Source organism: Rosa chinensis, chromosome 1 (assembly GCF_002994745.2).
Source record: "Rosa chinensis cultivar Old Blush chromosome 1, RchiOBHm-V2, whole genome shotgun sequence".
Lineage (NCBI taxonomy): Eukaryota > Viridiplantae > Streptophyta > Magnoliopsida > Rosales > Rosaceae > Rosa > Rosa chinensis.
The window spans coordinates 27,708,334-27,949,552 of NC_037088.1; the positions used below are offsets into that span (position 1 = coordinate 27,708,334).

The 241,219-nt window shown below is 40.7% G+C and overlaps 8 protein-coding genes, 4 long non-coding RNA genes, 5 other non-coding genes and 3 pseudogenes across 37 annotated transcripts; 11 read left to right on the top strand and 9 right to left on the bottom strand.

The window, feature by feature from the left end:
- Positions 1 to 10,766: 10,766 nt before the first annotated feature.
- Positions 10,767 to 15,495, bottom strand: LOC121051109. 3 transcript variants are annotated; one of them, XR_005805166.1, is made up of 8 exons: positions 15,130 to 15,495; positions 13,616 to 14,446; positions 12,647 to 12,709; positions 12,282 to 12,577; positions 12,127 to 12,192; positions 11,915 to 12,052; positions 11,694 to 11,835; positions 11,509 to 11,601 (listed from the first exon to the last, which is right to left on the bottom strand). XR_005805166.1 is itself a non-coding variant. In XM_040513110.1 (7 exons), exons 2-7 carry the CDS (start codon positions 14,406 to 14,408, stop codon positions 10,960 to 10,962), a joined length of 1,998 nt encoding a protein of 665 aa, XP_040369044.1. In that variant the 5' UTR covers positions 14,409 to 14,446; positions 15,130 to 15,495; the 3' UTR covers positions 10,767 to 10,959. The 3 variants fall into 3 exon arrangements, 2 of the variants coding, with proteins under 2 accessions (XP_040369044.1, XP_040369045.1); XM_040513110.1 differs by lacking the exon at positions 11,694 to 11,835 and having other exon boundaries at positions 10,767 to 11,601; XM_040513111.1 differs by lacking the exons at positions 11,694 to 11,835; positions 13,616 to 14,446; positions 15,130 to 15,495 and adding an exon at positions 12,774 to 13,606 and having other exon boundaries at positions 10,767 to 11,601.
- A 55,208-nt stretch (positions 15,496 to 70,703) lies between these two features.
- Positions 70,704 to 72,941, top strand: LOC112164212 (annotated as a pseudogene).
- A 20,503-nt stretch (positions 72,942 to 93,444) lies between these two features.
- LOC112183084 lies at positions 93,445 to 93,563 on the top strand. Its single transcript, XR_002929690.1, has one exon. It is a non-coding gene; the product is annotated as a 5S ribosomal RNA (ribosomal RNA).
- Positions 93,564 to 93,956: 393 nt separating this feature from the next.
- On the top strand, positions 93,957 to 94,075 carry LOC112183117. The gene has a single exon (XR_002929722.1). It is a non-coding gene; the product is annotated as a 5S ribosomal RNA (ribosomal RNA).
- A 1,005-nt stretch (positions 94,076 to 95,080) lies between these two features.
- Positions 95,081 to 95,199, top strand: LOC112183128. The gene has a single exon (XR_002929731.1). It is a non-coding gene; the product is annotated as a 5S ribosomal RNA (ribosomal RNA).
- Positions 95,200 to 95,592: 393 nt separating this feature from the next.
- LOC112183120 lies at positions 95,593 to 95,711 on the top strand. The gene has a single exon (XR_002929724.1). It is a non-coding gene; the product is annotated as a 5S ribosomal RNA (ribosomal RNA).
- A 392-nt stretch (positions 95,712 to 96,103) lies between these two features.
- Positions 96,104 to 96,222, top strand: LOC112183109. The gene has a single exon (XR_002929715.1). It is a non-coding gene; the product is annotated as a 5S ribosomal RNA (ribosomal RNA).
- A 570-nt stretch (positions 96,223 to 96,792) lies between these two features.
- LOC112192521 (uncharacterized protein SYNPCC7002_A1590) lies at positions 96,793 to 103,301 on the top strand. 2 transcript variants are annotated; one of them, XM_040512505.1, is made up of 6 exons: positions 96,793 to 97,135; positions 97,221 to 97,411; positions 97,497 to 97,542; positions 98,454 to 98,536; positions 98,637 to 98,753; positions 99,154 to 100,164. In XM_040512505.1, the coding sequence occupies exons 1-6, from the start codon at positions 96,928 to 96,930 to the stop codon at positions 99,172 to 99,174; spliced, it is 666 nt and encodes a 221-aa protein (XP_040368439.1). In that variant the 5' UTR covers positions 96,793 to 96,927; the 3' UTR covers positions 99,175 to 100,164. The 2 variants fall into 2 exon arrangements, with proteins under 2 accessions (XP_040368439.1, XP_024188057.1); XM_024332289.2 differs by lacking the exon at positions 99,154 to 100,164 and adding an exon at positions 102,874 to 103,301 and having other exon boundaries at positions 96,794 to 97,135.
- A 1,699-nt stretch (positions 103,302 to 105,000) lies between these two features.
- LOC112192504 (leucine--tRNA ligase, cytoplasmic) lies at positions 105,001 to 109,782 on the top strand. 3 transcript variants are annotated; one of them, XM_024332261.2, is made up of 4 exons: positions 105,003 to 105,145; positions 105,352 to 105,426; positions 105,506 to 108,787; positions 109,349 to 109,782. In XM_024332261.2, coding segments are annotated over exons 2-4 (3,333 nt in total). In that variant the 5' UTR covers positions 105,003 to 105,145; positions 105,352 to 105,376; the 3' UTR covers positions 109,350 to 109,782. The 3 variants fall into 3 exon arrangements, with proteins under 3 accessions (XP_024188045.1, XP_024188029.1, XP_024188036.1); XM_024332268.2 differs by having other exon boundaries at positions 105,016 to 105,145; positions 105,345 to 105,426; XM_024332277.2 differs by lacking the exon at positions 105,352 to 105,426 and having other exon boundaries at positions 105,001 to 105,145.
- Positions 109,783 to 114,616: 4,834 nt separating this feature from the next.
- Positions 114,617 to 115,589, top strand: LOC112181715. The gene is made up of 3 exons (XR_002929072.2): positions 114,617 to 114,692; positions 115,235 to 115,304; positions 115,396 to 115,589. It is a non-coding gene; the product is annotated as an uncharacterized LOC112181715 (long non-coding RNA).
- Positions 115,590 to 118,535: 2,946 nt separating this feature from the next.
- On the bottom strand, positions 118,536 to 123,678 carry LOC112182376 (phosphoenolpyruvate carboxylase 4). 11 transcript variants are annotated; one of them, XR_002929420.2, is made up of 5 exons: positions 123,272 to 123,678; positions 122,393 to 122,556; positions 120,783 to 120,838; positions 119,785 to 119,842; positions 118,536 to 118,859 (listed from the first exon to the last, which is right to left on the bottom strand). XR_002929420.2 is itself a non-coding variant. In XM_024320865.2 (4 exons), exons 1-4 carry the CDS (start codon positions 123,275 to 123,277, stop codon positions 118,857 to 118,859), a joined length of 231 nt encoding a protein of 76 aa, XP_024176633.1. In that variant the 5' UTR covers positions 123,278 to 123,678; the 3' UTR covers positions 118,536 to 118,856. The 11 variants fall into 11 exon arrangements, 1 of the variants encoding a protein (XP_024176633.1); XR_002929421.2 differs by having other exon boundaries at positions 120,758 to 120,838; XR_002929418.2 differs by having other exon boundaries at positions 122,364 to 122,556.
- A 7,980-nt stretch (positions 123,679 to 131,658) lies between these two features.
- LOC112164226 lies at positions 131,659 to 143,836 on the bottom strand (annotated as a pseudogene).
- Positions 143,837 to 145,241: 1,405 nt separating this feature from the next.
- Positions 145,242 to 157,905, bottom strand: LOC112164235 (annotated as a pseudogene).
- Positions 157,906 to 165,489: 7,584 nt separating this feature from the next.
- On the top strand, positions 165,490 to 171,065 carry LOC112182987. Its single transcript, XR_002929622.2, has 6 exons — positions 165,490 to 165,809; positions 165,917 to 166,015; positions 166,380 to 166,513; positions 170,517 to 170,588; positions 170,700 to 170,749; positions 171,011 to 171,065. It is a non-coding gene; the product is annotated as an uncharacterized LOC112182987 (long non-coding RNA).
- A 13,622-nt stretch (positions 171,066 to 184,687) lies between these two features.
- On the bottom strand, positions 184,688 to 189,477 carry LOC112200040 (probable LRR receptor-like serine/threonine-protein kinase At3g47570). Its single transcript, XM_024341072.2, has 5 exons — positions 188,762 to 189,477; positions 188,039 to 188,110; positions 187,522 to 187,881; positions 185,357 to 187,366; positions 184,688 to 185,234 (listed from the first exon to the last, which is right to left on the bottom strand). The coding sequence occupies exons 1-5, from the start codon at positions 189,303 to 189,305 to the stop codon at positions 184,840 to 184,842; spliced, it is 3,381 nt and encodes a 1,126-aa protein (XP_024196840.1). The 5' UTR covers positions 189,306 to 189,477; the 3' UTR covers positions 184,688 to 184,839.
- Positions 189,478 to 189,928: 451 nt separating this feature from the next.
- Positions 189,929 to 195,447, bottom strand: LOC112192557. 4 transcript variants are annotated; one of them, XR_002933553.2, is made up of 9 exons: positions 194,948 to 195,447; positions 194,770 to 194,863; positions 194,409 to 194,511; positions 194,121 to 194,199; positions 193,385 to 193,452; positions 192,689 to 192,887; positions 191,677 to 191,758; positions 190,329 to 190,477; positions 189,929 to 190,254 (listed from the first exon to the last, which is right to left on the bottom strand). It is a non-coding gene; the product is annotated as an uncharacterized LOC112192557 (long non-coding RNA). The 4 variants fall into 4 exon arrangements; XR_005809171.1 differs by having other exon boundaries at positions 189,930 to 190,231; XR_002933552.2 differs by having other exon boundaries at positions 189,933 to 190,244; positions 194,948 to 195,445.
- Positions 195,448 to 196,554: 1,107 nt separating this feature from the next.
- LOC112192540 (DUF21 domain-containing protein At4g14240) lies at positions 196,555 to 200,184 on the top strand. Of its 2 annotated transcripts, none has more exons than XM_040517582.1 (8): positions 196,555 to 197,098; positions 197,195 to 197,265; positions 197,357 to 197,441; positions 197,750 to 197,833; positions 198,071 to 198,142; positions 198,465 to 198,532; positions 198,829 to 198,875; positions 199,242 to 199,865. In XM_040517582.1, exons 3-7 carry the CDS (start codon positions 197,403 to 197,405, stop codon positions 198,872 to 198,874), a joined length of 309 nt encoding a protein of 102 aa, XP_040373516.1. In that variant the 5' UTR covers positions 196,555 to 197,098; positions 197,195 to 197,265; positions 197,357 to 197,402; the 3' UTR covers position 198,875; positions 199,242 to 199,865. The 2 variants fall into 2 exon arrangements, with proteins under 2 accessions (XP_040373516.1, XP_040373515.1); XM_040517581.1 differs by lacking the exon at positions 199,242 to 199,865 and adding an exon at positions 199,872 to 200,184 and having other exon boundaries at positions 196,561 to 197,098.
- A 1,401-nt stretch (positions 200,185 to 201,585) lies between these two features.
- Positions 201,586 to 209,548, bottom strand: LOC112192566. Of its 2 annotated transcripts, none has more exons than XR_002933554.2 (3): positions 209,140 to 209,548; positions 202,384 to 202,428; positions 201,586 to 201,988 (listed from the first exon to the last, which is right to left on the bottom strand). It is a non-coding gene; the product is annotated as an uncharacterized LOC112192566 (long non-coding RNA). The 2 variants fall into 2 exon arrangements; XR_005805498.1 differs by having other exon boundaries at positions 208,804 to 209,548.
- A 2,726-nt stretch (positions 209,549 to 212,274) lies between these two features.
- LOC112164246 (zinc finger MYM-type protein 1-like) lies at positions 212,275 to 213,621 on the bottom strand. Its single transcript, XM_024300473.1, has one exon. It carries the CDS (start codon positions 213,619 to 213,621, stop codon positions 212,275 to 212,277), a length of 1,347 nt encoding a protein of 448 aa, XP_024156241.1.
- A 6,130-nt stretch (positions 213,622 to 219,751) lies between these two features.
- Positions 219,752 to 221,481, bottom strand: LOC112164256 (60S ribosomal protein L23-like). The gene is made up of 2 exons (XM_024300480.1): positions 221,195 to 221,481; positions 219,752 to 219,818 (listed from the first exon to the last, which is right to left on the bottom strand). Exons 1-2 carry the CDS (start codon positions 221,479 to 221,481, stop codon positions 219,752 to 219,754), a joined length of 354 nt encoding a protein of 117 aa, XP_024156248.1.
- Between the last annotated feature and the right edge of the window lie 19,738 nt (positions 221,482 to 241,219).

The window sequence follows — 241,219 nt, forward strand, 5'->3', positions numbered from 1 at the left end:
TATGAATCTCATGGATATAGTGGTGGATGATCCGAGTCCATATGAGCAACTATACAAATGGGCTGCAAGGCAAGGTAGGAGTGGTTCGGCCAAACCCAAGTAATAATTCGGCCGAGAGGTCATTCAAGGAAGGAATCCTCAAAAGGAAAAGTTCGAAATCAATTATGGATTTCGATTGTGAAGATTGGATTTTATGAGACAAATCAATCCTAGAAGGAAGGAGAATCCTACTTAAATTCCACGTCTTGGAGGACAAGTTAGCTAGGGTTTTTGACTTGTATATATAGCACATTGTAAATCATTGTAAAAGGTCCTGCACCACACAAACAAAACAATATACAACTTTTACTCAAACTTTTTCATAGGTATTTTGCCTTCTATTCAACTTTCATAACTTGTTTTCATTTTTAGTTTCTTACTTTTATTTCAGTCGTTACATTCAAGCACTTTACTTTCTTGTTCTTTATTTTATATGTACTTTACTTTTCGCACTTAGGAGTAGTTCGTAACGTAGAATTATCATCCATTGATCTCTTTCGGCCGGTCCGGATTGGATTGATGCGATTCGCCGTTCACACACATATCATCTCACAACGTTTTGACAACCGAATCCACTTCACCTTCGTCTTCACTGTGATTTGCGAGTACCTTCACCCAATAGATCTCTCGCTTATCACCCGAACCTTTGAGTTTACCCAAGAAGTGAGTGTGATAGAAGATCTCGGTCAGGATTGACGCCTAACCGAAGTCCTTGCAATAGAGGCATCAGAACCTAACGGCCGAGAGGGTTCCTTCCTCGGCCTACAATCATTTGAAAGAAGTCAGATCACGCACCATTCAAATCAGAAACCTTAGTCGGCCATTCGGCCGTGAGTTGGCACGCCCGCGCAATTTCAGAAGGACGATTCAACCACAGATCCCTTGGCCCTCACTTCGGCCGAGACGATTTTGAGGCAAACATCTTTTGGCACGCCCAGTGGGACATAAAACACTAAGGCGTCATTTTTGGATGCACTCCAATCCCTATTCAGTATATCGGGGAAATACTTGTCTTAAGTGCAACGAAGTCGACCATACCTCGGCCGAGTGTCCGAAGCGAAAGTATACAAGAACAACTTCAGCCATGAGCAGTGGATCAGGGACGTCAGGTAACGTGACACCATCACATACCTCAACCCCGGTCATGTCTACGGTCATGACTGGTCAGGGAACTACGGCCGCAACCCAGGCCGTCCTAGGGGCTACCAACACCTCAACCATGGGAGTGCCAAGTATGGCCATGATCGTACCAAGCATTCAGACCGAATCTACGTCTGTGACACCATTTGGAATGTCTTCCGGACAAATGGTTCTTTCGCATCAAAACTTATCACAGTCTGGACAAAACCAATGGGGGATTTATCCAAATTTCAACCCTTCGGCTGAGGAGATAGCTCGAATGATGGCTGACGAGTCTAGGAGGACTGTCCATGAGTTAAGGCTCTCAGTAGATGGTTTGGGTCGAGACTTGGCAGCAAGCATCAACAATAACACTAGTACCCAAATGGGAAATCTCAATAACACACTGCTCCTCATCTACCAACAATTGTTAGCTAACGGGAATAATGGAGCGCACGAAATCATGGGACATCAGCATAACATGCAAGCTCAAATCCAACCCAACCAAGTCAACATGGCTGCTCCAAACCAGATGAATATGCAACAGCAGCCAAGGATGCCAAATATGCAACAGCAGCCAAGGATGCCGTATCCGCTTTATGGCATGCCACCCGAAATGGGATTCGGCCAAGGATTCATCCCTCAGCCGAACCAAGTAAACAACAATGTGGCTCAAAACCATCAGCTGAACAATCATCAAGGAGGAGGTCAAGACCGACCGGTTCGGCTCAATGAGTTTCAAAATTTAGTTGAAGATCTTATGGGAGTCTTACCAAGACGGGTGGAGAGACCAAGTTATGCTAAACCGTATCCTGCATATATTGATACCATCCCGTACCCAGCAGGATATCACATTCCCTCATTCACATTGTTCTCTGGAGATGCATATCAATCCACTGTAGAACACATTGGCCGATTCACGACCCAGTGCGGAGAGGCTAGCTCTGACGACAACAAACTAAGGCTATTCGTCCACTCCCTCACGGGACCAGACTTCACTTGGTTCATCAATCTTCCGCCCAACTCAGTCAATAATTGGAGGGAGATGGAACGAGCTTTCCATGACCAATATTATCGAGCGCAACAAGAGATTAGGTTGGCTGACCTGGCCAAGACGTCGCAGATGAATCATGAGACTGCACAAGAATACTTAAGCCGCTTCAAACTGGCTAGAGCACGATGCCGAGTAAGATTGCCTGAATCAGAGTTCGTAGATATGGCTGTAGCTGGTTTGAGCTTCAAATTCAGAGAACATTTTGAGGGTGTTACCTTCAACAATCTATTCGAGCTTGAAACAAGAATCGATCGGTATGATGCCATCTTGAGGGATGAAGCTCAAAAGCGGGCAGCATCAAAGGGTACGTATTACAAGAATCAGGCCGTTAATGCGGTCGACAGGTTTGGAGTGGATTTAAACGAGGACTCGGTTGAAGTGGATTCGGCCGAATTGGTGATTAAGCAACCCCGTGTGTGCAAAGCTTTGGAACGGGTTGACCCAAAACAAACCAAACCACCACCAGCCCAAAGCACAAGCACAATAAAAACTAATGCACGCACTTACACTTTCAATATAGCTAAGGCTGATTTGATCTTTGATCAACTCTTGGCCGAGAAGATGATTCAACTTTCTTTCGGCCATACACTCCCCAAGGCCGAAGAAATCAAGGGGAAAACTTTTTGTAAGTATCATAATTCATGGAAGCATGCAACTAACAACTGTGTTATTTTTCGTGATATGATACAGGATCTCATTGACGCAGGAACTCTCAAGTTCCCTGAAAGTAAGCCAGCAATGAAGGTTGACACCAACCCATTTCCCGAAGCTCAAGTAAGCATGGTATATGTCAGAGTCTCCAAGGATGGGGATGCTCCAAGCAAAAAGGTAGATACTAGCAAGACTACTGGTAGGCTCCAATCATCGGCCCAACCAACGGCCGGAGGACTCACTATTGGGAGTATCAAGCTTGAGCCCCCAAAAGTAGCTGTTTTATGCACTCGGTGCTAGGAAGAAGTCATGCTTGAAGGAGTTTTGAAACTCCAAAGGCCAGAGCAGGTTGATAAAATTTCTAATTCGGCTCAGAAAGCCGAGAGTGCACTAACAGGAGCCAGAATAGGGAGTACACCCGAAAAGGTACATTCCAGAGTAGAACCTCGGGGTAAAGTAATTATCTCGGCCGAAGTAGGTAAGGCCGAGGTGGACAAACAGAGATTCAGGTCTCAAGTTACCACAAAGCGACCATTGACCCCAGATGCATCGGACAAGTACGGTCCGCACAGTCCAAGGGGAAGTCCGAAGGGTGTGTTTCATCGTCTTGATAAACCGAACGGAAGATTCTCAGAAAGGGAGCCAGTTAGGAGGCGCCTAAACTTTGATTGGCCATTTTATGATGAAGAATATTACGGCCGAAACGAGAGGGACAAAAAGAGATATCATAGGGACGAGGGTTGTAGCCGTGATAGCTATGACCGTGATGGAAACCCCCGGCCACTAAGGACTTTCAAACCTCCTTTGGTTTCTGACAACCGTTGGCACGGCCGTGTTTCAAGGGACCAGCCGATTGCCACCATGACGAAAACACAATTGCGAAGACAGCAAAGGCAAGTAGCCGAGGCTAAGAAAGCCCGACTGAGCGAGACAACCAGAACTTCACCTCCGCGACCCGTTAAAAGGTCTGGATACGAAACGGCACCAAGAAGGTTTAGAACATACGTGAAAAAGAGCGCTGATCCTCCTGTGGATAAATCAACTCGGGATACTGAAGACATGCAAATCGACTCAAGTAGGAAGGGGGTATTGAGGGTTCACTTTAAAGAGGCCCCTCGTCCAAAACCGTTGGTTGTAGTGGATAGGAATCGAGATCCACCCTTTACAGTAGAAGGACTCGTAACTATGCGAAATTATCATCTTTTGCATTCGGCCATAGACTGGTATGGTTTGACTAAGGAGGAAAGCAAGCTTTTAAATGAGGTGCGTAAGGATTGCAACAGACGCGAAGAACTTTGGGCACCTGACGTGAGAAGAGGCGTGAGAGCCAAATATCAAGCTTATTTGGAAGATCAGGAAATAAAGGTTGATTATAGTTCTCTTCCCATTTCAAAAGGCGACCTACAGTATTTGAGCGAATACTTTAGTATACACTCAGCCGAAGAATTATTCGGCCTAACAATTGAGGAACAAAGACTTGCGTTCATATTTGAGGAACGTATGAAGAAGATGGATAGAGAGAGATGGGAAATTCTCCATGCACCGCGTTCACCCTCGTCTTCATCAGGTACACCGGCATCGGGGGAAGAAGAAGAAGAAATTTCTGAGCCGAATGGTGATGAAGAGTCTTTCGTAAAACTTTACAAGGACCTGAACCCTCCCTTTTCAGCTAAAGGTCTTAGGAGAATGAAGGAGTATCACCGAAAGAATTCTGCTCTTGCATTGTACGGACCAACAAACAAGGAGATGGATACGTTACATATGATCGATGAATGCCCAAGGTCAGCGACCCTTTTGTTGGACTTGGATTCTAGCCTTGGTTTAAAGGTTGCTTACCAGGCTGTCCAAGAAGGCATAGAGCTTAAAGTTGGTAATGAGGAAATTCCAATATCAGATAGAGACTTGAAGTATTTGAAGAGGTTCCATAAGATCCAATCTGCGATCGAGATGTATGGAATGACTACTCAGGAAAGAGAGCTGATGAAACGTTTCGACCACCATGTCCGAGAAGAAGAAAATCGTCAGCAAGCCCAAGCGAACCAAGACTTGGCCAAATGGTTAGAAGACACTGACACAGATGATAAACAAGACCACCATTTAGATGACTTGGATCTTGAAGTCGATGACCAGGGTGACAAGGGCATATTGGAAGACGATGAAGGCCTATTGGATGAGGATATGGGGGATTATGATGACATAGGGGATTATGAGGAACAGGTTGACTACAATGATGCCGATCAGGTTCCTGACGTCCCAACCTCCAATCCACAGGTTGATAACACCATCAACACTTTGACCGAGGCGAGTGTACAAGCTTCGGCCAAGGAGGCCGAGGGAGCTACTATCCCAATATCTCAGGACATCAGTGACTTTAGAGTGAATATGATTAGCGTTCGGTTAGCAACTACGATTGATTTCGACCTGGTGCAGGAAGAGAGAAATTCGGCTGGTGTATATTTTTCTCGGCCGAGCGGGTCCATGATCCAAGTCAAAGATCCCATCATCATTGATGCTTGTATAGGTGGATACCGATTTTCGAGGGTTTTAGTGGATGGCGGATCAGCTGTCAACATCCTTCCTTGCTCCATTATACGTCAACTCCACCCTGCCAGGTATGGCTTTGTTCCAACTGATATTTCTGTTTACGATTATACAGGGGAAGAGGCTGAAGTTAGAGGGGCGTTGCCATTGACGGTAACTGTAGGAAAGAAAAGCTCAACAACTTGTTTCTTCATCATTCCCACTGATAATTCATGCACTGCCATACTGGGTCGTGATTGGATCCACCAGAATACTTGTATCCCGTCTTCAGTACACCAACTTCTTGTTTTGTGGAACGGGAATGAAGTCGAGGTCGTACGGTCAGCTCAGACCGCAGATAAAGGAGAAACAGCCATTGATATGGTGTATGTGCTTCCATCCGAGTTTCAAGCTCAGCCGGGACAATTGAATGGAATGGAAGGGGATGTGTGAGAAGAAGTTGAATGCCAAGCTCCAGCACAGGACTTAGCCAAAGCTTACTTTCCAAAGCCAACACCAGCTATGTCTAAGCATATCAAGCCATTGTATATCACGGCTCATTTCGAGGGATATCCGATCTCTAAAGTGTTGGTAGACGGTGGGGCAGCCGTGAATGTTATTCCTATTTCGATTGCCGAAAAATTGAAGAAGACCGACAAAGATATTGTGTCATCTGAGATCGCCATCCGAGATTTTTCAGGTGGTAGGAAGCAAACCAAGGGAATTCTACCCTTAGAGGTCACAGTAGGCAACAAGAGCATGATGACCGGTTTCTTTGTCATAGATTCCAAACCTTGTTATAATGCTATCCTTGGGAGAGATTGGATACATCAGAGTATGTGCATCCCGTCGTCCATGCATCAGCTTCTGGTTTTCTGGAATGGGGACACTGTGGAAGTAGTGGAAGCTGACTCTCAACCATTGAAAGCTTCGGCCAATGCAATTGATGCCCAATACTACGAGGAGGAAATTGGGTGCTCAGAAATTCAGAGGGAAGATGGTACTGGCCGAATTACAAGGATAACCATGAGAAGAGCACTGGCCCTAGGCGCCGAGAAAGTCCACGAGGACTCGGAGTGGCCAGCATTGGCGGACCTGTTTGACCCCATAATCCATGGATAGTGGCCTAGAGAAGGAGACACCATCGGCCGCGGTTGAATCAACAGTGAGGAAACTGCTGGCCCATTGGGCCGAAAACTCTCTTCAGAGTGATTCGGCCATGAATTTGCTAGAATTTATCACAGAAGGAGCACCAGAGGACGAACTGAAGCTAGAAGACATCGGCCCTGCACCGGCCAAGTTGGAAGACGACCTTACTGAAACTCAAGACCCACTAGAAGACCTGAATTTAGGGACCACTGAGGAGCCTCGGATAGTCAGGATCAGCAAGCTCCTACCACCCAAGTTGAAGGAAGACTTGAAGGCTGTGCTGACTGAGTTTCAAGATTGTTTTGCATGGAGTTACCATGAAATGCCTGGTTTAGATAGAAGTATAGTAGAACATAGGTTGCCTATACAGTCCCATTGTAAGCCTTACAAGCAACCCCCTCGGCGATGTGCCGCCGAGGTTTTGCCTGAAATTAAAGAAGAAATGGAACGTTTATTAAAGGCCGGTTTCATTCGAACGGCCAGGTATGTTGAATGGTTATCTAATATTGTGCCAGTAAGAAAAAACAATGGCAAAATGCGCATATGTGTTGATTTTAGAAATCTAAACTTGGCCACACCCAAGGATGAGTACCCAATGCCCGTGGCCGACTTGCTCGTGGATGGTGCGGCCAAACATGAAATTCTTTCTTTCATGGACGGGCACGCTGGCTACAACCAAATTTTTATAGCTGAGGAGGATGTTCACAAAACGGCGTTCAGATGCCCAGGCCCAATAGGAACATTTGAGTGGCTAGTTATGCCATTTGGACTCAAAAACGCTAGAGCAACCTATCAAAGGGCCATGAATATGATCTTTCACGACCTAATTGGTCACACAGTCGAAGTATACATTGATGACATTGTGGTAAAGTCGGCCAAGAAGCAAAATCATTTGGCCGACCTTCGACAGACATTCGTACGGATGCGAGCTCACAAACTAAAAATGAATCCTGACAAATGTCTTTTTGGAGTATCAACCGGTATGTTCCTTGGTTTTGTAGTTCATAAAAAAGGAATTGAAATCGACAAAAATAAAGCCAAGGCAATTATGGATGCACCTGCTCCTAGCACGAAGAAGGAACTTCAATCATTCCTGGGAAAAGTAAATTTTCTAAGGCGCTTCATCTCTAACTCGGCCGGCAAAATTCAGCCATTTTCTTCACTTTTGAGAATCAAGGCCGAAGATGAGTTTGTTTGGAAAACAGAACACCAAGCGGCATTCGACCTACTTAAGCAATACTTATCAAACCCACCCGTCTTGGTACCCCCAGTACGTGGAAGACCTTTGAAGTTATACATATCGGCATCGGATAACTCAATAGGAAGCCTACTAGCGCAAGATAACGACAATGGCAAGGAATGTGCTGTTCATTACTTGAGTCGGATCCTCACCGATGTGGAAACTCAGTACACGCCTATTAAGAGGCTTTGTCTTGCATTATTCTTTTCAGCCATCAGGCTTCGGCACTACATGTTACCCTCGGTCGTCCAAGTCATATCCAAGACCGATTTAGTAAAGTATATGCTGACTCGGCCCATCATACGAGGCCGAATTGGAAAATGGACCATGGCGTTGTCTGAGTTCACGTTTCAATATGTGTCTCAAAAGTCAGTCAAGGGTCAAGCATTGGCTGACTTTCTTGCTCATCACCCTTCGACCGAGTTTGAGGGAGCTGAGGAGGTTGATATTGGGATCATATATGTGGCTTCCATGACCAATAACCATTGGACCATGTATTTTGATGGGTCTAGTACAGAATTTTCCGCCGGAGCTGGTGTTGTCATTGAAACGCCTGAGGGACAAAAGTTCCAATTCGCTTTCCAACTAGACTTTACATGCACAAACAATCAGGCAGAATATGAGGCTCTTATTGTTGGTTTGGAGATTCTCCAAGAGATGGGAGCAAGGCGAGTTCTGGTGTTCGGGGATTCTCAACTGGTCATTAACCAAATGAATAAGGAATTCAAATGCACAAGCTGGGGACTTTTATCCTATCACGCTTTAGCTGACCAGCTCGCCAACACGTTCGATCGAATCTCTTTCGCCCACCTCCCAAGGGGACAGAACATGGAGGCCAATGAGATGACCCAATTAGCCTCAGGGTTACGGATCCCCGAAGGAGACGACTCCCGAGTCATCAAGATTGCCAAACGTACCCTCCCAGCTTTAGAAGAGAGAGGAGTCTCAGAGGATGTTTTTGTTATCGACATCGAGCCAGATGATTGGAGACTCCCCATTATCAAGTTCCACAAAAATCCTCAAGGTAATCATGACCGGAAGACTCGGTACTTGGCTGGACATTTCGTTATATACAAAGAAGCAGTGTACCGCAAAAGCTCCGATGATCTACTCCTTCTTTGTATAGGGGGGCAAGAGACTTTGGAAGTCATGAAAGATGTCCACGAGGGGATATGTGGTGCACATCAGGCCGGAATCAAAATGAGGTGGTTAATTCGAAGGCACGGCTTCTACTGGCCAACAATTTTAAAGGATTGCATTGAATTCGCAAAGAGCTGCAAGAAATGTCAAATTCATGCGCCTGTGCAAAGAGTTCCGGCCGACGTCCTCCATCCAATTGTTAAGCCATGGCCATTTCGAGGTTGGGCCATGGATATTATAGGGAGTATTAGACCACCATCATCAAAACAACACGTATGGATTTTGGTTGCCACTGATTATTTCACTAAATGGGTAGAGGCAAAACCATACGTTACTATTTCTAGTCAGACAGTGATCAAATTTGTGGAGGAAAACATTATACACATGTTTGGGATACCTGAAACCATAATGGCTGACAGGGGTTCGGTTTTCATAGCCGAGGTAATGCATGAACTCACAGATAGTTTGGGTATCAAGTTAACTCACTCGACACCTTACTATGCCCAAGCAAATGGTCAGGCCGAAGCCAGTAATAAAGGCATTATAAATATACTCAAGAAGATGGTTCAAGAGAATCCTAGAGATTGGCACAATCTGCTATCCGAGACATTGTGGGCTTTTCGGACGTCCAAACGTACAGCCACAGGAACAACGCCTTTTGCACTAACATATGGCCACGATGCTATGTTACCTGTCGAGGTGAAACTGAAATCACTTAGATTCGCCGCTCAAAATGAAATGGTGGCTGACGACTACACTTAGGCAATGATTCAGGAACTTGAAGAACTCGACCAAGAGCGAATGGACGCTTACAACCGAATGGAAGCACAGAAAAAGGCTGTGGCTCGTGCATACAACAAGCGAGTTAAGTCTAAGTCATTTGCCGAGGAAGATTTAGTTTGGAAAGCCGTTTTGCCTATCGGAACTAAAGATAGACGTTTCGGAAAATGGTCGCCAAGGTGGGAAGGCCCGTTTATCATCGATCAAGTGCTAGGAAAAGGTGCATATCAACTTAGGGATCAAGATGGAGAGCTGCATGCAATGCCTATCAACGGGCAATTTCTTAAGAAATATTACCCCACGACATGGGAGATGAGGGAGCAAAAATCGTAATGTACTATCTATAGAACATCGGCCGAGTATTTGGGTTTGTAAACTCGGCCGCCCTTTTTTTATTTTGATGTTTTTATGTGAACAACATTTTAGTGTCTTTTTACATCCCTTTACTCATATTTTTTGAAATTTACCTTTACTTTTGTTGGCCAAAGCTAAATAAGAGGTATCGGCCGAACTAACCATAATTGTTTGTTTGGCCGAAGTCAAGTAATTATTTTGGCCGAGTTAAACAAGAGTGTTGGCCGAGACGACTGAGGTAATCTCGGCTGAAGTGAACAAGAGTTTCAGCCAAGCTCGAGTTGTTGATTTGGTTGATTAAAATGTTGAGTTTTTCGTTGGCCAAAGTTAAAATGTCGAGGTATCGGCCGAACCAACCATAATTATGTTGGCCAAAGTCAAGTAATGTTGGCCGAGACGACTGAGGTAATCTTGGTCGAAGTGAGGTAATCTCGGCCGAGGTGAGCAAGAGTTTCAGCCGAGCTCGAGTTGTTGATTTGGTTGACTAGAGTTTTTTCATTGGCCAAAGCTAAATAAGAGGTAACGGCCGAACCAACCATCATAGTGTTGGCCGAAGTCAAGTAATTATTTTGGCTAAGTTAAACAAGAAGTGTTGGGCGAGACAACTGAGGTCATCTCAGCCGAAGTGAACAAGAGTTTCGGCCGAGTTCAAGATGTTGATTTGGTCGAGCTCAAAAATTAAAATGCATGACAAGGAAAAAGACTTAGGTGGCCAAAATATATGAAGTCAAAAGAGGCCGAGTCAATTGACAGAGTAGCGGTCGGGTGATCAACGGTCACATACACAAAATTAGTGTTTGAGTCATACAAAGAAGGTCGGCCAAACTCTACAAAAACGTGTCAACCGGCTGAGTTACGGGCCTAAGGCCATGTACAAAATATAAGCCGAGATGAATATCACTTCCTAAAGTAACTAATCAGTGGGCAAGAGTGACCGAAGAGCTTCTTTAACATCTTCTAAGTCTTGCATACCTTGGTCGACCTTTCGTTTCAAGATGCCCCTCTTCTTGTTATACGACTTGACCGATGACAGAATCAAGCTATACTTGGTGAGATCTTGTTGGGGAACAATGGTTCGGATGGCGGCCGAAGTGACTTTGACTTGCTTTTCAGCTTCGGCCAACTGCTTCCTCAGATCAAGCACTTTTTGCCTTCCTTCGTCCAAAGAAGTCTTCAACTTCTGGAGTTGGCCAAGATCAGTAGATTGGCGAATGTCATCGTACTCACTTTTCAACTTCTCGCCTGCTTCAAACTCTTTTTGGGCTTCTAGACAAGGAGAGAGACTAAAATTTACAACAGCCAAACGAGCATGAACTTCATAAGCCTCTACCTGAGAGAAATGTTTGGCTGAAATAAGTACTTCAACCGCCTCCTTGAAAGAGAGAAAACTAGCCTCGGTCACTGTTCTCACATCACAACCCAAAAACTGTATGACCGTCTCAAGTGCCTTTTTGGTTTCGGCTGTTTCAAGTTTTTCCTCTTCAGGACTCGTGGTGTTGTCTAGAGTATTTAGGAATTGAAGTAGGTCCAAACCAAGATCACCCGCTGTATGATCCTAAAAAAAATAAAAAAATAAAAAAATAAAAAAATAGAACTGAATTAATTCGGTTAAAGGCAAACCAGACTTGAAGTTACCAGGGCACTCACCACAAGCTCGGCCGAAGATGGAGCGCAAACGATAGCTTGCTCACTTTGACACATCCCGTCATTAGGAGGAGAGGTAAGTGTTCCGAACATAGGGGTTGAGAAGAGCCAATTCTAGGGTTGTGCTGCTTCGAGATTCTCCCACCTACATGATAACAACTTTTCAAGTTGTTTCGTATAGGATTTTGGAAAATTAAACACCAAGGCAGGATGAAATATCTTACCTGAACCAATGTCTGATGGATAAGTAGTGTTTCTCGGCCACGTGCATCTGTGTTTTCAACATCCTTGGAAAAGTTGTTTGATATGGCAAGCTGTTGGCCGATGCTCGACGTGTTGTGAAGTTGGCTCTCACCCAAGTTCTGTGAAATGAAAGAAGTCAATAATCTCAGACAAGCAAGAAATGAAATCCAAGAAAGGAGTAGGGGAGGCTTACGTCCATGTCAATCTCAATCATGGAGTTTTCAAGTGGGGGCAAAGAATGATCAATGCGGCCATCTCTCTATCAAAATAAAGGGAAGGTTCTTAGCCAAGCACGAATCGTATCACCAAGTTGAGAGAGAAGCACACAACTCTAGATTAGGAACTTACCTCTTGGTCGCCGCTTTCTGATTGAGCTTCTTCCGAATAACCTTCGCTATCAGCCGAGTCCGCGCTATGGATCGAGGCGTCACCAGTTTCGGCCATATCCTCAATTTCAGACGTATTTTGGTTTTCAGCCAAAGCATCATGGCCATCATCCATATTAGCCTCGAAAAATATGTCCTCACTAACCATAGTGTCCGTCGGGTTTGTGACCGAATTCTCCAACACATCCGATGATTTCTTTGTTTTCTTGGCGTTCCAAGTATACCCCAATGTTGAGCCACGTTTCTTCGATGTTTGTCCTGAAGAGTTGCAACACATTAGAAGGAAAATGTGTAAACAGAAATCGGAAAGATTGGTTTGAAGATTACCTTGTTTAGAGGATCCTTTGGTTGATTTTAACTTGCCATCCGGTGCTTTCTTCTTACCATTACCTGGATCAAAGAGGTAAGAGATCAATATAAGGAAAAGTTGGAACAATAAGCCAAAATAACTTACCTTCCTTGGGCCCTGGCAAGTTCGGAAGTCCTTGTAAAGCAGCACGTTGGGTCCCAGCCAAGTCCTTTCCAAGATTTTTCATGATAAAAGTCGACCACCAAGCTTGGAAGTGTGGGGTGGCTCTATGATCAGGACAACGAGGCTTTAGGCCGGACCTCTCAAACTTGCCAAATTGCTCTTCATAGTAGTTACCAACGGCCGAACACTGAGAAGTTCGTGTGAACCCATCTCTCCATGACGAGAAGTAGTTTCTTGACATCAAGAATAAGGCCGGACAACTTTGTATGAAGCCAAGCTGACGTGCAACAAAATTGGGAAGATAGACCTCCACACCATACCGACCCACGGTGCCTTTGAGGCCATAGTTCAGGTCTCGAGAGATCAGAAAACTCCCCTAAGTCAGAATCACATCCAATTCAAATTTTTTATCCCATGGTTTTGATATGTTGATCTCAAGGCAAGAAGGGTGATCTCGGCTGTAACATATGGCAAACTCGTCTTTGGACATAGTCTTTTTTGAATAAAAGAAAGCAAAACACTGCACGGCTGAATGTGTATGAGTGCCAAGGGCAATAATCTGACGGCCAAGTGTCATTGTGGGGACAAATGGAGGACATGTCGGCCGGAGCTCATGAAAATAGGTCTGTATCCACACTTGAAACATCCATAATGGCCCTCCAATATCCAAATTCATATTATCGATCACTGCATTGAGTAAAGCACGGTAGAGGCGAGCAAGAACAAATGGCCCAAGGGCTAGAGGCCTACCCATGCTAAGAGCTTCTGCAATACCAGCAAATTCAAAAGTGCACTTATTTGACTTAGAGAAAATACAAACTTACAAAGCCAATAGAGAAGGAAGGCGGCATGCTCGTGCTGTTTTGGAGGTTGCCTCCTAGTTTCCGAAACTGCTTCATCAACTGCATGTGTGGCATAAAAGGTGCTATAGTTGAGTAATTGCTTTGCCTTAGCTTCTGCGTCATCTTTAGCCTTCTTGTCATTCTTTATCGCTTTAGGTTTCAGACTAGCATGGAAGGAACTAGGGAATTTGGCTGTAGCACAAACCGCCTCGCCATTCGGCCGAAACCCAAATATTGCGGCCATGTCTAACAAAGTAGGGGTCATGGGACCAAGAGGCAAGTTGATAGTGTTGGTGGCGGACGACCAGAAGCATAAGCTCGGTTCAAGAAGGGGCCGATCCATATGAATCTCTTGCTCCGTCATCTTTATACTATCATATATTCCATAGTCCTTCCATTTTTGAGCAAAGAAATGCTCCATCCTTGGCACCCATTTGCTCCACTTAGGGGTCAGTTTCGGCCAAACCCGCGGAAGTTTGAATTCAGAACTCCAGGTGGACCAACTAGCCCCATAAGCAAGACATGACGTGTCAACTAACGAACCCTCTAGTACCTCCTTCATGACCAGCGGCATGCCCGCGTAGTAATGCGGCCCCAGTGTGCACATTCCCAGCGGTTCTTTGTTTTTCGCCAGCTGACAAACCACGGAATTTTGAAGTGTGTCTTTGGAAGCATCAAAAGCCTTCTTAAACTTTGTGGCAAACTCGGCCGAATTTTTGGTTAGTATGTCGCTGCCTTCCGACCCGGCCTCGAGTTCCGAAGCATCGTCGGCCATGGAGCACTTTGCCTTTTAACCAAAAAGCTTCACTAAGCCTGCAAAGACCACAAAACCAAAACAAATGAGCAGCCGCAACATTGACCACCGTATAATACAATGGAAGTCATTGAGATACAACACTAGAATCAAGAGAGCGCATATGTCAGGGAATGACATCTAGGCAGGCCATTGCCACCCAGAAGGCATTTTGAAATTTAAATTTTGAAATCTAAACTACTGACTGGTGTGGAGACTGACTAGTCAAATGGTCAAAGTAGGCTTTCTGGGTATGGAGCACTTTGTCACACAGCAACTCTAGAGCAGCACCTTAAACTCATTATAGAAGGCATTTCGTAATTAACTCCAAATCCTAGGAAATTATACTCTAAGTCTCTAATTAAGGGCTCCGATCTTTCAAAGTCGTGGTTGATGCTTCCTATGGCATTGTGTTATGGTTGGGTTCATTTTGACATTTATACCTATAGTGTCATGGAAATCAACGATTGAAAGTCCAGATTCAACAAAAGAAGCCAAGACAAATTAAGCCAGATTCCAGGTTGTTTCGTAGCCATAGAGTCACCAATTAAAGGTTTGACTTTTCAAACTTTTGATTGAGAGTAATTGCAATTACACAAGAATGAATGCAAGCATCAGACAAAGTGAGCCCAGATCAGAAATGCAGCAATTCATAATCTTCATCAAGGTGGGTTCTAATTACAGAAAGATGAAGACAGCTAACCTTTGCCAAATTCACAATCCGACCCGGGACGAATGCCCCGACCCAACTCACCGTTCTCACTCACCGACGTTGTGCCCAGACTACGGCGACCCATTCTGCATCTCGCTGCTGTCATAAAAAACCACCATGACTCACTCTGCAGATTGCCGGCGCCAAATACGCAACAGTAACCCGCCTCGAGGCTCGCCGGTGTCGAATCAGTTGGCTGCAGTTCTAGATTGGTTCATCCGAGGTTTACTGGCGTCGGGCACAGATTTTAGGTTAGGTACCCAGATCAGAGGGAGTTTGGAATTTTCAGATTAGCTCCGAAGGGTCTAGTCTGCGAAAATGTGGTTGGGATGCTGGGAGAGGCATTTTGGTTTCGGCGTTCCATTTTCTCTTTTAAAAATTGTGCGACAGAGCACGACCACACAGTTCAGTTTATCCAATTGCACATGTACTATTATAATATTATTATATTTAATTATATGTGTTCATGGTCAGAGTTTCACGTGATCATGGTTAGTACATATATAGTATTATATAGTGGCTTTGGATTACTACACATATAATTATATATAATGGTTTTGCATCTATTATAGTATTATTATATTTAATTATATGTGTTCATGTTCAGAGTTTCACGTGATCATGGTTAGTACACATATATAATTATATATAGTGGTTTTAGATTACTACACACATATATATAATGGTTTTGCATGGCCGAGCTCATGCTTTGGCTGATAGTGACCAAGTTTTAAAACTAGGCATCTCGGCCAAGTTTTCTTTGAATACCTCGGCCAAATATTTCAATGTTGGTCTTTTCGGCCGAGCTTACTAGTTGTGGAGATGACTTGACCGAGCTTTTCGTTGGTAAAAGTGCATGACCAAGTCGCAGTATTCAATTCTTGGCGTCTCGGCCAAATTTTGTAATGTCGTAGGAGACGACCAAGTAGTCAGTTGGCCGAACGATATTGGGCTCGGCCAAAATTAAAGATGACCTTGGCCGAAAGATGTGGGTTCGGCCAAAATGAAAGACGACCTCGGCCGAAAGTTGTGGACTCGGCTAAAATTAGAAGGCGACCTCAGTCAAGACAAATGGACGTCTCGGTCAAACTTTTCAATAAGCTGACACAGCCAAATCTTCAATTGTTGAAAGACTCGGCCGAGTGTTCAGTCATGTCTGGTAAGTTTTCGGCCACGTGACCACGCAACCAAGGTGGACTTTGTGAACATCAGCCGAGTGTGAACTTTGTGAACAATATAGTAGCATGATTGAATTTTCGGCCACGCGACCAAGGTGTTTTAAAGATATTCATCAGCTATGTAACTGACGTCAGATTATGGACTGGAATGCTTGAGTACTTCGATTCAAATCTCATAACACTCGGCTTGAGAGCCGATGCTCATGAGACTGGGGGGGCAATGTTTGGACCTGATTTTAGCGACTCCCATGTGTGTTGACTTGAGGGTTGATTAGGGAGGCTTTGAGTCGTTCGACCGGAATAAAAGTAGTATTCGGCTAGTCAGCCGAAAATAGAAGTTTTGAGATGTATGGTTGAGATGAACGCATCGATGGAGGTTTGGGATTTTGGGTCATATGACCCAAAATATGAATCTCATGGATATAGTGGTGGACGATCCGAGTCCATATGAGCAACTATACAAATGGGCTGCAAGGCAAGGTAGGAGTGGTTCGGCCAAACCCAAGTAATAATTCGGCCGAGAGGTCATTCAAGGAAGGAATCCTCAAAAGGAAAAGTTCGAAATCAATTATGGATTTCGATTGTGAAGATTGGATTTTATGAGACAAATCAATCCTAGAAGGAAGGAGAATCCTACTTAAATTCCACGTCTTGGAGGACAAGTTAGCTAGGGTTTTTGACTTGTATATATAGCACATTGTAAATCATTGTAAAAGGTCCTGCACCACACAAACAAATCAATATACAACTTTTACTCAAACTTTTTCATAGGTATTTTTCCTTCTATTCAACTTTCATAACTTGTTTTCATTTTTAGTTTCTTACTTTTATTTCAGTCGTTACATTCAAGCACTTTACTTTCTTGTTCTTTATTTTATATGTACTTTACTTTTCGCACTTAGGAGTAGTTCGTAACGTAGAATTATCATCCATTGATCTCTTTCGGCCGGTCCGGATTGGATTGATGCGATTCACCGTTCACACACATATCATCTCACAACGTTTTGACAACCGAATCCACTTCACCTTCGTCTTCACTGTGATTTGCGAGTACCTTCACCCAATAGATCTCTCGCTTATCACCCGAACCTTTGAGTTTACCCAAGAAGTGAGTGTGATAGAAGATCTCGGTCAGGATTGACGCCTAACCGAAGTCCTTGCAATAGAGGCATCAGAACCTAACGGCCGAGAGGGTTCCTTCCTCGGCCTACAATCATTTGAAAGAAGTCAGATCACGCACCATTCAAATCAGAAGCCTCAGTCGGCCATTCGGCCATGAGTTGGCACGCCCGCGCAATTTCAGAAGGACGATTCAACCACAGATCCCTCGGCCCTCACTTCGGCCGAGACGATTTTGAGGCAAACACAAAACCCAGAATGAGATAGAAGAAAAATAGAGAAAGGTACCTGTGTGGTGGGATGGTTCTTGTCTTGGGAGAAATAGCAGATGCCGCAAATCGATCAGTGTAGTTAATTGAGCTCGCTAGCGTCATATACCAGATCAAGTTGCAGATTTTGTCCCACAAGATAAGCTGCTTTATCCGTCTCTTGCCAAAACTACAGGAAAACTCAATTAGAATTTCAATGTTGAGCCCCGTTCAATGAAATTGGAAAGGAAATTCAATGATATTGGAATGAACCTGGAAGGGCCAAGGGTGAGGGTGATCGATGGAGTCACAGCGCATGAAATCAACCTTGACTGAAGAAGCGTCCGCGACCTAAAACCTCTTCTACATCTAGGACGACGAGGAGATAGAGATAGAGCCAAGTGGATCTGGGACACTCTATCTCCTCCATCACTGAAGAGGATTTGGATTTCGGGGGATAAAGAATAGAAGCAAGGAGAGAGAGAGAGGGGTTTTGCGGGGAAAGAGAGAGATAGAGAAGGGAGGAATTCGCGACTGAGAGAGCTCGAGAGAGGTTAGGTTTCGTTTTTTTTTTTTTTCATTTCTTTCGGACACGATGTGGCAAGGACTGGGTGAGGGCACAATTAAACTTCAATAAATTCTGAAGTCGCTCACACAATAGAAACTTCATCAACTATCGTATGAGTGCACTACATAAAATCAAAATGCCAAAACATGGAGGGAAACATGGCGCCTACAATATTTTGGCTCAAAATTTTGCCGCCCAGTTTCAAGTTCACACAACAGAAAAATTTAAATTTATTGTCTGATGACCACAGCTTACACTAGGCCTATCTAGGGGAAGACATTCAAGCAAGCTTACTCAAACTTTGGTGATTAGTTTTTCAATCACACAACGGAAATAACGAAACCCGTTGTACCTAGTAGCCCAAATTTTAGTGTTTCAAGAGCCAACCAAGGCTACAAAATGGAGGGAAATCTGTCGCTAAATTTTTTAACACTCAGACGACGGACAATACTTTATTCCGTTGTGCAATGTAGTTTGATAAAAAACTTATCACTTTGTTGATATTCACACTACAGAATATCTATAATACCGTTGTACAATCGAGCTTACTTAAACACACAACAGATGATTTATGTTCTGTTGTGTGATTAGTGTTGTGTGATTAACTTTTTGTAGTAGTGCTACTTGATAGAAAATGGGCACCACAAGCTGCTTCTGACATTCCATGCATTTCAGAATTTGGACAAGTTCTCTTAAGCACCTTATGGAAGAAGCATAGTTTTGTGAGAAAACTACAAGAGAAAGTACTGACTCTTGAATCGCTTTCAGTAGCTCTGAAAGGTCATTGCCTTTTCTAAGCTCCTCGGAATCAAAGAAGGTCTTAAGTGCTTTCTGATTCAAAGCTTTGTAAAGATGGCCGACGAAGATCCTGGTAGTGTCTTCGCCTCTAAAATTGAGAAAGACATCATAGTTCCAAACTTCCAATGACTGCCAGAAGATGATGAAGAAGCAGCAACCATTGTTTATAAGCACGTAATAGAAGATGGTCAGGACTATGTACTAGCCTAACATATATAAGAAATGGTATGCTCGATTTTCTGATTGAAGTCTATAAGTAAAGTGCATGGATCTGTGAATCTCTTGTAGTTGCTGGGGACTGAGAGTTGAGAGTCAATCAGTCAAAGTACGCGTTTGCATTGGCATTGCGATGCTTTTCCTTAGTTTTATGTTTTTTTAGCAAGATAATACAAACTAATTGACCCCAATGGTTCCGGCCTACTCTTCTTTTTTCGTATTTTGATGATACATATATGGATCGGCAACCAATGGCAATTCATCAATAATATTATTGCATTATTGCTTTACCACCAAACAACAGTCATTTGTGTGTGTGTGAGAGAGAGAGAGAGAGGGGGGGAGCTATTTAGTTTTTATGTAGAGCGAATGGCGATAAGGATTGAAGAACAGCTCGATAGTGGAAAAGGAGGAAAACCCGGTGTTAATGTCTAAGATTGAGCGGTGACCCAAATCTCGGTTAACGCTGGTCCGGTGGGCGGACCGCTACTTGTGATGTTCTCAGAGTTTCCGCTATCTGTCAAGTAAAATACAAAGAGTCTTCAAAGGGAGACTGCGCTGGGCGGTCTTCTCTTCTCTGATGCCTAAGTTAGTCAATGTATTTATGCTGACAGAATAACAGTAGGTAAGTAGTAAATGCATAATTAATGAGGAGAGAGGAGTGAACCTTTTATAGGTGGGGAAGAGGCTGACCTCTTCCATATTTTCAATGTGGGACTGATATGCTTCATTTCCCAGCTTCTGGAGCTTCTGATGCTATCTTGCCGAGGCGCGTGGCGGCGCGTCAGCATTGATCTAAGGGTGAGCCGGGGCTCAGGCGATAGCCTGCTTGGCTGTGTTTTAGTAGGTCACTCCGCTGGTGGGAGTTGGTACCTCTGGCGGGAGCATAAGTGTGGCTCATTATAGCTAATTATGCTTGGCAAATGCTCATGTAAGTACAAGTCTCCCAAATCCCCAGTCAAGGAGGGCAATCATGGTTGTGGAGTTGCCTAACGGTTTGAAGCGTTACTTCTGCTAGTCTTGCAAAAGCATAATTAGCGTCAATGCATTGTCAACCATAGACTTACTAAGCAAACGCTTTATAACCTTTCGGGTGGGCCCCTGATAGGCCCCCCCAGGGAGTCCCCCACTCCCCGACTAAGATAGACCTTCTTTTGGTCGGTGTATTATTTGTTGAGGGGAGTTGCGCTGAGAAGGGTGTTGGGTAGCTAGCCCAATCTTTAATACCCCAGTGGTGGGAGTCAACGTGCCTAATCAGGGCCGTCATAGACTATTGATGTGTCCCCGTGTCCCGGAGGGATGTAGCTTGACTGTAGCGCTGCGTGGAGGTCGTCTTCAGAATGAGGCGTTGCCTCAGGAATCACCGTTGGCAGAATTCCCTCCGAGGATAGTAGGCTGCAAGCAGTGTCGCGGGGTCCTATCTGGTTGTAGCTTAGTGAGCGGTGTTGCGCTCAGCGGAGACTGTTGCTTTCAAGATGAAAGGGGAGAAGTTCGCTAGCGGCTTTGTGCTTAGCAGAGACTGTCTCACTTGCAATATGAAAAGGGAGAAGTCCCGCTAGCAGAGTTGCACCTAGCGGAGACAGTCTCACTTGCAAGATGAAAAGGGAGAAGTCCCGCTAGCGGAGTTGAGCTTAGCAGAGACTGCCTCACTTGCAAGATGAAAAGGGAGAAATCCTGCTAGCGGAGTTGCGCTTAGCAGAGACTGCCTCACTTGCAAGATGAAAATGGAGAAGTCCCGCTAGCGGAGTTGCGCCTAGCAAAGACTGTCTCACTTGCAAGATGAAAATGGAGAAGTCCCGCTAGCGGAGTTGCGCTTAGCGGAGAATGCCTCACTTGCAAGATGAAAAAGGAGAAGTCCCGCTAGCAAAGTTGCGTTTAGCAGAGACTGCCTCACTTGCAAGATAAAAAGGGAGAAGTCCCGCTAGTAGAGTTGCACTTAGCGGAGACTGCCTCACTTGCCAGAGGAAGGGAAAAGTTCCGCTAGCGGAGTTGCGCTTGGCGGATACTCAACGATTGGTATATTTGCTCTTAGATGGTTACTTCAGACAGACGCTTCGTCTAACAATGCCCGACACGTGGTCAACATGTACTGGGTTAGCATGTGGGATAACGTCCTCGCAGCACGCCCGCATCTCGCCATTAATGCCAGTAATTATTGATTTTGTAACCGAGGCGACGCCTCGGTTAATCCGGAGAGTAAGTGTGATTGTGGGGCACATGTACGGCTATCATGCGATGTCAGTTTTCAGCGGACGGCCTAGATTTATTTGATGTTGACATAAAAGAGAGGGAAACCGAGTGGTTCAACACTTTCTGTAATTTGAACTGATATCGTCGTCGTCTTCAAGCCTTGTTCTCTGATAGTTGAGGTGTGTCTTCTGCAAATCAAGTGAGAGCGTCGTTCGGTGAAGGAAAGAGATCCTTGGAAGTGAAGACATACATCCCAAGCGTACCAGATCTCCCATATTTACAGGTTGGTGATCCGAGTTTCTCTATTTCCTTGCTTTCTGTCAGTTTCTGGTTTTGCTACTTGGAGTGATTTGTTCCATTCCTTGGTGTGGTTTGAAGGTCGAGAGTGATTTTGGGGATGGAATTAGGTGTTTGACAGAGGGTTGAGGTTTCTTGCTTTGTTAGATGGTCGAATCTGGGTTTTGAGTGTATATGCATTTTGTTCTTGTTTTGGTACTTTCTGGGTTTTCTGGGTATGTTTGTTCTTGATGTTCTTGTTTGAAAACTCCCATGAGGTTACCTTAGATCGTTGTTGAACTAACTGACCTCAGTTTTACGGTTTGTGATGGCTAGCGTCATAGAGGTCTCGAGCAGAGAGGATTCCGGGTCTGACGTGTCGCTCAGCTTGGCGGATAAGATATTTATTGACTCGTTGCGTCCATCTGCCCATGCCTCACTGTCTGATCTGCTTGATATTGAGCCACTACAGACCATACCCTGGGAAGTGGCAATGGGTTGTGCCAGGCGTCCCTAGAGTTCTAGGGCAAGGAAGGAGACTGACACCCTCCATCATCGTGAGGAGAGGTTAGCCAGTAATAGCACCGCTAGTGGTTCCGCTGAGGGGGAAGAGGCTGGCAGGGAAGAGATAGAGTCAGCCTGGGTTCTATGTGACGGTACTGCAATTGACTAGGAGGGAGGGCCGATGAATGTGGCCTCCGTCAGCCGTCTGGGCGGGTGTTTAGCCTTCCTGGACTGGTGAAGTTGTGCACGCCAACCGCTGATGAGAGGGCTTCTATTCTGCCAGCGGGGTACGCTGTTGTCCATGAGGCCATCTTCAGCCAAGGCATCACCTTTCCACTACTCCCCAACCTCTAAATCCTAGTGTGCGAGTTCTATCTTGCCTTTGGGCAAATTTGTCCTAATATGTGGCAGTTACTGATGGCGCTGAACTCGCTCTGGCATCTCTCTGGCTGTGAAGGGCCAACTGTAGCGGAGGTACTTCACTTCTATGAGCTGGTCTATATGCGGCGCCAAGGATGCAGCGGTCAGGTGAATCTTTCTCGCCGCCAGGGGGCGCCTAAGTTGATAGGAAATTTGAAGGATTCCATGTCCCCCTGGCGGGCTACCTTCTGCGTTGCGACTACCGGGTGGGAGTATGCCGCGGGAGTAAATGAAAGGGCTCCGACGCTTAAGATTCAGTCGGAGTTCCAACCAATCTGAGGTTGTCGCCAGTTCTCGCTAACCAAACCTGGCGGTTTTGCCTGTGATATGCCTTTGTTTTTTTTTTTCCCCTAATCATTGCTTGTCTGTGTGCAGCGGGCTTGCGCTTCAACTTAACGCGTGAGGAATAGTGCCGCGTGGCAAGGATTAAAGGTTGTTGGCAGAACCGCAATCATCTCGACCTCTGCTTGCTCACCGGTTAGGAGCTATTGGTCGACCTACAGTTGACGCGTGCCCTTGGTAAGTAACTCCCGCTGACTTGTGCCTTTGCCCAATTTGTCCCAGGCTGACTATCAGTATGCTTGTTTAGATACACCGCTGGGTAACAAAGCAAGCCATGACGCATTCAACAAGGCCATGGACCGGGCATAAATTCAGAACTTCCTAGAGGGCATGTATGCAGCTGGACTGGCAGCCCAGCAAACCGTTGTCGACCCACAAACTCTGGTGGTGAGTGAGTCAGAGACTCCGGTGGTGATGCCAATGCCTCATCACTCACATCTCGCTCCCGCTGGCCAAACCATGGTGTTAATCGAGGGTGGCGACGAGCAAAGGGTCGCTAGAGGGAGCAAGGCCCCTGCCGCTCCTATGCAGTAGAAGAAGAAGGCACCTGTCAATCGGCGTGGGCCCCAAAAGGAGAGGGTGGTGCCCACAAAAGAACCAGTTTCTATTGCTGGGTTGGAGCCGCATGCAAAATCGAGGCATGTCGCCGCTGGTGCTACCCGGGCCGTTCTTCAAAGGAAGCGGTGGCAGAATGACGCCGATGAGGAAGATGAGGCCGCTGATGTGGAGACCATCCGGGCCTGCCAACAGAAGAAGGCCAAGCAAGCTTCGCAGCTAGTGACTGTGGCTGTCACTGGGGAGGTGCCGCAGGGCGGTCTAGACTCATTCTCTGCCTTTGCGGAGTTTCTGACTGATCCCAAGCGGGAATTCCTGTTTCATCTCTGTGAGCGGCTGGCGTTCGGCGGGTTGGATGGGATCATTCGGTCGACGACCATTCAACAGTCATCGTTCAGCTCAGCGTTTGGACATCTCTCCTTTGGGCTGCACGAGCTGTTCCTAGCGGCGTCGAGCTAGCGTCAGATTGAGCGGCAACTAAGAGAGGAAATCAAAGGTCTCCTGAAGGAGTTGAAGGAGGCCCAAGACAAGCTGGCGGAGACCGAGCGGTAGCTGACCAAGGACCAGTTGACAGGGTCCGCCCCGGATTCCACCCTGGAATTCGAAGTGGCCCCGCGGGACCCACCTTTAAAGAAGGTTTACCAAAAATTTCGGCATAACCTCCCTTAAAAATGGGCAACCCAAAACCTGTAGAATTTCAATTTCACTTCTAAACAATCCTCCCAAAACTCCTGGAGCCACCCTGCTCCCAAAACCGCACAACTTCACAATTTAGAGTATCAAATTATCAAATTAACTCAAATTACAACCAAGTCATAGGTTACAATATTAATACAAAATACTCAAGGTTATCAGAGCAATCTAGAACCAAAAGAACAACGATACACATAGTAGGTTAGCAAGTAACCTACGAGGGATAGATGACAGCAGTGGTGCTAAGCCTCAACTCCTAAAGCCGAACAGCTACACTGCGAACTGGGCATTTGAAACCGAAGGGCCCAGGGGAAAGTACATAAAAAACGTTAGCGTGAGTGGACAAAAATAAACAATTTTAACCAAAAGGAATTTTATACTTTCCCACATTTAATTCTTTAAAATTTCCGATGCATGCAATGATTAACAAAAAATAAAATAAGAGGAGTTCCGCTCATGAAAACCAACTAGCCCCGCTAGTTACATACGATTTAAAAAGAAAAGTTGGAACTCTGATACTCAAGGAAAATAAGACCAGCCCCGCTGGTTAAACGAAAATCGAGCTAGCCCCGCTAGCCGAAGTAGTAAAGTGAGTAGGGGAAGGCAATAGCCATACGAGTAAGCCTCCCAGGCTCGGGTGATAGCCTCCCAGGCTAAAATACTCCCATTACTCCCATAATATACCCTCACGCCACTATGTGTAGCGATAGGATACTGGGCTTCAGAATTACTGTCACAGAGACAGTAACCAGCGCCACAAAGGCGGAGGGCTTCGGTGATCCCATCACCTCGCCACAAAGGCGGAAGATCAATGCTAGCAATGATAAGTCACCCAAAGTATGGCAAAGGAAATCCGAAAACCAAGTAAATCCATAAGTACATAAAGCTTCCCCATCTCTCGTAAATGAATTTCCAACGACGTGTCCCACACGCCAAGATAATCTCAAGTTCAAAATAAATAGGAGATAAATAAATATAAAGATTTACTCCATCGAAATCTCATTTCGAAAATCTCATAAAAATCTCAAATCGCTGAATATAAATATAATATAAATAGTATAAATCCGGAAATCACATCGGAAATAAATAAATAAAAGAAAATAAGCATAATCCAATGACGTGACCCCGCACACCATAAAACTTTCAAATAATCAAATATCCAAAACCATTTCTGAAAATAACCATATGCTCGGGAAATTAATACGATAAACAAATTATAACCTCGGAACCAATTAAATAAAAGCATGCATCATTCTTTGAAAAATAAAAGTCCACTCACGATATACGGCTAACGTGGTATCCAAGCGTAAGGATCCTCGTCGAGCGATAGGTCGGTATCACGTCCTGTACACAATTATAATCCGTAAACAACAATTTACGATAATCAATAATTAATCTCAAAACTCATAACCTCAACTTCTCCAATCCTCTTCCACACCCAATCAAACTTCACCATTAATATCCATCCGTCGATTAATGTATTCCATATCGGAACAAGGGAAATCCGAAGGTCTGATTCCCACAATTCAACAACCGAAACTCCCAAACTTCGGAAATTCATAATCCATGTCAAACTTCTCCCAAAATTAACCAAAATCACATATTTAACCTCTACAACAATTATAGAATTTAATAAGCTAAAAATTGAAATTAAAAAGCACCCCTACGCGCCTCCACGCGCAACCTACAGTGACGGCGCGTGGGGCCCACGCGCCGACGGCCACCACCTCCGATGGCCACCAAATTTCGGCAGCAACAACCACTCAACACGCCCAATCTTTTTCTCAAATACAACACAATCTAATTTTACCTTGAAACAGTCGAAATCAACCGGTGAAGAAAACCCAGAAATTCAAGAACCCTAGGTTGTCGATTCTGCCTCTACACGGCAAATTGGAATGCAAGGCCTTAGGGGAAATGATCTTCGTTGAAAACCGAGCCTTCGACGCCGGTTTGGTGGCCGGAGCCGACCGGAAACGAAAGAATTTCCGGAAAACCCCAATCTGCTACAGTTTGCTTCTCGCCATCGATTCTCGTTTCTCCGGCCAAATTGGCGTGACTCACGGGTACTAGCGTGAAGAGGGGGAGTAGGCGCGCCGGTGATGATCGGTGACCCGTCCCCAGGTGGCCGGACGGCCGGGAATTGAGACGAGGAAGATAGAGGCCGAAAGGGAAAGAGGGAGAGATCGGGGGAAAGAGAGAGAAAGGGTGGGTTTCCGGTTTTGGAAACCTACCACAGTAAAATTTCAATATATATATAAATTTACCATGAACAGTAACTTCCTTATTTCACTCATAACTTTTGCATACGAACTCCGATTTTTACGCACCACATATGCACGCGCTTGGTTTAACGTCCTCTACAACTTTCATGAAGGAAATTTTCTCAAATTTTGACCCGAAAAAAAAGTCGACTTTTAGGGCCACTAAACGTACTGAAACGATAGTAAAAGTGAAAATAAAGGTCGTTTACCGTCCAAATGACTAGTAAACGGGTAATTGAGATACGGGACGTTACACCAGTAGTTAGCAGCATACTGAGTGTTGCCGTTGAGCGGGACATTGAGCGGAACGACCGCATATCCCAGCTGGAGCAAGACATTGCCCTGTTGAAGGACCAACTAGCGGCAAAGGCTAAGAAGGTTGAGATCCTTCAGCAGGATTCTGCCGCGGAGTTGAAAAAGTTCGAGGATGAAGTTGCCCGGCTGGGGCTTGAGAAGAGCGGGGCAGAGGCCGCCGCCGTGGAATCATTAAGCAGTCCTCGGGGTACAAGCAGGCCCTCACAGAGGCTGCGAAGGCTGGTGCCGCTGCAAACTTGGACTTGCTTAACAAGAAGGGCGCCATTGACTAGGTCAAAGCGTCGTAGTCTGCCAGTGCGTCGAGCCAGCCGCCTGTGCCAGCTGGCGGTTCTGCCATTGCTCAGACTGGAGGTGCTCGTTCTGGCAGTGGTGAGAGTGACCATGGTGCGGCGGATGAATCTCAACGGACTCCCATGCCTACCCAATCCGAGGTGTCCCGCTCCGAGTTTATGGTGGCCCACACTAGGGAGGATGGCACCATGGTGACGCCGGCCCTACCGCTCGTGGTTCGGATCAGTCAAGTCACTTGGTTAATCCACAGCCGCCGGTGGCCGAAGAGAATATTGTTGCTGCTCACCATAATCCATGAAAAGTGCTAGCTCTGTAGCTTTTTTTATTTTATTTTTTGTGGTGCCGCTGAGGCTTCTCTTTGTATTTTGACAATATTTTTGGGCGGGTAGTCCCGACCCTAAGTATATGAAGTATGGTTATTTGTTTCTGAAATTTTGCTAAGTGTGATTGTTTCTTGATAGCATGATTGCGTTATTTGAATGTTGACATACCGCTAGAGTTTTTGACATGCTTTTGTTAATCAATGAAACATTAAAGGAATTAAAATTGGTCCAAGTGCACGATGTAGCGGACGTTGTTCGCTGATCACTGCTGGCTTTGCCAGTGACTTGTGCGGGACCTGGTGACAATGGTTTGAATAATTCCTCGTTTCATTGATAGATGACAGATCAGCGTTTACAAAAGCGGGGTTGTACCCATTGGGTAGCTTCCCTTAGCTAAATATTGAACAAAAATTTAGCTAAGTCAAGATGCTCGTGGGTAGCGGCATGACTATTTGTAATAATACCGAAGGTGTTTGGTATTCAAGGGTGGGTCGTTGTGACGCCATCCTTGTCCATTAAGTAGAAGGTGCCGGGGCTAACGACTTCCACTATTTTGTATGGTCCTTCCCAAGTTGGGCGGAGTGCCATTGGCAGTGGAATAACTTCCTTCATTACCCAATCCCCCAGTTGGAGGTTTCGGGCCTTGACTCTGGCGTTGTAGAAAAACGATACCCGTTGCTTGGTTTGTAAGTTTTGCAAATGGGCCTTGTGGCGTTTCTCCTTGAGGAGGTCTTTGTTGGAGTTGACGCCTTCGTCGTTGGTCTCGGAGCAGTAGCCCTCGACCCTAGAGGTCGGTTGGGTGACTTCAATGGGTAGGACAGCCTCAATTCCGAACATCATACAAAATGGTGTTTCACCAGTGGCCAAAGTTGGGGTAGTCCTAATGGCCCACAGAACTTCCGGGAGCTTCTCCGCCCATAAACCCTTGGCGTCTTCGAGTTTCTTTTTTAGCAACTTCTTGATTATCTTGTTTGCAGCTTCGACTTGGCCGTTGGTTTGAGGATGAGCGACAGATGCAAAACTCATCTTGGTGCCCAGGTTAGAGGTGAAAGATATGAGTTCCTTGTTGTTGAACTGTGTGCCGTTGTCTGTGATGATCGTGTGGGGGACGCCGTAGCAGCAATAGATGTTCTTCCAGAGGAAGTGAGTTACCTTGGCGGTAGTTATTGCCATTAGCGGCTCCTCCTCTGTCCACTTACTGTTGTAGTCGATGGCGACAATGATGTACTTGAACTGGCCCTTGGCGGTTGAGAATTTTCCAAGCCCAGGCCCCATGTGGAGTGGATCCATGGGCAACTAATGATTAACAGGGGTTCCGCGGGGGCATGGGGGAGGTCAGCTTATGTTGACATTTGTGGCAAGACCTTGACACCCTTCTCGCGTCATCGCTAATCGTGGGCCAGAAGTAGCCCTGTGGCATTGTGCGCTTGGACAGAGACCTGGCGCCTGAGTGGTTTCCACATTCCCCAGCGTGTATCATTGCTAGCACGACCTTTCCCTCTTCCTGGGTCAGACACCGGAGGTTGGGGTGGGTGAATCCTTGGCGGTAAAGCTTGCCATTCTGGATGTTATAGCGGGTTACCCTCCGCTTAAGTTGCCGTGCTTCGACCTTGTCTGTTGGCAGCATTCCATTGAGTTTGTACATTTCATCCATCCACCTGGGATTGACCTCAATATTAAAAATCTCCGCTAAGGTTTTGGTGATGCTTGGCTTGTTAAGGCATTCCACCCTTGTGTCCGCTGGACTTTGGTGTGGTTGAGCGGTTGCCAATCTTGCCCGCGAATCAGCTTTGGTATTCCTTTCCCTAGGGATCTATGTGATGGTGTGAAATTTGAATTTCTTGAGAAGCGTCTTGATGTACCCCAAGTATGCCGCTAACTACTGGTCCTTGGCCTGGAAGCTGTCGTTGACCTGGTTAACGACTAGCTGGGAGTCGCTGAATATGTTGACACTGTCAGCCCCTGAGTCGATGGCGAGGAGTAAGCCTGCAATGAGTGCTTCATATTTCGCCATGTTGTTTGAGGCTATGAAATTGAACTTTAACGCATATTCCACGTTCAGTCCCCCTGGTCCTGTTAAGATAACCCCGGCGCCGCAGGCCTTGGCGCAGGTGGAGCCGTCTACATGGAGGTTCCACCGTTCCAGTCTGACAACTGCGGGGGGGTGCAAGCTCCTCAGCAGTTACCATTTCTTGTTGGCCTCTTCCCTCAGGTTGGGTTCATCCTTACACTCGATGAGCTCAACTATGAAGTCTGTCACCGCTTGGCCTTTCATGGCTGTCCTTGGCTTGTAATCAATGTCAAACTCGCTGAGCTCGAAGCTCAGGGTTCTGCATTACCTGCCTCAGCAGCTGATTTGTTAAGACATGAATTGTGTGGGCCCGAAAGTATTGGCGGAGGCGTCTAGCGGCGACAATGAGTGCGAGAGCGAGCTGCTCCAAGGGGGTATACCTTGTCTCCGCCCCTTTCATGCCTCTGCCGGGGTAGAATACTGGGAGCTCTTCCTGGCCCTTTCGTCGTACAATGACACAGCTTACTGCTGATGGGGATACCGCCAAGTAGATGTACAGTACCTCTCCCTGTACAGGAATGGAAAGAAGTGGGACTGCTGCCAAGTATTCCTTCAAGCTCTGGAATGCCGCCTCACAATCTGGGGTCCAGTCAATTACTTTCTTGTGGGTCCTCTTTAGCACTTTGAAAAATGGGAGACATCTGTCGGTAAGTCTGGAGATGAACCGAGAAAGGGCGGTTAGTTTGCCTTGGAGACTATGTACGTGCACTTTCCATTCTGGGGACTCCATGTTGAGGATGGCTTGCACTTTGTTAGGGTTGGCCTCTATACCCCGTTCACTGACGATGTAGCCCAGAAATTTGCTAGCAGTGATGCAAAAAAAACACTTTTCTGGGTTGAGGCGCATACCATAGGCCAAGAGAATGGCGAATATGATTCGGAGGTTTGCCACGTGTCTGCTGGCCTTGATGCTTTTGACCAACATGTCGTTCACTTATACCTCTATGATCTTACTGAGATGCTCAGCGAACATGGCATTCATCAACTGTTGGTAAGTTATGCCGGCGTTCTTCAAACCGAAAGGCATGACATTGTAACAGTATAAGCCTTTATCGGTTGTGAAGGTGGTGCATTCTTGGTTGCCTGGATGCATCTTGATCTGATTATAGCCTGAGAAGGCGTCCATCATGCTTAGCAGCTCGTGCCTAGCGGTTGCATCGACCAGTTGATCAATGTGGGGTAGCAGGAAGCTATCCTTGGGACATACCTTGTTAAGACCTTTGAAGTAGTCACACATCCATCACTTTCCGTTAGGTTTTTTGACCATGACCAGGTTGGAAATCCACTTAGGGTAATTGACTTTGCGGATGAATCCAATGCCCTGAAGCTGGCGACCTCTTCCCCTATTGCACGATATCTCTCTTCATCGAATGCTCTTCGCCGTTGCTTGACAGGGTAGAAGGATAGTTTGATGCTTAACTTGTGTGTGATGATCTCAGGGGAGATGCCCGGCATATCAGCGTAGGACCATGCAAAGACGGCGGTGTTGTCAAGTAGAAACTGAGTGAGTTCAGCCGCTATCTCTGGGGCTAGCTGAGCGCCGATGCGGACCGTCCGTTCAGGGTGTTTGTCGAAGATGCTGATAACCCGCAAAGATGTTTCTGGGTTGACAGGTTCCTTTTTCACATATTTCTCCTCCTTGTCCCTAGGATCTTCAAAAATATCACTACTAGAATTATGCCATCAGACATCACCACTATTAAATCGGTCGGAATTGCACACGATGTAAAAAATACATCCTAACATCGGTTTATGAAATATCGATTTCTATTATGATTATAAACATCGGTCGTTAAATTAACCGATGTGTAAAGTCTCGTTCAAAAATTTTGAAAAAACGCGGAGGGACTAACTTAAAAAGTTTGAGAAACGCGGGGGTTTAAAATTTTAATTTCCCCCAACACTTGGTCATTTTGTCGGAAACTTTCGAACCCTAATTGATACTCTCACTTTGACTGCCTCCTTTTCCAACCTCAGCTCCTTCTCCAACCTGACTCACGCTCTCGATCTCAGCTCGTTCTCCGACTTGACCCGCGCCCTCGACCTCAGCTCGGAGCCTGGAGCCGCCTCGAGCTCTTTCTCCAACCGCCACCAACGTAGGTCCTCTTTCTCTTCTCTGCACCACCAATACTGATTTTCTCTCTCTTCTAATATGACACTGGCTCGGGCGAGCCCACTGTTAAACAGGTCCGGTTTCAAATTCGCTACTCACAAGGTTGGGTTCTCGGCATCGAGGGGATCTTCAACATTTGGGGCATTTTTGTTGCGGTGTATGGTTTTGTGAATCTCAGGACTTGTAAGAATTGCAAAACCCAGTTCGATCCATCTCAGCAACATGTAGATCTCAACAAATTACCTTAGGCTTGCCGTGCGCTCTAGTTCTTAGACCCCTTCGCGTTTTGGGTTGGTTGATTGTAAAGTATGAACCTTTTTTTTTTCCGACTAGGCTAAAGTATGAATCTTTTGAATTCATCTGACTTGTTTACATTGATTTTTTTATTATCTAGAATATATGTAATCTGAGGTAGTGGAACGTGTTTTCAAACACTTCTGGGGGGCCTTTATTAGCTAGCAACTAGTACTAGTACACGTTTTTTTTATCTTTACTCATCTGCTGCCTTTTCAACTCTGGTTTTTGGAGATAAAGTTGTAGTGTTTTGGTTGTGTTATTGTTTTGGTAATTGGGTTTGCTTTGATTTTGAGAAAGATGAAGGATGAGTGGAGGTTCAATCGATTTAGAGACCCTTTGGGGGTTGTGGGTGTGGTGGTTGTGTGGGGATCCGTTGTGTGGTTCCTGTTTCAGAATCTGAGCTTGTGTTGGTCTTTGAATGATGAAGGTAATGGAGTTTGAGTTACTGGGTTTTTAGTGTTTTGGTGTTTGATGCTTTGGTTCTTGGGGAAGTGAAGGAAAATGCTTTAGTGCTTTGCTTTGGTTCTCAAGATTTCACACCGCTCATTTTGGATCCTTCTCAGCAACATGTAGATCCATTACCTCTGACTATACATGCGATAATACCAGCTGCAAGAGGGCTTTTCATAGCATATGTCTCGTGGACTGCTGGTTGCGTTCCATTACCACAACAAGGCAGTATGTTAAGGCTCTTGTATCACTGTCATCTTTCCACTGGTTATTGCACTGAATATATTATAGCTTTACTTGCTTTGATATTTTGTAACAGAAATTGTAGGTTTAGAATGTATAATTATCTAGCATACTCATGAGTCATGGCTTGAACTTGACATTAACATTCAATGACTTGGTGCATTTCCAGTTTTCCACAATATCATAAAGGAAAAACATATAGGTATCCTAAAAGGAACTGTAAGGGACATCAAGAATAGCTTCTTAACCTGTTCTCATTAGTACTGCCTCCATTACTTCTTAAGCTGCTTCAAACAATCTCTTCAATTGACCATGACAATTAGTGTAATGATTTGAAAATATTTACATTGAGAATTGTTTGGGCTGCATCTGTCAGTCATGTCAAGTCATAACCTACAGTGGTGAACATAGGATTCCTTTTATGGTTACTAAATAATTTTATTTTATTTATTTATTTATTTTTTGTACTTGCATTACAGGTCATTTGATGTTTTATTTGGAAGTTGTCCATACTATTCAGAACCAGTTGCAGTGAAAATCAATAGTGTGAAGAAGTAAACTAGGTCTTCCAGACCTGCTAATCAAGGATCCTCTGATGTGCTCCTTTCTTGCTTAAAGTCTAGAGGTGGTCAATTCCTTGCCCATACTTGGATTAATGTCCTTTTTACGGTAAATTTTGTAGCACTAAGGAAATTTAAAGACTAAATACTGGAAAATCCTACTTTTATATTGATACAGACAAGCAGACCAGTAGACCATAAACCATTGGGTTGAAGTTGAACCATTGTGTAATGGAGCCAACCACATTTTCCCTGAGGTACATTGGCAAAAGGAGAACCTGCAGCTGTGACGTCCCATTACGGGTTTAGGTAAGTTAGAGTCCAGTACTTTTGGATAGTTTGATTTTTCGCATGTTGAATTTCTTTACTGAAAGAAGGTACCGTCGCTCAACCCCTATGGCATAGCTCAATCCCTATGGCATAGATTTCAGAATTTGTTGTCTTAATCATGCAATTTGACGCTTCCATGCTTCAATTGGATTCGTTCTCATGTTTTTTTAAGGTTCAATTCTGATTGTGAAAAGAATTTTTTCTGGTTTGGGTGGGTTTGTTGGTCTCAGAGGGGACCAAAGATTGCTGCAGAAACTTGGTTGCGGCGAGAGATCAAAGAGCTTTTGAAAAAGGCAAGCTCCTTATCACAGTGAGTAGTTTGTTGTTAATCAAAGTCTATGTTTCACCATAGGTAACATTCTGATCTAGGCTTGCACATCAGTTTTAAATAGTGCTCTGTTTTGTAGTTATGTTTTGGGATCGAATCATTTTTTGGTCTGCTCTATGGGCATCAGTCGCTCTAGAGTTTAGACATTACTTCTTATCAGCCCTATCATAAGATTGGAAAACTGCTATTACTTTGACTAATGTTGTTATCTTGAAGTGTTTTTTTTCCTTGTTACTGTTGAGTGTTTCTAGGCTTAATTGAGGACTTCTTGTCCTCTATCATTGTTTGGCTCTCATGAGATATAATTTACTGATCTAACATGGAGAGTAATTTTCTAGCTGCTAGTCCCCAAATTGCCAGAAGTAGTAGTTCTTTCTTTTGGCCCTCTACAATTATATTTGTTCAACAGACAAGCTTATATTTTGTTATGTGCAATTTTACTGTATCTGGTTTCATGATTGAAGACTAATGAATAGGAAAATCGTTACAATTACCATATTGAAGTTGTTTTGCGTGTATCTATCTTTTGTTGTTGGGTGGTAGTATCTGTTGATGAATTTTATATCAAAACTCATTGTAAATTATTGTGTTGTGCAGAGATGGTTGAAACATCATCACAACTTGGGACGAAAACAGCAAAGCTGAAGACCAGAAAGGCTAAAGAAGCGAAACAACTGATACCAAGATTCATCTGTGATGAATAAGATAGATAAGATCTACAACTGATACAAAGATTCATCTGTGATGAATGATGGTAATTGTAATAGCTATAAAATGTTCATGATAGTCAGTGGTGCAAGTGGAATTTAACAAGAAACGTTGCATTTCCATGTTTGTGTTACAATATACTCTCTTTTGCAGGCTTCTCTGGTGCAAAGTTGGAAGATCTTCAAGAATTTTTAGACAATATGAACTATCCATATGATTTCTTCAGTCTTGCAGCGCACCCAATTCGCACCTTTTTGTGGTAGATGAAGTGACTATAGCAATAGTGAATAAAACTGCAATAGTAATTGCTAGGCTAGCCTTGTAGTAGGTTAATTGGGGTTTTATTTTACCTATTTTGTGAACCGTCAAGGATAATTATTTTGGACATAATACTCCAATATTCAAATTACTTTCGTCAAATATAGATTGCCTTTTATAGCAGCGGCTACATATTTTGTGGACATCATTTTCATCTAAATAACATGATGTCTATATATAAAGTTTAAATCAGTTATAACTATAAAAAAAGATGTCTATTAAGAGAAATATATCAATTTCAAAATAAAAATCGATGTCCCATTAACCACAAGAGATCGAATTACTATGTTGAAACCGATGTGCCACAAACTAGTGCACATCTTGTTTTAGATAGAGATTGATGTCTAGTATAAGTATTGTCATCGGTGAAGACAAGAAAACCGATGTGTGAAACAATATTAGTCATCGTTTTTAAATAAATAACGATGTTAAAATGCATAGTTGGGCTGTAGGATCTATATTTCTATAAGCATTAAAGGCAAAAAGATGAGGGTTTAACAATATATAAACATACAAATTTGTCATCATTTAAACGTATTTACATCGATTTATAATGAAGAACCGATGTATATAATGATACCAGACATCGGCTAAAAACCGATGTCTGGATTTTCCGGACATTTCTCATCACCCACTAAGACATCGGTCGAAATTCTTTTTCTCATCGGTTTTTGGCCGATGTCTGAGGCCATAATTCTAGTAGTGTATTGGCCACTGTCTGGTTTCCTACCGTTAGGATTTCATGGAGGCGCGCGTGCCACAGTTGTCGAATAACATTCTCGCGCCAGTTGTTGACTACCTTTCACGCAGCCTGTCCAGTTGGGTGAAGAGAACGTCATGAGAAGCATGTATCTGGCTATGATGCACTGGAGCTTGTTGAGCATCGGTCGACCGATGATGGCATTATATGAACTAAAGCAATCGACAACGATGAACTCCGTATGTATTTCCGCTGTGCATGGGCTAGCGCCGATGACTAGGTACATGTAGTCAGAACCTAGCGGTTGTGTGACGTCACCGAAGAAGCTGGGTAGTGGCTCATGATCTTGGAGTAATTTTCTAATCCGCTGGAGTTGGTTGTAGCAGCCATTGAAGATGACGTTGACAACGGATCTGCTATCAACAAGGACCCTTCCCACGGACCATTTATCGAGTGTGGCATCTATCAAGAATGGATCATCGTGGGGTAGATGCACTCCGCGCTCTTCTTCCTCCGAGAAGGTGATGGGTTCCCAACCAGACCTTGGGAGTTTAGCGAATGTTGCAAATTTCTTTAGGGTGGTTAGCGCGTGCATAGTGCTTTCTTGCCCTATGAGACATGTTAGTGATTGGAGCACCACCATCGATGGTGTTGATGCGGCGCATGGGCTCGATGTTGGCGACCACAGGTGGCGGCTGATGTACCTTGAACTTTTCCAACTTACCATCACGATACTAAGTCTCAATTGCCATTTTGAGAAAGTTGCAGTTGTTGGTGTTGTGACCGCTGTCCTCGTGGTATTTACACCACTTACCAGTGTTTCTTAGTTTTCCCACTCTTGGGTACTTTCTTGGGGGTGGCAGTGGGACTTGTCTTTTCACTGGTCGTATATCTCTTCATACGAGGTTGTGAAGACTGTAAACACTGCGTACAGCTGGGAGGATTCCATTTGTTTGTTACGGTTATCACCGTGGGATGAGTGGTTGCCCTTGTGGTAATGCTGGCCCTTTTACCGCTTGCTCTAGTAGTTGCCATGTTGCCACTCTCTCTTCTTATCAGTTGGCGGCATAGCAGAGGTTTTGTTAGCGGTCTCCTGATGGCTGGAGGAGGGCTGAGTGGACTTTGCCGGTGTTGGCGGTGATGGTGGAGTTTCTCCATATGTGATGAATTTTGCCTATGCATGGATGACGGCTTCGCTCATGACATGGTCATACGCAGCATTTGGATGATTGTAATTGAGATAATAGAGAAATGGTCTCTTGAGGAATCCTTGCTTGAAGGCTACTAATGCCATTGTTTTATCAAGATCGCGGCACTGAGATGCCGCCGCTCACCACCTGGTGACAAATGCCTTCAACGTTTCCTCTGCCCCCTGCTTGACGTTGAACAATTGAGTTGTGTTGTGATGTCCGGCGGCCAGCAAGATGAACCGAGAAAGGAAAGCGTTTGATAGTGCATGGAATGAGTCTATGGATCCTGGTGCGCATTCAAAGAACCAGCTTTTTGCCTCATTATCTAGTGTTTCGCTAAACAAGTGGCAGAGTGTGGCGTCATCAAATCCCTTGTTGTTAGTGAATTTTTTGAAGGTGTCCATATGGACGAAGGGATCAGTCATACCGCCATAATGTGGCATTTTTGGTGTCTTTGTATGTGCTGGTCTGACGGCTTGCAGGATCCTGGCGGTGAATGGCCCTGGCCTGAACGCAAAGAGCAGATTTGAAATTGGCGTTAGGGCGCCCGCCTCCTCCCGGATTAGCCTTTGCTCTAATTGTTGTATTCTTTCTAGGATTAGGGCGGTTGAGTTGCCAGCGGGCCCCGCCTGGATATTCCGCTGGACCAGCTCCCGCCTGGGGACAGGTGGATTACCTTCAGTTCTAGCCCTAGCTGCCGAGCGGTTGTGACTCCGCTTCCTGCTCCAACATTAGTCGAGGTAGGGGAGGTGGGCCCATTCTCAATAGTTTTAGTGGGTTTCGTGGTACCTGCATCTGTAGGATTTGTGCGGGTACCAATCCGCCTGTGTTGGGTCGACTACTTCTGGTGCTCTGCGATTGCTCGCTCTGGTGTGGATTAGCGTTTGCCTCTAGCGCCTTTTTTAGTTCGTCGAATTTTGACATCACCGTGGCCACTTGCTTTTGGGCCTCGGCCTTTTCTCTGCACTCTGGTTCAAGCTCCCTGTTTGCCTTGTGGAGGTCCGCCAATGCCAGCTCATACATAAAGGCGAGATCCTGGCCTGGTGGGCAACTGCTGCCCGGTCGGGTCTCCGCTACAGTTTGAGTCAACTAGACCTGGGATGAGCCCTGGGGTTCCACGCTAGGGTTGACCGGAGTGTTGAATAGTGCACGGTTAACGTTAACCGCTGGGTTAACTTTAGTCGCGGGGTTGGTGGGATGGGGGTTGGTGGACTGATCTGCTTGGCCTTCAGCATTTCCCCCGCTACTGTTAGGCATGGTGATTGTTGTGGTGGGATGGCCTTTTGTTCAAGAATTCCCACAGACGGCGCCAATGTTAATGTCTAAGATTGAGCGGTGACACAAATCTCGGTTAACGATGGTCTGGTGGGCGGACCGCTACTTGTGATGTTCTCAGAGTTTCCACTATCTGTCAAGTAAAATACAAAGAGGCGTCAAAGGGAGACCGCGCTGGGCGGTCTTCTCTTCTCTAATGCCTAAGTTAGTCAATGTATTTATGCTGACAGAATAACAGTAGGTAAGTAGTAAATGCGTAATTAATGAGGAGAGATGAGTGAACATTTCATAGGTAGGGAAGAGGCTAACCTCTTCTATGTTTTCGATGTGGGACTGATATGCTTCAGTTCCCAGCTTTTGGAGCTTCTGATGCTATCTTGGTTCGGCGCGTGGCCGCGAGTCAGTGGTGATCTGGGGGTGAGCCGGGGCTCAGGCGATAGCCTGCTTGGCTGTGTTTTCGTAGTTCACTCCGCTGGTGGGAGTTGGTACCGCTGGTGGTAGCATGAGCATGGCTCATTATAGCTAATTATGCTTAGCAAATGCTCATGTAAGTACACCCGGTTTGCTGCAACTTCGACATTCGGTGTCCGAATCGCGATTACTATAGCTTTCCGGAAAGGGAACGACACCAGGAATAAAACTCGTCGCTATGCCACAACCTGTAGGATTTTCCGGGCTTTCGGGGTCATTTGGGGCCTCAAAACTGCTATTTACTATTTTTCAGAATTTTTGGTTTTCTAGTTTGTTTTGGTTTTACCCGTGGGCTTTAGGGTTTCATTGTTAATCGCCAGAGGGTTTCTTTTCCCATATAAATGCAACCTTAAACGACTGTAGAACCTATCTTTTATCATATTATCAATCAAATTGAGAATTTTCTCTTTTATCTCTGGTGGACTCCAAAACCTTTGTTTTAGGTTTATTGCTTGTAAACGTTAGGTGATCTTTCCGACTGCGTCAGGTGGTATCAGAGCAGGTCTTCCCTGTCTCTCTTATTTATTTTAGTAGCAATGGGTGAAGTTGCAAAAGCATATCTTGAAGCTCTTACAGGAGTGTTTACCGCTGTCTTCACGCCGTGAATACTTAGATTGGAGAAATTCGTGGAATGTTGGGAGAGAGGAACAACAACAACAACAACAACAACAATAATCGGAGGCGGGGAAGGAGGCCAGCGAGTTAGGGTTCCACGTGGTGAAGTTGTTGATAATTCAGAATCTCATCTGAAGAAGAAATTGTGCAACCTGAACAACAGGGACAAGGGACCAGGATTACAAAGTCAAGGCTGAAATTCCTTTCTTTTTGGGCAATTTGGATGTGGAAGATTATCTGGATTGGCAGCTTCAGGTGGACAGATTCTTTGAGATTATGGATGTGCCTGAACATATATAAGCAGGTTAAGCATGTTGCTTGGCGATTGAAGAGTACTGCTGCAGTTTGGTGGGATAAGTTGCAGAATACTGGAAAGAAGCAGAGGAAGCAGGGCATTCAAACATGGCGAAGGATGAAACAACTGATGATGGAGAGATTCTTGCTAGATGATTATGAGCAGATTTTGTACAGGTTGTATATTGATTGTATCTAAGGCACTAGGACCGTGGCTGAGTACACTGCTAAGTTCTTACGCTATTCAGAGCGTAATGAACTAGGAGAAACTGAAAGTTAGAAGGTGGCTCGCTATATTAATGGGCTAAAATCAGCCATTCAGGAGAAAATTAGGTTGCAAACTGTGTGGAATGTGACACAAGCTTCAAGCCTAGCATTGAAAGCATAATTATTAGAAAAGCCTTCACGAGCTTCTTCCTTCTAGAGGTATACCTATCAGAGGAGGACAGAGTTGGTGAACTCCTCAGCTAGCAAGGGAAAAGCCATACAGCAAAATACAAAGAGTGGTCCTAGGGTTTCCAATCCTCCTACTAGCGATTCTAGCAGTTCCAGTGGTGCTCAAAATAGGGTCCCAAATCAGAAGCCTAATAATCCTTATGCGAGGCCTACAACAGAAATCAACTATAGATGCAACAAGCCTGGACATAGGTCTAATGTGTGTTCTGAGATGAGACAAACTGCCCTTATAGATGATTATGATGAAAATGAAGAAGAAGTTGGAAAAGGTGATGAATATGTAGGGGTTGAGTTTGCGGTGGAGGAGTCTCCTGAGAAGGTTAATATTGTGTTGCAGAGGATCTTATTATCTCCTAAGGAAGATGGGCAGCGGCCCAATATTTTTATATCACTTTGTTCCATTAATAACAAAGTGTGCAATCTAATTGTGGATAATGGGAGCTGCAAAAATTTCGTAGCCAGGAAATTGGTGGAGTATTTGCAGTTACCTACACAGCCTCATGAGTCACCTTATTCTCTGGGATGGGTCAAGAAAGGTCCACAAGTTCGAGTTGCTGAGTCCTGCAAAGTACAAGTATCCATTGGTAAGCTTTATAAAGATGAAGTTCTGTGTCATATTATTGATATGGATGCTTGTCTCAGAGGAAGCTGCCTCCAAAATATAAGGATCTTGGAAGCTTCACCATTCCCTGCACTATTGGTAACTCTAATTTTAAAAATGCCATGCTAGACCTAGGAGCATCTGTTAATGTTATGCCCTACTCTGTATATGAAACCCTAGGTCTAGGAGAGCTTAAATCTGATAATGTTATCATTCAGTTAGTTGACAGGTCCAATGCATACCCTAGAGGTTTGTTGGAAGAAGTGCTTGTGCAGGTTAACCATCTTATCTTTCCAGCTAACTTCTATGTGTTGGAAATGGAGGACTCTCATGTGAGTTCGACGCCATTACTTTTGGGTCGCCCTTTCCTAAGGATGGCCAGGACTAAAATAGATGTGTATGCTGGCTCACTCACCATGGAATTCGATGGTGACATTATTAGTTTCAACATCTTTGAAGCCATAAGGTATCCTCTTGATGTTCATGATTGTTTTTCTATTGATATCTTGGATGACCTTGCGCAGAAAATGTTCGACATCATGAATGACGATACTTTAGTCACTATACTTGAAAAGGGAGTGGGCTACACCAAGAGTGGCGTCCCCATTCTAGAGGACGAGCTAAAGGATACTTGTGAGGTGAAAATCATTGAGAACGTGTCTTTCCTTAAGGCATCTCCCTTCGTAGCTAAGTCTATTTCACCCTTGCCCATTCAGTTATCTGCTAACAAGACTTTGCCTTCAGTGGTCAAGGCCCCAGAACTTGAGTTAAAACCTCTTCCAGACCACTTGAAGTATGTCTACTTTGGGGACAAGGAGACCTTACCAGTGATAGTGTCCTCTGCACTTACAACTTCACAAGAGGATAAATTGGTGGAAATGTTGAAGAGACACAAGACCGCCATAGGATGGACATTGGCGGATATCAAGGGAATTAGCCTTACAACTTGCGTCCATAGGATACTTATTTAGGAGGAGTCTAAACCCACTAGAGAGGCTTAACGTCGTCTCAACCCTCCAATGATGGAAGCTGTGAAGAAGGAGGTCATCAAACCCCTAGATTGTGGCCTGATATACCCTATTTCAGACTCTAAATGGGTATCTCCAGTTCAAGTTGTGCCCAAGAAGTCCGGAGTGACTGTTGTGAAGAATGCTGAGAATGAGCTGGTGCCCCAGAGGACAGTCACAGGCCACAGAGTTTGTATCGACTATAGGAAGCTCAATGCAACTACAAGGAAAGATCACTTTTCTCTTCCATTCATTGATCAGATTCTTGAGCGACTAGCTGGACATGACTACTACTGCTTTTTGGATGGCTACTCAGGCTACAATCAGATTGCCATAGCTAATGAGGATCAAGAGAAGACGACATTCACTTGCCCCTTTGGGACATTTGCCTACCGCCGCATGCCTTTTGGACTTTGCAACGCACCAGGTACCTTTCAGAGGTGTATGGTAAGTATTTTTTTAGATTATATTGAGAAAATCATAGAGGTATTCATGGATGATTTTTTTGTTTTTGGAAAAAGTTTTGATGATTGTCTTAATAATCTGGAAATAATCCTAAAACGTTGTATGGAAACTAACCTTGTATTAAATTGGGAAAAATGCCATTTTATGGTTAGACAAGGGATAGTTCTAGGACATATTGTCTCTGCTAGGGGTATAGAGGTTGATAAAGCTAAGGTAGACCTTGTACGTTACTTACCCTCTCCCACTTCTGTGAGAGAGGTTCGCTCTTTTCTTGGTCATACAGGGTTCTACAGGAGGTTTATCAAGGACTTTTCAAAGATATCAAGACCTCTATGCCACCTACTCTAGAAGGATGTGACGTTTACTTTTGACAAGGAGTGTCAAGAAGCTTTTGACAAGCTTAAGGAGCTGTTGACTTCTGCCCCCATCATGTTACCTCCAGATTGGTCCTTGCCCTTTGAGCTAATGTGTGATGCCTCAGACTACGCAGTTGGAGCTGTTTTAGGGCAACGAAAGGACAAGAGACCCTATGCCATTTATTACGCCTCAAGAACTCTCAATGATGCACAATTAAATTAGTCAACTATTGAAAAAGAGTTACTTGCAGTTGTTTTTGCACTTGAGAAATTTCGTTCTTACTTACTTGGTACTAAAGTTCTTATCTATACAGATCATGCAGCTCTCAAGTACTTAATGTCCAAGAAGGAGGCGAAACCAAGGCTTATTAGATGGATCCTACTCTTACAAGAATTCGATGTGGAGATCAAGGACAAGGAGGGTAGTGAGAACATGGTAGCTGAACATTTGAGCCGCTTGGTGCATGCAGAAGACCCTCTCCCTTTGGTGGAGACGTTTCCAGATGAGCAACTCTTTGGACTTCAGGTAAGTGAACCATGGTATGCAGATATTGTGAATTACATTGTTTCTAAACAGATTCCTGATACCATGTCACGTGCTCATAAGGATAGGCTTAAGAAAACTGTTAAACAATATGTTTGGGATGAACCTTATCTTTGGAAATATTTCTCTAATCAATTGATTAGGAGGTGCATACCTGAACATGAACAAAATGTCATACTTTCTTTTTGCCATTCTAAAGCATGTGGGGGTCACTTTGGGTCCAAGAAAACTGCGTTTAAGGTGTTAGAGTCTGGGTTCTTTTGGCCAGCATTATTTAGGGATGCATATGCCTATTGTTTAACTTGTGATAGATGCCAGAGAACCGGAAATCTAGGTCCTAGAGATCAAATGCCATTGTCTAATATCATAACTGTTGAAATATTTGATGTTTGGGGTATAGATTTCATGGGACCATTCCCTTCATCTTATGGGTTTCTCTATATCTTACTTGCTGTGGACTATGTTTCCAAATGGGTGGAAGCAAAGGTCACTCGAACTAATGACTCTAAGGTTGCTGCAGATTTTATCAAGTCTAATATTTTTAGTAGGTTCGGAATGCCTAGAGTTCTTATTAGTGATGGTGGATCCCACTTCTGCAATCGGACGATTGAGGCTTTGTTGAGGAAATATGATGTTACACATAAGGCCTCTACACCTTATCACCCCCAGACGAGTAGGCAAGCTGAAGTCTCTAATCGTGAGATCAAGAGGATATTAGAGAAGATTGTGAACCCTAGCAGGAAGGATTGGTCCCTACGTTTGGAGGATGCTTTGTGGGCTTATAGGACTGCATACAAAACTCCCATTGGAATGTCACCCTACAGAATTGTGTATGGCAAGCCTTGCCATTTGCCTGTGGAATTAAAGCACAAAACTTGGTGGGCCGTGAAGCAGTTTAACATGGACATTGATGAGCCTGGGCTTCATAGGAAGTTGTAATTGCAAGAGTTGGAGGATATAAGGAATGATGCATTCGAAAGTGCAAGAATCTATAAAGAGAAAACAAAGGCCTTCCATGATAAGATGATTCGTGGAAAGACTTTTGTTGTGGGCCAAAAAGTTCTTTTATTCCATTCTCGTCTCAAACTCTTCCCAATAAGCTTTGTTCTCGTTGGATTGGGCTTTTCATTATTACTAATGTGTTCTCTCATGGAGCTGTGCTGATAAACAGTGAACAGACTGGCAACGAGTTCAAAGTGAATGGCCACCGCCTAAAGTCCTATTATGAAGCATTTGTGGAACATGAATTGGAGGCTGTACCCCTCCAAAACGCCCCACAACCAGAGGATTAAATGGAGGTACAAGTCTAGGCTGAAAGACTATAAATATTAAGCGCTGCTTGGGAGGCAACCCAATTCAGAAGTAGCTGTGGAGGAGTCTATAATGTAGATTTGTTTCTTCTTACCTATTTCTTTTATTTTTCAATTTTCTCTTTTGCTTTAGTCTTTGTTTTCGTGAATTCCATCTCTTTATGCTTAAGTGTTTCATTGCATGCTTATACTTGATTACATTGAGGACAATGCAATATTTAAGTGTGGGGGAAGGGATTTATACTTTTGTCTTGAGTCATATATATTAAAAAACACAAAAAAATCGAAAAATGTCAGAAAAAAAAAATTTCGTTGCTTTTATTTTTGTTTTTGTTTTGAGTCTTAGGATGCCCTTTCAACTGTCTAGGATGAGCTTATATCTCTGAAATTATGGCTAAAAGAGGATCACAATATTGGGATGATTTTAAATGGTATTCTTTGGTTAATTGAGATATGTGAAAAATGTATGCATGTGTAGTGGATATGGATTTCATGATCTTGGTACAGAATATGAGCATGTTAGGATGAGTTTTGATTCATAAAGCCCATGTGAGTTATTTGAGCCCATGTCCCTTTTCTTGGAGTGAAATGAAAAATATATTCTTATTTTCTTGGCGATGTTTTTGATGACCTCATTATTCTTTCATCTTGATTGATTGCTTGCCATAGATTAAGTTTAATGGACTAGAGAATGCTAGAATTCGCTCTTGTGCTTGTTGAGACTTTTATCAATACATGGCCCTGATTCTAGAAAGGATAGAGGTACCCTAAGAATTACCACCACTGCCAAATGAGCCTGTATCCCTATTTGTGCCCGTCGTGGGACTGCCCTAGATAAACCCTTTGAGCCTACATTAAGTCTTTTCTTTCATCACCCTAAAAATCCTTAAACCTGAACCTTAGTATAGTCATACCTTACCCTTTGTTCTAAAAACTTAGTGGAGCTATCTTTTGAGACTTACTACATGGAGTTGGCGTTGAGGATGAAGATTTAGAAGAGGTGAAAGTTCAAGTGTGGGGGTAGACTTGTCCATGAAAAGATAAAAAAAAAAATGTAAAAGCTGTGAAAAGAAAAAAGAAAAGAAAGAAAAAAATTTGTACGGCTAGAAAAGAAAAATAAAGAGAAAAAAAAATGTTTATAGATTTAAGTACCCCATACTTTGTAGATTTGGAGTTTGTTTTGAATTGAAGGCCTACTACAGAAAAATTTGGCCTTTGTCCAATTCACTAGAGTTCAAAGGAAGTCTAAAATGAAGATAGGCCCAACATAATGACATTTGGCTACCTTGGTGGATACTTGGTGTCACTTTTGCATGGGGAGTTTGAAATTTGTCTCTCTACATTTACAAGTGCTCTACTAGGTTTTTAGGACACTTTGTTAAAGTCCTTACCCTTTGTTTCTTTAAACCCTTAGCCTTGGCCCCATTACAACCTTTGATAAGACCTTCTTGATCCTTAAGATGGGACAGTCTTTGATGTGGAGATGAGTTACAAGAGTTGAACCAATGGCTTAGGTCCATTCGTGCAAGTAGTTGGTATCCTTCATGAGATCTTTTGAAAAAAAAAAAATTATATTCACAAAGTGCTTTTCGTTTCTTATATATGTGAGCTATTTGATTGCCTTAAAATATGTTCTCTCACATATAATTGAGTGATTATAAGCTTATAAGCATTGCCTTGATCTGAGAGAAGAAATAGTGGATATACCTTGTGAGGATTTGAATCATACTTGTCTGAAACATGCTGAGCTTAACCCCATCACCATTGTTACAACCAAGTCCTACTTGTGTATGTGTGGATTGTATGTTTTAATTAACTCTCGAATGCCTAAACATTGATTCTTGGTTGAGTGCTAATCTTGATGTTATGAAAGTAAGAGATTGCTGAGACAAAATGTTGAAGGGTGATAGAGTCATTGTTTGTTTAGAGTCTTTGTTTTTCATTGAGTCTTAGTTGTGTTTGTGTTTTGATTTTGCTAAGGGACTAGCAAAAGCCAAGTGTGGGGGAATTTGATAGGAGAATTTTAATGCGACGTTTTAAGTGTTATTTCCTCATATTTACTTCGTCATTTCCTTAAATGAATCCTTCTTTTTCAGGAAAGTTTCTACTTTTAGAAAGTTTTCATTTTGCAATTTCTATTTCTCATTTTTAGAAAGTTTCCATTTTAGTTTAGGAAAGTTTCCATTTCTTATTTTTGGAAAGTTTCTATTTTTAGTAATAGTTTCTATTTTCAGGTCCTTGGAATAAATGAGCTGAAATGAGCTCAAAAGTGGAAAGAGGGAGCTAACCAACTTTGGAGGGAGACAAGACAAGATACAAAGGCCGGGGTTGCATAAATGAGCTGAAATGAAGAAAAGAAGTTTTCCTGTTTCAACCAGGAAATCCTGTCCAGAAAAGAAAACTGACAAAGCATGACTCCTAGGCCGTCCAAGAAGTATGATCGAAATAATGAAGGGAAATGACTCTTGGAAGCTTTAGGAGGCATCAAGGCTTGAAGATGACGCAAGATGGCCCATGAACCTTCTAGGTTAAATTGGATTTTCGGAAAAAATGGATAAAAGCCCATTGGAATTAGGGTTTGTGACGCATAAGAGATATTTTTAGAGTGTTGCCGTGAAATACCAAGAGAGATTGAAGGAGACAACGTGAAAATCAAGCAAGAAGACGTTGAGAGATATTGTAGGGAGAGTTTTATGGAAAGAAGAAGTGTGGACAACAAGAAAATGCTCAAAACAAGTCTAGGTTCGTTCCCTATTTTCTCTAAGGATATCTTGGCCGAAATTATTGAAGAAAATCAGAAAAATCCTTTAGATATTTCGGCAAATATATATATTAAAGGGATATGTACTTAATTTTGGAGCTTTATGATTGGTTAGACAACACCATAGGGCTTACATGGCGCTATATTATTGGTTGGAGTTATGTGGCATTTTCTGATAATTCCTTGGAAAATAAAAGAAGAATCAAGAACTTGGAGAGCACTCTTGCCGTCCCCTATATATACTCCCCTATTCTTGACGTCTACAACTTCCTCCCATTGAGAAAAATTCTTGAGCGGTGTAATCTTGTACTTAATTAGCTCAATGCACAAGACCAGACATCTCATATGTTATGAACTTGTTAGCTAGGTATAGTTGTGCGCCAACGCGACCCCATTTGATTGGTGGAAAAAGATATCTTTAAGTACTTGAGATGTACGATTGATATGGGCTCATTCTATCCCTCCAGAGAGACGATAGATTCGAACCCATCACACACTAGGAAGATAGCCAACACTGGCCTGCGTCCATTATCCCCATCTCAAAACGATAAGTGTTTTGGAAGGTTTTGCTGGTGTTGGGTATCTCTCTGACCCACACAAAGGTCATTCCCAAACTGGTTAAGTGTTCACCATAGGTAAAGACCATGATATCTTGGAGGTCTACAAAACAGACCCTAGTCGTTATATCTTCGAACCGCAGAAATCATTGCTCTTCACGAAATAGTTTGTGAATATATATGGATTGGATCTATAATTATGCATGTTCAAAAAATTGTGGTTTAAAGTCTACCACATATGAGCCTATGAGCATTTTGGGTACTGCTGCTTGTTTTGAACAAATGAAGCAAGGCTACATCAAAAGCGATAACACCAAGGATAATCAGCAACAACAAACTCTCCTCAAGACTAAAGTGAACTAGGTTCGATCTGAGGACAGTATGGCAGACTTGCTCACTAAGTCATTGCCTAAATTCCACTTTCTAGAAACATGTTGGTAGCATCGTTTGAGGAAGTTATTTGAACTCCCATGACCGTAGTCATCAGGGGGACATGCAGACATCAGGGGAAGGTGTCTACATGTATGGTCCCGAAACGTGAAGGGTGTGTTGTGCTCTTTTTCCCCTTCGATCGAGGTTATTTTTGTGCCACTAGGTTTTTGTTACTCGACAAGGTTTTTAGCGAGGCAACAAGAGAAGCACCACGTTTGGGTGACACAAGGGGGAGTGTTCAAGTAAATCCTTATTTTGTGTCTGGCACAAACTCTAGGTTACTTGACCTTGTGGTAATAGGGTTTAATTAGAAGAATCTAGATATTCTTATTCAATGTATGATTACCTTTCCTTGCATGATTCAAATTCTATGCATTGTAATCCTCTATATAAAGAGGTCCCTATCATCAATAAGAATACACAGCGATTTTCTCTCAATTCCAGTTTCTCTAAAACACTTACAATAATATTATGTTTTTTTTTTGGTTACATACATAATTTTGACCACTTCTATCAAATTTACTAATTGCTCCAAGAATTGATTTCTACGAAAGGCATATTCGTTTTCAAGAAACATTTATAAAACTGGGGGGAAATTTATCAGAAATAAATGCGCCAAAACCTGTTGGTGATATATGCCTAATACCTTCAAAACTGGAATCATAAATGGGATACTCCATAATTCAATTACAGTGCTGAAGAAGTTTCTTTTAATACGAAAGAAAATGCCTACCTGATTCATGACATTAGAGACTGGATAGTTGCCATAAATGTGGTCACTGGAGCAGAATTTACAAGGCCATCAACTTCAAATGTAATAGTAGTAGAAGTAGTTGGCACAATCGCCAATGAGTTTGAAGAAAATGACTCTGAGAGGGAACCAAGTAAGTCCATCTCAACATTGTTTGAAGTAGTTGGGGCAGCTGCCAAAAGATAGACAGTGAGTTTCTAGGGCTGAATGTTTCAAGCAAAATTAAATGTACAGAAAAAATATAAAAAGAAAAAAAAACCATCCGATTAGTCCTAGGGATGGCAATAATCCACATTGGGTATTCGACCCTAACGGGGAGAAATTTGGGGGAAATTGGGTAACGGGGATGGGGATCCCCAATATTCGGATTCTGAAATCGGGTACGGGGCGGGAATAGTATTTTGATCCCCATCCCCATACCCACCCAATAAGAATTATATATATATATATATATATATATATATGTATATATTTATATATATACAGGGCCCTTCTAGTGAGGGATCCCTTTTTTTGGTCTTTTATAGGGATAGACATTATACCAACTTTTCGATCATATTTTCACATCTTAACCGTTCAGTTTTTAGGTCCTAATGTATAGATCACTTCTGCAAATTTTCAGACAATTTGATGATCGTTAAGGCATCAAAAACTGCAATTTACCATCATAAACACGAACGGTTCCGGTTCGACAGATTCGGTCTATTCGTGTAAATTGCAATTTTGGATGCCTTAACGATCACCAATTTGGCTGAAAATTTGCAGAAGTGATCTATACATTAGGACCTAAAAACTGAACCGTTAAGATGTGAAAATATGATCTAAAAGTTGGTATAATGCCTATCCCTATAAAAGACCAAAAAAAGGGATCCCTTAGTGGAAGCCCTATATATATATAAGCATCTTTGTATATATATGTGTGTGTATATATATATATATATATATAAGCATCTTTGTATATATATGTATGTATATATATATATATATACAAAGATGGAAAAATGGACTGCTATAGGCAAACATGAACCCAACTTGATATTAAACCCCCACTCTTTACCAAAAGTAAAATCTCTGTGTTGATGATTAATTGATGGTGTGGGTAGTAAAAGCCCTTTGATTTTTCTTTGAAAAAATGGTAGAGAATGATAAATTGGGAAGAGAAAGAATGAGAGAGAAGATGGAAAATTAAGGAGAGGTCTCTAAATATCTTCATTCATATGTGTGAGGTGTGTGGTCCACTAATTATTATAGTCATTACATCAATTTGAAATTTGAAATTTAAATACAGAGATGCAATACAAATGAGTTTGGGTCTTCACTTGTGTGCTTCTTTAGTTTTGGGTCTCAGACTTCTTGCTATTGGGCCAAGTTGACTTGGTTGACCCGATGGTCAATCAGTTGACTTTTCATCCTTTTGTCGGAAACCCAATTTTGCTCCAATTTCGCACAACTTCACTTATGACTACAGTATAAATAAAAATATATTAATTCCATAATAATTACTTTAAAGATTAGCTTAATTCTAGTGTTTGGAACGTAATTAGTCTGAAATTGCCATCACACTCCAAGTTGCATCCAATCTTCCATGTTTCCCTTCTGAAACAAAGAATTGGTGATGGTCTTCCAATTTCAACAACCTTACCTCCACTTGATGACAAGGGAAATCTTGTGGAAACCTTCAAAGATACTAGATATGGGGTTTCGCACCAGAAAGAAGCACAAGATTACAACTTGGTTGGTTCAATGGGAAGGCATGCCAGAATCTGATGCCACATGGGAGGACGCTGACATGATCGCCTCAAATTTTCCAGAATTCCTGAGAGGACAGGCTCTTTTTAGGGGCCGTGACCACTTACCCAATTTTAGTCTAAAAATTGCCCACTTACTCCACTAAGAGTTTTTTACTCCCATTTACCCAATCTAACATATATTGACAAAATTGCCCTCATTCCCCTCATTCTCTCTCTCTCTCTCTCTCACTCACTCGACTCCCCTCAGCCTCTCTCTCACCTCCCAGACTCTCTCTCTCTCTCTCTCTCTCTCTCTCTCTCTCTCTCTCTCTCTCTCTCTCTCTCTCTCTCTCTCTCTCTCTCCCCCCCCCCATCGTCACTGGAATTACATCGGAAATCAGACTCCAGACCACCAGCTTCTCGTCTCTGTCGTCCGCCTTTTTCAACAACCACCAGGACCACCATAGCCACTACCACCACCACCGTTCCGCTTCACCGACGCAAATCAATCTCTACACCTCCAATGCTCTGTCTCCAGCTTTCCGCTTCTCCATCGAGCACCGTTCCATCTCCCCAAACCGATCCATCACCACTTCCAAGAAGAACGGCCTGGTCGCAGCCGCCAGGAAGACTTGTATGTGCTCGCCGACGAATCATCCAAGCTCATTACACTGCAGATCTGCCATGACGAACTCACTGGTTCGAATAAGTGGAGTCAAAGGGGAGTGGGTGAAGAGAGCCTTCACGGCTCTATTCGTCCTTCTACACACCAGCAGAGGCAGAGAACCGGGTTTCTCTATTTTTCCGATCTTAGATTCCGGCGAGTCAACTCCAAGTAGCCACGAGTGAACAGATCCGATTAGATCCAAGGCTCTTGTTTAGTCCAGCTCAACTCGGAAGAATTTTGAAGCGGTGGCACCGAGTCAACCCGGCGAGTTTTGGGCTTCTAGATGCTACTGAACGCCAGCTGCTGGAAACAACACTGTTGAAGAAAAACTCTTCTTTTTTTTTGGGTCTGATAGAGGAGAGACAATTGGAAACAAGTTTACTAATGAAGATAGTGTAATTGGCTTTTATTGAGGTCTATTGGGAGGCAATGATATGATTATTGGAGGGTAATAATATGATTATTGGGGCAATAATATGATTATTGGGGGCAATAATATCCATATCAATTGATCAATTGTGCCTGTAGTGTATTCATTTTGGTTTTGGGAGTTTATACAATTCACTGGAGGGCAATAATATGATTATTGGAAGCAATAATATGAGTATTGGGGGCAATAATATGGTTACTGGGGGCAATAATCCGGCTATCGGTCGCCATTGGAGTCAAGCAAGGTCTCCAATGACTTATTTCTCTAAGTGACAAAAAAGAAGAGGGCAAAATTGTCCCAAAAATAAATAAAATGAATTAAAAAACACTTAATTGGGTATTAGGGAAATAATCTCTTAGAGTGTTTGGGTAAGTGGGCAATCTCTTAGATTGTTTGGGTAAGTGGGCAATTTTTAAGCTAAAATTGGGTAAATGATCATTTCCCCCTCTTTTTAATGGGACGGCAATGTTGAGGACACCCCATATCAACCTTTCTTCTCTTTCCAGTTAGGCCCAACTATATTAGTATGTAGCCCACTTAATTATATCTCTTTTGATTGTCCAGCTCCTATGACACGTGCTCACCATCTGTAATGTCAAGGACAAGTCTTCAACTTTATATCTCTGCCTTTGTGGCCAGGGTATGATGAGTGAAATGTTTTCTTAATTTGCTTGCTCTCTATTTCCTTTCAATTTATCTGTTCTTCTGTTCAAGCCCCAACAATGGGAAGCCCTAACAAGTCAAATGCGTCTCCTTTTCTTACCACATCTTACTCAGGAGAATCAGCGACGCCGCCGCCCGAGTCTTCGGTCAAAGCGCTCCGCCGGATTCTGGAGTTGCCAGGGGTTCACCAAGGCCCTGCTTGCTTTAATGGTCTCAGCGCCAAGCTTGTTGAAAGAGCTGGCTTCCAGTATTGCTTCACCTGGGAACTCCTCATGTTGCACCCCTCTTTTTTTTGTTTTGGTTCATTAAGTTGCTTTTTTGATTTCAGCTACTTTGTCCATGTACTAATTCAATCCAACTCTTCGAAGGCTTGTGAGATTGAAGGAAAGCTCACCGGCCACGGAGATTAGATATGTTAAGACGCAAAAGATTGGCCATGGGCCTTGGGGCTCCACTATCTTCATTTAGTGCTCCACTATCTCCAATTAGTGCTCCACTATCATTTGTTTAAGGCCAACTACTTTGTCATGGTAGCCTATAAATAGAGATTACAATGAAACAACACAACACACAGTTCATCAACAACAATCTCTAAGATTATCCAAGCCTCTCTAGAGCAACCCCTCTCCTTCTCTTACCGGTAGTCACACTCCAGTCCTAGTCTTCTCAGGAGCCGACTGTCAGTGCCACCAAACCCTTCAGCCAAGCTAAAATCACGCTTTAACAAGTTCTCCCCACTTCCCGGTGATTCTCACTCTGCTCGATCTACGACGTCGAGTATCGATTGTGATTTTGAAGAAGCTCAGCAAAAGTCCTCGCCACAAGGCACAAAGAATCCCACGACTAGGTTGGTGCTCTCCTCGTCCACAATCGCTTGAAAGAAGTCAGGTCAAGGGACACCCCCGACGACCGCACCCGAACGGTGCTTGCAGGCCCACGCAAGAAAAGAGACTGTTGACCAGCTCAAGAAAAACTAGAGCCAAACATTTTGGCATGCCAAGTGGGACATTATCTTGGTAAGGGGTTGTGAATCATAACGGATTAGGTAAGGTCTCTTTTGTTAATATTGGCCTAAACTCCTTATTGGTGCCTAGTTCAGGTCCCTTATGGTTAAGGGCGGCTTTTCTTAACACCTGTTGAACTGTCTTCATACTTATGACCTTTCTCATCTTAGTAAGTATAACCTATGTGAAATGGTGTCTAGAAAGGGGACAACGTTTATGAAAGGTTCTTGAATCTAGAAGTGCGTGCAAATGGGCCTAAACCACTAAGTGGGAGTAGCTCATGCCAAAATGGATTCTGCCTCTCTTGTTCGCCCTCCCCCACCTGGCCATTTCAGTAAGGTTGCCCAAAGGATTTGAAAGAAAATTTGTGTCTAGGCGACTATACTTGGGCCGCATTTCTAAACCTTGATTCACAACGTCTTATTGAATTCAGCTACTTATTCAAATTCAGACATCCAGAAGCCATTGGGAAGTCAAGCACAAACCCTTATCAAAAAGTTTACGTTAACTGCCCGAAACACAAGACCTCCAGTTACAGCCCGCACTTTCGTGCAGACTATCGTGGTCTTTCTGATGAATAGGTAATCCGAAGATTTTCTCTCTACTCACCGTCATCTGACATGTCAACCAAACAGGGAGGAAGTCAAAAGCCCACCACTGAGGGCAACAATGATCTTATTATCCAGCCCGCTGGGACTGGTAATGCATCCAACACCACTCAGTTAGTGGGAGGTGAAATCTTCTTGGATGGCTTCGTGCCCACTCCTATCCCACCAAATGCAAGCATAGAGGAGAAGCTTGCCATCTTCCAGCAGAACAATGCATCGTACCATGAAAAGACAAGCAAAGGGCTCGCGGAAGAGCGACGAAAGATTGACGACCTTGTTAATCATGTCCAAACCCTAGGGCAAGGATTGCAACAGACGCAGGGGCATTTGGATAGCATGTCTCAGCGAAGCCAAGCGAACCACGATCAGCTCGTGACCTTGATTAATGACCAGGACGCCCAGAACAAACACATCACAACAGAAGTCGTGGCTATGCGCAAAGATGGGTCTAATCTCGCGACCCAAGTTGCTGTGCAGAGAGCCGAATTGGAACAAGCCAAGGAGGTTTTGAAGAAAACATTGGGAGATCCCAATGCCATCCTGCGTTCTCTTGGTCAACCAGCTGGAACAGGCAAGTATGTACCACTGAATGCTCGCGACAAGGCCGGCAGCAGTACTACTACACCATCTGCTACTGCCACAGCCGCGTCTACCAAAGCCACAGAAAAAGCATTGGTGATTGGCGACAAAGACAAGGCCACATCACCGGCTGGACAAAAGAGCAAAAGTCTGAAATTTGGCGACAACAGCCTGGCTGATCCCGTTGTGTTTGCTCAATATGATAGTGATGGGGCAGAGAATGTTTACCAAGAGCTCTCAAGGAATTACTACGGGATTGATCAGACGGGCACTCCGATCAAGATCACGGCTTTGGCCAAGGATGTGTCCGCACCAGGAATTACTCTTCAACAGCCCAATATTCCCCGGGTCGTTTACCTGGGAGATGGAACAGCGACTACTAGCCACGCGGTGTCTCCTTTGCAAACGGCCTATCAGACGGTGGCTGCACCTCCTCTTCCTGGCCCAGGTTATGTGCGACGTGAAGAGGTGGAGGAGATGATTAGGTTGGCTAACCCTAGGCCCACCTCGATGGGGTTTATGAAGGGCCTTTCCCTCCACATATCATGCTCACGCCTTTCCCCATAGGCTATAAGAATATCATATTTTCTACTTTTTCAGGGGAAGACACCGAGAACGCGGCAACTCATCTGGCCAGGTTCAAGGTGCAATGTGGCCAATACCAAAATAATGACAGCCTCAAGTGCAAAATCTTTGGCACTTCTCTGTCTGGAGCTGCTTTTACATGGTTCTCTAAACTCCGCCCAGGGTCGGTGGCAAATTGGCCAGCAATAGAGAAACTCTTTAGAGAGACTTTCGGAGCTATAGAGCCTGAGGTTGATTTGCCTTCCCTTACCCAGATGTCCCATCAGCCTACTGTGCGGTTGCTTATCTCCAAAGGTTCCAGATTCAGAAGGCTAAACTGAACATGGCTCTGCCAGAAAGAGAATTGGTTAAGCTGGCAATCAAGGGCTTGGAGCGCCAGCGAAAAAAGCAACATGGCTGTACGTTCAACTCTATGGGAGAATTAATCACAGAGGTGGGAAGCTTTGAGCATCTGCTCAGGGAAATGGACGCCATGAGAAACTCCTCCAAAGGAACATACATGCCTGGGAAGCATATGACAGTGGCGGCGCTGAGCCAACACTCAAATTCCTATAACCCTTACTTTAGGGGCGAGGAACCTGGCACGGCAGAAGCTGAGGAGTCAGAAGAAGAAGAAGTAGCAGCGTTGGAACTCACAGGAAAGAAAGCGTCAATGCTAAAATAGCTGAAGTTGTGCAAGGAACCAGTGAAACTCAAATCGATGGTTTTCACTAAAACTGAATTTGCGAGCTACACCTACGATGCGAATAAAGCTCACGAGGTCTTAGATGAGATGATCGCCGCAAAGATGGTGAAAACCGACTTCGGCCCATTTCCCAAACCAGAGTAGCTAAGGGGGAAGAAATACTGCAAACTCCGTAATATGTGGAATCATAATACAGCCGATTGTGTTAAGCTGAAGGATCAGATCCAAATTTGGTTAAATAACGGTAGTTTGCAAGTAGAGGCGCCAACAACAGCAGCAGCGTTGGTGGACCTAGATCCCTTCCCGGATACCGAAATCAACATGGTGGACGTGGCATGGGGTGCAAAAGATCAGCAGAATCAAAGTCCAGAGCAGGCGGCTAAGGATTTGAAATGGGCTGGAGACAAAGCCGCGAAGCAGGAATCCAAGACTCGTTTACCCATCGTCATATGCTCGCGGTGCAAGGAAGAATGTGACACTCAAGCGCTGCATGAGGAAACATCCCAGACTGTCCGCTTTGGATCTCTGCCACCAATAAGGTTAGTATCATCTTCTAGAAACTTCCAACCATGCAGCCCAAGAGTGCACAGTGGTTCAGAAACTCCTTCTCCAAGGGACTCAAACTTATTCAAAAAGTTCAAAGCCGCAAGGGAAGAAGGGCAGGCGGATAAGCGGCAAGGGGTTTTAACCAGACCTTACGTTCCGCCGGTGTCGACGTGCTCCATTAAAGAAGGGAGATGGTATACACAGAAGAAGGACAAGGCGGTAGAGATGAGCTCTTCAAGGAAGAGAAAACTCCAGCGGAGGTTTGGAGAAGCAAAGCGAACCTTGGAAGCGCTAGATCAAGGACTGATCAAACCATCGCAATTACTGAAATCTCCAGAAGAGTATCAGAGACAATTGGATGCACTGGCCTCTAAGAGATTCATATCCCCGCGAGTTCAGAAACAGCAGCCCAAAGTATCGCGTGAAGAGCGAAAGCCACGTGCCCCCAAGAGTAGCTCTCAGAAGAAGTCACTAGTTCCCGCGAGGCGAGAACCGCCGCCAGCTCATAAAGTCAATGTTTGGCGGAGAATATCTCGCGAAGGAAGAAATAGTGAGCCTTCAATCTTTGACAGGCTGGGGGGCAACGACAATCGGTTAGCAATTGTGCAGTGGGGCCTAAGAAAGTTCAAAGCTTGGTGGTCGCTCTCCCAGAGGAAGTGCCAGCGGCGAATCAAATTTCAGAGTCGCTGAACCAGGTTCCCATGGTACAGGAGCACGAACAAGCCAAGGCGGTGATCCCCGCAGAGGAATCATTGATTGCTTTCGTGGCTAAACAGTTCAACGCCGAAATCCCAGCAGATGAACCCAAGCTTAATCTTGATGATGACATGGACGAGACAGAAATGGTGGATACCTCTTGCAATATGGTTTATGTGCTTCCTGCTAAGAATGCCTTACCAGTCGCTGCTCAGGAAAGCGTAGAAGCTGACGCGATTGGAGAACAGCAATTGCAGATCACTTCAGCCGCAACAACGCCGGTGGAAGAAGCAGTGTTCCTTGAGACTAAAGATGCTAACAACAAGGGTTTCTTCATGAGCTTCACAAGACCCACGCCCGCAATGGTGTAACACATGTGACCTTTGTATATCACAGCGGAAATTAATGGGACTAAGGTTAGCAAGATAATGGTTGATACCGGCGTGGCTGTGAATGTCATTACTACAAGGACCACGCAGCTTTTGGGAATCAAGAAGGAGAAGATCCAGTCTACCTCTCTCACATTGAAGAACTTCGCGGGCACAGTAACCAAGACGTTAGGTTTACTGTTCCTAAAAATCAAGGTGGGTCCCGCGGAAGGCGTTTATGTGTTCTTCGTTACGGATTGTTACGCGGCCTATAGTGCCATCCTGGGAAGAGATTGGATTCATCGGAGCTATTGTGTTCCGTTAACACTCCACCAAAAGCTGATCATGTGGAACAGGGTGACAAATAAGGCTGAGATAATTAAAGCAGACCCTCGCCCTTTCCCTATTTCCGCATATTACGTAGATGCCAGGTACTATTTTGAGCCAATTACTCCATTGCAAGTCAGTAACATAGACAACAAGGGCCGCCCCACAGGCTTCTGAGTGTTGGCACAGTGGGGGCTCACGCTCGCAAAAGAAAACCTAGATAGGCCCGGCCATGTTGTGCCCCTCGCAATGGATAATTAATGGATTACGGCCTTCCAAAGGAAAGGTTAGAGGCCTTCCACTCCTTGTACGATAGGTTATCTTCATACTTAGTGGAGAAAGAGACCTATGATCGAGTCGCAACATTAGAAGTGGTTAGCGAAGAAATATCTGGAGCTTTTTCATTTATAAAATCTTAGAGAAAGGAGCTTTCCATCTCAAGGACCTGGATGGAGATGTCCATCATAACCCTATCAATGCCAGATACTTGAAGAAATACTTTCCCAATGTCTGGGACTCGGAGGAGTCGTAGACAATTTCTTCGCATAAGACATGGGGGGCAATTCTAGTGTTCCTACACTAGCGAAGCCCATTCATGAAGGCCTGTTTTTTAGGCCCATAATCGTTTCTTTGCTACGCCTAGCAACACTACACTATACTAAGCCGAGTCAGCGGCTCCGGAAAATTTTTTGCAGCTTTGTATCTTCAATCGCAGAGAAAACACCTTCGCCGAAAAATAGGGTCGAGCCGTAGGAGTTTAGGCTGAGCTCAAGGGAAATGTGAGAGCCACCGTTGTAGCCGCCCCATCCACCAGAGTAGTAGCTGTAGCCGCCACCTCCCTCGAAAGTAGTCTTCATGTTGCCAAAGATGTCCTCACCATGCATGGGGAACAGAGGAAGGGTTTCAATCTCCATGTTCATAGATCCATAACCACTAAGCCTCTTCTCTCGGAGAGAAAACATCTTCGCGGGAAAATAGGGTCGAGCCGTATGAGTTGAGGCTGAGCTAAAGGGAAATGTGAAAGTCACCGTTGTAGCTGCCCCATCCACTAGAGTAGTAGCTGTAGCCGCCACCTCCCTCGGAAGTAGTCTTCTTGTTGCCAAAGATGTCCTCACCGTGCATGGGGAACAGAGGAAGGGTTTCAATCTCTATGTTCATAGATCCATAACCACCATTGCCCCCCATTTGCCCGTTAAAAGCAATCATCACACCAGCTGAAGAAGCAGAAGCAGATCCTCATGTTAATATACTGATCCTCAGGTTTCCAATTGGTACCATTACCATTACCAACAAGCTCTGATCTTTGCATAGGCACATGAACATCTAAAGTGATCGTCTTCTTCTGCTTCTCCCGAGCCTTATGGTTCACAAACCAATAAAAGACATTCTTGTTCTTGATCTTTCCGTACTGTTTCAGCTGGAGAGTGATCCTCTGAACCTGCCCTACAATTGGGGACCTAACTCCCTTATTGTAGAAAAGCTCCTTGAGGATTCTTATCTGATCTGTAGTGGGAGTCCACCTGGTACTGCTCCGCCTGCAAAGCATGTTAGCACTACTCCCGGCTGCTTTGTTGCTTCCTCCATCCTCGGTTGGTTGCTGGGTTTGTGGTTCCATTGGTGATGGGTTGAGAGAATGCGAGAATTGAAGAATGGTGATGATGAATAATTAAGAAAGATTGTTGTTAGAAATATTGGGAAGGACTGAAGATCTGTGAGAGAAGGACTGAAGTTGACAGATCTAAAACTCAAAGGAAGGTTTTTGGCGTGAACGTTCCCATCCCCAGAATGCACCTATTTATAGGAATAGGGCATGCAAATCTCCACCCTTGGACGGACAGTCTTGGAAAAGCATCTCCACCCTTAGATGGATGGTTAAAGAGTCAAACCGATGTCAGTAAATCTTGATTAAAGTTTCCCTAAATCTCATAAAAGAAGGGATTATTGGCGCGTGGGGAAACCGAACGGTTTTCGAGGAGGTAACTATTCTATTCACGAGATTATTTTTTCACGACCGTTGTTTTTTCAACGAGTGATTAATGCCTTAAATCTCAGAAAAGAAGGGATTATTGGCGCGTGGGGGAACCGAACGGTTTTCAAGGAAATAACTGTTCCATTTTCAATATTATCTTCTCACGGTGGAATTAACCGAACGATTTTCGAGGAGGTAACTATTCTATTCACGAGATTATTTTTTCACGACCGTTGTTTTTCAACGAGTGATTAATGCCTTAAATCACGGAAAAGAAGAGATTATTGGCGCCAAGAGTTTTGAGTTGGGTCCAACAAGTGGATCCAAAAGATACATATTTTCCCAAAACCCTCGCAGCGAGGCTCTTTTTGACACGGAGCATATTTTAAAAGTTCATATTATTTTCAATATACAACTATAGGGCCTATATTTGGGGCCTTGCGAGACACAATTATTGGCTTCTCACGGATATTTGAATATCAGGATAAGAAAGTATTATTGTATTCATAAAGTGGCTTTGAAGCCAAAAGCAGTACATTCATTACAAAGCCAAAAGTGGCTAGAATACAAAACAGGAATCTTCGGATATCTTCTGAATCTTTTCTCAAGTGGAGTTGAGCCGCGCCATTATCGATCCCAAGGAGGGGCAGACTTTAGGGAAGGAAAAAGAGGAGTAACAGAGCCCCCGCGCCCCCTTTACATGGAAGCGGCAGAGGAATCCAGCATACGCTTGGCCAACGCCATTATCCATGAGAAGGGGAGACTCCAGTGAAAGAAAATGGAGCCTCCAAGTCCCCTCAATTGGAAGCAGCTATGGAATCCAACATCGGGTTGAGCCGCACCATTATCTCCGGGAGGGGCAGAAAGTGAAGGAACCGAATATCAGCTTGAGTCTCTGCACCCCCTCTAGCCTTGGTAACCACCATTAGTTAGACGTGAAGTATAAGAACAGCCATTCTGTAGCTTGAACCCATTCCTTCAAAGAGTCCATCCCTTCTCATCCCTCCAAGATTCTATCAAGAAAAGAAAGGGGGAGAAGGAGGTGAGAACCAAAGCCCCTTCCATCTGGAGGGCACAACACGGGCTGGGTCCAGAAGGAAGGAAACAGAGGAGGAAAGTCGAACCACAGAGTGGCCTTCCTCCCTTTCCCCGTTTAGCTCCGCGTGTGGGATTCTAACAAAGATAATCTCGCATGATCGTGGATCCTACACTCGGAGCCCCCTCGCGTTTCTAAACCAATCTGAAGCCTGGCATTGTCGTTGCAGAATTCCAGAAGGGCAAAACAAGGGGTTGCCCGAGATTACGCCATAAGGCCTAACCCAGGCTTGAGATTACACCATAAAGCCTAAAATTTAGAGGCTAAAGGCCATTTCATGAGGGGAAGATTTATGAAGAAGGAGAAAAAGAAGCAAGGACTGAAAGGCCATTTCTTGAATATTTCAGAAGAGTTTTTGTGAGTATTCCCTGCCCGAAATACAACTATTTATAGGGACTTCAGGCAAATCCCCACCCTTAGATGGATGATTAAAGAGTCAAACCGATGTCAGTAAATTGAGATTAGTAATTCCGAATCTCGGGAAAAAAGGGACTAGTAGCATGTGAGGCTCTAATACCGAGCGGTTTTTGAGGAATTAGCTATTATTAAAGGATTAATCGCACGTGAGGAGACCGAACGGTTTTCAAGGAGGCCTACAGAGATTGGCCGGTGAAGCTCAATTTCAAGCAAAGTTCCTCCACGCAGAGGTTCGCCGCAATAGCACTAGCTTCGGCCTGAGTGGCCCGTTCTCTGACACGGGCCAGGTTGCGGCCCATTTCTTCAGAAGCAACCAAAGGTTCATCGAGTTGGGCTTCTTCTGCAGCAATCGCATTCTCAACAAAGGCTAAACCGGCATGGAGGTCCTCGATCCGAAGTTTGAAGCGGACCTTTGGATTTGTAGTTCCCGCAGGCGGATGGTTCGCTCATTTAAAATACAGCGAGAGATGTCCATTTCTCTAGAGAGGTTATTCAAAGCCTCTCGAGCGTCGTGAGCCTGGGCGTTCGCGACCGATTGACGTCAGCGGGCCCTACTAAGTTCATTCAACAGAACTTCAATGGCACTAAATTGCTGCGGGGTCAATGCCTTCTCCTGGCAAAGATACCTTAGGGCTTCCAAGACTCACGGGAGGATGTCAGTCTCTAATACCCGAGGACCCAGATGTTCGTGAAACACCATCTTAGCCTCATCCACAGCAGAAGGAGGAGTTACCTCCAACACCCTCATCAATCTCTCGAATCTGGTGGGACGAGGAGGAGGCGGCGGAGGCACCACAGGATCACGAACCACCAATGCAAAAGGGTGGACAGCTTCCTCAGTTTCTTCATCTTCAACAGGTTGGTCTATCCCTTCAGCCGCGGGAGAATCTGGAAAGTCAACTCGCGGCTCACCATGGGCAAGTAGAGCAGATTCAAGCACAGAGCCCTCAGCTTCGATGGTTGTCTCATTTGTTCGCGAGACTTGAGGGGCACCACCACCGTCAGTATCATTTTCCATCTCTGGGGCGACTGTCCCGCCGATAGGACCCTCAGCTTTTGCAGCCACCTCCTCGGTACAAACAGAATCCTGGTCAGGTTCAGAAATTTCAGAGAGCGGGGTTGGATCTAAAGGGAAATGGAAAGCATTGGCCAACAGTGGCTTACCTCTCGAGCTGTCGGGTCAATATCTGGTACGTGGTCACCAAGAGGAAGAGGCCCCGCCTCATTCACCTTTTGGACCTCTAGTGCCGCGGGAATCTCTGTCGTCATCAGTTCCTCATAAGCGGCAGAAGCCTCAGAGTGGCTTTCCACGCTTTCATGCTCCAAGGAGTCATCATCAGAGATCGTTATTAGAATGGTAGGACCTTGCAGATGCTCTGTAGATGTGGGAGATGGAAGAGGTGCCACAGGGTTAGTTGATGCTTGAACTAGCGAGAGAATTGGCTCTTCTGCAGTGGCTGAGGATCCAGCCTCGTTCAGGCGAGAGGGATCACTAGTCCTTTGACGGACCTGTCAAAAGATACATAGTGAATATCCTGCCCAGATTCTAAAATTTAAATAGGATAAGACGGGGCCGGAGTTTACCAATCTCATTCCCAGAGGTTCATCATCTTCAAAACTCTCTTCGACGAATTGAGCTCGATCGCGTTTGCAAGCGAAGACAGCAGTGGCCTGTACGAGAAAAGAGTCATAACTCAAAAGGGGGGAAGCACCAAATATACAAGTTTGGGATCGTTCTTAACCAAATTACCTCAACGGGATCCTCATCATGAGAAGACTCTCCCTCAAGAGTCTCCTCTGCTATTGCCTTTTGTTTCCCAGCTTGAACAGAGGTTATCCTGCTTCGGGTAGTTTGCTGCAAAACACACTCAGGAATAAGAGCGGGAAAATCAAGACAAGGAAAAAGAATGGTGAAGAAAGAAAAAAAACTTACTGTTGCCCTAGGCTCGTGGATTTGTATCCCTGGACGCGATGAGCGAGAAGTTAGAATAGGTCGCGGGGGTTGTGCTGCAGGGTTGGAGAAGCGCTCAAGAATCTCGCGGTCCTCCGGACCAGGACTACTCATGCCACGAAAGATCAGGACGAAGAGTTCGCCATGTGGCAGGTCCCAACAGTTCACGGACACCTCTTTCCACCAATCAGCATAATCATCGTCGACATCGTTAAAGGGGTACAGCTCTCTAACCCAAGGGGGAATCACTATCAAAGTAAACTGATTCTGAAAGGTGGCAGACCCAGGCGGGGCTAATCTCCTCCAAGAGGTGTAGTAATTGGAAGAACCAACCAGAGGCCAGGGTACCAACTGGGCCAACCCAAATTGGCGAGCAAAGTGGTTAGGGGCATAGAGCTCGTAACTTACGCGGTCAATGGGAGAAAGTCATCATCAAGGGGAGGAGGGAATCGCCACTGGGCAGAAAGTCATCATCAAGGGGAAGAGGGAATCGCCTAGAAAGGACTATTTTTGGGTCTGGCATCTCTTTCAGCAAGTACAAGTAAATAAAACACTCGGAGTAGGGTGTCGCTCGATACCTTACGTTGCAGCAAAGCCAGTTCCCCAAAAGGGAATCGACTGGAGGTTCCTTTCGAATATCACCGCGATGGAAGCGAGGGAAATAAATCTGCAGCCAAAAGGCAAGGATCCAGAAAGGGCCACTAATGTCGGTATTGAAGGGGCGTATTACGGCTCTATAAAGGGAGTGATATAACGCACCCAATACAGGTTGCCCAAGGCCAATGCAAATACCATTGTAGAGAGCAGTGGCCAGAGAATGCCAGGGCCCTATAGGTTTGTTGGAAGAAGTGCAAAAGATAAATTTGCAAAGCCAGAATTCCAGGAATGCGATACCTCCTGTATGGTCACGCTGGGTGCAGTAATAGTTGCGCCAAAATAGGTAGGATCTGCTGTAATGCCCCTAACCAGCCAGATACATTCTCAAAGGAAATTGAATGCCATCAAACCGACCATGCACATAGGGGTCAAAGTCAATGGGCAACCCCGTGATGGTAAGAACATCCAGCAGAGTTATGCTCACCTGCCCAAACCGGAAATCGAATGTATTGCTGGAGGTGTTCCAGAAGCAAAGAGCGGCGGCTAGCGGTGTAGGGCTAGTATTATGGGGAAGACAGAAGCATAGATCAATGGTTTGGGTGATACCCACCGCATCCTATCGGGCCAAATCTCTCGCTCGGACCTCCTGATACCAAACATTTTCCTCTGGAGCGATGGTAGGCCAGAAGCCCACTTTCCTCCTTGGTCCCCAACTGCTAAAGTCACCGGGCACCTGTAGAAGAGCCGCTATGGGACGGTGGATGGGAAGCCCATAATAGGCCATAACAACATCTGGAAAACGATTGCGAGGTGTGGGACCCAGACTCGCTTGACTATCACCTCCACCATAGCCCATCAGTCGACTTCTCTCCTCTCCGGTCTGACTTCTGCATCGAACACCCATGTTAGTTCGCCAGGTGAATACAGCTTTCTCAGTGATTTCATCTGCTTGATAGATAACGAATGGTTTCTTGGATGCCATTTCTAGGTCGCAAGGAATACTTCTCCATTACACCTTGATTTATAGCTCTGATATTTTTGGAGATTAATTTATTAGCTGGGCCAGTGAGTGGCTCTAGTTGATAATTAATTAATCATTATTCCATCTTGTGAATGGCATCTGAGGCGGCAGTGAAGAGATGGCACTGCACCTTTCCCTACAACCGCAGGGCCAGCATAGTGGCTTGATGTTTTTTTTTTAAATGATTAAAACCCATGCGGTTTTAGATGCTAAAGTTGCAGCAAGTATGGTGGTTTCACTTGGTCACATGTCATGATGTCGATAGCCATGATCCAATCATCCTCTTCAGCATAAGACTCGCGAAGGAGTAAATGGCAGCAAACAGTTTGCTATTCTGCATCTTATTTCGCCAAGTACTGTAGGCCTTGATCAAACTTGATCTAGCCAGCGAAGCGGCTCCAACACCTACATTTGAGAAAATCAACAAAGAGCCAGTGAACAAGGCAGATACTTACTGCTATACACATGGCGAAGTTACCACCAAGGAAGAGAAGGATCCTCATTCGCGATTAAAAGCAGTCTCCTTCGCATGGGGGCACGCTAAAGTTCTGATCTCCTACAACCTGCCCAAATTGAGCCAATTCACTGCATACCAGACATCAGATATCTGGGGGGCAATAAAGTTGGCAAAGAAAGCGTCAGTTCATGACAAAGGCAATTCAGATTGTGGCATTCAAGCTTTATGGCCTATTTAGAGGCCTATATGGAATCAGTCAAGTAATACCAGTCAAGCCAATACAAGTGGCTTTGGAGCAACGACATTATAAGAGCAGTGCTGATTCAAGACCTCTTCAGTCAAGACGAAGACCTTTGACTTCGAGGTCTGAGGGGCAATGTTTGAACCCAAAATGAGCATTTTGGCCTGACAAGTCGTGTCTTGGAGAAATTGAACCAATGTCAGTGGCTCAAGCTATATATTGTCGACGAGTTCGAAATATATTATTTGGATGCTAAATAAAGCCTACTTGCAGAATTATGGAAGATTATGCAAGCTGCAAGAAAAGGAAATGATGGAAGCTCAACTTGAGCACATTTTCCCACTTCAGCTAGGAAAAAACCGATCTAAACAAGGAAGGAGGGGCGGCAGACTAACCAAATGAAATCCAAATGAGCTAAACCTTTCCAGATTCATTCTAGACATCCCAAGGATCATTTCTTATGAATAGTGAAAGAGCTATTTTGGAGTGGAAAACCTTCAAACAATCAGTCCAATTTTCTGAAAGACAAAACTGGAAAACCGGACCTATAAGGAGTCCAGCAGCCTTTCCGGCCCAACCACATGGAAGTAAGCTCTGAAATTTTTCCAAAATGATCTACACTCATGGTGGATCATTTGATATGAAGAAGTCAAAGGCCCATTCTGAATTATTGGAGATACAATTGAAGGAACAAAGGAGCCGAAAGTGACTCAAAAACTCATCATTTTTCACCTCCGTTTAGTGCTCCACCTCCACCTCCACCTCCATTTAGTGCTCCACTATCATTTGTTTACATGATTTCTTAGAGCTCCAGGAAAGACTCCATCCACTTCGTTTGTGGCACCTGTAGTTGATGACATTGTCAGAGATTTGCTATGTTCGAGCTCAGGCCCAATAGTTGGCAGGTTTCCATGCCTCCATAGATAAGAAATCTAAGCTTTTCAGAGGAACTACAAATAAAAAATAGTAGCTTCAGTCATTAATGACAGGACCCGACCCAAGAACACCCAGAAGTCCTAGATACGAGCCTGCGGGGCCCACGTTAAGCGAAATTCTACCGAAAATTCGGCAGAACCTCCCCTAAATATGGGCTACCCAAAAGTTCACAAACCTGGACATGATTAAAACTTTAACTTCTACTCAACCCACAATACCATATTTACAATCCAAGTACATATCTTACATTCGGAAAATTCAAATCCCAACATAACCTCCGTAAAAACAACAATCCGAACAACATTATCCATCAAATTTAAAAAGGGTTATCAGAGCAACATTAATAACTAAGCCGATATCATACAAGGTAGGTTAAGTAATAACCTACGGACAAAAACGGAAGCGCTGATTCCCAAAGTCTCTAGAGCTTGGACGCGATCTCGGCAAATCTGAAATCTAGGCATTTGAAAACGAAGGGCCCAAGGGAAAACATATAAAATCCATTAGAGTGAGTGGACGAAACCGAAACAAAATCTGAAACAATTAATGGAATGCTTCCCCATTTCTCTTTTTAACAAAACCATCATGCAGCGAGACTCCATGAAATTCCAACTCAATCTTTTTTCCAAGAAAATCATTTGATGACTAGGAAGGACTGCTTCCTAGGCATCTCATGCCATCTGGGAGGGACTGCCACCAGATGACGCATCGGAAGGGACTGCCAACCGGAATAGGAGGCGATGGTTAGTTGGGACTGCCAACTAGCCACAGGTAGTAGACGGGACTGCCGACTAACTACCTCATGTCATCTGGAAGGGACTGCCAACCAGATGTTGTATCGGATGGGACTGCCAACCGAGCTGTAGTCTGGAAGGGACTGCCAACCAGACTATTACCTAGAAGGGACTGCCAACTAGGTAAGATACGCATGCGCCAAAACTGGCCTCCTTGTCAACTGCTTTCTTTTTAAATCCTTTTCTTTCCGTAAAATCACATTTACTCAAATAATAAACTAACTGAAAACTTATTTCCATGCTGCATGCATAATTTAAACAAAATAAAAGTCCACACTCACTAGTAGTCCCGCAGCTAAACCTGCTGCCTGCCCGTGTCCTCCTCGCTCGAGGGCTCAGTACGTCCTGTAATAAATGGACATAATCATTAACCTTAAAGCGGAAACAATCTCAAGATCAAAACTCCTTCCTTTGAGAAAATTAGTATTCATTCTATAAAACAAAACTCACTCTTCAACTTGAAATTTACTTTCTTGAATACGGAAATTCCCTTACAATTTAACGTCCACGCTTAATCTTTAACCTTCACCTTCACAAGGATCGTTCGATAATCTAATCATTTTAAACTCGATTCCTTGACCATAATTGATCACCAAATTAAACATAATATCCTTTCCAAAATTTCCAAATTCTTTCTTAACTTTCCCTATTTCCATTCACAAATCCGACTCTAAATCTCAAATCCTCTCTAAATTTTCTTTTCCAAACCACAATCTCAACACCAAATTCCTCAACAAAATAGACCAATTCCACAATAACATTGATAGTAAATTATCAAGAGATTAAGCCAAAAGATTCATCAACTAAAACATTCAAAACATCCAAAATTCCAAATTTCTCTTTGACATTCAAAACCCAATATACTTCTCCAACCTCTCAACACTCTTAACTCAACACTAAAAACATGACAACAAGTTCTCAACCCAAGATAATAATCTTAACCACCTTAGAACCACAACCAACATCAAAACTCCAAGGAAACTCATTAACCAACAACCTTAAATCTAACACAAAAATTCATAGATTACAACTAACAGTTCCTATACCTGCAACAACAACCAAATTCAAGTAGAAATATCCAGAAAAAATCAAACAAGAACCCAAGAATTCGAGAGTTACTGTTCACGATACTGTTCACAGTCTCAAACACCTTCAAATCTTCCTCCACCGATCAAAACGAGCTGCAACAAGGTTAGGAACACGTTCAGCACTTCCCCAACAACCAAAACCCCCAAAGAATCCGGCCGGAAATCGCCGGAAACCGGACATCAAAGCAAAAATCCAATTTTTCCCATTTCTGCAATTCTCTTCGAAACTCAACAATCAATGATACCCAAGGTGAAAAACTTACATATCTAGGTAGAGAAGGGGGAGAGGATCACGCCATGCCAAGCGGTTAGTCCTGGGGTGGCCGGACGGCAACGAAATGGCCGGAAAACCAAAAATGACGCAAAGGAGAAGAAAGGAGGAGGGGGAGGTCAGGTCTGTCCTTCCTTGGGCTGCTTTGACTTCTCTCTCCTCTATTCCAAAATAAAAACTCATTTAAAAACCTTTACCCAAAATAGTAGTTTCCAATTTGGTGATGACTTTCCCGTAGAAAATCCGATTTAAACAAACTACGTGTCCACGAACTCGATTTTTCGAATTTTACGACATTCTCAAGGAAAATTCCAACTTAACAGACAAAATAGAAAGTCAACTCCTCGGTCAAAACCGATAAAAATGTACTTCATAAAAATATTAAGGTACGGGGCCTTACAATTAAGTTCCTTGTGAAATTTAACATTTTCATGCTGAGCCTATTGGAGGTATTACGTCTGGACAACAACTTAATGGTAATCTTCAGTCATAATTATCAATCTCGGAAACAACAAGCTGGTACGGAATATGTCCTTCGGAATCCGGTTCCCTACCTAAGCTTTTAATACTTGTTTTGCAAGATAATAAGTTAAATAGGAGAGATTTTTCCTTCTTGGGGAGCCTCTCTAGTCTGGAAATGCTTGATGCATATAGTAACAACTTGTAGGGGAGGATTCCTAGACTTCTCCTTCCGTAGGCCAATTGAAAAGATCAACCATTAGGCTTACTTTGCTCCGTGGCACTCTCTCTCCCTCCATCTACAACCTCTCTACTGTTGTCACCCTTTACATTGCACAAAACCTAATTGAGGGGCAGTTAGTATTCTGTTAGAAATGGGAAATATCTTGTCAATATGTTTGAACTCATTCTCAAACTACTTCAATAGTTCCCTGCTTCAAGTCTATGATAGGACATTGTATCAGTTTCATGCCAAATGAAACTACTGGACTAGAAAGACATAATAGCCGCCTTTGTGGTAGATAACAGCTACAATTGGACCCTGCACTTAATATGACAGTACTGGAGTAGTTGATATTTATAAGTTTCAAGTTCCTTTACGTTCAACAAACTATTGTAACCACACCCTCACACAGTACACACTAACAACAGTGGTCTTTGGAAAACAAGAGTCGTCTCTAGTTGGAAGCAAGTGAGTTGAATCAGTCTTCTTTTGGAAGAATGCAATGAATCAATCAACAGTGGTTCTCCATCCCTTTGAGTACTTCAGTACTTCTTCATCACATATTCTACATCTTCCTATCCTATAAATTAGGTTGTCATGCCTAGCATAAAACTACCTATTTCACAACCCAACACCACCCATATTTATCTCAGTCCCTTTAGTCCAAAGAAAAAAATTAAAAATGGGGGGAGCTTTGGTTATGAAATTGGTTTTGATATACTCATTAGTTTTAAATTCCATGTCCATTTTCTATTGTAGCTCCATGCAATTGAACCATCCGAGACTCGAAGGGAATGAGATGGATAGGCTGGCACTGCTAGCAATCAAAGCTCAGATACAACACGATCCGAATCGGGTCACAAGCTCATGGAATGAAACCCTTCACTTTTGCCTGTGGCATGGCGTCACCTGCAGTCGACGACATCGCCGGTGACAAAGCTAGAGCTGAGGTCTCTAGCTTTGGGGGGATCCATATCTCTACACATAGGAAATCTAAGCTTCTTAAGAGTGCTACGTCTCGAAAATAATAGCTTCACTCATCAAATCCCTCCTCAAATTGGGCATTTGCATAGATTGCAGGTATTGCTTCTAAACAACAACTCACTTACTGGCACTATTCCTCCCAACATATCCAATTGCTTGAAACTCATCAATCTCTTTCTTAGTAAAAACAATTTGGTGGGTCAAATTCCTCCCCAAATTAGTTCCTTGTCAAAGCTTCGACATTATTCTTTGCAGTTCAACAATTTTAACAGGAGAGATCCCACCTTCTTTGGGGAACCTTTCGTCTCTCGAGAGATTTGATGCTACTCAGAATAATTTTGAAGGAAGCATCCCTAGTTCTCTATGCCAGTTGAAAAAATTAACTGTCTTCTATTTCGGGATAAATAGGTTGTCTAGTATCATCCCTTCATGTATTTATAACCTCTCTAGTATAGTTGAATTCAAGGTATCACAAAACCAATTTCAAGGAAGTCTTCCATCAAACTTGAGCAATGCTTTTCCTAATCTTCAATTCTTTTCCGTTGCCGAAAATCAATTTATTGGGGCCATCCCTTGGTCAATATCCAATGCAACAAATCTTGTGTGGTTTCAATGTTCATCAAACAAACTCACTGGACAAGTGCCTAATTTACAAAATCTTCATAACCTTATGATATTTAGTGTCTATGATAATAATCTTGGAAGCGGTAAACATGGTGACTTGAGTTTTGTCTTAGAATTGATCAATGCCAAACAGCTTACTTTGTTGGACTTCGGCCGGAACAATTTTGGAGGGACATTGCCCAAATCAATATCCAATCTCTCAACCAATCTCCAACTATTCATGGTTGATGAAAACCAACTACATGGAAGCATCCCAACTGGATTAGGGAATTTTGTCAACCTGCAAGTACTCGCTATGGAAAGAAACTCCTTCACAGGTAACATCCCCACTAACATTGGGAAGGTTTCAGGGCTTGGGGAGTTGTTTCTTAACAACAACCAATTATCAAGGAGCATTCCATCATCTCTTGGAAATTTAACATTGTTAACACTTTTGGTATTGGATGAAAATAATCTAGAGGGTAGCATTATCCCTTCCGGCCTATGGAATTACCGTTACTTGCTAGGACTGGATCTTTCTAGAAACAATCTAAATGGCACGATACCTACTCAAGTTTTTGGCCTTTCATCTGTATCAAGATATTTGAGATTGGATAGAAACTATTTCACTGGTTCCCTTCCCATGGAGATTGGAAATTTAAAGAATCTAGGTATACTAGACATTTCTAACAACTTGTTATCAGGACAACTTCCCAGTAGCCTTGGCAGTTGCGAGAGCTTAGAAGAACTATACTTGCAAGGAAACTTCTTCTTGGGACCCATTCCTTCATCTATGAAGGAATTGAGAGGGATTCGAGATTTAGACCTTTCTCGTAACAATTTGTCAGGAGATATTCCACAATTTCTTGAGAATCTAAACTTGGAGTACCTGAACCTCTCCTTCAACCAATTTTGGGGAGCAGTACCAACTAGCGGTGTTTTTAAGAATGCAAGTGCGACTACAGTTGCTGGAAATGCTAAACTTTGTGGAGGTATGGCTAGTCTTCGACCTCCTGTATGCAAGCTTAATGAGCCTAAAGGAGAAGGGTTGTCTCGTAGAATGAAACTGATGATCTCTTTAGTCTCAGGGTCCACTCTTTTGGGACTGGTTATGTGCTGTCTCTTTTACTTCTTGGTAAGAAAAGGAAAGAAACTAATTTAAGCACTTTGGGGAACTCTGTTTTGCAAGTTTCATATGCGACACTCCTCAAAGCTACCGAGGGTTTTTCTTCAGCTAATTTGATCGGTGTGGGTGCTTTTGGGTCTGTGTACAAAGGAATCCTTGCTGATGATAGAGTTGTTGTCGCTGTGAAGGTGCTTAACATGTTACACAGGGGAGTAGCTAAGAGTTTCATGGCCAAATATGAGGCATTCAGAAATATCAGACATAGAAATTTGGTCAAGATCTTAACTACATGTTCAAATATTGATTTTGGCGGCAATGATTTCAAGGCTCTTGTTTACTAGTTCATGGACAACGGGAGCTTGGAAGAGTGGTTGCATCCATCTACTGGAACTGGAGAGGTAACAGAAGTACCCAAAATTTTAAGTCTTATTCAGAGGCTCAACATTGCCATTGATGTTGCTAGTGCATTGGATTATCTTCACAACCATTGTGAAACACCGATCGTTCATTGTGATCTCAAGCCAAGTAATGTTCTCTTGGATGGTGACCTGACTGGACATGTTGCTGACTTTGGGCTGTCAAGGTTTCTCTCAGAACCAACCATGAGTGTTTCTGGAAATCAATCAAGCTCCATTGCAATTAGAGGATCGGTTGGTTATGCTGCACCAGGTAATTTTCCTGATATGCTTCAGAATTTTTTGCTCACCCTGTCTTACTGTAATATATTTCATAAACACTGAGAGCTATTTGATTTATGCATATGTAGTGACAAATATTTATGATATTGTTTAAATTGTAGAGTATGGTATGGGAAGTGAGGTATCCACATACGAGGATGTCTACAGCTTTGGAATTCTCTTGTTAGAAATGTTTACGGGGAAGCGACCTATTGATCACATGTTCAGTGGCAACTTGAATCTTCATAATTATGTGAAGACAACTCTCCCTGAACTTGTTTTAGAGATTTCAGAACCACTACTTCTTCAAGAAGGCACCACCAATGTCGTTGAAGCTCACAGGCACAGCCGATTGAGTGTGAGAGCACCGAAAATTGAAGAGTGCTTGACTCTGATACTTGGTATAGGAATTGCATGTTCTGTTGAATCCCCCACAAACAGAAAGGATATCAGTGATGTTGCATCTGAATTGCAATCCATTAGGCGCAATCTTCTCAACTAGAACCTTTCAAATTATTATGTTTTGTGATGGCTAATAAATTGTTGTATGGTTCTTGTATTCTGATCTATTTTGTTTTTGAATTCTCTGAAGTTTTGTTGCTACCATAGTGGTTCTTGAAATTTTCATGTACTAAAATGAATAAAGAAGAGTACTAATACTTATTGTAAATCTGTATCCTAAATCGAAACACGTACGTGCATGATCCCATTCGGATCAATGAATCAAGCATTCAAGCTGGAGCTATCATGAGCTTGATCGGTTGTACTGCAACATCCCGACATTCATTTGGATATGTGGTGATTTTGTATTTTTGCCAACTGAGCATGAAATTGATATTGGGCATGTATTTTGTGTTGTGTGCGATTTCTGTGTTTCTGCTACAGTTGCAGGGAAATAATTAAAAGGGGTCGTGATCACTTATCCAATTTTAGCGCAAAAATTGCCCACTTACTCCACCAAGAGTTTTTTAACCTCATTTACCCAATCTAACCTATAGTGACAGTTTTGCCCCCTATTAAACTCTATCTTCTCAGACTCTCTCTCTCACTCTCTCTCTCTGTGCCGCGCCCCACCTCCGGCTTCGCTCTCTCTCTCTATCTCTCTGTGCTATGGTTGCTCCGGCAGCTTCGGGCCACCACCTCCATCAAGTCTCCACCGCCATCAGAGAAGATAGGAGCACTGCATCCGGATTCGACCTCAACCTTCGAGCGCCGCCGTCACCCGAACCATACTCTTTCTCCCCCAGACTCTCTCTCTCTCCTCTCTCTCTCTCTCTCTCTCTCTCTCTCTGCCATGGCTGCTCCGGCGCTCCACCTTCTGATTCGGGCCAACAACTCACTATGGATTCTGGGCCATCTCGTCTCTGTTTCTCGATCCGGATCTTGGTTCGGTCTTAATTGGGGAACCCACGGCGACGAAGATATAAGGTGGTTGAGGTTGAGGTCGGTGGTCCGGTCCCATCAACCTTGTTTCGCCAACTCTTCCCATCTCGACGAAGATGATGACGATCCAACTCCGCTCCCCGACCAATCCTGCACCGGCCTCACACTCCGGTGGGTGCCCAGAGCAATTTCTAACTGCGCATATCACTTTTTTGTTTTTTTTTTTTTGTATACTGTGCGCTCCGAGAATGGGAAAGGAAAAAAAAAGTGAACGTGTACAATTGAACATATAAATTGATCAATTGCGTCTTTAGTGTATTCATTTTGGTTCACTTGAGGGCAATAATATGATTATTGGAGGGTAATAACATGATTATTGGGGCAATAATATGATTATTAGGAGGCAATAATATGATTATTGGGAGGCAATAATATGATTATTGGGGGGCAATAATATGATTATAAATTGATCAATTGTGCCTGAAGTGTATTCATTTTGATTTTGGGAGTTTATACAATTCACTGGACGGAAATCATATGATTATTGGAGGCAATAATATGATTTTTGGGAGACAATAATATGAGTATTGGGGGGCAATAATATGGTTACTGGGGGGCAATAATATGATTACTGGGGGGCAATAATAGCAGGATTTCGGTCATTGGTTGCCGGATTCCGGTTACCGGTCGCCGGATTCCGGTCACCGGTCTCCGGATTTCGGTCACCGGAGTCGGCTGCTGGCCACTGGTCACGGGAGTTCGGCAAGGTGGAGGATGACTTCTCCCTCTAAGTGAGAAAGAAGGAAAGGGCCAAAAAGTCCCAAAAATAAATAAAAAAGAATTAATTGGGTAATAGGGAAATAATCCCTTAGAGTGTTTTGGGTAAATGGGGTTAAAAAACTCTTAATGGAGCAAGTGGGCAATTTTTAAGCTGAAATTGAGTAAATGATCATTTTCCCTAATTAAAAATGAACAGTAATATTGTCTAAATTAATGTGTATCGATCAATCAAGTGTGAATCAATTTTGTCCAACTATATGAAAGTCTACCCCAAAGTCCATATGTGATGCACATTCTTATCAACCATAACACAGATGAATCTTTCCATGAAAACTTAATGTCATTATGTCCTAAAATTTCTTTAATTTTTCAAATAGCTCATATATGCTCCACACATTATCTCCATTGAGCTCTGTTTACCAGAAACACACAGAAATTTATAAACAAGAGTGATGAAGTCGGCCAAAATTTATTAGATGGCTCAATTATGTGCATTTTATGAATGCCAGGTGCAACATATGCTTAGCAAAGGGAACAAAAGTGCAACATGTCCCAAAATTTAGCACAGTACACACCTGCACCATAAGCTGTCACTGCCCACACAAAGTAACCCGTTCGAAGTGTGTTATTTGTCAATGTTAATGTCTAAAAGTCTAGCGGTAGCCGGACCTTAGTTAACGCTGATCCGGCAGGCGGATCGATACCTTTGTTGTGAATGGTTCCCGTTACCTGTCAAATAAAATACAATGGGCGTCAGAGGGAGACCGCGCCGGGCGGTCTTCAACTCTCCGATGCCTAAGTTAGTCAATGTATTTATGTTGACAAAGTAACAGTAGGTAAGTATTGAATGCGTAATAAATGAGGAGAGAGGAGAGGACCTTTTATAGGTGAGGAAGAGGATGATCTTCTCCTTGTTTTCGATGTGGGACTGATGGTGCTTCAGTTCCCAGTTTCAGTAGCTTCTGATGCCATCTTGACACGGCGCGTGGCGGCGCGTCGGCGGTGCTTTGGGGTTGATCCGGGGCTCAGGCGGTAACCCGGCTAACTGTCTTTACGTCAGTCACTCATATGGTGGGCGTTGGTACCCCCGGTGGTACCATGAGCGTGGCTCATTATAGCTAATTATGCTTGCAAATGGACATGCATGTACAAGTCCCCCAAATCCCCAGTCAAGGAGGGCAATCTTGGTTGGGGAGTTGATCGGCGGTTTGAAGCGTTTCTCCCGCTAGACTTTGCAGAAGTATAATTAGCGTCAGTGCGTTGTCAACCATGGATTTACTGAGCAAACGCTTTGTGCCCTTTCGGGTGGGCCCCTGCTAGGCCCCCAGGGAGTCCCCCACTCCCCGGCTAAGATGGACCTCCGGATGGTCGTTGTTATTGTTTGTTGAGGGGGAGCTGCACGGAGCAGCGCTGCATGGAGCAGAGGGTGTTGGGTTGCGAGCCCAATCTTAGCACCCAGGTGACGGGGGTCAACGTACCTGATCAGGGCTGTCGTAGACTGTTGACTAGTCCCCGTGTCCCGTAGGGACATTCTGACCGTAACTCCGCGTGGCGGCGTTGTCAGAGAGGCGTGGCCTCGGGATCCGCCGCTGGCGGAAGTCCCCCCGCTAGATGTAGCAGGAAGCAGCGTCAAGTAGACGTGCTTGGTATTTTATTGAGCGGTGTTGCGCTGAATAAAGTACGCAGCTTGTCAGATGAGAAATGGGGTCAGCCAGCGGTGCGCTGTGTAGCGGAGGACGCCCCGTTTACCAAATGAGGAGAGAAGCTCCGCCTGCGGGGTTTCGCTCAGCGGAGACTCCGTCACTTGGAAAATGACAAGTGAGGATCCGCTGGCGGGGTTTCGCTCAGCGGAGACTCCGTCACTTGGGAGATGCAAGTGAGGATCCGCTGGCGGGGTTTCGCTCAGCGGAGACTCCGTCACTTGGGAGATGCAAGTGAGGATCCGCTGACGGGGTTTCGCTCAGCGGAGACTCCGTCACTTGGGAGATGCAAGTGAGGATCCGCTGGCGGGGTTTCGCTCAGCGGAGACTCCGTCACTTGGGAGATGCAAGTGAGGATCCGCTGGCGGGGTTTCGCTCAGCGGAGACTCCGTCACTTGGGAGATGCAAGTGAGGATCCGCTGACGGGGTTTCGCTCAGCGGAGACTCCGTCACTTGGGAGATGCAAGTGAGGATGGATCCGCTGGGCGGGGTTTCCGCTCAGCGGAGACCTGCCATGGTTGGGGGGTTTACTTGTCAGGTGGTGACTTCCCTTGGAAGCCAAAGAATGATGACGGTGGACACGTGGCTAACTCTGAGAGGGTTAGCGTCTGGAGGCTTGCCTCCTAAGCCTAGCCGTCTTCTCGTCATTAATGCGAGTAATGATGGATCTCGTAACCGAGGCGACGCTTCGGTTAATCCAGGGAGTTAATGAAGACGTGGGACACGTGTACGGTTGGTACGTGATGTAGTTTTGCAGCGGACGGCTCAGGATTATTTGATGTTGACATAAAAAGGGGGGAACTGAGCGAGTTTCGACATTTCTGGAAAATCTTCAAATCTGAGTTGCCTGCTTCGAGCCTTGTTCGCCTGCGAATTGCGAAGGAGATCTCCGGGCTTGCGTGGAGTAGTCGGACTGGAGAGGACGAAAACTGTTAGTGAAGACGAACTGCACTCCAAAGTCTTCGACGTGAGGTTGGTATTTCGGATCCTCTTCCTGTTTCATTGAATCTGCAATGGTGGTTTCTGGGTTTTGGTATTTCTGTTAATGGTATGATATTGCCTCTGTGCTGTTTTCGGAGGGTGTAGGGAGAGATTTGAGGGAGGTTATGGTGTTTGACAGAAAGTTGGGGTTTTGGGTTTTGCTAGACGGTCTAATCTGGGTTGAGCGTGCGGTTGTTTTTGTTTTGGTATTTTTGTGGGTAGTTGTTCTTGGCATCTTTGGCTGTATCTGATGTGAGAGTAGGTTAGATCTGTATTTGTGCTAACTGATGTGGGTTTTAGGGTTTGGGATGGCCAACGTCATAGATATTTCGAGCAGTGAGGATTCCGGGTCTGACGTGTCGTTCAGCGTGGCGGATATGACCTTTATTGACTCGTTGCGTCCGTCTGCCCATGCAGGAACCTCACTGCCAGAACCGCTTGAAGTTGAGCCACTTCGGACCATCCCCTGGGAAATAGCTATGGATCGTGGCTCACGTCCAGAGAGCTCTAGGGCGGGTGAGTTGGCTAGGCGTGACGAGCGCTTGGCGAGCAATAGCGCTGCTAGCGGCTCCGCTGGCGAAGGGGAAGCGCCGGGCCAAAATGTCGAGTCGGCGTGGTACCTCTCAGATGGCACCGCCGTTGACGAGGCAGGTGGGCGGATGGATGCCGCCGCTGTTAACCGGATGAAGCGGACGTTCCGGTTGCCGGGCTCGGTGAAGCTGCGCCCCCCGACAACGGATGAGAAGGCCTCGATGCTCCCAGCGGGATGTGCTGCCGTGCACGAGGCCATATTCCGCCAAGGAGTGACATTCCCGCTAGTGCCCAATCTCCAAATTCTTGTGTGCGAGTTTGGGCTTGCCTTTGGGCAGATCTGTCCCAACATGTGGCGGTTGCTGTTGGCGATGAACTCCCTGTGGCGCTTGTCGGGGTGCGAGGGGCCTACCGTGGCGGAAGTGCTTCACTTCTACGAGCTAGTGTATGTGAAGCGCCGAGGTTGCAGAGGGTGCGTGAACCTAAGCCGCCGCCAGGGAGCGCCCAAGTTGATTGAGAACTTAAGGGACTCAATGTCCTACTGGCGGGGGACCTTCTGCGTCGCCACAGATGGCTGGGAGTACCATACTAGGTCGAATGTGGAGGGGCCGACGTTTAAGACTAAGTCGGAATTCCAGCCCATCCGAGGTTGGCAACTGGTTTCCGCTAAAACTAACTGGCGGTTTCAAACTTTTGCAAACCTGCGGTTTTTGCTAATGATTATTGTGTTTGTGCAGCGGGACTAAGGTATATTCTGACGCGCGAAGAGGAGTGTCGCGTGGCGAGGATCCGCGGCTGCTGGCGGAACCGCAATTTGCTCGACTTCCGTCTTCTGACCGGTTGGGAATTGCTGGTTGACCTGGGGCTAACTCGCTCTATTGGTGAGAGCCACTCCGCCACACCTCATCATCTTTTTTTTTTTTTTTTTTTTTTTTTTTTTTTTTTTGATCCGGATCGACGGGTGTTTGTGTTTTTCTTTTCAGAAACCCCGCCCGGTAACAAATCTAGTCGCGACGCTTTCGAAAAAGCAATGGATCGTGCCGAGATAGAAAATTTTCTGGAGGCTATGTATGCCGAGGGGTTGGCGGCCCAGCAAACGGTGGTGAACCCGGAGACGCTGGTGCTGAGCCAGTCTGAGGTTGCGGTGGAGCTGCCGATGCCGCACCACTCCCATCTGGGTGAGGATGGCCTGCCGGTAGTGCAGGCGGACACCCAAGTGGGTGGCGGGGAGAGGGGGAATGTTGGTACAAGGCCGCGGGAGCGGATGCCTACCACCCGGCGCGGTCCTCAAAAGAAGACGGTGCAGCCGACGGGGACTGCCACCGAGTCCCGGGGTGAGCCGCCGGTGCGGGTGACGAGGACCGCTGCTGGGACACAACGGGCGTTGGAGAAAAAACGCCGGCAGCCTGACTCCCCCGTCGAGGAAGAGGAAGAAGAGGTGGTGATCGGAGTCCGGCAACAAAAGAAGGCTCGAGAAGCTGCGTCGAAGGGTGCAGTGGCGGAGGGGGAGGCAGCAGCCGTCAGTGATCTGGACTCCTTTGCCGAGTATGCGCCATTCATGACAGAAGGGGAGCGGGCGTTCCTTTTCCATTTGTGCGAGCGGCTGGGGTTCGGTGGTCTGGCGGGCATATCGCGCCCGACGGCAATTGACCAATCTCCCTTCAGCTCGGCGTTTGGTCAAATATCTGCGGGGTTACATGATATGTTCGAGGCGGCGTCTAAGCAGCCCCGGATTGAGGAAGAGCTCAGGGGGGAGATCGGAGGTCTCCAGAGGGAGCTGGCAGAGGCCAAGGAGAGATTGGCGGAGGCCGAGCAGGGGCTGGCCAAGGCGGAGTGTGACTATGCGGACGCCCGCGGCAAGCTTAATGCGGCCATAAGGCGGGATCTGGAGAGGAATGAACGCGTCTCCCAGTTGGAGCAGGAGATCGCATTGCTGCAGGAGCGGATAGCCGCTAAAGATAAGAAGCTCATCATTGTGCAGCGGGAGTCTGCCGCCAGACTGGGTGAGATGCAGCGGCTGGACGGGGAGGTCAACCGCCTGAAAAATGAACAGAGTTCTTCTGCATCCGCCGCCGTTGAAGCGTTCAAGATGTCGGCGGAGTATAAAAAGACATTGACCGAAGCGGCGAAGTCTGGGGCCCGGGCAAATATAGACATGTTGACGCGGAAGGGCGCCATTGACTTTGTAAAGGCGTCACAGCCCGACGTGCCGGTGGTCGAGGGTGTCCCGCCGGAGACAGAAGTCGTGCCTCCCACTGCGGCAGGTACCCATTCGGGCAGCGGGGAAAGTGGCTCCCATCCGCCGGAAAGGTCCCGGCAGACCCCCAGCAGACCCCGTCGGAGGTGTCACGTGCCGGATTTCTGGAGGCACACACCCGGGCGGATGGTACAATGGAGACTCCCAGTCCGACAGCTCGAGGGTCCGATCAGGCGAGCCGATCGGCCGTGCCGCCGCCAGTTGAAGCCGGAGAAGCCGAAGACAACCGCTGAAGCCAGCTGAGACTTCCATAGGGGTTTTTTTTTTTTTTACACTGTAATAATGAACTATTTTGGGTGGGGAGTCCCAGCCCTGAAATGAAATTTCAGAGTTTGACGTTTGTCATGATGTGTTTGTACCGCTAGAGTTTTGACGTAGAGATTTTTCTTTTGCCAAGCAATGAAACATTAAAGGAATTAAAATTGGTCCAAGTGCACCACGTAGCGGACGTGGTCCGCTGACGATTCCTGACGTTGCCAGTTGCCCTCAGTGCTAGACTTGGTAACAATGGTTTGAATAATTCCTCGTTTCATTGATAGCTGACTGATCAGCGTTTACAAAAGAGGGGTAGTACCCGTTGGGTAGCTTCCCTTAGCTAAATATTGAACAAAAATTTAGCTAAGTCAAGATGCTCTTGGGTAGCGGCATGACTATTTGTAATAATACCGAAGGTGTTCGATATTCCAAGGGTGGGTCGTTGTGACGCCGTCCTTGTCCATTAAGTAGAAGGTGCCCGGGCTAACGACTTCCACAATTTTGTATGGACCTTCCCAAGTTGGGCGAAGCTTTGTTGGCGGTGGAATGACTTCCTTCATTACCCAGTCCCCCAGTTGGAGGTTCCGGGCCTTGACTCTGGCGTTGTAGAAACGCGATACCCGCTGCTTGTTTTGCAGGTTGCATAGGTGGGCCCTGTGTCGCTTTTCCTCCAGGAGGTCCTTGTCCAGGTTGATGCCGTCAGTGTTGGTCTCTGGGTGGTAGCCCTCGACTCTGGCGGTAGGTTGAGAGACCTCAATGGGCAGGACAGCCTCCGTTCCGAACATCATGCAGAAGGGAGTTTCACCTGTTGCGGAAGTTGGGGTTGTTCTGATGGCCCATAGAACTTCCGGGAGTTTCTCCGCCCATAGACCCTTTGCTTTGTCGAGTTTTTTCTTCAGCAGCCTTTTGATTATCTTGTTTGCTGCTTCGACCTGACCGTTGGTCTGGGGGTGGGCGACAGATGCAAAACTCATCTTAGTACCCAAGTTGGCGGTGAAAGAGATGAGCTCCTTGTTGTTGAATTGTGTGCCGTTGTCGGTGATTATCGTGTGTGGGACACCGTAACGGCAGTAGATGTTCTTCCAGAGGAAGTGAATTACCTTGGCGGTAGTTATTGCTGTTAGTGGTTCCGCCTCTATCCACTTGCTGTCGTAGTCGATAGCCACTATAATGTACTTGAACTGGCCCTTGGCGGTTTGAAATTTTCCCATCAGATCCAGGCCCCAAGTTGAGTGGATCCATGGGGCGACGATGACCGATAGTGGTTCCGCCGGTGCATGCGGGATGTCAGCAAATTGTTGGCACTTGTGGCATGATCTTGCTACCTGGCGGGCATCGTCGCCGAGAGTAGGCCAAAAATAGCCTTGTCGCATTGTGCGATTGGCTAAGGATCTGGCGCCCGAATGGTTTCCGCATTCTCCGCTATGAATTGCTGCCAGAACGACCTTTCCCTCCTCTGGGGTTAGGCAGCGGAGGTTGGGATGGGTGAATCCTTGGCGGTACAGCTTGCCGTTCTGGATGTTGTAGCGGGTTGCCCTCCGCTGGAGTTGTCGCGCCTTAACCTTGTCGTCCGGCAATGTGCCGTTGCGCTTGTACTCAATGACTTCGTCCATCCAGCTGGTATTGACCTCAATGTTGAAGATCTCCGCCAGGGTTTTTGTGATACTTGGCTTGTCAAGACATTCCACTCTTGTGTCCGCTGGACTCTGATGTGGCTGGGCGGTTGCTAGCCTTGCCAGTGAATCAGCCTTGGCGTTCTTTTCCCTGGGGATTTGTGTGATGTTATGAAATTTGAATTTCTTGAGGAGTGTCTTAACGTACCCCAAGTATGCCGCTAACTGTTGGTCCTTGGCCTGGAAGCTGTCATTGACCTGATTAACGACCAACTGGGAATCACTAAAGATGTTGACGCTGTCAGCCCCTGAATCGATGGCGAGGAGTAGGCCGGCAATGAGTGCTTCGTATTCCGCCATGTTGTTGGAGGCTTTGAAGTTGAATTTTAGTGCGTATTCCACATTCAGCCCCCCAGGGCCTGTGAGGATGACTCCTGCGCCGCTGGCCTTGGCGCTGGCGGAGCCGTCCACATGCAGGTTCCAATCTGATTGTAGGGGAGCTGGCTCCTTAGCGGTGACCATTTCCGTCCCGGGCTCACTCTCCGTGCTGGGACTGGGCTGGCGCTCAGTGAGCTCGGCGATGAAGTCCGCTACCGCCTGACCCTTCATGGCGGTTCTTGGCTTGTAGTCTATGTCAAATTCACTGAGCTCGATGGCCCACTTGCTGAGGCGCCCTGAATGTTCAGGGTTCTGCATTACCTGTCTCAGTGGTTGATTGGTCAGCACGTGGATTGTGTGCGCTTGAAAATACTGGCGGAGGCGCCTGGCGGCAACGATGAGTGCAAGAGCTAGCTGTTCTAAGGGTGGATACCTTGTTTCTGCCCCGTTCATGCCCCTGCCGGCGTAGAAAACTGGGAGCTCGTCCTGTCCCTCCCGCCGGACAATGGCGCAACTCACCGCTGATACCGATACCGCTAGGTATATGAACAGTGTCTCTCCTTGCACAGGGATAGAGAGTAGTGGGACTGCCGCCAGGTAATCCTTCAAGCCCTGAAACGCCGCCTGACATTCTGGGTTCCAGTTGATGACTTTCTTGTGAGTTGTTTTGAGGAGTTTGAAAAATGGGGCACACCTGTCAGTGAGCCTGGAGATGAATCGAGAGAGGGCGGTTAACTTGCCTTGGAGGCATTGGACGTGTACCTTATACTCAGGGTCTGCCAGGTCGAGTATGGCCTGCACCTTGTCCGGGTTAGCCTCGATGCCTCGTTCACTGACGATATAACCCAGAAATTTGCTGGCGGTGACGCCAAAGAAGCATTTTTCTGGGTTGAGGCGCATGCCATAGGCCAGGAGGATGGTAACTATGATCTTGAGGTTTGCCACGTGTCCGCTGGCTTTTATACTCTTGACCAACATGTCGTCCACGTAGACCTCGATTATCTTGCCCAAATGTTCAGCGAACATAGCATTCATCAGCCGCTGATAAGTTGCTCCGGCGTTCTTCAGACCGAAAGGCATAACATTGTAGCAATAGAGGCCCTTGTCGGTGGTGAAGGTGGTACACTCCTGATCGCTGGGATGCATCTTGATCTGATTGTAGCCGGAGAAAGCGTCCATCATGCTGAGGAGTTCATGCCCGGCGGTTGCGTCAACCAGCTGATCAATGCGTGGGAGAGGGAAACTGTCCTTTGGGCACGCCTTGTTGAGATTTTTGAAGTCGACACACATCCGCCACTTGCCGCTAGGCTTCTTGACCATGACCAGGTTGGAGATCCATTGGGGATAGATTACCTGGCGGATGAATCCAATGCCCTGGAGTTTGGCGACCTCTTCTCCTATGGCGCGGTATTTCTCCTCGTCGAAGGCCCTTCGCCTCTGCTTGATGGGATGGAAGGATGGCTTAATGGTTAGTTTGTGTGTGATGATTTCGGGAGAGATACCTGGCATGTCCGCATATGACCATGCGAAAACGGCGGCGTTGTCCCGCAGGAATTGAGTGAGTTCTGCGGCTACTTCTGGGTCTAGCTGAGCTCCTATGCGGACTGTCCGCTCTGGGTGCTCGTCAGAGATGCTGATGACCTTCAACGATGTTTCAGGATTGACCGGTTCCTTCCTTACGTATTTCTCCTCCTCATCCCTAGGATCCTCGAAGATATCCGGTGGCGGTGCCTGATTTCCTACCGTTAGGATTTCGTGGGGGCGGGTTGACCGCGCAATGGTGGTAGAGTAGCATTCTCGTGCCAGTTGCTGACTTCCCCTGACACAGCCTGTGCCGTTGGGTGTGGGGAACTTCATGAGAAGCATGTATCCGGCGATGATGCATTTGAGCTTGTTGAGTGCCGGCCGTCCTATGATGGCGTTATACGAACTGAAACAGTCCACAATTATAAATTCGGTATGTACCTCCGCCATACATGGACTGGAGCCGATGGTTAACCGCATGTAGTCAGAGCCCAGCGGCTGAGTGATATCGCCGGAGAAGCTAAGCAACGGCTCATGGTCTTGTAGTAGTTTCTTGTTCCGTTTAAGGTTGTTGTAACAACCGCTGAATATGACATTGACAGCAGATCCGCTATCCACCAAGATTCTTCCTACTGACCATCTGTCGAGAATGGCATCGATCAGGAATGGGTCGTCATGGGGTAGATGCACTCCTCGCTCCTCCTCCTCTGAGAAGGTGATGGGCTCCCAACCAGACTTTGGGAGTTTGGTGGATCTCTCGTAGCGGATGTTACAGACTTCCTTTGGGTGATTGGCGCGTGCGTAACGCTTTCTTGCCCTGTGAGACATGTTGGTGATTGGAGCCCCGCCGTCGATGGTGTTGATGCGGCCCAGTGGCTCAACGTTGGCAATCACAGGTGGCGGTTGGCGCACCTTGAATTGATCCATCTTGCCGTCCCGGTATAGGGTCTCAATGGTTGTTTTGAGAGCGTTGCAACTGTTGGTATTGTGACCGCTGTCCTCGTGGTACTTGCACCACATGCCGGTGTTTCTTGGCTTACCCTTTTTGGGGAATCTTGGCGAGGGTGGCGGTGGTATCTGATCCTTGCACTGATTGTAAATCTCCTCGTACGAGGCTGTGAGGACGGTGAACACTGCATACCGCTGAGAGGATTCCGTCTGCTTGCTGCGATTGTCCCCCTGGGATTGGCGGTTGCCCTTGTAGTGGTTGTCTTTCTGCCTCTTGCTTTGGTAACCGCCCTGCTGCCACTCCCTCTTCTTGTCAGCTGGCGGTGCAGTGGGGGCTTTGCTGGCGGTCTCTTGATGGCTGGAGGAGGGTTGAGATGACCTTGTTGGTGTTGCTGGTGGCGGTGGGGTTTCTCCATATGTGATAAACTCTGCCTGGGCATGAATGACCGCCTCACTCATAAGGTGATCATACGCCGCATTTGGATGATTGTAGTTGAGGTGATATAGGAATGGTCCCTTGAGGAGTCCCTGCTTGAAAGCCGCCGAAGCCATTGTTTTATCGAGATCGCGGCACTGAGATGCTGCCGCTCGCCATCTTGTGACGAATGCCTTCAATGATTCGTCCCCTCCCTGTCTGACGCCAAACAACTGGCTCGTGTTGTGATGACCGGCGGACAACAAGATGAATCGAGAGAGGAAAGCATGAGATAATGCGTGGAATGAGTCGATGGACCCTGGCGGACACTCGAAAAACCAACTCATTGCCTCACTATCCAGCGTTTCGCTGAACAAGTGGCACAGGGTGGCGTCATCAAATCCCTTGTTGTTGGTGACCTTTTTGAACGTGTCCATGTGGACGAAGGGATCGGTCTTACCGCTATAATGTGACATTTTTGGGGTCTTTGCAAACGCTGGTCTGACGGCTTGCAAGATTGTGGCGGTGAATGGGCCTGGCCTGGACGCGAAGAGTGGGTTTGGGGCTGGCGCCGGGGTGCCTGCCTCCGCCAGGATTAATCTCCGTTCTAACTGCTGCATCCTCTCCAAAATTTGGGTGGTTGCGTCGCCAGCGGGGCCCGCTCGGGCGTTCCGCGGAGCGAACACCCGCCCGGGAATGGGTAGATTACCCTCAGTCCTTGTTCTAGTCCTCGAGTGGTGGGTGCGCAGCGATGACTCCGCCTCCTGCTCCGGCAGTTGTGGGATAGGGGGTGGTCCCATTCCTACCAGCTCAGGTGGGCTTAGCGGTACCTGCATTTGCACGATGGGTCCTATACCAGCGGTAGGCCGGCTGTGTCTGGTGCTGTGTGACTGCTCACTTCGTGCAGGGTTGGCGTTTGCGTCCAGCGTTCGCCTTAGTTCGTCGAAACGTGTCATCAGCGTGGCCACTTGGTTTTGGGCCTCCGCCTTCTCCTTGCGTTCCTGCTCGCGCTCTCTGTTTGCTTTGTGGAGGTCCGCCAGCGCCAATTCATACAAGGCGGTGAGGTCCTGACCTGGGGGACGGCTGCTGCTTGGATTTGTTTCACCGCCTGGGTTGACCGGGGTGTTGAATAGTGCGCGGTTGATGCTTACCGCTGGGCGGGCGGGTTGGGGAACGGCGGACTGGTCTGCCTGCTCCCCGATATTTCCCCCGCTACCGTTAGTCATGGTAACTGTGATGGGATGACCTTCCGTTCAGGGATTCCCACAGACGGCGCCAATGTTAATGTCTAAAAGTCTAGCGGTAGCCGGACCTTAGTTAACGCTGATCCGGCAGGCGGATCGATACCTTTGTTGTGAATGGTTCCCGTTACCTGTCAAATAAAATACAATGGGCGTCAGAGGGAGACCGCGCCGGGCGGTCTTCAACTCTCCGATGCCTAAGTTAGTCAATGTATTTATGTTGACAAAGTAACAGTAGGTAAGTATTGAATGCGTAATAAATGAGGAGAGAGGAGAGGACCTTTTATAGGTGAGGAAGAGGATGATCTTCTCCTTGTTTTCGATGTGGGACTGATGGTGCTTCAGTTCCCAGTTTCAGTAGCTTCTGATGCCATCTTGACACGGCGCGTGGCGGCGCGTCGGCGGTGCTTTGGGGTTGATCCGGGGCTCAGGCGGTAACCCGGCTAACTGTCTTTACGTCAGTCACTCATATGGTGGGCGTTGGTACCCCCGGTGGTACCATGAGCGTGGCTCATTATAGCTAATTATGCTTGCAAATGGACATGCATGTACAGTCAACCAATCATACCTGTAAAAACTACTGTCATGATTTAGTATATGTTTGGACGATGTGATAACTGTGATGATTTAGTTTCAAGTCCCATGTTTTAATCATTAATTGATCCAAGTTTTGTGAATAACACAGTAACTCCCAAAATATCTAATCAATGTTAACATGTTTCATTTTCATTTTATAAATCCCAAAACATATATACAAATATCTAATCAATGGGGACCCCAAAAAAATAACATCAAATTGATTAGTGATAAGGTGTAAATGATCAAATTTATCATAATTGATTCACTTGAAGGCATTAATATATATATATATATATATATATTATATATATATATATTGTTTTTTTTTTTTTTGAAAAGGGGTTTGGAACCCAGCCTAATTGGGAGGTTCAGCCCCACGCCTGTTATTATTATTAATAATAGTAGAAATATTGTACATTGAGGGGGACATAAAATCTAAACCTCAAGTGCTAGTACATGAGTCCTCGTAGAGAACATCCCGGATAATCACAGGAGTCTCCTTTAACCAATAGCCATCTAAATAGTTAACACTAGCAATGTGTGCCAATCTATGGGCAACACCATTTACTTTACGATAAATAGATTGTAAATTTAGTGAAGAGATTGCACGCAGATATACCTTACAATCCTCCACAATACAACCTACATCAGAGAGGTCCTCTAGATAACTCTTGAGTGCAGTCAGCACAGCGGCACAATCGGTCTCTATATCCACATTGTCCCAGACTTGATGAATAATAAACAGAAGGCCAGCTCTCATAGCTTCTAGCTCCATCTGCAGAGCTGATCTAACCAAGGAAAAAGGCCGTGCGAAAGCAGCTAAGCACAAACCCATATCATCTCTGATTACAGCACCAATTCCTCCTTGCCCAGTAGATTGAAAATAAGCACCGTCGACATTCAATTTGAGTCTCCCACTTGGTGGGAGTTGCCATTTGACTTTGGAATTCGTAGGGTGTACCGCCTGATAGTCAACAAGAAATTTCGAAGCCCATCCAGCTATGTTCAAAGGGCAAAACTTGGCCTCTTTCCAGACCACAGAGTTACGTTCCACCCAAAGAGCCCATAATAGCATAAAGAACAATTCCTTCTCATGATTGGCCAAACCTTCCATGACATGCAAAAGCCATGCAGATAGAGAGTAAGAAGGGTGATTACGTACCTTTAGCTTTAGAGGTCCAGAAAGCCAATAATCTTCCACAAGTTTACAATTCTTAAAAATATGAATGTCATCCTCAGTGTGGGCATTGCATAAAGCACAAACAATATCCATCTTAACACCCCGTTTTACCAAGGCTGCACGAGTGGGAATAATGCCTCGATGTGCTTTCCAAAGGAACATACACGGACCTTGGGAGGAATTTTTGCCTTCCAGATATCGTTCCATTTATCATTCGAAGCACAGCTTGAACTACCAGAGGAAGACGCTCTAAACGCATGGTTCTCAACGAGTCTGTAGGTGTGGTAACCACTTCTTACAGTATAGACACCCTTCTTACCAAAATGCCACATCCATTTGTCTTCAGGGGAGCGGATGCTGAGTGGAATACGTGCAATAAAACACACCTTATTATTGTTATGCGAGATGCTTGGGGAAATGAAAATTCAACATATAGATTATGACCTTTGTCTTGGCGTGTAATTACTGAAATGCAAATTAGAAAATACAATTATAGAAGAAAATCAATATATATGAATGAACAAAACAGAGGAAAATAGAGACGACGAGATACCGCTTAGAACTAAGTTAGAACAAAATCAACATTAGCTGGTGCTGCTTATGGGCCTTAGACCCAATAATTGCAACTACACACCAAAAACAGTTTTGGAAAAAAAAGATGCATCACTAGTACTGTAGTAATAGTTTGAAGGTTTCTTTTCCTAATATTGCAGCGGTGGTTTCAGGCTCTTCAGCTGAAGGACACAGGCTCTTCAGCTGAAGGACACAGGCTCTTGGAGTGCTATCACTCTGAGGTGGCAAGGTACTATGATCTCCGATCTGATTCTCGGTGGTTTGGGTTGGTGGAGATCTAGGTTTACCCCTGGATCTGGCCGAAAACAGTTAGGAGTTTTGACGTGGCTTGCTGCGTGGTTTGGGTTTCTTTGGCAAGGTGAGCTCGAAGGGTTTTCCTTGTGGTGGGTGTCTGCCGGTGAGCCTCCTGGGGAGAAGGAAGATGAGTATGGCGGTTGTTTTTTCATTTTGTTGAAAGTTGTGTTTTTAGTTAGTGCTTTGGTTAGGTTTTCTTGGTCATTACATGTCCCTACTCTTTTGGGCTAGGGTTGGGTCAAATTGAGGTGGCATGGATGTGGTGTCATTTCTGGGGACGAAGTGGTTTATTGTTGGTGTTATCTTATGGTCAATGTGCTGACGAGCGATCCTTGCACGTGGTCTGGTATCTTTGGGACACGGTGTGGAAGAGGACGTTGGTTGTTTTAGCGGTTGTCTATGAGGTGGTATCGATATTCTCGGAATTCTCGGTAGCCCGAGTCGTTGGGTTGTATAGGTGGTTAGGGGTTGGGCCCCTTCAGCTCATGGAAGTCATTTATGGTAACGGAACAGTAACTGGTTTAGGTTTTAGGGAGGAGAGTGGGGAATTCTTGTCCACCACTGGTCATTCCAGTGTTATGTAACTTTGTTTCATTCAATAAAGGATCTTATTCTCAAAAAAAAAAAAAAAAAAAAAAAATGAAGACTAGAATAATCAACAATCCCATGTTATGGACTGAACTTGGTCTTGCTGTGTATGTAACAACAGTCGCGTCCTCCATCACGGGTTGGAATTAAGCAAGCGAATAATTAAGTCAAGTCATCTTTTGGAAGGAAGCAATAACTCCACCGATCTACAGTGGTTATCTCTTCCTCTGAGCACTTCCTCATTTTCCTATCCTATATATTAGTTTGTTATGCCTGACACAGGGTTTCAATTGGTTATATCTGTGGATGAGTTTTCTGCTTTATGTGTAATCTATGGTCAGTTTCAAATCACATGACAAGCCTATGATAAAGATTCATTGTCTGGTATGCTTAAGTATTTTTTTTTTTTTTTTTAGGGGAACGAAATCAAGTGCCACTAAATAAGGACGTCACTGCGTCAAAGTTGAGGGTTTCAAGAATCCGCTCATAATATAAGTTCAAGCACAATACAGATTGTCAGAGCAGCCAATAAAACTCCTAAACAAAATACTAAAAGCCTAAAGGAACTGCAAGTAAAAGAACAATCTCCCAAACCCCGAATAGGGTGAAGAGAAATGGGTGAACTTAGTTTATTCAGCTACTGAGCAGTGTCGTTGTACAGTTACTGGTGAATTGCATTTTAGTGGATAAATGCATCATTTAGTTTAATAGTCAATCTTTGGAATTGGTGAAGTTTGGATTACGAAGCAGTATTGGACTCAGAAGGCAGAATTTGACGGAGATTAGAATACGTACTGAAGGATATTTCCTTGCTGACATTTGTTTATTATAAGAAGTAAGGTTTTGTATATGGTTCAAGGAATAAATATTGGAAGAATGGATATTGGAAATTGGAATTAATTTGGATGCTATCAGATTAGTACTTTGGCATATGGTTATTTGTGGTCAAGTTAGAATGCATTGAGTAGGAAGTGGCAAATAGTCGAAGTGACATGAACTAGGTAAAGGAAGTAATTGCGATTCATTATACAGAAAGGAATGTGAAAAGAGTATAAATGTACTCCGCTTTTTGTGTTTGTTAATGTTTGTGACCGAGGGGTCTAATTAACGTAAAGAATGAGAGAGAGAGCGAGACACAAGAAGTATAGTGGTTCGTCTCCTACCTTAGCGGGAGGCTACGTCCACTTGAATATTGTACTATGTGTGTTTGGGTCTTGCAGCCCAAAGGGGATTACAAAGTGTGTAATGGGATGGTTTCGAAGTGTGAGGAGGGGTCCCTTTTATAGGTAAGGGTACCCCTCTCATTTACATGTTCTTCAATGTGGGATGCAAACTCACTATTCTAATGTAGAAAGGCCTATTATGGAGGCAACTTGGCAAGGCCGGGAAGGTGGCTTCCCGGCGAGGTATTGGCCGCTTCCGACTACCGTGGCATAGCTTGGACATAGGGCTACAAGATGCAAGTCGCGGTTGAGTCCCACCATGGCTTATGGGCCCCCAAAAAGGGTGCTACTTATGCTTGGTGAGATAGCAAACTAGCTTGCTAGTAGAGGTATCTATAAGTCCCCGAAGTCCCCAAGCAAGAGGAGCTTCTTGGTTGGGGAGTTATACACATGATGTCATCAAGCATAAGTAACGTCCGAGAGGCGCCTAGCCCCTACAAGTCCCCGAACTCCTTAAGGAAGAAGGGACTCGTTAACCTGCAGAAGAAAGACAAAGCACGCATATGTAGAATGCTTGTTGTATTGGGCAACGTGTGTGAGTTGCATTGATATGCATTGACTTATACGAATATACGAGGTGCATGATACATGTTGATGTATACATGTGAATGGCGTCGAGTACGATCGATTATGATGTATAACCTCGAGAACGCGTATGGTTGTGTGAACATATTACAAATAAGCATATGAAAAATGTGTGATGCGCACAAGGAAACGAACAAGGTCGAGTTTGACGGGGTTACGCTCGTGAGATGTAAGTTGCATGAGTGCCATGAAGGCAAGCGTTTGTAATTCGTGAATGATGAATACGCGAACGCTTGTGTTTGTTTGGTTGTTGCTCGTATTAATGGAACGTGAAAAGAATTCGATTTGTTGCAAGCGACAAATGGTAGAAGAATTCAATGTTCCGTTAATGTGTATTATGTGGAGGGGATGTGTGTAAAGCTTGGGAATGCCAGAAGGCAAGAGCGTGGAAGCTCGGGGGTGTCGGGAAGGCGTGAGCGGAAAGCTCGGGGGTGCCGGGAAGGCGTGAGCGGAAAGCTCGGGTGTGCCGGGAAGGCGTGAGCTAAAAGATTGGGGGTGCCGGGAAGGCGTGAGCTGAAAGCTGTGGGGAGCCGGGATGGCATGAGTGGAAAGCTCGTAGGTGCCGGGAAGGCTTGAGCGAAAAGCTCGTGGGTTCCGGCGTGAGCGGAAACTCATGAGCGGGAACCTCGGGGGTGCCGCGAAGGCATGAGCGGGAAGGCGTGAGAGGAAGCTTGTGAGCGGGAAGCTCAGGGGTGCCGTGAAGGCGTGAGCGGAAGCTTGTGAGCGGGAAGCTCGGGGTTGCCGCGAAGGCGTGAGCGGAAAGCTCGGGGGTGCCCTGAAGGTGTGAGCGGAAAGCTCGGGGGTACCGCGAAGGTGTGAGAGGAAGCTCGGGGGTGCTGCGAAGGCTTTAGCGGAAGCTCGTGAGGGGGAAGCTCGGGGATGACGCGAAGGCGTGAGCAAAAGCTCGTGAACGAAAAGCTCGGGGGTGCCGGTAAGGAGTGAGCGGAAGCTCATAAGCGGGAAGCTCGGGGTTGTGGCGAAGGCGTGAGCGTGAAGCTCAGGGGTGCCGTGAAGGCGTGAGCGGGAAGCTCGGGGTTGCCGCGAAGGAGTGAGCGGAAGCTCGTGGGTGCGGGGAAGGAGTGAGCGGGAAGCTCGGGGGTTGCCGCTAAGGCGTGAGCGGGAAGCTCGGGGGTGCCGCGAAGGCGTGAGTGGGAAGCTCGGGGTTGCTACGAAGGCGTGAGAGGAAAGCTCGGGGGTACCGCAAAGGCGTGAGAGGAAGCTCGTGTGCCGAGAAGGCGTGAGAGGAAAGCTCGTTGGTTGCCGCGACGGCGTGAGAGGAAGCTCGTGAGCCAGAAGCTCGGGGGTGCCGCGAAGGTGTGAGCGAAAGCTCGGGGTTGCCGCGAAGGTGTGAGCGAAAGCTCGTGAGGGGTTGCCGTTGAGGCATGAGCGTGAGACCTCAAGGTGTTGCCATGAGGCATTAACGGGTAGCTCGAAGGTGATGCCCTGAGGCATGAGCGTAACCATTGCTAATTATATTGGGCCGTATGTACAAGCCCCCAAAGTCCCCGATCAAGGAGGGTTTTCAGCAGGGTTGATACCAAAGTGTGGCTTTGTGCCGTATTGCTAGCATAATTAGTGCAAGTGCGTCGTCCATCTAGAATTGGTCGAAGCGAACGCTTATGCCCTTTCGGGTGGGCCCCTGCTAGGCCCTCCAAGGAGTCCCCGACTCCTGGCTATAGACCTCCGTATGGTCGGAAAATTGTTTGATGAGGGGAGTTACGTTTAAGCAGTGGGTGTTAGGTAACGAACCTAATGTTTGATCGAGGAGTTGTTTTTGCTAGATTTTTTATTCATTTATTTTGTTTTAAATTTTTATATTTATTTTCATTTTCTAACAGCAATAAAAATGTATTCCGGCGGGGAGGGGTGCGGTTAAGACGCCAACTAAAAACTTTCATAAGCTTGGGATAATGTATGGAAGCACTTTAGGGAGCCGAGCGAAGGGAGTTTATATAGATTTATTTCGCATACACTAACGGGTGCGATCATACCAGCAATAATGCACCGGATCCCATTAGAACTCTGAAGTTAAGCTTGCTTGGGCGAGAGCAGTACTAGGATGGGTGACCTCTTAGGAAGTCCTCGTGTTGCACCCCTTTTTTTTTATTTCGGTTTATTAAGTTGCTTTTTTGATTTCGGCTAGTTTGTCCATGTACTAATTCAATCCAACTCTTCAAACGCTTGTGAGATTAAAGGAAAGCTCACCGGCCGCGGAGATTAGATATGTTAAGACGCAAAAGATTGGCCTTGGGGCTCTTGGGCTTTGTTTGATCGAGGAGTTGTTTTTGCTAGATTTTTTATTCATTTATTTTGTTTTAAAATTTTATATTTATTTTCATTTTCTAACAACAATAAAAGTGTATCCCAGTGGGGAGGTGGTGCGGTTGAGACGCCAACTAAAAACTTTCATAAGCTTGGGGTAATATATGGAATCACTTTAAGGAGCTGAGCGAAGGAAGTTTATATAGATTGATTTCACATACACTAATGGGTGCGATCATACCAGCAATAATGCACCGGATCTCATCAGAACTCTAAAGTTAAGCTTGCTTGGGCGAGAGCAGTACTAGGATGGGTGACCTCTTGGGAAGTCCTCATGTTGCACCTAGGGCTGTCAATTCCGACACGACCCGATAACACGACTCGAAACCCGCACGAAATAAAGCGGGTTGAACCCGCACGATTAAAAAGCGGGTCAGCCATGGGTCAACCCGCCATGACCTATTTAATAAATGGGTCGGCCACGGGTCAACCCGCCAACACGAAGTGAACCCGTATAACCCGATTATGCTATACTTCATCCTGAAATTTTAGATGTTGGGAGTATTTGATCATAGGATTAGACAATTTGAAATATTTTGCTTTATAATTATTGGATTTAATTATTTATGAATAATATATAATTATTTACATTCTTCGTCTTATGGAGTTTTTAGTGAATTTAATCAATTTATGTATTTTTTTAGTTAAATGGGTCGCATTGTTGATCCTTAAATGAGTCATTTTATCAAAAACGACACAACCTATTTATTAAATGGGTTAAGCGGGTTGGAAACGGGTAACCCGTTTAATAAATAGGTTGGGTTTGGGTTTAAATTTTTGACACGATTATTAAATGGGTTGGGTTTGGGTTTGTATCTTGCGACACGACAAATACCTTGACCCGACACGAACCCAACCCGACACGACCCATTGACAGCCCTAGTTGCACCCCTCTTTTTTTGTTTCGGTTCATTAAATTGCTTTTTTTATTTCGACTATTTTGTCCATGTACTAATTCAATCCAACTCTTCGAAGGCTTGTGAGATTGAAGGAAAGCTCACCGGCCGCGGAGATTAGATATGTTAAGACGCAAAAGATTAGCCTTGGGCCTTGGGGCTCTTGGGCTTTGTTTTATCGAGGAGTTGTTTTTGCTAGATTTTTTATTTATTTATTTTATTTTAAATTTTTATATTTATTTTCATTTTCTGACAGCAGTAAAAGAGTATCCCGGCGGGGAGGTGGTGCGGTTGAAACGACAACTAAAAACTTTCATAAGCTTGGGGTAATGTATGGAAGCACTTTAAGGAGCGAGCGAAGGGAGTTTATATAGATTGATTTCGCATACACTAACGGGTGCGACTATACCAACAATAATGCACCGGATCCCATCAAAACTCCAAAGTTAAGCTTGCTTGGGTGAGAGCAGTACTAGGATGGGTGACCTCCTGGGATGTCCTGGTGTTGCACCCCTCTTTTTTTGTTTCGGTTCATTAAGTTGCTTTTTTGATTTCGGCTACTTTGTCCATGTACTAATTCAATCCAACTCTTCGAAGGCTTGTGAGATTGAAGGAAAGCTCATCGGCCGCGGAGATTAGATATGTTAAGACGCAAAAGATTGGCCTTGGGGCTCTTGGGCTTTGTTTGATCGAGGAGTTGTTTTTGCTAAATTTTTTATTCATTTATTTTGTTTTAAATTTTTATATTTATTTTCATTTTCTAACAACAATAAAAGTGTATCCCGGCGGAGAGGTGGTGCGGTTGAGACGCCAACTAAAAACTTTCATAAGCTTGGGGTAATGTATGAAAGCACTTTAGGGAGCTGAGCGAAGGGAGTTTATATAGATTGATTTCGCATACACTAACGGGTGCGATCATACCAGCAATAATGCACCGGATCCTATCAGAGCTCCGAAGTTAAGCTTTCTTGGGTGAGAGAAGTACTAGGATGGGTGACCTCCTCAGAAGTCCTCGTGTTGCACCCCTATTTTTTTGTTTCAGTTCATTAAGTTGCTTTTTTGATTTTGGCTACTTTGTCCATGTACTAATTCAATCCAACACTTCGAAGGCTTGTGAGATTAAAGGAAAGCTCACCGGCCGCGGAGATTAGATATGTTAAGATGCAAAAGATTGGCCTTGGGGCTCTTGGGCTTTGTTTGATCGAGGAGTTGTTTTTGCTAGATTTTTTATTCATTTATTTTGTTTTAAATTTTTATATTTATTTTCATTTTCTAACAACAATAAAAGTGTATCCCGGCGGAGAGGTGGTGCGGTTGAGACGCCAACTAAAACTTTCATAAGTTTAGGGTAATGTATGGAATCACTTTAGGGAGCTGAGCGAAGGGAGTTTATATAGATTGATTTCGCATACACTAATGGATGCGATCATACCAGCAATAATGCACCGGATCCCATCAGAACTCTAAAGTTAAGCTTGCTTGGGCGAGAGCAGTACTAGGATGGGTGACCTCTTGGGAAGTCATCGTGTTGCACCCCTCTTTTTTTGTTTCAGTTCATTAAGTTGCTTTTTTGATTTCGACTACTTTGTCCATTTGTTTCAGTTCATTAAGTTGCTTTTTTGATTTCGACTACTTTGTCCATGTACTAATTCAATCCAACTCTTCGAAGGCTTGTGAGATTGAAGGAAAGCTCACCAGCTGCAGAGATTAGATATGTTAAGACGCAAAAGATTGGCCTTGGCTCTTGGGGCTCTTGGGCTTTGTTTTATCGAGGAGTTGTTTTTGCTAGATTTTTTATTCATTTATTTTGTTTTAAATTTTTATATTTATTTTCATTTTCTAACAGCAATAAAAGTGTATCCGGGCGGGGAGGTGGTGCGGTTGAAACGCCAACTAAAAACTTTCATAAGCTTAGGGTAATGTATGGAAGCACTTTAGGGAGCTGAGCGAAGGGAGTTTATATAGATTGATTTCGCATACACTAACAGGTGCAATCATACCAGTAATAATGCGTTGCACCCCTCTAAGCTGAGCGAAAGGTAGTTTATATAGACTATAATAAAGACTTTTGCACTACTACAACCTATAAAAAAAGAAAAAGAAAAAAGGATTAAACCAGCGAACCCATTTGTCTTTATCCCTGCTCCAACCAACTAGTTTTCTCCTTCCCGGCGCTTCTCTTATCCTATAATTTTGCGGCCTTTTGGGGAAGGGAATGCAAGTAAAACTATAAAAACCTTCGATGGCAGTGAGCTCACTCTCCATAAACTTGTGGCATCCCTTCGAATACTCTCGCACCGGAAGGTCTCCACGGCTCAAACTCAAGCATGTGCTCTTCGCTCCCACGAAACGCCGCCTTCGCGTTTCGGCCGTTTCGACGCCGCCCAAAGCCCGTTTCGTCGCCCGTCGGACCCAGTCCGTCCCGGTTCCCCAGCTCGAACGGCCTCTAAGTAAGTAATGTCAGAATGCCGGACAATACTCTGCTCAATAATTCATGCTCAATTATTTGATAGATTCTCAGTTTGGATTTTTCAGGTGAATACATGAGCTTGCCGGCGAGTCAGTACTCGGTTTTGGACGCGGAGAGGATAGAGAGAGTGGACGACAACACGTTCAGGTGCTATGTGTATAGATTCAAGTTCTTTGCTTTCGAGGTCTGCCCTGTTCTTCTTGTTAGAGTCGAAGAGCAGCCCAATGGCTGTTGCATTAAGCTCTTGTCCTGCAAGGTACTTCTTGATCTCATTTTCTTCTCATTTCTCTAATTTCATTAAGTTTGAATTATATTTCTGATTTCTGCTTTGGTGGCTACAGCTTGAGGGGTCACCCATTGTGGTTGCGCAGAATGACAAGTTTGACGGTGAGTAGTGAAAAGTATACAATGACGCATTGTGTTCAAATCAATTTCTGGCTGTGGCGTACCAGTCTTTTCTCTATGGGATGATTTCGGCAAGTTTCTAGAAGCACCCTTGTTGCAACTACACAATGTCTGATTGTAGAAAATTGTAGCAATTAGATTGAGCTGCAGCGAAAATGTAATAATTAAGTAGTCGTTGCATGAAGATCCAGCGCACGTTTTGACTTCAATCAAGAATTAAATTGCATCTTTTACTGTATCACTAATATTGTTAGCTATGCTGTAGTCTTGAACCATCTAATTTAGGACAGTGTTGTTGTATTTTTTACGGGTGAAAAAAGAGCTCAATTTAGGTAGTTTGGAGTCCGCTGGTTACGTCATGCGTGTAACTGAACTCGTGCTGATTTGAGCCCTCATATCTTGGAACAAACTTGGCTTGTGAAGGCTCGATAGGGGTCATGGGCCAGCTAGATCACCTTCTGATAATACTTAAATATGAGGGAAATACATACCCTTGTTTTCAATTGGTTGAAGGCTCTTCGGCTTGGCATCTGTTTCAGATGCTTTCAGGGTGTAATACTTTCAACTACTTTGTTGGATTGGAAGAATCTGTTACCTAGGTGTTTGTTAATCTTACCGCACCGTTTTTTTTATTTGTTTTTTTGTTGCTCCTGTTCAGTCTCATGAATTTTTGTTTTCAACTTCTTTTCTTTGTGGACTCCATGCTGCTGATTCTATACACGTACTTTTTTTTTTTCATTTTATTTAGCAAAAGTCTCTTTCTCTTCTCAAAACAAAAAATATAACGATGAAAAATGTTTGTCTTCTAGTAGAACATGCATTCATCATGTTGAGTCTTTTAATTTATGCTGGTTTCAGGAGATCTTTGACATTGATTTGGTATGGGAATGCAGCTTATATGGTGAACCAAATATCATGTGGAAGCAACAAAAGCAGTTCATCACTGCAACAACTCAGTTCAGAAACTGTCATTGAGGTGCTGATTGCAAGAAACTCATTCTTTTTCTTGTAGCTTAACTATCTGAATTATATTTCACTATATCCTGAAGCTGTATACTGTTTGTGTTGTAAAATAGGTCAGTATTGAGATTCCGTTTGCATTTCGTGCAATTCCAGCGCAAGCTATTGAATCTTCTGGGACCCAAGTCCTTGAACAAATACTAAGAATTATGCTTCCTCGATTTTTAGCGCAGGTTAGTGGAAGTTGTTTCCTTTTTGTTTTCTCAGTCACACATTATTTATTTGGTGTGTTCCTTCATATTTCTTATGAAGTGAATTATTATAATTTTGGGATCGGAAGAACTTATGCTATTACCTTTAATGAAAATTTCCTTGCTTTGGAGATTGGGGTTACTTTGCCAGTTTGTACAAGTATTTTTATTGTACAGATATTAGTTTCTATCTATCTATCTATCTATCTATCTATCTTTCTTCCTTTCTTTCTTTCTTTTTCTAAGTGGGTTAATGAAACAGAAGATTAATGGTGTAATCTCGTTTGCCTGTTCTTTAGTTCCAGTCTTCCAGATCTACATTTTGTTGACTACTTCATGCTCTCATTACTTTTTTATGTTATTATTTTATTTTTGTTTATAGGAAACAATTTCATCAAAATAGAGAAACATACAACACAAGGGCAAGTTGTCCTTGTGGCACAAAAGGAAACAAACCAGGAAAGCAAAGACAAGGCACGTGCCAACAGCTTTTCAATCAGATACAAGAGCATGAAAAGACTGATCACTATAATTCCACTGAAAGCAAAGCCCACAAAATTCTCGAAACCAAATTCTATTCCATAAAGTAACCCCTTATCTTCCCCTCGTATGTCTGTGCCTCATCTTCCCCTCTTATGTCTACAAATAGCCACCAAAAGCAGCCAAAAAAAGTGAAATAGCCATTTTCCATCCCTCTCAAAAACTTTCCAGAACAACATCACTAGAAGCTGGAATTAGCCAGCTTAATTCAGTTTCTGAAATCAACCATCCACATATAATAGGCTTACGGATAGTGAAGCAATAATTGGTTCTAGCACCAGCTTCTCACATAATACACCATTGAGGATAGAGGCACCAAGCATTGACCTAGTTCTATTCCATCTCACAAGTATTGACCTTCCTATGAGCAATTATCTGAGGTAATACTCGTATATACAGGTACTTTAGCCTTTCAAACTGTTTGAGAGGGCCTAAGTGGAGAAAGAGAGAAATAGTCCAATAGTAATACTCAACCTCTTAGTTTTGTGATCCGCTGGTGGAAAGAGTAGAAAGGAGATTAGAATTGAAATGATTGAAAGTCTAATTAGAAAGTTCTTGTGGAGAGGGGATGCTAGAGGGGGAAGACCTTATAGTCAAGTGGGATATGGTTTCTCAAGTGAAGGAAAAAGGGGGATTACGTGTAGGAAGCTTGTTAAAGGACAAAACTTTACTTGAAAAGTGGCTTTGGTGCTTCAATGAAGATAGAGATGCCCTCTGGTATGCTTTCATCAGAAGCAAGTATGGATTACATGAAAATGGATGGGATTCCAATATTATAGTATGAGAATCAAGCTGTTGCCCCTGGAGAGACGTTTCTCATTGACTTCATTCCTGCAGTTCATTTTGTGGGTTTGGAAATAGTAGTTTTTTTTTTTTTTGGGGGGGGGGGGGGTGGGACTTTCTCTAACCTTGTTCTTACCCTGTAATATGGAACTGTGGGTTCAGAAGGAATCTAAATGATCAAGAGGTAGGGTAATTGATTGGTTTTCTGGTCTTCTTAGAAAGTTTAGCTCTACTCCATATGCTAGGCTGGATCATAGAGTGCGGAAGATGGGCTACAGCCTACAGGTGTCTTCTTTTGTAAGTCACACTCAAAATAATCATTTAAAAATTCTTCTCTTCCTTATTTTGACCCTTTTCTTGCAATTTGGAGGGCTAAAGTACCTCCTACGGTATGGAGCACTTTGGCCTTCTCTTCTCCATTTCGACCGTTTGCTACTTAGAAAGGCTAGCTTGGACTAATGCTTGTGGGATGATAAATACTTTATGATTTGGTTGAACACCTTCTTGGTGTCTCTCCCCACATTGTTTGTGATATGTAAAGACGCAGCTGAAACTGTGGATGATGAGCAATTTCCCCATTGCAATAACCTTAAGGCTGAAATTATTTGGGGAGGCTAACAGCAATTTGGTACTTAGGTTGCTCCAGCTTCTTGCAAGGTCTTATTGTTTTAGGTATAAATCTCAAGGGAAGAATGGTGTTAGGAATATGATGGCTATCCTTATTGTGGTCTGGATGGCAGGAATAAGAGGATCTTTGAGGGAGCTAGGGGTGAGGAGATAGATCATTTGTGGGATAAAGGTTGATACTTGGATTTGCACTGGGCATCAGTTTCTCTTGAGTTTAGAGATAGTCCTTTGTATTCTATATTGTTAGATTGAAAAGCTGCTGTGCTTCAGTTTTATGTGTCGTTTTCATAGTACTACTTTTGTGTTTCTGTGGTTGTTTAGATAATAGTGTCTTCTTTAGTTGTCAAGATTGTAAATTAATCAGTGGAGACCCTGTCCTCTACTTTATTATCAAAGGAGGAGTGAGATTTGCAGGAGGAGATTCTTGATGGCTCTGAGTCTCTGACTTCCAAATCCTTCTATCCTGACCACTCCAACACTATTTTTTATAATCTACAGCAATTTTGCAACACAAGCTAGCACTGGTAGCCTGTGAGATCATTAAGAACCTGTATAACCCAGGAAAAAGAGAAGTTTCCGTTACGAACCCAATCCTCATCTCAAACCTCACACTAGCTAATCCCACCCCACACTTGGAAAGCAAAGGAATTTAAGCCTTGATGTCTTTCTGAGGGAAGTGACTTGAACCCACTGCAAAATGTGGTTCTATTTCAGTTGCAGAAGCACTAGAATGAACAATATGTTAATGTCAACCCCTTATCACAATGTTAGGATTTGGTCCATTCTCAAGCAGCCCATAAATACTCTTGATGCCAACAAACCAAAAAGAGGACCTCTTTGCTTGATATCTTATCTCCATAAGCACTTCCCAAGCGCTACTCATTTCTATTTATTTAATTTGCAATTCCTAGCCTTCTTTTAGTATAACTTGAGACCTCACTGCAATTCCCATCAAACCAAGTGATCCTTCCTCCCTCACACATGCAGAAAACATGAAAAACAAAAGGTAATAGATCAGTGCACTATTCAGAAGTGAGTTGACAAAAGTCAGGCATTTCTTCTATAGAAAGGAAACCCTTACTCTACCCTTCAAGTTTTCCATTTTTCCCACAATCAGATTCCAAAACTTAGCAGCTCTTTGATTACCCACTAATGGCAGCCCTAAATGTTTGAGCTGCCATCTTCCATCCTCACATCTAGTCTCCCTGTAACTTCTCTACTTCTCCTTCCTGGTATTAATCCCTGTATGTGAGTATTTATGATTTACTTTCAAACCGGAATCTTGCTGAATACTTCTAGTAGCATGATAAGTACCCCAAATTTTGTTCCAACCAGAGAGAAAATAGAGGGTATTGGCATTGTAAGTATAAAAGCTTCTTTGACCAAAAAAAAAAAAAATGTATAAAATCTTCACTTCATTTCTGCTTACTTTCAACAGTTTGATCAAATGCCACTCCTCTGCCCTCTCCACCATCCTACTCTAAATATCTGTCACCCAAGTAAACTAAAAAGGAGATAGCGGAAGTGCAGATATTGCCGATACTGATATGCAATACATCTATTTCTCTCTCGGTGTGAGCTTCCAATTACTTTCTGTCAGAATTAATTTTGCATATGTAGTGACGAGAGGTATGCTATTGGGCTCTCATGTCCTATTGCAAATCTTGTGAAAACTGTTGTCTTAAATCATTTCTTTGTTTTGTAAAATATTGAAGTTATAACTAGACTGGCAGAAGTCATCTTGGGATAAGCACCTCTTGAAACTCATATTGAAGTTTGATCTCTTGACTCCTGAGTGAGATATGAAATGGCCATGCTACCCATGCAAACACAGTTTTTGTACTATATGTACTGTTTGATTGCACAGACTGATTGCTGAAATCCCATACTGTATTACTAAAATGTTAAGATCGGATTAGGGATTTTGTGTTTTGTGGACCCTATGTCACTTTCATTTTTCTAATGATGATTCAAACAAACAATTTCATGAATTGAAACATAATATAATTATTAGATGGATATATCTGAAAGCTTGATGTCCCATATGGACAATTTTGATCCTCATCTTGAGTTTGGGCTTGTGATAGCATTCTTCTACTAATATTGAAATAGGGACTATTATATAATTTCTTTTACGTTGTGGATGGTGCAGCTTGTGAAGGACTATCGAGCATGGGCCTCTGGTGATAGATCAAGACAGCCTCTTGGAACTGGCGAGATATGAAACTGCAGATGATGGTGCTTGCCGCTTGCGAGTTCTTTGGGTTCTTGGGTTGAGCCATTACATGTTATACGGTTGTGCTATAGGCAGTGGGATCATGCCTACACACTTGGTTGCTATTATTCAGTAGCTTAGTTGGTTCAAGGAGGGAAAAGAAAGATGAAGATATTATATGTAAGATATAAATTTTCCTGATTGGGCTTGCTAATGTGTAATATATTTCTTTTGGAATGAGACCTTAAGTGTGCCCTTGTAGAAGTTTACATGCCAAACCAGTATGTACTAGATAAATGCACTCTAAACCAGGTCTCAAATGCACTCTGAAACAGGCTTCGGATGAAAGTAAATGTTTGCTAGCTTATTCAACGCATATGAAGCGGCAAGAACAGAGGCCTCTCAGCCTTGATGAAGCTTTATCATCTTCTTATGACGATGCTTCTGGTCCTAGGTCAGAAGCCAGAGCTGGGTTAAGTTACGTGCTTGGTCAAGTTATGTGCTTGTCAGCATATATCCAACCTAGGTAGTTGCTACTCCACAGTTTGTGATGATTGCTTACATTCAAGTTAAATCAGAAAATATTATGTCCTAAAGCTTAATACAGTAAAATCTTGATAAATTAATGCTCAATAAATTTAGGTCAGTGTATTAAAATAAGGATAATTACATCGCAAGAAAAACTTTCGAGGAACGCATTATGACCCTGTTTGGGATTGCTTTGCTTTAAAAAAAATCAGTTTTTGTTCAAAATTTTAAGTTTTATTGTGTTTGGTAAATAACTAAATAAATAACAACTTTAATTGAAAGTTATAGGTCACTGGCAGCAGATTTTAGAAGCAGCCCAGAGGTTGCTTTTAGAAGCTGTTGTGGATCAAAACATGCTCTGCAGTTGTTTTATGTACTGATAGCACTTTGAAAAATATTATTTACCAAACACAAAATTGTTTTAATTCACAGCTGATTATTCTCACAACATAGCAGCAGCAGTTTTTTTTTAAAGTCACAGCAATCTCAAACTAGCCCTATATGCGCTTGTTGTATGCAAGAGGGAGTATCTTCCACCCGATGGCCGCACCAACTCTCTTTCAGAAATAATAATAATAAGGGTTAAATACTGCTTACTCCCTATACTTATAGGGTTTCATCGTTTCAGTCCCTGACCTTTGAATTTCACCTAAAAAGTCCTTGAACTCCCAATTTCCTCCTAATTAGTCCTTGCCGTCAAAAACTCTGTTATCTTCCCCTATAAAAGTATATTATACCCTCAATTACTTCCAAAAAAAAAAAAATTATCTTCCTCTATTTTTTTATTTTCTTTATTTTTTTCTTTTTTTACCTCTTCTTCTTCCGGCTTTCTTGCATCCTTTTGTTCATCTCCTCATCAAGATGGTTCCAATCCACACACCTTCAAGAGGTGAAATGAAAAAAGAAATAAAAGAGAGAGAAAAATAAATAAATAAAAGTGAGGGCATAATAGACATTTTTGGCAAATTTAACAAAAAATTTTGACGGCAGGGACCAATTGGGAGAAAATTGAGAGTTCAGGGACTTTTTAGGTGAAATTTGAAGGTCAGGGACTGAAACGATGAAACTCTATAAGTATAGGGATTAAACAGTATTTAATCCTAATAATAATAATAACATTAATAAATGCATAAGAAGATAATTAAAAAAAAAAAAAAAAATCTACTGGCTATTTGATTTTCATTGTTTAGCAAGAATAATTCACGGTTACTACTATTTGAAAAATCTTTTTTTTTTTTAGAACATTTGGTAGAGCACAACTAGAATCTAGATCATAATACCCTTTCAATCAACTCTTCATTAGGAACATAATGCAACTAAAAATGTAAACATAAGTAGGTTTTCTAAATTAGACCAAGTTCTGTGATTTCCCCTAAAATAATAATTTTCGCAGTCCAAATAAATATTAATTTGTAGCTGTTTTACTGTATGCTCCTACGTGAAAATGAGGATCCCAATAGGTTTTTTTTTTTTCATAAATAAATACTAAATAGGAAACTCGAGTATAAACCTATAAATAAAAAAAAGAAAATCAAATAGTCGTAATACCTATAAACCCTCGAAAGCCCTTTTCTCTCAAAACCTCGAAGAGCATTTTTCGTCTCAGCCGAAAAGTTCTTGAACCTTTGAAACCGAAGCCTATTAGCCCTCGTCGCAGTTCTCTTCTGTTCTTCAAATTCGGGTAGGTTTTTACTTTTCAATCTTTTACTTGTCAATTTCTGGGATGAATTCAATGTAAATGTTCTATAAATGTATTATTCGAAAATTGAATTAGTTAGATGAAGGAAACGAGTGTGTTTTCAATTAGGTAAATGAGCCAGCGTTGTTGGTTGGTCCAGTTAGTTCTAGTTCTAGTGCTCTAATGTTAATACTGGTCCTAGTTTACAGTTACACTAGTGCAGTGCTGCTGCTAATGAGAGTAAAGTGGACGACAAAGCTCCACTGTCGCAGTTTGTTTAAAAGGTTGTGAATTTTTTTGTATTGATAAACGAGATTTGTATGGAATAGCTGTTTTCTTATGGAAAACAATTGTTGTTTGCAGGTACTTTTTTAGTAGTAGTACTGAGATGGCGGAGGAAGGCGGCAAGAGCTTTGCCAGGAGAGACCATCTCCTAGAGATTGAGGCAAAGGCTCGAAGCTGGTGGGAAGACAAACAAGTTTTCAGGGCCCAGTCTCGTGCAGAGCCGCCCGGCCCAGGGGAGAAGTTCTTTGGAAACTTCCCCTTCCCTTATATGAACGGTTATCTGCATCTCGGACATGCCTTCTCACTGTCGAAGCTGGAGTTTGCTGCAGCCTATCATCGATTGAGAGGCGCAAATGTCCTCTTGCCTTTTGCTTTTCACTGTACTGGCATGCCCATCAAAGCCTCTGCCGATAAGCTTGTTAGGGAGATTCAACAGTTTGGAGAACCTCCTGTTTTTCCCAAACAAGTGGAGAAAGGGAACGAGGAAGTGGAAGTGGAAGCAGAGGATGTCAATGCAGGCGAACCTCCAGCCAAGCATAAGGGAAAGAAGTCAAAGGCTGCATCAAAATCAAGCGGCGAAGTGTACCAATGGGAAATTATGCAGAGCTTTGGCCTCTCCGACAGTGACATATCCAAATTTCAGGACCCTTATAAGTGGTTGACTTATTTTCCCCCATTGGCTGTGGAGGACCTCAAGGCTTTTGGCCTGGGCTGTGACTGGAGACGTTCCTTTATTACTACAGACATGAACCCTTTTTTCGACGGCTTTGTGAGGTGGCAGGTTAGGAAACTGAAATCCATGGGTAAGATTGTCAAAGATCTCCGTTACACGATATACTCTCCGATGGATGGGCAACCCTGTGCAGATCATGATAGGTCCAGTGGTGAAGGAGTTCAGCCCCAAGAATATACTGTCATCAAAATGGAACTGATGGCACCTTTTCCTTCTAAATTGGGAGTGTTGGAGGGGAGGAAAGTGTTCCTTGCTGCAGCAACACTGAGACCTGAGACCATGTATGGACAAACAAATGCATGGGTATTGCCTGATGGTAAGTATGGTGCATATGAAGTCAATGAAACAGATGTGTTCATTCTTACACAGAGAGCAGCACGTAATCTTGCTTATCAAAAGTACTCTAGGGTCCCAGAGAAACCTACTTGCTTGGTTGAACTGACTGGTTACGATTTGATTGGCCTTCCATTGAAGTCGCCACTAGCAGTGAATCAGATTATTTATGCTCTTCCTATGTTGACTGTCCTAACAGACAAAGGTACTGGGATTGTGACCAGTGTACCTACTGATTCTCCGGATGACTATATGGCCTTGCATGACTTGAAATCAAAACCTGCTTTTAGGGCAAAATTTGGTGTGAAAGATGAGTGGGTACTGCCCTTTGAGATTATCCCAATCATCGATATTCCAGGATATGGAAATAAGGCTGCGGAAAAGGTCTGTGCAGATCTCAAGATCAAAAGCCAGAATGAGAAAGAGAAGCTAGCAGAAGCCAAGAGGTTGACATACTTGAAAGGATTCAATGAAGGAACACTGATTGTGGGGGAATTTAAGGGAAGGAAAGTCCAGGAGGTTAAACCCTTGATAAGGAGCAAGCTTATAGAGGCAGGGGAGGCAATATCATATAGTGAACCTGAGAAGCGGGTACTATCACGATCAGGTGATGAATGTGTTGTGGCGCTTACAGATCAATGGTACATCACTTATGGGGAAACTGAATGGAAAAAATTGGCTGAGGAGTGCTTGTCCGGCATGAATTTGTATTCTGATGAGACACGGCATGGATTTGAACACACATTGAGCTGGTTGAATCAGTGGGCTTGTTCACGATCTTTTGGTCTTGGGACTCGCATCCCCTGGGATGAAGAATTCTTAGTTGAGTCATTGTCTGATTCAACTATTTACATGGCTTATTACACCATTGCTCACTTCCTACACAACGGAGACATGTATGGTTCCAGCAAATCTGCAATTAAACCTGAACAAATGACTGATGAGGTCTGGGATTTTATTTTCTGTGACGGCCCATATCCTAAATCATCCGACATCTCATCATCAATTCTGAGTGAGATGAAGCAGGAGTTTGAATATTGGTATCCTTTTGATCTTCGGGTGTCTGGCAAGGATCTAATACAAAATCATTTAACCTTCTGCATCTACAACCATACAGCTATTATGTCCAAGAAGCACTGGCCTCGTGGTTTCAGATGCAATGGGCACATAATGCTCAATGCTCAGAAAATGTCCAAGTCCACAGGAAACTTTAGGACAATTCGCCAGGCAATTGTGGAATTTTCAGCTGATGCCACTCGCTTTTCTTTGGCTGATGCTGGAGATGGTGTTGATGATGCAAATTTTGCATTTGACACTGCCAATGCTGCAATCCTGCGGCTCACTAAAGAGATCTCATGGATGGAAGAAGTTTTAGGTGCAAACTCTTCTTTGAGACCAGGACCCCCAACTACTTATGCTGACAGGGTCTTTGCGAATGAGATAAATATTGCTGTGAACAGGACTGAGCAGAATTACAGCGATTACATGTTCCGAGAAGCCCTCAAGACTGGATTTTATGATCTTCAGGCTGCTAGGGATGAGTATCGGTTTTCATGTGGTGCTGGGGGAATGAATCGTGATTTGGTGTGGCGTTTTATGGATGTGCAGACACGTCTTATTACTCCAATCTGCCCACACTACGGAGAATACGTATGGAGGGAACTTTTGAAGAAGGATGGCTTTGTGGTAAACGCAGGATGGCCTTTGGCTGACGCTCCGGACCTAACCCTCCAGAGTGCCAATAAATATTTGCAGGACTCAATCATTTCAATGAGGAAGCTCCTCCAAAAGCAAGTTTCAAGCTCAAAGAAGGGTAAGAAGGGTACTCCAGTCACAGTGTTGACAGAAGACAACAATCTGACCGGCTTAATCTATGTGAACGAGCACTTTGATGGATGGAAGGCAGAGTGCCTGAAAATCCTCCAAATTAACTTTAACAGAGACAGTCGTACTTTTTCTTCAGACAAGATGATACAAGAAGAGTTGCAAAAAAGTTCTATTGGTCAGTCGAAAGATTTTAGACAAATCCAAAAGCTTTGTATGCCTTTCATGAAGTTCAAGAAGGATGAGGCAATTGCAATTGGGGCTCAGGCCTTGGATTTGAAGCTGCCTTTTGGTGAGATTGAGGTCCTTCAAGAGAACTTGGACTTAATTAAGAGACAACTTGGTCTTCAAGAGGTAGAAATATTGTCTGCTACAAATCCTGATGCACTTTCTAAAGCCGGTTCGCTTGTCAAACTGTTAGAGCAGAATCCTCCAGCACCCGGAAGCCCTACTGCTATCTTCTTGACCTGGTAATTATAATCCTTTTGTTACTGTTACATTCTGCAGTCTTTTTACAGTTATTCATTAGTATTGCATATATTGATAATAAACATTTGTTTTTCAACTCCATATCTTTTCAACCTTTCCTGCTGATATACATATATGTTCTATATGGTTGCATAAAGAGTAATGTCGCCGTTGATTTGTATTTTTGTGTATCTACCGACTTTGTATATAGACATTTGATTGTATAATATGTAGTGTTTGTGTGTTTTGAGCTCTGTATTGGTCCGCTTGAATTATATTGTAATATTAAAAAATTGATCTGTTCTAAGTTCTGGAATTGTCAACTGGAAGCAGTTTGTTTTACTCATCTCATACTTATGATGTGGTCCCTGATGTTATTCAGAAGTAGTCATTCCTGGTTTCTTTGTAGTTCTCTTCACTGTTGCTTTTACTCTCCTGCTTTTTGCTGATAATTGTAAGGATTGTGTTCATTTGTATTTTGGTTGTGCTTTACTTAGTCTTGAATGATTATGGGTCTGCAGTCTTATGTGTATGAAGAACCTCATTTGTGTTTCTTTGTGTAGACCATCAGTAGGTGATAAAGAGCTTCATAATAGTTGATAAACAATTTTGCGGAACTGGAAGATGATATTCTTGTACTCTGGTGAGGAATGAAGTGCATATATTACTGTCCCCACTGTTGGTTCAACGAAGTGGATAATTGATGGACTGGGTGAGAGTCTTTGAGAGTGTGATGCGCTATATTTGAATTTTTAAATATTGGGTTAATTCCCGTTTTGACTTTTGAACTATGTAGTTTTGTTCTAGTGCAGCATCTTACTGACAGCTAAGTTTGTTTAGATTTATTCAACATCTGGCTTTGTTATCTTATCGACAGTATTCTACTTTTCAACCAAAACAACAGTTATATATTTCAAGAATATTACTCCTTGTCAACAAGTTTGATTGGATCCAAAGTATACAGAAAGGTGAGTGTAGATCCTTTCTTTTTGTGTTTTTTGGTTGCCTGGTGTTGTATGGGATCCCATATTCAGCTGAAGCAATGACATATATGTCATCCTATTTGAAACTCAAACAATTTCTCATGAGAGATTTACTCCAGGGAAGAATTATCCGCCTAGATGCACCATCCCTGTAAATTATGACCAGGAATGGCATGGCATAGTGCCTTAATCTCCCTTTCTGTTTTTTAACCTTTGTTGCTGATATTTCTGTGTTTTTCTTTTTTCTTTTTTCTTCGGGCGTGATCATCAAGTTATGTATTGGATAAGAGTATGGTGGGAGGCTTTGTTGATTTTTCTTGTTTCACTTGATTAGAAAGACAGAAAAGCATGACCTTATCACAAAGACAACGGGAAACCAAGGAGGATAAGCTTAAGGTTGAGAGTTGATGCTTTTGGGTCTGCTGATAAATGAAACCACAGAAAAGCTTAAAAAAGAAATTTACTTGTCAATTTTTTAATGCATTTCGATAATATGGTGTGGTGGTTGTGGGTTGTCCCTGTTTCTTGTGGTAGCTGATAGATCTATAAGTCGGGTTTGTTGCTTGTTTAGTGAATACTGAATATGAAGGAATGTCATTTTGTAGATCATGGATGTCTAACTTATGTTTACAAGTGGGATTTGTTTGGTGCGCGTTTAGTTAGCCATCAAGTTAACATCTACTGCAGCTTCCACTTCAATCTTGAGTAGGCCAAGTAAGATTTCGGAGTGATCTAATGCATGATATAGATATTGAGCCCCTAAATTTAGTAAGGAATTTGCATGATTCAGAAGCCTATCCACATCACGAACAAACACCTGAGCACAGTAGTCTCTCCTTACTCTTGTTCCAAGACATCATTCCAGCTGTGTATATGGCATTCATTCTTCCCGGTGCTTCCTCATTCCAGCTGTGTATATGGCATTCGTTCTTCCCGGTGCTTCCTCATAATACCCCGTTGGCGCATCCATCATTGTGAAATCCATTGTTATGTCATAGACTTGGCAACTTCAAATGCCAATTGGCATAGGCTGTCGTACTTGACATCACTACCAACTGTAGTGCACTCCTGTCCTTCCTAACATCCATGAGATTTTCATCCTTATTCACCTTGCTGTCATAGGTAACATGGTATGATTCCAATGCGGGTAATAGGTGTCAGATTTGCTGGATTCATGACTGTGTCCTCCTGCCCCAATGGTTTGAGTGAGCTCTCCAAATGAGACAGATGTGGCCAGGCCGAACACTATGAACTTGAATGGTGAGATCTGGTCTAGAGAGAGCGGATGATAACGTGTATAGGTTCAAGTTCTTTGCTTTTGAGGTTTGCCCAGTTCTTCTAGTTAGAACTGAAGAGCAGCCCAATGGCCGTTGCATTAAGCTCTTGATCTGCAAGTTTTGTCTCATTTTCATTTCCAATTCCTTTTTGTTCGTTTAAAAATTAAAAATATATTATTCTGCCTTTTCCTTTCTGATATCTGCTTGTTGGTACAGCCGAACGGCTCGTCTATTGTAGTGGCGCAGATGACAAGTTTGACGCTCACTTAATTTGAACCAAGCAGCCTCTCTATATAATTGTAGATGTACATTTTATTGGAGGATAGTTTCTCTAAGTATCCTGCTTTAATATTGGAAACACCTCAGGGATCAAAGACATTTAGACACACTATTAGGGTCCTTGAAGAAAATTCTAGCTATCATCAAGTTTCTTAACGACAATGTGAGATTGCATGCTTACTATCAATTAATTCTTGCATGAAGATCCAGGGCAAGTTCTGACTTTAACTGATTCATAACTCCTGTACCTTGTATAACTTGGAAACAGCAAGACAAGATTCCATTTTTACCTTGATCAATGGATATATGTTAAATTAGTAGCCTTCCATCTTTTAATGTAGCACAATATTATTCTATTCTTATAGGGTGTAAAAACAAGTTGATATTAGGTAGTTTAGAGTCGACTGACTACATTATGCATGTATAAGACTGAGCCTGAACTGACTTGACCCCCTAATATGTAGGTTGCAAAAGTTCCATAGGGTTCATGAGCTGGCTAGCTTTCCTCTGGAATAAAGCTTATGACTTTAAATCTGTTTAGTGCAGTATCTGATTAAATGCCTCAGGCTTGAATTGATTGAGGCAATCTAGGCAATCTAATACTTGAAAAGTATCTATGGGCCAAAAAGTTTGCCTTATGTGGCGGCTTTCCTCTGTGAGAAAGGGTTCTTGAATCCCACTTGGTAAACAAAATAGTTCTCAGCACATTTCTTGTACAAAAGTGGCCCTTCCATATAAAAAGGAGTAGGCTGCAATGAACCAACACATTTGTAGACTAAAAGGGCCCCACTGACGTGGCCTCTTCTCCTCCACAGAAACTGGCGAAATTTTGTTGACTGTTAACCTTCTGTTAACTGTAAATTCCGTGCTGTCATGGTAAAAGGATAAGGGGTTTCTGGTATATTGGCATCTGGGATGTGAGGGTTACAGCCTTGGCTCGACATTTATCTGGTTTGGCAGCTTAGTCATCAAAGCCACGGAGAAGCGAGGACTTGGATGATCCTGGAGCTCCGCCGCATCAACCAGCCCATTACGGCCCTGCTGTAATTTCTTTCTACTTCTGGTCTTTCGTTTCCTTCACTTTTCCGTTACTCGATGTGTACATTTGTGATTCTAGTTGAAGCAGTTTATAACCCAAATTGCAGTTGAAGCAGTTTCAAATTTATCTTAATTAGTTTCTGGGAGGAGCGTTAATCTTTTCGGTTCGGTTTATATTCATCGGATGTTCACCTCTTTATTTGAATATTTGATGGTTTGAACTGAATTAAAAATGATATCTTTTCCCAATTGGATTCAAATATATTTTCCTTTGATCCATTTCGGAGATAGTGGGAATAAAGTTTAGCTTTAACTTATGAGCTTCTTGATTCTGTGCAAATTGAAGCTTCTTGGTTCTTATCACTTGTGGGCTCTAACTTCCCAACAAAAAGTGGAGATACTCATAGTTATTACTTCCAGTTTATGTAGTTTAGATGGTTGGATTATGGTTAATTGGATGATGTTTGTATTTGTGCTGTTATTGTTTTTATGTTAAGAGATAACAAGCGATTTGGTTTTGTTGTTGACGGGGGGTTAGAGGAAAGAAAGAAAAATAAAAGAGGAGAGAGGGGGAGAATGAAGAAGAGAGGGAAGTAATAGAGAGTTGTTGAGAAGAAACAGAGAGAGGAGAAGGAGGGAGAGAGGGACAAAGTTTGGTATTTGAGGGCTTGCACGTTTTGGGTGAACTTCTTCATTGGAAGAAGTTGATCTTGGAATACTGCAATTGAACAAGTGAGAATTTAATCTTGGCCGGTGATGGGTTGTGCCGTGGGATTAAGATTAGGTGAAGAGGATGTCTGTCAAAGGCTTGGTGTTAGCCCCTTAGTGCCGCGGTATGCTTAGGCATGGCATGAGCCTTGCGCCATGTCGAGGCAAGGCACACACATGCTAGCTGGGAGCATGTGCAAGCATAAACGCAAGGCAGATCCGTAGCCTCGCTAAGCACTGACGGAAGGGCAGCAGGCAAGGGGGCTAAGCAGCAAGAGGGGGCTGGCAGCAAGTGTGAGCAATTGTGAACAAGTGTGAACAAGTGTGGACGCAAGATGGCAGCAAGTTGTGGGCAGCAACTTGGCAGCAACTAGGCCACAACTAGGGCAGCGAGTTGGCAGCAACAAGGCCATAACTAGGGCAGCAAGTTCGCGGCAAGTTGGCCACAAGTTGAAGCACGAGTTGGCACCGAGTTGGCAACAAGTTGCAGCCATGTGAATGGCGACACATAGCTCGCAAGTGGAAGGTTGCCAAGCACATTTGTTGTACTATATAAACCCAACTCATGGGGTTGTCATGGGGTGAGACCTTTGGGGGAAAGGTTAGTCTCTTGGTGTGTTAGACCTTTGAGGGAAAGGTTAAACACTTGGGTTAGAGACCTAAGGAAATAAGTGAGGATACTTAGAGGAAGTACCCACTTAGGGAGTAGCTAGGCAGATTGAGTGTGTAGGATCACTAAGGCTGTAAGCACTCGTGATAGTTGCTAGGCAAATTGGGCATGTTGGATTGCCAAGGCTGAAAGCACTATTGTACTCTTGTAAATTCCTTTAGTTGAGTTAAAGGTTGGGAAGAGGGCTTCCCGTAAACACTTGTGTCATGATTGTGTGTGTGTATGCTTGTATACTCGTTGCTATTTACTTGATAGTTCCGCTGCGTACTCTAGCAAGCGAGTGAGAGGGGTAGGCTGGTCGAGTAGAGCGGGCTACTCGGCGCCATCACAAGGGAAAAAGTTTGGGGATAAACTACACCCGTGTGACACTTGGCAACTTGAGCTTTCCTGTTTTTACTTAGGACTGTGAGTGGTTTCTATCTTTTCTCTGAAGTGGTGTACTTGTTATTATGTTCTTGTTGATAATACTTTGAGTTTCAGTATAACAAGGTATTGCTGCCCCCTTAAGTACCTAGAATACCATCATGTTAGTATTATCAGCTTGCTAGTTGCTGATGGAAAGAGCTATAAACTGATATGTCCTCATCACTTTGTTCTTTTCTCCTCTATATTGAATGAAGTAGCCTGAACTTTTTTTTTTTTCTTTCAGGGCTGGACTCTTTTACAAGATACTCTTTTTTCAATTGTAAAGACAAGCAAATATTGCTCACACTTTCTTGTTGTCTAAACATCACTCAGTCCTTGGCTGTTTAATCTTAGGCTATAACTTTAATTTCAGTTTTGTTTAGGTGGTGCACTCTGTATACTAACTTCTTTATGCTAATTTGTGTTTTCAATATGGCTAATTCTATCTAATCGGATCATTTTCTTATGACAACACAATTGAAGTATGGTCATGGCTCTAGCTGGGAATAAAGCAGATCTGGTAGAGTGAAGGAAAGTGGCATCAGAGGTAATTATCATTTCTGTTTCTTTATCTTGCTTACTGGTTGACTTTTATACAGCTCTTGATTGTTTGTGTCAAATTTTTTTGATCTTGATTCATCAATGATCAAGCAATCTAATATGAAAATAATTCTATTGATATGCTTAGTTTCATTCGTTGCATAGTAATGTTTGTGTTTCTATTGATGTTGGACAATAGTTTACGGTCTCATTCTTATGGTAATTGCCCCTGCATCATGAATCTGATTTAACCATGATTTTTTCCTGGTAATTGTGGCTTGAAGGATAATTGTGTCTAGTGTATGTTTTCTTTTATTTCCCTCTCTAGGTCAATTTTTTATTCTAAGATGTCTTGGCTCCTCGGATGAGATTGTGATAAAAATCTACAGGAAAAATTGCATGAACAATGGTTATGTTCATCAGCAACTGTTTAATTCTGTGAAATTTATGTATTTCATAAATAAAGGAAGTTGAAGAAGAAAATGAGACTTCAATTACTATTTGTTGAATTGAATACCAATTGATTATGTTGTCTGCTTTCAAAAACAGTTGATTAAATTGAAAGGACATATACAAAAAGCTGGATAAACTTCCAGGCTGAAGATGATAAAAGACTTTGGTAGACTTTCTGATCTAATCTGATTGAAATTTAGACTGTTTGTTATATGAGAAAATGCATATTTTTCATACGAAACCTGTTGCTCTTGCAGTAGGCACAAGCAAACACACTAAAGTAATTGGTACGTGAAGTAGAACGAGGAAGATCCTTGTAAAAGTTTGAACCCTATGTAGTAGAGAAAGATAACTACCTTGTAAAACTCAATTATCTTGTAAACTTTCGTAGAAGCTTCATTCCTTTTATAACATTTATGAGAAAAATTAAAATGTATCATTCCCTTTCATACAAGCTTTATTCCCTTTTTGTATAGCTTTTATCCAAAAAACATTGGCATGCATTTTTTTTTCCCGAATCAGTCATTGTCATTGAAATAATTGGGCCACAACGGCGTATGGCATATGCTTCCACTGCTACAGTGACATGTGAAGTGGATAGGAAAATGAAGAGAAGTGGTGGAAGCTATTATAGGGTGGTAGATTTTTGAATTTGCATACCAAATTTTGTTTATTCATAAATATCACTTGCGCAATTCAAAAAAATGTCAGACAAAATGGTAAACTCTTTATACACTTATCCCTAAGGGGAGCTATACCAGGAGGAGATAAACTTTTAGAAAGTTTTACATTAGTTTATATAGCCCATTCCCACGAGAGTGTAAGAGCTGAAAGATCAAAAAAATAAATTGCGAATGACCAGTTATGAGCATATTAGTTTTATGTGGTCCTAGGGCTTAGAGTTGACCTAGTAGATCGAGACCCAAACGACGACGAAAATAGCTGAAATTTTGACCATAACCGTTTCTTCTTATCATGATAACATCCAACTGCCAGTTTTGATAAATTATATTTCCTCCACCATGTTGCTCTTAGAATGTATAATTTTGTGATAAACCTAATAAACAAGGTAGACCCCATTACTAGGCATATGAGGATTTGGGAGATCCAAAATTCTATAACTGAAAATCGATAAACTTGAGATTACCCATCTATTTACAACGTATTAATAGGTCTTCTGTACAAAAATTAACAGGATCCATAGTCATTTCGACATCAAACAAAGCGATCAACTCTTTATATACTTATATTTCCCTAAGGGGAGCTATACCAGGAGGAGATAAACTTTCAGAAGTGTTTACATTAGTTTATATAGCTTATATCAACGAGAGTGTGAGAGCTGACAGATCGGAAAAAATAAATTGCGAAGGACCGGCTATAAGCATATTAGTTTTATGTGGTATTTTGGATTCAGAGTTAACGCAGTAGATCGAGACCCAAATGACGACGAAAATAGCTGAAATTTTGACCATAACTATATCTTCTTATCATGATAACATCCAAAGGTCAATTTTGATAAATTATACTTCCTCCACCATGTTGCTCTTGGAAGGTATAATTTTGTAATACACCTAATAAACAAAGTTAGATCACATTACTATGCATATAAGGATTTTGTGCGATCTAAAAATTCATAACTGAAAATCGGTAAATTTGAGATTACCTATCTATTTACAGCGTATTAATAAGTATTGTGTACAAAAATTAACCTGATCCGCCGTCATTTCGATATCAAACAAAGCGGTCAACTTTTTATACACTTATACTTCCCTAAGGACAGCTATACCAGAAGGAGATAAACTTTTAGAAGTGTTTACATTAGTTTATATAGCTTATACCCACGAGAGTGTGAGAGCTGACAGATCAAAAAAATAAATTGCAAAGGACCGGTTATGAGCATATTAGTTTTTATGTGGTATTTAAGGTTTAGAGTTGACCCAATAGATCGAGACCCAAACGACAATGAAAATAACTGAAATTTTCACCATATCCATATCTTCTTATCATGATAACATCCAATGACCAATTTTGATAAATTATATTTCCTCCACCATGTTGCTCTTGGAATGTATAATTTTGTAATACGCCTAAGAAATAAGTTAGACCACATTACTAGGCATATAAGGATGTTTTGCAATCTAAAAATTCGTAATTGGAAATTGGTAAATTTGAGATTACCCGTCTATTTATAGTGTATTAATAGGTACTGTATAAAAAAATTAACCCGATCCGCCGTCAATTCGACATCAAACAGAGAGGTCAACTCTTTATACACTTATACTTCCCTAAGGAAAGCTATACCAGGACGAGATAAACTTGTAGAAATTTTTACATTAGTTTATATATCCCATACCCACGACAGTGTGAGAGTTGATAGATCGACAAAATAAATTGCGAAGGACCGGTTATGAGCATATTAGTTTTATGTGATATTTAGGGTTTATAGTTGACCCAGTAGATCGAGACCTAAAGGATGACTAAAATAGCTGAAATTTTGACCATAACCATATATTCTTATCATGATAATATCCAACGGCTAATTTTGATAAATTATATTTTCTTCACCATATTGTTCTTGGAAGATATAATTTTGTAATACACCTAATAAACAAGTTAGACCACATTACTAGGCATATAAGAATTTTGTGCGGTCTAAAAATTCGTAACTGGAAATCGGTAAATTTGTGATTACCCATATATTTATAGCGTATCAATAAGTACTGTGTAAAAAACTTAACCCGATCTGCCGTCAATTCGACATCAAACAAAGCGGTCAACTCTTTATACACTTATACTTCCCTAAAAGGAGCTATACCAGGACGAGATAAGCTTCTAGAAATTTTTACATTAGTTTATATATCTCATACCCATGAGAGTGTGAGAGCTGACAGATCGAAAAAATAAATTGCGAAGGACCGACTATAAGCATATTAGTTTTATGTGGTATTTAGGGTTCAGAGTCAACCCAATAGATCAAGACTCAAACGACCATGAAAATAACTGAAATTTTGACCATAACCATATCTTCTTATCATGCAAAGGTTGATTTTGATAAATTATATTTCCTCCAATGTTGCTCATGGAAGATATAATTTTGTAATATACCTAATATATAAGTTATACCACATCACTAGGCATATGAGGATTTTGCCGACATCTGAGCTATTTATTATGATTTTTAGAAGTTTCAGAATTTTAAAAGTTATTTATGTATAATATTCTCAAAAATATATAAATAATTTATTAGAATTTTTTTTTTCAAAAAATGTGGCCTGGAGCGTCTGCTCTGCACCTTTTGATCTGAGTTGTTAATAGAAATTACTAGCAATGGTGCCCACGCTTTGCTGCGGGATGTGAAACATAACCATAATGTCTTTTCCTACTTAAACTTAAAAGGTGAGTATAAATGATAGAACTGTTTTCATTACTGCAGATCTAAAACAAAGGATGATCTTATCATAGTGGAGTGTTCAAAAAATAGGCTATCCAAGGTTTACTTATTTACAGTTGTTGCTGGAATATTTTCCAAAAAGTAGTTGTTCTAGTTGGTCTAGGTGTATATAAACAAAACGTGTTAGCCTATCAAAAAATTGCTTGCTTCAGTAATATCTAAACAAAAATCCAAGAATTGCAATGACATGCTGCTTCAGTCAGTTTTCTGCTTGTTGGGTTGAGCACCGTATGTGATGACATTGCTGGTTCAATGTTAGCTTCCCTATCACTGTGAAAAAATAAAACACAGTTACTGTTTTTTTTCAATGCACAATAGGAAGGTAGAAGGGTAAACTGAGGGTTTGATCAAAGAAGCCAAGAGGGGATATATAATTGGAGAAAAAGAAAAAGAAGTCCGTAAGTTCTAGGAAAGATTAACATTAATGATCATCAATCAAGTTCCTTAGGAATACATAAGAATCAATAAGTTTTTAAGAACGACCAAGCAAAAGTATGTAGATTGAATTCCTTCATTGTAAAACAGGAGGAAACACACGATAAGAAGAGATTATCAAAAACAAAAAACAAAAGAAATATGAAAAAAGAGCAAATGAGTCAATGTAAAAGATGCGAAATAAAGTTGCATCAGCATGAAGATCTTTATCTTACCACAGGGAAAGCACTAATTCAATAGTAAGGACACAGTTTAGAAATCTTAGAATGTATTGCCATACATTCAAACATACATTACCAAATACGTTGTACTTTAATATTATAATCTATCACTTAAAAATGTATTGTAGAAGCTTGTTGTCCTCACAATTAATAGAAGATCAAAGCTGTAGATTGATAGAAAACAACATTCATACACAGAAACCAGAGATTCATATATCTGCTATTGGATTACATAATCAAACTCCTTCCAGGATTTCTTCTCCTTTGTTTCTTTACAAAAAATTAAGAATTTATGATCTTGGTACTTCAATGTCAGAAGCAGAGACTGAAACTAAAAACCCAATAGCAAATGAAGTTTCTAATGCTAATCAATCAAATCCAAGCTAACTAATTTTCATTAGCAGAGCAATACCATCACAATACAGATTCTAGTGCATGTCTCATCAATCAAAAGCACCTAATGCAGCTATATGCAGTCTACGCACTTGTACCATTAAGAAGAATCAAAATCTAAAGAAATAAATGGAAGGGGTATATACCTGAAGATTAAGTGATTGATATAAAACTGCAAGTTCTTTGATCCTTACTGAAACAACCCTGTGCAAATATATTGCAAATTAATCAAATTGCAAGGGCTAGAAATAAGCAAAAGGCTAAAAATGTTAATCACCAAATGATAAACTGAAATTTGTAATAAAAAATAGTCTATACAGAAGAAAATTTCATGTATCACTCAAATAAGGCATGATAGTGAATTGAAACAATTTAAGTATGCTCATTGACACATGTACGTCTACAATACCGATTTCTAATTTCCAACTCCCTCATTTTCACTGAGTCATATTTCAAACAGTCAAGCTATAAACAAAGATAGCACTTATTCGATTTATCCCCTAGCCATAAGCACAGAAAATATAAATACAAATACATGCATACCGATACAAAAGAGAAATATAAAATAACAAGGACTCGCCAGAAAGATACAATCTTCTGGTGCCTAATGAGATTATCCAGTTGAGATTCACCTCCTTAAAAGTTACTAAACACAATAAAACAAACAAATGAAAATGGAAATCCGAAGCAAAGTTAAGAAGCTTGGCACAGGAAGAAGACAGCTAAACCCAAAAAGAAACTGAAGAAACAAAGCCTACACAATACTTTTGCTGATATGAAGGAGCTAGCAGACCTCATATTCCTTTTTTAATAAGGTTCCTTATAGGTCAGGACATATGCGAAGAATAGTTAGCCAGCAAAGGCTTATTCCAGAATAAGAATATTCTAAGTCTCTGTATTAATTAGTTACGCTCAGGCGATATGCATGGCTATATGCATGTAGTCCTAAGTAAGCATATTAGATCAACATTATTTTGAAAAGACAACAATGGCAAACGTTCAAAAGAAAACTTGGGGGAAAAATACCAACTTTAGAAGATACTGACCAAATAATTTCCTCAACCCCTAGTAAACCAGATAATGAGATACATGTTTAAAACTCTTGAGTAGAAAATCTACCATTGCTTGAAAGAACAAATATTACTTGGGATGAGAAGAAAGTGCATCTGGTGATTGCTTCTTCATTCCAACAAACAAACTCTGTCACAACAGTAACAAATATGGCTGATTTGTCGCAAGGTAAACACAGCAAATAATAAGCAAATAGACAACTACTTCAAAATTCTCACATTCTCATACTTTAAACCAAAAAAATCTCCTTCTCATAATGTAAAACATTGAACTTGCATATGAAGACAGTAATTGAAAGCATGTTTAATTATATATGTACAGTAATTCAAACTTAAAATATTTTGAAGAAACTAATAGCAGTCCCAAGACATTTTAGTTTGTTCATGACCAACAGAATCAAATCCACTTTGGAGTACATATTCTATAGCAGCATGACAAAACCAGTACACATTGGTAAAGCTAAATATGTAGTAAAGCACTTCCTATTCTAAACCCTAAGCAATGCGAAATATGAAATACTAAATTAGAAAAGCCAATTCACAACTCACATGCTTTGTTTGAATTCCAAGAACAACAAAAGTACACAAATAAGAAATAAAAACTCAAACAGCTTTGCATAGTCATTGATTACTCTACAGTGCTGCTTCTCTATACAGTCTAAAACATTTTAAAACACTACCTAAATTCCTCTGAGTTGTCAGTACAAAGCAGAGTTTATATGGATTGTTGGACACATGAAGTGACAAAATGAATCTCAAGAAAATGATTTATTGAAAAAAGTTTATGAGTGGCTCACTACTAACTAATATGAACTGAAACAATTTCAGTAGCTATTGCAGAAACCATAACAAAATATCATTAACACTTGTATTAAACCACTGTAATGTGTTTCCAAACATGCCTTCTAACACTATATAAAATCAACAGAACAAACAGAACCATGGAAAATAAAACATAGAAGTTAATCACAAGTTAATCACAACCTCTTCGGTACAACAAACAGAAGTAAAACCCATAACGAATATTGATCTATATATATATATATATATATATATATATATATATATTCAAGAGAAATGGGAACACCAATAATATGCTGACCGAAAGAAATACTTGAACTTTCTATGTGTTCTAAGGATCAAGTAATAATTGCACATGCATCTATTAAAGAGCCAACTCTCTTATCTGTAGCAACCACACATAATCCAGGACCTCCAATTAGTCAATAAGATTGACTATACTCACATAAATAAAAAAACAATGAAAGTTTGACAAAGCATGAAGAGCTGCAACACAAAATGATCCATGATCCCCTCAAAATTTGTTTTAGCATATCAAGTATACCAGCTAATACATCATAAAAAACCAAAAGGCAAAGATTCATGATAATCAAAAATCAAATACAATGCTGAAAATATTCCAGTTACATTCCAAATCAAACAAAACTATGACAATTCAGACAGAAACTCTAAATCAAAAACAACATTGCCTGCCAAAATTCATTCACCAACCATAGACTAACAAATTGACAGATGATGAAGAAAGCGGGAGTTAATTCATAGATTGGGGATTAAGAGTTGCTACTACTGATGATGAAGCAAGCAAGAGTCGATTGGTTGTAAAATATGTCACTAAGAGATATATGAAATTTAACCTTTTTTTTTTCCCAAGTCGTTCAGTGACCTGTGATGAACTTCAGCAATGCCCATCAAATTGAGGTAATGGCTTAAAGCACGAGCGAGAGTGAGTGCCTCCTCTAAGCTCATCTTTGAAATTTCCGACGCTTGCTTCTTCTCCAGCAGCTCCGCCGTGTCCTCCATCCCCGCCAGCCTCATACTACAAGCACTCTAAGCACAAAAATGCCCTGTTTCAATTTTCCTCATCGGCAACCAAACAAGATATTGGAAAACAAGACAAAATCAAAAGCAAACAAGAAGGTACAAAAGCGTGAAAGAAGAAGAAGAAGAGGGAACATATTCTCTTATGCAGAAGACTCATTACTGTAAAGCTAAGATGACAAGAACACCATCTGAACCAACACAATGTCTTCATTGGTAAAATATGGTCAGAATTTCACCGACAGGGAACTTGACTGAAATGCAGGCTACCTAGTACAGTGTTATATTTGGTTTCTCATTGTAGTCTAATTGGGTTATGCTCCCGAAAAATCTAAGTTCAATTGATTTGTAGGTGTGTTGGATTGCCTGAAAAGCCTCTTTGTTATTGCTAGATTATAGCATCCAAGGGCAATGTAGTTGTATGGTGCAATCAATAGCTGAAATTGTGTTGAAAGGCAAACCATGTAGCATAAATGGGGGATGAATAATAATATTAAGCCTTGGTATATGCATCTGAATAAAGGTTAACTAATCTATGCAACTAGAATAAATCCCCGGAATGGAATTCAATAGGGGGGAAACCAGAAAAACCAAATATAATCAATCACCCACAAGCTATGCCCTTTTCTGCAGAATTGAATTCGAAAAGTGAAATATAGATATGAACGTAAATCATTGTAATACATAAAACGAAAAACAATTGGGTACAGTTGAGAAAAGAAACCTGCATCCATTTGGCGGTGTGAGGAAGATGATTTGATTAGGGATTTCACGCCATTCCTAATTCCACCCTCACCAAAAGTTTTGCCTTATTTCGTCCTATATATTTCGCAACATCTGAAACTCGGACTGTCGCTTCCTTTCCAGGTCGCAATTTCGTTTGAACCGCCCTTCTCAAAATGACCTATTTTTCGCAAATTTGTGTTTTCTTCAAAGGGGATTTTTATGTTTTGTAGAAATGAAGGACAACGGAGAAGGGTTTTTAGTCTTGGAACCTTATCTCCTCCTCGATGCAGCTGCCTTCTCCTTCTCCCCTAAAAGCCCCGTGTAACTTCATACTTTACGGTTTGATCTAACTTGTCCTATGCGAGTGGACTCGTTCAGTGTAACGGAAAAGCAGACGGCATCTGTTGGTCTACAAATGTTTTGGTTCATTCCAGACTCTTCCCGTTTTATATATAGTAAATTAGCTCACTTCTTAATCTTATATACCTTAATTATTTATTTATTTTTGGTGAGAGGGAGTGACGAATAAAGATGATGTCTACGAGACATAGACTAATTGTATATGCATTGCATGCATGCATGCATACATACATACATACATACATACATACATACATACATACATATATATAGAGGGACGTTCCAAAGAGGACGTCCGTGAAGTAAGAAAAGTGAGGACGAAATACGTGTCAGCTAGCCAATAGAGTTAATTTTCATGCGGGTCCCACGCTCAAACAAACATCATCTTCTCCGTCTCAGAGATCTCTTACTCCTTCTAGTTTGTTTTTCTAAAGATTGAAACTTGCTCTTGATCCTCATCTTGGTACTCTTGAAAGGAAACAAAGCCGTCAACTGTCATCAAAAAACAAAGCTGTCACGATTCTTAACATGAAGCTCCATATCCCTTTGAACCGTACACAGAACTTGCTTCAAGCTCCACTGAGTCAACTCGTGCTCGATGATAAAGCCATCGCCGGGGTTGACATCAACCTTGAGGAACAACAAGACCAATGGCCTGCTGGCGACCTTGAACTTCTCCACGTCATTCAAGTAGGCCTCGGCGTCCATGAAATCCTTCCACTCGATGAACAAAACCCAGAAAAATAAAAAAACATTAAATTGTCTCTAGGCATGAATTCGAGTATTGATTATCTGGGCATTATTCTTGGCAATTGATTTTTGTTAACTAATTTTGATTTTTGATTGCTAATCTGGGTATTAAGCCTAGCTGGGAGTGGAAGAGATTGACAGAGTCGATGATGTCGACGACTTTGTTTTGGGGAAGACGCGGCCGAGGAGGATGCCATTGACGGCGGAGGTACTCTGTTGTTTTCGATCACCTAAAATAAAAGAACTTTGAATGCTCATCAAAGCAAACAATCTCAGATAACCAATGAATCAGAAATTCAATTTCCCGCAAAACCATCACGAAATTTGAACAAAGAAACTAAAAGAGAGTCAGAAGTCTTGAACAAGAATTTCAGAACAAATCCATCTGGGAGATCCCAAGTTCACAATCCTCCGTCCACCCATGTGAATCCATCACCTGCCTCACCGTGGCGTTGTCGATCTTCTTGACTTGAATCTTCTCCCGAGCAATCACCCAAATTCTTGATCTTCTTCTCTTGGAGACTCGGCGGTGGGGGCAGACTCTCGATCCAAGTGATCGTTCTCCCATTTGCGGTCCTTGCGGCGACGCTCGATGTCGGCGACGAGAGGGTCGAAGGGGCGAGAGGGTCGAAGGGGATGGGATTATGAGAACAGTGGTTTATATGAACACTGAGGCCCTGCCCATTTCAAGGTTTAAACTTTCTAATCAATTGTTTCTGGGTTTAGAGATCGGAGAGACAGAGGAGATCAAGATGGAGACGGAGACGGAGCAAGGAGTGTGTTGACTTCCCTTGGACTGAGGGTGAGAAACAGAGAAGATGATATCGGTGGGACCCGCAGGAAAACTAAGTTGATTATTATGCTAACACGTATTTCGTCCGCAGTTTGCTGCTTCACGGACATCCTCTTTGGAACCTCCCTCTATATATATATATATATATATATATATATATATATATATATATATATATATATATATATATATACAGGAGGGTTCTGAAGCGGATGTCTGCACTTCGCTAAAGTGCGGACGTCTGCACTTCGCTAAAGTGCGGACGCCGGCGCTGCAGCCTAGCTCAGGCGTCGACGACGGAGCGAATCGGGCTGGAAGCATCTCAGACGGCTTCTGGGCACCGTTCGAGGTCGGAGGAGGTCAGGGTTGCCGGTTTCTGGGCAACCACCTCACCTGGAACTACAGGTTCTGTGCAGCACCGAAAAACCCATCGCCGGCGACTCCACTCGACCGCAGACCCCTCCGCACGACCCTTGGCCTCCCTCCGGCAAGCCGCACCGCGCCGTCGTGGCCTGAGTTGGGCTGCAACGCCGCGGACGTCCTCTTTGGAATGCATCCGTGTGTGTGTGTATATATATATATATATATATATATATATATATATATATATATATATAGACACACACATGCAAATTAGAGTTTTCTTTGATTCCGCGGCAGGGTGCACCAGCTCTATGAATATCTACCTGGCTGTTCACCTGTAAAAAATATTGTATTAACACTCCATATCAATGGGTTTTTGTTTTAGATTTATGAATGAGATGCTTGATGCATTCGTTTGCATATCAAAATAGGTAGTTCCAACTTACCCCCTGGATTGTTGACGAGAAGTCTATTAACTGTTTATGTAGCACATGTATCCTATATACATTATGTGACAACTGATGTGACAAAAATCTCAACCCATCACTGAATTTAATAAGAAATTCTTATGTATGAGAGTCGTGCCATGTGTTTGGTATGGTTGCTCAATCAAAACTTAGAAATTACGTGGGACCCAATATCTAAACTTTTGAAAATACCATTCATTTATTAAGTGAAATATTCAAAGCACCTCCATGTGTGCAGTTGTGCACTGATTGATTAGTTCTATAGGCATGTGGCTAGGGATTGTCAATGGGCCGGGGCGGCCCAGCCTTGCCCAAAATTGACAAGCTCAGTCCAAGCCGGGTCAGGCTTTTAACGTGTTTATGTAATTTTATGGGCCAGGTCAGGCTGGACTTTTTCCAAAAAATCAAAGCCTAGGCCCAACCCAAGGCCTAAGGCCTCGCGAGCTTTTCCAGGTCCGGGGAGGGCAGGCTATTTAAATGGTTCTGGGCTGGGCCAAAGTTTAATTTTTAATCATGTTTTATGATAATTTTTACATTCTAATTTATAATGTTATTATACATGAATGTGGAAATGAGTTTTTCATTTTAAGGGATTTACAAAGGCAACTTCCTGTAATTTTCTTAGGGTTTTGTTGGTTTGCTACATGAGCCATTATTAATTTTAGAACAGCTGCGAATCAAGGAAGAAATTGAAAACCCTTTAAAAGGATCATTATATATTGGGCAAATTACTGGTCCCCCCTGTACTTTGGGTGCGTCTACAGTTTAGTCTCTAACATCTTAATTTTAACAAATAACTCCCTATACATTCAAATCTCACACAATTTGGTCTAAAATGACCATTTTACCCCTCACTTCCTCTTTTTTTTTTTTTTTTTTCCTATCCTCTCTCTCTCTCTCTCTCTCTCTCTCTCTCTCTCTCTCATATTCTGCACATTTCAAACCAAGACATAAACACCCATTCTGCACATGCAAACAACATCGCAGTATCGCATAGCCAATCCAATTCCTCATCTTTCAAAGATTAACATCCAATTATCACCAAGTACAAAACTGTGATTCAAGGTCGGGATTATACCTTTGTAAATCTGAAATCAACTTCAATTGACCCAAATTCAGTTCCTAGAACTCACTGCCGAGACGGGGATGGTGACGAACTGATGATTTTCACATCAACAACTCAACAAACTTCTCGATTGTTGACCTATAAGTGCAGCTGAGCAAGAGACGGAGCCCAGAAAGGCCGAAGTAGTCGGACGTTTAAGAACAAGGCGGAGCCGTAGCTACCCAGAAACGTAAACCATCAAAACTTCATCCAATTCGAAAACTAATTACACAGGCTTGAAGATTATGATGAGATGAGTGAGTTTCACACCACATGCAACTTAATCGGTCGCCGGAAAACACCACAGAACCTTCGGAGCAGTCGCTGCTTCTCGCCGTCGATTCTCTCTCCAAACTTAACGATTTGATGAACTGAGACCAGGATGTGACGACAATGAAGAGGTAGAGGCATTGGACTCGACAGATTTGGTCGACAAAAAGAAAGGCGTGGAAATGAAGCTTACTGTTTCTGGGTCTTGTTTGGATCTTGGTCAGCATCTTCTTCCTCATCTCTTGTTTCGGCGTCGGCTGGTGTAATGACTTCTGGGTTTGGCTGATTGATGGTTGCTGAGTCGAGTGACGGTGACGGTGAGGCGAGATGGAGGCTTGAAAGCAGAGAAAGGTAATGGAGGTGGCGTCGTGGGCTAGAGGACCTCACGCGGAGGCTGCCGATCGTGTTTTGGCAGCGAGGAGATTGGGCTTGGATCGGATTTCCATCTTGATTTGGTTGATAGTGATGGCGACGTGAGGTGGTGGCCGGATGTGGTGTTTCCGGCAGTAAAAGAGGAAAGAAGAGAGAAGAGAGGTCGGGAAGAGAGAGATAAAGTAGTGCGCCCAAAGGGAAAGAAAGAGGAAAAAAATGAGGCACAGATGTCGGCTCCATCGCTGAGGCACCAGGCGAGGTGGCGAGGTCGAAGAGGTAGGGTCCGGCGAGGGCAGTGTCCTGAGGGAAGATGCAGATGAGGTGGGAGAGGCTGCAGTGGGTTTTGGATCGCACTGCTGAGCCGAGAGAGAGAGAGAGAGAGAGAGAGAGAGAGAGAGAGAGAGAGAGAGAGAGAGAGAGAGAGAAGCAGAAAAATAACAAACAAAAAAAAAGGAAAAAAGAGAAGAATTTAAAATAATAATAAAAAAGGAGAAAGTGAGGGGTAAAATGGTCATTTTGGACCAAATTGTTGAAATTCGAATGTCTAGGGAGTTACTTGTTAAAATTAAAATGTTAGGGACTAAACTGTCAACTTGCCCAAAGTACAGGATGTGAATAGTAATTTGCCCTTATATATTTGTATAGGACTAAATTCATTTGTCCCCTCCAATTTTAGGGCAGACATTAGTTTAGTCCCTGAGTTTTTTTTTTTCAATATATCATGATCGTTCCTGCACTTCCAATTTCCATCACTCGAGTCTAAATTTCAAACTTGGTTCTGAATACGACGTCACAAGCTGACTTCACACCGACAGCATGGCCCACTTTTCAGATTTTGGACTAACACGGAGGGCAAAATGTCCAGACTACCCTTTGTTCAGATTTTGCTCTGATCCACAGCCTCCTTCAACCTTCCACCTCATTCTTCTTCTTCATCTAGTAATGGGGTTAAGCTCGGATTCGATCCCGATGTGCATATGTAGGTCGTTCCGGCGCCGCCCCAATCTTTGCCTTTCTCATTTCTCTATTCCTTCCTCTCCCCTCTGTTATATAAATCGTTCACTTTCTCATTGCATCTCTCATCTTTGCCTTTCTCATTTCTCTATTCCCTCCTCTCCCCTCTGTTATATAAATCATTCACTTTCTCATTGCATCTCTCTGTTTACCCCAAAACCAAACTCTCCAAAACAATCATTAGGGACTTAATCACAAATGGAAACCAAAACCACAAAATCAAAAACAAGGAAAAAAAAAAATTCCCCCAGTGAAGGACTGAAGCTACAGCTGTTGTACTACCGCAACCACAAGCAATGTCCAGCCAGTGCAAATTAGTCCTGGCGGATTCATCAAAACTCAATGAGAGATGCATATCATAATCCAATACATTCAAAATTTTCAAATAGTTACCAGGCGATTAGTATCTGAAAGCGAAAGCCACTGCTTAAACAACGACTGAAGGAAGCTGGGATTGATGCGAGCGGGGAGACCTCATTGAGCTGCAACAACTTGGCATCGAACGCCGCCAAATCGGACACGATTTCCATACTAATCAGAAACACATATACAGATCAAACCGAACCCTAGATTCGCAATTCAACCCCTCCAAAAATAGAGCTTCGATTTTTCTATAACAATAATTCATCCCCTCCTTCATCAAAGAATAAGCCTCTGAGTCCAGTTATTGTGGCCTAGAAGGCCTTGCTGGAGTTGGAGACATAGCGGCGAGGCTGAACAAGGAGAAGGAGATGCTGATGAACGTCCGCCGTCAAAGACGTTTCTCCATAGTCGTCTTCTTGAGGGGATCTAATTTCTAACGCGGTGTGATTGCAATGCAAACTTCATGTAAAATCTTTCAATTTTTCTCTAAATTTTTAGATATATTCTTAATCGAGGATTTGGGATCGGTGGGTATTTCGGAATTCGGAGGTGGAGACGGCGTTGGGATGTGGGTCATTTGGTGGTGAATTTAAAGGGAGAGCGGAGAAGAGATTGAAGCCAACGTAACGGTTTTTTTTTTTTTTTTTTTTTTTTTACGGATTGAAGTATAGTATTTTTTTTATTGTGAAAATGTTTATTTTGCCCTACTTGTGGGCCATGCTGTCGGTGCCAAGTTAACTTGTGACATCATGTTCAAAGCCAAATTCGAGATTTGGACTCAGGTAATGGAAATTGAAATTGCAGAGACGATCATGATTAAAACAAGAAAAATGTGAAGGACCAAATTGATGTTTGCTCCAAAGTTGGAGGGGCAAACTGAATATAGTCCATTTATATGTGTGGTATGTTTTTCCGCAATTGTAGTTAAAGATGTTAGGCATTAACTAATAGTTGAAATACTTGCTCTCCAACTTTGAAAATAACTAATATATATTAATATATATGGACATATATAAATTATCACTGGCCTTTTCGGGCAGGGTCCGGCAGGCCTTATTCGGGCTTAATGGGCCAGGCTTTGGGCAGGGCCTGGGCTTTGAACCCTCCGCCCTAGCCCTATCTTATGCCCCTGCGAACTGGGCTGAAATGGGCTGTTCTTCAGGCAGGGCTTTTCTTCGATTGGTTGGGCGGACTTTTACGGGAGCCGAGGCCCGCGGGTCAAATGATGTAAAAGTTTCATAAGAGATTATTATTATTATTATTATTATTATTTTTCAATCGAAAGCAAAAGTTTCATAAGAGATCAGAATTGATTACATACACAGCTAATTCAGGTTTCAACAGCCCCATCAAGGCGATTCTTTTTTTTTTTTAGAAGAAATAAAAACACTTTTATTAGTTAGACTGAAGTACAAGCAGTAATCAAATGTTACAAGAAACCAACCGTGAAGAGGAAATAAGCCCGGAAGTAGTAAAAAAGATTCCAGCATCTAGAGTCCACACGTGCAAAACAATAAGGCCATGTTTGTTTCCCGGAAAGTGGGCATTGGGAAAGGAAATACTTTCCTTTCCTGCGTTTGGGGACAGCCAAGGAAGGGAAACACTTTCCCAAAGGAAAGGAAAAAGTGGAGGAATTTGATTCCCTCCCCCCCCCCTTCGGAAACACTTTCCCAAAGGAAAGGAAAGTGATTCCTTTCCTTTCCAGTCAACCAAACATGGCCTAAGTGTGTGTGCTTCAACTGACCATGATTCTCAACCCAGCAACAACCAAGATTACAGCTAACAGCATGAGTAGCAAGATTCCATATACAATGATTATATATTTGTTCTCTAAATGTTCGGCATCCATCTTTACAAGACAATGTTTGACGTGCATTAAAAATTTTTACTAAAAAGAATTGATTACATGATAATATATGAAAAAGAAAATTAAAATTACAATTGATATAGACGTAGAAGTTAATAAAATAATTTGGAGTTCGCATTTAAAATTAATTGACAATGGATGAAATGGCTTAAAACCCTGATAAACATATAAGCAAGGTTCCCATTTTTCCATATAGGATCTATACTCTCAACATGCCCCTGCAAGTGTGACAAAAATTTCAATCCATACACGTAGACAATTTATATTGGGTGGCTTGGAGCTCGTGTGACCGCGAGACATGCACACATGGAATAACCCGCTCTGATTTTTTGGGATTCGCATCCAAAACTAATTTTGCAATAGATGGAGTGGCTCAAACCCTTATAAAGTCATAGGCAAGGTTTCTCATTTTCCTATGCGGAATCTGTACTCTCAACAAAAGCATTTTTCAGAAAGAAAAAAAGAGTAATACATTTATAGCTTTACAACTACATTACAGCAGTACACTGGGTAGTGCACTTTTATTTAACCACATATTCTCATATTACAGCTTTAGGATGATGATCGACATGCATACTGTTATAAATTTTGCAAGGCAATGCAATTACACAACAATTGAAGAAAAGCCAATCAATCAACTATCGTCCGATGTCATAAGCCCTTAACACTTGGGCTTGATTTTGCTTGCTCTGGTCATACTCAATACTGGTAGTAATGGAACCACATCGCCTTCACCCTTAACATCGACAACGTAAGCGTTTGAAGGTGATGCAAGCAAGTAGTCAGTCTCTTTAGGAGAAGAATCAGGCTTTTCACCCCCTGAATGCTTTGGCAATATTTGCAGTCTTTCTAGCTCCCTTGTTACTTCCCTCATAGTTGGCCTTTCTCTCCCTTTCATGCTTATACATCTTTTGGCCAGATCGGCAACTTTTTCAACTGTCTCAAAATTTCCGTCGTTAACTACTTCTTCATCAATAGACCATCTTCCACTGCACAAGGATAAAACTTCGCTGACCAGGTATGGTCAGCCAAAGCTGACCACATCCAGTAACTGGGAGACACGTGTCCTCCTAAGCCAATTATGCCTTTTACACAATCTAGATTCCGTCGGTGGCGCTGTGCTTCATGACCGCGATGGAGGTGGAGGAAGCAAGCATAGTACTGCTGCGAAACAAGGAATAGTATCCCGGAGGAGGATTTGCCATTGCCGGAGACAAGTACGAAGAGATCTCGATCTGCGGTGTAGGCTTTGATTGAGAGAGTGAGGAAGGCGGTTGTGGTGACTGGAAACCGGCAATAGGGAGTGGAGAAGGGGTTGAGGATTAAGGAGGAGGAGGAATGAGGTTTGGGGATGGTCGGGGTGAGCAGCCGATAGGGAATAGTGAAGAGAAAGAAGGAGAACAGAAGAGGAAGAAGGAGAACAGAAAGAGACGGGCCTAAAAAAAAACCACGTGTTGGACCTTGAGTGAGACACACAAGTGTTGGTTAGGAAGTGCTGCCCATGGTTGGGCAGCGAAGTATTGTCCACTGCACAAACAAAGACGTTTGCTAGGCTCCGCTCCGCTTCTGGCCTGTCTAAAGAAAGTGCCATTCTGCTTGTTAGTAGCTCCACAAGTACAAAACCAAAACTATAGACGTCACTCTTTTCTGTGAGTGTGTTTGATTGAAGATATTCAGGGTCTAAATATCCCATTGTTCCATGCACTAAAGTTGACAGTTGATCTTGATCTTCATGAACCAATTTTGGAGCTCCAAAGTCTGATACTTTGGCCGTATGAATTTCTCATCCAGTAGTATATTAGTTGCTTTCACATCTCGGTGCATGATTTGCATTGATGTTGAGTAGTGCAAGTACACAAGTGATTCTGCTGTTTCTTCTGCAATCTTCAATCACAATCCTAATGAAAGTGGACGTTTTCCATTTCTTTTATGAATGTGGTCATAAAGAGTGCCATTGCTAACGTACTCATAAACTAGTAAAGGCATTTCTGTCTCTAAACAGCAACCTAAAAGCTTCACCATATTTCTATGGTTTATTTGAGAGAGAACAACCACCTCATTAACAAACTGATCAGTCTGGGACTTGGCCATGATTTTGGACTTCTTTATGGCTACAGTTTATAATCTGGAAGTATTCCTTTGTAAACTGTTCCGTAACCTCCTTTACCAAGGATTCCATCTCTGTAGTAATTGTTTGTGGCCTGCTTGAGGTCTGCCGTGGAAAAGATCCTGGCTGCTGTCTCGACAGACCCTTAGTGACTAGCTAGTTTTTCTCTTAACTTCTCGCCACCATTTTCTCTGAAGTACTTTTCTTTCAGTTGTTCGAACTTCCTTCTCTTCATTCCATAATACAACCAAAAAATTCCAACCAGTAAGACAAACATGCTTATACCTATACCTGCACATATACAGTTGAAAAGTCACGATCAAATTTGATTTGGTGTTGAGCTTCCGCAATTAAATGAACTTCACGGTCACTGCAGAGGAGCCAAATCCTCTTGGTTTAGTCTACTTTTAATGTTTTTTGAATATCACATATTCACATATGAATAACTAATAACTAATACATGTATCACTGGTATGCTTATATATATACATATCATATATAACTAAGGATGCATACTAATATACAGTAAATAGCTTAATGCTAGCTAGAGCATACCTAATGAAACTTTCAAGATAGTGCTCTTTCCTTTGCCTCCTTCCACGCAAGTGGTCTTGTTTTCATTTAATCTGTAGCCACTATCACATGCACAAGTGTGAGTTCCGGGTAAATTTATGCACTTTCCTTTGTTGCATGGGTTCAAGTTCGGAACTAGCAGGCACTCATCAATATTTGTAAAAAAGCAACTAATAAATTAGGTGATGTTCAAGTAAATCTAGAATATTTGTCTGATCCAAACTCTAGGTTACTTGATCTAGTTGTAATAAGATTTTAAATTAAAGATATTCTCGGAGATATTCATAGATATCCGATTAATTGTATGATTATTTTTCCTTGTACAACACTAATTCTATGTCTTGTAATCCTCTATATAAAAGGCCCCTATTATCAATGAAAATACGACTCAATTCTTTTCCAATTTTGGTTTTCCTTAAACACATTACCAGCACGAAACCCTAACCCTGAAACCCTAAATTCGTAGCCTTCAAACCCTAGTCACTGCCGCCGCATATATTAAAACCCTCAATCCCAGGATTCCAAAACCAGAGGCGGAACCACCGAAACCTAGCGGAAAACCACTGAACTAGCCACCGGAAGTATCGAACCAGCCTTCCAAGTACCAAAAAGGGGATCCCTGCATCGGTTCACCACCTTTCGGACCTCCGATTGCTACCAAATTTTGCCACCAGCAGCGCTTCGATCCCAGAATTCAGGAACTAGAAGCAGAACTCTAAAAACCATTCTAGAAGTTGCTGAACCGGCCTGCAGAAGAAGGAAAAAAAAATGGAGAAGCCTAGAAGAAGTCAAAGCCCAACCCACTGTCACGTCAGCATGCCACGTCAGCTCCGATGCCACGTCAGCACTGTCGATAGGTCACTGCCGGCGACCTATTTAGAGGTAATTTTTACTAAATGCTCCCTTTTTTTGAAGTTTTTATTCTTTTTCTCGGGGACTTGCAAACACCCTTCTTCTATCTCCCTTTCTTCATCATAGGGGAGACCTAATTAAGCTAAATTGTGGGGGTTCGTGCTCACTCCAAGCTTGGAGCTTGTTGAGATCTCTAAACTTAGAGTTTGTAGAGAATTTATGATCGGCCACTTACGTCATTGTTTCGTCTTGGAATTGAATTTCTTGGAAACGATGACGCTCAGAAATTCCTAATTTCTTGGAAGTGATTACGCTTAGAAATTAGTAATTTCTTAGAAGCGATTACACTCAGAAATTTTCTTGTTCCCTTTCAAGATGAGTAACCTAAACAAATTGGACTTTGCTCCATTGGGAACAACTGAGTTTGGATATCACAGGTGGGTTCTTGATGTCCGGCAGCCTCTCAAGGCCGATGAAATCAAGGATCAGATTCTCGAGCCTAGCCAGGACTTGCAAACTGTTGAGCATGCTCAAGCTTTGGTAGCAAATAGAACAGCCTTAGAGGCAAATCAGGCGAAAGCCATCATCCTAATGACTCGTCATATGGATAATTCACTCTAATATGAGTGTATGAATGAAGAAGACCCCAGAAGGCTGTGGGTTTCACTCGAAGAAAAATTTGACAATGTCCGTGACTCCCTGCTTCCTGACCTAGAAGTGAGATGGCATAGCCTCCGCTTCTGTGATTTCAAGTCAGTTCTTGACTACAACTCGGAAGCACTTTGAAATAAATTCTTAATGGAATTCTGTGGTAAAGAGATCACAGATGCGATGTTGATTGAGAAGACTCTCTCTACCTTCCCCGTCTCTGCATTGGTGGTTGCTAAGAACTATCGAATCGATGTTACTGCAGGACAGATCACAAGGTTTCATGAGCTCATTGGAGTTATGAATGTCGCTAAAAAGCATGACAACATCCTTGTGAAGAACTATAATTTGAGATTCGTGGAAATAGAGCATATTCTGAAATCCAATTATAATCGCGCCCCTAAGAGAGAGCGCCAAGAGTGAAACCCTAATCTTAGGGATACTTCTGGACGTTCTGGTCCATATAATCGCTCTATTTGGGAAGGTAACCATCAAAATAGGCAAACACGGAATCGAATAGGTCAACGTGGAAAGAGAGAGGGAGGCAACGCCTCTGGCCATGTTGGTGGCGCCACCAGCACTAAGAGCCATCTAAATGACCTTTCAAAGCTCCTCAATCAATGGAGTCTGAGCAAAGAGATGTATGTTCTCGATGTGGAGTATCCGGTCATTGGGCACACATTTGTAGAGGTCGTGAAAAAATTGTCACCGCCTACAAAGCATATTGTGAAGCAAGAGACGATCACTATTTGGAACAAGAAGATCAAGAAGATGATCTAGAGTGAAGGGTTACAAACTACAAATTTGGCTGGGATCAATAGATCGCTAATTCTATTTAAGTCTTTATTTTTCCAAGAGCTGTAATAGGCAATTGCGATGTATTTTGTAGTAAATGTCATTGGTTTAGTTTTTCTTCACATAGGCTCATTCAAAATAATTATGATGTTTAGAAAGGTTTTGAGATAAGTGGTTCTTAAGCGAGCTTTGCACCACCAACATCTCTCTAATGCTTTGTTTTGCATTAGCTAGCATTTGGATTAGATTAGCCTAATGGATAAGAGCCAATGATGTACTTCATTGGCTTATGAATAAAATATCGAGTTCTTTTCATTATGACTGCATTTTGATTCTGAGCATATTACTTTGTGACTACGATAGCTGGGCCATCAGTATTAATTCAAGGACATGGAATACCCCAAGTTTTCTTTGCCAAATGGCACCCTCTGTCACAGAAACTCTCTACGCTCCTAGGGAAAATCGCACCTTATGAATAGCCAACGGATACCATGCGAAAACTCATGTAGACAACGGAAATGAGTTCCTTTACAATACCTCTAATGATTGCGAACAAAGGCGCATCTTAGAAGTTTATGTGTCTCTCTAGTGGACTCTATGTCACTATTCGAGCTATTAAATCCAATAAATTAAGTTATGAGAGAATATCTCTTGGATTTAGACACATATTGGCTTTGTCACGATAGAATAGGTCATCCTAGTCATGATATGATGATCCGTCTACTAAAGACTTCACACAGACATCCATTCTTTCAAGCAAAACGAAGCATGAATCAAAAGTGATTCCTGGACTAAGTATGACCGTCACCGCTGCCTCTGGCGTCGCCGCCATCTACCACCAGCCCAGGGTTGGCACAGTCCTTATCCATAACATCGTGGATGGTGTCCATCATGGTGATGGCGTCCTTGGTGATGTTGCAATCACCAACTTTACTTCAATTAGCGTTTTAGATGCTCAGGCCCAACCAAAATCCTCATTGGTTGCTTCTAAAGCCTCTCGCTCATTTTACAAAGCCTGTTCCTTAGGGAAGTTAAGAATGAGACCACCCTATGCAAAGGATATGGAAATATTCATTCTATTCTTACATAAAGTCGATGTGGATTCTGTGGACTAGTTCAACCAATTTGCGGACGTTTAAATATATATGTCATGATATTGGTTGATAAGCAAACACGTTGGTCACGTGTTGTGCCATTGTCCACTTGTAATGCTGGTTCTGCTACACTCCTAGCACATAACATATAACAAGGGGCTCACTCCCCAGATCATCCTATTCAGTCAATTAGATTTGACAATGCTAGAGAGTTTACATCGACCACTTTCCATGTTTATTGCAATGGGACTGATGTTGGATATCATATTCTCATGTACACACCCAAATGGTCTCTCGAAAATGAGTACATTGGTAGCCCAGATATTGGTAATGCACACCAATGTCCTTATATCCACTTGGGGTGATGCAATATCTCATTCAACTATGTTATTTCGTATACTACCCACCGCCACTCAATCTACCTCTATGTTACAGCTAGTGACTAGGTAGCAATCTTGTACTTACGCAAATTTGAGTGTGCCATTTATGTGCCAATTGCGCCTCCACAATGCACTTTGATAGGTCCTTATAGATGAATGGGCAACTCAGTTGGATTTGAGACTCCAACAATCGTCCACCACTTAATGCCCTTGCTAAGCAATCTTCTTACATCTAGATTTGCAGATTGTCACTTTGATGAGACAGTCTTCCCGTCGTTAGGGTGAGATAAGAACATGGATGTTCAGCTGGAACGACATGAATTGTCGTGGCCTGTCCCGACTATGTCTCATCTAGATCCCTGTTAAAGTGATGAGATCACACATCTGCTGCAAATATGTTTGCAAGGAAGGACGTCACTATGAGAGGACGTAGCGCCACCCTACATGGAGGTAGGCATGGCACCAACGCCATAGAGAATGGCACTGTGGAGTTATAGGCCATGGCCCCGGCTAAGATGCACCCAATCCTTGGGTCATCGACACTCAAAATCCGTTTCATGAGAATCTTCTGGATTATGGCTATCGTTGGGGGATGCCTCAACGTCAGAACCTATTCCTGAGAATATAGAGCTCTATGAAAATTACACTAGTGTATATGACATGTGGGATAGAAACTCCATCATAATTGATGATGTAATTGCGCATTTTGTTGCGCATGAGTTTGTTGAGTCTGATGATATTGAACCACTCTCCATTGATGAATGAATGCCAACGAAGAGAAATTTGGCCTAAATGGAAAAATGCGATCTAGGTTAAGTTGGATTCTCTAATGAAGAGGAAGGTTTTTGAGACAGTGATGCCAACACCTCCTAACATAAAAACCTGTTGACTAATGGGTCTTCGTTAGAAAGTGTGATGAGAAAAGGAGATGGTAATCTAACCTTATGGTGCAAGGCTTCTCATAAAACCCCCTGGAATCGACTACGATGAGACATATTCTCTCGTAATAGATGTCATTGCACTCTACTACCTTTTTAGTTTGGTAGTTTCCGAATAATTGAACATGCAGCTTACAAATGTGGTCACTACATATCTATATGGGGATCTAGATACGGAATATACATGAAGGTTAATAGTGAACTTCATTTACCCAAGTCAAGTGGCTCTAGACCACATAGCACATTTTACAAAGAGATTGAAATGCTCACTAAAGTGACTACTGACTACTTGATTGGGAAAGGATATGCCAACAAGTTTCAGGCTCTATCGCGGTTCATGTTGGACATGATCTTCATTGGAAGCTCTTAAAGAATTAAGGGAAACCACTGAACACTTAAAATTTGATTTTGAGATGAACAATTTTGGGAGAACACGATTATGTCTCAGTTTGGAACTTGAGCATCGCGTTGATAGATGCTTAGGCAGTTTGACAAAGTCAAACCTTCAAGCACTCCCATGATCGTCCGTAGTCTTGATTCTGAAAATGATCCTCTTCGTTTGAAGGATGATGACGAAGATGTGCTAGAGGCAGAAGTGCCTTACTTAAGTACAATAGGCGCATTATTGTATTTAGCTCAATGCACATGACAGGACATCTCATTTTACAGTGAACTTATTAGCTAAATATAGCTTTGCGCCAACGTGACACCATTGGATTGGTATAAAAGATATCTTTCGGTACTTGAGATGTCCTATTGATATGGGCTTGTTCTATTCCTACATAGAGATGATGGATTCGGAACCATCACACACCAGGAACCCTGCCAACACTGGCCTGCGTCCACTATCCCCATCCCAAAACGACATGTGTTTTGGAAGGTTTTGCTGATATTGGGTATCTCTCTGACCCACACAAAGGTCATTCCCAAACTGGTTAAGTGTTCACCATGGGTAAAGACTGTAATATCTTAGGGGTCTATAGAATAGACCCTAGTAGCTAAATCTTCTAACAATGCAGAGATTATTGCTCTTCATGAAGTGGTTCTTGAATGCATATGGATTGGATCATAGTTACGCATGTTCGAACAATTGTGGTTTGAAGTCTACCACAGATGAGCCTACGAGTGTATAGGATAATACTGCTTATTTTGAACAAATGAAGCAAGGCTACATCAAAAGCCACAACACCAAGCATAATCAGCAACAATAGACTCTCCTCAAGATCAAAGTGAACTAGGTTCAATATGAGGACAATATGGCAGACTTGCTCACTAAGTCATTGCCTAAATTCCACTTTCGAGAAACATGTTGGTAGCATCGTTTGCGGAAGTTATCTGAACTTCCATGACCGTTGTCATAAGGGGGAGATGCAAACATCACGGGGAGATGTCTATATGTATGGTCTCGAAATGTGAAGGGTGTGTTTGATGCAGTCCTCATCAGTGTTGTGCTCTTTTTCCCCTTCAACCAAAGTTGTTTTTGTCCCACTGGGTTTTTGTTACTCGGCAAGGTTTTTAATGAGGCAACGAGAGGAGCACCACATTTGGGCGACACAAGGGTGAGTGTTCAAGTAAATCCAAAATATGTGTTTGGCCCAAACTCTAGGTTACTTGACCTAGTTGTAATAGGGTTTCGAATTAGAGATATTCTCAGAGATATTCATAGATATCCGATTAATTGTATGATTATCTTTCCTTGTACAACTCTGATTCTATGTCTTGTAATCCTCTATATAAAGAAGCCCCTATTATCAATGAAAGTACGACTTAATTCTCTCTCAATTTTGGTTTTCCTTAAACATGTGACAAATTTTGTTACACCCCATATCTGAGATACCCTTTTTACTGAGTTGCATGAAATTCTTTTTGGTTACCGTTCGCGGTTATAATTTTAACGTTTAGGGGGTGGTTAAAAATTGACTTTTTGTGAGTTAATAATTTGAGAAAATTTCCTTCATGAAAGTTGTAGAGGGCGTTAAACCGAGCGCGTGCATATGTGGTACGTAAAAATCGGAGTTCGTATGCAAAAGTTATGAGTGAATTACGAAAATTACTGTTTATGGTAATTTTTGGATAAAAATAGAAACTTACCAGGGTAGGTTTCCAAAACCGAAAACCCACCCCCCCCCTTCTCTCTCTCTCTCCCCGGCTCTTCCTCCCCTCTCGGCCGAATTTCTTCCCCTTTGATTTCTTCCTCTTCCGGCCGACTCCGGACGTAATCCGGCCACCCCAAGCTCGGTTTCTTCCCCCGGTCACGTCTGTGGAGGTATCTTTGGACGATTTGGCCGGAAAAGCTCGGATCGAAGGAAATTCCTCCCCGGTTGCAGTTTTGGGATTTTGCCGATTTCCGGCCATTCCGGCCACCTCCGGCCGCCATATTCCCATCGAAGGTACGGTTTTTGATGGTGATTATTTCTAAGGTGGTTCATTCCAATTTGCATTGTAGAAGCCGAATTGACAATTTTCCATTCTAGGGTTCTTGGAGCTTCGGGGCTTTCCTTCACCGGCTTGATTCGGCCACTTAGAGGTAAAATTGATCAATGTTGTAGTTGAGAAGTTGTTTGGGTCTGTTGAGATGATGTTGTTGCCGGAATTTGGTGGTCATCGGAGAAGGCCGCCGCCGGCGCGTGTGGTGGCGCGTAGACTTGTGTTTTAATTGTCGTTTTAATCCTATATACCCTATAATGATTGTAGAATGTAATGCATGAAGTTTGGTGGAAATTGGAGGATTTACAAATTGAGTTTAAATGATTAATTATTGATTATCGTGAATTCGATCACCGGATTCCTTTCGAATTCACTCTAGGTATTGCATCAATGACAGATTAATGTTGGAGCATTAGGGATGGATATTGCAGAGGGTTGAGGAGTCGGATGTTAGGAAGGGGGATGTTTTGAATTTCCAATTAAGTATCGTGAAATTAAAATTCTGTCCTGTGGATTATATATATATTTATGATTGTTATTCGTACAGGACGAGATGAGTCTCCATACGAGGAGAATCACGAGCGACGTCAGGATTGACCGCTTATAGTGAGTGGACCTTTGATTTTAATTGATGCATGCAAATTATATTCCGCAAATCTTGAGTTTATCGATTTATCAACTTATTTATCGAGCATTTTATTTTGGTTTGGATTATTGAATGACTTATTGGTTTGAACTTTTGAATTAAGATTCGTTATGCTCGATGTGAGGATTTTGTTTTATGCGGATTCGGGAATTTATACTATTGATTTTATATTTATATTCAGCTCTTTGAGCTTTTTATGAGATTTACGAAATAAGAATTCGAGGAAGCAAAACTTTATACTTCTTTATACCCTACTTATATTGGAACTTGAGATGATCTTGGCGTGCGGGGTCACGTCTTTATACACTTGGATTCTTATTTCGTGAGATAAGTGGGGAAATTATACAGATTTACTGGCTTTGGACGATCTCCTTCCTCACCATACGCGGGTCATGTGAATAGGTCTCCTCCTGACTTACTTTGTGTTTGTGAGTGGCAGTGAGGTAGCTTTCTCCTCCTCACGTGGGTGGTAGTCGAGGTGATATTCTCCTCCTCACACAATCTATGTGTGAATGGAAGTTGGGGTTATTAGTTCTCCTCCTCGCACAATCTATGTGTGAGTGGCAGTCGAGGGTAGGTTGAGCCTGAGGGGCTCCATTCCCGTATGGTGAACCCATTTTCCCCATGTTCTTTTGATGTTGTTCTTGACTAGCGGGGCTAGTCGGTCTTTTTTTTCTTATTGCATGCATCGGGAGTTTTTTTGAGATAATTGTGGAAAAGTATAAAACCCTTTTTCTTTCAATTACTTATTTTTGTCCACTCACGCTAACGTTTTTATATACTTTTCCCTGGGCCCTTCGGTTTCAAATGCCCAGATTGCAGTGTTGTTGCTCGGTGTACGAGTGTGAGCCATAGTGCCGCACCTGCTTCCGCCATCACCTTCTGTAGGTTACCTGGTTAACCTACTGTATTCCTTGTCTATTTATATTCCTAGAATGCTCTGATTACTAAGGGATATGTGACCCAACTTATATGTATTATATTTGAGGTCGATGACCTAACTTTGGTGATTGTAGTAACTTGTACCCTTTGGAGATTATGTATGATGATATTAGCTTTGGGATGATTGTTTGAATTTGGGAGCAGGGTGGCTCCAGGAGTTGTGGTTGGATAATTAGAAGTGAATTTTGGTTTTCCGCAGGTTTTTGGGTTAACCATTTTTAAGGGAGGTTATGCCGAAATTTTTGGTAAATCTCCTTTAAAGGTGGGTCCCGCAGGGCCACTTCGGATTCCAGGGTGGAGTTCGGGGTGGGTCTTGTCAAATTTATCGGTAAGTTTTTAAATGTAGAAAATTCCATTTCTGAGTTCTAATTAATTTAATTAATATTAATATTTCTGCTGCGGACAACTAACATATATACCACCAATTAACATAAATAGGGATATGTACGTGTTATAAGTGTAGAGATCTTATCACCTTGGCAACCATCTGAGAGGTATGGGTTCCCAACGTAGCCTGTCGTGCACCGACAAGTGTAGCCTCCAGATGAAGTACCATTGGTGGTACGATCCACACAGTCGCTATGTTCCTTACATGAGTTAGTCTGTGACTTCTTCTTTGCTACATCACATGTCTCATGCCCAATTGCCCAATTAACAACTACCGGAAGCTGCCTAGTTGTTGTCTTCAGTTCTTCAAAACTTCTGTTCCCAGAGAATGTGAAGTTGCGATCTTGCACAATGAAGCCATAGCTGCACAGACAGACTGGCTCTATGTTCCAGTGGTTCCAATTTCTAATGATGCGATCAAGTGTATACAATTCCATTAACATGTTTTGCAGTCCACTAGGTATAGCATTTTGGCCACACCCGAAACCATTGCAAGAATTGATGGGATGAGCTGTGCCAAGGGCATCTTGACACAGGCTCACGGTGTACCCGCCTTTAATTTGTAGCTTTCTTCTAGATCTGGGACTTTGCTATGGTAACCTTGATACACTGCTACACTGTTACACCCCACTGTGAAGAAGTTGTTCTTGTGAGAGATGGTGTATGGAGGTGGCAGCTCGAGCGTGCTGTTGCTGGACATCTTGTACATATACCATCCGCCCTCGTCATGACACACACTGGCTACGGCTTGTATTACTTGCAACTCACCCTCACCATGGGAAAAGTCCGTAATATGTACGGGAAAGGTGAATGTACTGATGGAGAACTTTGGTGATGGGGTATGGTGTACCGGTTACAAGTGATGTTGAACTCTGGTCGGAGAAAACAGTCGGCACCAATGCCAAATGGATATGGGATTGGGATGTCAACGCAGATCTCTGGGCAATTAGGCTTGGCTTGAGGAGGCGGTGCCTGAGCTGCTGCCACTAATAGAACAACCAAATAAGGGATATGACTGATTTGCAACCTCCGAGTTGGTAATAAGGCCATTGCACACATTACCACTACTATAATTTCCCGTTAGACAGTGTGTATTGTATTCGACGAGAAAAAAAAAGTGTGTCTACGTTATATTTTATAGGGCTTCCATCCAAGGGGTTAAAGTGAAAACTAATTCGTCCTCTTTGCTTGTTTGTCTCTTCCAATAATGTTGTTCCTGTCTCCATATATTGAGATCTTTTTCTATATTATCTCCTATTAGTAGAACAATGAAAGCCCTTTCATTGTCGGAATTATATAGTCGATTGGCCCGGGCAAAGTCTTTTTCTAATTTTGTTGCTAAAATAAGTCTTTTTCACTTTTTTTATTCCAATTGCGCACGCCAGATACATAACTTTATCTGGCGCTTCACAAGTGAACACTTTATATTAAACGAAGAGTCTTCGTGGATAAGAAAGAAATATGTTATGTACATAATAATGGGTTTTTGTTTGAGAAGTTTACACAAACAGCCAAGGGGAAGGTTGTTGCAATCTTAATAGGCCTAGCTGATTACTGGAAAGGTTGTTGCAATTGGTCCCATTTCCTTTGGCATTTCTACCTTCTTTGATAATTTGAACCTACGTATGGGGGGTGCGTGCACTAAACTAATTGTCGAGGAAAAATCCGTTTCCGGTTAATATGGTGTGGTCTCTCTCTCTCTCTCTCTCTCTCTCTCTCTCTCTCTCTCTCTCTCTCTCTCTCTCTCTCTCTCTCTCTCTCTCTCTCTCTCGACTAATCCAAAGTCGCAATGTAGTCCTATTATTGAATTGAAGTCATTCAATTTTTTTTATCAGACCCTGATAAGATAAATTGATGAAACGACCAAGACCGAGTTAATTTAGAAAGACCAAATTTCATTTTATCTCCCTGATTTTTACACCCTAAATCATTTGTGTCCCTGCATTTTTGATTTCATCAGGTGTGCCCCTATACTTGCCGATTTCAATCAATCTTGTTTAACTTTTGGTTTTTTTGTCAACTATTAATTATATGATATATTTTGAAATTGTAGTCACCTGGCCTACAATATAATTTTGTATGCCTCATTAGTAAATCATCATCATACAAGAGAGTCCATTGGTGCCACATTTTCAATTTACAAAATACTTGACAAAAAAATTAATTATTGGACATGATTGATTAAATTGGAGAGCACATTGATACATGTGGTGAAATTAAAAATGCAGGATCACAACTGATTTAACATGTAAATATTAAGGAGGTAAAATGAAATTAGCTCTAATTTAAATATCGTAAATCACTAATTAATATAGGCACCAGTAGGCATTAGGAAACTTTTATTCAATATACACAAGGACAAACTAAAATGCATCTTTTAACATCGACAACCTTAGTTCGAAAATAACCCAAGCAAGCAGTCTCATCGACAACCAAGGGCACTGCACGTACTACGCTAGTACTGGGGATTCACTCCAGGTTTCTGCTGCACATTCCTAGCATTTGGTGTGGTCCGAGTGCCACCCACTCTAGGATTACTAATGCTTAATTCCCACCAGTACTCACATTTGGAGACCACAGTTCTTAAGTCCTTGGCCATGAGAACAAAGCCTTCTACTTTCATATGGCACTTCACATTGTCGGCAGAGCTAGGGACCTCTGTTAAATTCACGTTTTTTTTTGTGATGCCCAGTGCAGCAGTTGTTCACCATAGAAGTAGCCTTTCTCAAGGGTGCCAATTGATGGGGATGCAGGAGGACCCAATTTTGCGTTTTCATGAGCATGACTATCAGTACCGGTAGTTTTGTAGGTCAGTATAGTGCCTTCTGTAATGAATAGCATGCTATCAAGTGGTTCTCCCATGTGAAAAACCATGGTACCCTCAGCATACATCCCTGGCTTTAGATAGTCGCAGATCATTTTCAACACTTTCTCATCCATTCTTTCCAGTTTAGGTACCTATTGATATTGCACAGGGTAATTAGCTATTTTATATTTGATAGATAACTAGCGAGTAAATAAGTATAATGAAGCTAGAATCGCTAATCATGTATGGGCTAACACCCTAAAATGTTCCTTATTACTTGTGAATATGTTGGGAGACCTTCTGGGCATGCATGATCCACATATATGTGGGATTTCCACATACTTTTTACCTAAATATGTAAGCGAGTGACAACTAAGAAAAAGTCATGGTTCACATAAATAGGGTTGTTACAACTTACAACAGACTAAATTGGGTTCTCATTTGACTATAAAAATCTGGTCAGGAATAGTTATAAATTAGCAAAGACTCAGTTACTTGTACGAGATTATATGACCATCTCAACGTCTTTCCAAACTCGACCATCTTTTTAGACCGCCATTATTTGAAGAATAATGCATGCAAAAGGAAAAAAGAAGTGTGAGACAATGAGAGAGAGAGAGAGAGAGAGAGAGAGAGAGAGAGAGAGAGAGAGAGAGAGAGAGAGAGAGAGAGAGAGAGAGAGAGAGAGAGGGTTGGGAACAAACTTTCTTTAGTATGTCCATGCAGAAGGGGAATTCTTGGGTACCTTGGTGTTTACCATACTCTCATTTTGTTAAATATTTTGGGCTATTGGATTAGTAATATATCCAATTATTCAAAATATTTAACAAATTGGTAACTTGTTTAGCCCTTAACCTTTCTAATTATGCTACTCATTTCCAATAAGCAAAAATGTTAACACAAATTACTAATTGAAATATTGAATTGAAAACAATAAAGATAGCGAAAACAATAAAGCCAATTAATGTTTGATTATCAATTGACAATTGACAATTATAATTTTTCCTTTTTAAAAAAAATATTAAAAGAACCTTCTATAATGTTTGATTAATGCTTGTTATTAATGGGCAATTACACAATTGAGGTTTTGGCTTTGTTATTAAGAGAAATAATCCCTTAGAGTGTTTTGGGTAAATGGGATTAAAAAACAGTTGGTGGAGCAAGTGGGCAATTTTTAAGCTGAAATTGGGTAAATCATCATTTTCCCTAAAAACAAAACCTTCTAACCTAAGTTCTCAAAATTAGTATTAGTTAAGTAGTCTTTATTACCAATTAATTATATCATTAGTAGTTTCCTTAGCCAAATATAATTTTTTTTACATGCATTTTATGACAACCACAACAATTAGTGTAAAAATAAATAATATTTGTTTTAAATGTAGTCAAATGAGAACCTACTTTAGGACTTATTTACTCAAATGAGAACCTATTACAATTACCACTTTTAATTAGGACTCAATTACTCAAATGAGAACCTACTTTACTCTAACGAAGACCTTATTTACTTTAATGAGGATTTTTTTTTCTAATTACCATATGTGTGCTCAAAGTGGTTACATGAGTTCTCAAAGTGGTTAATATTATATAAAATAGAACATGTATGAGAAATGTTAATGTCCATAGCTTTACCCGTCCTCATTTGTGTAATAAAGTTCTCCCTTGCATAATGAAAGTAATATATTGTGTAATGTCCATCGTCGAATTAGTAATTACTCTTAATCGACATAATTTACCACAAATTCAAAAAACGAAAAGTTTTGTTCTAATTATAGTAATTACTTCACCTAAACTAATGTACTAATTCATAAACAATTTAACAAGTATGACAACAAATTTGTTGTTAGAGTGGTAAATCTTTATGTTTTTATCATTAATGAAATGATTACTACAATGACTACACATTTTACCACAATCACAACAATTGATGTAAAAACGGTAACTTTTGTCCTATTTATAGTAATTACTCAACCTAAACTAATGTACTAATTTATGGACGTACAATTTAACAAGTGTAACAACAAATTTGTTGTTAAAGTGGTAAATCATTATATTCTTATCATTAATGGAATAATTACTCAATGACTATATATTTTACCATAACTCGCAACTGTTGGTGTAAAAGCGGTAACTTTTGTTCTGATTGTAGTAATTACTTCAAAAACTATACCATTTACAAGATTACCAACCATTTTACAATTCCGACAACATTTGTGTTGTCAACATGGTAAAATTAAAATTAGACCAAAAGATATGTAACAACTCAGTATTGTAAGGAGCTTCTCCGCTTGTTAAAGTAAAATGACAATTGGAATTGGTCTACTCATTTCATTTCATAGTCCCTTTATATAGGGATAGAATTACAACGGAAATATTAATTACATTAAATACATTGAATGCTGATTGATCTATAATTGTGCTAATTGATGGTAATCGCTGATTCCTTGATTCCCTCTCCGTCAGTCGCTTTGACGAAGGCACACAATATGTTTTTCCTTTAACACTCCCCCTTGTGCCAAGTCAAAGACGAAACGGTGCATGAGTTGTTGCCTCACTAAAAACCTTGCCAAGTAACAATAAAAACCATGTGGGACAAAAATACACCTTGGTCGAAGGAAAAGAGCACAACGCACCTTCTACATTTGAGAATGACATGTGTGTGTTAGACTCCCCCTGACGTCTACACCTCCCCCTGATCTTTACATTAATCGAGTGAGCTTGGAAAGTCTTCGCATTCCTATGCTTTTCACATGTTTCTCAACTGTGGCCTTAGGCAGTGATTTGGTGAACAAATCTGCCACATTCTCCTCAGACCTTACTTGATTCACTTGAATCTTGAGGAGGGTCTGTCGTTGCTGATTGTAGGAAAACTTTAGCGATATGTGTTTTGTATTATCCCCTTGATATATCTTAGCTTCATCTGTTCGATGCAAGCTGCATTATCTTCATAAATGCAAGTAGGCTCTTCAGTGGTAGAACTCAAACCACTGGTCCCTCGAATATGTGTAATGATAGCTCTTAACCATATACACTCACGAACCATCTCAAGTAGAGCAATGATCTCTGAGTGGTTCGAGGAGGTAGCCACAAGGGTTTGCTTGGTTGATATCCAAGATATCGCCGTGTTCCCAATGGTGAGTACATAACCATTTTGGGAACAACCTTTATATGGGTCATAGAGGTACCCAGTATCAGCAAAACCAACCAAAACGTCATTTGGTGTTTCATTGTAGTTAGTGGCGCTTTTGCATCAACATTTCCTTTAGGGATTGCAGTTCCATATGCGGACCCTCTTGTCTCTTTGTAGGAAAAAAAACAGTCTCAAGTCAATGGTTCCTTTTAGGTATCGAAGATGTTCTTAATACCATTCCAGTGACGCTACGTTGGCGCTGAGCTAAATCTAGCTAACAAGTTCACTGAGAATGTAATGTCTGGTCAAGTAAATTGGGCTAAGTACAATAATGCGCCTATTGCACTTAGATAGGGAATTTCAGCTCCCAACACCTTTCGTCATCTTCCTTTGGATGAAATGGATCTTTCCTTGCATCCAAACTTCGACCGATCATGGGAGTGCTAGCAGGATGCGCTTTGTCCATGTTATATCGCCTGACTTTTGGACATACGCAGACTGGTGGATTAGTATTCCACAAACTCGGTGTTCTAGTTCAAGGCCTAGAGAGAATCGAGTTTTCCCAAGATCCTTCATCTTACATTCGGATTTCAAGTAGCTCGCGGTTTCTCTTATTTCATCAAGAGTACCTATTATGTTCATATCATTGACATATACAGCTACAATTGCAAATCCGGAACTTGTTTTCTTTATGAATACGCAGGGGCATACTTCATCGTTCTTATATCCCTTTCCAATCAAGTAGTCACTTAGATGGGTATACCACATCCGCCTGGATTGTTTCAATCCATAAAGTGAGCGTTTCAACTTAATTGCAAACGCACTCTGTGGTTTAGAGTCACTTGACTTGGGTAATGCAAGGCCATCAGACACTTTTCATATATATCTCTGAATCTAGATCCTCATAGAGATATGCAGTAACCACATCCATGAGCTGCATTTCCAGTCCTTCGGAAAATACTAAGCTAACTAAGTAGCGGAACATTATAACATCCATTACGGGAGAGTATGTCTCCTCGTAGTCAATTCCAGGCCGTTGTGAGAAACCTTGCGCCATAAGGCGGGCCTTGTACCTCAGGACTTTATTCTTCTCATTACGCTTTCTTACAAAGACTCATTTATGTCCTACAGGCTTTACACTTGGTGGGGTTAGCACTACCTGACCAAATACCTGTCTCTTTGTCAGAGAATCTAATTCTACCTGGATTGATTCTTTCCATTTAGGCCAATCTGCTCTTTGTTGACATTTTTCAACAGAGCGTGGTTCGATATCATCGTGCTCTATGATTCCTTGAGCAACAGTATACATCATCAATGTGTATGGAAGATCTTTCTATCAACTTATACGCACTCTCGTAATCCTTTGAGATTTCTTCGTTCTCTGGAATCATTTCAAACATCAGAGCGTCCTCTAGTATTGATTCATGGACATAACTATAATCAGAGACAATCTCATGAGAGGGATTCTATACATTGATGATTGGTTTGTGCCTTACTCACCCTCTTCTTCCTTCGGTGAGTGTCAATCGAACCAAGTGACCTCCCCCTCTTCCTTGGGGAGCCACAACCTCAACCACACCTCCACTAAGTGCGGTTGCAGTGCCCCTATCTGCGGCACCGTGCCCCTTGTTGGGGACTTCTAACCTTGCAGGCACATTTGCAGCTGGTATGTGTGATTTCGTCACTTTTACGATATCAGTAAACGCATCAGGCATCGAATCGACTATGTTCTGAAGATCGATTATTCTTTTCACTTCACTTTCACTTTGTGAAGTGCGGGGATCAAAATGAGACAGAGTGGGGACAAACCACGACAATTCATGTCGTTCCCTTGGAAAATCCTTTTTCCTATCTCCCCCTAACGACGGAAAGACTGTCTCATCAAAGTGACAGTCTGCAAATTTAGCGGTAAAGTGTCAAGGTTTCCAAATAGCGGATAATTGTTGGGGATTGGTATCCAACATAAATACTTAATCGTCTCTGAAGATCCATTTTGGTGGGTTGTGGGGGCGCAATAGGCACATATACTGCTCAACCAAATATGCGTAAGTGTGAAATGTCAGGCTCATATCCAGTTACCAACTGGTACGCAGAAAATGGTTGGCTAGCAGTGGGTCTGAAACGAATAAGTAAAGCTGCGTGCAATATTGCATAACCCCATGCAGATATAGGCAGGTTGGTGCGCATAACTAATGCCCTAGCCACCATCTGTATCCTTTTGATGGTGGCTTCTGCGAGACCATTTTGTGTATGCACATGGGGTACAGGATACTCTACATCTATCCAAATAGATATGCAATAAACATCAAATGCTTTTGATGTAAACTCTCCAGCATTATCAAGCCTTATAGACTTGATAGGGTGATCAGGGTGGTGAGCCCTTAAACATATAATCTGTGCTAAGAGTATTGCAGCATTTCTTGTGGACAATAAAACGACATGTGACCAGATTGTCGAAGCATTCACCAGAACCATAAAGTACTTGAATGGTCCGCATTCTGGATGGATACGTCCACAGACATTTCTTTGTATCCTTTGTAAGAATGGAATGTTTTGTTTTGTATCTTTAGCATAGGAAGGTCTCGATCCTGTTTTTGCTAAAGAGCAGGCTTTGCAAAATGAGTGATGTGCCTTTGAAATAGTCAATGAGGCATAATGGGAGGGAGGTAGTGCTTCTGGTACTTCAGAAGGCAATGACTGCATTTGAGCAATACTAGAACCGACAACTTGCAATGTGGCGGATTTTTCTCCCATTTTTCACTCGAAAGAAGGGATGTCCGTGTGAGTCCTTTAAAAATATGGATCATCATGTCACGACCTTGGTGCCATAAGCGGTCATGCAAAAGCCTGTATAAGTCAGTGTCCCACCTTTCATTGTTGGTGACAATATAGGATTCAATGATCCGAATTGTAGGGAGGTACAGTCCACTAGATTGACTCATAAGTTTCTCTAAGATGCGTTTCCTTCCACAGTCATTAGATGTAATATCAAGGTATTCAGTTCCATTCTCACGGTGTGTTTTTACATGATAACCGTTGGCAAAAATTGCTTTGAAACATTAACAAGGTTCGATTAGCTCTTGGTACATATAGAGTGTCTGTGACTTTAAGTGTTATGCCATTAGGCAGCAAAAATTTGGCAGTTCCTCGCCCTTTTATTAGTTGTGATAATCCAATCATCGTAGTCACAGAGGAATTATAGGCTATTAGTTCAATGAATAATTGCCTATATCTTAATATTATGTGGGTAGTTCCACTATCATCTAAGCACTCAAGTTCTCCTCATTCATTCCTACAAATAAATGGGAGGTATTTAGAAAATATAACTCATATTCTTTAGAGTATTTCTATTTGTGTAGAATGATATTTTTTTCATTGTAATAATTTTTTCTTTTTTCTAGATGTATTGCTTTACATCTTTATAGTGCTATTTCGAACCATGTAAATATGTGTAGGAAATAAATTTGAATAAATTCAGTGCTTGAGAATAAAATTCAAAATTTATTAATGAGCCAACGATAATCAAATCAAGGTCTTGTTCTAATTCATCAAACCATTATTGAAATAAACTTTAAGACCAAGTAATAGTCTAATTAAAAATGAGGCATTATGCCTTTCACAACTGTTTTTGGAAAATAAAGTAAATAAAGCAGATCAGTCAAAATCTGGGGCATCGGTTGACTGAGCAAGTTCCTTGTTGCCATTAAAGTCTGCAATTGTGAGGTTGACGTCTGGGTCATGGCCTTCTTCTTCCATATAGTAAGCCTCTTTTTCTTTAGACTCCCTATACCTCTTGTAATTGGCTGCTACTCTGTTGCTTGCTTGGCAGTTCTTGTACCAATGCCCAATGACTCCACACCTATAGCATGGTTCATTGCCAACTCTATTCTGTTTGACTGAAGGGTTCTTAGGTGCCCTTTGCACCTTGTTTCCATGACCATTAGGGCCAGCACCACCATCTCTGTGCCATACATTGGGAGGGCCTCCACGGCCCATATCATGACCCCCATGTCCCTTGCCACGTGGTGCATTGTTGCCACGTGGGTAGGGATCAGCACGTCCAATCCCCTTTGCATTGGGGTTCTGTCCATCTTTCGCTTTGCCATAATTAGCCTCAGAAATTTTCTTTGTCCCAAAAGGCCTGGCATTGTTGTCCAAAAGAACCTCATTATGCCTCTCAGCCACTTGCAGTGTTGAAGGTTGTGATTCTTTTGTTATCATACTCCAACCTATACTGGTTCGCTAGTATAATTGCTGAAGTAGGAAAAGTGGAAAGAGTCTTTTGGATCATATCATCTTCTGTGAGTTCCTTTCCACAGAAATTTAGACGTGCTTTTAGGCGCAACATATCCTTGTTGAAGTCATTTACCCTTTTATAGTCAAGCAAGCGGATTTCATTCCACTGAACGGTCAATTCTGGGAGTAATGTGTCATGAATGTTCCCAAAACGTCTCTTAAGGGCATCCCACAGTTCTTTAGGTGTCTTCAACGTACTGAAGGTATTCCCAGTGGAGGCTAGAATCAATATGTCGCCTTAGAAACATTAAGGCATTTGCTTTCACCTTGTCAGATGGTCCATTGTCTTTGGGGTCGGTAATGGTGGCAGTGTAATCTCTTGCCACAAATGCAGTTTCTACATCGGAAACCCAATGGTGGTACTCAAGTCCGTCTGAGTCCAAAATGTCAAACTCAGGTCGAGTTGGATTAGCCATCTACATAAAACAAGAGAGAAGAAATAAATTACGCAGTCATAAAGACATCCATGTGAATTATTTTCCAAACGTATGAATTAGATTTCAAGACCAAGATTCGTAATGGTCACATTTTTTTTCGATGCTATGTGAAAATACTTATCACAGTAAGTGTGTGTGTATAATGCGCATGAATTTTCATTATCATGGCAAAACGCAATTTTTGTATATTGCATTCTAAAAATAGCCATAGCATATTTAACAATAAATCATAGCAAATAAAGGCATGCATAGGAAAATTATATAAGCGTAAATAAAATAAAACATGCTAAAAATTGCATAAATCACAAAATATATATGGCATGCTAAAAAAAAATATAAGCAATAACATAATGAAAATGCATGTGTACGCATAATTATAAAGCATAAATGAAATTCACAGAACATGTTTGAAATTTTACTAAACAGTAAAAATATATAAATCATGCTTAAAGATAATCCTATAAAACATAAATGACAAAGCATGCTTAAAATGATTAATATAATCTAACTAAACATGCTTGAAAAAATTATAATAAAAGCATAAACAATAAAATGTATAGCATGCTCAAGAAAATAAATAATGAGAATCTACCATAGTATGAAATTAAATAAATTAAAGAGAACATACTTGGTTTCGAAAAAATAAAACAATCCTACTGCACGCCCGTATTGATGCAGGCGTGTGTAGCGATGTTTTTGGGGGTGAGAAAAACTGGGTTGCTTCCTTTTTTTTCAGCAGTGGGCCTTGTTTTTTTTTTCTTTTTTCTCTCTGGGCTGCAGGCCTACTTTTTCTTTTTCTTGTCTGGGCCGCAGGGCCTCTCTTTTTTTTTTTTTTTTTTTTTTTTTTATAATTCTTGGCTGCAGAGTCCTGTTTTTCTTTTTGGGCCGGTCTTTACTTTGGCCCGGGTCAAGTCTCTTTTTTTTTCTCTCCCTCGCTCCCTTCTTCTTCTGTGTCTTCTTCTTCCATTGGGTTTTTTTTTTCTTGTCTTCTAACTCTCTTGCTAGAAATCTGGCCATCGGCGGTCAAGTGGCTGGGCTACGGTGGTGGGCAGGTGGACCGGTTGGGCTACGCAGGCGGGCCAGGTGGGCTGTTACAGCAGCGATGGATGGGGGGGGGGGGGGCGCTGTGTGCGTTGGGCGAGTGGGCTGCGCAGGGCTGAGGTGGGGATGAGGAGCAACAGCGATGGGATCTGCGCAGCGCTGGGTCGGATCGAAGGCGGTGATGCGCAGGGCTGATGTAGGCTAGAGCGCGCGCATGTGTGCGTTGGTGTGCTTGTTGTTACTGTGGTGCTGCTGCGAGGGGATGGGCAGGCTGCAGGTGGTCTGGCAGTAGAAGGAAGAGGGCAGAAACAAAAGAAAATATTTTTTTCTTCTAGGGTTTGTTTCTTTTCGTTAGAAAGAAAACTAGAAAATTAAGATTTTTTTTTCTATTGGCTATTTGCTCTGAGCGTGCTGATAACGTGTTAAAGTAAAATGACAATTGGAATTGGTTTACTCATGATTTCATTTCATAGTCCCTTTATATAGGGATAGAATTACAACGGAAATATTAATTACATTAAATACATTGAATGCTGATTGATCTATAATTGTGCTGATTGATGGTAATCGCTGATTCCTTGATTCCCTCTCGGTCAGTCGCTTTGACGAAGGCACACAATATGTTGTTCCTTTAACAAATTATACCAAAAGACATGTAACAACTCAGTATTGTAAGGAGCTTCTCCGCTTGATAATCAAGGTTCTAAATTTGATAAAAGTTGTCCAAATATGATATTTACATCTTTGATCACTCAATTATAATAACCACAACAATTGTTGTCATAAGTCGTAATTGTAGTTCAACTATATGTAATTTATTATTTTGACAATACTTGTTACATGATTTTTAACAATGTTACATATCAAGAAAGAGTGTGTTGTTAATATGGTAAATTTTATTTTTAAAAATGACACATGTCGATACTTAATTGGGTAACATGTTGACCAGTTCAGTAAGTTTCCACTATATTAATTTACTAAAAGTAAAAATAAATAAATAAATAAATAAATAAGGGTATGACATACATCAAGGTACTCAAGACGACTCCCCATGCAGAGAACTCGCTTTAGGTACTTTTTGGTGTACCAGGGAAGAATATTGAAAAGGTTCTCCAGATCTGAATCTTTACAAATTTTTGCGTTATGTTTTTCTTGATTTCTTTTTTCATATCATCGAGCAGTTCATTCCTGTCCATCCATCTTTCTATATCTTTCTCTTTCAAAAGCATCTTGTTTCTTATAACCTCCCATCTTTGAGCTTCCATGGACATAAAGGTCTGTTTCACCATAAACGATTAGTAAGATCGATTAACACCTGAAATTCTATCTTAGCTACAAGGTATATCACATATATACTACACAAACTGGAAGATCTATGTGATAGATATATTTAATGGAAATACTCACCTGAACATTCCCAATCAGATATAGAAACAGTAGCAAGCCAATGACACAAATAAATACTGCAAAGCAACTTTCCCACACATAGGTACTTGTTTCGAGACTTGTGCCAAAATTGCTGCAAGAAATCAATGGCCGGCAGAAGTAAGATATTAAGTAAGAAAATTAAGTTTGTGATTAATTATATACGTCTATGAGTTTGTGTGCATAAGCATGTAAAATTCTCAGCGTATACGTTTAGCAAAGGAAACTAACTAGCTAGAGGAGTGAAGTTTGATAAATAGTATATTAAACAGTGACAAGCGTGGCCTGTGATCTACCATTGTATCGATATTGTCCCAACTTAACCACTCGATAGGTGTTAGGTTTTAATCATAAAAGACCTCGGTACAATTGGGTGAGATCCACCTACTTATAAGTTATATTTTATTTGTCACTTTTCTAATGTGGGATCTTTCCTCTCCAACATAGTAGACGTCTATTTTTGACAAAAATTGTGAGAGAAACATATGGTAAAATAGAAAACATCAATAAAACTTGAAAATAATATATGAATTGTGCAAACCTCAGATTCCGCAATCCCCACCAAAATGAGTAGGACAACTTTGTTGCATAATGTATACAGCCCGTGTTACCATTCTTGAGAGAACTAAGAAATATTCCAAAATAAAAAAGCGCTGTAGCATTGTCTTCAACATTGATGTGGCAAAACTGATTGAAAAAAGTGACATTTCTAGCGGTAGTATTGCGACCATCACAGTAGACAGTACTCATACATCCTTTGACATTTGTACTATTTTTTATACAAGCATGATGTCTCACGTTGAATAGAAAAGAAGTACCAAAAAGCTCCAAGGACCTGAGAGACAACAATAGATAATTAACAATCTAATCATTAATGATCGAGGAAAACTTATGTAAATCTGTAAAAACACAAGCTAATTAAACTTACATGACTGGCTAGTATATATAGAAAAAAGTTGAACAAAGCCTTAACCCAAATTCCTGTAGTTTGTCTAAGTTCCTTAGATGATAAGTAAATTCGATAAATCCTTGGCAAATATTTACCTAGGAGAAAGACATTGAGAATCTTCTTCCGCTCCAAATATCCACGGCCTCTCATTTTGAATAAACCAAAGACCACTAGAAACTTGTCAAAATAAAGATTACAGGGTTAGAAGTCCATAAGTTACAGATAGCTAGACCTAACAAGAAAAGCTACCTGATACGTTATTAGTTGGACAATATTAACTTGAATTAAAAGCTGTATCACATCTATTACTTGTGGCATGGGAAGAACAGCCAAAATATCAGTTAGCGTGGAGCGCCATTGATGTAGAACGGATGGCAGTCCAATTTTCTCCTGAATGAAAGGCTTCAGTCCACTGACATACCGAGCCACCTTTTGGCCTTCAGTTTCTCCTAGTTCATTACGCTCTGAGTAGCGTAAGAACTCAGCGGTGTATTCAGCCACTGTCCTGGTTCCCTGGACACATTCAATATACAACCTGTACAGAATCTACTCATAATCACCTGGCAAGAATCTCTCCATTAGCAGCTGCTTCATTCTTCTCCATGTTTCAACACCCTGCATCCTCTACTTCTTTTGAGTGTTCTGCAACTTATCCCACTAAACTGCAGCAGTACTCTTCAATCTCCAGGCAACATGCTTAACCTGCTTGTGTTCAGGCACCTCCATAATCTCAAAGAATCTATCCACCTGAAGCTGCCGATCCAGATAATCTTCCACACCCAAGTTGCTCGAAAAGAAAGGAATTTCAGCCTTGACTTTGTAATCTTGGTCAGCTTGTCCTTGTTCAAGTTGCAGATTTTCGTCTTCAGACTCAGATTCTGAAGTATTAACAACAACTTCACCACGTGGAGCCCTAACTCGCTGGCCTCCTTTCCCGCCTCTATTCCGATTGTTGTTGTTGTTGTGGTTGTTTCTTTCTCCCAACAGTCCATGAATTTCTCCAATCTGGTTGTTCATCTGATTGTTCTGATTGTTCATCTAATTATTCATGGTGTTGAGGGCAGCGGTAAACGCTGAGGTAAGAGAAGCAGTAAGAGCATCAAGATCTGCTTTCGTAACTTCACCCATTACTACCAAGGTAAATAGGAGAGACAGGGAAGACCTGCTCTGATACCACCTGACACAGTCGGAATGATAAACTAGGTTTACAAGCGATAAACCTAAACAAATGATTCTGAAGTCCACGAGAGATAAAAGAGAAAATTATCTATTTGATTGATAAAAAGACGAAAGATAGGTTCTGCAGCCGTTTAAGGTTGCTTAAATAAGAGAAAAGAAACCCTGGGGCGACTAACAATGAAACCCTAAAGCCCAAGGGTAAAAATAAAACAAACCAAAAAAAACTAGGAAACTGAAAGTTCATAAAAAAGTAAATTGCAGTTTTGAGGCCCTAAACGACCCTGAAAGCCCGAAAAAGGCCACACATCGTGGCACAGCGACGAGTCTTGTTCCTAACGCGATTCCCTTTTCGGAAAGCTATGGCACGCTCCAATCGGACACCGAGCACTTCCGTGGCTACTAGTCACTTTTCTGCTTTTACACGATCAAACTGCTCTTCGAATTGGACTACCATCCGTTCTGCATCAGCCATGCTAGCTTCCCAGCAACTAATTTAGCAAATGGAATTATCTCGCCCATTGATATCTTCGAATATGACCAATCCAATTCCAATTCCGACTTTCCTTTTATGTGTACTTTGTAGGCCGCCATAGTAGCTTCGCAAATTTGATATATATACAATATGCACTATGAAAATGATATCACTGAGGGATCGCAAAATGAGAGCTATAGTCTTCAACTCGTTGTCTATTCCAAGACACTTTTCATCTTCATTGATGATTGGAATGTAAAAGAACAAGGGGTCTAATGAGACTGCAATCACACATGCGATTAGGAATAGCTTGTTCCACAATGAAACGGAAAGAAGTGCAATTTTCAATTTTTTCTTGGTTGAAAGTGCATCTACAGTTTTCGATGAATCATCTCGCCCTTGCTCCTCAACACTTTCGAAGTCATAGTTCGTACCTCGTGTTGTGCTGATAAAGAACTTGTTAGTTATACATAGTATGATGAGAAACCGAAAATCAAATCGAATTGGAGCTTAAAGAAAGACACAAATTAATTCATTGTTGTGCACTTTTCTAAATAAATAACTCCAAAACTAATGTAGTCTGAATCGTTCATTTTCTTTATTATTTTCCACCAATGTCGAACTTAAGTTCAATGACACTTAAGAAGAATTGAATAAATAACTAATAGAACGTTTACCCTTATTAAACTAAGCAAAGAAATTTAAAATAATAAAATACATACTTGCATGCTAAGTTTTTGAACGCCTTAAAGTACAGTTAATTCACCTTATAAAGTCAATGAGTGTCTTTTCATTTAGATGAATGTTAGCAGTCTTCTTCTCTAACTTTTCCTTTCTATCTGTTCTATTCATTGCTTATCACGTATATGGCACCATCCATAAAAGTCAGATAATTAATGGACTCAAAAGACAACTTGTCAATTTCTCTCTATACTCCTATTTATTTTCATTTGCATTAAATTTGTTTTACTTATTTCACGTTTATCAATTTCTTCTTCTTCTTTTTATTCATAAAAAGATGTTCTTTTAGCCATCCAAGCCGGGCTAGAATTTCTCCAACAGCATAACTTTGGCTCTGTTATCATTGAAACTGACTGTCAGACTGCGGTTCATGATATATATAGCTGCTCGTCTATGCCTACAGTGTATGGTACCCTCATTGAAGACATCCAGGCTACCTTGAAAGGCTTGTGCAGCAAGTGCAGATAAACTATGCCCCACGTACTTGCAACAGAGCTGCGCATAGATTAGCTAGCATTGGTTTTGAGTCTGAACAATGTATGCTTTGGCTAAACACTACTCCAGACTGTATTTGGGATTTGGTCCAAAGGGAGATTCCCACTCCTACTTAATCTATTAAAGCTCTGGTTCTTTTGCCTTCATAAAAATAAAAAGATGTTCTTTAATTCCTAAACACTCTGGGAGCATACCATCGTAAGTTTCTTTTCATACATTTGCTTTATTCCATAATTGCAATTTCAAAAAATAAAACAGAAGAGTACAACGTAATTGGTATCTATATTTGGCTCAAAAGGACAATTGGTAACTACATGCAACCCATGGACTTTTTCTAAGAAATCAATAATGTACTCAAAATTTGCCATGGTAAATGATTTTTTTTCTTCGGTTACACTGCGATTGAATCCATTTGAACAGTCACTGCAAAATCCTTAAAATGATAGGACAAAATACCAAAAAAAGTAGGGAAACAAGAAAACTAATCTCATCATATAGGTATCATCGTTCTCAACGGGGACACGCGGCCTATACATAACTAGAGCGTTTTTGATGCTGGATATGATAGGTTTGGATTCTCTGAACGGTAGTCCTGAAAAATGGTTGGAAATATGGAAACTGCAGGTGATTAGTAAAAGGTCTAATTAACCCCTTCAATAATGTAATTTATCATTTAGGAATATTTATGAAGTTTGAGCTAGGATGGAGATCATCGAGTGGGGAAGACTTTGGAAACAGCACGTACGTTCGGGATTTTATGAACTGGTAAGAAGGATATACTGAACCAATCAACAAGCTAGAAATGAAATATCCGGCAATTAAATTTTTAACTTATGTATGCCTGAAAAGCTGAATTAGAAACGAAAACTGAAATGACTCGCAAGTACCAATATAGGCAGTTCGTCTCTTTGGCTGAAATTTATGAAGAGCCAGAAGCTGGGCAAGACAGACACATAGACGAAAAACCAAACAAAGGTACAAGACAGGAAATTGGCCCAAGCAAACAATTCTGTACAAATAAGCAATCAGGTGATAGAATATTTACTTGAATTATTATAACAAGACATGTTAGTGATTTGGTGGTTTCGTGATAGAATGAAGAAGACCTCGTTCAAACTTGTCCATCATCCTTTCTTTCTTTATTTTCAAACTTGTCCATCAGCCTTTCTTTCTTTATTCCTTTATTATTATTTAATTAGACGTGCGTTGGTAGAGAACTCGTAGCGGTGGTTGATGGGGATCTTTTCCTCTTATTATTCTCACCAAATAATTGTTACGCTAGACATCCTAAGAATCATTTCTTATTTCTTATAAAGAGTGCAAGAGTTAGTTTGGAGTGTAAGGCCTTCAAAAGATCGAGCTAAGTTTCTAACTAAAAGAAGAAAATGGTAAAACCTGACTTGTACTGATTCCGGCAGCATTTTCGGCCAAATCAAGGTGAACTAAGCTCTGAAATTTTATCATGATGATCTACACTTATCATGAAACATTTGATATGAAGAAATCAAAGGCTAATTTCGAAGTCTCAGTAGAGATTCAATTGAAGGAATCTTTAGAGACGTATCATAGTCAAAACATGGCAGTTTGGCCTACAACCTTCTTTGGGTGCATTTCTTGTGCATTTTTGGAATGTCTATGATGCTAAAATTGTCAAAGAAGAGCCCTAGAAGAATCCTACAATATTATGGCAAAATTAGTCCGTCATATTATCTTTTGGATAACAAGCATCTCTATGCACCTTCACTCCTTTGGTGACTTTAAAACCACCCCAATACTCTTCATTTTCATGTTTTCCAAGCATAATAAAGAGAGCTAGTTGCTTCTCTCTTCTCCCTTAGCCATATTTTTCTACTCTACTTGTAAAACCATATATTCATGCTCACAATCATATGCACATAGGCTCGACAACATTCATACAAGGATCAAGGCTTACCTTCAGCAATTACCGGCATGGATTCCATCTTCTACAGCTGCAAATAACACTAACTGTCAGTAGCGTTAAATCACACTAACTGTCCAAAACTCTTTGAATTTATAGAAAACTCTGCAAAGGTCAGTTTGGTAATTTACTCGTTAACATAAATTAATTCAAAAATGAAAGGTAATTGCCCATGGGCTTGGCCTTTGTGCATAGGTAAGCTACAGTACCGCAAGGGATATGAAAAAAACAGGTATGCTAGTGGTAAAATCTAGGCTAAAATTGTACCTAGTGGTAATTTGCTATAATTTTTAATGAAACTGTAGAATGCAGGGGGGACATTGTGCCTAAATCCAAAAATACAATAAGCATTGAGAGAACATCTCGAGATAATAACAGGAGTCTCCACTAAACATATGTATTCTAACAAACACCAATTAGTGAAGAGTGCACTACTGACAACTCTATTTACTTTACTATTGTGGCGACACACCAAAAAGAAGAAGCGCAGTTCATATGATTAAAAAAAAAAAATCTGCCAAAAGCATGCTTTATTCAATCATATCATTATTGAATATTGATAAAATAATAAAAATATTTGACAGAAAATTAATTGGCAATCAGTGGAGAAGCTGAAACTCTTCTAACTCTTTCAAAAAGTCTCAATTGTCCAATATACGTAGAACAGCACTCTAAAGTCTTAATATGATCACTCTAACATTGTAAATTATAATGATAGTGATAAAAATCCACGGTTGATCCTCATAATTATAAAATTAGTAACTTGCTTGCAAGGGAAAATCAAATACTAAGTATCCCACTAATGAAATTAAATAGCAACCGAGACACTAAGACAAGTATGTACGTCTTCTAGAGGAAAAAAAAAACTCGTATATACGTGAACTAATTTGACCATTTGATTGCAAATAATACCCGAAAAAATTAAAAAGGAAAAGAAACTGACCACATCATAGGGTCTTCATCGGGGTACCTGCTTGTTAGACATATATGTTGGGTATGACAGGACTTTCTGAACGCTAGTCTTGAGAAATTTTTGAAAATATGGAAACTGCAGGTGATTGATAGGCTGAACCTTGATATGTGTATCATATATAGTGATATCAGTTTAGTTAATTAGCATGTATTTCATAAAGAATCCTGCGCGAGTGAAGTTAATATATATATACACACACACACGCACACGTGCACGCGAAAAATTAGTTATGAAGAGGACGTCCATCACTAAAGTGCGGATGTCGATGCTGTAGCTCTGCTCAGACCGAGATGGCGCTGCACCTCTTGCCGGAAGGAGGCTAGGGGTCTAACGACCAGTCTGCTGTCCGGTGGAGTCGCCGGCGACGAGGTTGCAGCCCTACCCAGAACCTTGCAGTTCCAAGTGAGGTCGCTGCCCAGAATCCTTTAACCTTGATCGCTGCCCAGAATGTAGAATCGCTGTAAATCTGTATGTAATGAGGATTTTATTTAATTAAGATATCCTATCACTACTAGAAATCTGTTCATAGACATCGCATGTTTTAAATCGGTCAGACTTGCCCACGATGTAAAAAAGTAATCTAACATCGTTTTACGAAAATATCGATTTAAATGTATGTCATTAACATCAGTTCTTAAAATGACAGGTGTCAAAAGTTTAGTTCGAAAATTTGCGAGAACCTATTTTTGCAAAAAACGCTAAGTCTTTTAAGTGAAATGAAGAAGTGGGGACTAAAACTCAAAACTTTCACACTTACAAAAAAAATTGCGCCCAAATAGAAACAGATCGAAAACCCTAATATTACTCTCGCTCGACTCCTTCATTCTGAACTCACCCCAAACTGGATCTCCTCCCAAACTCGACCTCCATTCTGGACCCTAAGCTCACTCAAACTCGCCGCCATTCTAGAGCTCCTCATTGCTTCCTTCATCTCCCTCTCTCTCCCCCCCTAGTTTCACAGGTAGCTAGCTCACACAAATCTAGCCATAGCTCCTCCCAGTATTCTCGGTCCTCCCGAGTTCCACAAACCCTCACCCACCACCACTGCTCCGCGCGCCACCCCAACCCAATTCCAAACCCGACTCCAAACCCACCACCGGCGAACCCTTCGTGGACCTGATGGTGGAGAATTTCAACGACGTCGGAAGCAAGCACGACCTCCCAATGGGCCTGACGGAGAACGACTCTGCCACGTTTCTCTCCACCGGCAACCCCTGCCTCGATCTCTTCTTCCACATCATCCCAAACACTCCAGGCGACTACCTCACCGATGGGACTCCAGTGATGGCCAGTGTCGTGTCATTGGCTTCTTCCTTTATCGCAATCACTTCATCTTCTTCACCTTCATATTCTTCTTCGTTTTTAACGAAACTAAGGCACGCGCCAAGTCTGTGACTTTGTTTTGCAGTCACGCCCTTGAGAGGGAAGAAGCACATGGCTCACACAATTCCTCACACCACTCTCGGCCTCACTCAGATTTCTCCAGTCTTTGAAGCCCCAAAGGTTTTGCTCTACTCCGTTTCGCTGAAATATTTGGAAATCTAAAATTGCTTGGCATGCATGTGTTATTTGTATAGAGATTTTGTTATCTGGATTAGTTTTTGGTGTTAATTTTAGGAAAATAAAAATCTGATCTAGAACTACTTTGTAGTTGTTCATGATTGTTCTTATTAGTTGTTTGATTGATCTTGAGCTTTATATATGTAAAGGATCGATCTATTTTGATGTGGTGATTCAATTTTTGTTTTTATGTGATTGACTTTTGTGGAATTGAAGCTATACATAATATGTGAGCAATTTGATTTGATTGTAACTGGATTTCATTGTGTGATGTATTGATTTGATTGTGATTTATGAAGCTCACTTTCGCGACGAAAGAGATTGATGTAACGGAATGGAAAGGGGCAGGTGTTGGTGTTACGCAGAAGGACTTGGCGAAAGATCAAAACTCGAAATTCGAAAATCTGATATTGAAGAAGCTGGATTCCTGTTTAGGTGGGGTGTTGGCTGAGGTCTTGACTGAGGAGGACTTCACAGGAAAGTCTGGCCAGTCTACGGTTGTTAGGCTTCCTGGTCTTGGCTCGAAGAGGGTTGGCTTGTTTGGGCTTGGACAATTTGGTTCGTCTACAGAAGCTTTTAAGGGTCTTGGGGAGGCTGCAGCAGCAGCGGCAAAGACTACTCAAGCAAGTGATATTGCTATGTGCTTGCTTCCTCGGAGGGGCTTTCTGCGAAATCTTGCCAATGTTCTCACACCTGGTTCGTTTTAGCTTTACTATTGCCATTTTGGTGGGCCATACTTGTAATTTTTTATGTTGATTGAGTTATATCTAGTATTGGATGGATGTGATGATAATTATGTTTTCAGGGAAACTAGCAGAAGAGGCCTCAAACATTGCTTCCTTATATAGTGATGTTCTATAGGTAGAGGTTCTGGGCTGTTGGTTGGGCTCATTGGGAAAAGGTGAAGTTTTCTAAGGTTGAATTGCTCCCAAAAGGCTTGGAAATCCGGTTTCAATTGCTCGCATTAGGCTTGGAAATCTGGTTTCTTTCACAGAAGGTATGGCCTTCAGCAATATTAGTTGCTCTGTTTTTTATTTTCCTCCAGTTCAATATTGCATGTAAAATCCTTTTCTGAACTCAACCATGCTTTGTTCTTTATTTATTCAACTCTTAAACTAAGGAGATATATCATTTGTGTTTATCTACTAGATGTGTGGTTGTAAATAGCATCATGGTCTCAGAGTTTACTGCATGATTATTTTTATTTGTTGTAAATAGGATCATGATCTGAAAGTTACACATTTTGTTGAAAGAAGTTATTGTGCGTTTGTACTATTCTAACTTGCATCAGTTAGGATTACGAGGTTTAGGGAAATTGATATCAAAGAGGTGCCAACTTTTGCAAAAGGATCAGATTTCTCATTATTCATTGCACATGCTGAGATTAGTATAAACCTTGTGAGTGTGCTATTTCACTTTGTTCTCTATGATTGATGATATGTTTAAACTTACAGATTTTCCTCTGCTGAACTTGCTACGAGGACTGGTATAATCTAGGTGGTTTTCAAGTAGGAGGTGGGATCAATTCAGATAATTCTTTGCAATACATAGAAGAAGGGGCTAGCCACGTCATTGTCACTTCTGTGAGTTCTGTTTTTCTCCTCTTCTAAAATTGAAAAACCATGTATATTTCTTAGAACAATTGATATCAGGAAAACATTTTCTAAAACTTGTCATGGTTTTCTTGCAGTATGTATTTAATAATGGGCAAAACCTTGAAAGGCTTAAAGATCTTGTTCGTGTTGTTGGAAAAGAAAGGCTTGTTTTAGACCTTAGCTGTAGAAAGAGGGTATGAAGTTATCCAGAATTATACGTCTTATGTCCTTCATTTGTTCACTTTCTTTACGAGGCTAAGCAGTCTCATTAGACTACGTATTCTTGAGCAGTTTTAATTATTGCCTTTGAAATATCAGTTTATTAAAACTCAGATCATATTATGAATGCTAGAACACAGTGGACGAGTTTTGCAGCAAGCTACTGGAACTATTGTATTTTTTTTTTCTTTAAGCATTTTCAAGTACCATGTTTAATATATAATAGGCTTTTGTGCTTTAGCCTAATAAGCAACTGTCACACATTCGCCATCTCATTAATTTATTCAAGCCCCTCTTTTATTCGTTGGCCTTAATGTGTATCTGGTCTTTTATGTGCAGGAAGGTAAATATACAATTGTCATAGATAGATGGCAAAAGTTCAGTGACGTGTATCTTGACAAGGAAATATTAGACTTCCTTGCCAAGTATGCAGACGAGTTTCTGGTACATGGTGTCGATGTCGAAGGGAAAAAGTAAGTCATTTTTATTGCCATACATGTTTCTTTACACAATGCATACGCTTACATAAGTGCGCCAGAAATATAGATATTTAAATAAATGCTCATGAAAACCATTTCCTTGTGCGAGTCTTTTTTTATATTTTGTCTGTTTCTTTGTATGGTCACACTCTTTTTGCTGTTATCAAGAAAACATATTTTACCAATAAATTAGAATAGTTGAGGAAATTTGGTGGATTCCCGAATTATAAATTACTACTGATTTTACTACTGTTCAGAACATAGTGTCTATGTTCTTTGGTTTACCAAGAGTCGAAGTAGTTTAGATTGAAAAGATTTAGATTATTGCTGCTTTTTCCGTTAGTTTTAGGCAGTGTTTGGTGAGACTTCTTCTGATAATCAACTAGCAGAAGAACATATGTATAGCTGGTTTGACTTTTGAAGATGATCCAGTCGATAAAAGTGAAAGGCTGGAACGAGATGGGAAACAATGGGTTGATATGTGCTCTTCAAGGTGTTATGTACCCAGAGTGCATGATAATGTCCTGCTGCAAAAGTGGCTATGTGAGAATAATACAAAACGTTTTCTTTAGCATAATTTACCCCAACCTAACACTGGCTGACCTGAATAAAGAACTGTTCAGTAATTGGTGCTAGGGTAGGTATTCACAATCTGGTCAGTTCAAGTGTGTTTATTATACAAATAAATAAAAGCACATTTATGTAGATTATGTTAAATTTCTACGTGTTTCTGACTATATCAGGAGCTCAGTTAAGGCCCTGGAAGTCTCTCATTTTGCTAGTTACTGATGTCACTGAAAACATGTGCTTATAAGTATACCATTTTTCTTCTGCTCCTTGAATCCTGTTGACAGGACCCGCCCCGAGTTTCACCCTGAAATCCGAGGTGGCCCTGTGGGGCCCACCTTAGGGATAACTCTACCAAAAATTCGGTAGAGTCACCTCTAAAATGGACTACCCGAAAACCTGTAAAACACACAAAACTCAAATAAAATAATCCCAAGGTTATGCAGAGCAATACTACTATACACAGGGATATAACAGAGGAGTAAAGGATCAAGTGATCCTACACTGCGGAAGTAGTGACAACTATGCCTCAAATGTCATGTACGCCCGACCTCCACTAATTCGCCTGCAAACTGGGCATTAGAAACCGAAAGGCCCAGGGGAAAGTAGACGAAAAACGTTAGCGTGAGTGGACAAAATAAACAATTTAAAGGAAAAAGGATTTCATACTTTCCCACATTTATTCTCTTTAATAACCGATGCATGCAACAATTAGAAAAAAATACATTTAGCTTTAAATCCAAGAATTCCAAAACGATAAATTGACTAGCCTCGCTAGTCACCACATTCGAAAACTATATCGTAAAACCGAAATCTCATTTCTCAAGAAAATAAGACCAGCCCCGCTGGCTACAGTGAAAATCGGACTAGCCCCGCTAGTCAAATAAAGATAAAATATGGGGAAGAAGTTTCACCATACGAAAGAAGGGAGCCTCTTAGGCTCGGGTCGGAGTGTCCCACACTCTGGAGCATCCCATGCTCTGCTCTTACTCGCCCACAAACACATAGTAAGCAGGGAGGAGTACTAATAGGCTAGCTAGCAATATAATATATATATAACGACCCAGGTATGGTGAGTAAAAACTAATAAAATCTCATAAATCCTTAAGGCTTCCCCATGTCCCACGAATAAGGAAAACACGGGTACGATTCCCAACCGTACCCGGAAATACTCATAAAGCCGTATAAATTAACAGCGTGTCCCACACGCTAAAGAAATAAATAGGTCGTCAATGAGGCATTCCCAATGCCAAAATCGAAAATCAGTAAATAAACATGGAGATTTATTCCAACCAAACTCAATTTGTAAATAAGGTCTCAAATCGACGAATATAAATATAATATAAATGGTATAAATCTGAAAATCATATCGAAAACCATTCGTCGAAAATTAACTTCAATTATAAATTCGAATCCGAGCATAACAACTTCATAACCGAAACTCACCACCGGTATAAATCAATATTTATTCATAAGAATCATTATTAAAAAGCAAATCCACGAGATAACTCGTAATTATCTTTTTATGCTCGGAAAATATGTAAATAAAATAAAACATGCTTTAATAAATTAATGCATGCATCACGTTCCACTCACAGTACTATTGGGCAACCACGCAGACGAGTTCCTTCATCTAACCGTAGCTCGCGACATTGCCCTGTACACAATTATATTTCCATAAACGGTAATCCGATATAATAATTACGAACTTAAACGAAATCCGAAAATCCCTATCTCCAATACTTCTCAAATTCAACCCAAATCTCTTCCACAATTCTAATTCCTCAATTTACATATTCCAAAAAGAAAACGAGGGAAATCCGACGGCCGGATTTCCCATAATTCCACCACAAAACTCCAAACTTCGAAAATTCACAAACAATTCCAAACTCCTCCAAAATTCACCAAACTTCACATATAAGCTCTATGATAATTATAGAATTTAACTAGCTAAAAATTGAAATTTATAAACTACCCTAGCCGCCGCTACCGCCGCCCACAGTGGCGGCGCCGCCGCCACCATCTCCGATGGCCACCAAAATTTGGCAGTAGCACCTTCTCAACACACTGATTCAACTTCTCAACTACAACATTCCCAAATAACAATTAAAAACGGCCGAAATCGATCAATGAACAAAAACCCAGAAATCCTCAAGAACCCTAGAATTTCAATTCGTCGATTCGGCATCTACACAATAAATCGTGATACAAGGCCATAGGGGAAATGATCAGTGATGAAAACCGAACCTTTGACGGAAAAATGGGGACCGGAGGTGGCCAGAATCGCCTGAAATCGGCAAAAGTTCCAAACTGCAGCCGGAGGGGTTTTTCCTTCGATCCGTGGTTTTCCGGCCAAATCGTGGAAAACCAAGGTTGCTAGGGTGCTCGGAGGGAGGAGGCGCTCCTCTGGTGACCGGTGGCACGCCGGTTGGTGGCCGGAAATCGGAGGGAGAAAGGAAAGGGTCGAACCGGAGAAGAGAGAGCTCGGGGGGGAGGAGAGAGAAAGAGCTGGGGTGGGTTTCCGGAAATGGAAACCTACCCTGGGTAAATTTCTATTTTAATCAAAAATTACCGTGAACAGTAACTTTACATTTTTGGCCATAACTCTCGCATACGAAGTCCGATTTTTACGTACCACATATGCACGCGCTCGGTTTAACGTCCCCTACAACTTTCATGAAGAACATTTTCTCAAATTTTGACCCGAACAAAAAGTCAACTTTTAGGGCCACTAAAAGTACTAAACCGAAAGTAAACGTGAAAGTAAAGGTCGTTTACCGTCCAAATGACTAGTAAACACGTGGATTTAGGTTCGGGATGTTACACCTGTTTTCTTTTTCTTTTTCTTTTTATGGAGAAGAATGCTCCTTGAATCCTTAAGCCTGATACTCTTAACTTTCATTTTATCTTGTGCTTTACAGATTATGAAAATAATGTTTCTGAATACAGGGTTTGTTCATCTGGCTTCTGTTATCCTTATTCTTATCTTTTCCCATCAAGTTCTTTATATGGGCAGTTTTATTATACTGTTTTCCTATGATACATCATAACTGCTTCTTGGAGTTGTTGTGATAGTGTTTTTTTTTTCTTTTCTTTTTCTCTTTTTTTCTTTTCTCTGTGATAGCTTCTCTGAGCGTTTGTACAATTCGCTAGTATGTGATTTTCATTGTTATATCAAGAATCAGTTCAAACTGGAGCTAGTCTTATGGTTGCTCAGAATTATACTGAAATGTTCAACCAATGATACTTAAATTCAAATAATAAGTGATGCATTTTGAAATCCACAATCAGAAATTACGCAAGCATATATATTTGGCTGATTGTAAAGTTGCTCAAATGACATAGCATGTTAGCATTCTTCTAGTAGTTTGTCCCCTAAGTAGTGGTAAAATTAACAATAGCATTCTGCTGCCTATCAATGTTACTGCAGATCACTATCTTCTCTTTGATTTTCCAACACCAGGAATATTATCATGAAACTCATAAAGAAGTTAAACCTCAGGTTATGATTATATTCTTCTTTTGTGATATTGTTGCTTTGACCATTCACCATGACCATGAATGATTGATGTGCCTTCTGCTCTTCATTTGTTGACTTCCTGATTTTCTGCAGTTGGCTGCAACGCATTTAGTTGACGCCCATATATGCAGTGACGTTGCAAAGTATGCTACTGCATTTCTTCTTTTTTATCAACGATGATACATATGGAGCTCCCACACATAAATGTCTTCTCTAAGATTGATTTGATACATAACTATGGAAGCTAGGTAATGGCTGCAGCTGTCTTCCCTTTTTTTTCTTTTTCCCTTTGCTTACACATGACTTGCAATGTAACTGTGTGGAAAGGTGATATGGGATTATGGGGTTTTGCTGCATTTGGAAACGAGTTTTCTTGCAATTTCATGTCTTTGCTTTTGACACAGGTACTTGCATGAACTTCTTACTCAAAGAGATGAATTTGACACCATTGCTTTGTTGATACGGCATCTACATATAATTGTCAAAGACCAGACTTTGTACGTATTGAAGCGGCTGATTATATACAGAGTTTGGCTACCAACATGATTTTGAGTAAGACTAGTTTTTGCTTTGAAGCAAAGTTTGGTGTTGAACTTTTGTAGTTGGTTGCTAATATGTTTATAGGCTAGCCTTTGTAGGTTTTGGGGTTTTAATTTTGTGAATTATGTAGAATCATGAATGAAGATGAGAAAATTAATGGAAAGCCCCAATTTTTGAATGATGAGAAATGTATTTCAAAATATTTTCCCACCACCAGCAGCTAGATGATTATTTGCACATCATTCTTATATATATGAACTGATGTATATAAATGGGGAACAAAACAATAATGACAGAAAATGATGTCAATTCAGAGATTAAAAATCAGTACCTAAAACTAGACTGATGTCTCATGATTATCAACATATCGAAATGTCACTCCAAAATCGATGTACACAAAATCAATGCACATCGATATCTAAACACCAGACCGTTATCTAGTGTCAATGTACAAATCAGCTGTTATGAAGTAAACCGATTTACCATGAAATACAGGACATCGGTTTTGAAAAATAGAAATGATGTCTACAAAACTACTAGACATTGTTTCAACTAACGAAAAGCGATGTTCCTAGTAACATAAAACATCATTCTTAATAGATTAACTGATGTTGCCTAAATGTACATACATCGTTCTCAGGAGAATAAGACGGCAAGATGCACGTAAAAATGGACACGAACAAACAAATTTTTTTAGAGACTGATGTCTGCGAGTGTATTAGACATCATTTTTGAAATTGTAATCGATTTAAATGTTCACTTAGGTATTGTTTGAGATATACTTTATTAAGCATAAAATGTGAAAATATGAAGAATTAGACATACCTAACATACAAAAATATGATGATTATAACGATTATACATCGATTTGTTTTTTAGAATCGATGTTGGTTGTTGTCTGGGAAATCGGTTAAAAACGCGCTTATACTAATGTCTATATCTTTCTCTACACCTACTAAGACATCAGTCGAAAATTAGTTTAACATCGGTTCTGGGCCGATGTCTATGAACAAAATTCTAGTAGTGTATAATTATGGAAAGATTGTTTCTTATTGGAGTTAGACTACTCCTTCGTACTTATATATATACTCGGCCCTTTGTGGGATGAATAGAATCATCAAATTAACCCTGAAGTGAAATATTCTTTTCTACTTGGTATCAAAGCAAGTTCAATCCTTTGAACTTGCATTGCATTCTTTGGATCCTGAATCCCAAAAAAAACCATAAACCGCTGCGTACCACCACCATTGAAATCAAACCATCCCTGAATTTCAAACCACCATCACCCTACCTTTTAAAAAAAAAAAAAAAATATTCAGATCCATCTTGAAACCCTAGAAAACCCAATCCTGCAAAAATCCTGAATTCCTCAATGGCCGAACCTGTAATTGAAGGCAAACAGTCAAATCCCGAGAAGGTAATGGTGCGATCCTTACAAGTCATCCATCACCACTACACCACCCAACAAGACAACTCTGCGTCTTCAACAGGTGTTGTCTAGAATGAATCCAACTACACCATATGGGCTCCTCTGATGCGGATGCGCATTGGAGCACGAGGGAAGGTTGGTTATCTGACCGGAGTGAAGGCTGAACCCGCCATGAATTCTGTAGAGTATAAAGCTTGGGCCACGGATAATGAAAAGGTGAAAAGTTGGCTCATTGACTCCATGAAGTCCTCTTTTATGAACTTGTATATTCGTCTTCCTACTGCAAAAGATATTTGGGAAGCTGTAGGGCAAACTTTTTATGATAATTCTGATGAAACCATGATCTTTGAATTGAACAAGAAGTGTTTTGAAGCAAAGAAAAATGGAGGGCCCATTCCTACCTACTATAATGAGTTAGTGGCGATGTTCCAGGAGATTGATCAAAGGGTGGCCTCTAAGAATGATAATGTTGTAGCTATAGTTCAAGAGACCTCAGCGATATCCCGGATGCGTGTTCACATGTTTTTGAGTGGACTTGACCCAGAGTATGATCAGGTGTGTGGAGAAATCCTGTGCAAGGAACCTAAATTCTCTTCGGAGCATAGCAATGCTTACATTCGCAAGGTGCAATCAGAGAAACAGGCTATGGGGCATTCGATACCTACCGAATCTTCTGTTATGGTTGTCCAATGCAAACCAGGTCCTCCTCCAGACTTCTTAGGTCCTTCTCCACATCGTCCTCTAGGTAAGCCAAATCCATATGCAAACAGAAAGTGCATTATTTGTGGGGAATTTGGTCATAGCAAGGAGCGGTGCTATGAAGTGATTGGTTACTCTGATTGGTGGGACTTCATCAAGAAACCGTGAAAGAATCTGGGCAAGGACACCATTGCTACTATAGAGGAAGAGCATCTAGACATTGCCTCCGCTAATGAAGCGTAATCAGGTATGAAGGGTAAGGTTACTTTGAATAATATATGGATAATTGATACAGGTGCATCTGATCATATGACCAATGACCCTGATCTTGTGAAACACCTTAGACATTCCCCTCAAAATGTTATCTCTACTGCTGATGGTACTCCAACTCTGGTCACCGGAGAAGGTTCTATTACTTTATCTGATACCTTAACCCTTGAATCTGTCTTAATTGTTCCATCACTAGCTTATAATCTCCTGTCTGTTGGTCAAATTATTTTAGCTCTTGCATGTATTGTGACCTTTGATCCTTCTTTCTGTGTGTTTCAGGATATTCTGACTCGGTGGATTCTTGGTTATGGTGTTAGAAATGGGAAATTATACTACTGGATCTGATAGAGACTATAGAGAACTAGAAGCATCTTTTGGGGCAAGCTGATCAAATCAATGGGGTAGAGAATGCAAAGGAAGATGTATGGTTATGGCATTGCCGTTTAGGGCATCTATCTTTTAGTTATCTTAAGAAGCTGCAACCTCATTTGTTTTCTGTTGTCAGTGATTTGGATTTCCATTATGACATTTGTGAATTGGCCAAGAGCCACCATGTTTCATATTCACCAAGTCTTAATAAAAATCATGTTCCTTTTATGAAAATTCACTTTGATGTCTGGGGTCCTGCGAAAATTTCTTCTTTTTTTTGGAGCTCGATATTATGTAAAGTTTATTGATGATTGTACTCGCATGACATGGGTATCATTACTAAAGAATAAGAGTGATGTATTTGGGATGTTTACCAAATTTCACAAAATGGTGGCAACTCAATATCAAAAATCCATCAGAGTGTTTCAGTTTGACAATGGTGGAGAGTTTGTGAATGGCCCTATGATTGAGTTCTGCTGGTCACATGGAATTCGTCATCAAACCTCCAATTCTTATACTCCTCAATAGAATGGTTTAGCAGAATGGAAGAACAGGTAGTTGATGGAAGTTGTTCGTGCTTCCTTATTTGGCATGAATATACCTCAGTCCTATTAGGGAGAAGCAGTGAAATTAGCAGCATATCTCATCAACCGTGCTCCTTCACGGGTAATTGAGTTTCAGAATCCTTATCAAAAGCTTCATACTTTAACCATCCCCTCTATGCCTAATTAGAGCCAAGAGTGTTTGGCTGTACAGCTTATGTCCACATACCAAAGCCACAACGGAGCAAACTTGATACCCTACAAAGAAGTGTATTTTTGTGGGTTATGCAGAGTTTCAAAAGGGCTATAGATGTTATGATCCGCTCACCAATACAGTACATATATTTGTTGATGTCTCATTCTATGAATCTGAGCCATATTACTCAGGGGGAGCTTCTCAGTCTTCCCTGCAGGGGGAGAGAGGTTGTGAAGGGAATCCTCATTCTATTATTGATTTTTATGTCTTTGAAGACTTAACTTGAATCATATACTCTCGCAAGCGTACGAATCGTGTCAAGTATGGGAAGTATTAAATCCTTGATTATAGTACCTCGGGGATTAGGTGTTGGACCTAACCGAGGTAATTGGCGCTATGACAACTCAAATGTATACAATGAAAAACAAAAATAAAATAAAGTAAAATAATATTTACAAGGCACCAAGCCTCGGCAATGCTCGGTTTAACTCACACTAAGCCTAATCAAAGCCACTAACTTGTAGCCCAAATGAGTTATGCACAATGGAAGGTAGAATTTTGTTTTGGAGTTTTGAATTAGGAATTAATTAAATTAAATGCAAACTAAAATAAAAGCAAACAACTAATGATCAAGCAAAAAATTAAATTTGGATTTTCAAATTAATGGGAACATGAGAGTGTCGGGTGATTCACACTAACTATCTTGCAAATATCAATGCCAATTTCACAAATGCATGCATTTCCTATATGTGTTAAGTCTAGTATCTAGTACCGGTTAAGGCTACCAAACCAATTATCTTTTCAGTGTATCGATTATGCCTGTTAGGGCCACAATAAACTCTCTAACTTAGGCATTACGCCGGTTAAGGTTGCAATATCTAAAATTAGAGGTCTAGAGTGCAAGATAATAGAGACCCAAGCAAGCTTAGCTACAATTAAGCTAGCTAATGGTTACCACACTTAAATCCTAGATGCAACAAGACTAATAAGTTGTCAATTTATCAATCTATTCATCACAATTGCCCACAACATAATTTCAAAGGGTGACAAAGCCTAGAAACATGCTTCTAAGGACCAATAAATTCGGATTTAAAGCATACACAATGACAATTGCATTTATTTCATTTAAAGCATCAATATTTACACAAGATGAGTTAGGGCTTCACAACCCTAACTCCAAAAATTGAACGACTCACAACCCATGATCAAATACATCAACAAATATATAAGAAATTAAGAGAAATGATAGAGGAGAGAGGGAACACAAACTAGGCTCACAATTTGCTATAGGCAAATATGAACCTAATTTGAAATTAAGCCCCCACTGTTTACCAAACCAAAATCTCTTTGTGGTGATGAAACCTTGATGATGTGTAGTGCAAACCCCTTGGTTTTCTTTGAGAAAAATGGTAGATAGTGATATTGGGAAGTGAGATAAAATGGGAGAATAGAAATGGAGTGGAGGTGGTGTGTGTTTTTGCTGTAGAGAAAGAGGAAGAGAGAAAATGGGGTCTAGTGGAGTGTGCGGCCGAATTGGGGTTGAGATTGGAGTAATAGGGTATGCAACTATAGTAGAAATGTGTGTGTATATATATATATATATATATATATATATACACACGCAGGCGTTCCAAAGAGGACGTCCGCACTTTCGCTAAAGTGCGGATGGCGCTGCTGCAGCTCGGCTCGGGGCGCGACGGAGTGGCGAGGGTTGCCGGAAGGACGCCAGGGGTCAGGCAGAGCCATCTGCAGTCGGTGGAGTCGCCGGCGACGTCGTTGGAGGGCTGCCCAGAAAACCTGCAGTTGCAGGTCGGGTTGCTGCCCAGAACCTGCAACCCCGACCTCCTCCGACCTTGAACTCCGCCCAAAACAGTCCAAGATGCCTCCGGCCTCCCTCCTGCAAGCCGCGCGCCGCCGCCGCACCCTGGAACTCCTCCGCTGCATCGCCGTCCGCACTTTAGCGAAGTGCGGACGTCCGCTTCAGAACGGGCCTATATATATATATATATTAGGTCATGGTCTGTGTATGCCAAGAGAGAGAATAGAATCCGGATAGCAGAAGGCATGTGGCTGGGAGAGAAATGAGATAAGAGAAGGGTAGGTGGCAGTGTGTGATTGGTTAGAAGAAAAGGATTTTGTTTTCTTTCTTTGCTTAGCAAGCTGCACAGCACGTGCATGGTTGTTTACTAGCCATGCATTCTTAATTAAACATTGATTAATGTTCAATTAAGGTGCTTGCTTAATTAATCATTTTATTAATTAAGATGCATTTCCTCTAACTTTTTCACCACCGGACGCAATGTTATGATTTTTTGTTCCCATCCTTCACTAGTACTGACTATGGCTGACCGGCATCGACTATTTCGTCCTTGTATCAAAATACTCCAATTTGCACAATTTTCACTTGATTTCCGCAATTCCGCTTATTTCCTATACAATAAATAAAATTGGATTAATTACATTATAATTGGCTCAAGGACTAACTTATTTCTAGTGTTTTAGATACAATTACAATCAAATAAATGCGTGTAATCAAGACTTGGAAAATTTGGAGGAACGATTTGAAGGTAGAAATTCTGAAACAGCCAAAAATGATCGATAGTTTGAACCTAACAATCAATCGTTTCAAGAGACATAAGCTTCCAGTGTACAAAAAGATCGATCGCTTGAACCTAGAGATCGATCACTTCAACAGACAGAAATTTCCAGTAGCCAAACAGTTGATCCTTTAGTCCCTAACGATCAATCATTTCATGAGATGACTTTTTTGGATAGTTTGAATCAAAATCAAGACATATCTGAAACTCATCAAAATCAAGACGTATCTGAAACTCACACACAAGATATTCCCCATTTTGCATCACCAACTAAAGATTGTGGTCAGAATGATCCACCTTAGGTACCCCTAAATGAGTCTTCTGGGTTAGAAAGTGTCGAACCTAGGAAATCACAAAGGGTTACCAAGGGATTCCTAAGAAACAATATGAACCAAATATCAAAGCCAAAGCTAAATACCCTATAGCTAATTTTATGTCTAACCATAGGTTTCTTGGGGCACATGCACTTGTTGATCAATTATCTACTGTGTCTATTCCTAGTAACGTGCAGGATGCATTGACGGATCCAAAATGGACAAAGGCGATGAATTAAGAATTGGAAACTCTTCAAAAGAATGCAACATGGGAGCTAGTACCTATGCCGGTTGGAAAGAAGACTGTAGGATGTCATTGGGTATTTACTGTGAAGCTTAATGCACATGGAATTATTAATAGATACAAGGCGAGATTTTGTTGCCAAGGGATACACACAACGCTATGGAATTGATTATGAGGAGACTTTTGCACCTATGGCAAAGATTAATATTGTCCGGATTCTAATCTCACTTGCTGCAAACAAAGATTGGCCCTTGCACCAGTTTGATGTGAAGAATGTGTTTCTTAATGGGAATTTGGAGGAATAAGTGTACATGGATGTGCCCCTAGGTGTTAAGAATTACCTAAGTGATGTTGGCAAGGTGTGTAAATGGAAGAAGTCTTTGTATGGCCTGAAGCAGTCTCCAAGAACTTGGTTTGGAAGATTTTCAAAGTCCATGAGAGCCTTTGGATACAGACAGAGCAATTCTGACCATACCTTGTTCATCAAGTGCAAGAATGGTAAGATTACAGCTCTTATTGTGTATGTTAATGACATGATTGTTATGGAGGATGGTCCGAAAGAGATAAATAAATTGCAAAAGTATTTGTCAAAGGAGTTTGAAATGAAGGATCTAGGACAACTGAAGTATTTTTTGGGTAGTGAAGTTGCAAGGTCTAAGAAGGGGATTTCACTTTCACAGAAGAAATATGTTCTTGATTTACTTGCTGAAATAGGGATGCTGGACTGCAGACCCATCGAAACACCCATTAAGATGAATCATGGACTTACTATCTATCCTAATCAAGTTCCAACTGATAAAGGGAGGTATCAACGTCTTGTAGGAAGGTTGATTTATCTTTCGCATACTAGACTTGATATTGCTTATGTTGTGACTGTTGTTAGTCAATTTATGCATTGTCCTAGTGAAGAGCATACAGATGCAGTCTTTCGTATTTTGAGGTACTTGAAGATAGCGCTAGGTAAAGGGTTACTGTTTCAGAAAAAAGATGAATTGGAAGTTGTTGGGTACACAGATGCAGATTGGGCTGATGATAAAACTAACAGACGTTCCACATCTAGGTACTTCACTCTTGTTGGAGGGAACCTTGTCACTTAGCGAGCAAAAAGCAGAAAGTCATTGTCAGATCAAGTGCAGAAGCTAAATTCTGAGGTATGGCACATGGAGTCTGTGAAATGTTGTGGATTCGTAATGTCTTGAAAGACCTAGGTTACAAGCTTAAAAAGCCTATGAATTTACATTGTGATAATACAGCTGTCATTGAGATTGCACAAAATCCAGTTCAGCATGATAAAACCAAGCATGTGGAGGTTGACCGTCATTTTATTAAAGAAAATCGTGACAAAAAGGTTATTCGCTTTCCATTTGTAAACACAGATGAGCAATTAACTGATGTTCTTACTATAGAAGTGTCTAGGAAGATATTTGACAGCTTGGTTGGCAAATTGGGCATGATAGACATCTATGCACCAACTTGAGGGGGAGTGTATAATCGCTGTAAATCAGTATGTAATTAGGATTTTATTTAATTAGGATATTCTGTAATTATGGAAAGATTGTTTCCTATTAGAGTTAGAGTTAGACTACTCATTTGTAGTTGTATATATACCCCGTTTGTGGGATGAATAGAATCATCGAATTAACACTGAATTAAAATATTTTTTTCTACTCAGTAGCAGTCTGGGATGCTTCCGGCCTTCGTTCGGTAGGCCCCACACCGCCTCTGCCGCTTCTGCGGCCTGAAACGCTGCAAAAACATCGACATCTGCACTTAAGCGAAGTACGAACGTCCTCTTCAGAACCCGCCTATAGATACATATATATATATATATATATATATATATATTCATGAAGTTTGAGCAAGGATGGAGAAGGGCATATATCCGGAATCTCTGGAAATGGCGTGGAGAAGTAGAAAGCATGAGAACGTAGGGCCGAAATAAAATTCTGGTTGGTGGAACTTTGGTAACAATTTCAGTAAGTGAAATGAAAACCGAATGACTAATTGGCTATTAAGAAGTAGAAGCCAGTATGGACAACATTGTTAGATTCAATTATATGGAAAAGGACTTACAACAAGACCATATCACAGCATAACAATCTATAAGAACAGGGAAAGCCCAAGCAAAAAAAATTAAAGTTGTCAAGAACCAACAAGAAGTGTCGCTGCAAAGATGAAACATAGAGTAAAGAAACTGAGAACACTTAATGGACTACGAACAAAAGCCTTGTCTTACTAAATAATATGATGAAAGATTAAAGCTTTTGTTTGCTTACTTTGCGATCATGGTATTGCAGACCACACATGGAGATATAATTAATACATGCACAAAACAACAAAGTCAAAGACTTGAACTTGTCGCCATAGAAAAGCTAAAGAAAAGAAGTTTGGCGGTGGCTTTCCAGCTTAAACATGAAAGTCTAATCAAGGTGAATGAGACAAATGGGTAAAACTAATATATGAAGGCATGAGTTTTGTTCAATCAGTGTGTTGCGGCAAAGGTGAAACTAGAAGCAATCGACAAATGACAAAAGCTTCTATTTGCTAAAAGATAATTAAAGATAAAAGCTTTTCTTAGCTCCTTGTGGCGATGGTGATGCAGACAATGTGTAGACTTATGCATAAGCCAAATCGATATTGGCTTGTTGTCAAAAGGTTCTAAACTCTTGAAATATGATTCCTCAAGCAATTAAAGAAGAATATAAGGATGGGTTCAATTAATCCTTGTTCGTGGAATCAAGAAAGGAAGAAGCAAAAGTCAATGAGACAAAGCTCGTCAAGACTACCTGTGCCAAAATTTAGCAGAAAAAAGGATGTTACAGAGATTGTCTTTGCTTTTCATCGAATAGGTGGTGTGCGTTCTGTTGTTCTACAAATAAAAAGAACGAGAAAGCACATTCCTAGACAAAGACTCCAAATTGCTCTTTACTTGGTTGGATGATATTTTTACTCTGAGAATAAAAAGAAGGCATCTTTAGAGTAAAGATCATGAAGTCAAGATCTTGCTACTACTCACTACTGATTGAAGGAGTCGAAATATGTCATTGAAGGGAACATGGCACCGCTTCAGCCGAGTTTGAACAAACGTGTAGTGAATTTGACGTGGGCCTGAGGAAAAAACAAATAACATCTATGAACTGCGATCTTCTAATCTGCTGCCACCCAAGTCACATACATTAGATTTGGCTTTCTTTTGACAAAACAAGTTAAGTCATCAGACAAGTCTCCTAAAAACTTATCCGGGGTTGAGACGAAATTTAAAATGTGAGACTCGGGGTTTACTCGACATTACGGCTGCCCATATCAAATTTGAGGCCCAAAAGCCTTGATTGATATAGACCAAGCAACATAACTCGTAAGCAAAGCCCACCTCAAAATTTTGGCCCATTTGAAGAATTCGGCAAAGCATGACGGTACGTGTTTCCATTTCAGAATTCCCGAGCTTTGGTTTTGTTAAAAAATACTTCAGAACCTAAAAAAATTTCCTTTTTGGTACAAAACCAAGAAAAATCCCAAATAGACGAATTCAGAACTATAATGGTTTGATCCTTTTACAGGGTATGCAGGCAATTTAACGACCCACTAGATGCAACCACAAATTCAAATCGAATCCCTGACTCCACCAGTCAAATTCAGCCAATCCAAATCTCTAATTCCATTAGTCAAATTCACCCAAACACCAGAAAAATCAAATCATTCCCAAATTACCCAAGAGTAAATTCAAGGGCTCTAAACCCTCACAAATATCTAAACACAAATCCAAAAATAAATGGGTCATCTACCCATTTAAATCCCAAATGCTGTAACTACATGTGGTTTGATACTGCAAGGGTATGTGGGCAATCTGGAATCAAATAATCTAGATGCAAGCGCATCCCAAACACTATTCATATTTCAAAAATCCAAGCCTTCCAATGGGTCATTCACTTATTGGAACTCTTGAACTACGAGTAGCTTGATCCCTTTCCGGGTACGTCGGCAACCCATTCCAAAATTCGAGTGTATACAGCCGCAAAAACAAACAACCACACAATGGTTTCTTTATAAATGGAATCAAATGGTGTTTCCTTTGTAACAAGAGATTGTAATTAAGAGACGCATACTGTCTTAAATGGGTCGAACCAGAAATAATTAAAACTTTATTCTGTTAATAAATGCGAGTGAAATTACGTTGGGTGACATTTTACACTTTGTGCAATTTTTAACTCAACAACTTCCCAAATTAAAAAGATGTTGTAGAGTGTTTTTTTTTTTTCGGACCAATTAACATGTCCATTTGAAAAAAGAAAAAAATGCTAAATAGGTAAGACTTTTTAAATTGAACCGCCTAAAGGATAAGCTTATTTGACTATGACATATTAATTAGAGTTTTTATCACCACTAGGGTCAAAAAAATTTTGCACCAGACAAAATGTAGTGTCAAAACTTTTTTGCACCAGACAAAATGATACTTAACTTTCAAAAGTGATCAAAATGATACCTAAATTTTTAAAAACAAATCAATTTGACACCCAACTTTCATAAGTGATCAAAATGATACCTAAATTTTTAAAAACAAATCAACTTGATACTTGGTTTATTTTTTGTTAAAATTGATCACATATGGTGCGGTGTTTTGTGGGGTTATAATAATATTCTACACAAAAACTGTTTTTCAATTATGTTTTATTTTACTTTGTTAATTGACTTAATTCTCTTCTTCTTCCATCTCTATCTCTCCTCTCTTTCTCTCTCTCTTTTCTCATTTTTCATTGTTTTCTTTAGAAGTTGTGAAACATCCGAATTTTATTTGTTTCTACGACCAATGGTAGAAATTGAAATTGAATGAAAGATTTTTTTTTTAATTCTATAGAAGAAGAAGATTGGTAGATGGTTGATGACCCTCTAACGACAAATCACTTCAATTTTTGGGCTTGATTTTGCATTTGATTTAACAAAGAAGTTAGAAAAAATAAACCGAGGTATCAAGTTGATTTGTTTTCAAAACTTTAAGTATCATTTTGATCACTTATGAAAGTTGGGTATCAAGTTGATTTGTTTTTAAAAATTTAGATATCATTTTGATCACTTTTGAAAGTTGGGTATCATTTTGTCTGATGCAAGAAAGTTGTGACCCTAGTGGTGATAAAAACTCTATTAATTATAAAACCCTAAAATACTGTTCATTATTTTTCAATGAATAGTGCTAGGACAATTTTGCTCCTGAATTTTGCAGGTTTTACCTTTCTGTCCTATAGTTGCAATTTTCCACTGTATATTTTCCACCCCTGGAGAAAAGAAATACTTGGTGAGTTACAAACATTGTTTCCCATAACTTCTCTACTTCGTAGTCCATCAAGAGCTACCAAAACTTAACAGATTCCATTCTAATTCTGTGTGTGTGTGTGTGAAAAAGCATTTTGTTCTTAACCACTATAATAGTCCCAGTCAAGCCAAACAATTAAGGCAAAAATCAACCCATAGTAACACGGGGGCTTAGCAACTAGTCTTATCCAATGATATATTTACTCGGAAGAGACAAATTAAATTAAAAGTCTTGAAAGTCATAAATTAAAGTCTTAAATATCGTCCAATACCATTTGGCTTAGTAACATAAATCTCTCATTTGTAAGTGGGAGGTCGATCATGTAATTGTTGCAAATTTGAGTTGTTAATGTGATCAAAGAAAAAGAAAAAGAGTAATGCTAGAGATCCCAAATTTATGTACCAAATATGGCTACCAAATGATGCTATTTTCACATTATTCAAAAAAGAAAGAAAGATCGAAGCAATTAACTCTAATCCCAAAACTCATCAAGAAGGAGGAAGGAGGACAATTCAAACAAATCACTAAACAATCGTTCCCCATTATATTATTAGTTTGAAGTTCACAATCATGCATGTTTTCAGATTTCTAATTAATTCACTTCATCATCTGGATAATAATATTGTCTGGTTGGTGTGATAGTATTTGATGAGTTAACATTGGTTCTGGGTTGCTGATGGCTATGACCAAGAAGCCATGAAAGGGTAAAAAGAGAGAGAATGATGGAATAAGTTAGGATATTAATCACTTGATGCATTTTGTACTTGAAATATTTGGCCTACTCTTTAACCTACCATCATGGCAAATATGCCATGCCCAGCGAAGAAGAAGAAGGATATGACGGAAAAACAAATAATATCGATTTAATATTCTTTTTTTTTATTCTACTTTATTTGTTCTTATTTAGTATATTAATTAAAAGACATGTTGGAAATATATAGTTACATGTAGATGACACGTTAGATGCCACATCATTTGGTATATAAAATTTGATAAATAATTTTGGTGTCCCAAGCATTTTTCAAAGAAAAAACATATCTTATCAATCCATTGCAATTTTTCCATAGAAAATACTTCATACCAAGATTAGTCAATTCGGTTGTCTGCAAATATATGGTAGTTGATACACCATAATTTTCTAAAATTCATATCTTTCCCTGTCTCTTGACTCATTTGCTATGTCGATCGAGCTACTTTCCTATTGGGCATGTACTATATTCAAAGTTTTGTATGTTGGTTCCTTTGCATTTTGGACTTTTTTACAAAAAACTCCTTTCAGATCCAAGTCACAATCAAAGAGCTTACTTGATGGGCCCAAAAAAAGAAAAAGAAAAAAACAGAGAGAGAGAGAGAGGAGGTACTTGATGGGAATTCTCCTACTCGGAAAAATGTTCAGCGGCCTAGACTTGAAAGTATATTGGGATCGATGTAAATGAATCAGATTATTTTGCTCAATTCGTACATGCAAGAACCAAATTATTGGGTGAGAAATGATACTCAACACGACTGTGAGAAACAGGGGATTGATCAAAGTGACTGCGCGCAAATGTAGATATTACTGAAAGTGCAATTCTTGTAATTGCAACCGAAAACTAGAATGGTATAACATTTATGTTATATCTGCCTTGGCAAGTATTACAATCACAGCCGAACAAATACAAAGTGTAAATAGCTATATTTATTGAAAACTGAATCAAAGACCAAGATCATATGCTACGGAAATGAAACCTATACAAAGGGCTGCTTAACAAGAGGAAGGTTCAACACCACAGCTCCTCCTGCAGCAGCGTCCTTGAAAAACTTGATCTTAATTTTGTTTAGAGTGGCTAGAGCCTCTTGCATATTTATCCTCTCTTCTGGTGATTCGGTGGAACAAGTTAGAGCTAATCTCATAATGGATGATAAACCCTCCCTCTTATTCACAAATTCACGATTCCCTTCTTCTGTCCCAAGTAAGTTGGCATCCACAACATCAAGTAATGGTGAATTTGCAACCCACTGCTTCAAACTGATGTCCCCAAACATCTCATCTGTTGGCTTCTTTCTTGTGAATGTTTCCATCAATACAATACCAAAACTGTAAACATCCCCTCTTCTGGTAACTATTCCTTCCATTCCGTACTCTGCAACATACAAATGTGTGAAGTTCTTTTTCAAATATAATGAAAATTAAACTTTAATTAATCTTCTCATAATTCATGACAATACATGTGAAATTGAAGATAAACTAACAATAGTTCTTTACCTGGGGCCATATATCCAATTGTGGCTTGAGTAATGGTTTGGGTCATTGAATCTCTTCCGCACATGAGTTTTGCAATGCCAAAGTCAGAAACATGTGCACACATATTCTCATCCAGTAGGATATTGCTGGGCTTCAAATCACAGTGAACAATAGGGGTTCCATAGCCATGATGAAGGTATTCCAATGCCGACGCAACATCAATCATAATACTCAATCTCTGCAGGATATTCAGACAAAAGTTTTGAGAATACAACCACTTCTCAAGGCTCCCATTAGGCATGTAGTTCAGTACCATAGCTTTGAAATCAAGTTGACTGCAACAACTGATGATTTTGATAAGATTTCGATGACGGATGTTGCATAGCATTTCACACTCAACATTGAAACTCTTGAACGCCCCTTCTAGCTGTAAATTGAAAACCTTTATAGCCACATCTGTCCCATCAGAAAATGTTCCTTTATATACTGAGCCAAAACCACCGCTGCCAAGTAAGTTGCTTTCATTAAATGCATTTGTTGCTCTAACAAGTTCGAGGTGTGAAACTCTTCTCCATAGAAGTTGAGGTAACAATGAAGTCTCTTTTGCAGTTTCCACATTCTTTCTTCTACATAGTATCACTATCCAAATGGAGGTAACTATGAACGTTGCTGACAAGATCCCTGGTATAATGTATTTCAAGATGGATATGCTCGCTTTAGTTGAATGTGCTTCAAATGTACTATTATTGCATGATGGGACACGAAATCGGGGTGCACCACAGAGTTCACCACTTGACACAAATGATTGAGCAGAGAAGTTTTGGAAAGGTCCACCTGTTGGGATTTCTCCTTGGAGTTTGTTGAAAGACAAATTCAAAATCTGGAGATATTTGAGAGATTCGAGTGACTTTGGAATCGATCCAGACAGATGGTTTTCAGATAAATCCAAAAGTTCCAAGCTAAGCGACTTGCCAAGTGAACTAGGAATAAGGCCTTCGAACTTATTATTCTCCAAGGAGAGATTCACCAGGCTTTGTAGATTCCCAATGTTGCTCGGTATGCTACCGGATAAGTGGTTGTTTGATAAATCTATCTCTACGACAGCTTTCAGATTACCAACATCTTCCGAGAGAGATCCACTTAAATTATTGGATGACAAGCTAAGGTACAAGATATCTGAAAGTCCCCACAAGGTAGATGGTATTGTGGAATTCAATAAATTGGACCCCAGATATAGATTTCTTAGTGTGGAGGCTAGATGACCCAAGCAAGAAGGTATAGAGCCAGAGAGTTGGTTATCACTCAACCCTAAAAATTCTAGGTCTTGTAGTTGACAAAGTTCATCTGGGATGTGTCCTTGCAATTTGTTGTAACCCAAACCCATAGCTTGGAGATTATGTAGTCTTCCAATTGAGGTTGGAATTGATCCACTTAATTTGTTGTTATACAAGGATAAGGCTATCAAGCTGCTCAAGTTTCCTAGATCGTCAGGAATATTACCTCTCATGTCACAGTATTGAAAGTAGACATTTTGAAGAGATGTAGAATGATTCCGAAAGGAAATAGGGAGGTTGGCATTTAATGGATTGCTTGAGAAGGCTAAGACCCTCAACTTTTTAAGATTTGCTAAGCAAGAGAGAATATTTACTTCTGGAGTAGTAGTATCAATAGTTAAATTATTCTCAAATAAGGAAAGATACTGAAGGTTTGTTAAAGCACATAGAGTGCTAGGAATAGAGCCAGAAAGTAAGTTAAGCGGCCAGCTTAGCATGGTGAGCCGAGAAGCATTAGAGATGGATTTGGGGATTGCTCCGCTCAATTTATTTTGTCCCAAGTAGAACTCTTGTAGATTTGGAAGCCCAAGACCTATATTTGTTGGGAGGCTGCCTGAGAGCTTGTTACCAACTAGACTTATAAACGCTGCTGTGGATGTGTTGAAAATTGTGTTTGGGATGAGGCCATTGAGATTATTTAAATTGAGGCTTAACCACACTAAATTTGGAAGATTACCAATCTCATGCGGTATGGTACCTGCCCCGATAATACATAGTCGTTACAAAAATTGACATTTTATTGTTGAACTATTTTACACATACAACTAATATTATATAGGAATGATAAAACACAATATTGAATTTTGATGGTAGAAGTAGTTAAGAATACACAATGATGAAAGGTATATGTACCTGTTAAACTGTTTTCCGCAAGTTCAACTTCCTTTAACTGGGTTGCGTTTCCAATCCATTTGGGTATACTTCCACTGAAGCTGTTACGAGCCAAAAATATATCAACAAGTTTGTTGCATTGCCAAAATTTGGATGGAAGTGGACCATCAAACTGGTTGTAACCCAAAGCCAACGTTTGAAGATGAGGAAGATTTTGGCACATATTATCTGGAAGTCTGCCCTTCAAGTTGTTTTGAAGTAGAGCCAAAATAATCAAAGAAGACATATTGAAGACAGCCATAGGAATATTTCCTTCTAGGGCATTTTTTTGCACAAACAACTTCTCCAGTTGATTTAAATCTCCTATTTCATTTGGAATTTCTGAAAAAAAAAAAAAAAAAAAGTAAGTAAATATCAAAACTCTGCATCATATATGTGCATATGATTAGCTAGTTTTTTTGCCAACATCGTTTTCTCTAGGGAAATCGATTCAAAGAAAGATAGAAAGGTACACCTAGTCAGAGGGCATACGACATACCTGTGAAATTGTTAAAATCAAGGAAGATCTCCTTCAACGTTGTTAAGTTTCCAATTTCTCTCGGTATGCTACCTGTTAATTAACATATAAATTAACAAATAGATGGGACCAGTGGCGTAGCCAAAAATCTCTCTTAGGAGGGTCAAACTTTATTAACTGACAAATTATATTCATTTCTAGTCGTCCTCTAAAAATAACACAATCTTTTGCCCAAAAATATATATATATATTAGTATAATTAAGAAAATTTAGGTGTAATATTTCTTGTACTAATGCTGAAATTGAAAGATCCTTAAATCATGTTGAATAAATTTTAGGATTTAAGATGAATGATAAATATAGAAAAACTTATGTGTTACTTCAATTTAGCATATTAATAAAGAATCGTAAATATGCGCATATGGGCATATATCGATCAATAGGGTAAGAAAACCTTGAAAAGATTCATATTAATTAGATATATGTAGTGTATTAATAGTGTAAAATATTATTTCATTCCATTAAAGTTCAAGGATAATTAAAACTAATTAAGATAAATTTGTATTGAATTTTAAAAATTGAGACTAATTAAAGATTTTTCAAAAATTCAGAAGGGTCAATTTTATTTCATTCCATTAAGATTCATAGATCATTAACACTAATTAAGGTTGGATGGGACCAATGTTAAAGTGTTACGATCATAATGATATCGACCTGATTAGAGTTCTAAAGAAGAGCCAGTACCTGATAGTTGGTTATAGCTAAAATCAATTACTTGCAGCACAGATAAGTTGAAGATAGTCGCTGGTATGGAACCTGAAAATTGATTACCAAACAAATATAATGATTGAAGTTTAGATAAGAGCCCGAACCACGATGGAATGGCTCCCATAAATTTGTTGGCTCCAAAGTTAATGAACTTCAACCGGCGCAGACGATTCAATTCCCCCGGCAAATGGCCATGGAAACTGTTATTTCTCAAGTCAATATCAACAAGAAATGATAGGTTGCCTAGCTGAGGAGGAATAGTGCCTTGGAGATCAAAGTAGGAGAGGTTCAAGGCTGTGGCTCTAAGGTGGTGTGCACCACATGTAATGCCAACCCAATTGCAAATGGGAATAGTGGTTGACCAATTGGTCAAGATCAAGTTATGAGGGTCACTACTGATATGGGCTTTGAGAGCAAGAAGAGCAGATTGGTCTGTGCTGATGTTGGTTTGTGCTGCTGCCATAGTTAAGCAGCTAGCTGCCATACAACAGTAGACCAGGAAGAACCAAGTGCTCTCCATTGTGTGAATATGGTTGCAGATTTGGATGCCCAAAATGTTTGGAATATATAGTACGTTGAGACTGGAAAACGAAGAGGTCGAGGTCGAAGACTTACGAGAGAAACCAGTTAAACTTTATTAATTGCTTCCCTTAATTTCTTGCAGCACGAGGCCGGCAGGAGATTTCCACCACAAATCAAGAGTTAGGTTGGACGTTTGTGCATTCGTGATTGAGGAGTAATTGAGAAGAAATCCATTTCAGACCATGAAAAGATATATATTAGAAATTAACTATATGTTGTCTTGCGTGTTCTCTGCGCCCTGACTTTTCAGCATACGTAACATCACATGACAACCAAAGAGACTAGAGCCTTCTTTTGGTTCAAGAAGCGAGTACTACACATAATACTATACTAGAAATGACACTCGCACATTGCTGCGGGATTTGTTGCTGTTAACAACTTTGTATTTAAGGCTTTTGATGAGTTCATTCATCCAGTTGAAGCATGGCAATAAACTGAATGCATTCATTTGTCAAGATCAAGAGACTGGTCATAATAACAAAATGCATGTAGAAAACTAATGTATGGCACAGAGCTAGGGGTATATGCATACAATTATTCTCTTTTTAATAAATAAAAAAGGGAATCCCAACTCATTTATCATATTTAGTTGTTCATTGCTTGAAGAAAAAGAAGAATATCTACAAAATGGTAAGACATATACATCAGAATATATATTATAAAATCCAAATTTTTTAGCTAGTCATTATATATAAGTAATACTTTCAGTCTTCTCAAAAAAAAAAAAAAGTAATACTTTCAGTCTCAGTATATCATCTTTGCTAATTGAAAAGTGGTTCCTCTACAATTTCATCTAAAATCTCTTATCAATGTTTTCAATCTGGTGGACTGAATCACCAGTTCCCGCTCAACTTGAAAATAGAGCTGCAAGGGAGATCTACACATAACTGACATAAGAGAAAGAAGGTACGTTTGAATGGAAAACCAAAAAAGTAAATAATAACTACTATTGATTAATTACCTCAGTCACCGTATTTGTTTCAGACTTATTCTTGAAACTGGCATCCCTAATGAGGTGAGCAGAAATATATTTGAAAGCCTAATTGCTTCTTTTTTGACATCTTTCCATGACAAAAGTCTTCAATATATAGTTGTGCACAGAGGCTGATGCTGAAGAAAGAAAAAGAAAAAGGAATTCTTTTTGTGACAAAACAGCTTATTTTCAATTATCCATGGCTTTCTTTCTAACTGAACTAACAACTAACAGCAATATAATGAAGTCCTCAGTTTCATAATTATTTTACATATTCACCCATCCGAGCATAAATCTTTCAGAAATTCCGAAACTCAGTTTCATAATTATAACGCTCACCTCCATGTTCTTATGCAAGCCAAAAATAAAACAATCTAATAACCATCGATGCAAGTGAGCATATTCTAAATGTACAGTACAATGAGATATAAGCAAATGACTAACTATCATCTTATCACAAACAGCACCTTATTTTGAATTCCAATAAACAATGATATAGCATATAGCAACTACACAATTACATAACTGGAAAAGCTTTTCTTCTCTCAAGAAAATACATTTGTTTTGGTGGCTTTGTCTAAACCGGTAGAATTAATCTTACAGAAGAGCTTGCCACCTTTGGTAGCAAAAGTAGCAAGGGAAATTGGTACATTTGATTAAAAAATGTTGCTCTTTGGTTTATGCAAGTTTCCTAGATCTCCCCAGCACATTACTGATGCTGGTCCTCTGGCATCACAATAAGTCCTTGCAATCATGTATAAGACCTATACAACCTTAAGAACCTACTTATAAAATATATGCCCCAGAATCGAACCTTGTGTGTATGAGAGTGTATATAATCATATATATACCTAATCAATTAATTGGTAAACAGAATTGCTCAAGAATTGGTAAACATACCAACTTGCCTCAGACCAAAACCCAATAAGACATGCAGATTTTCTTCATAAATTTTTTTGAAAAAAATATTTAAAAAAATATAAATCAAAATAAGAACAAAACACCTCAATTACATTGGGTTGCCCCATACACCTTATCCCTGAAGCATGACATAACCTACCCCTTTTTTATTTATTTTTTTATTCTTGAGCATGGATTACCATCTGACTTATACATGGCATATGCAGAATCGTAAGACTATGATTGAATCATTATCCTCGGCAAACTTATTAAAACTCACACCACAATTGAACCTCAAAACACTATCTTCAACTAAAAATCCATTAAATGAAGCCATTCACCGAGGATGATTGTTTGGAGGGGTACTATGATTAGGTATATGAATATATCATAATCACAAAATTGGGAATCATATTAAAATAGCAGAGAAGCTTACCTAAGCTTTGACCAAGTTATGATCAGAAATTTCGATTGAAAGAAATGCGCTAAAGCCTTGGCAAGTATTTGATGATAAAATTCTGTGGGAATTAAACACACAGTTAGATTGGCTTTAAGGAAAAACTGAGGCATAAGAATGTCAATACAAAATAGGATTACAAATCAAACGCAGTGGCAAATCAAAGAAGCAATTAAGAGCAGTTTACTGAAAAGGAATGGTTTTTAACAGTTGAACACAGGCAATGCTGCTATATTTTTTTAACAAACCCATAGTCTCTGATACCATGTTTCATTAAAACTGATAAAACTCCTTAAAACTATTAAATGCACAGAACCATTATCATGAACTAAATGCTTAAACTGAAAATTCAAATTCAAGGATCATAGCTGGAAAAGAAGTTGACTGAAAACAAATTGAAGAGGATTGAATATTGGGTGGGAAAATAAAAAAAGCTACATAAAACACTTCCATAACTTGTGTCATTCATCTGAAATCATTGTGTGCAGAGAAAGGAAAAAGAGTAGATAATTCAACTATCGATCACTAATGCTTCATGTTTCAAGAGAGAATGTAAGTATCCACAGCGATAATAAGAAATTATCATATGAAATTCAACCCCATCCCATATTTTTGCAAGATGAAAATCATAGAAGAAATTTGATAATACACATAAACCCAACAAATCAGAGCAATTGACACATGAACAAATCAAAATCAACAATCCAAAACAAACCCAGGAATGAATTCGTTTGTTCAAACCTAATAATATAGGACCACAAAGAGCGAATTCCTAAAGAATTGTATTGGGTATCTTCATCCTATCCTAGAGGTGAATTCGTTTTGAGCGAGAGAGAAAGGAAAAGAATGAACCAGCACGGAAGAATTGGTAAAAACAGAAAACCCACAACAAAACCCATGCTCATCATTAAATCGCACACAAAACCCTTAATCGAATAATCCCAAAAGCCCATACCCAACAAAATTGACCGAAAAATTTACATAAAGTTACCTTTTATCAATTGAATCGAAGTCTCTCATAATCCCTTTTTCTTTTCTCTGATATGGGAAGAAATCACGCTGAGCTAATCAAATTTGGTCGCCAAAATGTTAGTAGCTTGGATGACTTGCCAGTAAATAAGGGCTTCAATTTTGCTTATCTTACTGCTAAGTTTAGCTTCCAATTCAGCCACTTTCATTTCATTATTCGTCTACATGGCATAACCAAACAAAATGTCAAATAATTAGCACATGAAGTAGCAAGAAGTGTATTTCACAGGACTCAAAAGGAATAACATGACCAAATGGATAAATATGCAACTCTTTACAACTGAAACAGCTTGGTGAATTTGTTAAACAAACACAAATTGTAATTCACAAAATCATATGATACTTATACACAGAACCAGTCCTAGTTTCCTAAACAATCCAATGTATTACTATGCGAAGTTCAGTAATTACTTTTATAGGGTGTGGCTATACATTATTGCTGCTGTAAGGGATTTTACAGCCTTTGCATCACTCACCAAGGACATAAGTCTTTGCAGTTACATTATCTGAATGATACAACTCCAGCCATTCAAACATAAACAAAATAAATTTGTCTTGTCTTGTTTCCTCAGTAACGGCCTACAACAGAATCTAATCTCTTCTAGTTATATCTATACTAAAGGAAGATGGTATCCTATGAAATTTTAGACATGCTTACTTTACTTGACACTTGAATATCAGATAGTGAGCAGCTTGTTCCACCTCAAATTTGGTCTGCACCACAGCCTAAAGATAAGCAGAACATCATTGTGCGAGAAAATACATCTAATAACATAATTCCAAGGATAAGTTACATGATAACATGTGTGGAGGAAGGAGCACACATCAAAAATTAATCTTTATCAACCAGATAAAAATCCAACAATCTAATCCTTCTCCTCTATTACTTCATTCAGTAAATACTAAATATTTGTTAAAGTAAGAGGTTCTATCCAAAGCAATCAATCCAGTTTCTCAATTTAGGATTATCGATCAATGTGTGGAAACATAGATTCTCTGGCTGATGCTTTATCAATTGCATGCTCAACATCATGATGCAATTACATGTTCCTTTTTTATTAGTGAGCATATAGAGTATTTAGTATTTATAATTTGGTGGAGAAAGATTTTTGATGTCAAGTAATATATTTGATCAGTGATGTACTAAGTTTTCATGTGTTTGTTACAAAACAATGAATAGCATTGTCTCTGACAACATAGCTTTACTCTCATTGTTCGATATATATTCTTCAGATTTTCATATTTCTGCACTATGTTTCCAAAGTCAAAAACTATACAGTTGAGCTTGAAATGCTATCAGTTAATATCTGTCTTTCTATCTGGTAAACAAAAAGATGCAGGTCTTTCTCTATTTCAATTCTACATAAATCAATAGCCAAAGAGAGAGTATTTACCACAAAACTTTACTCCGGGATCACAATCAGCCATCAGTTAATATTCACAGTCAAAAACTAAACATGGGTCTGTGACTTTCTGCAAGAAATTACAAACCTTTACATCAAAATCAATGAAAAAGTGCAAGCCACAGAAACCCAATTTGAGATCAACCCATTTTCAAGGAGAGAATAAGTAAATTTGGGCAAAAGGGGACGAAGAGCCACAGTTTGAATGCATTATAATAGCAATAAATACCCAGAAATTACTGGAATGAAATAAACGAAGATGGTTCAGAGTTCACTTACAGTCACAGTATGTCTTCTTCTCCTACCCTGAGTCGCTTAGAGCTGCTTCTTCCTCCGTCGGAATTGAGACTGGCAATACTTTTTTCTCTGGTTGGAATTGATACTAATCACAAATTCAGAAGCAGAAATGAAGTCAAGAAATAGGGTCTAGGGTCTTCGGTGAAAAGCAGAAAGAACTAACAGCTCAGAAATTAAAAGGCAAATAGGCTAAGAATCAAGGTCTTCTTCAAGATCAATAGCCTTCAAAATACTGCAAATGCAGCCAAACCCATTTAAATTCCAACTCTTAAATCGTAGATTATTATCTTCGGAGTGATAAATTAAAGAACCCATAAAATAGAAGATACCCAACATCACTCACCGCGCCTTGGCGTTACTCTTCAAGAGTGCTATAACTCGGATCCTTAACAAGTAATATATTGGAATCGTATTCCGGGTAAGCAAGGTCTTCAACTCTGAGGAAAGCAATCGCACAGCCCAAACGATAAATCAGCCACATATGAATTTTTACACTGATTTTGAAGAAATCAAGCCAATACCTTTGATAATGAAGAAGATCGTGATGTCCAAAAAGAAGGGCTTCAGGTCTCTCTTTCTGTATTTCTCTCTATTTGTTTTTGTTTTTGGGTTGTTGTTCTTTTGAGGATCGGTAGAGTAGAGAAGAAGCTAAAATCGATACGCAGCAATAGCGATGATCAAAATCTATGTCATTAGTTTAGAAATGAGAGAGAGAAAAAATGGTTTTAAAAGATTTGATCTTTTATGTGTCTGAATTTCGAAATATGTGAAGTATAGAAAACTAGTTGAGAGCTGGAGAGAAGCGGGGCCACCACCGATAACAGCTGAAGAAACAGCTAGGCATGTTATTCGAATCATCAAGAAACACCAAAAGGCTGATGTTGAGGTACATTGTAGAAGCATTGCTGCTATAAAGTTCGGCTTGTTGTATGATGCTGCTAATTACCATGATGGAATGTAGTGACATAGAAATGCTTTTGTGATTATTTTTCCTGTAGTGATTATTGGTTTTTTATGGTCTCCCTCTTCTTCATACTCTATATATGTTTGGTCCCCATCGAAACCTCTCTGGTAAAAATTCCGAACTCCATCTCCAATTTTGTTGGCTTCAAGCTTTTCTGCTTTTCATGTTAACTTTAGCTTTCGTGGTTTGAATTTGAAGTTTGAGTTTGTTTAGAACTTTATCTGTTTTCGATTTTCATTTTTTTATTTGGAAAGATTGTTTAGGTTTGTTACTTTTATGTTTTCTGAGAATTTTGTTTCTAGATTTAAGGGTTTTTGAAGTTCTTGGTGGAAGCTGGGCTTTATGAAAGCAAAGAGGATGTTCTTCACCAAATTGGGCAGGTGAGTGTCAATTGATTATGCTATTTGTCTGCTATTTAGACTGGGTTTAGTTCTAATTCTGAAGTTAGAGATAGAATGAATTTATCGCTCTATTAACCTAATGAATTTGCTTTTTGAAGATGGTAATAGGTGTGTTGGTGTCCATATACCTTATGTTGTTTGATAATTTCTATTACAGTCAGTTGTAAGTACCCTCTCTAATTGGGGTTCTCGAGACCATGTTAGTGATTCTTGCTTTTATGATACTATGGATTCTTGCTTTTATGATACTGTGGATTCTTGCTTTGACTTGTTGTGAAATTTATACCGTAGTAGCATGCCATGAACATTTATAACTTTTATGCTTCCAAAGGTTATAACTTAATTTCACCATTTTGTTGTTTATCTATTGGTAGTTTTGTAGTTCTGTAGGGAACAAAACATAGGCACCTCATTTGAATTAAATCTTGACAAATTGAGCATGAACTTTTCTAAATTGAAATATTGAAATATTGGAATAAGGAATACATTTATCAGCACCAATTTATTTGGGTCGGACATGTTTTATGTCTCAATCATTTTTTGTGTGGCTGTTTGTTCATTTCATGTGACAAATGATGTAGTGAGCCCCATACGCTCGTTATCTTTACTTTTCTTTCTCAATGCCTTGTGTTTTTCCTCGGACCCTTAACTGAATTGATTTTTATATTCACAGTGCAGGTATATCTGCACATGAGTTTATATTCAGCTATTTAGGTATGCAGTTCTGAACTTGTATTTATTGATCTGTCCATTATCTTTCATAGCCCTGTGCTTCTTTGACAATGGAAATGATCTCCTTGCAATTCTGGATGACCTTGTCATTGCTAAGGAACCCAGGAAAGAATTTGCAATACTAATTCGATTATTTTTGCTTGGTTTATAATTACTTTTTTGAAAAAATGTAGGATGTTCAATTTTGTTTAGATTTATACGTGATAACAAAAGTCTGCTTTGATTATGTTATGGGTAGAAGTAGAGATGATATATACCATCGTGGAATAGTATGGGCCAGAATTTTAGTCTTTTGTACTTGGATTTGTTTTTGTAGACCAGTGTTGCAACGAACCAACGCATTTGTAGACCAAAGGGGCCCCACTGATGCAGAACCATTCGATGAAACCCAATCGCTCTGTCGGTTTGATCGATTTTGAGTCCTTGATCTTACTCTAAAGAAGAAGAAGAAGAATCACCCAGACACTGAGAAAGTTTTGAGGTTATTCACAGTCCAAGTTTGCTTTGCTGCCATTTGTGGATGTCATCTTCTTCGAAACCAAGCATCAGTTCGATCTGAATTGGATCCTTCTGCTGTAAATTTAGGATCTTTAAATACCTGTTTCGAATTTGGAAAGTGCTTATCTGTGTATTGTTCATGAATTACATTGGATTTTATTTTTATTTTTCAGGCCCTTCCTTTATTCCTTGATGAAATCTTTCACCCTGTTGCTGCCGTTTTGCTGTCTGTAACATCAGAGAGGTATGTTGCCTACTTGATTTATCATAAGCTCACTGAGATGCAATGGGATATTGGGATTGCGATTGACTTGTGACTTGCCATTCTGGGTTAGATTATTCCACAAGATATGGGCTTTCTGTTGGCTTGTTCACATTCTGATGATCATCTGCTATCCAATCGCCTACCCAATTGGAAAAGTAATGCTCATAGCCTTCCACTAGATCTCAATTTCTGCTTTATTAATTGATTTTGGTTATTGGACATTTAAGTATTGCACCTAGTCACCTACACTCAAATTACTTGTTACAAGGCAATGATCTTTTTTTTCTTCTTCATTCTATATCCGGTGATAATTCTGTATTTGCACTCATAATTATGTTTCTTTATCACTAAAATCAGAGTAAGCTATTGTACCCAAAAAAAAAAAAATTAGAGTAAGCAGTGTATTCATCTAGGCTCTAGGGTTTCAGATTATAATACTATTTCTTTAAATTCATGGTTTCAGGTTCTTGATCTTGTACTTGGACATGGAGAAGATTTGTTCAGGCGAGCACAGTTGAAAGCCCTCGCCTCTATTCACAACCTTGAGGTGAACAATTTAAATTGACAGTTTGGATGGCATGCCACCACTTGCAATTTCTCATATTTTGTTCATATTTCTAATTTCTTTTGGTGAAGAAAAATGTTTATGTAAATAGTCTACGACTAGTTGTTTGGGTTGCATGTGACTTCTGATTAGTGAGTGGCTACTGAAAATGCCGGAACAGTTATGCTGGTTCTCATGGTTTCCTATTCTTCCTTGACATATTATTTCTGTCCATTGTAGGCTGGAAGGGGAGGTGAACTAACACATGATAAGACAACGATTATCAGTGGAGCGCTAGATTTAACTGAAAAGGTGCCTAATGATTTCAAACAAGTGTTCTGTACTTGAGTGATTATAAATTCTTTATGGCATCTTCCATATTTATATTGGGTTGTTCATGCCAGTGGTCCTTAGTATTATACTATCAACCTTTTGGTTCCTTTCATGGTCAAGTGCATTCACGGTGTACTTTGTTTGTTTCTGATATTGCTTTGAATATATTTTAATGCTAGTTTCCAAGGTACTTTAATTTTACTTACATGTTTCAGTTATCTTCATGCAATTTTAAGCATTGAAATAATCTCTCTTTAATCTGTGAAGTGTTCCTAATAATAAAGCATCTTTCAATTTACAGACTGCCAAGGAGGCTATGACACCTATTGAATCAAGATTGTGCTTGGATGTTGATTCAAAGTTAGACTGGTACGTCTTTCGCTGGCCTTGTTTGGTTTTAATATATGCTGGAAGTGATCTAGTTTTCTTCCTTCCACTAATAAGGACATTTCTTGATCCTTATTTTTTGCTATATCTGCTGTTTATTGAGCAGAGTATAGTAGAAAGTTAAGAAATGAGAAGGAATTGTTATGTTCATATGGTAGCAGTTTAGATGGGTCTTTCTCTTCTGCTATATAGGGAAAAGACTTTATAGAGTGGTATAAATGCATACGTCTTCTTTCTCATTAGGGCTTACACATTAAAATAATTTTTTTCTAATGCAGGGAAGCAATTGGGAAAATTCTTGCACGTGTTAGAATGTGTTGCTGAGGTCAGTTTGCTTTGAACTTGGATTCGTTTAATATGGGAGAATATTACTTCTTGTAATTACAATTGTTGCTGTTGTGCTAGCATAGATGCAAATTTCTCAAATTCTAAGCTTGCTCCAATCTGAATTATATATGTAGACTCTGCTGTTGTCTTAAATGCCTTTCTCATCAAATAATTTAATTGACTTCATAGGAAAGCATGTTAAAATGCAATTAGAAACTCATTTGTTCAGACGACCATACATGTTATTTAGGGGGTTAAGGTCAACATGTCTTTTAGCGTAATACTTTTTGATCTGGTTTTGATATCATATTATGTTGTACTGGAAATCAAGTTGTTAGTTCTTAATTCTTTCAATTGCTTCCAGCAATGCACTTCTGTATTTCATCATGCACTTCTGAACAGTAAGGAATGTGATTATGGAAACTGCTCTTCTATGCTCTCCCTTCTCAGGAATATAGATCAGAGAAGCAAATGTGAGAATATGTTACTTAGTTTTTCTTTTCACCTGAGTTTTGTACCAATTGTTGAACCAATCAAACTAATAGTAATATGGTGTGCAACAGAATTGGTATATGATAGGAAGAGAGAAGACCATTATAGTAGTGGTGATTAATTGAAATAAAAATTGCTAAGCAGTGTCCAATTCTTGTGTGTGATACGTTGGTGATCTCTTAGGTAGGAGGATTGTTGGGTTGGGTGTCTCTAATTTAGGCTCTATGTGCATTTCTAATTGAAGATGTTGAGGGGCTGTAGTCTAGTTTACTGGTTCTCTGATTTTGAGTGGATGCCTAGAATTAATCACCTTGATGATCATTTGTACAATTGCTTTCCTGGTAGGACTGGTCATAAGTGAGATTTTGGCTTGGTCCTATCAGACTGAAGGACTCCTACAGTTCTTCTCTGTGTGATTTATGAAGGGGGAGAACTTAAAAATTAAATGTGGTTTCCTTTATCTGTTCATAGCTAAAAGCCTGGCATAGTTGTAATCTTGCAGCTTGTAGGAAAGGGTGCTTTAGCTGAAGGAGAAAAGATCACCTTAGAAACTGCAAAGCTGTTGAGAGAGAGTTCTCCGGCGCAGGATGCATTTACTCTGTATCTTTTCTTTGATCCATATCTACTTTTCATTTTGGTTGGGACTGGTAGTCACTAATGATCATTTTCCTGTTGTAAGGGTGGACAGATATGATAAATTCTGCCCTTTCTACAAGTCTGTTTGGATGATGCGGAATATCATCCATTTCTTTAATTTAGCAAATCAGGTGAACTATTCTGTTCAAATCCTTTCTTATATGACCTACCATTATGTTTGAAGAATTCATGTCTATTTAGGTTGAAGCATTTTAGGGCAAGGAAAACAGATAATTTTGTCTTTCTCGATCTTCTTTCTAGGAACCAATATTCGATTAATCCCAGAAAGGTGCAACTTCATTAGATGTGACCCAAAGGATTTCCTTGCCATAATTCCGAAAAGGTGGCCGTTGTGACACAATTTATCATTATGGAGACCCAGTGCGGATGGAGGCCAAGTCTGAACATTATAGCCTCCAAGAAACACCACTCAACCCTATCATAAGAGCCTTGGCCATGTCAACTTTATTAGATGTTTAATTAGATAAGTGAAGGTATCAATGTCCACAGGCTGTAGAGAGAGCAGCTGATATGGATGATAAAAAGATCAATTATAGTATAATTGAGCACCGTATGGGAGATCTCTTTTACCGTCTAATGTAAGTGACATCATAATGCTGAACATTTTAATATTTTATGGTAAGCACGTCTTTAATCCCTTACTGGTGATACGCAGGTCTAAAAATTTGAGGAACCTGCTGAAGGCGAACAAGCTCTTACGGCAAAATTTAAGAAGCTACATGATTACTTGACGATTTGAGGATGTAACTCGATGATTTGACTTGCACATTTTCTAGATGGTTCTAGTTGCTGTTATAAATTGCATGGTGATGACAATTGGAGTTACTGTGGAGTTACAGTGTTAGGTTTTTGTGACGCCATTATTGCTTTGCTTATGTGGCGGTTGCTCTAGTTTGGATGTGTAGTTACAATGATTGTATTCATGTCACTCCCTTCAAGTTTTTACCCAGAATAAGAGACTAGATGTATTTAAGCAATAAGGCATTCAAGATTTTTTCATTTTTGATGATTCTTATTTGCCTCTATATCTTCATCTTCGACAGAAAAATTAACAGAGTTAAACTGAGCGGAAGACCAAAAACTAAGGAATTTCACAGAACTCGACCTGCAATTCCAACAAATTGTAGCCAGCTTTGAAAACAAGTATACCGTGGGTATCAAATTGATGTTTAGGAAATCAGTTGATTTTTGGGTATGGGTTGTTGGATGAGCCATTTGTGAAATTAGCTCAAAATAAAAGAAAAATGCCCTTGTCAGGGCAATCTGAAAAGTAAATGCCCAAGTTGCGCTATTTGAGAGTAGGTAGAGCACTCCTAGATTTGACTAGCAAAAGCGCCCACGCTATTGCCATGGAATTGTTGTTAACAATTTTGTATGTACGGCTCTGGATGAGTTCATACAACAAGTTGAAACATGACAATAAGCTGAATGCAGTCACTTGTTAAGATCAAGAGACTGGCCATAATGCTAACAAAAAGTATGCAGAAAACTAATGTATGGCACAGAACTAAGGGTATATGCATACAATGATTCTATTCTTGGAAAATGTTGTTCACTGCTTGAAGAAAAAGAACAATCAAATGGTCCATAAAATTGATTTGACAAAAAGTTAACCAATGTGAAATTGAAATCAGCATTACCACTTCAGGATCAAGCATCGTCACAATACAATCATTTCAAACTTGAGGTGCTTGCGTGTGTTAGATCTACATAACCTAAGAATTGATGAGCCTAGGCAAGTTGACCCATCTTATGTACCTTGACCTCTCTGCTAATGTTAGTGTGATAGCACTCCCTGCTTCTATCAGCAAACTGCAGAATCTACAGACCCTTAAACTCAACAGGTGCTACCGACTTGAACAACTACCTAGAGATATTAGAAATAGGATCAGCATTAGGAATTGGAGTTGCTTTAAAGGTCAGCTTCTTCCTGAGCATCTTAATCTCAGCTTATAGAGTTTCCTGCAAAAGAATGGAAAACTTTCAGAATAAGAACAGGTTGTACATCTACACATTTTAAAAACTAATTTCATTGAATTTCTACAAACACAATAAGGGAAAGCTTGAATAGCACTGATTTAATAACAGCTTAAAAGAAATTAGGAGGAACAACCTAACACCAATGATTAATACGCCAGATTTCATATTTTTCATCAGAACAGTATAAATGTGGGAGAGTACCATGCTCTATTTTATTTTAATAAATAGGTAGAGAATTCAATCTGCTAGTTAAAGGAACCAAATATTAAGTACTGGATAGCACTTACTAAATGCAGGACAATTATAAAATTATATAACTCCACCAAACATTTTTATGGAGACCTGCCCAAAATTATTTAAACAAACCAAAAGACTACCTTAAAGTGTCTGATTTTCCTCTTCTTTGGGAAAGAACCAACTGCCTGTCAAATTGAAAGAATGGTTAAAGTATGGATCACAATCTTGAAAAAAAAAAAACACTAATGCGAGCCAATAACATGCCTCACTGGTAAATGAACTCTTATGAGATACATTAGATGCAAATCACATCTGTATCTTTCATCCTTGGGTTTACAGCATATGCAATGAGAAAACCAAACCAGTATAGCTACCCAATTCCAAGCCTCGAATGCAGAGCATGGTAGGCATAAACAAACTTAAGGACACATCAGTGTAGTAACACTTCTGAGCATTGAGTCATTAGTGCTCGCAATAAGTTCCTCTTTGATTGTTTGGTTTCTAGTATACTGCATATATCAACTCTCAAATGCATTGCAGGGATTGGTTTCAGTCGTCGTGCGTGAAATTCCCCCTACTAAAGAGCTTCACAGAGCAAAAACTGAACTCTAGCAAAATCATTTACAAGCAAGAACTTTGCACAGCAACATATAGCAGGACACATTCGACCTATTATCATGTAGAAATGTTCTCATACTCAAACAAGACGAGATTTAGAGAATGAATTGTTTAATATCTTATTCATCTCACAGTGGAGGTATATAGAGAGGATTACAAGAATATAACAGGCAAGTACTAACTACGGAATAATTACAATATATTCTATTCCTAATATTAACCCATGACCCACGCTAACACTCCCCCTCAAGTTGGCGCATACACATCAACCATGCCCAACTTGCTTAGTGAGTCATAAAACGTCTTCCTAGAGACTCCTTTGGTAAGTATATCTGCAAGTTGCTCTTCCGTTGGAACAAAAGGAAAGCTAATAATTTTGGCATCTAGCTTCTCCTTTATAAAGTGACGATCAACCTCCACATGCTTAGTACGATCATGTTATACTGGATTCTGTGATATGTCAATGGCTGCCTTGTTGTCACAATACAACTGCATAGTACTTTTGATTTTGAAACCCAGATTACGTACCAGATTTCTCAGCCATAGCAATTCACACACTCCGTGAGCCATACCTCTATACTCGGCCTCAGCACTAGATCGTGCCACAACTTTCTGTTTCTTACTCTTCCATGTAACCAAATTACCTCCCACAAAGGTAAAGTAACCTGATGTTGACCTCCTGTCTGTAATATTTCCAGCCCAATCTGCATCTGTAAAGCCACAAACCTCAAGGATGTTGTTGTGTCCAGAAAACAATACTCCCCTTCCTGGAGCTGACTTCAGGTACTTCAAAATTCTCATAACAGCATCCATGTGACTTTCACTCGGGTTGTGCATGAACTGACTTACCACACTCACTGCATATGCAACATCTGGTCTAGTATGAGCCAAATAAATCAAGCGTCCAACTAACCTCTGATAGCGAGCTCGATCGGTAGGTATCTGATCTGGGTACTCAGCTAAACAATGATTCTGCTCAATAGGAGTATCAATAGGTCTGCAATCCAACAAACCTGTCTCTGTTAGCAAGTCAAGAACGTACTTCCTCTGGCACAGGTAGATCCCTTCTCTCCCCCTGGCTACCTCAATTCCTAAGAAGTACTTAAGTTCACCCAAGTCCTTCATCTCGAACTCAGAAGCTAGCTGTCTCTGCAGACTATCCATCTCAACCGTATCATTGCCAGTGATTACCATATCATCCACATAAATAATTAGAGTCGTTACCTTCCCTTGTTGATGCTTGAGAAACAAGGTATGATCTGAGTTGCTCTGTTTGTAACCAACCTTCCGCATGAACTGTGAAAATCTCTCAAACCAAGCACGAGGCGACTGTTTGAGACCATACAGAGACTTTCTCAATTTGCATACAAAATCACCAAGAGAAGCAACTATATACCCAGGTGGAAGGCTCATGTATACTTCCTCGGCTAACTCTCCATGAAGAAATGCATTCTTGACATCAAACTGTCGGAGTGGCCAGTTTAAACTAGCAGCAAACGATAGCAGAACCCGAATAGTGTTCATCTTGGCAACAGGAGCAAATGTTTCATCATAGTCAATACCATATGTCTGAGTAAACCCCTTTGCTACAAGACGTGCTTTGTATCGATTCACTAATCCATCTGCATTATGTTTCACAGTAAACACCCAATGACAGCCTACAGCCTACAGCCTTCTTGCCTTGTGGTGGAGGCACAAGTTGCCAAGTATTGTTCTTCTGCAACGCCTCCATCTCTTCATCCATTGCCTTCCTCTACTTTGGATCCCCCAATGCATCCTGCACTCTGTTAGGTACTGATACAGTAGATATCTGATTCACAAATGATTCATATGACTTAGACAACCTCCTAGTGGACATATAATTGGCTACTGGATATTTTGATTTGGCAGTAAGAGTAGGTTCATATCTTTTGGCTGATTGACCTCGAGTGGTCCTATTTGGTAACACATATTGCTCAACATTAGACTCACTATTGTTAGTACTAATGGGTGGACATACCTCAAATGAGTGATCTTCAGTACCAGGGAGTTGTGGGTCAGGGGTAGAAGTGATGGCAGTAGGGGCAGTTGTGTCTTCAACTAAAACTGGTGTCTGGATGTCTGGAGTTTCTGCTTCTGGAAGTGATGAGCCAATGCTCTCAACTGGATCCGTCAAAGTACCTCCTGTTTGTGCGACTTCTTCTCCGCTTTCTGATTCCTCCCCCTCTCCATGATAATGATATAGCTCTTCAAAATATGAATTCTCCCCCTGAAGAGCTGTATCAGAGGAGGAAAAATAACTCATGTCCTCAAAGAAAGTAACATCCATAGTGACATAGTACTTTCTGGTTGGTGGACGATAGCACTTGTACCCTTTCTGATAACCTCCGTAGCCTACAAACACACATTTAAGCGCTCGGGCATCCAACTTAGACCGCTGATTTTTAGGAATATGGACAAAAACAACACAACCAAAGACACGAGCTGGCAGATTATGAAAGGAAGGTAAGGAAACATGAGAGGCAAGAACCTCAAATGGAATTTTCCCATGAAGAACACTAGATGGAAGACGATTGATAAGGTGGGAGGAAGCATGAATAGCATCGCCCCAAAGATACTTAGGCATATGAGCACTAAAGAGTAGGGCACGAGCCATATCAAGTAAATGACGGTTTTTCCTTTCAGACACTCCATTTTGCTCTGGTGTTTGTGGACATGTGGTTTGGTGAACAATCCCATGGGTTTTGAAAAACTCTTGGAAAACATGATTAACATATTCTCCTCCATTGTCAGAATGAAGGACTTTAATGATGCTATGGTATTGTGTTTGAACAAGGGTACGAAAGTTTGAAAAGCTGGAAAGACTTCATCTTTGGTTTTAAGAAGAGCAACCCATGACAATCTCGTACAATCATCAATAAACAACACAAAATATCTCATACCGGACACAGTGGGTTCTCTAGAAGGTCCCCAAACATCAGAATGAATCAACTCAAAAGGAATAACACTTTTATTAGAAATACTAGGAGAATAAGTAGCACGATGACTTTTGGCCAAGACACATGTTTCACAATGTAAAGCAAACTCATCCACACCAATAAACAGAGTAGGCATGGTTTTCCTCATAAGACTAAAAGATGGATGCCCTAAACGGCGATGCCACAACCAAATTTCACTTAGCTTGTCAGAATTCGTAGTCAAAGCGGCGCGGGACGGTGCTCCTGGTTTCTCCCCTGCGTATGTTTGATCCAGATGGAACAATCTGCCCCTCAGATACCCCCGACCAATTAACTCCCTGGTGAGAAGATCCTGAAAAATCACATACATAGGATAAAAGGTTACGGAGCATTTAGACTCAGCATTCAACTGTGGAACAGATATCAAATGATGAGACAAGTCAGGTACATATAACACATTATAAAGTTCTAAAGTGGGAGTAATACGCACGGACCCTGACCCTAACACAGGAAAAGCCTCACCATTGGCATTGGTGACATAGGACACTGGTGGGGTAGACAACTCAGTAAAATATGATTTATCATAAGTCATATGGTCAGAGGCACCAGAATCAATAATCCATGTATCAGAACCAACAAAGTGAGAAACCTTTAAAGTCATACCAACTTTACCTCGACCAGCTATGGAGGCTGTAGGAGTAACTCCACCTGCTGTATGATGATCCTGGCCAACCACGCCATAGAAATCTGGTTCTTGGATCAATTGAACAGCAGCTGCTTTTGCCTTAGGACGATAGCCTTGCTTTTTAGGTTTAAGGTGTGGGTTCAACTTCCAACAAGTCTCCCGAACATGCCCAAGGTTGTTGCAATAAGAACATTGAGGACGAGTGCGGTTGGTGAAGCCTTGTGGGAAACCTTGCTGAAGAAGTGGGGCTGAACTCTGCTGATGAAGGAAAGGTGCCGGTGACTTAGCCTGAATGGCTAGGCTAGATACTTCAACCTGTACATGTTTGACACTCTCCTGCTGAGACTCATCCTTGCGGATGTATGTAAAAGCCGTGTTCAAACTAGGCGGGTCTGTCATTCTGAGCAACTCCCCCTTGGCACTGGTATGCTTCTCATCAAGCCCTCTCAAGAATACATGAACCCTTTCTAGCTCTTTCTCCTTCTGGTACCACACAAGATCTTCCTGATTCTTGATCTTGCAAGGATGCTTCTGATCAATTTCAGCCCATACATTCTTCAGCTTGGTGAAATACACAGCGACTGGTTGCCCATTCTGTTGCATACTAGCAGCTTTACACATCAACTCATGAACCTGTATAAAATCAAACTCGTTGGTATACAAATCCCCTAATGTCTTCCATATTGCCTCAGCAGTTTCACATTCTTCCACCATTTGTAGCACATCATCAGTCATGGCTCGAAATAGAATTGACATTACAAACCCATCATCATCTTCCCACTTAGCATAGGCCTCCACATCATCTTCCCTAGGAGCCTTGATTGTTCCAGTCACATGCCCCATTTTGTGGATTCCACGGAGATAAACTGACATAATCTTCTTCCATGTTCGGAAATTGGTACCTGTGAGTTTGGTACCCCCGAAAGAACCACCTTCTGAGCTCTTGACAGAGACCTCAACCTTCTACACCTCATTGACCTTAGAACTTTGACTGTCATCACCACCCATTGTAATAGTACAATAGTAAAAAACACACAAATCTCAAAGTATGCAGCGGAAATAAGAACAGAAACAGCTCCAAAAACAATAACAGATTCTTCTTTTCTTTCTTCTTTTTTTTTTTTTTTTTTTGGAACCTGTTGAAGAGAGTTGACAGTTGACCGAGTTGAGTTAACTGGGTCGAGTTGACCGAGTTGGGTCGACTGGGTCGAGTTGACCGAGTTGGGTCGACTGGGTCGAGTTGACCGAGTTGAGACGACTGGGTTGAGTTGCTTACTGCCTTGCTAGGCCGGAGAGGCCGGAGATTGGAGCAGACGCAGGAGGTGGGTTGTCTGGGCACGGGAGCAGACGCCGGAGGTGGACGGTTTGGGCACGGGAGCAGCAGACGCAAGAGGTGGGTCGTCTGGGCACGAGAGCAGACGCCGGAGGTGGACGATCTGGGCAAACGGATCTGGAATCAAGGGACGACGCCGGCAACTGGATCTGAAAGGCGGAAAACGGTGGCGGTCTGGACTAGAGACGAAGCCGGTCTGGATGGGGAAGGAGGCGACGAAGACCAGTCTGGAGGTCGGAACGCCGGCGTGGTTGGTTTGACACAGGGTCGGTCTCTAAGGAGACGAAGACCAGATAACCAATAGAGGACGACAAAATCAAACCTAAACAAAGTGGTTTGGTTCTATACCAATTCCTCTGAATGAGACAAAAAGAACTAAAGAGACAAAGTCCTTCCGGATCTTTGCTCTGATACCAACTCAAACAAGACGAGATTTAGAGAGTGAATTGTTTAATATCTTATTCATCTCACAGTGGAGGTATATAGAGAGGATTACAAGAATATAACAGGCAAGTACTAACTACGGAATAATTACAATATTCCTAATATTAACCCATGACTCACGCTAACACTCACGTGTCTAACAAATGTTTAAAACTACGCATGCAAATAAATCTCTAAGTAGCATAGGTTGCTGAAATTTGCACAAGGGTAATAGGCTGGGTTTCACATATGCAGTTGCAATCAAAGACAGCATATCCCCACGGAAGTCACAAAACACAAAACCGCGAGAATTAGCTATTGTTGGAAGTGAACCTATTCAAAGAGGTAAAATGTAAAATGCATAAGACATTTGCCAAAAAATTGCATTTGGAGCATTTATTCAAACAGCTAATGTGCACACTAATGTGTGATTCCTAAAAGATCCAATGAATCAAAATTTTCTAACCTAGAGGTTGATTCATAGCCCACAAATTCAGTAATCTAGCCATAAGCGGCACTCAAACCCATCTCTCTAATTTTGTATAAAAAGAGGAAAGAAGCTTACCTTTGATTTTGATTGCAGCTCTGGGACCTATAACTTGGCATATGTAAGCAAAGTGAGAATTTCCGGGGTGGTTTGTTAAAAATGGGATTAAAAAGAGTTTTAATGACTTGCTCTGGGATTCAATAGCGGTGAGAATTCCCAGGAATTGTAAGGATATCAAAAAAATTGACAACCCACATTGGTCAATACTCATTCACTCAAAACGTACAAATGCCTCATGTAATCAAAAGCAAACTATGCTACCCATCAAAAACAAAGAGCTAAACATCAAAATTGATCAAGTGATAGTTACAAAAACAATGAAGAAGATAAATTAATTAGAAGAGGTGGCGGAACCTGATCATGAAAACCCAGCAGCCTAAGCTTAAGACCCAGCTTTTCTCACCATCGTCTTCCTCATCTTCTGGTTTGTAATCTTCCTAAATAATCAACACAACCGACAATCACGCTTTCTTAGGGTTCAGGAAGTTACTTGTTTATCGGATTCACACTTTCTTCTTTGCAGGACGAGGGAGAAGACTTCAACTGTGCACTGTTTGCAGGATAATGGTTTATTCAGACTGGACCTTTTATCTCCTCCTCGATGCAGCTGCCTCTCTCCTTCTCCCCTAAAAGCCCCTGTGGTAACTTCATCCTTTACAGTTTTCAACTTCCCTGTCCTATGTGAGTTGACAGGGTCAACCTAACAGATATCCTGACGCCATCTCTTGGTCTACAAACTAGTTGGTTCATTGCAGACAAGGCCTAAAAAGAAAAACAAAGTTCTGGTGAGCCTAACTAAAAGCCGAGTATAGTGAAGTTGGAGCTTTGGTTTGTTTAGATTATCAAGCATAAATTTAAGCTCAGGCCTAGCTCTCTTAGACAATTGCATGAGCTCAAACGAAGCTGCTATTGATCAGCTGGTGAGCTGTTTGCAAGAGGCTCAACTCATTTACAACCCTGTCTATTCTTGTCGCTTGCACAACAGATATTCTTTTTTCAAATCTGAAAAAGGATGCATATCAGATATGCTAATCTGGTGGAGGTCCTTGTCCGAATCTTGCTCAGCCCTTTCAATATTTTGACCTAATAACTGCATATTGGTTTCTCTATAATGCAATATTAACCATCTCCAGTAATTAGTTAAGAATGGGTAGTGGAGGTCTTCCAATGACCATAGAAGGAAAACTGTAACCCACAGAATGGTTCACTAACAATGTGCTTGTTGAGAGATATTAGGCAAGCTGAACTTATAGCTTGCAGTTGGAGTTGGTTGGATTGGTTTGTTTTCTACTAGGAATTGCAAATCTTGCAGTTGCAAGGGTGTCTTTCATGCTTCTCCGATGTGGGATTGGAAGGATATATATGTTACCTAGGATTTAGGTAATCTTACTGCTTTATTCTTTTTGGTTGCTTTGTGTTATTATTAATATATATATATATATATATATATATATATATATATATACAGATCATATCCAGAGCGGAGCTCCGCTTTGAAAATTAACGTGTGAAGTTCGAGTTTTTGGTCACTTTTTGGTCGCATATCCACATCTCGACCATTCAGTTTTTAGATACTAGTGTATAGATCGTCCCTGCAAATTTTCAGCCAAAATGATAATTGTTAAGGCATTGATAATTGCCTTAAAGCTTGTACGGTTCAATTTGACAGATTTAGTTCGTCCATTGGTTTAGGCGAGTTAGATACCTTAACGATCATCAATTTGGCTGAAAATTTGTAGAGATGATCTATACACTAGTACCTAAAAACTGAACGGTCGAGATGTGGATATGTGACGTAAAAGTGACCAAAAACTCAAACTTCACACGTTAATTTCAAAGTGGAGCTCCACTCTGGATAAGATCTGTATATATATATATATATATTTTTATTTTTTTTTAATTTTTTTTTTCAGTTGACTACTTGCTGCTGATTGTATTTGTGGAGTTTTTTGTTTAGTAAGAATCTTCTCAGAACCAAAAAAATCAGATCAATAAAAGAAGTTTCTTTTCTACTAGAATGTAGAGACATTACTCGACATAATTTGATTTGTGCTGTTTTCAGGAGTTTGACATTGATTTGGTATGGGAATGCAGCTTATATATGGCAAACAAAATCTTGTGTGCAAGCAATGAAAGCAATTCATCAATACAACAAGTCAACAACTATTTGAATTTTAGGTCAGCAATAGGATAGTCATTGAGAATCTGAGATTACTAATTGCTTAACACTCATTTCTGACTATAGAACTATTTCAATCTGTTCTCAACTTATATTAATATTGTTTGTGTTGTGAATTTTTGCTCAGCATTGAGATTACTTTACATCTCGTGAGATCCTAGGGCAAGCTATCGAATCATCTGGGACTCAAGTCCTTGAACAAATCCTCAGAATTAGGCTTACCTGATTTTTGGTGCGGGTTAGGGGTTCCTTCACATATTTCCTCTTGGTTTTCTCCCAGTCGAGCATTTCCAATTTGGTGTGTTCCTTCATATTTCTTTGGAAAGTATAACTATAAATTATAAATAGGAAGGAAAATGTTGTTATCATAAATGAAAATTTCCATTTTAGATCGATAAATTGGATTGAGTTCAAATCTTTGCTCTTGTACAATGGTTACTAGTTTCTTTTCTTTCTTTCCTTCTCTCTCTCTTTTAATGAGTCGGTTAAAGAACCTCCTCTTCCCCTCTTATGTCTGCAAAAAGTTTCTGTTGCTGTCCTGCCAAAGCACCCCAAAAATTACCAACACTTGTGACTCATCGCCAGACACATTTTTAATTTCTGACAGAGATATCACAAGAAGCTGTAATCAGCTAGCTCAATAGAGTCTATCAAATAAACCTCTCCAGCGAGTAATATATATCTGACAGTGAAGCAGTAATTGGTACAAAGTTCATTAGTTGTGCACATTAACACATAATTGAGGATAGAGACATCGATCAATTAGGTCTCATCGTTAATTTGGAGTACTTTGCACCATCTCACAAGTGTTGACACTAATTTTCCAAGGTAATACACATATTAATGAGGGTACTCTGGCCTTTCAAATTGATTGAGAGGGGACATGGGGAGAAACAGAAAAGTTATCCAAGCTAACACCAGGCCTGGCCCTGGGAAATTCAAGGCTCGGGGCGAAGAATAAAATTGGGCCTTTTATATATATAAAAAAAAAATTTAATGTTTCATATTGATGAAAAAAATATGATACAACGGGGGGGACGTAAGACCAATACCCCGAAAAATAAATATTACATCACATTATATCAATCAAATCTCATCTAAAATGACTTCTTCTTGCATTTTTAGATGCAAAGTCATCAATTATGTGCTCAACCTCAACATTTTTCAACATATTCTTTTCAATACTCAAGATTGCTAAACCATTCAACCTATCTTGAGTCATCGTTGTCCGCAAATAAGATTTTAATAACTTTAATTTTGAAAAACTTCTTTCTGCAGATGCTACTGTAACAGGTACAGTTAATAAAATCCTATAAGCAACCAAAATATTTGGAAACATATCCATTTTTTTTTGCAAACTCCATAATTTTAATGGAATTCCATGGTTTTCCTGTTTCATATGCTTCATTTGGTAGCATTTCCTGCAATATTTGCAACTCAGAAAGCAAATATTTTGCATCAATATCAGACACCTCACCATGTTTCAAAGCAAGTTCAAGTTTCAAACAACAATTTTTCATGTCTTCATCATCCAATGAAACCAACCGTGATGCATCAAATAAGAAGCCAAATACATATTCAAAACTTTCCATTTGTTCAAATCTACTCCTCAATTGAGAAAGAGCCATATCAACTAAGACAAGAAAGTAATCAGTTCTAAAATCTTCTTGAGCTGATTGTTGTTCTCTATCTGTATCAGGAATCTCATCAAAATGTCTCTTTCTTATAACCCTACGCTTCACAGGAAATACAGACTCAATTCCCATTTCATTTGCAATTTCTTTAGCATCAATTATAGCAGAATTAAATCCATCTTCTCTATATTTTTCAAAAAATGAAATCAACCCTTTTAAACTTTTAATAGCAACATCAAGAATCATATCTCCAACTTGCAAATTTTTGCTTACCATGTTTATTTTGTGCAAAATATCATGCCATACAACCAAACTTAAAATGAAATCAAAACTTGAAAATTCACCATCTAATAATTTCCCAACTTCCCAACTCAAATGATTATCATATGCATCACCAACTTCAGCAAGTTTGATTAAAGCTTCTTTTATTTTGGGAAATTGACTTTTTATTGCTTTCACACTTTCAATACGACTTTCCCACCGTGTAGCTGACAAAGATTTCAAAGTTAATTCATCTACATATTCAAGTAAAAGGTTCCATCGCTTTGTTGAATTAGCAAACACATTGTAAATGGCCTGACATGCTCCAAAAAATGATTTTCCTTTTAGACAAGAGTTTGCCATATCACAAAGTACTAAATTAAGAGAGTGACAACCGCATGGCATATAAAAAGCTCTAGGATTTATGTCAAGTAACCTTTTCTGAACACCTTGGTGTTTTCCTCTCATATTGGAACCATTATCATAACCTTGTCCCCTCACATCATCAATATCTAAATCAAGAGAGCTTAGAGCAGCTTGTAGTTCATTAAAAAGACCCAAACCCGATGTATCTTCCACATTTAAAAACTCCAAAAAATACTCTTCTACTTTTATTGGGCAACTTGCAACATCTACACATCTTATTATCAAAGTCATTTGCTCTTTGTGACTAGCATCAGGGGTGCAATCAAGAATCACAGAAAAATATTTAGCCTCTTTAATCTTCTTTATAATCTCACTCTTGACACTTGATGCCAACATAGCTATCAATTCATTTTGTATTTTATGACTAAGATAATGATAATGAATATTTTTATTTTGAATGAGTCGAAAATGATGCTTCATTATTGGATCAAACTCTCCTATTGATTCAAGAAAACCTAAGAAATTTCCATTTGAATCCTCATAGATTTTTTCATTTGTTCCACGAAAGGCTATATTATTCATACCAAGACGTTTAATAACACTAATTACCCTAACCATGACTTCTTTCCAATGCTCTGTATCTTTCTTGATTTGCTCTTGTAATTCTTTATCAATTGTTTGATTTGTACTCAATCTCACTCGTAGCTCATTCCAAGCTCTAAGGTTAGAGAGGTGTTCATGACTCTTTTCATGTTGTTTAAGCTTATCCCCCAAATGTTTCCAATCATTAATTCCTTCATTTGCTAATTGACTCCTAGAACGAGCTTTTCTTACAACTTTACAACAAAAACAAAATACTTTATCCAAATCTTTTGAGTAAACCAACCATTTTCTATCGAAAAGTTCACCATTACTCATCTTTTGAGAAAAATAATCCAAAGAGAACCCCCTATTTAGATTATCCTTAGGAAAAACAATATTGGTTTCTCTAATAGGACCTTTTTCAACAAGTAGATCTCTCATTTTTCTATCTAAACTATCCCAAACTCTAGGATCATATATATTCAAAGGCATTGTACCTTCTAAAGGTTCACTCACACGATTTATTTCAATATTCTCACTTTCAAGCACATTTGTTTCTTCCATATTTTATGTTTGATCATTTTCATGTTCACCTATATCTTCAACTCCTTCGGCTACCTCATTTTCATTTTCACCTATATCTTCAACTCTTTCCGCTACCTCATTTTCGTTCTCACCTATATCTTGAACTCCTTTAGTTACCTCATTTTCACCTTGATTTTCCGAAGAAACACCTCTTTTCTTAAAAAACTTATCTAATGAACCTCTTTGGGAGCTTATAAAATCTTCTTGCTGTTTTTTTCTTTTTCTTTTTTCACTACCAGATGCGTATTTCTTAGGAAACATTACTCTAATAAAAAACAAATGGGCAAATATCAATCGAACAATAGAACCTGGATGTGAGAAATCTAATACGTTGTCTACGCAAACTGCCCTCCTTGAGTCCTTGACTTTGTTCACAGTTTCACACCAATGACACCACAATGCTGTAAACAATTGAAAAGAAAAATAAAAACCCATGGCCGATGCACAAAATTCCATTGCTAAAGTTCAATTGAACAAAATAGTATCATATTTCTAACCTGAATCACTTGATTTACGACTTTCTTTCTCATATCACTGTGGTGGTCTGGTGGGTGATACAATTGGTCTGATAAAGCACTAAACTGGAATTCTGGAAAACAAAGGAAGTTAGACATTGAATCAAACAGACAAACACACACATAAAAGCAATCAAGAACTGCACCATTCGAATCCTCATCTTCAATTTCCTAAGCAACCAAACAGGAAAAAAAGAACAAGTGAAAATCAGAGAGTGAGGTACTACCGAATCAAGATCGTTGTGGAACAACTGCACGGATCGCCGACGAATTCGTCCCAGAAAGTAACGTACACCAATTATAATTTATAAAGAATTAAAGATATAAAATTGGAAAGAGCTATGGTCAGCTTCTAGTTCTAGGTATAAGAAACAAAGCCCAAGATTTGTGATTTGTGATTTGTGAACAAGTAAAACAACGAAATTGAGAGGTTGAGAGACGGAGATTGAGATTGAGATTGAGAGAGAGTCGGAGAGAGAGATTGAGATTTAGATTGAGGAATTGCTAGCCTATTTATAGAGAGATTATAGAGAAGATGAATTGTCTTCTCCATAAATTGGTAACGGGTATATTGCTCGATTTGCTCCATGATTAATGAGACTCCCAAATTGAGAGGAAGAAGCGAAAAACTAGAAGATGAAGAGTTGAAGAGAGGTTCTGCCGAAGAGAAAGAAGGGCTTCTGATGCGTCAGTGCGTGCACGACTTTTTTTTTTTTTTTTCTTTTAAAAGATGCGCGCAACTCTTTAGCTTTTGATTTAACATATTGAGAACCCAAACTAGCAGGACCGAGGGTTAGTATCTCTCTCAAGGATTCCTGTTACTTTGGCTTGAAGGATTGGAAGGTTAATTGTAGGTACAAGTTTTGATTAACTTGGTGTGTTGGCATTCCATACAAAACGGGAAAATATCTTTGAGGTTTAACTTTCTTTATTTAAAGATATTTTTCTGTTTATGAAATTGTGTAATTGATTTCCTTTAAGATTTATTGTATTTCTTATATGGAAAGTCTCTTTCTCAATAAAAGAGGAATTAGGTCAGAATCTTGGATATAGAGTTTTTGCCGTTGGTGCTTGATATATATTCAGAAAATATGCACGGCAGAAAGTGGATTCAAAAACGCAAGAATTGGTGATAGAGTCTTGCATGTTTGTTTGAGTTTGTGTCTTCACAAAGAGTCGAAACACTTGGTCCATGTATAAGTGTTTGTGATCATAGTTTCATATGCATAATACTCTCTCGAGATCAGTAGGGAGACTGTGAAGAAAGAAGAACAAGATTTGAAGATCGTTCAAGTGAAGGAGTTCTAGAAGAAAGACAAACTTTGTATTAGATTTTGTCTGAATCTTATAGCCGAGCTAGTGCTATTCAAAGTTTGTAAAAGAACATATCTTTTTCAATATGATGATCTTTATTTTGGGTTCTCAAGAGTAAGAGCCCCGCAGTGTTTTTAATCTCATACTTGAGGTTTTCACTGTGTAACCAAAATCTGGTGTTTAGTTTGTTATTTTGGTTTCTGCTGCCCAGTAAGGATTGATCAGTGCACTGCAATCCTCGTTTTCCACAAAATCATATTCTGTCCTTGTATTTTCACTTGGCATCAGAGTGGGTTCTAAAGCTTTTTTAGTTGATCCGTGGTCAAGGATGGAACGTGAATATAACAGAGCCTCTAGCTCTATAAATTGCCAGCCTTTGTTTGATGGTGAAGACTATTCACAATGGAAGATTATGATGAGGGCTTTTCTCTACTCTCAAGATGAAAACATGTGGAATATAGTTGAGAATGGATGGGAACACCCAACCAAGGCCAAAGAATCAAAAAAAGTAGAAGGGTCCTCTGCAAGGGTTCTCAAACCTAGGAAGGAATGGACAGAAGAAGAAGTTCGTGATAGAACTTGTGACTTTAAGGCAAGGAATTCACTATTCACAGCTTTGTCCAAGAAAGAGAGGATGAGAATTAGCCACTGTGACACAGCCAAACAAGCTTGGGATCTACTTCAGGTTACTTATGAGGGAAACAAGAAGGTTAGAGGTCAAAAGCTTCAAAGACTTGTATTGGAATTTGAGAACATGACCATGGGGGAAGATGAATCAATTGATGATTTTCATGCTCGACTTCTCAATGTGACAAACCAATGTTGTAGCCTTGATGATCCATTTGAGGAGCATCGAATAGTCAAGAAATTTCTCAGAGCTCTTCCTTCAAAATTTCATGCCAAGCAAATTGCAATAGAGGAGACTCATGACCTGGACACCTATTCTCTTGACGAACTTATAGGTAATCTCAAAACCTTTGAGATGAGGATCAAGCCTGAGAAAAAGGTAAAAAATATTGCTTTCTCTTCTGTTACAAAGAAAGATGTTGTTGATGATTATGTGGATTTATCGTTGTTGACAAAAGAGTTCAAAAATTTTCTGAAAAATAAAAAATCCTTTGGAAACTCTTCGAAAATTTTGCCTAACAAACCTAAATGCTTCGAGTGTGGTGGAATTGGTCACCTGGCTGCCGATTGTGGCAATAAAAGGTATAATTTGCGTGGAAACAAGGTTCTAAAATCTACTTGGAGTGATAGTGATGAAGGCTCTCAGTCAGATGGTGAAGAGGTAAATCTTGCTCTTACTTCCTCTCTTAATATTGATGTTTCTGATGATTCTGACTTAGAAGATGATACCCTTGATGAAGAAACAAATGTCAAGTGTAAGCAATTATATCATGCTTCAAAAATTGTTCTTCGAAAAAATTATACACTTGAAAAAGAAGTTGATTCTTTAAGAAAAGAAAAAGAGAAAATTGAGCTACAATTTGAAACTTCTCTAAAAGAATGGAATGTTGAGCGTACTAACCTTGTTGATAAGATAAAAGTTTTGCAGGATGAGGTTAAGTCTGAAGTTGGGGACAAGGAACATGGTGATCTCATTAATAAAATTAAAGTTTTGCAGGTTGAAGTCAAGGCTCAATCCACTTTAAATGTTTCACTAACCCTTGAAAATGAGAAATTGCAGGATGAGTTACTTAAAGTCAAGGAAAGCTTCAACAAGTTCTCCATAGGGTCTGAAAAGGTCTCCAAGATGATAGGATTTGGTAAAACTCACGGCAACAAAGAAGGGTTAGGGTTTGAAGGTGAGTCGTGCAAGCCTTTGACCTTTGTAAAAGGTGTAGAAGGTGAAAATTCGCTGGGTCAATCACATGCTTCAGAAGACATTGATTCTGGTCCCAAATTGCCCAAAAGACCATAACGTAAATTGGACCTTCAAACCTATAAAAAAGTTGCCAGGTAAGTCCTGACAAACATTGTCAGCCCAGGTATATTCACAACTCCAAAAACTTTGTTCCTACTTGTCATTATTGTGGAAAATTAGGACACATACGTCCTAGGTGCAATATGCTTCGCAGGGTTACTCAAAATCAAAGGAAAACGATGGATATTAACTCACATGCCTCGCTGCAAGCTGAGTTGAAAGAGGGTCTGAATCTGATCGTCAGGATTGCAAAGCTGGCTTCAATTCCCGTGGATCTGGAAACAAAAACGAAGCAGAAGCAAATCTGGATTTAAAAAGGTTCAAATAATCGTTTTTCTACTCATATGGATAATCTTGATAATATGCTTGAGCGTGCTTTTGTTCCTACTGATCACAAATTGGCTAATTCGTTTACTAGGCCTTTAGACATAAATCAATTTGAATCACTTCACCGTTGGTGGATGCTCTAAGTATTGATACTCTCACTTCATTTGATCCATTTTGCATGCATTCATGGTGTATGTCTTCATGATAGTATAGGTGCATTTTCTTTACGTTTTTGCATTGTTAGGTTCAGTTTCTGGAAATTTAGGATTGAAAAATAGTGGTTTGTATCCCCGAGTGTCTGACAGATTATTTTGAACTTAGATTGATAAGGGCCATACTCTTTTCTTTAAATATGTGTGCAATAAGGTGCCTAGCACGTTTTGAACTTGTACTTACGTCACTCTGTAATTGTGAGCTTGACCAACATATTCTTTACAATCTTGAAATCTCACATGCACACATACTCTAAGTGGTGGTAAGTCTTAATTGATGGTTGACTTGTTCTCATTGCTCATGTACGAAATTACTCATGTTGGTTGCTCCTTGATAAAAAAAAAAAAAATTATTGGTTTATGGAGCATGGCCAGGCTATTCCCAAAGTAAATAGGCCTCGGTCGTGACAAACGATATGAGGATTGGGAAGAAACAGGAATGGTTTAGTCACCCCAGTGGATTGTGACACTATTGACTCGAGTAGATGTGCTCTTTGGGATGTCCTTGTTACATCTAGTACCCTAAAGTCATCTGACTTGGGAGCTGCTAGCATAATACTCGTTACATGGGTCGTAGTCTTCTTAAGCCAAAATGTTACTTTGTGTGAAAGGCAAAAAATAATAATAATAATAAAAAAATAAATCAAAAATCAAAAATATTGCCAACACGGTGTTATAAGGGGGAATAAAGTTTATGTGCTTAGATGTGTTTCGTATGTGAGCTTTGTTTTTCAGGTTTCCACAAATATTACACACCCCATCTTGAGATATGTTCACTCTTCAACAAGAGGTATAGAATACTTGATCACCCTCTATCTTACCTTGTGATTGTCGGAATAAATTCACTCGTGTGAACTTATTTTGTTGCACTCTTGTTTATGGTTAAGTGGTATTGCTCTTGTTGGAAAAGCTATGCGAATTCAATCTGTTCTTAGCATTTGGATACAAACCCACTCATTGTGTGTTTGCATTTCATTCTTCCATCTTTCATAACATGATCACACTTAGGGGGAGTATTAATACTTGGACTATCTTCCTCTGATTAATTCGACTTGGGCTACTGTTTACTATGCACCATCTATTTGTGATCCTCCTTCTACATTGCTTCCGCTACATAAGTTACCTTTGTCATTCCTATTCAAAAAGGGGGAGAAAGTAGATTCATAACTGTGATTACTTTATTCTATCTTATGCATTTTAACCAATGTGTGAGAAATGTTTCAGGAATGAATGGATGAAGAGTTGTGATGTTCCTACTGTACTTGTTGAGGGGGAGAGTTTGTCCTAATTTATGTTTTGTATAGGAATGCCAAAGGGGGAGATTGTAGGTACAAGTTTTGATTAACTTGGTGTGTTGGCATTCCATACAAAACGGGAAAATATCTTTGAGATTTAACTTTCTTTATTTAAAGATATTTTTCTGTTTATGAAATTGTGTAATTGATTTCCTTTAAGATTTATTGTATTTCTTATATGGAAAGTCTCTTTCTCAATAAAAGAGGAATTAGGTCAGAATCTTGGATATAGAGTTTTTGTCGTTGGTGCTTGATATATATTCAGAAAATATGCACGGCAGAAAGGGGATTCAGAAACGCAAGAATTGGTGATAGAGTCTTGCATGTTTGTTTGAGTTTGTGTCTTCACAAAGAGTCAAAACACTTGGTCCATGTATAAGTGTTTGCGATCATAGTTTCATATGCATAATACTCTCTCGAGATCAGTAGGGAGACTGTGAAGAAAGAAGAACAAGATTTGAAGATCGTTCAAGTGAAGGAGTTCTAGAAGGAAGACAAACTTTGTATTAGATTTTGTGTGAATCTTATAGCCGAGCTAGTGCTATTCAAAGTTTGTAAAAGAACATATCCTTTTCAATATGATGATCTTTATTTTGGGTTCTCAAGAGTAAGAGCCCCGCAGTGTTTTTAATCTCATACTTGAGGTTTTCACTGCGTAACCAAAATCTGGTGTTTAGTTTGTTATTTTGGTTTCTGCTGCCCAGTAAGGATTGATCAGTGCACTGCAATCCTCGTTTTCCAGAAAATCATATTATGTCCTTGTATTTTCATTAATAAAATAATAAAGGAGTTTTCTATGGAGAAGGTGAAAGGGCAAAAGGCTAATTTCGTCACTTGGGAAGTAGTGACCCAATTAATAGAGAGAGGAGATTTAATTTTGGGAAAAATTCACCAATGGTGTCTGGACACTCAGGGGACTTTCAGATTGATAACTGAACTTACAAAGTTATCAATGTGATACCTGGACTCATTTTTTCGTATCAACATCGTACCTATGACCAATTTTCGTCACGAGCTGTTAAATTCTGCACGTGCGATGCACGTGAGTCACTTAATAAAAACCAAAAAATCGATTTACCCTCAAAAGTTTTTTTTTCTTGTCTTTTCTTTCTTTCTTTATTCTTCTTTTTTCTTTCTTTCTTCTTCTTTTTTGGTTTCTTCTTCCCCTGATTTGAATCATCAAGATTCAAATCATCTTGCTCGTCCTCAAAGTACATGAACACTTCATCCTTTCGGTGCCAGGGCTTGCGCTGACGGACCCCCACGGCCGGCAGCACCTTCTTCCTCAGATCCTGCTTTCCCTTCTTCACGATGGCCATCACCATGTCGCCGACGCAGGCCGACGACAGACTGTTGAGGCGCCCCTTGATCCCTTTCACTGATATGATGTAGAGGTTCATGGCTCTAGTGTTGTCAGCGCAATTGATCGTCATCGCCACCGGCAAACCCAGCAACATCCAGAACTTGTTCCCGGCCGACCCTCCCCTCCCTTGCTTCGACATTTTCTATCTATTCCGCCACTCAATCAGTCTAAATCCCTCCACTTCAAATCCTACAGCAAATTGAAATTGTGCACTGAGGCTTCGCCGCTCACTCCGAGTTCATCCCCTCCGCCGCCGCCGACAACTTAGCCACCACCACTCTCGTTCTCTCCTCCGACCCCCTTTTATTCACCATTAATCAGAAACTCAGACCCCGCCAGCCCTCTACTCTAAAATCATAGCTCCAATCCCACCCCGCCATCCTCTCCATCGTTCCCGACATGCAACACCACCTCCACACCATCCTCACCTGCAACTTCATCGGTCTAGCCAACAACTTCGGCCTCTAGCCCAACTTCGATCAGAGGCAATTGTAGGCCAGAGAATTGAGAGTGAAGGCAGAGACCGACGATACTGACGGAGGTATGGAAAACGAGGATGCAGGGGGTTAGGTTGCCCATTGCTAAAGAGGACGAGGATGAAGAAGAAGAGGACCACGAGGAAGAAAGAGGGTTTTGCCGGAGATCGATAAAGAAAATGGGCTCGATGGGGGCAGGGGTGGTGTTGGTTGAACTGATCGACCGGTGTGGTCTGGTGTTGGTTGCGGTGGTGTTGGCAAGGAGAGAAGGAGAGAATAAAGAAACCGAAAAAGAAGAAGAAGAAGAAAGAAAGAAAAAAAAAAACTTTTGAGGGTAAATCGGTCTTTTTGTCTTCATTAAGTGACTCACGTGCATCGCACCTGCAAAATTTAACGGTTCCGTGACGGAAATTGGTCGTAGGTACGACGTTGATACAAAAAAATGAGTTCTGGTATCACATTGATAACTTTGTAAGTTTATGTATCATTCTGAAAGTCCCCTAAGTGTCTAGACACCGTTGGTGAATTTTTCCCTTTAATTTTTATAGAAAATTACACACAAGTGTCATTTTAAAACTTAAATTAGCCGGAGACCTCACCGGAGAGAAGAGAGACAATGATTGTTGACTTTTTACTCTAGTGGCATTTATGTAAATATGTTAGTTTTTTATATCCAAAATATAACACCCTTTTTAATCTAGTGGCCTTATGAGAGGAAAAAAACTAGTTTGTGGCCTTATAGCTAAAAAAACATTCAAAAATACACTTATATGTAATTAACCCTAATTTTTATAACGTACTAGGGCGGGTCCTAAAATTTTAGAGGGCCTACATAATGTGACCTCAAATGAAATAAGTATAAAACACTATTAGGTGAAGAAAAAAAAAGTAATAAAAAACTGTATTCTTTTATATTGAGATTTATGAATTATAAAACTTGCCAAAACAAAATTTATAGAACAACCCAGTACCATTTGATCTAGTGGCATAGTTTTTCCTTTGCAAGTTGTGAGTTCGACTCACAAAACACTAGTTGTAACATTTGAGTTGTTTATTTAATAAAAAAAAAAATACATAAAACAAAGTTAGTAGAGACAAAAAAGAAAAAAAAATAGAGAATAAAAATAGAAAGCCTCCTCATTGATTGATTTATAAATCATAAAACTTACTAGAAAAAAAAATACACAGAACATAGTTAGTGGAGACAATCCGAAACGGGAGGGTTTGAAGCCCAAAAAGCTTAAGATGGAGGCTGCTCCTAAGACTAGGAAGGAAAGTATGATTATGAGCAAAGGCAAGGAAATGGTTGTTAGTACTCTCAAGAGTGCCCTAAAGTATTGTGCTCTGTGGCCTGTGGGAGCATGCATATATAAATTCAGGAAGTCTTTTTTTTTTTTTAAGGGAAAGATGACAAGTTATATTAATTGAAACTGAGGAGTACATGGAGCGATGCAAACGCAGCGAAAGAAAAATAATAAAGCAAGACAAGATGCACAAACGCATCTATATGAAAATACAATAAAACATAACAAGATGCACAAACGCATCTAGAGTAAAGGGTAACTAGGACGTGACTTGATACCAAAAAGATTTGGTATCGCTGCACTGCATATGTCACGAGAGCAGTGTAAATGTAGTAGTAACCATAGCCGTAACCGATGATAGAATCGTCTAGGAGAGGTGATTCGCTCACCAAGAGTTCGAAAGTGACCGAGGGTGTCAAAAACTAGAATATTAGCATAAGAACTCCCAAGAACCAGAACCAATACCAACATAAAAGGAGCATATGTCTCGGATCCAAGATTCGAATTTGGATACGACCTAGGTCCCAAATTCTGACCCAAATCCTTCCCGAATCCAGAGACAAGCCCGCTAGCCCAAATAAGGCAAGAGCCCAGGCCCAAGTGCGAAGACCAGCCTGTCCAGAAATGCTAAGGACACCCACTTTGCTGGGCACCCAAGCGCCGACCATCTCTGCGCTGAACAGCCTTGCTACCCATCCGATCTGACGCGCCGTCGATAAAGCTTGGAGAGGAGCAGACTGGGAGAAGGTGCCCATCGATTTTCCTAGAGAACACTGTGACTCCTTGAACAGGTCTCCTCCCCATCGGAGAACACCCGATCTCCAAGCCGCTAGAAGGGCCAACCATTGCGCCTCCGTCCAACGTATGAACAAAATGGCGCCGGTCCTACAGCACCTAGATCTGTACTGATTCAGATTGTTCCAACCTTTGAGGCACGCTTGCCTTGGCCTTGACGTCCCTCCGTCGTTAACCACCAAGCGAAAACGCCAATCAGCTTCACGGTTTGCTTCACCGCAAACTTCCGATTGATATGCTAAAGCATTCCAATTGCCACAACCAGCGGGTTGAACAGAGGTGATCCACGATCTCAGAGAGGTCGACCAACATGCACCATGAGGAGGGGAGACCTCAACCGGAGCCAAAATTTTTGATGTTCGAAGCCCTAGGGTTAGGGTTCGCCGCCATAGAGGGAAAAGAGAGAGAGCAGTCGCTCTCATCTTTTGCTTTTTGTTAGGAGGAGCTTCGAAAGTGATTAGGTTTGATTTCTAAATTCAGGAAGTCTTGATTGTATTCAAAGGCTTCCCTGGTAATGTCAGGTTACTTTGGTTACTTGGAGCTTTCACTCTAAAGTTGCATTATGTTAGATCAATATAGGGTTCTTGCTTTAGGTTTTTCTTTCATGACTTATTTTTGTTATAGTTCGATTGTTCGGGTGAGTCATTTTGTAATGTTTATTTCTTTACTATTAATGGATTGACACCCCTTATTTGATATAAAAAACAAAAACAAAAAATTGCAGAGACAAAAAAAATAGAGAATAAAAATAGAAAGGCTCCTCAGTGTTGAAACATGCTTCTTAATTGTGCAAGGAGACAATTGCTATATATAGCTTCCAAGTTCTAAGACACACACACACACTCAAACAGAGTATATAATCGGAGGCCTAGTGCATCGGCACCACCCGCACACCCCAGGGCCACCCTGCGCGCTATTTAGATCATTAAGTTAAAATTTTATCTGGAGACTCCGATGCTTCTTAATTTTGTTAAGCAGTGCATGTTTTCCCCAATAACTTCGCAATTTGGATATTCTGCTGACCTTCTTACATGGCTGGCCCAATTAATATGAAGCCCTGTCTGAAACATTAATGGTTGTGTTTATTAGCTACTGAAGTACAAGAATAATCATTTATATTTTTTTAAAGCTGAATCGTTGTATAATATAGAAAAGAAAAAAAATCGTGCTTTTTCGTAGATTAGTGTGCTAGTACAAAATGCCACGTGCATGCTATATATTCTTAAAAATAAGAGAGAATAATCTGCAGCAACCTGAAAGGGGGATTTAGGGTAACAGCTTGAGATGGCATGACTATTCCCTTGCAAACATTTAGACACCACCAACGCCCCAACTGAAATAATCACAGTAGTTTCATGCTTTCGTTGATCGCCACCCAAATCTCTATCCAGAACCTAGGATTCTAAATCCCCATCACAATTCCCTCCTCTTAAACAAACCAAAAACAGCCCATCAACTTTTCTGGAATTGCAATGTGATTCTGTATCCCAAAATGGCCGCAAGTTCTGACCCTTTATTCTCCTATGGAAAGACCAACTCCAGAAAACTCCAAGGGACCCTAGAGAAGTAAATGATTTAGTTTCTGGCTTCTTGGAGATGGAGTTTTGCTAAAACCCTAGAGAATGATAGGAGTTATTGAGAAGGGGACAACTCGCTTGGTGTCGAAAAATACTTGGAGGGATATTACCTAGCATAACCGACACCATCTCTATCCCTATGTCTTTGTCCACATACTAATGGACATATGTAAATAATTGTCCTGCAATTACGGCGCTGTGTGCAATCATTTGTACCTAATCTAATGTGGCATGTCTGGGAATTCATTGCCCATAATATTATCCCAAACCCTTAAATGTATGTATATGTTTGCAACTTTGCATGGAGTATCAAAATTATTCTCAAAAAAAAAAAATCTCAAAAAAAAAAAGAAGTATCAAAATTTGTGTCGATCGATGTATATGCGTTTCGAAAAGGGATGCCCGTACACATGATTCATGTATGTATCTAGCTAGCTTGTTGTGCCTACTTGAATATTTCCTTGTGTAATATAATAATCTCACTTCAAAGAGCTATGATTGTGCATATTAATAATTCACACACACACATATATAATATAATAGAATTAATCCCTAGGCACTCAATGAATATGCAAAGATAAGAAAGGTAAAATCATCTGATCTATTGTTAAATGTCTAAGTTTCATAAAATTCCGTCAAATTCTATAAATAAGTGTTTTCGCATGTTGAAACTCAAGCTAATGATATCTTAATTAATTGATGGGGATGGCTAAATTAAGTTGCAGAAATGGCTGAAGGCAGATATATATATTGAGACTGGCCTCTTTTTTTTTTTTTTTTTTTGAGGAGAGAAAAGAAAATTATATATAATTCAAAACCCCTAATAAAACCAAATCTAAACTTGTCAAAAGACACTAGCCTATTTTTCTTTAGTTGGATTCTTAATTTTAAGCCCTCTAACCGTTGGAGTACGATACATTCTCTGCATTTTGAGTCTCTTTGAATTACACATGATCGCTCTACGTACATTACTTTGCCTCAGAACCATCCTGTTACACCATGAATTTACACAAATTAACTTGGATTAAATACTGCTTACTCCCTATACTTATAGGGTTTCGTCGTTTCAGTCCCTGACGTTCAAATTTCACCTAAAAACTCCTCGAACTCTCAATTTCCTCCCAATTAATCCCTGCCGTCAACCTCCGTCCAAATTAACCGTTTAATTGTTGACGTGGCATTCTTTTCACTCAAAAATGTCTATTATACCCTCAACTACGTACTATTTTTTAAATATTTATTTATTTTCTTTTGTCTTTTTTTTTCTTGTTCTATTTTTCTTCCATCTCTCTCCTCTGTTTATCTTCATCTTCTTCTTCCAAAAACAAACCCAGCTCTCTCTCCATTTCCAGACCTTCGACAACGCCAACTTCAGGGTAAAGATTTGAATTCAACCCATTTGAATTAAATGCCAGGCTAAAGATTTCATTCAACCCAAACAAGCAACAAACAAACTAAAACTCAAAATTGACAAAACAAACAAGCAATTAGTCAACAAACTCCAAACATGGCTTCTCGGCAACAACAGAAACTAGATACAGAGCAATTGTAAGAGGCTACCATTTAATCACAAATTCAAAAGCCGAATTCAAACACAAATTTGAACATCAATACCATTTACCATCATAAACCCAGGTCAGCAACAAGGTTAGATAATCATAAAACTCATATCGAACTGTTGCTGGTATTTTTGCAAAAGCACTCGAAGATCCCAATCCAAAAGAACCCGAATTGAAACCTTAAATCCCCAAATCAACCATAAAAGAATCAAACTTTGGGAACCAGCAATGATTTAGATCAAGAAATGCAACTCGAAAAAGAAGAAGAAAGACTTACCAAGTTGTCGAGATCAGATGAGTCTCTGGTTGGGGAAGTGAAGATGACAGTGAGGGAGAAGAAGAAGAAGAAGAAGATGACGGCTAAGGCGGTAATGGTGAGGGCCAGTAATCTGAAAGATGAGCTCCACCGGAAACTCATGGTAGGTCTGGAGGGTTAAGGCAAAGACGTGGCACCCACACTTTGCCTAATACCCTGCCTTGCAGCGCCGCCGCATAGCATCATACCTTGCGTCCCTCCACCATCAGATCACGGATTAGCGCCGATACATCGAAACCCCTAGCCTCTTCGTTTCCCTTTGAATCAATTGGCCGACCACTTGCTGCCCCATCACCTCCACACCACTATATTCGAAACACATACCAGATCAAATCAGAACGATCTGATTGATGAGAATAGGAGATTACGAGCAAGGCCGTAATCGGAACCACCAAGCACAATCGCCGGCACCCAGCGCCTCGCTTATAAGCCTCCATCCTATGACAGCGATCTCTACCCTAGCCGAGAGAGGAATCAGAAAGAATGCTAAGGAAGATGAGCGATGGTCTGGAGACAGAGAGAGCAAGAAGACGTAAAAAGAACACGAGAAAAAAAAAAGAAAAAAAAAAAGAGATAGAAAAGAAAATAAAAAAAAAATAATATAGTAGGTGAGGGTATAATAGACATTTTCGTGTGAAAAGAATGACACGTCAGCTATTTAAAGGATAATTTGGACGGAGGTTGATGGCAGAGACTAATTGGGAGGAAATTGAGAGATCGAGGAGTTTTTAGGTGAAATTCGAACGTCATAGACTGAAACGACGAAACCCTATAAATATAGGGAGTAAGCAATAATTTTCTCAATTAACTTTGTAGGTTTTGGTTTGATAATCAAACGAACCGGCAGCTTGAAGAAATGGTCCGCTATATATTAGTATTTGAAGCCCTTCATTAATTATGTTTTTGTTTTTGTTTACATGAGGCCGGTCAAGACTATATGTACCTGCACATATGGCTGCATCTATTCATGTTTGGGTGGGAAGCTTCAAGCTACTGTTACAATCATTCTTATTTGGTTCATTTCAGCGAACCTCGAGATCATACTATTATTCTGGTATGTAATGTAGAGCTGGGGTTTTCTGAATAAGAACCAAAATAAACAAGACTAGTGTGAGCAAAAGTGGAAGCTGGAGTGTAATTAAAATTTAGCAAAACCTGTCCACCTCTTCGACCTTATTTCTTACATATATGTGGGTACAAATCCATGCAAGTCAAAGGGCTTCCATTTCTTTTTTACTTTCTTTTCTTGGTCAAATATGGAGTTTCCTTCATAATTGGATAAGTTTGTCGCAGAGCAGGGTAGTCTGAGAAGAGAGCAGATGCGCACGTGGGGGCCCCCCTGCAAACATTCTTTCTCTGTCAACAGTAACATCTGAACCCATGCAAGTATGCAGATGCCATCTCTCTCTCGTTTCCATCGCGGCGGACTAGCTGGAAAACCCAAAATATAAAATAGAAAGCATTTCTTTTTTTGTTTCGAAGATTATACATTAATTCTCTATCAAAAGCAACGAGTTGCATAGATAATTTGAAAGCTCATCAAGTAGAAGCGTAGACGCCAACCAGGGAGCTTCCCCAGCCCATTTACAACTTTAGAAACTAGAATCTTTATGTAGAAGTTGATTTTCCTTCAAACTAAAGTCAAATACAAGCAAACCAAATATATTGAGGGAGATGGTAAAAGAGCACACTCACTGGTGTTCTTTTTTGGTTATTTTAACAAAAGTTTCACCAATATTCGTGGTTAGGGCGACTTAGTAAACATCCTTAATATAATAAGGGTTGAATAATGTATAGATTTCAAGCATTCTGGAATAATAAGGGACGTGCTTAATTGAACCTAGTAACTCTCTTGTTTTAGTTTCTAACTAGCAATCTTTCACATGCAGAGCATTTGGTATAAAAATTACTGCAAAGAGAAAAAAGTGGGAGAAAAATTTGGATTGTGGGGTAGTTATTATTTATGTTTTATCAAAATTTATTTTATAATTGTCACAATTGTTATTGATGGCTAAATTCTACAGTTTTTATTTTTTATTTTTATCTTTCAAGGTTATTTCTATATATATAAGGTCCCTACTAATTAATTTGTTCACCCCACGAATTTCTGTTTTTTTTTTTTTTGATTGGGAAGTTAGGTTAGTAACACACACACACCCATGCAGTGGTATCCCAGCACCTGCACAGTCATTGCTGCGAAAGCTAGACTAATCCATTGCACCGCAGACGCACGAACCCAAAAAGTCCCTCAAATCTGCTAGCCACGGGATGGAACTGAGATTTGAACACTAGATTTGGGGGTTCCAGACTAGGTCGTTCGACCAGCACACCACACCACATGGTTAATTTCTATTTTATTAAAAGACTAAATATCCTAATATAAAATTACAATAAAAGACACGATCGTAATAACATTTACAATTTATTTTTCTTATTAGTAGACCATATAGAACACACTTAAACTTTAATCGTTAAACCCTAATGCTTTCATTTTTAGCAATCATCATTTCAATGGTTCTCATGTTGTGTTAATAACTTTTATGTCTCAAAAAATATATATCATATTAACGCTAATAGAATCTGAAAACACCTATTTAGAGTCTGAACATGAAGTAATCGCATTTTTGTTTTCATGTTTCTTCGTTTATGATCATATAACTGAAAGATACAGGTTTTTGTTTCGTTTGGTAGGGTATTACATTGGAATTGAGAGAGATGAGAAAGGAAGCCAAACAGAAAAAGAATTCGAGTTAAACCCTGCATTGAAAAAAGGGTATTTTGGGTACTGCAAATAGGTGAACAAAGTAAACTTAAAACTAACAAAATATATATAGGGTGAGAAGAGAATGTAGGGTGAGCAAACTAGTTAGTAGGGTGGCAATAGCCGCACCCAAAAAAAAAAATCATTTTCATTTGATAAATATATATATTTCTCTTAAATACTGGTATAGATTATATCCATCCATTTCATTATAATTTACTTGTATGATAAAAGATATTAAGATTCTTTATTTCTAACTGTTTCTGGTGACTCCTCCGAGATCGTCAAACAGAATGCTATACCAAGACGAGTACTAATATAACTCCGGGACCCTGTCAAGGAGAACACACAACGTTAGAGGTATAAACCGTCTGCCCTGTCCGATGTTGAAGTCAGGTCCTACTAATAATTTGACAGAGTAATAGTAATGGAGGAGAAGTTATTACCTCTTGAAGGTGGTTGAGTCTGACTTATATATCTTAGTATGGGAAAAGCATTTCCCATTTATTCGATGTGAGATGCAGTTCCTCTCTTTGTGGTTATAACAGGTTCTAGTATATACTTAGGTGAGCTCTACTGGGCAAGCTCGATGTATTCGTCACCTAAAGTGTCGCCCATTGGGTACACCGTCAAGGTGGGAACTAGACCTGATATATGGCATTTGGGAAGTCCTGCGGGGTCTAGTGATGATACCAAACCTTGTGGCAATCAAGTAACTGCTGGTATGTACACTAACTTCTTAAAATAACTATAAGATGATTTACTTTTTCCGTCAAAACATTCAAGCCACAACCCATCTATTGAATTTATTCATTCTTAAATGATTCCATTACCACTTAGATTGTCAACATATATTTTCTCTGTTATTTTTGAATTTTTATGAAGAAAAAAAAAGAATAGAATATGCATTGTTCTTCGGAAGAGTAATCAATGAATCTAGTTGGTGAATGCCCATTTGGTTTACAATGAAAGAGAAATGGTGTTTCTATAAACAAAGCAAACAATGTCTTAAACCAATTTTTCCTATAGCCGCATGTCATATTATAATTGGATGGTCATCTATCTCACGTAGTTTGACCGTCCTTTGCAAAAATTTGTCCAAAGAGAAGAGGAATGAATGAGTGAAAGATTATTTTTCATAAATGTATATTTGAAGTGAGATGCAATTATTTTAATTTTCCAAGTTTCTGTTGACTATCCTCTTCATCATAATTTCTTTATACAAGTATTTACAATTTTCATACAAAGCAAAATTTCAACTCAAGTGTTTTTTTTTTAATCGTTAAAAAAAAAAAGTTTAAGCGTGTACATCTGAATAACATAAGTGTAGCTCACACTAATAGTGGAACGCGATAATATGATAAATATCTCAACAATATAAAAATGCATGGAATAATCACTTCAAAAAAGAAAGGACTCTTAAATATATGCTTAATGAGGAGCAATGTTTCTACCCACTCCGAACTCCCTAAAATTTCTAAACCACTCCCTACCACTATCTAATCTAAGGAGATCAAACTCATTTTGAGGTATAATTAGGTCAAGTAATATGGTAGTAACAACTCCAATAATCATTGTCAATGTGTTGAAGACTAGCTAATACTATGTCACTAACCGCTGAACTAGGTGGTAGCACAAGACAACACAAAGACACTACGACTCCTATGACTGTTAATTCCCAAAATCTTCATGTTTCTTCTGTTGTTCATATTGCAATATTACCGGAAAAAAAAACTCAAACTAGAAGAAAATATTGTTAACAAGCATGCAATACCAGGTAGCAGGTGCGTAGACCCCGAGAGAGAGTGAGAGAGGAGACTATGGTGCTGTTTGAGCTTCGGATCAAGGTTGATTTTGAGAAAGTGAGGCTGTTGAGGCCACAAGATGAATAATTTGGGTACTGCTTCAAGATATAATGTCTTCGTTGCAAAGAGATAAGTGAAAAAGACGTCTGTGTGATCTATAATCATGCACTCAAGGTTGGCTAGACGAAGTTCGTTCACCTGAAGAAAAAGTGTCGCTTCTGTGGGGTGGAAGCCACTATCAAAATAGGTTAATGGGTCTGTTTCATTGACGAGCACTGCAACTGCAGCAGGGAGGTCTATGCCTCTAATATTTTTTTATTATGATGGATGCGAACCAATGCTCTTTTCCTTTGGTAATGGATGGATTATGAAATCGTTTGAAGGGAATGTGTTCGAGAACGTTGATTTGTCTACAAGAAAATTTGTGGCTCATGATATGAAAATATGGAATCTCTCTTTATCATTTGATGTGATAGAATCTATTTTCATCATTTTACTTGATTTAAGAACCCTTGTTAGCTGGTGGGTAACTACTGATGTAATAAATAGAAACCTATCTAGTTTTATGCAGGATTGGTTAATTGTTAAACATGATTATGGATGTGGATGTGATGACATGTTTAAACAAGAACGTCTCTAAGTCTATCTAGCTCAATGGATATATAGTTATGGATTTGGATATGGTGTGATGTTAAAAACAAAATGGCAATACCAGGTAACCACAGTAGGGAGTGGAATAAAAATGAGAAATGCGCCAATATTTCCTATTAGACTGCAAGATATTATCAATAATACTACTAAGAGTAACATCTCTACTAGAGTACTAGCAGTACGAGTGACTCGAGAAGACTTACATTTCGGAGGTTGTGGTGTAAGTCACTGTGCCAAACAAACTACAAAAAAAAAAAAAAGATAGGATAATCCCACTAAAATCATATAAAAAGAGCTCTCCTAAGAGGTTCGGATCGCTGGGTGCAATAATAGAACTATACTACTAGAGTTCTATAATAATATGCATGGTTGAAGGAAAAAATGTATTATAGTAACCAAAACTAGCTGAGGGTCAACAATACACCAAATCTCCTATAACTATGGCAAACCTAAGATCGAAGTGTAGAAAAAAGCTCAGCGTCTCAATGCATGTGTAGGAGTATGGATGGTAGAATCACTAACAAAAAAAATAGAATCATCAAAGCTGGAAATACAACCTCAGAGCACATTGGTAGCTTGGGGAAACCTGATTATAGAAATCCAAATCTAGATTAGATCATTAGAAATGGGTTCTTCGATGGCTACGATTTGATGGATAGTGGTTGATGGACTTAAGTTTGGTTAGTATCCTCCTCCTAGTGCCATGCTTTGGTGATTTGTGTATGGGTTGGCCTGTAATATTATATTACAGAATTTTTCGTTTGGTTTGGTGGTTGTTGAGTTATTTTATTTCATTATCTTTTTGGGAATGAGGTCGCAATGTTGGTAAAATTTTTATTATTATTATTAGATAAACAACTCAAATGCTACAACTAGTCTTTCGTGAGTCAAACTCACAACTTCCCACTTATAAGGGGAGACTATGCCGCTTGACCAAATGGTACTGGGCATGTTGGTAAGCCTATCTTTTGTGGATATTAATTCATAACAAAGTCTTTTGTTCAAGTATATTTCTTATGGTTGGTGGTAATTGTAGACTGGGTAATCTGCCATGATCTTGGTTTTTGGGTTTAATTATTAGTGAGTTTTAAGTTATTTGATTGGAGTTTGGTTTGACGTTGTCAACAGATGAATGTTAGGATATGGTTGTGATATGCATCTTTTGCTACTCTCTATTTGTATAAGGATCTGAGATTCGAGTTGAATTTTTATCAAAATTTGAGATATGGGTTTGTACTCAGATCCAAATTTGAATTCCGCATCAAGCTAGGTTCTTGGCTCACATTTGAGATTTTTGTCAAGAACTATTTGGAATTGAGAATATGAATGTTTAGGCCGGTCTTGTACATTAATAACAGTGAATCATTTATATGTTATGTATGATTATTTAGTAATCCTCAATGAGGCTAGTTTTAACTTGTATTGAATTCATCCGTGCTAAATTACTTTTAGTTTTCTTTGTTATTAATAAAACATTGTTGTCAACTGCTAAAAAATAACAAATTGTGGTTGATATTGTAGGTTTCAACAAAGTTTGAGAGTGGATAATATGACTAATTACGTTTTTTTTTAATAAGACTAATTAAGTTAATCTTATTTAGATCATTATTTTGATTTACCCTTATGCAAATATCCATTTAAAGTGTAACAATGTGTAATGGCTACTCAAATTAGTTAGACTGTTACAAGATATTTCGGCTACAATGTCAACCAATAGTCATATGACATAAAATTTTGGGGTAATTCAATTTACCGCCTTGATCTTTACACTTTAAATCATTTATGCCACTACACTTTTAATTTCACCACATGTGCCCTTATATTCACAAATTTTAATCCCTATTGTCCAATGCTTTTATTTCTTGTCAACTATTGTATGAACATTTTGAATTTTTCTTTATTTATAATATAATTTTACATGCCACAAAATTATTACAAGTGGGATCCAGTGTTCTAAAAATCAGCCGCCCAGCGCCTTCCGAGTCGACTAATCTGTAATGTGTGGCTTTGGGCGGAAAGAATTTGAGCGGGCGTTTGGGCGGCCTAGGCAGCTCAGATTCGTGTTTGGGCGGTAGGCATTGGGCTTTTTCTAGATGATGGCGCCATAGATATCGACGAGCAGATGCAATATGTCGACTTCTAAGTTGGTGTTATGGCGAAGAGTATGTAGAAGGCGAAGAGTTTCAAGGTCTTTCTTAAAGAGTATGTGGACGGCGACGAAGATTACGGTTATGGCGAAGAAGCTTCCGGTGGCGGCAAGAACGGCTTGAAGGGTCTTGTTGATGGCCATGGTGGTCAAGATTGACGGAATCAAATCAAAGATGAAAGAAAGAGAATGAATGGGTCTTGGTTGTTCGTTTGAGAGCGAGAATGAGTCTGGTGGTGTAGTTGTGGGTGTGGTGAGTAAAAGAGGCTGGTGGTTTAGGTAAGAAGGAATTGAAAAAGGAGGGCAGTGATGAAGGGGGTGAGTTTCATGGAAGCTGGGGGTGGAGTTTGACTCGGTCCAAGTATGAAGTGAGAAAGTAAAATTTTATTTTGTTGGGTGATATAGTTTTTTTTTAGAAAATGTTGGGTGATCTGTTGGGTTTGTGTTGAATATGGATTAGGATACCATCAAGTCATGTGTTTGACCTACCTTGGAATCTGTTGATAAAATATATATTTTTAGAATATCTTTATTTATAGCTTATAATAAGTACTTATATATCTTTTTAAGCATATATACTCATATTTATATTGTTATATGCTATATAAATAAATAAATAAAAAACAAAAACCGCCTAGGCGCCCGCTTAGATGCCTGGGCGCTAGTCTCTTAGCCACCTCCCGACTAGTGCGTAGCGATTTTTCGAACCTTGGTGGGATCTCATAAGAACCACTTTAGTAATTGATAACCTCACCTTTTTTTTTAACACGGTAATAAGAGTCATCTAAGATAACTTCAATTATTATGTAATGAGACTAATACAAAAAGTTGGGAAATCTAAAACTTTGCACCTAAAAAAAAAAAGGGAACTTAATGAGCTTATATTACTGTTGTCACTTCACTCAAAAACATTTTCCGAGCTTTTAGACCCATGAGACTTCTTGTTATTTCTTTTTAATTGTTAGTTTGCCTACTTAATATTCTCCGAACACAATGACTGATGTCGATAGCCTGAGTCTAAAGTCATAATTTCTTCTTACGGCTAGGATTGATATTGATTGCATGAGATCTCTTAAGACAAGGATAGAAGCTAGTGATACTGGGGATAAAACCCTAAACATCATATTAGCACCACTCTCGAGAGAAAACCTTAACTATGCTACCCCATTAATAATGACCCGAAACAACACACCAAGAAGTACATGGCCTAAGCAAACGTTTATCTCAAAAAAAACCTCTAAACTATTTAAGACCTAACAATCAAAGTGAGAGACACAAGATCAGCACCCAAACCAGCTTCAAAATCTTAAAACCACACCACACATAAATAGCAAGCCCATCAAGAGAAGAAAGAAATCCATTACCTCTCAGAACTCCACCATGGATGTCCACTAGTTAGAGTAGAGAAACCACCAACGAAGTAGTATAACCACCACCATCATAATCACCAAAGACAATCAATCCACAAACCAGACCATCGAAAACTTTGAAACACTGGAAGGAGACTACAGTAAAGTAGATCTCCAGTCCACCTAGACCACCACCACTTTCACAACCAGAAGTACTTTATTGGATAAACATTAAACAAGCCAACTATAACACCATAGTGCAATGCTAGAGAGAGCATAGTGGGGACCTGAATCACAATAAGAAAGATCACAGAGGCCATAAAACTCCAGAACAAAACGCCAATACCTAAGGAATACGAACTTTGACAAAGATCATTAGGAAGGGACATAGACAAGCACTTTGTGCTAACGCCACCCAAGAAACACAAGGGAATCGAGGGAAAGAGTTTGATTAGTTGTTGAAAATCCTTAAAGAAGTCGTTGTCCATGCTAGAGATACCAAACCTTTGCAGAGCAAAGGAGAAAGAACATTTTGGTTTCAAACAACAATATATGTGTATGTGATATTAACATATCTTTCATATAATGCTTTAGCCAAAGGATTCTGGATATAAATAGTTAAGAGGCTGTCAATATTTATATTGTTGATTACAAAAAGACAAAACTCATATTGTGCATTCACTTATGTCTGTAACTCTGTATACATATCAATTCATACAATATATGGTTGTACAACGAGAAGCATGAACTCTAGATATGGTGAAAGATCTTGTGTATGAATACGAGATAAGCTGTGATATCTGAAGTATACGAGATAATTTATCCTCAAGCTTGATCTACACGTTGTCTTGCGAAGCTTCGGAAATTCTGATTTCTTCTGGCCGTCGATTCTCCTCTCTCTGATCAAGTCGAGTTGCACTATTTGGAGGGTTTGAAGTATGGTGAATAGGCTTCAAAACCCAACTCATTTTGTTTCTGAATGTGGCTAGAGTTGAAAATTTTGGTTGAGGTGAGCTCGCAGGTCTATTGTGTTGAAAATTGCTTTGATTTGCTTTTCTAGGTGGGAATTGATAAAAATTGTGGTCGGAAAATGGACGACAAAGAAGAGGCACACTGAACAGCCCCGGTGCAGAGGTTTGGGCCAGCTAGACGGCAAAACTCATCGGGTTGCTGGGTCGGGTCAGGCCTAAAATCCAGATAATGTCAAGAAAAAACTGAGATTTGGGTTTGTTGACTCAAAAGGAAACTTCCAGAAATGGAAGGTCAAACTGCTATTTATAGTAACTTCTTCATATCAACTAGGATTTTTGCGTGTTGTCTCCACGAACTTGATTTAACACCATCTACAATTTCAGAAGAAAGTTTTCCCGAAAGATGAGCCAAACAAAAAGTCAAATTTTGGTCCCCTAATAAATGATCAAAAACTAAGGTAAAAAGTAAGATTCTTAATTACCTATTGTCCGAATGACCGGTAAATATGTAAGTTTGGGTATGAGGCATAACAACAAGATTGAATGCATTCAAGACTGACGAATGTAATAAGATTAACAAGTACATGGGTTTTCATCTTCATATTTTTAGAGTTGGTCAATGATCAAGAAACTTATTGTCTAAAACTAGAACACACAACTGTGAAGAGCCAAATTATATATGTACTCGCAATATGAGTTTAACGATATATTATTGTATTGAGTTTTCAGCTATGAGTTTTTCATTTGTTTCAATTAAGAACTTGTAGCTTAGCTCATATATATCACGTATCAAGAGAGTTGAGTCACAAAGTGATTAGTGTAGTATTAAATGATCACATTTGCAATCTAATCTTACATATAAATTTCTAAATTAGGACATTAATTAGATTGTTTGGTTACCCAAAGAACAAATCATTGACCTATCTTAGCTATGAATTTTGATCTTTATTGTAGTGAGTTCTATAACTCATTCTACTGATAGAGTGTACATCACAAGTACTATTGAAATTGAATCAGATAATGTAACTTTTCAACTTCTCAATGTAAGAATATCCAAATTCTCATAGAAGAAAATCTAAAACAGGTGAAGCAACATTACCAAATTCTTTAGTTCAAGTGGAATTTCATCTTGAATGGGCAATCAGTTAAACTAAAATCTTTGAATTCATTATATAGAATTGTTGGTTCATTTTAAAATGAGATTGGAATGCCACTTTAATGTTATCACTTATTTGGTAAAATGATCGTGTTTACTCACAATTAAACTCGCAATCTGATTCTTTCCTCAAGATCGATGTTTGTCCAAGTTTTTTTAATTTTTTTTATAAAAATATTAAAGAGAAACAACGCATAAAAACTTCAAATTTTTATCTACAAAAAAAAAATATAACAACTGATTATAAAGACAAAATTAGATAATTTATGTTGCTCCGAAACATAGTTGCTTCCTTGTTAATTATTCCTTCTAATATGAAAAACCCACTTAAATAAAGCAAACCAATGCTACTTACTGGGTAACATAATAATGGTGCTTTCAGTCATACTCTCAGTTTCACTAGATATGAGAATATCCAAATTCTCATAGAAGAAAATCTAAAAAGGTGAAGCATCATTACCAAATTCTTTAGTTCAAGTGGAATTTCATCGTGAATGGGCAATGAGCTAAACTAAAATATTTGAATTCATAATATAGAATCATTAGTTCATTTCAAACAAGACTGGAATGTCACCACTTATTTGGTAAAACAATCAGGGCCGGTCCTAAGGTTCTTGATGCCTAGGGCAAAAAAAATTTTGGTGCCTAGGGCTAGTCCGAAGATTTTTTCGATGACAATTATGAGATTAAGGCTTAGTTTGGGATTGATTCCTGGAGTACTTTTGGGACTGCTTCTGCTTTTGGGCTAAGAGCACGGTGTTTGGTAAAATCTCTGAAAGCTGCTTTTGGTTGGAATTGCTTCTCCGTAAAGCCGAAGTTGGGAAGCTACAAAAGCTGCTTTGGGAAAACACTGAGGAACTCTCCACTATTGTTTAATGAAATTTAGACTTCCTGCCAATTATGTCCTCCTCCTTTTATGAAAATTACATCAAAAACAGCTAAACCCTATCTTTTCTCCATCGCGAGGCAGACATCTCTCTTTGCCATCATTATCATTATCATTCCACATCTCCTCCTTCTTCTTCTTCGGTGCCTGGTTCTCCATCCTCTTCTCTCATATCGCCTTCTTCTTCAGCTCGTCACTGTTGACGTCCTCCAATATCTGGATTCTCGCAGGCCTCGCCTCCTTCCTCGGCGCAGACTTTGGGTCTTCTGGGTTATGCTTCTTCTCTGCAGATAGAATCATACGGAACCCAATTTCTCTGATTCCTCCATAACTTCACAAAAAGGAGTAAGGTATGTGAGCTTTACTCAGTGTTGTTGCTTAAGCCTTGCCATAGAAGTTTGACACAGGTTGCGTTATATTTCTGTCTCGCACTCAGTTAGGCACTTTCTTGCAGCTAATAGAGATTTTATGTGATTGCGATAGGGAGCTTTTGGTGGTCAGAAGAGTTTTATTAGACAAATTCTCTATTTTTATGGTTTAGAACAACTTTGTAGATTGAAAGACATGGTGTGTGCTATTGGTTCTTGTAGTTTTATTTGAACTTAGTATCTTGTAGACTATAGTATCGTATTATGGTATTGATTGCAATCTACTTAGTGTGATCTAAGATAGTTTCTAGAATGTTTTTATTATCTGTTTAATAGGGCATGTGATGTTTACATCAGTGATCATTATCCAGGTTTTGGATAACATGTAGGAGTCGGCTAGTCTGAAATTATGGTATATAATTTCTTTTAGTTTGAAGGTTTAGTTTCAGAAGGAACATGGAAATGATATTAGTTTGTTTGTATATGGGTTCGAATCCGAAAAGAAGAAGAGGATCTAGGACTGTAGTTATGGAGTCACTGCCTTTCCACTAGGAGAGAAGAGGAACTAAGGGAAGTAGGCTCAACTCTCTCTCGAATTGGAAGAAAGGGAAGAGGAACCTCCTCTAAGAACTAGTGTTAGAATATGCAGTTATTGCTGTCTTTGAAAAATATGATTAAGTGCAGTAATTGAGCTCTTTTTGTTTCTTCATATAAACTTGGGGCTGATGTCTGGTTGATAAATAGACACTTAACAAACTTGGGTCATGTGATTGGATTGGTTTCCGTAATCCAGTTTTGTTCCCGTTGCTAAAAGACTCATGATAAAATTGATTTGAACATTTGAAACAGATCACTTTCTTAGTATGAGAAGGGAATGTGAGAGTTTTGCACCTATTAAAATGTTGGATGGACTATATACATTATCTATTAGCATTGTCATTTCCTAAATCAAGTAGCATTTTAGCATTGTCATATCCTTATCTTAATAATTTGGAACTTTCATTGCTATTGACTAATTCTAGCTAGATTGATATTCTGCTAGTTATATGGTGCTGCACTAATCAATAAGATTTATGATATGCAGATTAGAGTTTTTAGAAAGAAGCTAATTAATAAGATTTATTAATATGCAGATTAAAGTTTATGGAGATCTTGATTTTACAGGTAGTAGTACGTAGTACACCTGAATGATGTTTTGATATTCCCATATCGTTATATCTGTCATGTAAGTTGGCAAGGAAAGTTCACATAGTTACAGAGCATCCCTCTTAAGCATATAACTCATATATTAGTTATGATTTACTTGGCATTTTCTTAGCCAGTAAAAGATGCTTTATACGAGTTGAAATTGCTATGTAGTTTGGATTGTTCATTGGCTTTGTGTTTTGCAATCTGGTTCCTTAATTTGATTATATGCCTATGGGATCGTTACATATTTTGAGTTTGTATACTAATTGTAATGGAGGTGTTTGCTTCCAATTGTTTCCAACAATCCCATATTTAATTATGATGCAATATTTGAGAATCTTTGTGTACTAAAACAACTTGCCTGAGAATCTTTGTATACTAAAATAATATTTGAGAATCTCTATTCCTGATCCATGGCTGCTCTAGGTACGTGACCATTAACTCCAACATGTATATGTTTCATAACTACTACAAACACTTGAACATAACTGTATCTAAACTATTTGTTGGTGATCTTGGTTGTTTGAATATAATCATACATGTATCTGCAGTAAGCTTGATTGTGTTTA

Coding starts and splice junctions, on each gene's coding strand:
- LOC121051109 (XM_040513110.1), bottom strand. CDS start 14,408: ATGGCCGACGATGCTTCGGAACTCGAGGCCGGGTCGGAAGGCAGCGAC. Junction 12,710..13,615: donor CTTCCTTCTCTATTGGCTTT/GTAAGTTTGTAT, acceptor TCTTTGATCCAG/GTAATGGTAAGAAGAAAGCA. Junction 11,602..11,914: donor TCCATCAGACATTGGTTCAG/GTAAGATATTTC, acceptor TATTTTTTTTAG/GATCATACAGCGGGTGATCT.
- LOC112192521 (XM_024332289.2), top strand. CDS start 96,928: ATGGCAGTGAGCTCACTCTCCATAAACTTGTGGCATCCCTTCGAATAC. Junction 97,543..98,453: donor GCAGAATGACAAGTTTGACG/GTGAGTAGTGAA, acceptor ATGGGAATGCAG/CTTATATGGTGAACCAAATA. Junction 98,754..102,873: donor TTCCTCGATTTTTAGCGCAG/GTTAGTGGAAGT, acceptor TGGATGGTGCAG/CTTGTGAAGGACTATCGAGC.
- LOC112192504 (XM_024332261.2), top strand. CDS start 105,377: ATGAGAGTAAAGTGGACGACAAAGCTCCACTGTCGCAGTTTGTTTAAA. Junction 105,427..105,505: donor TGTCGCAGTTTGTTTAAAAG/GTTGTGAATTTT, acceptor TGTTGTTTGCAG/GTACTTTTTTAGTAGTAGTA.
- LOC112182376 (XM_024320865.2), bottom strand. Junction 119,843..122,392: donor ATTGCTGAAGTTCATCACAG/GTCACTGAACGA, acceptor ATATTTGCACAG/GGTTGTTTCAGTAAGGATCA.
- LOC112200040 (XM_024341072.2), bottom strand. CDS start 189,305: ATGGAGAGCACTTGGTTCTTCCTGGTCTACTGTTGTATGGCAGCTAGC. Junction 187,882..188,038: donor TGATTTTAACAATTTCACAG/GTATGTCGTATG, acceptor TTTTTTTTTCAG/AAATTCCAAATGAAATAGGA. Junction 185,235..185,356: donor AATTGGATATATGGCCCCAG/GTAAAGAACTAT, acceptor TGTATGTTGCAG/AGTACGGAATGGAAGGAATA.
- LOC112192540 (XM_040517582.1), top strand. CDS start 197,403: ATGATCATCTGCTATCCAATCGCCTACCCAATTGGAAAA. Junction 197,442..197,749: donor TCGCCTACCCAATTGGAAAA/GTAATGCTCATA, acceptor TCATGGTTTCAG/GTTCTTGATCTTGTACTTGG. Junction 198,533..198,828: donor GTTGATTCAAAGTTAGACTG/GTACGTCTTTCG, acceptor TTTCTAATGCAG/GGAAGCAATTGGGAAAATTC.
- LOC112164246 (XM_024300473.1), bottom strand. CDS start 213,621: ATGTTGGCATCAAGTGTCAAGAGTGAGATTATAAAGAAGATTAAAGAG.
- LOC112164256 (XM_024300480.1), bottom strand. CDS start 221,481: ATGTCGAAGCAAGGGAGGGGAGGGTCGGCCGGGAACAAGTTCTGGATG. Junction 219,819..221,194: donor CGAAAGGATGAAGTGTTCAT/GTACTTTGAGGA, acceptor CTTTTTGAATAG/GAATGACAAAGGTAACTTAT.